Source organism: Schistocerca americana, chromosome 1, assembly GCF_021461395.2.
Source record: "Schistocerca americana isolate TAMUIC-IGC-003095 chromosome 1, iqSchAmer2.1, whole genome shotgun sequence".
NCBI classification, from domain to species: domain Eukaryota; kingdom Metazoa; phylum Arthropoda; class Insecta; order Orthoptera; family Acrididae; genus Schistocerca; species Schistocerca americana.
In genome coordinates, this window is record NC_060119.1 from 108043456 (window position 1) to 108331813 (window position 288358).

The 288358-nt window shown below is 41.8% G+C and overlaps 3 protein-coding genes across 5 annotated transcripts; 1 reads left to right on the forward strand and 2 right to left on the reverse strand.

Annotated features, from left to right (window-relative positions):
• Positions 1-4228: 4228 nt before the first annotated feature.
• On the reverse strand, positions 4229-83357 carry LOC124549778 (derlin-2). Its single transcript, XM_047125267.1, has 6 exons — positions 83110-83357; positions 82961-83026; positions 69257-69424; positions 59453-59575; positions 28909-29072; positions 4229-5155 (listed from the first exon to the last, which is right to left on the reverse strand). Exons 1-6 carry the CDS (start codon positions 83200-83202, stop codon positions 5047-5049), a joined length of 723 nt encoding a protein of 240 aa, XP_046981223.1. The 5' UTR covers positions 83203-83357; the 3' UTR covers positions 4229-5046.
• Positions 83358-84028: 671 nt separating this feature from the next.
• LOC124549742 (NCK-interacting protein with SH3 domain) lies at positions 84029-179453 on the forward strand. 3 transcript variants are annotated; one of them, XM_047125264.1, is made up of 10 exons: positions 84029-84343; positions 84618-84799; positions 106451-106621; positions 129593-129739; positions 134971-135273; positions 148003-148205; positions 164133-164236; positions 175676-175897; positions 177383-177555; positions 178289-179453. In XM_047125264.1, exons 1-10 carry the CDS (start codon positions 84304-84306, stop codon positions 178478-178480), a joined length of 1737 nt encoding a protein of 578 aa, XP_046981220.1. In that variant the 5' UTR covers positions 84029-84303; the 3' UTR covers positions 178481-179453. The 3 variants fall into 3 exon arrangements, with proteins under 3 accessions (XP_046981220.1, XP_046981222.1, XP_046981221.1); XM_047125266.1 differs by lacking the exon at positions 134971-135273; XM_047125265.1 differs by lacking the exon at positions 129593-129739.
• A 17090-nt stretch (positions 179454-196543) lies between these two features.
• Positions 196544-232607, reverse strand: LOC124620545 (prostaglandin reductase 1-like). Its single transcript, XM_047147077.1, has 3 exons — positions 232323-232607; positions 197855-198199; positions 196544-197305 (listed from the first exon to the last, which is right to left on the reverse strand). Exons 1-3 carry the CDS (start codon positions 232521-232523, stop codon positions 196853-196855), a joined length of 999 nt encoding a protein of 332 aa, XP_047003033.1. The 5' UTR covers positions 232524-232607; the 3' UTR covers positions 196544-196852.
• Between the last annotated feature and the right edge of the window lie 55751 nt (positions 232608-288358).

Sequence of the window (288358 nt, forward strand, 5' to 3'; positions counted from 1 at the left end):
TTTGCTAGCAAAAACACACACACACACACACACACACACACACACACACAGTTTGTACTTATCTTTTCTTTTTGATGTTCTTCGTCATAGTTGTAAAATCGTCTTCAATTCATCCGGTCCGTCATTGTTGATAGTATCTTGTCACCATTGAATATGACTTTGTTGGGCAGTCCTCGGGTCTTCTTTCTTCGCATGATTGGGACTTCAATTATATATATAACTGCAAATGACACAAATCACTGTCCTTTTTTCTTCTGCAAGAGACAAAACTTCGTTATCAGTCAACTGATCCCAGATGATGTCCACAATTGTAATCTTACCCTCTCACACATCACAACTAAATTTTCAGTCTCTTCTTAAAAATTAATTCATTTCAAAAGCTTTGAGAGGTGCAAGATGTACAAATAACTTTTACTTATCTTCATTTTCTCGTTGTTGGCTGCAGTTTGTCATGTATAGGGGCAGATTCTTCAGGCTGAAATTTTTTAACTTCCAGATGACTAGATAAATTTTAAGTAAGCCTGTTGCATGACTTCTGTTTGCATTTGTTTTTTATGATGTCACATTCTTCTATATCACACTGACTTTACAACCTTCACTTCCATAACACGAAAACAGAGGCACGCCCACCACCCCTAACTCATTCTAACAATATTCCATAGAGTTTATAAAACAAGAGTTTACAAACTTCCTTGAAGAATCTTCACCAAGTAATACCATTATTTTATAAATGAGTCCAGAAATAAATTTAATAATTAGCATCAGATTGTGTAAATAATAATAGGAATTTTAAGTATGCCAGATATTTTGTAATTTCAAATATTTCTAAAAGAAGAGCAATTTTAACCGTACATGCATAGTTGGTACATATCGATAATAAGAAATTAATTTCTTTGTATAATTTTAGCCTGAAATATAATACATCATATACAAAATTGTATTAATTCTTTTAGTGAAACAGCCGAGATAATTTTAACCTATACAAGATTCGAAAATATTCCGGCTATTTCAATTAAGGAAAGGTAATGTTAGAGGAGGGTATCCCATTACAACCTGGACCACCGAAACAATCATGTACAACAATGCTGGACATACCCTTGTACGGTGAGAGGTGGGAACATGTAATGCGCCCAGAAACATTGCCAAACATGATCATCTTATAGTGTGGGGAGGTATAATGTTGTGTCGACATACTTACCTCCAAGTCTTTGAACAGGATACACTCACCAGTCAATCGTGTTGTGACTCTGTACTCCTTCCCTATGTGCAACTTTTCAGGAGCCTCTTCAGGCCTGACTTCATTTTTATGGATAACAATGCTCTACAGCATCGAACAGGGCAGGTGGGCAAACTCTTAGAACGAGATGATATTCAATGAATGAAATGGTGTGTGCATTCCCCTAACTTAAATACCACTGAACATATATGGGATGTGTTGTGGAGACGTCTTGCAACACATCCTCATGCACCAATGACCACCCTGCAGTTGTCAACCACACTGGAGAGAAATGGAACACCCTACCACAAGAACTCCTTACCAACCTTATGCCCAATGTGGAAACATGTTGCAGAAAATGTACTGCCACCTACGGTGATCTCACACCCTATTAAGAACTTTTAGTAATGTGTAGGGAGCCATAAAACATCACAGTGACTTCAGTGTAAGTATATAAGAGTGTCATTACTGCTCGTCTGATTACTTATTTCTCTCAGTTACTTTCTGCTCTACTACACCACAGCAGTTCTTTCATTAAGCTATTTTACTTGGCAGTGACAGACCTTTCTAAACCTACTTTTGTCCTTAAGTTTTGCACACCAGTGTATATCATATTTTGTCTAAATATGGGAAATCTTTTAAAGAACTTTCTCCAGGTCAGTAATACATATTTCTGAACTTTCTCAGGTCATTAATAAACATTTCTGCTAGAGTTCCAGCAAGGCTAGTCTCCTTTGCAAGGCCTTCTTTCTATTGGTAATTTTGGTTGTTAAAGGGAAAATAATTATAAGACAGCACTAACCCTTGAAATTCAATTAATTCAGATATGTCTGCAGTGCAATTTTTTACACTTTACACACCAGCAAGTGTTTTTTTTTTTTTTAACAAATTCAATGGTACCTTTGATCAGAAAATCATTTAACAAAGTTTCAGTGTCTAAAAATGCTAAAAGGAGACGGGGGGAAAAAATTGTCACTAAAAAGTGTCCTCTAAAGTATATACTGCTTTTAACGTATTATTTAGTAATTTGTTAACTTTGTAGCTAGAGACCACAATATTATTGACAATGGGTTTGCTAGATTTCTCTCCTTTCTGATCTTTAATATGGGACCAACACAATATCCTCATCCATACCAACATCACTCCTGCTCTCTAACCCTCGCCTCGCGACTCGTGTCCCTGTAACAGACCTAGATGCAAGATCTGTCCTGTACATCCTCCCACCACCACCTATTCCAGCCCGATCCAAGCATCACTTATCCCTTCAAAGGCAGAGCTACCTGTGAAACCAATCATGTGATCAACAAGTTAAGCTGCAACCACTGTGCTGTGTTCTATGTGGGCATGAAAACCAACAAGCTGTCTGTCTGCATGAGTGGCCACCAACAAACTATGGCCAAGAAACATCTGGACCATCCCGTTGCTGAGCATACTACCCATACAATGTTCTTCACTTCAATAACTGCTTCACAGCCAGTGTCATCTGGATCCTTCCTACCAACAACAGATTTTCTGAATTGCCCAAGTGGTAACTCTCCCTGCAATATATCCGATGTTCCTGTAACCACCTTGTTCTCATCCTGTGTTGTCACTGTCCTTCACCCACCTATCTCCTTCTCTTCCCACTCCAGCACTACACAGCCTTCTATTCTGACCTCAACCTATGGTAACATACTGCCCCACACCCTCCAACCAACAGTTCCCACCCCCTCTATTTATTATCTCCTCCCCATTCTCATCTACTCTGTTCATTTTCAGTCCTCTGTCAATGCATCTGCCCATCTTTCCCCACACCTCTCCTTTTCCCCCCACAACCTCCCCATGCTGCACCTGTTGGCCATCTAGTCCCTGCACACGCCGCCACACAGCATTCATCTCTCTCCCATATACTGCTCTCCCTCCCCTTCCCCTTCCCCGCTTTCTCCAGACTGCCACTTGCATCCCACGTGATGTTGCATTCCAGCCTGAGATGCTGAAGTTGGTGGTCGTGTGTGTGTGTGTGTGTGTGTGTGTGTGTGTGTGTGTGTGTGTTTTACTGATGAAGGCTATGGACAAAAGCTATATGTGAGTGACTTTTAATTGACTGTCTGCTGCAACTCGATGTGTCTTCTTTACAGTAAGTAATCTGTCTTTTCCTACATTGTTGATATTCCTACCTGGAGCTTCCATTGTTTAAAAAATAACCAGCAATACTGTCTCATCATTTATTAGTTTTCTTGATTCCCTTTGATACAATTAACTTTAACAGATGTGTGAAGTAGTCATTTTCAGAGATTGCAAATTTAGATATGTGTTTAAGTTAATTAGGAGGACATGGGTGACATCATCCCCTTGAGAAATGCTCCTCTGGAAGTGGTTATCTAGTGAGAAGTGCTGCCTACAGTTTATTAAAAAGGTGTTTCTATTCAAAAATGAATTAAACAAGCAATTCTCTAGTATTATGTGACTGTCAAACATGCCACACCCACAAAATAAATGTCTGCATGGCCAGAAATTGTGTGTGCAAACATAACAGAAAAATACAAAAGGCATCAATATGTTCAGGCAGTTGCTCCAATCTGAGGATTTCACTTACTGATGTTTTCCAGTCAAATTTTCTCCACAGCCCTAAATGAGAGTATCAGAAAATAATTCTGCCAGAAGTGGAAACCATTCTGTGATAATGTTCCATGCAGTTTTCGGGCATATAATGATACAAGCTGCAACACCTCAGTGCACACTAAATAAACTATGCTCCACAATAAATTTTATAAATGAAATGAATTTGTAAAGATGTTTTCCAGTGAATCTACTCAATTACAGAGAAATTCTATTAGTGGTTAGTATCATCTTGGAATTACAAGACAGGTAAAGTCCTCCTCTTCACTCTTTCTATTAATCTCTTCAGACTTTTCTATTAACATCACCTGTTTCTTCCATTAAACATTCTCTGCATTGTAAGATTCCAATCTTCCAATTGCTAATACACATATTACATTACTGCTGGCAGAGCCAAAATAGGTTCATTGAATATAATGTTTTATGTAAATTTATTTACATCTGTGCCTCATGTTTCGAGTGAATTACACTATAAGACACCAATGGTAAATATTCTTCAGTCTCTTGGAAAACTCTTATTTTTCGCACATTTTGATGCATGTACCACACTATACATTGAGTGTGGTTCCAGGAAAGATAATATAAATAAAAATAATGTGGTATTCAGGTACAAATTGTTTTGATTATGAAATAACAACAATGACCTAATTAAGTCATGGCATCTTGTAGTAAACAAACTGACTTACACATAAAATATTTAATTACATTTGGTAAACATCTCATTTCATTCCAAACACATCCATTGGATACATTTTTGTGCATAAATGAGACAGTCATGTGTATGACAGTCACTGAATTTTAGAGTAGATCAAAATCTAACACCTTACCATCCAACAGTGTGAATATATATAGCTCTTGGAATAAAACTCACTTTTACTTACGTATGTAGAGCACATCCACATCACAGAAGGAAGAATCACTCAGTTTTCCACTGCATTTATTATGTGCTTTTTTCTTTGGTGAGATTGTGATTGATTGAACATCACAAAGAGATTTAATAAAGTTGACCCAGCAGTTATAAACTGCCCCATAGCCTCACTGCACCAGAGGCGGTTCAGTATTTACAAACTATGGTGAACAGTAGAGGTTACACTGATTGTGATCTGAACCACAATGCCAGGTCTAACAATAGGCTCTTTTTCCCCCTTCTCAATAATTATGAAAGTAGTCTGCAGAGTCTGTGCAGAGAATAGAGAAGGAAACTGTTTTATTTGACTGGCACATGCACAAATTCACTGCGGCTGGTCAGGCTGTTCAGCTTCTGCCCAATTAAATCCACCTGGGCGTTCCTCAGGTAGCGGCGTGTAGTCAGGATCATTCTGCGCATCAAACAGCGTCTTCCTGCAACACACAAAACTCTCTTACATTCATCTGTACAGCTTATGTATTTTTTTAGATGATTACTGTAGGTACGACAAAACTATCAAACTCTTAGAGGATATCAGACGAAGAAATAAAATCAAAACAATAATAGATAAATGAAGAATGTTGTTGAATATAATGCTCATTTTTATATGAGAAAACAATAAAAGGAGTTGCACAGGTTCACTGTGGGAAAGGAATGTTACGAGTTAATGACCCATGGACAACTAGGTCATCCAAGATGGAACATAAGCCTGGACAGGGGAAGGGTGGAGAAGAACACTGCCTGTATGCTTTTCAAAGGTGTTTGCCTCAATCAATTCAGGGAATCTACATCTACAAGAGTACTCTGCAATTCACAATTAAGTGCTTGTCAGAGGGTTTGCTGAACTATACCTTCAAGCTATTTCTCTACTATTCTCTGCTTAATACATGAAAACATAAACTTGGATGGTCTACTCTGGATTTAAACTGCTGTCCCCCCAAACATGAGTATAGTGTCTTGCCACTGTGCCACATTACTAGATGGTTCAGTGGAAATCACTACAGGTAATCTGATGGACACCAAAACTGTTGCCCCTCATGGATATAGAGCATGCAACAAAATGATATTTTGAAAATTTTAGAGATTGTAGAGGATGAAATTCTGAACTTTTGATATAAGGAACGTATAGTTGGGACTGTGAAATAAAATTTCTACAGTACTATACATTTGGTAAGGTAAATGAAACACTAGAATACTCTAATTTGGAAAACTTTTTTTGAGGAAACAATAGAATATAATCAGATACTGTAAATTGAATCAGTGGTTTCACTTCTTCAGAGTTATGTTCAAATGTGATGACTACAAACTTTGTCACATAATGTGCAACAACAAACCAGGTTTAGTGTACTTCTCTGAAAGACTCCACGCTTCCTTCTCGTGATATCAGAGGCTGTAAAGATGCACTCAATAAGCTCAGGTACTGTTCCTACTGGTGTTAAGCACACATACCCACAGAGGGGCGAGTCAGGGGCGTGTGCAGGGCAAGGGACTGTGTAATCTCTGCCAATTACTCTCTACTTGAACTTGTCCGTGAGGAATGCCCTGGCTTGACAATCAAAGTGCACTGGCGTACTGTCATTCTGATACCATAAACCAGTGCATAACTGCAAGGGAATATCCTCCAGAAGTTCAGGCAAAGCATTCTCCAGGCAGTTGAAATACCATGCACCATTCAAATGATCTGATAATGATGATATGATAATGTTTGGTTTGTGGGGCGCTCACCTGCGTGGTCATCAGCGCCCATACAAAGTCCCAATTTTCAAACAGTCCAATTTTTTTCACAGTCCAATCTCGCCACTGTCAGGAATGATGATGAAATTATGAGGACAACACAAACACCCAGGCCCCAAACGATCTGATAAGATGTGTGGTCCAATAAAGTGATCTCCCTGAATTCCAGTCCAAATGTTCACTGAGAATCTCACCTGGTAATATCTCAAATAGGTAAGGAGTGGGTTTTCAACAACCCAGTGGTGGCTGTAGAAACTTTATTTCACATTTCTAGCCAGAGGTTCCTCATTTCAAAACATTCCAAACGTCATTCTCTACAATCTCCCAAATTTTTAAAATGGCAGTCTGTTACACCCTGTATAACACACACACACACACACACACACACACACACACATCCATGTGTGTGTGACCAAATTAAACAAAACAGCTGTTATGTGTTTTGTGAGACATCCAAAGACAATGAAAAAGTAATTTTGTTTCACATTACAGACAACTTGTTGCTTAAAGTGCAGTTTTATCTTTCCTATTGACAAGGTGGCTTAAAATTACTACTGTGAGATAAAAAGCTTTTTCAGTATGGGTGCCTCAGCCATAGACAATGTGAAACAGCTAATGTGGGTTGAAAACCAACTCCAGCTGTAATTTTCACTTTTATTATATTTTATTCGTACATCAACACTCAATTAATACGAAATATGATGTGACACACAAGACAACTAGATGACGGCACAACATTAAAAACTAAAATTATAACTTTCATGCAGCAATTAACAGAAGCCTTCAGAGGATTTGGTTTACAGTTTAATATTCATGAGACAAAATTTTTGTGCTAATCCGTACTCATGAAGATAATGACAACTTGTAAGTCTAAACTGAAATATTTGCACAAGTGAACAAATTTAATATCTGGATGTCTTCACCAGTTGAGCAAATAATGTTAGTTACATGTTATGTAGGTCATTTCAGTGATTCCTTTACCAAAATGATGTGGAACAAGTCAGTTTACTAGCTATGTATAGATGACCAGCATTAACATTAATGAAAACATTTTTGTCTTGGGTACTCATCCAACTACACTTAAAAACTTGGTTTAAAGACTATCAGTTTTTAAATAGAAATTTGTACATCGAATAGGAATTGTTCAGGAGAAATTATTTTAGGTCAGATTTAAAACTTGCTTTGCTACCTGTCAGACATCTTGTTATTGCACAAGTGTTAATAAAAGTTTGTTGCTGCATACTGAACTTTTTTCTGAGCCCTTGACAGCTTCAATAATGACTAAATAACATCATTTTCCCCCCTTTAGTGTTGTAGGTATTGACTGCACTGTTCTTCTTAAATTGTGATGGATTATTTATGATGAATTTCATAGGCAAATATATGTACGATGACAGTACAGCTAAAATTCCTAACTCCTTAAAGAGGAACCTACATGATGACTGTGGGCGAACACTATGTTGTTATTCTTACTGCTCACTTTTGTGTTCTTTCTAAGTGGCGACTCACCCCAGAAAATTATACCTTAAGACATTACTGAGTGGAATTACAAAAAATATGTCTGGAAGTTGATTAATTTGTTTCCAACACTAGCAGTCACACAAAGAGCTAGACGTAGCTGAACTTAATTGTTTAAGAACCTTTCTAATATAATTCTTCCAGTTAAAATTTTCATTAATATGAACACCCAAAAAATTGGAGCATTCCACCCTGTTTACTGGCTTATGTCCATGTGCCACATCAATTATTAGTATGACTATTTGTTGTACAGAACTGAGTACCTGAGGGTTGTTTAGGGAAAGTCTGGCAAATTTCCATGAAAGAATGGAACACTCCTGTTGCACCTTCATGACTGGTATGCTTGATTATTCCGAGAACCATACAAAGAACTTAAATAATGTATAGCACACAGTTCACCGTTGACAGCCATCTGTATTGGCCAGAGTGTCGGCTGCGATTGAAAATGGAGAATACAGAGTTTTGTGCTATTATTAAGCATTTTCATATGAAGAGTTGAACTGTTGCACAAAACAAAACCAACTGGATGAAGTTCATGTGGACACTGTACCATCACTGAAGACCGCTTACATTTAGATTAATGAATTTAAATATACTTGGATAAGCACCAGAGACAAAGCATGCTCCAGCCATTAAACCGTGGTCACCATAAAGGAAACCACCGACAATATAATGGAAGACCACTGAATAAAAAATCATAAAATTGCTGAGACTGTTGGCATCTCAGCTGATCAAGTTGGCTGGTTTAAAAGAGTGGGGAAAAGGACAAAACTATGAGGTCATCAGTCCCTTGTTCCAATTAAAACAATGCCACAAGTGTGAGAATAAAACAAACGAGACTGACAACTTAAAACGGAATGAAAGGAAAAATCACAAGAACGATGAAGGGCAACAAACATGTAAATGGACAAAAGAGGCCAAGAAAACGACAGAAAAGGAAGAAACGGGATGAAGAGATTAAAACAACAAAGCAGATTACCATTGCTGGCTGACCATGAGAATCAAAAAGGAGAAGCCAGCCACTATGCAACACATTAAAACCTCCACCCTAGTGCATCTAGGGTGCAGGACACAGAGGGACGAAGGTCATTTGCTAAAACTTCGATCAAATGGTAAAACCCACCCTCACGAATAAAACGTAAAACTAAATCAGCTGATGAGGCGTTGTCAGATAAAATTAGCAGCAACGAGTCCGGTAACCGAAGATTTCGTCGCTGGGCAGTCAAAGTGGGACAGTGCACCAGAACATGGGCCACTGTCAACCGGATGCCGCACCGACACTGAGGAGGGTCTTCAGGGTGCAGGAGGTAACTTTGGGTCGCTCAAGCGCGGCCAATGCAGAGCCAGCAGAGGACAAGTGATTCCCTGCGAGAGGCCTGCAAGACTTCCACACATTCGTAATCTCCTTAATGACACGCAGTTTGTTGTGCGTACTGTTTCCGTCGTTTTATAGGCTGGCATACACAGGCACAGAGCCGCTTAAAGGCTATCAAGTGCTCTAGGGAATGGTGTCGCTTATGCCACTGTAGAGCTAACTGATGCTCTGTAATTGCCTCCGTGACTTCCGACGGCCACCGAGGGACTGTCTTTCATCGGGGGCACAATAAGGAGCGAGGGATCATGTTTTCTGCTGCAGAAACGATCATTGTAGTTACCTGCTCAACCATCACATCGATATTACTATGTGGGGCAGAGACGATGGTTACATCAGACATGAAAGTTTCCCAGACTGCCTTCTTTAAAGGTCATCTGAGCAGGCATCCATGGGCCTGACGCCGGAGCAGTTACAGGAAGATGGGTAAGTGGTCACTACCACGCAGGTCGTCATGTGCTTGCCAGTGGATAGATGGGAGAAGTCCTAGGCTGCTAATCGATAAATCAATGGCTGAGTAACTACAGCCACACTGAAATGTGTGGCGGCCCCAGTATTTAAGAGGCAGAGGTCGAACTCAGACAGTAAAGTTTTGACGTCTTTGTCTCGGCCAGTAAGCACAGTGTCACCCCACAGGGGGTTATGGGCATTAAAATCTCCCAAAAGAAGGAAAGGTTTAGGGAGTTGATCAATCAGTGCAGCTAATACTTTCAGGGATACTGCACCATCTGGAGGAAGATATACATTGCAGACAGTTATTTCCTGTGTCGTCCGTATTCTGATAGCCACAGCTTCAAGAGGGGTTTGAAGGGGCACAGATTCACTACAGACTGAGTTTAGGACATAAATGCGAACTCCATCGGACACTCTATTATAGTTGCCATGGTTCCTGTAATATCCCTTATAGCCGCGGAGGGCAGGGGTCTGCATTGCGGGAACCAGGTTTCCTGGAGGGCAATGCAGAAAGCAGGTGTAAACCTTAACAGTAGCCATAGCTCATCCAGGCGGCGGAAAAAACTGCCACAATTCCATTGGAGGATATCATCATCTTGAGACTGGGAAGGCATGGAACATTCAATGAGGCAGTTTACACCTCAGGGTCACGTGCTGCCACAAACTTTTTGCCTGAGCAATCTATATCCATTGTGTCTGAGGGTCTGGTGAGATCCAGGTCCTCAGCAGATGCCAAAATCTCCACCCCATCCTCAGAAGCAGAGCTTGTAGATAGTGGTCGTGTGGGTGCCACCGCAATTTCCTTGGTCTTAGGGGTTTTCTTTTCGGATTTCTCTCGCTGCTCCTTGGGTTTACCTGGCTGGGAGGACTTCACTGAATCAGTCTCTGGGACTGAGGATGAGCGTGAAGCCCTATGACAAGCTGCTTTTGGGCTCTTCATCCGCTGGCGGGTGTCATCTTTCCCACTAGCAGAAACCTGGGACGGAAGTGACCCAAGGGACACCTTCCTAGCAAGAGGAATTACGCTTCTCTGTCTCAGAAGTGGGGACTGAAATCCCCAATGGTTGGGGGGGGGGGGGGGGGTTGCTCCCTAAGTAGGTGTGTAGGTGGTGCGGGAGCAACAGGGAGGGAAGTGACCCCCCAATATCAAGGGGGCAGGTGTAGTCTACCAGTTCTGAGGGGCGACAGGAGTTCGAGGAACTTGGGCGAGAACTGTTCTCATAGCGGTGGCATATGAGTAGGTCATAGCCACAGGATGTAGGCGCTCAAACTTCCTCTTAGCCTCAGTATAGGTCAGTCGGTCCAGGGCCTTATATTCCACGATTTTCCTCTCTTTCTGTAAAATCCTGCAGTATGGCAAGCAAGGTGAATGATGCTCTCGCCAGTTGACACGGATGGGACTTGGGGAGTGTGGAGTATTGGGATGTGATGGACATACACAATCTCGACAGGTGGGGCTGTAAGTACAGCGAGAAGACATATGGCTGAACTTCCAGCACTTAAAGCACCACATGAGGGGACGGATATATGGCTTGACGTCACAGAGGTAGACCATCACCTTGAACATCTCAGGCAATGTGTCACCCTCTAATGCCAAGATGAAGGCACCGGTGGCAACCTGGTTATCCCTCAGACCCCGATGGATGCGCTGGATGAAATGAACACCTTGCCACTCTAAATTGGCCCGTAGCTAGTCGTCAGACTGCAAAAGAAGTTCCCTGTGGAATGTAATACCCTGGACCATATTTAAGCTCTTATGAGGCATGGTAGTAACCGAAACATCCCCAACTTGCCACAAGCAAGTAATGCCCGTGACTGGGCAGAGGATGCTGTTTTTATCAAAACTGACCCACAGCGCATTTTGGACAAGCCCTCCACTTCACCAAACTTGTCCTCCAAATGCTGCACAAAAAACTGAGGCTTCATGGACATGAAAGATTCCCCATCGACTCTCATACATATGAGGTACCAGGGCGAATAAGCTTCACTGCCATCCTTAAGTTGGCATTCCCATTGTGTGGCCAGGGAGGGGAACGACTCGGGGTAATTTCTTAGCATTAAGGTTAGACTTTGCCCACAGAGACTGCTAGTGGTGGGCCACCAGCAAGAGTGACATACTACGCCTCATGGCATGTCATCCGCCCTGATGCCACCCACTCCGACCAAGGGCCATCCCCATGGGCACCACCCAGCCACAACAAAGGCCACCTTGCAGGATGGCCATTGCTGGGAGCCCAATGTCCCAGGGTGACGGGCATCTACTCCTTGGCATACTTGGGGAGTTAACAGTGCAGGCATCAGCAGAGCGATCCCTGTGTTGTCAGTGGGGCTACAACCAACAGGGTGCATGGCGGCCCCACCACAATGGACTGGCTACCATGCTGGATATGAGGTACAAAGAAGTCCATGGTCATCGTCGCACAGAAAGTGACACTGCATAGTGCATGGTGGAAAACACACCCAAGAAGATGGCCTTGCCCAAGAGATGGGGAATGGGCGGGACTCCAATGCGACGACAAGAAAGTGGGCTAAAGATCTCAATGCACGATGGACACAATGCACCATGTAAGGTGCCCTTCTCCAACTGGCTTGCTCTTTGGGAAAAGTTTGAAAAATGGAGGTCAAACCCTACAGGGGACCATCACATAAAGGCCGAAACGTGTGCGACTCCTTTTAGTCACCTCTTACAACAGGCAGGAGTACCTTGGGCCTATTCTTACCCCCAGACCCGCATGGCGAACTAAGCAAGTGCATAATATCCTGAACAAAAAATAATCTATGCAGGTGGGGGACACAATTTCTCATAGTCAATCACAAGTGCATCCGCCAAATTTCAACACAATATCTGGCAATGTGTAATTACTATCTGCAAGACTTTTTGTGCTGATTTGTCACTGTTGATGAAACCTGGGTCCATCGTTACACACCAGAGTCAAAACAGTCAAACAATGGACTAATGCTGGCAGAAGGGTACCAAAGAAGGCAAAGATCATTTTGTCAGTTGGTCAGGTGATGGTCTCTGTTTTTTTAGGACTCTCAAGGAATAATCCTCATAGATTACATGGAAAAATTCAGAACCGTAACTGGACCTTGTTATGCTTCATTGCTGGATTGTTTAAAACTTGCGCTGGATCAAAGCTGGCATGCAAAAAAAGTGCCTTTCACCAGGATAATGCACCATCCAACATCAGCAACAAAAATGATGAAAGTGCATGAATTGAACTTTGAATTGGTTCCTGATCCACCCTTATCAGTAGCTGTAGCCCTATGTAACTTTTTTCTGTTCCCTAATTTGAAACTTTGGCTTGCTGGGATGAAATTTTCTTCAAATTAGAAAGTGATAGTTGCAGTCAAATAGTATTTTGTGGAGTTTGACAAAATCTATTTTTCCAATGGGATGAAAAAGCTGGAGGATAGCTTGACCAAGAGTATACCCCTCAAATGAAACTACGCCACGAAGTAAGTTGAATTGTTTATTTTTTCTTGCTTTTTCACCAAACTTATCAAACCAGCCTCATATTGCGTTTTCTCAAAATTTAGGGAGACTGTTTTCAAGAACCACTTAATAATTCTTTGACAAACATCATTAACAATCTCTTCTGTTGCTTTCATGTGCTGGGATTTATTATAACACTAATGCTGTCTGCAAAAAGCACCAATCCTGCTTGTTGAAAGTTAAAGTCGAAGGTCATTCACATACATAAGGAATAGAAATTGACCCAAAATTGAACCCTGTATTACTCTCTTCATTATTTCTTCTCAGTTACTTCCAACTTTGTTTGAATTATTCATCACAACCTTTTGCATTTCATTTGTTAATTATGATTTACACTAGTTGTGTGAAAAGCTATCAACACCATAAAACTTAGCTTTTTACTCACCATATAGCGAAGATGCTGAGTCACATCTCCATTATATGGTGAGTAGCAACTTTCCTTTCGTAATATTGTTACATTTCATCTTGGATTTTCCACTGTTTCAAACTTAGGTTTCTGTTTTTCTTATAGATTAAAGTGGTCTTCACGATCAAATGCTTTGGAAAGATCACAAAAAATACCAACTGGTAGTATTGTTTAAGGCTTTTAATATTTGCTGGGTGAATGTGTGAATAGCATTCTCAGTTGAGCAATCCTTATGGAATATGAACTTCGATATGCTAAGTAAATTAGTTCCCCTCAAATGTGAAACTACTCTTGACTATATTACCTTTTCAAATATTTTTGAGAAAGATGTCAGAAAAGGGAACTGGATGATAATTATTTAATTCTTTCTTGTATGTTTCTTATTCAGGTTTAACAATTGTATATTTTACTATGAATGGTGAAATTAAAATTAAACTTCAAATAAAATGTTTTATGTTGTGTCAAGTATCTTAAAAAGCAGAAATATCTCTAAAAAATCCAAACTATGCATATAAAGGGTGTTTTAAAGTATTCATTACACGTCTAGGCGTGATAAATCACTCCATAGGGAATTTTGTCAGAGATAAATGTTTGCCAGCAACGCTAGGCATCCTTTGATATTCACTGGCACTGGGACAATACTTCACTGAACTAGCAGGGCCTACTAATCATGTGTGAAATATACTCCCTACCCCACGAAATTGATAGTGTGTTTTTCAACAAGAAAATTACAAGAATGGGAGCCTCTAAGCAGAGAAAGATATTTTAGAAGCGAATCAGGAACTTAAATGTGTCCAGCCTTTCATGCAGAGCAGATGATTGGATGAAAGGTAAACACCTATATCAGGCCACATGTCAGGAACATAGCCAGTCTTGATATGTCGAATGCTATATGGCCGGTGGGAGCCATAGCAGGTGGTTCTTTTGCATCCAAACACTTTGTCTCAAACAAAAGTTGTTCCACATGGCATGATCTATCACCCCTAGACATTTGCTGCAGAAACTTTGAAACATCCTGTATCAGTCACTTAAGCAATCTAACACAGGCATGCAAAAGATCTTGTTCATAGACGATGACAAATCTGGAAAAACCTATATGGTCTATTTAAACAATCAACTATTGTAGGAAAGATAGAAACTAGATAGACTGCATGGATTGGTCATGTGATGTAATTGTACGAAGACAGGTTCTTCTAAACTGTAGTAACATCTCTAGAAAGAAGAAGACCACCATGATGGATAAGAAGGAGATTTTTACACAATTTATGTAAGAGCCAAAAATTATTGAAAATTTCGAACTGGAGAGACTTTACCACACAAAGATTTGACAAAATATTGTTAAACTGGCAGCGAAGAGCTGACACAGCTGGTAACTGCTTTATGATAACAGCAACAACTTCAGCAGCAGCAACAGAGTAATTGTTAGTATGTTTGTTTAATAAGAGAAACAACTATATTCCTGTGAAATAGTGTAAGAATGTGAATGACAGCCAACATACATATATCGCAAAAATTATGAAAGAGTATTAACTATTTTTAGTCCTTTCATAGGTAAGTTCTGGAATAGTGAGAACATACTGGGAGATAAAAAAAAATGTTTAAAAATGATGGGTCAAACTAGAGTCAGTATATTTCTTGAGTGTTATTTTGAATAAATTGTAAAATTTAATCTTCATCTTCACGAATAAATTGTGATTATTTCAGTATGAAGTACCAAGCTCAATTACAGTAAGCCCATTTTTTCCAAAGTACTGTGATATAAAACATGAAACAGAAAGAGAAGACAATTGTAAAACTCAAAGCAGATAAGAGAAAAACGTAACACTGATTTCTTTCTTCTGAGGCTACATCAGAAAAACAAGAAAAATATTTGCATTTTTCTTGTATTCTTTCATTCTTTTGTACATGGGTTGGCTAAACTGTGTAACATACAGAGCAGACAAATTTAATTTAAGTTCTTGAAACAAGACGAGTCCTCCTCATCCTTGGGTGTGAGTGACCTACCATTCATTTTAACATTTTCCTACCTAACCCTCTCTCCTCCCTGATGAAGGGGAATTCTGAAAGCTAGGACAGTGCTGTGCTTTTCTAAATGTGTCTATTGGCAAGACTAACATATTGCCTGCTGAAGGTAAAAGTGAAAGCCAGTAACAGTCTCAAAATGTTAGTTTCCTTGAGTGAAATTTCCTTTTGATACATTTAAGGTACTGTAAAACATAATTATGCACAATTTGTAACAATAGCTGCTTGCAGTTTTATGGTTTTCACTACCAAAAAATGTTTACTTCCACAAGGAACTAAGAGTACTTGAAGGAGTAATATAGGGGTTGTTAGGTCTGATTCTCATACCTTCAACTTTGAGGGTAGAGTTGACGGCAATACAGGTAGGTAGCATCATAATATAGGGTGTATCAAAATGAATCAACCAATTTAAAAAAATCATAACTATTATGTGATCTGAGATATGTGTGAACAACATACTGTTGGAAAGAGCAAACTCTCGAGTTTTACATGGTTCCCATTAGGTAGCAGCAGTACGCGTCCACTTCAGTTCTAGTAAAAATGGTGTGGGGACAACAGAAAGCATTTAGCGTTCTATGTTTTGTACAATGCGGGTCAGTAATAACTATTCAGCATGACTTTCTTACTAAGTATGGTGTGTATCCTCCAACAGCACAGAGTAATAGATGATGGCTTGAACAATTCCAAGAAATCGATTGTTCATCAAAAAACAAAATTCATTGTGTATGTTTATTAGTTTCAGAAATAAAGATCTGCCAAATCGGATGATTCTTTTCGATACACACTCTATTTCGACTCTGCCTCCTGAACCTCAGTTAGTCATTAATATATCTGTGGAGAAAATAGACTGGTTCAAAAGACTGCTTGCAGTCTATGTTATAGTTGCATGCCGTATAGCTTTCTCAATCTTTTTTGCATTCAAAGAAGAAGTAATTTTCTTTGGTTTGGATACAGTAATGTACACAAACTCTATTATCTGTCTTCATAAATATATCAACTGCTTTGGACTGCATTCAGGAGCCTTATTAGTTACCAGTTTTCAGAAGAAAAATATCTCTAGAACTACAAATATAATGTTGTCCTATATAGCCTATTTGTCTCACCACAAAGTATTTATTTTACGGCTGATGGACTTTGTCACAGAGAGAACTTGTTTTAATATGTTTGGATAGCAACAGGGGATAAAAGAATAAGTCTTTGATAGTTCATAAGATGTTTCCTCGAAAATAGTTTGCAAGACATAGGATAGGATACCCTTGTAAAGGTTGGCCATTGTTCTTAGCACTTAGGCAAAGACTTTGTGTAGACTGCAATGTGTGTGCAGTTATCACTGTAATGTACAATAAAGTTCAGTTGTTGATGTGACACATTATATCCATCCTTCAAGTTTTATTTTGATCTGATGGTGGCTATGAGCAAAACTGTTCATAATGAATAACAAAAACACACAGCAATGTCAACAAATTCTGTGTGTAAATATTTTGCACTCCCTAAAGCTCTTTCATCTTATTCCATCTATTGCATGCAGTAAAATAAAAACTCTGCATACTAAAACACCCTAACTGAACTGGAGAGTACTGTCTAATTCTACAGCAACTAAATATTACAAAACACTTTTTTACTATCAGAGAATGTTGTCTTTATTAAACTACCACAATAAAGAGTTTCATAGTGGAGGGCCTTTTGCTCTCTAAGTCCTTGTAAACTTATTTGTAATTAAAATGGGGACTCCCTTCCACAATTTTCATTAACTGTTTCAGTAATTGTAAAGCCCTTCAAATACACAGCATGTCCCCTGTTAGTAGTTTTAACTTGTCTTGTCAGAGCAGCCAGTACATAAGATTAACTTGATGTTTTCACAGCTCAAGATCAGAAGTTCCTAAGTTCAATGTCATGGTTGCTGTGTGTTTTGGAATATCAGTCAATTTAACCTGCAGAGATTAATGGTAGTATACTTCAGCAAAGTCCTAATTAAACTAGGATAACCAATGTGTATTTTAACAGACACTAACATACCTAATATCACTCAACTGAAGTAAAAGCACAACTGCTAGATAATGATTTTTTTTTCTTTTTTGTGCCTTAAAATCACATTTACGGCTACAGTCTGTATCTCTCCATTAAGTTGGCACTATTATTTATTTATTTATTTAATTGTGTTACCTGCCTCACAATCCAGGTGATTTATTCAGGATTTGCCTTCTCTGTAATGCACAATCAGTCCACCTCTTTGTCAATGACGAGTGCTGAAACATGCTCAGAGCTTGGGATGATAGTAGAATTGTGAAGCCAAACAGTCCAAATTTAAGGAATGACACTATTTTGTGTCCCCTTCTGGTGCAGATTTACATGGCTGTGTTATTTCTGTGATCGCCACACAGTAAGAGGTGCTGAAAAGAAAACTTCGGCCTCTGCACTACTGGCCGTTGCCAGTTTACGAGACTGGAGCTGCTACTTCTCAATCAAGCCGCTCCTCAATTTGCCTTACAAGAGCCTATATATTTCTTTCCACTTCCAGTTGCACAATTTTTACAGTATGACTTGTTTTGATCTTTAGATCTAAAGACAAAGTAAAACTAAATATGTACTGTCTATTATTTTACGAAACCTAGAAACATGTTGTCCATAATTCCTGAATTTATCTACATTGTTGTGTCAGCCGCCCATTATGTGTGTATCAGAATACCGTAGTATTGAACTGTGGTCTGTGTTTTAAATATGTAACTGGTGGTGGTAGGGGGGGGGGGGAGGGGGTGAGGATGGAGGAGAGGGGAAAGAAGAGTAAAAGTGGAGGGAGGGGAAAGAAGGTAGGAAGGGGAATTGGCAGGGATGTCATCAGCATATAAACATTGTAGTAACTTATGTGAAAAGAGAGGTTCTTACACTAAAGTTATAAAAAATAAAATTACGTAAAAATTATCATTAAAATATTAAGAGTGCAGAGCAATGGCAGTGTAAACTGTAAAAGGGTAAAAGTAAAATTATAAAATGGGGATTATATGAAGCAACTAAAATTGAATAAGTGTCTTAAAATATTAAAAGTGTACAAGAATTTAACTGTGAAACTATTACAAGGCATAAAATAATAAGATTATAAAAGTTAAACTATGTAATGCAATTAAAATTATGGTGGTCAGGATGTGACAGTTTAGTTAATTTTATATGCAGTTAATTGCATTTGCTTCTGCTTGGTGGCAGTGAATGACGTGCAGATTTTACAGTGAGTCTGCACACTGGCTTGTAGCTAGGACAAAGTGAAAGCCAATGTGTTGCTGCTGTTTCTTCCCGTTGAATGAGAATGTTGCTCATATAGAAGTTGCGTTGCGGTGGATGAATTGAAGAGGACTTTGAAGTTTCTAAACATTGTATTGTAAATACAACTGAACTGCTGAATTATTGTATTGCCATGCTCTTGTAAATGGTGTGTAAAAATCTCATTTCCTTCCAACATTATCAGGAAAGTCCCTTATGTTCATTATGTAGTACAGAATGCTGTAGTACACATTTCTTTTAAGATGTCTCCACAGGAAGAAATTGCACACACTAAGACTGGGGATTCTTGCAGGCCCTGGAATGTGAAATTACACACCTTTCAGACAATCGGTGAATGGCTTCCATTGAATGTCAAGCAGTATATGATGTGGCTGCTCAAACAACGTTTTTGATGTCAAGATTGTGCAGTCTAAGTGTAACGAATGTTTCAAGCATACCAACATGCCAAACAATGTTACTGTTGTCACAATACCATCCTGACATTAAAAAAAGTAAGCGCCAATGACAACATTACATCATGCAGCACACCATATTCTAATCTAGACACTATGTAATGGATGCTTATGAAACTTTCAAGGATTTTCCTGTGCCCAGTCACGGAAATTTTATTTTTTAATGTAGCCGTTAAGGTGCAAGTCTGACAGCAAAATGTTGTTACAAAAATTGACACCGTAGCTGATTTTAGCCAAAACCTATTCACTAAACTCCCTATGCAATGCAGGGTCTCATAGATTTAACTGCTGCATAATCTGTAAATTATAGAAGTGAAACTTTAATCTCAGCAGCATTCTTTGTACACTTCATCACCCAATCTCTAGCACAAATGTATGTCATTCAATGGAATGGTGAGTGCTCTACTTCAATAATCTAGGGCAGCAGTGGGATATGTACCATTCAAGCATCATCTGGAGGTTGCTTTTCCAAGGGAAATTTTTTTTTTTTTTTTTTTTTTTTCAAAATTACATGCCCACTGATGTGTTGGCAGAAGAGCCAACACCGTGTTGCTAGAGGAGGTCAAAATGCACGCGTTTAAGCTCACGCAGACTGGCGCGAGGTCTGGAACAGTTAAAGGAGTTGAGTCTACTAAATAAAGTACGGAGTTGCTTGAATATTTAACTTTAATCCATAATTGGAGAACATCGCTCTTGTTGATACATTAATTACAATCTCAATATAAACTGGTAATGGCGCCTTGCTAGGTCGTAGCAAATGACGTAGCTGAAGGCTATGCTAACTATCGTCTCGGCAAATGAGAGCGTATGGTCAGTATAGAATCGCTAGCAAAGTCGTCTGTACAACTGGGGCGAGTGCTAGGACGTCTCTTTAGACCTGCCGTGTGGCGGCACTCGGTCTGCAATCACTGACAGTGGCGACACGCGGGTCCGACGTATACTAACGGACCGCGGCCGATTTAAAGGCTACCACCTAGCAAGTGTGGTGTCTGGCGGTGATACACATTTTAATTGTATAAGCAGATGACACACATTCATGATGTCCTATCTGGTAATGAATGTTGATATACCCTTTTTGACCCTTTTTGCAGCAGTCACATTATGACCCCAATTGTAAAATGCTTTTGCAGTGATATCATGTTCTGCACTACTCCAATGCTGTGCAATTACTAAATGACAATGTGTTCACAACTACTGCACATCAGTTCCAAACAATTGTGGACAGTACAGTATCGACAATACTAACTTTAAAATTTACCGTTTTCTTGGGCCACCCCATGCTTCCAAATAAGTTTCACTAGTTGTAAGACGTTATTGTGTATTGAAGTATGCTCTTTGAAACATTTTTCATACATGTTGCCTGTGCGACCTACGTAAGCTTTTGGACAGTTTATACACACTTGCTGCAGTGAATTTTGAAGTTTTTTTATTCATGTCTGAAACGAAGAGGGTCATTAGTCTTAAACCCTATTTCTTAACAAGAAATGCTTATCGCAGAATATAATTTCAAACTACGTAGAAGTTAAAATCAGGAGTAAGAAAGAAAAAGCTTGTGCAATACAGAAGAAAAGTGAAATTATGTGGGTAAAAGCAGAACTCAGGGATGCTTATAAGAACATGGAAATACTAAATGATGATTTTTACATAGTGCACTTAGAGGCAGCTAAAATATTACCTTCTGTACAGTTTGACAACTTTTGTGTATTTATTGACAATAGAGTGGACAGCGAAAGAACAAAAATAATTACAAGACATAATAAGAAAATATTATGTATGGCAGCTGGAAGAAAACACGAAAATATTACCCCTCCCTTAAAGATATGAGTTCTTTGACAAACTCATTAATCTCACGAATATTCCTCTTGCAGAGAAATCTCTCCTATCAAAATGATTAAGCTGTAATCCCAAAACAATGTTAGGACTGTAAGACAGATAATTATAGTAAATATCAAATATGCAAGTGATGTAGCAAAACTTCTCACTGATATACACAGAATGACATCAGGATCAAAGTCACCAAAACAATGCAGTACAAAAGTAATCATCATAATGAAAGTAGGATTACGTATAATTTAAACAAAAAGTTAAAAGAGTCATAAATTGTTAATGACCAGTGCAGAAAAAGGTAACACTGTAGTTTTATTGATGATGGAGATTCTGTAAATAAAACTGAAACATTTTTCTCTGAAAACTGAACTAACAAAGTGGCTCAAGGGGGGGGGGGGGGGGGGGACCCTTAAATATTCTGATGAAGAAAAGCATCATATAATCATAAATCCACAAATCCCTGATGAGCCCACACAGGTAAAGCTTTGCAAAAAAGATAAATTCATTAGGCTTATGTCTGACATGAGACAGAGTCCTAATGCTCCAACGGGGCATTTATAGATTTTCATTGGATCAAATGCATGACCATTTAATACTTTTTCATGATCTCTTTAGTTAGATTCATGACCTCTCAAAAATGTGAGTAGTATAATGACAAAAACACTTTTTTATGAACATTAAAGCTGGTTGAAATGAAATGAAAGCTGAGTGTAGTAATTCTTATATCATTTAAACTGTATGTCAGCATGAATGAGGTAACTACCTATGACTTGTAGTATATACTATAAAAAACATTAAACTCTCACATAGGATGGGGTATGACATTTCAGATACATTTATCATCACATCAATTAAAATACGAATTGTTTTGACATAGTAACATTGTGGAAACTTACAATTTTCTTAAGACATTATAACAATTATGAAGGTACAACATTTATGTCAAATGTTAAACTTCACAATAAGAGCTCCAGTGTTTTAAATTTCTTAAGTGAACTTGAAATTTCAACATGTAAAACTTCGGCTTCTTCCTTTGCCTTTTCTATAGTAACTTTTTTTTATATATATGAGCTCTTATTTCTTGAACTGTACTTCTTTTAAAATTGGCCACTTCATTTTCATCAGTTTCTTTTTTCTTTTTTAAGGCTTTTAGTCTTTTTGATGAAGCACCATTGATTCTGTAATGTCCACATTCGGTTGTTTCTCACTACTAAGTAAATTACCCATTCTTTCTGCAACAATCACATCTTCTTCTAACAAGAAACCCCTTGAGAGTGCGGTCGCAAAAGACCAAAGTTGTTTACAGCAACTGACATTTCACATACCGTCTACCATGCAACAAGAATATTGGCTACTAATGACAGCAGCGCAATGACAATGATAAACAATACAAACACTGTATTATATCTACAACAACAGTTGCCAAAGTTGACATTTCTTCAGAAAGAAAACCAAGGACTTTCGCAGAGTCAGAAAGAAAAGGCAGATGAAAAATTAGCGTTTCTCCAAAGTGAGTCAATGGAATATGTGGTGTCGTACATGCTCAAATGTGTGGATAATGTAAATCAGGAGTATAATTATGATGATACATGCTTAACAAGTGAAAAAATATACTGAAACAGGTATTGAGCCTTGTAGTTCATCATCTTTGTCAGACATGGAACCATAAATCCCATCTCCAGTGAAACTTAATAAGGACAATCATTGTCCAAGAAACGTACATGGAAGATCATCCACAGAATAGTGGAAAAAAAAAAAATTATGAACATATTTCAAATAAGTCCGTACAATATTACTGTGTAGTACATAAGAAAAATTACTAATATTCAAGAGAGAACAAGGCGCACTTGTTACAAAAACTGGTGTTTGCGCACATCAAGGATGCTCGATACAGTTTACAGGATGTGCACGACACTAACCTACTATGCACATCAAACTGTGTGTGACAGAGTACAGTGATTTCAAGGGAAGCAGTGGATTGTAGCATAACTTCAAATACTGCTACACAATTCGAGGACATAAGATAACAAAATCTTGAACAAAGCACAGTGAACTGCAGAATGTCCCCAAAAATTTGTGGATGAGATAAACAAACTTATCCTATTGTTCAGTGACCGACCAACTGGGATTTGAAGAGGAAATGCATATGAAAGAAACTCTGGAAACTACAGGTACCAAGAGACTTTTATTGAGGTCAGCTAACATCAATGCCTTAACAGATTTGTATACAATTACGCTGCCTGTTAATCTGGATGGTAAATCGGCTGGAAATTTTTTTTATTGTGCAGTGACAAGTTGTAGCTACTCTGCCCCCTAGAAATCTTCCTTTTGTGTGTGTGTGTGTGTGTGTGTGTGTGTGTGTGTGTGTGTGTGCGCGCGCACACACACATTCTTGCAAGGGCAGTAGGGAATATTTACATCACTGCAAACACTAGTAAGAAAACGAGCGTAAGAGAATTACAACTATGGTATGAGCACTGCTTTTGCTTTTGACAGTTGGTCAAAATAACTTGCTTTTGCTTGATTCCTGGTTTTGCAGATAAAAATCATCCTTTATAACCAGCTATCCTTCCCAAAAAGAGTGTGACATTTCAATTCATACCACCTGGAATCACTCAACAAATTCAGCCTCTGGATGCTTGTTTTTTCAATGTGTACAAAACATATTATTGCATCATCTGCAGCTATACCTCAAAGGACAGCTTTCCATCTCATCCCACGCAGTAAGTCTCCCCTGACCCACAGTTCTGGTAGACTTTCCCGAAATCTACCCCTTTTTCTAGACCTCTCCAGTCCTTTTCCTTCACCCCTCTGCCTTCCCCTTCAACCCTTTTGCTCCAACTGGCTCCAAATGCTTGCCTAATTACAACCTTCATTTATGTGTGTGTTCTGCCACCGCTTGGTTAGTAAAGAATAGCCAGTTTCATGATAAGCTCCATTACAGACTGTCTGCATTCGGTTGCATACCATCACATTCCATCAGTTCTCATCACTCTGTTACACCACTATGATTCTACATGCATTTTTCAAGAGTGGATACCTAGCTGAACGCCCTGCATGCTTTGCAACTCCCGAGGAGTCCACCTTCACTCTTGATGGCGTGAACCTCTGTGATCACTCTGGCATGCCATTTTTCATTCGGCGTTCAAGGTGCAAGGGACTTTTTTTAAAATGTTTTTTGAATGTTGACGATGTTCATTTTGTGAAGTGTAATACATACATCTCATAGGAAGTTGATTTTTGCACCTCCCAGACACTCATTTTCTGTCATCCTCCTGATGCACACAGTGAGTCATTAGCAGCTAATATTTTTCCCGTCATAGTTGCTAACACGACACTTTCAAATGAGCTTTACTAAAGAACGAACTTGCGACTTTTACTCAAGAGGTACCTTGTAAGTTTTCAACTAAAAATTCTTTGTTAACAGAAAAGCCTCTTTCAACAACAGCATTTCCATGAAACATACATAACATTTCAGCACAAACTTGGAGAAATTATGGTTCACATTTTACACTAAATTCATCAGAAAGTGATCGGCTTGTCCTTCTTATGGTTGATTTGTTTAAGTGATTTATCAGAATATTCACAAATTTTGCAGTATTCTCTCTTCACTACCTCAACTGTTGATGGTGTTAAATGATATTTTGACACAAATTCTTTCAATGGAATTGTCACACAAGAATTTCTCAAAATGGAGCTCTGCATTACTTTAGGTGATAAACATGAGCCACCTCCAACTATCTTTACTTTCAAATGACTTCTAAGCAATTTTTCGATACAGACTTTGCAAAATAGCCATGCAAATCATTTCTGAATAAAGCTCAACAAAGCCATGCCCTCAAATTTCTCCATATGCACCTTTCTTCCATGGTTGCAAACCACAGTTAGCAGAGACTCTCCTTACATGGCTTGCACAGATGGATAGAACCACACCTGACACACACACACACACACACACACACACACAAAATTCATGACCAACCACTCAATTTCATTACCTTTTAATTACTTTCATATCACCTATTCTCTTTCATTACTTTCATGACCTGTAGACAACCTGCTCAATACATGCTTCACTAACAAAAAGGTTTCAAATGCTAGAACAGTATAGCATAAAAATACATATGAGTTTGTGAATGAAGTTCAGGATACCCTCCAACTAGTTGATAACATTTTTGCTTCCCTAGACATGGCGAATTTATACACTAACATACCTGTTTGCAAGACATTGAAAATAAGAACAACCTAACAAATCACAAAAAATGGCTACAGAAGAAATAGTAGAATTAATGGAACTTCTACAACTATTTCACTTGTAATGCAGGATATATCATGGACCAAATGAGCTAGCCATGGGAAATCCCCTAGCCACGATTATGGCAGAGTTTTCTCTAATTAATTGGAACACCAATTTTTCATGAACAACTATGCAAAATCCAGCAAAATCCTCTATTATAAGTTTCTGTTAGAAGGCTATACAGTCCAGAATGCAAAATTGTCCTGATGCACCAGGTTGAAGATACCCTTTTGGTAAAACACCATGCCCAGCTGTGTAAAAAAAATTTGTAACTGCCTGCTGCACATCCTAGTCCAACAGGAATCATCGACCATTCGAGGCCTTTTTTAAGGGACCAAGAGTGTGATAATCACATGGGGAGAGAGCAGGACTGTAAGAAGGGCGCTCGTGGGTCACTCAATTAACTTGGCATAACTTGTTCATAACAACATTTGAGATATGGGGACATGTGTTATCATTAAGGAGCAGGACCCCTTGTTGCAGTTTCCCCACACTTTTTGCCTTAACTGCACATCACATTTTCTCCAGTGTTCAACAATATTGTTCCCAAGAGATGGAGACACGAGGTTCCTTGAAATCAATAAGCCCTATTGATCAAAAAAGATGGTCAGCATCACCTTTCCAGCAGATAGCTGACTCGTTAATTGCTTGGAATGAGAGGACCATGGATGACACTAAGGCATCATCAATGCTTTGGACTCCAGTTCCCAGTGGTGGCACCAGCTTTTGTCGCCTGAAACAATGTGCTCAAGGAATACTGGACCTGTTTGGATGCATTTGGTATTATGTTGCCATAGTTCATGTTTCTAAATTTACCACACACATGTCAGAAAGACACAAATGCCACACTAATCCCTTGCCAGCATGGCAGTGCTTATATACCACAGTGAGTCAACGGAAACTTTTTGATCGCTCCTCTCGTAATCTCTATGTAGTTGATGCAATTTTGTTAATTAAAGTAGGCCAAAGTGATGTTAATGAGATATTGGTGAGAATGAGTGCTATTCATCCAAAGTTTAAATTTACAGTTGAGCATAAAGATAAAGCAGCTAGCAATTATCTCAAGGTGGGCAAACACCATTTTAGCATGTACAGAAAGTCTACTTACATAGCCATTACTACTGAATCAAAGTCTTCGTACCCTGATAGAGTGCCAGTGGCACATTTTTGATCTATGATTAATAGGATAGTAAAACTGCCATTAAGTGAGCAAGAGAGAGAGGAACAGAGAAATCACTATTATGAAACAAGTTGCAATGTGCAGTGAGTATGTGATTTCAACAGCAACAAAGTTGCTACGGAAAATTATAAGGCAAGAACAACATATGAGTTATTGCAGTACACTAATAGGATAATAAGAAGACAAGAAAATGGCACACATTTCCATGAGTCAGGGTGTCAAAAGAAACTGCTAGAGACATTTGTAGTTCCAAATTGCACACAAGGTTTACGACTAATGACATTCATCACTTCAGGCTGAAGCAATGTATGAATAAAAAAAGCCTCAAAATTCATGGCAGCACATCAGTATGGACTGAAGTATGAAAACTGTCCAAAAGCTTACATAGGTCAAATCAGCAGAATGCTTAAAATACATTTCAAAGACCATGCATCAATACACAATACGTATATTGGCCACGACATCTTGGTAAATGATTGTTGCAGTGTCTGTGTGTTTATGGGTTGCTTTTTTTCATATGACTTGTCAAGCCAATGGCAGCACGGCATCTCTTGCCGCAATTGTCGCAAGTGTATCTGGCTGCTGAGGCAGGAGCAGTGGTAGCATTGTGAAGCTTTTTCTGCCTTAATCTGTCTAACAAGCCTTCATCATGCTTCGACATTCCAGATGATATATCATCACGCCACTCTGGTCTCATGCTAGCCCGTGACCCCCATCTGTTTGTGTCGATTCCAAAGCTCTCCATATCTCATTTACAGGAGTTCTTGAACCTCAATACAGGACGTCCTACAGGTCTTTTGGCTACAGAGATCTCTACAAGCATCACCTCACGTGGTAATCTGTCACGATCCATACGGTGAACGTGTCCCAGCCAGCGGAGTCGTCTCTGCTTCAAGATAGATGAAATACTGTTGCAGTTTGTTTTAGATATCACTGCTTCGTTGGTCATTTGGTCCTTCCATGTTACTCTGAGGATGGATCTCAGGCACCGCATGTGGAAATGATTAAGGCGACGTTCTTGTTAGGCATAGGTAGTCCATGTTTCCGATGCATACAAAAGGATGCTGAGGATGCAATAATAAATCAGTATTTAGTGAATATCTTCTAGTATCAAAGTACTCTGTGGGAGTCATTGAAATGCATTTCAAAGTACTGCACAATGCCAAGGGACACCTCTTGACAATGTTGGAAGAAACTGAGATTTTTGCACTATTTACAAGAGTCTGGTAATACATTAAACCAGTAGATTGATTTTATTGAAGGCCTCTTCCACTCATCCACCTTGACAAATACCTGTTTAAGCAGCAGCATTCTCACTCACCAATAGGAGACAACAGTGACACATTGGCTCATGCTCCATCGTAGAAAAAGGTGGTGTGCAGACTAGCTTCCATTCATACTGTAAAGTCTCCATGCTATAAAATGCCAACCAGCGAAAGCATATGCAATTAACTATAACTGTCACATCCTGTTCCCCATAATTTTAATTGTTTCACGTAGTGTAATGTTCATAATTTTATTGTTTTATATCTTTTATAGTTTCACACTTCCAATGTTTTAACTTTTTAAATTTCTTAAAGATAATTTTTATATAATTTTACCTTTTTATAGTTTTAATGTAAGAACCTCTCTATTTACACAAGTTACTATAATGTTTTAGAAAATGTAAATCCATTATATGCTCATGATGTCCCTTCCAGTTCTCCTCCCTGTCTTCTTTTCTCTCTCCCAATTCCTTACACCCCACTTTTAGTCTCATTTTCCCTCTTCCCCCTCTCCCCTTCCACCACTACTCACCTCGTTAAAACATAGACCACTGTTACATACCACAATACTCTGGTGTTTGATTCTAATACAGATATGACAGGTAGCTGATACAATTACATAAATAAATTCAATAGTTATGTACTATACATTCCTAGTTTTTGTAAAATAATAGATAGTACATATATAGTTTTACTTTGTTTTTAGGTCTGAAGCTTCAGGGAAATAAAAATAGTCATACTGTAAAAACTGTGCAATTGGCACTGACATAGAAATGATATACAAAATTTTGTATATTTTTTATTGTTAAATTTAACTGTATTCAATGAATAATGATCATGTGCATATCTGTCTATTCTATTCTCTGAGGTTAACAGAAAAAGCAATACTTACAGCAACTGTGGTGTGGAGAGCAGGCGGAATCCACCTTGCTGATTTGGGAAGACATCCTCAATGAAGTAGTACATATGCCCAACAGCCATCCCTACTATGTCCAACCAAACGGAGTTTCCCAGCAGTACTGAGAAGCCAAGGAGTACCCATGGTAAGTAGGGAGCCTATTAAAACATACAAAAGGTAGTACACAGAAGTTATAATTCAAATGAATAGATACAGATAGGTTTTTTTTTTTATCTCATATACATTTACACTGGGTAAATGTGCTGGACACTGAATTTCCTCTCCTCTAGAAATTGCATGCTCTGGAATCACCTCCAGGGACACATTGGCAATATCCGGTGTATCATCATCATATTCCTCAAACCATATTCTCTGATGAGAATTTTCATGACAATATACTTAGGGTATTAGAAGTTCTGTAAAACATCCCTGTACTAACAAGAAGCAAATGTAACAGTTCTCCCATTCTTTTCACAGAAGTACGGGACCTTTATCCGAAAGTCTGCCACAAAACACCAGTCCACACATGTGGACTCTGAAGAGAATCCATGCGCAGGAGCTATGGATTTGAACCACACCAACAACAAACGTACGTGTGTGTGTGTGTGTGTGTGTGTGTGTGTGTGCGCGCGCGCGCTCTTGGTGCTTATGGGCACTCAATGGTGAGGCTTTCAGTGTCCTTACACACATTAAAAGAAACAAATGTGGATAAAATTACTGAAATGTTATCATATATGCTATGACAACGGGAAAGAATAAAATACGACAGTAGTTTGAAAAGTTCTCGGAATCACTACAAGAGAGGTCAGTGCTAGAGCAATGAGTTGTTCACTTGATATTCATTGGACGGTTGCCTGTAAACACATGCCACGACAATGCTTTTGGAAGAGAGCTGTGGTGGTGACTTGCTCTGTTGTTGTTCCCGCATAATCATTTGTGAAGATGGAAAAAATTGAGATTTGAGCAGTGATTGTGTACTTCATAAAGAAAGATACAAAAGCAAAGGACATTCATACCGATTTCTAGAATACACTTGGGGACTCTGCTCCATCATATTCAACTGTTGCCAAGTGGACAAATGAATTTAAATTTGGTCGGGAGAGCTTAGATGATCTGCGCAGTGGTCGGCCAAGATATGTCACTACTTCAGAAATCATTGCAAAAGTGCACAAATTGGTCATGGAGGATCACCGATTGAAAGTGTGTGAAATTGCTTACACCAGCCAGATGTCATCTGAAAGGGTATATCACATTTTAACTGAATAATTAGAAATGATAAAATTATCTGCAAGATGGGTGCTGCGACTCTTGACACTGGATCAAAAACACATGAGAATGGACGTATCGGAACAATATTTGGCCCGTTTTAGGAGAAACGAACAAGATCTTTTGCACTCATTTGTGACTACAGATGAAACTAGGGTGCACTACTATACCCCATGGACAAAACAATAGTCAAAGCAGTGGAAACATGTTGAGTCCCCACCACCAAAGAAAGCAAAGACAATTCCTTTGGTGGGAAAGGTCATGGCACCAGTGTTTTGGGATGCAAAAGGGATTCTGTTTGCAGATTATCTCCCCACTGGGCAAACAATTACTGAAGAACACTATGCCAACCTCCTGGAAAAATTGCAACAAAAGATACACACAAAAAGGCAAGGTTTAGCAAGGAAGAAAGTCATCTTCCATCAAGACAATGCGCGCCCGTACACTTGTGCCGTCGCAACGGAAAAATTACACGAACTAAGGGATGGATTGCTGTCACACCCACCTTATTCACCTGATATGGCTCTGTCAGACTTCCATCTCTTCCCAAAACAGAAATTTTTTCTTGCTGGATGAAGATTCACTTCAAACGCAGAATTGATAGCCAGAGTTGACAACTATTTTGCAGGCCAGGAGGAAACTCATTTTCGAGGTGGGATCAAGGCACTGGAACATTGGTAGACCAAGTGCATTAATCTACAAGGAGACTTCATTGAAAAATAAAAAAGTTTCAGTGACGTAAGTACTTTTTTCTATTCCATTCTGAGAACTTTTCAAACCATCTTCATATGTTATACAGGAGTCTAAGACACAAGTAAAATTACAAAGGAGCTAAAAGGAGAGCACAGAAAAATGTCACTGGCTGATCACTTACACAAAATACGGGTGAGCCAGTCAGCCTGTTAACACATTATAACCATCTACCAAAAATTTTGGAAAAAATATTGGACAATTCTCAGAAAACTTTACGGTTCTACCAACTTATTTGAACATTACCTAAAATAGAGGGCATCTGTTGCCAAATCACCGGCGGACCACTAGTCGGAAAATAAAACACAGTCCAATAGAATGTGGCATAAAGTGATCTGTACATCACAAGCACCACACATTGGAGGGTCCTCTCACCAGAACAAGAAGCCATGCGTCATAGGGCTGTGGCCTATGTGAAGACGAGCAAAGATGACCTCGTCCTTTTACCTGGTTGGAAGGAAATATGCCTCAACCACATTGTGGGCTTTACTAGATGGAGCTTATCATCAGTCACTTCCATCCACTCATTCTCCCACTGATGCAAGACTCTGGGCCTCAACAGTGAGGCTACAGCATGCAGGGGGATAACACACTGAAATAACTGAGAAACATGACAATCCCCCTTGGCTGCTAGATCCACCCTTTTGTTCCCCACAATACCCATGAGCCCTGGTACCCAGCAGAAACATACCTCCTTCCCCAGTTGTAGTTGGAGGAGAGCATCCTGAATGTTCTGGACAACTTTATCTGCTGGGTACAAGCATCATGGGGAGTGAAGAGCACTCCAAGAATCAGGACAGACAAGAAATTTATTACTGGAAGAATGTCTCATCTGCACCAGTGCCTTCAAGATCACATATAATTCTGCATCAAAGACAGTACAGTCTTGAGGCAGTCGGACCTTGACGACATGATCCCGGAAAACAGAGCAACCAACATACACTATGTGATCAAAAGTGTCTGGACACTTGGCTGAAAATGACTTACAAGTTCGTGGCACCCTCCATCGGTAATGCTGGAATTCAATATGGTGTTGGCCTACACTTAGCCTTGATGACAGCTTCCACCCCCACAGGTATACGTTCAATGAGGTGCTGGAAGGTTCCTTGGGGAATGGCAGCCCATTCTTCATGAAGTGCTGCACTGAGAAGAAGTATCGAAGTCGTTCAGTGAGGCTTGGCACAAAGTCGGCATTCCAAAACATCCTGAAGATCTTCTACAGGATTCAGGTCAGGACTCTGTGCAGGTCAGTCCATTACAGGGATGTTATTGTTGTGTAACCACTCGGTCACCGGCTGTGCATTATGAACAGGTGCTCGATCATGCTGAAAGATGCAAAATCGCCATCCCTGAACTGCTCTTCAACAGTGGAAAGCAAGAAGGTGCTTAAAACATCAATGTAGGCCTGTGCCGTGATAGTGCCATGCAAAACAACAAGGGGTGCAAGCCCCCTCAATGAAAAACATGGCCACACCATGACACCACCGCCTCCGAATTTTACTGTTGGTACTACATATGCTGGTAGATGGTGATCACCAGGCATTCACCATACCCACACCCTGTCATCAGATCGCCACATTGTGTATCATGAATCGTCACTCCACACAATGTTTTTGCACTGTTTACACTCCTTACACCAAGCGAGGCATCGTTGGGCATTTACTGGCTTGATGTGTAGCTTGTGAGCAGCTGCTTGACCATGAAATCCAAGTTTTTTCACCCCCCCCCCCCTATGCCTAACTGTCACAGTACTTGCAGTGGATCCTGATGTAGTTTGGAATTCCTGTGTGATGATCTGGATAGATGTCTGCCTATTACACACTGCGACCCTCTTTAACTGTCAGCAGTCTCTGCCAATCAACAGACAAGGTCAATCTGTACGCTTTGCTGTACATGCCCCTTCACATTTCCACTTCATTATCACATTGGAAACAGTGGACCTAGGGATGTTTACAAGTGTGGAAATTTCACATGCAGACGTATGACACAAGTGACACCCAACCACCTGACCACATTCGAAGTCCGCGAGTTCTGCAGAGTGCTGCATTCTGCCCTCTCACGATGTCTAATGACTACTGAGGTCGCTGATATGGAGTACCTGGCATTAGGGGGCAGCACAATGCACCTAATATGAAATCATATGTTTTTGGGGAGGTGTCCGGATACTTTAGATCACATAGTGTAGTTCCCCTATTTAGAACCACCTGTAAAGACAGCTACACAGCTATGATGCTCATACAAAATGTCAACAAAATACACATTAAACACAGAAGCAGGAGCATCTCACCTGTACTGCACTAAATCTAAAATGACCATGGGCCTCTGCAGCAACCAGGGTGGCTGACCGTCAAAACCCTGTATTTCAGGTTGGATCTGCTCCACTCCAAGTGACTCCAGTAAATGTCACACATGGATCCCAAATGACACTGTTGCTCATGGACAGTGGGAGAAAAGGCATTCCACAGAGTGACGAGCAACAGAATGGAATGCGGGTGAATTCAATGCTGTGAGGAGTTTCTGTCAAACTGTAAGTCATGGCTCACAGCCTCAGGACAGACGCTGGGTTTGGGGCACTGTACTTTAAGCACCCATGGCCAGCCTAATTCTCCCATAGTGGACAGTGTCAACAATCATCAAATAAGAAGACCTCGCCGATCCACAATCATTGCATCCATAATCTAGTTGCGAATGCACGAAAGCCCTATAAAACTGAAGCAGATGTGACCTGTCCACTCCCCAAGACATGTGGCTGAGGTGATTTATTATGTTCAGTGCCTTGAGGGTTCTGGTGTTCAGGTCTATCAGGTGTGGCAACAACGACAATTTGGAGTAAAAACTGAGCACCAGAAGCCTCACTTAGTCTCTAAAATGTAGCGTAGTGTCCCTCATATGCAAGGCAGGTACATTAAAAATACAACGAGAAGGATTAAAATGAACGCACACATACTTCTCTGCAGAGAACTAAAAATGCGTCATTGTTCCTTACTCCACTAACCTCCGCAATTTAAGTTGTAACTGACAGCACACTGTAGCAACACTGGAGGAGGAACAGAAAACAGCAAAATGTCCACAAATAAGGAGCACTGTATGGGACTCCTTACCATAGACATGATACTGTTAATGGCTATGGCGAAGATAGTTACACTTATAACACTGCCCTGAGGGATGCCATTCTCCTGCTCAAAACAGTCTGACAGTATGTCACCAATTCGGGTCCTCAAAAACTGCTGAGACAGGAAAAACCGTAAGAACATGCAGCGCTGGCCTCGGAAGCCCTGTTGATGCAGTTATGCAAGAATACTCTGCCTCCAAATAGTATTGTATGCCTTACTGATATTGAAGAATATGCTGATACACTGACATTTACATATGCAAGCCTGTTGAACAGCCACCTCTAGCAGGTCAGGTTTCTGACAGTGGACCAAAGTCCCCAGAGGCCACACTGAGAGTGGCAACGGAGTTGCCTGGTCTCAAACAACCAGACCAGGAGATGGTTAAACATTCACACCAGCATTTTTCCTACACAGCTTGTTAAGGCAAAACACCTGCACCTAATGGGACACATGCAGTTCTTTCCTAGTTTGAGGACAGGTATCAGAATTGACTTCCTCCACGAATTGGGAAAGATGCCTGTGTGCCATATAAGACTGAGGCGGTTTCAAACCACGTAAGTCTGTGTCGCCTGACCACCAAGAGCTGTTGCAGTTATATGGCTCCTTCCGTGTACAGCGATTTTATGTCTACGATGAATGAGGCCTGAAGATGGCATCAATGTAATGGCGAAACTGGTAGCACATAGAATTCATAAAATAAAATAAATTTCTACAATAGATACGGCTGTTGGTAAATTGTTGCAACAAGAAGTTCATGCCAGCCGTCGTCCCATGATCCATTATGGATCAATGAGATTTCCTTTGATGCTGCTGGAAAATGTCGAAACATGTAGTACTGGATTTGGTTGTGACTGGGTGTAGTGTCATGAGTCTCAGACAGCGCCAATTCCAGCTCCCACATGGAGAAAGGGGAGTTGTAGGCCTCAGAACCATCAGATCTGAAGTCCAACTTGCCCCTCTCTACAGTCGCATGGTAGCGACAAAACACCGGATCTTGGCTTGCATTGGCTGTAATTTTTGCAAAATGATCAGGCAGCACCAGCCACGGTGGCCGTGCGGTTCTAGGTGCTCCAGTCCGGAGTCGCGCTGCTGCTGCGGTCGCAGGTTCGAATCCTGCCTCGGGCATGGGTGTGTGTGATGTCCTTAGGTTAGTTAGGTTTAAGTAGTTCTAAGTTCTAGGGGACTGATGACCACAGCAGTTGAGTCCCATTGTGCTCAGAGCCATTTGATCAGCCAGCATCTAAGCTACGTTTCTAGCTGTTTGGGGAAATCCATGTTTCAGGGCTGCAGCTTTTGGTACATGCCCGTGTTTACCAGAAATCCTCCGGATGGCTTCCACTACTTTTGTAGAACAAGTGGAATGATTGATTGGGTCCAGGAAAGCTTGCAATGACCTTTTCTTGCTATCCTTAATTACCCATTGAGTCTTGGTTCTTACGTCTCAGAAGGCGATGAGGTTGTCTGCTGTCAGGTGGCATTTAAACCATCAAAGATCCGCATGCCTGACCTGGATTGCTGAATGACACTCATCTGTCCATCTTGGTACAGGTCACCTCCAAAGATGACCTGAGGACTTTGGCATTGATAGCTTAGAGCAGTACCCGTGGTCTAGGGGTAGCATCTTTGATTCATAATCAAAATGTCTTCGGTGCTGGGTTCGATCCCCGCCACTGCCTAAATTTTGATAAATAATCAGCATTGGCGGCCGAAGACTTCCGGCATAAGAAGTCAGCCTCATTCTGCCAACGGCCTTGTCAAAGAGGGCGGAGGAGCGGATAGAGGTTCAGGGCACTCTCTTGTCCTAGGGGTGGGAAATTGCCCCTAAAGGCGGAAGAATCAGCAATGATCAACGACATGAGGATGCAGAAGGCAATGGAAACCACTGCATTAAAGACACGTAACGTGTATCCACAGGACATGTGGCCTGTAATTGAAGAAGTGTCATGATGATCTCTCCACTGGCAAAAGATTCCGGAATAGTCCCCCATTCGGATCTCCGGGAGGGGACTGCCAAGGGGGAGGTTTCCATGAGAAAAAGATTGAATAACCAACGAAAGGATAACGTTCTACGAGTCGGGGCGTGGAATGTCAGAAGCTTGAACGTGGTAGGGAAACTAGAAAATCTGAAAAGGGAAATGCAAAAGCTCAATCTAGATATAGTAGGGGTCAGTGAAGTGAAGTGAAGTGGAAGGAAGACAAGGATTTCTGGTCAGATGAGTATCAGGTAATATCAACAGCAGCAGAAAATGGTATAACAGGTGTAGGATTCGTTATGAATAGGAAGGTAGGGCAGAGGGTGTGTTACTGTGAACAGTTCAGTGACCGGGTTGTTCTAATCAGAATCGACAGCAGACCAACACCGACAACGATAGTTCAGGTATACATGCCGACATCGCAAGCTGAAGATGAACTGATAGAGAAAGTGTATGAGGATATTGAAAGGGTAATGCAGTATGTAAAGGGGGACGAAAATCTAATAGTCATGGGCGACTGGAATGCAGTCGTAGGGGAAGGAGTAGAAGAAAAGGTTACAGGAGAATATGGGCTTGGGACAAGGAATGAAAGAGGAGAAAGACTAATTGAGTTCTGTAACAAGTTTCAGCTAGTAATAGCGAATACCGTGTTCAAGAATCACAAGAGGAGGATGTATACTTGGAAAAGGCTGGGAGATTTCAATTAGATTACATCATGGTCAGACAGAGATTCCGAAATCAGATACTGGATTGTAAGGCGTACCCAGGAGCAGATATAGACTCAGATCACAATATAGTAGTGATGAAGAGTAGGCTGAAGTTCAAGACATTAGTCAGGAAGAATCAATACGCAAAGAAGTGGGATACGGAAGTACTAAGGAATGACGAGATACGTTTGAAGTTCTCTAACGCTATAGATACAGCAATAAGGAATAGCGCAGTAGGCAGTACAGTTGAAGAGGAATGGACATCTCTAAAAAGGGCCATCACAGAAGTTGGGAAGGGAAACATAGGTACAAAGAAGGTAGCTGCGAAGAAACCATGGGTAACAGAAGAAATACTTCAGTTGATTGATGAAAGGAGGAAGTACAAACATGTTCCGGGAAAATCAGGAATACAGAAATACAAGTCGCTGAGGAATGAAATAAATAGGAAGTGCAGGGAAGCTAAGACGAAATGGCTGAAGGAAAAATGTGAAGACATCGAAAAAGATATGACTGTCGGAAGGACAGGAAAGTCAAAACAACCTTTGGTGACATTAAAAGCAACGGTGGTAACATTAAGAGTGCAACGGGAATTCCACTGTTAAATGCAGAGGAGAGAGCAGATAGGTGGAAAGAATACATTGAAAGCCTCTATGAGGGTGAAGATTTGTCTGATGTGATAGAAGAAGAAACAGGAGTCGATTTAGAAGAGATAGGGGCTCCAGTATTAGAATTGGAATTTAAAAGAGCTTTGGAGGGCTTACGGTCAAGTAAGGCAGAAGGGATAGATAACATTCCATCAGAATTTCTAAAATCATTGGGGGAAGTGGCAACAAAACAGCTATACAGCTATACACGTTGGTGTGTAGAATATATGAGTCTGGCGATATACCATCTGACTTTCGGAAAAGCATCATCCACACAATTCCGAAGACGGCAAGAGCTGACAAGTGCGAGAATTATCGCACAATCTGCTTAACAGCTCATGCATTGAAGCTGCTTACAAGAATAATATACAGAAGAATGGAAAAGAAAATTGAGAATGCGCTAGGTGACGATCAGTTTGGCTTTAGGAAAAGTAAAGGGACGAGAGAGGCAATTCTGACGTTACGGCTGATAATGGAAGCAAGGCTAAAGAAAAATCAAGACACTTTCATAGGATTTGTCGACCTGGAAAAAGCGTTCGACAATATAAAATGGTGCAAGCTGTTCGAGATTCTGAAAAAAGTAGGAGTAAGCTATAGGGAGAGACGGGTCATATACAATATGTACAACAACCAAGAGGGAATAATAAGAGTGGACGATCAAGAACGAAGTGCTCGTATTAAGAAGGGTGTAAGACAAGGCTGTAGCCTTGTACATAGAGGAAGCAATGATGGAAATAAAAGAAAGGTTCATGAGTGGAATTAAAATACAAGGTGAAAGGATATCAATGATACAATTCGCTGATGACATTGCTATCCTGAGTGAAAGTGAAGAAGAATTAAATGATCTGCTGAACAGAATGAACAGTCTAATGAGTACACAGTATGTTTTGAGAGTAAATCGGAGAAAGACGGAGGTAATGAGAAGTAGCAGAAATGAGAACAGCGAGAAACGTAACATCAGGATTGATGGTCACGAAGTCAATGAAGTTAAGGAATTATGCTACCTAGGCAGTAAAATAACCAATGACGGACGGAGCAAGGAGGACATCAAAAGCAGACTCGCTATGGCAAAAAAGGCATTTCTGGCCAAGAGAAGTTACTAATATCAAATACCGGCCTTAATTTGAGGAAGAAATTTCTGAGGATGTACGTCTGGAGTACAGCATTGTATGGTAGTGGAACATGGACTGTGGGAAAACCGGAACAGAAGAGAATCGAAGCATTTGGGATGTGGTGCTATAGACGAATGTTGAAAATTAGGTGGACTGATAAGGTAAGGAATGAGGAGGTTCTACGCAGAATCGGAGAGGAAAGGAATATGTGGAAAACACTGATAAGGAGAAGGGACAGGATGATAGGACATCTGCTAAGACATGAGGGAATGACTTCCATGGTACTAGAGGGAGCTGTAGAGGGCAAAAACTGTAGAGGAAGACAGAGGTTGGAATACGTCAAGCAAATAATTGAGAACGTAGGTTGCAAGTGCTACTCTGAGATGAAGAGGTTAGCACAGGAAAGGAATTTGTGGCGGGCTGCATCAAACCAGTCAGTAGACTGATGAAAAAAAAGCAAGCTTAGTGGCATGATGGATCACTCATGTGGTGTGTGGTCCTCCCATTCCTGGACACTGTCACGGTGTTCAAACACAGTGAGCTGGCTGAACAGTGTCTATTAAGCCTTGCCGACAATCCATTTTGGTGGCTTTCCTACAGGGAATGCTCCATCCAGTAAGTGAATGTGGAGTGGGAAGTGATTACTAGAATAAACGTCGTCAGTGACCTCCCACTGAACTGAGTCTTAAAGGGCTGCAGAGCAGAAAGAGAGGTCAATGGCTGAGAATGACACAGGAGCAGCACAGAAATGAGTTGCAGTAGCTGTGTTGAGGACACAGAGCTTGTGAGAAGTCATGAGATTCTTCAAAACCCAAGCCCAAGGGAAAGTACAGGTCACGCCCCACAAGACATGGTGGGCACTGAAGTCTCCCAATACGAGAAATGGTCATGGGAGTTGATCTATAAGATCTGTGAGAGTCTCAAAGTCTATTGCATCTTGCGGAGGTAAATACTGCACTTGTTTAAAGGTTAGTAGCCAGGGGGAGAGCAGAGGAGTGGTGCACATTAGTGACAAAGAGAGTGACCCCTCCCTTGGCTCTTTCCCCATCAGGTCATCCTTGCAGTGTAGCGTACAGCCCTTTAGCACAGGGGTGTCCATATCTTTAAAATGTGTTTTTGTGCTATGAGTTTTCCTGAACCCATTCATGTTCCACTGTAGTATGGGAGCCATTTCATCAGTATGGTTTTAATTTACCCCTATATTTGCACTCGGGAGGTGAAGTACTTGTAGAATGAAGGGGAGTGGAGCGGCTGCCTGGACCCAAGACATCCAAGTTCATAAGTCCATGATGTCCTCCTCGTCAATCAGACGTGCCAGAATGATGTCTGACGGCTCCCCAGGACAGCTTTTGACCTAAAAGGCATGATGCTTTCCCTGTGCCCTGTCCCTTCAAGGGGGTGTTGGGAGCATTCTGCTTTCTCTGTACCTTCTGGATGCTCACTGTGATCTTTCCTGTTTCTGCTGCCTATATAGCTTTGTCCTTCCTTGCTTGCTTTTCCCTGGCATGTACATGTGCAAGTACAGGTGCTTGAGATGGATACAGCCACACGGGACAATGTCTGCTTCAAAGTGTCCATCTTGGGAACAGATTTCCGCACCACAAAAGAATATGAAGTGCAAAGACACAGTGATGCGTCACCTTATACTCTTTTTTGGTTTCGGCATAGGGGATCCAGTTGATCACTTTAATTTCCTGTATTTTGCATTCCTGAGCAAAACCAGGTCAGTCACGGCTCCACACTGGATGGCTCCCAGAGCAGTTGATGCAGATCTCTGGAGACAAGCAGTCAGTCCCAGCGTCATGGGCTCCTTTTCTGCACTTCCCACAGGTCACTTCACCTCCACGACTCATGGCTGTATGGTCAAAACACTGGCATTTATAACAGGGCATAGAGTTTGATATGTAAGGCCTAACTGTAAGTTGAAGCGACCCTGCCACAATATTTTCAGGCAGCACTGGGGAATTGAATGAGACAGTGAAAGTGGCAGTCTTTTCAGTTTCTCCATTATTCCTTCATGATCATTGGTCTACATTGACTATCCCGTGGGATGCCCATTCTTGTTTCAGCTCTGCTATGCCCATATCAATGATATCATGGCACATTACCACACCCTTGGTTGAGTTGAGCATCTCAACAACAATGTAATATTCACCAAATTTGTGTGATTTCCTGAGAAGTGCCACCTGCTTTGACATGTTAGTTTCAACCAACAAGGAACCATTAAACAGTCATTTAATCGATTTTAAAGTGCCAGCAAGTCCTTCCAAACGCTTATGGACAGTCAGGCAGCAGTAGTCGACCGAGACAGACGCAGCGACATGGAAGTAACCACTTTTGTGTCATTTATGAGTTCCTAACCAAGAGCAAATTTTATTCTATCATGTGTGTGCTTTAATAGTTTAGTTTCTTGAGTTTCTGCACGTAAATTTAATATCTAATAGCCACAGTTGTCGTGTTTTCGTTTGTGTTGGAAAGTAAACTGATATTGTGACATATTACAAGTTCCTAATCACGGGCAAATTATTTAGTTTCACCTGAGCGCTTCGGTAGTTAGGTTTTCGAATATCTGCGTATTACTAGACACAGTTCATGTGTTTCCGTCAGGGTCTAGAATAGAGCTGCGCAGCACATGCCAATAGTCTGTTTATCTGCATAGGTATGGACAGCGACCGTGATTGTTGTGTGCCGATGCGAACCGAGTTGGTAACAGTTCGCTCTAAGCTTCAGGCTGTGATGGCTTCGGTTACACAGCTTGAGGCTGCAGTGGATGGGCACCACTGTTGTGGGTCGGCTGTGGGGATCCAACGGAAGTCCAGCACGTCAGAGTCTTCTGGTTGGTCCTCACCGGTGGCCAACCCAGTTACTGCTCGCACTGAGGCTGACGCTTCACCTGTGGTCGAGTGGGAGGTCACCCCGGGGCGAAGCAGGCGGCGAAAGACTTCCCAGGCGGCCGAACGTAGGGCCTCCCTGGTTTGTCTGACAAACAGGTTCCAGGTGCTGTTTGTGGCTGACACTGTCGCTGAGCCAGACGCTGTTGCCTGTCCTGTTTCAGAGGAAACCACTCAGCCTGCAAGATGCGGGCAATCGCAGAGGGTGGGATTATTAGTAGTTGGGAGCTCCAACGTTAGGCGCGTTATGGGGCCCCTTAGGGACTTGGCTGACAAGAACGGTAAGAAAACCAATGTGCACTCCATGTGCATACTGGGTGGAGTCATTCCAGATGTCCAGATATGGAAAGGGTCCTCCCGGATGCCATGAAGAGCACAGGGTGCAGTCAACTGCAGGTGGTTGCTCACGTCGGTACCAATGATGTGTGTCACTTTGGATCACAAGAGATTCTCTCTGGTTTTGAGCGGCTAACAGAAGTGATGAAGGCTGCCAGTCTTGCTTCCAAAATGAAAGCAGAGCTGACCATTTGTAGCATAGTCAACAGGACCGATTGTGGACCTCTGGTACAGAGCCAAGTGGAGGGTCTGAATCAGAGGCTCAGACGGTTCTGCGACTGTGTAGGATACAGATTCCTTGACTTGCGCCAAAGGGTGGTTAGGTTTCGAGTTCTGCTGAATAGGGCAGGTGTCCACTATACGCAGGAGGTGGCTACATGGGTAGCAGGGGTTGTGTGGCATGGACTGGGCGGTTTTTTAGGCTAGAGGGTCTAGGGAAAACAAACGAAGGGCTTCAGTCACAAAGGGCGCAGGATGAACACAGGAAGAATGTAGATACAGGAACGATTGGTATAACAGTTGCAAATTGTCGTAGCTGTGTTGGGAAAGTATCAGAGCTCCAAGTGATAATAGAAAGCCCTGATGCTCAAATAGTTATAGGCACTGAAAGTTGGCTAAAGCCAGATATAAGTTCAGCCAAAATTTTTGCGAAGAACCTAACGGTGTTCGAAAAGGATAGGCTAAACACGGCTGGAGGTGGTGTGTTTGTTGCTGGTACAAGTAGTTTATCTTGTCGCGAAACTGAAGTAGATACTTCCTGTAAGTTAGTATGGGCAGAGATCATTGTTGGCAACCGGAACAAAATAATAATCGGATCCTTTTACTGACCTCCCGATTCAGATGATACAGTTGCTGAAAGGTTAAAAGAAAACTTGAGTTTGATTTCAAACACGTACCCGACTCGTACGATAATTGTTGGTGGCGACTTTAATTTACCCTCAATATGTTGGCGAAAATAAATGTTTAATTCCAGAGGTACGCATAAAATATCATCCGAAATTCTGCTAAACGCATTCTCTGAAAATTATTTCGAGCAGTTAGTTCATGAACCTACACAAATAGTAAACTACTGTGAACACACACTTGACCTCTTAGCAACAAATAATCCTGAGTTAATAACGAGCATCAAAACCGATTTAGGGATTAGTGTTGTTGTAGAGAGATTGAATATTGTAATCCCCAAATCCTTGAAAAATAAGTGAAAAATATACCTATTCAAAAAAGCAGATAAAAATTCACTTGACGCCTTCCTAAGAGACAATCTACACTCATTCCAAATTAATAATATAAGTGTAGACCAAATGTGGCTTAAATTCAGTGAAATAGTATGGGCAGCAATTGAGAGATTTATACCAAATAAATTAACAAACGATGGAGCTGATCCTCCTTGGTACACAAAACAGGTTAGAACACTGTTGCAGAAACAACGAAACAAACATGCCCAATTTAAACAGACGCAAAATCCCCAAGATTGGCGATCTTTTACAGAAGCTCGAAATTTAGTGCTGAATTCAATGCGAGATGCCTATAACAGTTTCCACAATGAAACTTCGTCTCAAAACCTGGCAGAAAATCCAAAGAGATTCTGGTCGTATGTGAAGTATGTTAGCGGCAAGAAACAATCAATGCCTTCTCTGGCGATAGCAATGGAGATACTATCGCAGACAGTGCTGTCAAAGAGGGTTACAGAACACAGCCTTCCAAAATGCCTTCACAAAGGAAGACAAAATAAATATTCCAGAATTCGAATTGAGTACAGCTGCCAACACGAGTAATGTAGAAGTAAATATCGTCGGAGAAGTGAAGCAACTTAAATCACTTAATAAAAGCAAGTCATCTGGTCCAGGCGGTATACCAATTAGGTTCCTTTCGGAGTATGTTGATGCATTAGCTCCATACTTAACAATCACATACAAACGTTCGCTAGATGAAAGATCCGTACTCATACCCAAAGACTGGAAAGTTGCACAGATCACACCAACATTCAAGACTGGTAGTCTAGTACCTTCCGCCGCAGAAGTCGAACACGCGGCAGAACAAATGGACGTGGTCAGCCCATAGGGGGCTCCGCCTCCGCGGCGGCTATTCCGCGCAGCGGCTCTCGTGCAGCGAGGGCACCACCGCTAAGCCACGTGCAGACAGCGGCCAATAGCCGCCCCCTCCGGTTTCGTATATAGGGACCCGCTCTGCCCTAGTCCAGCCAGTCTGGTACTCGCTCTGGATTTCGTTTCTATCTCGGCGGTACTGCGTTCTGGTCATTGCTCGTTGTTGACCATTGCCTGGCTCTGGTTCCGAGTGGATTTACGTTTGGTGTTGTGGTTTCCACAAGCCTCCGTGGTTTATCTCTTCCTTGTTGTGTCGCTCATAGTCGGTCGTGGTCGGTTGTTGTCAGTTGTCGTTGGGCTGTCGTCCGACTCGTCCTGTGTTTACCCGGTGGTGCGTGCTCCACCGCCGGCGGCTTCCCCGCCTGACGGCTCCCATCCACAGCCCAAGGCGTTCCCACTGTTGGTTGTGGTTACTACAGGTAGTAGGAGTAATCCATTAAATTACAGGCCCATATCGTTAACGTCGATATGCAGCAGCATTTAAAACATATATTGTGTTCGAACATTATGAATTACTTTGAAGAAAACAGTTTATTGACACACAGTCAACATGGTTTTAGAAAACATCATTCCTGTGAGACACAACTAGCTCTTTATTCACATGAAGTGTTGAGTGCTATTGACAAGGGATTTCAGATCGATTCCATATTTCTGGATTTCCGGAAGGCTTTTGACACTGTACCACACAAGCGGCTTGTAGTGGAATTGCGTGCTTACGGTACATCGTCTCAGTTATGTGACTGGATTTGTGATCTCCTGTCAGAGAGGTCACAGTTCGTAGTAACTAACGGAAAGTCATTGAGTAAAACAGAAGTGATTTCTGGTGTTCCCCAAGGTAGTGTTATAGGCCCTTTGCTGTTCCTTATCTATATAAACGATTTTGGAGACAATCTGAGCAGCTGTCTTTGGTTGTTTGCAGATGACGCTGTTGTTTATCGACTAATAAAGTCATCAGAAGATCAAAACAAACTGCAAAATGATTTAGAAAAGATATCTGAATGGTGGGAAAAGTGGCAGTTGACCCTAAATAATGAAGAGTGTGAGTTCATCCACATGAGTGCTAAAAGGAACTCGTCAAACTTCGGTTACATGATAAATCAATCTAATCTAAAAGCTGTAAATTCAACTAATTACCTAGGTATTACAACTTAAATTGGAAGGATCACATAGAAAATGTTGTGGGGAAGGCTAACCTAAGACTGCGTTTTATTGGCTGGGCACTTAGAAAATGTAACAGACCTACTAAGGAGACTGCCTACACTACACTTGTCCATCCTCTTTCAGAATACTGCTGTGCAGTGTGTGATCCTTACCAGATAGGACTGACAGAGTACATCGAAAAAGTTCAAAGAAAGGCAGCATGTTTTGTATTATCGCAAAATATGGGAGAGTGTGTCCCAGAAATGATACTGGATTTGGCTGGAAATCATTAAAAGAAAGATGTTTTTCTGAGACGGAATCTTCTCACAAAATTCCAATCACCAACTTTCTCCTCCGAATGCAAAAATATTTTGTCGATACCAACCTACATAGGGAAGAACGATCACCACGATAAAATAAGGGAAATCAGAGCTTGTATGGAAAGATAGAGGTGTCCATTCTTTCCGCGCTCTATACGAGATTGGAATAATAGAGAATTGTGAAGGTGGTTCAATGAACTCTCTGCCAGACACATCAATGTGATTTGCAGAGTATCCGTGTAGATGTAGATTGAAGGGGGACACTTTTTCAAAACTCCTCTCTCTCCCCATTATCACCATAAAAAATTATGATTTATGACTCTGTGAGCCCTTTTAGGCAAACCAACAACAAACAGTTTGTTTGCTCAACACTGCATACCTGGAAACAGGCTTTGTTACCGATTATGAGGTTTTTGTCATCATTCAATTTCTGATGTCCCACACATTTTATTGGCATTTCTTCACTTATGTGAATGGCACAATGCAAAATGAAGATTGCAAAAATTATGGTAATTCCAAAAGTGCAAAAATTCCTATAGCAATGTCAAGAGTATTCACATCAATTTACCCTTCTTCTATACCTCTGTTTTTGTGCAGAAATTTGCTTTAATTTCTTGTAACTTTGGGCAACACGAACTTGAAAGCAAAACAAAAGAAAAATTATTGGTACTGAAAAGTGTACCTCTTTCAAGCTCATGATCAACTGACTGTAAATGTAGTATTCTGCCAGGATCTGTATATATTTTCTTGAACGTGTACGTGCAGTGTTACTATGAGGGATAGTCATATAGTTTTAATTATTGCCTCAAAAAAATCAAGCTGCAACCATAAAACTTCGTGATGGTGTTAGTTACCCTCTCCATATTCACCCTTCAATGTGACACATTTTTCCCAATAATGGATCATTTGGCAGAGACCTTGGTTTTGTAAGTCTATATTCTAGCAGTTCTGGAAATGTCCCACCCCAAAAATCACATTGTCATTTTGGAAATACCTGCCGCACAATGATTTCTTTACCTGAAGAAATAGGAAGAGATTTTTGGCTGCCATGTTAGCAGGATACAGACACAAGACAAAATTTCTTGCCCAAAGATGCAGCATGTATGCCACTGTCAGACACAGAATGAGCTGGGGCATTGTCTTGGAGCAAACACTCTCCCTCCGACACCTTTCTGAAATGCTCCATCTTGACAGCAGTCTGTGATGGTTTGCCCCTTAAAATCACACCATAACTGTCAAAAAACAGTCAACATCACCTTGCCCAATGATGGCAAAGTTGTTGCTTTTTTCAGCAGTGATGAATCCACACGCTTCCACTGCTTGCTCCTTTGTGTCGAGGTCATAGGGTTCCAACAGCAACTGTCCATAGTGATTAGGCTGCTAAAAAAAGTCAACTGAATTGGCCTGACAGAGCTGCAACATTTCTTCTGCTGCTTCTGTTTACCAGGCTTTTTTTAATAGGTGTGACCAGTCGCAGAATCCAGCAGGCTGTCAACTTTGTCATTATCAAAATGTCATGCAAAATTTTGAAAACTGACTGATTTCCACATTTGATGCTATCATTTCAGTTGTGAGACATTGGTCTTTGAGCACTATGGCCTTCAAGTCTCTAGTGATTTCCTGTTTTTTACAAAGAGAGAGTCTGCCATTTTGGTCCTCATCATTTAAACTTGTTTGACCAAACTGGAAGCACCTGTGCTACATAACCAGAGTGTCATATGATACTGCATTGTTGCTGTATTTCAACAAACTCGGCATTGATTATTGCAGCCACAAACTCGGCATTGATTGTTGCAGCATTGTTCCCCTTCAATGCAGAAAAAAATCTACTGCTCGATATTCCACTGTATCATTATGACTCCCTCTCATAAGATGCTCCTGAAGAGCTAACAACTCAGATTCCCTAATGAGTTATAACCGTAATTCATTTTTAGTATCATAACTCCAAAATATAAAATTTCTAAACAGACCGCTTGCTCCTAAAATTAAGTTCAAACCACTCTGCAGTTTGAAATTCTGGTGTAAAAAAATATCAACTCTAATTGACGTGAAGGACAGTAAACTGCACATACATATTTCTTAAAAATCTTACAAAGGAAAATCTAGGATGGAATGTAGCAATATCATGAAAAAGAAAGCTGCTACTCACCATATACCTGAGATGCGGAGTCGCAGACAGGCACAACAAAAAGACTGTCACAAATATGCTTATGGCCATAATGGCCTCTGTCACACGTGCACGCACACGCACATTTGCGCACGCACGCACGCACGCACGCACGCGCACACACACACACACACACACACACACACACACACACACACACACACAGAAAAATGCAATTCACATGACTGCAGTCTCTGGCAACTGAAACCACACTGCGAGCAGCAGCACCAGTGCAAGATGGGAATGGTGTCTGGGTGGGGGTAAGGCGGAGGCTGGGGCAGGGAGGGGGAGGGATAGTAGGGTGGGTGTGGGGACAGTGAAGTGCTGCTGGGGAGTGCGCAGTGACAAGATGGGGAGAGGGTAGGGCAGCTATGTGAAGTTGGGAGAGTAGACGGTGGGCAGGGAAGAGGTTGGGGGGGGGGGGGGGGGCAGAAGGAGGGGGGGGGGGGGAAGGAGAGAAGCAAAAAGACTAGGTGCCATGGTGGAATGAGGGCCATGTAGTGCTGGAATAGGGACAGGGAAGGGGCTGGATGGGTGAGGACAATGACTAAGGGAGGTTGAGGCCAGGAGGGTTACAGGAACGTGGGTTATATTCAGCACAGCTGGTGTTGGTGTGGAGGATCCATATGGTACAGGCTATGAAGCTTGTCACTGAAATGAACAATGTCATGTTGGACAGTGTGCTTAGCAACATGGTGGTCCACCAGTTTCTTGGCCAGAGTTCGTCAGTGGCCATTCATGCAGATAGACAGCTTGTTGGTTGTCATGCCTACATACAATGCAGCACAGAGGCTGCAGCTTAGCTTGTTGACCACATGACTGGTCTCACAGGTAGCCCTGCCTTTGATGGGATAGGTGATGTTTGTGACCAGACTGGAGTAGGTGGTGGTGGTGGGAGGATGTATCGGACAGGTCTTGTATCTAGGTCTATTACAGGGATAGGAGCCATGAGCTAAGGGTTTGGGAGCAGGGGTTGTGTAGGGATGGACGAGTATATTGTGTAGGTTCAGTGGACGGTGGAATACTACTGTGGGAGTGTTATAACCTTTAATCACTAATAAATTGCGTGGATATACAAAAGTAGAAACACTAGTGGGTTACATGTTACTAACTCCGTATCTGTCATTCGACTGCCGTGCCGTGACATGCGGCCGGCGCCGTTCATAGCCAGGTGGCGCTCCCGCGCTCGGCCGAGCTGCGGAGCGCCTCTATCGCCGTGTTCGCGTACTAACGTAGCGGCACTTTTGAATGTCGTGGCACTATCACAACACTTTTCCCCCCTCGAAAAAAAAACACTCACTTCCTTGGAGACACGGACAGTGCGGAGACATCCATGGCCTCTTGGGAGGCCCCGAGAAGATCCCGCGGAGAAACACGAGAGTATGGTCGAAAATGTCCAGGACGGAAGCTTGCGCGTGGAACGTGCCTCCTGGACGAGATGATGGGTGAAAACTCTGGAGCAGCATCCATAGGTGTCGTGGACCTGGGGGTGTGCTCCAGCGAGATGGGTCCCGGAGAAGGCGGCGTCGCGACTGGGGCCGGTTCCGGCGTACTCGGAAGCGGTAGCGACGGCGGCGGCAGCAACACACCCGGAAGATCGGCAGCAGCGACAGGACTGGCTTCTCGGGCTGGTGGAGACGAAAGAAGAGGCGGTGGTACCGGCGTGGCCACCACTCGTGGGCGCATCTGGTCGTAATGGCGAACAACCATGCCGTCGTCCGTACGTATTTCACAAAGCCGGCGGCCGCGAAGAGCCTGGACCAGCCCTGGAATCCATTTAGGGCGAGACCCATACCCCCGTGCCCACACGTCGGCGCCCACCGGGTATTTTCCCGCACTAGGGGACACAGTACAAGGCCTGACAGGGTGAAGCAGGTGCAGTAGAGTGCGCGGTTGGCGGCCATGCAAGAGTTCAGCAGGGCTGCGATCACCCAGAGGCGTGAAGCGATAAGAACTCAGAAATTGCAACAGAGCGTCACCTGTGGAAAAATCACTAAGGAATTTTTTCATTTGGCTTTTGAAAGTGCGGACAAGGCGCTCGACCTCCCCATTCGATTGCGGATGGAAGGGCGGTGCTGCAACATGATGAATCCCTTGTCCAGTACAAAAATCACGGAAGGCCTGCGAAGAGAACTGAGGGCCATTGTCCGTGACAATCGTGGATGGAAGACCTTCTAGCGCAAAGATTTTGGACAAAGCCAGCGTCGTCGCCGCAGTGGTGGGCGACGGACATCGAACAACAAACGGAAACTTCGAGAAGGCGTCAATCAACAGTAGCCAATGAGTGCCGAGGAAGGGGCCGGCAAAGTCAGCGTGCACCCGTTCCCACGGCTGCGCCGGATCAGGCCACGGAGAGGGCAGAGTACGAGGCGCAGCCAGTTGTTGAACACACTGATCACACGCAGCGACCATGTGGGCGATGTCCGAATCAATACCGGGCCAATAAACGTGTCTGTGGGCCAGGGACTTAGTCCGAGAAATCCCCCAATGGCCCTCATGCAATAGTTTGAGAACATCTTTGCGAAGAGAGGCGGGCACCACAACCCGTGGAGATGCGCCATCCGTGGCCAGAAGAACAACACCCTCACGAACAGACAGACGAAGGCACAAGGCATGGTAGTTGCGAAGGGGATCCGATGCCCGGCCCTTGGTCCTGTCCGGCCAACCCCGCTGAACAAAACCGATCACCTGACGCAGGACCGGGTCCCGCGCCGTAGCCGACGCGACCTGCGAACCTGTAAGTGGAAAACCCTCGACCGCACGACGTTCTTCCTCATCAATGTGGAAACAGAGTAGTTCATATCGATCGAAAACCGGGTCGGGGCCCATCGGCAAACGCGACAACACGTCAGCGTTGGCGTGCTGGGCCGTGGGGCGATAGTGAATCTCATAGTGAAAACGAGAAGTATAAGGCCCAACGTTGCAGGCGGTGAGCTGCCTTATCCGGAAGCGACACCTAGGGGCTGAACAGAGAGACCAGCGGCGTGTGGTCGGTGATGAGGTGAAACTTAGAACCATACAAAAAAACGCTGAACTTTTTGAGAGCATAAATGATAGCGAGCGCCTCCTTTTCTATTTGAGAGTAACGCCGTTGGGCATCGTTGAGGGTCTTGGAAGCGTAGGCGATGGGTCGTTCTGACCCATCCTCATACCGATGGGCGAGAACAGCCCCTAGGCCATACTGTGACGCGTCAGTCGCCAGAACCAAGTGCTGACCCAGACGGAATGTGGCAAGATAAGGCGCTGACTGCAATTGAGCCTTCAGGCGGACAAAAGCCTGCTCACACTCGGCGGACCAACAGAAAGGAACGTTTTTGCGTAACAGCTGATGCAGAGGATGAGCCACCGCCGCCGCGGAGGGAATGAATTTGTGATAATAAGCAACCTTGCCTAGAAACGCCTGAAGTTCTTTGACCATAGACGGCCGGGGTAGAGCGGTAATGGCCGCAACGTGCTGTCGTAGAGGACGTATACCCTCACGGGACAAGTGGAAACCAAGATACACAACGGAGGGTTGGAAGAACTGTGACTTTTCCAGATTGCACTTCAACCCAGCTGAATGCAGAACACGAAACAGGGAACGCAAATTGCGAAGGTGCTCCTCAGTGGAGGCCCCCCCTGACAACAATGTCATCCAGGTAGTTGATGCAGCCGGGAACGGAAGCCATGAGCTGTTCCAAAAACCGCTGAAAAATGGCCGGCGCGCTAGCGACGCCAAATGGTAACCGCTGGTATTGATACAACCCACAAGGAGTGTTGATGACGAGAAATTCATTGGAAGATGCATCCAACGGCAACTGATGGTACGCCTCCGATAAGTCAAGTTTGGAAAAGAACTGGCATCCAACGAGCTTGGTAAATAACTCCTCAGGACGGGGAAGAGGATAAGTGTCAATGAGGCTTTGAGTGTTGACAGTGGCTTTAAAATCACCACACAATCGCAGACTCCCGTTTGGTTTAGAAACCACCACGATGGGCGATGCCCATTCGCTGGAGATAACAGGAAGGAGAATCCCCAAAGCTGTTAACCTGTCTATCTCAGCTTTGACAGGTGCACACAACGCCATCGGAATAGGGCGTGCCCGGAAAAATTTAGGGCGAGCCGTAGGTTTAAGAGTAATGTGGGCTTCAAAATCCTCGGCACGACCCAGACCAGCAGAGAACATGGACGAGAATTCAGAACACAAGCCATCCAGCTGTTGATATGGAATGTCCTCAGATATGCGGTGCACATCATCATCAATGGAGAACCCGAACAACTGGAAAGCATCATAACCAAACAGGTTTTCAGTGCCCGCATGATCCACCACATAAAACGTGAGGGGCCTAACAACAGACTTGTAGGCAGTGGAAGCATCAAACTGGCCAACGATAGGAATTTTCTGCTTATCATACGTTCGTAGATTTCACGTAACTGGAGACAAGGGAGGGGAGCCCAACTCCAAATACGTGCGAGAATTAATGAGAGTTACTGCAGAGCCAGTGTCCACTTGCATGCGAATGTCTTTATCCAGAACACGAACAGTAACAAACAACTTATTCGTTTGAGAAAGCACACAGTTAACATCCATGTCCGATGCCTCGTCCTCGTCGACAGGAACTTTAGGGGACTGACACACAGAAGCAATGTGGCCTTTTTTCCTACATGAATTACACGTGGCCCAACGTTTTGGACACGCGGCTCTGTCATGCTGTACGAAACAACGTGGACAAGAAGGAAGGGCGGAACGAACCTGCTTCTGTGGTTGCTGTTTTCGCTGCGAGCGTGGCGGCCCAACGCGACGTTGTTGACGCGAGTGCACCGCCGCCACATCGTCGTATCCCTGTGAAACAGGCAAATTGTCCGCGTCGAAAGTGGTTTGTACAGCGCCTACATCACACCACGCGTCTATTTGCGCACCAGCAGTGTGAGACACTTCAAACGATTGAGCGATGCTGAGAACTTCCGACAACGACGGGTTTGGCAATTGTAAGGCACGTTGCCGAACTACTTTATCAGGAGCAAGCCGTAAAATAGCGTTCCTAACCATTGAATCAGCGTAAGACTCATGATGAGTGTCCGTGACAAACTGATATTTCCGACTCAGACCGTGTAGTTCCGCCGCCCAAGCCCGGTAAGATTGATGGGGCTGTTTACGACACCGGTAGAACGCCACGCGGGCGGCAACGACATGGGTGTTTTTTCGGTAATAGTTAGACAATAAGTCACCCATTTCTTGGAAGGACAGAGAGGCAGGTTCCCGCAGAGGGGCTAACTGAGATAGTAGCTGATAGATCCGTGGGGAAATCCAAGAGAGAAATAACGACTTACACATAGGAGCGTCGACAACGCCGAAAGCCAAGAAGTGTTGCCGCAAACGCTTCTCATAATCCTCCCAGTCTTCAGCGGCCTCGTCATAAGGAGGGAACGGAGGCAGAGAAGAGGAGAACAGACGATGAGTAAGCGACGTCGACAACGCCTGAATAGCAGCCGTCAGCTGTGTTTGTTGTGCCTGAATAGCAGCCGTCAGCTGTGTTTGTTGTTCAATGAGCGCTTGCATAAGCTGTTCCATGTCTGCCCCGACACGAACACACAATTCCACAACGCAGGAAAAAAATATCCGACCTCGTCGCCAAAAAGTGTTGTAACCTTTAATCACTAATAAATTGCGTGGATATACAAAAGTAGAAACACTAGCGGGTTACATGTCACTAACTCCGTATCTGTCATTCGACTGCCGTGCTGTGACATGCGGCCGGCGCCGTTCATAGCCAGGTGGCGCTCCCGCGCTCGGCCGAGCTGCGGAGCGCCTCTATCGCCGTGTTCGCGTACTAACGTAGCGGCACTTTTGAATGTCGTGGCACTGTCACAACAGGGAGGGGTGTGGGAAATAGTAGGCAGGACATTTCTCATTTCAGGGCACAACAAGAGGTAGTCGAAACCATGATGGAGACTGTAATTCAGTTGCTCCAGTCCTGGGTGGTACTGAGTTACGAGGGGAATGCTTCTCTGTGGCCGGACAGTGAGACCTTGGGAGGTGGTGTGAGACAAGAAAGATAAGGCACAGGAGATTTGTTTTTGTACAAGGATAATTATGGTCTGTGAAGGCTTCAGTGAGACCCTTGGCATATTTCAAGAGCGGCCGCTCATCACTACAGATGCGATGACCATGGGCGGCTTGGCTGTATGAAAGGGACTTCTTGGTATGGAAGGGACTTCTTGGTACGGAATGGGTGGCAGCTTCCCAAGTGGAGGTATTGTTGGTGGCTAGTAGGTTTGATATGGGCAGGGGTACTGATGTAGCCATCTCTGAGGTGGAGGTCAATATCTAGGAAGGTGGTTTGTTGGGTTTAGTTGGACCATGTGAAGCAAATGGGGTTAACTGCTGTTGAGGTTCTGAAGGAATATGGATAGGGTGCCCTCAACCTCGATCCAGATCGCAAAGATGTAATCAATTAATCTGAACCAGGTGAGCAGTTAAGGATTCTGGGTGTTTAGGAAGGATTCCTCTATATGGGCCATGAATAGGTTGGCATAGGATGATGCCACATGGATGCCCATAGCTGTACCCTGGATTTGTTTGTAGATAATGCCTTCAAAGGAGAAGCAATTGTGGGTGAGGATATAGTTGGTCATGGCAACTACGAAAGAGGTTGTTGGTTTGGAATCCGTCCGGTATTGGGAGAGGTAGTGTTCAATAGTGGTAAGGTCATGGAAATTAGGGACGTTAGTGTAAAGGGATGTGGAAGCAACAGTGATGAGCAGAGCACCATGCGGTAAGGGGACAAGAACTGTGGTTAATCGGTGGAGAAAATGGCTGGTATCTTTTCTATAGGAGGATGAGTTTTGGGTAATAGGTTGAAGGTATTGGTCTACGAGTGCAGAGATTCTCTCAGTGGGGGCACAGTAACCAGCCACAATGGAGCATCCTGGGTGGTTGGGTTTACAGACTTTAGGAAGCACGTAGAAGGTAGGGAGTTTTGGAGGGTGGGGTAAATGTAGTAGGTCTGCAAGACAGGGTTTGTCAGCTATGAGGGGACGTGTAGGAGGTTTGGAAGTTGTTGTAGAGGTGGTGGACAGCGGTACTCCAAGGCAGGAGTAGGAGGTCAGCAGCTTGGAGAGCTTTTTGAGGTGGCATTGGACATGTTGCTCTAATTCCTAGAGTTAGAGCTGCCCAACACGATATCCTTCATTTCAATGACTGCTTCACAGCCTGTGCCATACAGATCCTTCCCACCAACACCAGTTTTTCTGAACTGCGCAGGTGGAAACTTTCCCTGCAATATATCCTATGTTCCCGTAAGCCTCCTGGTCTCAGCCTTCATTAGTCATTGTCCTCACCCATCCAGCCCCTTCCCTGTTCCCTGTGATGCACACCAGGCTATCATTGCACCCAGTTTTACTTCTCTCCTTTTCCGCTCCTCCCCCCCCCCCCAACCTCTTCCCTGCACTCCGTATAACCTCCCAACTCCACATAGCTGCCTTAACCTCTCTCCACCTTGTCCCTGCACACTCCAACTGCACACAGCTGCCTTAACCTCTCTCCACCTTGTCCCTGTGCACTCCACAGCACATCTCACTGTTCCCCACCCCACCCTACTATTCCTCCCCCCTCCACACCCCAGCCTCCTCCTTACCCCCACCCAGCTGCCATTCCCATGATGCACTGGTGCTGCTGCTCACAGTGTGGCTTCAGTTGCCAGAGACTGGATTTTTGTGTGTGTGTGTGTGTGTGTGTGTGTGGGTGTGTGGGGAGGGGGGGGGGGCGTGTGTGTGTGTGTGTGTGTGTGTGTGTGTGTGTGTGGCCTAATTTTGACGAAGGCCATACTGGCAGAAAGGTTATCTGTGACAGTATTTTTGTGGTGCCTATCTGTGACTCAGCATCTCCGATCTATGTTGAGTAGCAATTTTCCTTTTCATAATACTGTTTTTTTTTTTTTAAAAAACTTCTGACACATTTGGTTCTTAAGTTTTTTAGATGAGATTTTAAAATTAATGATCCTCTCTCTTCTCAAATGAAAGAGAAAAGAAAATGAATGAAATCTTTATATATATACAAATTATTCACAGAATCCTCACGTCACAATAATTTTGTCAGACAATAGCAGAAATCATTTCACAGAATTCTGCAAACACTGCTGGGAATTTGTTTATTTGAGGCATGCTGCCATGGGATGGTTGACCGCAACTGTCAGTACCGAGAAAATTGGACAATTACTTTTATTTCATCTGTCTCAGTTGCACTGATATAAAGCTCTGCTGACATGCCCATTCTCAAACCATATACCATGCTATTAACTATAATTATTCATACAACACAGTGCCGAAAGGCATGAACAACCTCTGTACAGCAAAGGATAGAGTGGGCAACTAGTACCCTCACTGATCTTAACCTATGTGTCTGTTGGAGTTTGGTTGTGTCAGTCAGTTACAACAGACACAAAGGCTAAGATCAGTGAGATTAATTGTTGCCCACTGTATACTTTCACAAAATTATGTAATTGGATGGGTAAAAAATCTACTCACCAAGCAGTGGCAGAACACACACATAAACAAAGGTTGTAATTAGGCAAGCTTTCAGAGCCAGTGGCTCCTTCTTCAGGCAGAACGGTTGAAGGGGAACGAAGAGGGGTGAAGGAAAACGACTGGAGAGGTCTATGAAAAGGGGTAGATTTCGGGAAAGTCACCCAGAACCATGGGTTAAGAGAGACTTACCACACGGGATGAGAAGGAAAGACTGATTGTTGTGGACTGCACTGGATGAGATTTGAAAACCTGCAAGCTTAAAGGTCGAAGACAGGCTAATATGCAAGACAGAGATTACTACATAAACATCATGCATGAGTTAATAATAGTGTAAAGCTAAGTGCATTGCACGCAACAGAGGTGGGAGGGGGGTGAAAAATAGATGGGTAAGACAATTAAAGATGTAGAAATCTGAAATGGAATGAAGAAAAGAGTAGTTACAGCGAAGATATGCTGAAACGGAAGAAATTAACTTAAATTGAGGCCAGGTGGGTGGCGAGAACCAAGGGCATGTTGTAGCCCATGTTGTGTTTACATAACTGCTGGTGTATGATATGTGTCGTTTCACAGGTGGCTCTCCCTTTGATAGTATATATTTTGCCAGTTACAGGGTCGCTATAGGGGTGGTAGGAGTGTGGAGAGAGGAAGTCTTGCAGTGAGGACAGTCACAGGGGTAGGAGCCGTAGGGTAGGGAGATGGGTGCAGGTGGAGCATAGGGTCTGACAAGAATATTGTGGAGATTGGGAGGGCAACGAAAAGCTATTCTGGGTCTGGTGGGCAAGATTTCAGACAGAACTGATGTCATTTCAGGGCATGATTTTAGGAAGTCATGGCTATGTCGCAGTAGCTGATTAATCCATTCCAGACCTAGGCTGGTTGGGTAATTATGTGCAGTGAAGGCTGAGGTGAGAATGGTGTTGCCTTAGTTGAGCAGCACCTGCAACCCTAGTACAAAGACTCCCCTCCTATATCAGATATATCAAACATTTCCTTGATTGTCTGAAATCCATGCCCCTCCCATCCCCAACCACACACTTTGCTTGTCACCACTGATGCTACCTCCCTCTCTCTATACCAACATCACCTGCATAATGGTCTGTATGCTGCTGAACATTTCCTCAGTCAGCGACCACCTGATTCCAGACTGATAACATCCTTCCTACTAATCTTTATCAACATTATACTTACCAATAACTACGTTATCTTTGAGGGAAAGACTTACCAACAGATCAGGGCTACGGCCATGGGGATGAACCTGGCTCCATCCCATGCCAACCTTTTCATGGGTTGCTTGGAGGGGTCTTTCCTGGGATTCATAAGTCTTCAGCCCCTGGTTTGATTTAGATACATCGATGACATCTTTACCATAGGGATTCATATGAGACTGACCTGTTAAAATGCCTAGAATCTCTGAATACCTTCTCTCAATGAAATTTCACATGGTCCTATTCTGAATCCCTTGCCACTTCCCTTGATGTTGATCTCATCCTCAACGAAGGCAAGCTACACATTTCTGCCCACATTAAACCTACCAACAAACAATAGTACTTACATTTTGACAGTTGCCATCCTTACCATGTCAAATATTCCCTCTCATAGAGCCTTGGCGTTCGAGGCAAACATATTTTTTCGGTTGCAGACTCTTTACAGCAATACACCACTAGTCTCACCTAGCCTTCACTGCATGTAATTACCCAACTAGCCTAGCTCAAAAGCAGATTTCTCAGGCCATCACATCCAATCCTGATACTGCTGATCCCTCCAAAAACAACTCTGGAGTGCCGGTTTGGAATGGATTAATCAGATACTTCGACAGGGGCATGACTTCCTAAATCATGCCCTGAAATGAGATCCATTTTTTGTGAAATCTTGCCCACCACACCTAGAATAGCTTTTTATCGCCTTCCCAATCTCCACAATATTCTTGTCAGACCCTATGCTCCTTCTGTACCTATCTCCCTACCCTATGGCTGTTACCCCTGTGAACATCTTGCTGCAAGACTTGTCCTATGCACTCTCCTGTCACCACCAATAACAGCCCTGTGACTGGCAAGACATATGCTATCAAAAGGAGAACCATCTGAAACGACACGTCGTACACCAGCTGTTATGTAAACACTGTTCAGTCTTTTACATAGTCATGACTACCACCAATTACCAATTAGGATGAATGGGCATACGCAGAGGGTGTATACTGTCAACAAGCAATATCCTGATCCAGAGCATGCTCTATAACATGACAATCGGGCAGAGGGTGTATACTGTCAACAAGCAATATCCTGGTCCAGAGCATGCTCTATAACATGACGATCGTGATCTCGCTGCCTGTTTCACCCCACACACCGTCTGGATTCTTCCCCCAGACACAAGTTTCTCGGAACTCCGCAGGTGGGAACTAGGGCTAAAACACGTCCTTGGTTCTCACCACTCACCTGGCCTTAATTTACATTAATTTCTTCCATCTCAGCATTTCTTCACAGTACTACTCTTTCCTTCACTCCATTTTAGTTTTCTACATCTACCCATATAGTTTTCACTGACAGTTTTCATAGGCAGTTATCTCTGTCTTGCGTATTACCCTGTCTGCTACCTTTAAGCTCTCAGGTTTTTAAATCTTGTCCAATGCAGTCCCCAACAATCAGTCTTTCCTTCTCATCCTGTGTGGTAAGTCTTCCCTGTCCTGCGGTTCTGGGTGACTTTTCCGAAATCTACCCCTTTTCTTAGACCTCTCCAGTCCTTTTCCTTCACCCCTCTTCCTTCCCCTTCAACCCTTCTGCGTGAAGAAGGGGCCACTGGCTCTGAAAGGTTGCCTAATTATAACCTTTGTTTATGTGTGTGTTCTGCCACTGCTTGGAGAGTAGATTGTTTATCCATCCAATTAAATTATTTTGTCAAAAACTGATTGTATACTTTGCTATACAGAATTGTCTGTGTCATTTGGCGCCACACTGTATGAATAATTATGGTTAATAGCAAGGTATGTGGTTTGAGAATGGGAGTGTCAGACAAACAGGTAACTACTGCAGCATAATTTTATCAATGCAACTGAGATGGACGAAGTACAAAATTATCCAATTTTCTCTTTGAGGGAAATTATCGGAAGCATGACAAAATGCCCTTCAGCAGAACCCCAAGAGCTCTTTATCAGTATGTGCCTCAGTGGTATGATGATAGCTCCACTTAGTGTACTTTCCATGGGACCAGGTGGTGAACTAGAACTGCACATTAAGCATAATCACCTTACATGCTACTTGCTTCATTTTGTGCAAACGCTATTTTTTTCCCCCGCCTTCACTAAGCTGGCAATGAACTACCAGCCACTCACAGAAGTCCTCTCACATCAGATAAAATGGAATTACTACAGATTGTACAAGTCTTTGCCTTTCTGGTGTGGTTAAGTTCTTACTTCTCTTAATAGCAAACTGAAACAGTGTATATTTTGGGCAAACAAGTTTCATGGCAAACATTTCATAAATTCTTTCAATTCAGAAATTATTGATTTACTCACCTGGAAATTCATTAGGCCAAAAAAATTCATTCGCACAAATGGATTTCTTCGAGACCACACATATACTAGCATTATTGTAAATGCTTGTCCAAGAAAGAGCAGATTAATAAAATACGCAAAAAGCTGGCTTAGATAAGGAAAATTAAAAACAAATCAAGCAAAGGATGTAATTACACTCTGATCAAGCTACATAGTGTGCACCTGGTAAGATATCAACGATGACTGTACCATTTATTTTGTAATGCACCTATAGAACGTATAATGGGCAGTCAAATGGAAACGAGGCAGATGGGGGAGGGAAAACAAAAGACAAGTCCCAGTAGGACTCTGAGGGTCCCATACAAAAGTAATTATGTACACAGATAGATTGTCTATATGTTTTGAAGAGTGAGCTTGCAGGTATCAAAATATGTAACATATAAGGCCACACCTGTTCAGTGTCTTGGCTCAGAAGCTCTTGAATTACTTACACTATCAAGGAACTGTAGACCTTAGTATTTGACATAAATTTCAATTTGATACCTATACCCAGTCCTAAGAAAACAGGGTATTAACAGGGAGAGAGACAGACAAAATAAAGTAATTCTACGAAAGTTCTGGTTTTACCAACTGAGGCATGGAACCCTAAAAAGTAAATAAACTGTTTATTATTTCAAAAGTGAACAACATACTTGTTAATGCATTTATCCCACAGAGACAAGACTGTCAATGCCTTCATGGATAATGTCTGCTGTAGCCTACAGGACCATGATTGTACCCAGGCACACACTTATTTGTGCAAAGCAAATCGACAGTCACGAATATCTTCCTTCATGGCACCAAAAATATAAATATCACATGGGGAGAAAACGGGACTGTATAGAAAATGTGTAAGGGCTTCCCAGCAAAACTTCTGCAACATAGTTTAAACATCATTGGTAATATGGGGGCCCACATGTTGCCAGGGTTGTTTTGGCTATGATGCAGACATTTCACTGGGAGTCCCTTATACATCCTTCAAATGGCCCTGTATCCCCCCCCCCCCAACCCAATTCCCATACTTTTGGTTCCATGACGAAAGAGATTCTTGGCAGTTGATCTGCTCTGGATGAAGAGGTGCACACCTGGGTACAGTTGTGAGTCTTTAGGCAACCACAAACAGTTTTCCATGAATGCATAGACTGTCTTGTCTCAGTGGGATAAATGTACTAACAGTTATGGTGATTACTTTCAAAATAATAAACAGCTTACTTACTTTTCAGGTTTACATATCTCAATTGGGAAAAACAGAACCCCACTTTCTTCTGTTAAGATCCCATCTGCCTAGTTTTTATTTGACAGCCTCTCATGTGTTACTGATTCTTTTGTATTCTTTGTCCTATCTCTATCTATTTCCTTTCAAAGCACACTGATGTACACAGCACTACACACATTTTATTTGGATAAGATATAAATAGTTGGTTTTAAGTGATTACGGGTACTGGACTACTACTATGTGAGTACAAAAAAACAATAATTCACTTATTTACTAGATTTCTTTGTAATGAAACCTAGAATATTGCTTCAATGTACATTTCATAAAAATCACTCTGTTCATTTACATATAGTCATTACTATTTGCAAAGTTATATCTGTTCAGTAAGCACACCATTATTGAAAAATGCTGAAGTATTAGACATGCATGTTTAAGTTTCAGGAATTCTGCACACTACAGAATATCTCATAATTGGTGTGAGGCAATGTCAGAATCAAACAGTGAACAGATGACACAAGTTACACAGACAGAATGTAATGCAAATATTCCCAGGACAAGGAAATCTAGAACTAGGTCAGTTTAGTTTACTATGAACTGGATGGAACGGAGGAAGGGGAAGAGTGTGGTTTCAAGTTTTATTTGCAGACTTGTGGACAAAATAGTGTCACATCATCATCATCATCTTCATCATCATCATCTACAGTTTCTAGCTCCTGGCTGAAACTGCTTAGAACATAGACTTCTCCACTTTTTCCTGTCCTCCCACCATGTTCCTCTCTCCACTCTGTCCCTGTCTTCTCATTTTGGGGAAGCCTCAACCTAGAGAGTGCATCCCTTGATGGCGGATTGGGGAATGCTTGTCAGCATCCTCTGGCTGTTGAGGGGCAGGAGGGAAATAAAATACCTCCCAACAGACAACAATGGCCAGAGAGAAAACTCCATCAACAAATCCAGCTACAATATACACAGAAAGCCAGTAGCTGATAAACAACATGCTTTCAAGCATGAAAGCCACAATATGACTGTAAATATCAACAAGAGAAACTTCAATAAATATCTATATTTGAAGACAGGCAACATTACAAACCAAGTTTGTGTTACTACCATGTGCCACCATCCGTTGGATGATGTTAAAACAAAAATGCACTGATTCATAGGCTTGTTAGAATTTGGAAGCCATTGCAGTAAATTGTGCTACGAGGTTTTCGCTATGATGGACATAGTGCATTGTCATTTTGCGATTCACCTTTTGCTTTGGAAGCCGGCCGCTGTGGCCGAACAGTTCTCTGTGCTTCAGTCCGGAACTGCGCTGCTGCTAATGGTTGCAGGTTCTAATCCTGACTCGGGCATGGACGTGTGTTATGTCCTTGGGTTAGTTAGGTTTAAGTAGTTGTAAGTCTGGGGGACTGATGACCTCAGATGTTAAGTCCCATAGTGCTTAGAGCCATTTGAACCATTTTTTTTTTGCTTTTGGAAGGGAAAACACAAGATAAAATAAAAGCAAAATTAGGTATTGTTTAAAGTGATCCTTCTTCATCAGTGACAAGAGTTCAATTTTGTTCAACGCTGTTTTGTCACATTCAATGAAATGCCAAGAAACAATCAAAACAATTGGCTGCTTCTCGTAAATCTGCTCGAAATAAAGCAGAGTTGGCTCAATCAACCAGAAAAGTCATGGCGATGAATTTTAGGGATGCGAAGGGTCTCATCTTCATATAAGATGACCTTTGCATCCTAAAAAATATCCTCTTTAACATTTTCAGCTAATGGGAGCATCAACACCTTTTCTGTAACAGTCACCAAAAGTAACCCATTGTTTTGATTGCTGCCTGGTTTCCTGTATGATGATTAATCCATATCTGATCCACAATGACAACTTCACATAAACAGTCTATTGGATCTTGCTTAAGTTGCTCTCAACACAGTTTTGTAAATCAAAGACGCACTTACTAATTGCCCAGTGTGAGCAATTGTGGAATTCAACTGAAGTCCTTGTGGAACTCAACTGAAGTCCTACAGATCTCTCTTAAATTTCTCAAAACATGGCACAATAGTTCAAAACCACACTCACTTGCTGTCCAACATTTGTAATCGCAACAGCCATCATCAGCCTGCCAATTTTTCAACACCAATCCATCATGTGGTTTTTTATTTCTTTTTTCTATTTTTATATTTTTATTTCCTTATTGACCAACTAGAACCATGAAACATTTTCATTTCCTCTTCTTTTCTTGGTATTTTCTATTTTTCCAGTGTGCCATCATCTTCCCCTGTAGTCTTTCTCTTTCTTCTGTCCATGTTGTATTTCTTCTGCACTGAAGGTCTTCTAAATTTAATATTTTATTCTTAAACAGATTTCTGTCTGTTATTTCTTATTCTTTGATGTTTCTTTCTAGATATTTCCTCATTTCTGCAATCCACGCAACTGTTGATTTCTTCTTCCAGAAATACAGGAACATCTGTTTTGCAAGTCATTCAGTAGAGGTGTCCAAAACAGATTAATCATCTTTTAACTACTACTTCTGATTTCCTCTAAATTTTTTTTTAGATCTCCCCATTACTTCTCATTTTCCAGCCATCTGTAGTTTGTATTGCACCCCCTATGGTAGGGCTTCACAACATACGTGCTCGCGGAGCAAGCTATGAACAGCAAGGCGCGAGCACAGAGCAGAGCGAGCACGCTACCCCCACTACCGGACCAGAGCTGAGAGTCACGTGGGGCACACAACAGCTGCCGCCAGTCAATGTAAATCTGCGGCCACCTGCAGGGATATCACTCACGAATTATTACTGTGACAATTGAAACAAATAAAGGAGAATGTACACGTGCCACATAATTTTATTAGCTTAGTGTATGCCTCTACATTCGTATTAATTTGTGAACTATTACACAATAAAAGGTGTCACTGAAGTGTGAGATTCTCAGTTATCTTGTACTTTTTGCCCTTTACAATTGCGTCTATGTTCGGAGTAATTGTTCTTGTGCATCGTAGGCGCAGCGTGCAGTTCAAATTTTGATCAGACAATGCGTTTCTCAGGCACGTCTTGTTACATTTCATAGCAGAGAACAGTTGTTCACAAACATACGTGGAACCGAACATTTATATTATTGTAGCCGCCAGTTTGTGCAAACGAGGAAATCTATCCTGAGGAAAGTGTCTGTAGAATTCCAAAATGTTTTTCTTGTTCTGAAATTTGTCTCTGTATTCTCTGTCACACTGCAGGTAAATAATTTCTAGTTGCAGCTCAGGACGAATCTCTTCAATATTCGCTGAATATGGAGAGTAGAACAGATCAAAATCACTGTCTAGTGTTGTCAGATCTTGAAAGCGTTGATCAAATTCTTCCTTAAGGGCAACTAAACTATGGGAATAACGTTCACTGTCTTTGTGAACATCTTGCATGGATGATAATTTAGGAAAATGAGCTAGATTTCCTGTTTCCTGCTGACTCACCCAAAGTGTCAATTTCATTTTAAAAGCTCGTATTCGATCTATGAAATGAGTAATTAGCAGATCTTTACCTTGTAGTGGAATGTTCAAAGCATTCAGATGGCTAGTTAAATCTGCTAAGAATGCGAGACCAAATTTCCATGAAGGCTCTTTCAATTCAAGTCAGGAACACACATGTTATTTATTTCCATGAACATATTTATCTCATCTAATAGGCAAATAAATCGATTCAATAATTCGCCACGACTAAGCCAGCGGACCTCGCTGTAATAAGGCAGGCTGCCACACTGGCTTTCTACATCCTCAAGAAAGCTTTTAAATTGCCTTGTGTTGTAGCCCATGCTTCCTTATATAAATGGTTGTACGAACAACAACACACACTACATTTTTTAGAGTGATACTCTTTGCACATAAGTTTTCCTGGTGGATCACACAGTAAACACCCCATATTTCATTCGGCACGGTCAGTTTTTGCATTTTCTCCTTCAACAGCACAACGAAACCTGATTATTTCCCTGTCATCGCTGGTGCACCGTCTGTAGACACTGAAACTAAAGAATTCCACGACAATCCTATATTTTCAACACTTTCTTCAATACTACTTAAAATATCACCTCCGGTTGTAGTGTTCTTCATGGCTACTACAACGAGGAGCTCCTCCCTCACCTGAAGATCTCTTTTAACACCTCTAATAAATATGGCAAGCTGCGCTGTTCCAGTGATATCAACACTTTCGTCCAGAGCTATAGAATAAGCCATAAAATCTTTACAGATATTTGCAAGCTTGCTCTGGACGTCATCTGCCATGTTCTGTATGTGACGCATAATGTTCGTGTTAGATAATGGCACAATCTGAAACTGTTCAACTTGAGATGGACACAAATGTTCCGCTGCAACTACCAAACATTCTTTTATTAAATCGCCATCAGTGAAGGGGTGCAGGGATTTTGCTAAAAGCAAAGCAATTTTGTAACTCACTCTGAGAGCTGCCTCAGTTTATTTTTCTTTGTCGTCCAGATCTTCTTCGGATAGCTTTCTTTTAGGTTTAATAACTTCCTGTGCACGATCTGGTCCATCACATTTTCCACTTCCGTAGTCTTTCGCGTGGTACGACACATAATGTCGCTGTAAATTAACTATCCTGAAAGAATTCAGTGTTTTGTGACATACTAAACATTTTGCAACACCATCTTTTTCTGTAAACAGATACAATTCTTCCCAACTGTGAAAGCATGGTTGGGGTTACACAACTGTGACTTGACACGATTCTTAACCAGTGAAGTGACTGTTAGAGCTGATCGTACTACTTTAAATGTTACACAGTCGTCGCGATTTCAATAGGCAAGCTGCGGCCCTATTCAAACATGCACGCGCATTTCCCCTCCTCCCCCCCCCCCCCTCCCTCCCTACTCCGCGACCTCGCACCTGCTCGCGAGCACGTGCCTGAGCAGACGCGAGTACTCGTGCTCAAAACTGGCCAGCCCTGCCCTATGGCCTGCTTATAGTTTATTGTCAGGCATTCACAGCCATATAAACATTCTGGCCATACCATTGGGGTATAGTGTTTTAGTTTGTTTCTCTAGATATGCATTTCTTGTTATAACTATTCTTTGTCAAACCATATGCTCTCCATTTCGTTAACTCCCACATCTACTGCTAATTTTTCTAGCCCATTCTGTTGTATAATTTCTCCAAGATACTTGAATTTACTTACGCGCTCTATTTTACCTATTTGAGTTTCTATGAATTTTGGTGGAGTTTTTTTTGTCTGTCATGGATTTTGTTTTTCAGCTGAAATTTTGAGACCAAATCTATTTGTTGTTTCTTCTTTATCTGAATAACTGCATCTGGCAGAATTTCTGAAAGTACAGGGTAAGCACAAAGTCTTGCCATGGTTTTAACATTTATTACAGAATAATTGTTTGACATAATAATTTACATTTGATGCCATAACATAGGTTAGTGTTACTAGTTTTTATAAGACCACTTACATTAGTAAACCTCAATGTGTGCTCCCTTGGTAGCTTGGAGAATGTCAAGGCGGTGTTCCAGTTCCCGCCAGGTGTTTCGTAACGTGTTCTGTCACAGTACCCACAGCAGCTTGTATCTAGACTTCAGTTCGTCGATGTCAGCAAATGGTGTGACAAAGACTATGGCCTTGATATAGCCCCAGAAAAAAATTTCAAGGGGCGTAATGTCTGGAGAGTGGGGTGGCCATGGTGTTGGGCCGTTCCTTCCAATCCACCGATCTAAAAATGTTTCCTCCAGGAAATCATGCACTAACAAATCCCAGTGGGGGAGGGGGGGGGGGGGGATGCTCCATCTCGCTGGAAAATTATCCATTCTATTCTTCTAACTGTGGGGCAAAGAACTGTTGCAAAACGTCTATATAAATGTTAGTGGTAATGGATTTTTCTCCGAAGAAAAATGGTGCAAAAACCTTGTTAGGCATGAGGTCACACCAAACCTTCATTTTTTTCGCTGTAACTGCACCCCATATACAGACATTATGCCTATTTACCACTCCACTGACATGAACGGTGGATTCATCGGTAAAGCATATGTGATTTAAGTAATCATTAGCGCCATCAATCCTGTTGAGAATATCAGTTGCAAATTCAGCATGTGTCAGCAAATCATTTGGTTGCAAGGCCTGGACAATTTGCACTATGTAAGCATGCAACCTACACCTTTCAGAAGACTCTTCACTACACTTGCTTGAGGTATTTGAAGTTCACGTGATGCTTGATGAGTTTATTTAGACGGACTCCATTGATGCGACTGCCGAACACGAACAACAGTTGCATCACTCACACAAGGCCTGCCACTTCGAGGATCTTCAACGGTGCCTATTTTGTTAAACTTTGCATACCATCGCTTTATTGATTTAACGTCAGGAGTGCTACGTCCATAAGAAGCCCGAAATTTACGCTGAACACTAATGGGCGATTTCGTTTTGTGAAACCAAAGCACGCATTGCACTTTCTCCAGCTTCGACACCATTTTGCCAGCAACTAACGTGACCTAACAGACTGCGTCGGCGTTGTGGAGCACTAGTGCCACCTATTGATCACAACAACTAGTAATACTAACCATGTAATGGCATTGAATGTAACTTATTATGTCAAACAGTTAGTCTGTAATAAATTTTTATTATCAGGGCAAGATTTTGTGCTCATCCTGTATTGCAAAATCAGCTGCAAAAGTCCAGCAGTTTCCTTCCTAGAATTATTGACATTCCCATCTAAGAAAATTGAAAAACTTCACTGGAAGGTACTACAGGTAATCTCTTTGACAAGAAATTGTAGGAAACAGGCTTCTTTTTGGTGAAGAAAAAGAAAAACATGTTCACCACAAGCTGTTACTGCAAAACGCATGAATTGTGTTAAGAATTGCTGCCGCATCCCTGTATTTGCCCAATTTGGCTCCCAGCAGTTTCTTCTTGATCCCAAACATGGCGAAATAGCTCAAAGGCAAAAAATTTCTGCTCAAGAGATAATGTCATAATTGAGACAGGAGTATATTTTACAGCACTTGACAATTCCTAGTTTTTGCATGGGTTAAAAAAGTGAGTGGACATTGGGAAAAGTTATATTCCTAAAAAGAAGAACAATATTGATTTTCTTTTAAATATTGTCCTCATTCCAATTTCTTGAACTGCACTCATATACTTCCATTAAAAGCATGAACCATACAAATGCTCATGTCTAGAACTGCTTTCACTGTAAATGTAGCCGAGCATGCTTAAATTCTAATGCTCAAAAGATTTATTTTGAATTAACCAAGTACCCTGCATTGCCTGAGAATGTCTTTATTCCAATCTTTTGTTAGTCCATCTCTCCTCCCCCTATATGTGCCAATCTCATCCTTCCCCCTTGCATCTCTCCTTCTTCTCCTCCCCACTTCTCTCTCCGTACTATCACACTCATTCCTATAGGAGGCTGGTGGTTCTTACCACCACTGTATTTCTTTCTAAATTGTAACTAATTTGTATACCAAATTTGACTGAAATAGTTCCAAGAGTTTAGGATGAGTTTTTACCCATGGCTTTGCTCACGTACACACTTGTCAAATACATTCCACATCTATTTTACACGATTCAAATGTATTTTGCCTATCTATTTGGTGAATTTCACCCTGCAGTTTCGTTTTCAAGCAGCTACACATTTATGATGTCATATCTTCTGAACTATGTGTCGTGCAATGATATATTCTAAGTATGTTCAGCAGCATATGTGGAAACCGTGAAATGTGTTGTGAATAGAATTAGTCATAAGCAAGTAATAAAGTAAAACATCATACTTGATGCCACAGTTTTTGATGCATTTCAGTACTTGAAGTCATATCTCCTAAACTATGTGTTATATTATGATATATTTTTGTAGGTACATTCCGTGATATATGTGGATACTGTCTGCGAAATGTGTTGCAAATAGAATTTGCGGCAAAGACATATTAAATTAAAATGTTATGCTTGCTTCTCACAGATCTCTGTATTTGACGCTGTATCTCCTAAACTATAAGTTGTACAATAATATAATTTTTCTGGTGTATTCAGTGGCACATGTGAATACTGTTTACAAAAAGTGTTGAGTATACTGTTAGTAGTAAAGAAATAATAAATTAAAATGTCATGTTTCATGTGGCAGTTTTACTGCATCATAGCAAAAATCCAGTAAGCAGTGAGCTTTTGAGCTTTTTTCGTTTCATCATTTTGTGGGTGCTGTCAGTGGCAAACAGTTTCATAAAGGTTTGAAATTATATGTAAGGTTTGTTGCATGTCTCTATGTGCTCTCATTCTCAAATACCGGATGACTAAAGTATGGGTGTATGTGTGTGTTGAGGGTTACGCAAGCTTCATTTCTATCAATCTTACAGTGTAATTTAAGAATGCAACTATGAAGCACTTGTCAGCTACATAAAGAGATTGAAGAAGCCAGTGACACAAAAAGAGCTAATAGTGTTATCAGTGTGCACACACATTACTTTAGAGAGGTTATCACTTTCACTTTCACTGTAATGTGACACCAACTGCAGTAACAATGTGAGTGTAACAATTTTCATTACAGAAGGTATTGGCCACAAGTTATTATGCATATAAATTTTAACAAAGGATACAATCATCATAAATCCTCCAAATAGGAACATCATAACAAAGTCTGCTGTTCTGCCACGAAATGAGCCTTCCTCCAGCATGCGACAATATCTATACGTAAATATCATGCTGAAGAAAAAATTAAAGCCCACTGTCCCGAAGAACAGGAATGTTGTCACCAGTCGCCAGAGCTGAAATGAAACCAAAATTCAGTAAAAATTAATGGATAACTGCAATGACAATCACTCTACAGGAGACATTAAGTTGTAGTAAAACAGCCAAACAAAGTAAAGCTATGCAAAACCAGGGCTGCAATATAGATCTTTGTTCTGAAAGCCGAAAGTCCTGATATGAGTTTAGGCCAACACACTTTTAATACAACAAGAAGTTTACACGACACTAATGACATTAACATCACATTCCATATCAGACTTCAGTACATAATTTTTTTGATAGGAATTGAAGGGAATATTAGTGTTTTAACATGCCATCAAAAAACAGAGATCGAGCAAAAGCTTGGGCTGGACAGGGAAGGAAACAGAAATGGCTTAGGGATACAATGGAAAAACTAAATCTGGATGGGAATTTATATCCTGATCCTGCTGAATGTGAATCTGACCTTGATTTTTACTGATAATATTTTTGTAAAAAATTTTTATGGCAGAATGAAAATTATCCGATAATAATGGTAAATTGGCAACAACAGACAAACCAACAGCCAATGGAATACAAAAACATTTCACACTTTATAATCAATGACGACATTCGCAAGCAGTGTGGAGTGGGAATGCCATCGCATTGGGATGAACACATATTTAAAGCAGACCCAAGTACAATAGCAAAAAGAGGTTTCCGCTGAAAGATAATGGTAAATGACCTATTAGGAGACTAAGATAATGTCGGCTAGTTACACACCATATAGACATCCAGACTGCAGGTCTCCATTTTGATCCAGCATAAGACTGTGCCATGTGGAGACAGAGCATTAAAAGAGAGAGGGCCCTGCTACATCGCAGGACAAATGATGAGGACCTACCTCAGTCATTTGTTTGTGTTCAGTGAAGACAGTTTTCTTATGGTAATACACTCCTGGAAATGGAAAAAAGAACACATTGACACCGGTGTGTCAGACCCACCATACCTGCTCCGGACACTGCGAGAGGGCTGTACAAGCAATGATCACACGCACGGCACAGCGGACACACCAGGAACCGCGGTGTTGGCCGTCGAATGGCGCTAGCTGCGCAGAATTTGTGCACCGCCGCCGTCAGTGTCAGCCAGTTTGCCGTGGCATACGGAGCTCCATCGCAGTCTTTAACACTGGTAGCATGCCGCGACAGCGTGGACGTGAACCGTATGTGCAGTTGACGGACTTTGAGCGAGGGCGATAGTGGGAATGCAGGAGGCCGGGTGGACGTACCACCGAATTGCTCAACACGTGGGGCGTGAGGTCTCCACAGTACATCGATGTTGTCGCCAGTGGTCGGCGGAAGGTGCACGTGCCCGTCGACCTGGGACCGGACCGCAGCGACGCACGGATGCACGCCAAGACCGTAGGATCCTACGCAGTGCCGTAGGGGACCGCACCGCCACTTCCCAGCAAATTAGGGACACTGTTGCTCCTGGGGTATCGGCGAGGACCATTCGCAACCGTTTCCATGAAGCTGGGCTACGGTCCCGCACACCGTTAGGCCGTCTTCCGCTCACGCCCCAACATCGTGCAGCCCGCCTCCAGTGGTGTCGCGACAGGCGTGAATGGAGGGACGAATGGAGACGTGTCGTCTTCATCAATGAGAGTCGCTTCTGCCTTGGTGCCAATGATGGTCGTATGCGTGTTTGGCGCCGTGCAGGTGAGCGCCACAATCAGGACTGCATACGACCGAGGCACACAGGGCCAACACCCGGCATCATGGTGTGGGGAGCGATCTCCTACACTGGCCGTACACCACTGGTGATCGTCGAGGGGACACTGAATAGTGCACGGTACATCCAAACCGTCATCGAACCCATCGTTCTACCATTCCTAGACCGCCAAGGGAACTTGCTGTTCCAACAGGACAATGCGCGTCAGCATGTATCCCGTGCCACCCAATGTGCTCTAGAAGGTGTAAGTCAACTACCCTGGCCAGCAAGATCTCCGGATCTGTCCCCCATTGAGCATGTTTGGGACTGGATGAAGCGTCGTCTCACGCGGTCTGCACGTCCAGCACAAACGCTGGTCCAACTGAGGCACCAGGTGGAAATGGCATGGCAAGCCGTTCCACAGGACTACATCCAGCATCTCTACGATCATCTCCATGGGAGAATAGCAGCCTGCATTGCTGCGAAAGGTGGATATACACTGTACTAGTGCCGACATTGTGCATGCTCTGTTGCCTGTGTCTATGTGCCTGTGGTTCTGTCAGTGTGATCATGTGATGTATCTGGCCCCAGGAATGTGTCAATAAAGTTTCCCCTTCCTGGGACAATGAATTCACGGTGTTCTTATTTCAATTTCCAGGAGTGTATAATTAATAATTATGTGGCATTATGAAAATTATTACACTCACATGATAAAATTTTGAATACAGACAATATTTGACACCTGTGCAGATTAAAACTGTATGGTGGGGTCCACACATTACGCTGCTAAGTGGAAGATTCATTCCAGGAATAGTTAATATTCATCAATCCACTGTGTTGTGCAGATAGGGAATATCATCCATTGTGGACAATGGAGCAATCATTTGCATCTGCTTCAAAACTGTAACAAGTAATGACAGTTAGCACAGACTCAACTGTATGAGTCTATACTGGAAAGGGACATCCACTTCCAAAGTCCACACTTGTACTTCATATACAGGGTGGAAAATAGAACTAGGAAAATGTGAGGCTGATGTTAGCTGCCCTGCTACAGAAGCAGAAGTAGGAGAAATGTGTCAGACTACGTGTCAGTAATGGATTTAGCAATCGTGGAGCAGTGCAGAGGATGCGTCAGTCATATGTGCATTTTGCAGTTATGGTGACATTGCAACAGGTGTACAACAGCAGTTATAGAGTCACTATCAGGTTTCACTCAGCACTCTAATTTCTTTTTTGCATGAAATCAAAGAGTTCATAATTTTGAAGAGAGGAAAAAAGCATGAGGAATGAACAGTCTGTTTATATCCCTGAAAAAATAAAAAAATGACAGCACATTGGTGCTAAGATTTTGTAGTATTCGAGAAAACAGCATCAAATTCAATTTTACTTGTACAGATCTCAAACTCAGTAACAGTGGAATCCTAGTGATAATGTACTATGGCTGGCTGCATATTTATGAACTGTCTTGTTATGTCAAGGAACATGTAAACTTCATTCAAGATACCTGGATGTGACATGGAGCCCATATTCACCTTGACACTTCATAGCATGCTTTTTTTTTAACACCAAATGATTTTTTAAAAAAACTGTTCAAGGATGCCAGGAAAAAATACTGGAAAAAACTAAGACATTGTCAATTCTGGTAAAAATATTTGTTTACACTTTGAATTATGCAAAATTGTGTGAAACTTACTGCATTCACTCATAAATTACATTTTGCACTTATGCAAAACCAAGTGAAATTTACGCCATTAATAAATACTAGTGTATATAGTATAAAAACACCAAATGAACAGTTATGATAGAATTAATGATACTACTGAAAATGGTTGGATGGCATATGTCTTCAGATACTATGGAATGAAAGAAAGCAGTTTTTGTCTTTATTTAAACATAAGCTAACATTGCATTTCTCACACATGACAAAGGTATAGCCTTTATAATTAGAGAACATTGTTGTCTTCTCATTTCACACTGGCCAATATTTGAAGGGTGGCCAGTGATTAAAGGGATCTAATCTTACATGCTTTGGAAGTAACGATGATCCCTCATATTTAAACCTATTGACCTCTGCTGGATCTGTGCTAGATAGTCTGCCTCACCATTTTGCTTCATGACCAATCTGACAAAGAGCTTGAGCCAGTCCATTTCTAAACTATTAAGTTGGTGCATAAGTTTGTAGCACTTTTCCATAAGATTAATAGACACAACAGATACAAATAACAGAAACTTTATTCATTAATAATATATTCACCTTCACTATCCACAACAATGTGCCAACACTGGTGTAGATTTTCACTTCTGTAACTACAGAAATCACATGGTTTTTGTTTTGAAGTGAAGACCTCATCGAGCCATGTTCAGAGTGCATTTTCATCCAGAAAGGAAGTTCGCTGAAGGTTATTCAACAGGGAACACAAAATGTGAAAATCTGAGGGCGAAAAATCAGGTGGATAAGGTCCCTGTAATCATGTTTTTTTGTCAGTCTAGCAGAATGTGGGCAGGCATTATAATGTAGTAGCATTACTTCATGCATTCTTCCTGGTCATTGTTCTTGGACTGTGTCTGCAAGATGTCTCAGCTGTTTACAATAAATTTCAGCAGTGGTGGTTACAACTCAGAGAAGCAATTCATAGTACATAAAAAATGGTTCAAATGGCTCTGAGCACTATCGGACTTAACATCCGAGGTCATCAGTCCCCTAGAACTTAGAACTACTTAAACCTAACTAACCTAAGGACATCACACACATCCACGCCCGAGGCAGGATTCGAACCTGAGACCCTAGCGGTCGCGCAGTTCCAGACTGAAGCACTTAGAACTGCTCAGCCACACTGACCGGCACAGTACATCACACCACTGCTGTCCCACCAGGTGCATAACATTATCTATTGTGGATGTGCACTTCTCTTTGTACAGGGAGTTGTTGCTTTGTTTGGGCTCAACCACTCTTTTCTTTTCCTTATGTTGTTTGGGCTCAACCACTATTTTCTTTTCCTTATGTTTGCATGAAGACACCATTCCTCGTCATCAGTAATGATACAGGACAGGAATGGTCGGTGTTGCAAGCAAGGATGCACACATGGCCACCCACTGATTTTTGTGATTTTGGCTTAGAACATGCACTATCCATACACTCGATTTTTAACCTTTCCCATTGCATGCAAATGTTGCACAATGGTGGAATGATGGCAGTTCATCACATTTTCCTGTTCTCAATTACAGTGGCATGGATCATTGTGGGTTAATGCATTTAAACAATATTCATCAAACCCTGAAGGTCTTCCTGAAGATGATGGGTCACTACTGTCAAAATGATCCTCCTTAGAACAAAAAACAATTTTCTTTCTGTGCTCTGTCCAATGGCATTATCCCCATAGATGGAGCAAATATTTCTGCCAGCCTCCACGGTTGTCACCCCTTTATTGACCGGAAACAGAAGAATACATTGGTAATGTTCCAATTTCTCCACTTGGCACTCCATTTTCTAGCATCCACAGCTCCACTCCCTATTTCCAAATGACAATATGCTAATATAAGCAATGGGAGTGCCAAACTGCAAAACAAAAATGCTACAAACTAAAGCACCACCATAATACTTCTGTTTATTGGCATGTATGCTGCTCTTTTTTTTTTTCAGTAAGTGGCGTGCTGTAGAGAATCCACAAATTTATTATAATTATTTCAATCAGATGGAAAAATGAACTTAAATATCATCATTTGGGTATAATTATTATATGGTGTTGTTACCTAATAAATCTACATTTCCCATACGTGAGTCGTAAACAGAAACAACGACAGGGCATGGTACTATTCTGTGTTCTCTCTTCTTTCTGTCAAACCTTTTCACTTCAGATTCTGGAAGCTTCCCAACAAAAGTACACAGAAAACAGACAATACTACTGCCTTTATACAAAATGGAGGAAATGTCCACTTTGTCAATGGCAGTAATGTACTCCTCAGAATATCCATGTACTTCTATCTTCCACTTCTTTTCACTTTGAAATTTACAGTCTGGTGTTCTATTCCTCTGGATTATTTCCACACTCTAAATCCTTAGCTTGAATAGGTGTACAGCTAGACTTATAGGGGTATAATATCTGTCAAAATAGATCTTGTTCTTGTCCCTTGGTATTTCCATTACGTGACAAATTACACGTTTCCAGATGATCCAATATCATTCAGTTTTTCTGTATCTTCGGGAGTTTTTCAGAAGCTTGTAGTACCACTATATCAGCGACAAGTTCATTATCATCATCCTCCAAAACATTATTTAAATTACGTATAGAACCTCTTGTAGTCTCAGGCTCACTACCGTATCAGCAGATTCCCGTCATTTACAGTTATAGTACGATCTTCATTGGAAATGTCAAAATCTAAGCCATATTCACTTTCAGACAAACATGAATTCTTCACAAGTCAACACTTTATGTGGTTCATTTTCAAACTACAAGACTGACTCCATTACAACAATCAAGCTACCATAAGAAACTAGAAGAAAGCAGAATGAAGGAAACACAAATTTGTTATTGTTTCAGTGTGGGTAGGAGTGTTCCTATGTGCTATTGCACATGTGCAAACAAAATTGAGTTCGGTAGCACTTAAAATTTATTAACAGAAAAACATGCTGAACTGAACAGAACACTCTCTAAAGGTTATAGAAGCTCTATATATATTTTTTCTGTTCACATCTTCTTGCTTGCAACTACCAACACTCACCATTAAAAGAGAGAACTGTGTGCCAGACCCACAATGCTACATGGAGCAACACACACTGTCACTTCATGAGTTCCGTAGCACATTATGGTGGGAAGATACTTTTCAATTACCTTCATAAAACAACATTGCCAATCTGCAAGACAGTTTCCAGCGTTAAACTTCAAGGACAACGACGAAAAGCAAATTGAAACTTTTCTTTGCATACCTGCAAAGTAGTGTAATGAAGGGTTAAATGAATAAGCAGAACATCTGAGACTGGAAACAAAACTCTGCAGCGACATAAAACCATGTGACCTACAGCTATGACGAACAGTTCAAAATACATGTGGCATGCTGTCATAGTTAACACAACAGCAAAAGTCACTGATAAAATTTATTAGTCCAAGATGAAATATTTCAATTGTAGGCTATAAGCAAACACATAGCTGGTACTGAAGCTGCAAATTCCCATTGATTATGAGTCAGGTGGTTCAAAGATGAAATTAGTGTAAGGTGTCAGAATGTCAAAGAAGAAGCCACTCTGAACAGAAATTTCTGTGAGAGAACATAAGTGAAATGAGAGGATTTCTCCTCTTATTTTACGACTGGTTTTGATCAGTGCAATAATCATCATATATTCTTTCTTTTTTAGTATATACCACATGCTGATCATGACCCTACACTATGATCATTTGTGTTTATCAGTTTTATTAATTACTTTACATCTTCTGATAGTGCTTACCTTAGCTACAACTTTTCATTGTTTGTATTACAGTTTAGAGGAAGATCGACATCTCTGATGATAATTGCATAGATAAAAACCTGTTATTAAATAAAAGAAAAAAATTTTGCAACTGAAGACAGTTTTGAATTCTACATATTTTAAACAGTGGGTCACTGGGTATTTCACTGTGATTACTGCCTGAATTGTCTAGATGGAGGCCCTCAGTAATGTGATGCATGAAGAAATTGGGCAAGTGAACATCTGAAACAGAACCTCATTCAACTGCATCTGATTTTTTTCACTGATAAGTGTAGTGGTTCGCTGACACCTGTGATTGTCATAAAAAAAAGTGGAGGCACACAGATGGCAATGCTTGTCTCAGGCATGTACTCCAAGGACTACAGCAGGGAAGTGGGTCAGTCATGTTTTGGGCCAGTATTATAGACATGTATCAGATGCGTCTACCTTTGCATGGCTAAGCATAATTTACATATTATATTTTTGATGTATGAGGATTGTTCAAAAAATTCCGGGACATTCGTAATTTCGCACCAATGGTGTGTTGGAGCGAAATCTCTGCACGCGCCTGTGTTTAATGTGTAACTGCCAGAAGTTTCATTGTTGTATGTCTGTTAAGTTATTGTTCAGTACTATACTGAATAGAATGTTGCATCACACAGATTGTGAATTTCAAGACGGCAGAGTTAGAGGAGCAATGTGCCTGCATTAAATTTTGTGTGTAACTCAAGAAAACCTTTACAGGGGCATACCAAATGACATAGGAAGCCTACAGCAATGAGTGCTTAAGCCATACTCGGCATTACAAATGGTTCACATGGTTTAAAAATGGCCAGGCAGAAGTTAAAGATGACCCTCGTTCAGGATGATCTCCAATGTCTATCAGTTATGCTCATATCAGGAATGTCAACGGAATTGATCATGCCAATCGAAGACTGACTTTCTGAAAGATTGCAGAAGAATGTAACATTTCAGTGGATCATGTCATGAAATCCACCTTGGAATCCATCATCTTGCTGCCAAGTTCATCTCATAGTTCAAGTCAACACCAGACAGACCTTCGCCTCACAATCTGTGAAGAGCTTTCGGATCGCGCAAATGAGAATGAGATGTTCCTTAAGAAAATTGTAACTGGTGATGAGATGTGAGTCTACAGTTATGACGTTGAGACCAAGGTTCAACCTTCAAAATTGGTTGCAGAAGGTTCTCCAAGACCTATAAAATCTTGTAAGGTCAGGTCAAATGTCAAAGTCACGCTGACAGTTTTCTTTGACTTTTAAGGATTAGTTCTCATTAATTCATGCCACAGGTACAATCTGTTACTTGATGGTACTATCGGGACGTGTTGCGATGCTTGCAAGAAAATGTGAGAAGTAAAAGCCAGAAATGTGGCGAGACAATTCATGGCTCTTCCATCATGATAACACACCCACACATTCAGCCCTGTTGGTGCATCACTATTGCACAAAAAATGAAATCACTGTGCTGCATCACTCTCCATACTCTCCAGACTTGACAGCTGCAGACACTTTTTTATTTTCAAAGTTGAAAACCCAATTGAAAGGACAAAGATTTGCAATGACAGATGAGATAAAAGCAAATTCGCATATGGCGCTTCGTGCGATCCAGCAAGAGGCATACCAAGCCTGCTTCTGGAAGTGGAAATGGCGTTGGGAGCAGTGTAGCAATTGTGGAGGAGAATATTTCAAAGCAGACCATGTACAACAAGTAAAAAGTAAGCACAGATAAATTCTGTGGATGAAATTCAAGAATTTTTTGAACAGATGTCGTTCATGTGTACCTCTTGCTGTTAAACAAGATTTGCTGGATAAAGTTCTTCTACTGAAACCAGCCAAATATTAAAGAAAAATGTAAACGGCAGCTTATAGTGTTATAAAAATTCATTTCTAAGATTATCATGCTTGCTTGAATTCTTTAAGCCATTACTAATAGAATGCCAAGGGGTCAACTAAGCTTACTTTTCCACAATGTTGAATTTGTCCCATATTGCAATAATGATGTGGTGTGTGAAATCATCTGTGTGTAACAGTAAGAGAGTAGAACACTGACAAAATTTATTTTGCATCTACATTAGTTTTTTGAATGTAAGTTGCAACGACAGAATGACGTCTAGTTTGGTTGAAAGGTGACAGTTTAGTTAACATCTTGCAATGCCTCCAAACACATTACTTATGATAAATCTCAAAGCAGAGGGTACATTAGCTGCAGTGAATACTATGCCATAAGCAATACCACAGGCACTGAGATTGGAAAGAGAAGAACTATATATAGTTAAAGGGAAGTGAAGTTTTCCTTTCATAAGTACTTTATATAGAGTGCAACACAACTGTGAAGTTTCTCAATATGTTCAATGTTTTGGTAAAATTTTACGTATGTCAGCGGCAGTGCAGTACAGCAATATTGGCGTCATTCAGAAATTCTTTCATTTATAAATACTGGCTGGCTATCTGTTAGACTTTTAATGCTATATGGCACCATAATTCACTCCTTTCTGTGCCAAAATCAGATTTAACACAAAATAGTAAAGATCATCCTTTCCTCTAGTGTTGTAACTATGCACTTCGCTATTATTTTTGAATCATGATAGGTTATTAACAACAAATTTCATAAGTGAATATATGTATTGGAAGGTACTGTGAATATCCACAATTCCTTAAAAATGACTGCAAGGTGATCTTTGGTGGGCTGCAGCTATTATTTTGATTACACACTTTTGTGCAAAGAATACCTTTTCTCTTGGTAATGAATTACTCCAAAATATTATGCCATGTGAAAGCAATGAATGAAAACAGGCATAGTAGGCTAATTTAACGATATGTTTATCACCAATATTTTCAATAACACTAACAGCATAAGTAGCTGAACCCAACCATTTCAGCTGATCATCAATGTGTTTCTTCCAATTCAGTTTCTCATCAATGCAAACAACCAGAAATTTTGAATATTCTGCCTCAGAAATTTTGAATATTCTGCCTTAGCAACAGACTTCTGTTCAAAGTCTTCATTTATCAATGGTGTTACATCATTTACTGTACAGAACTGTATATACTGCATTTTCTCAAATATCAGTGAGAGTCCATTAGCAGAGGACCACTTAATAATTTTCTGAAAGACATTATTTACAATTTCCTCAGCTACTCTTGCTTGTTGGGTGTGATTACTACACTCCTACCATCAGCAAAAAGAACTAGCTTTGTATCTTCATGAATACCACAGGTTGTCAAAGTCACTCAACAGCTACGAAATCATGGGGTACAAATTATTTAATAAACTTCCTCAATCTGTTCAAGAATTACCTGAACAATTATTCAAACAAACAATTCAGGACTGGCTAGACCTCCACCCATTCTATGACATAAGAGAATTTATCAAGTGTAATATAATACTATAATGTTAACAAGAAACCTGTTGTTTCTTTCAAACTATTAATTATATTTTAGTATGTATATGACGTTGTCTATTGCTGTAATGGCCGAATGACAATAAAATTATTATTATTATTATATTATTATTATTATTATTATTACAGAGTTACAAGTCAGTAATATACATTAAGAACAATAAGGGACCCGAGACTGAACCCTGTGGGACACCATTCTTGATACCTCCCCAGATACAGGACTCTGCTGATTTTTGCAGACTAACCTGTAATGTAATTTCACCCTTTAGTATTCTTCTAGTTAAATATGAATTAAACCATTTGAGCACTGTCCCACTCATACCACAATACTGCAGCTTATCTGGAAGAATTTCACGATTGAGAGATAACAAAATACCCCAACTGGTAATATTCAGTTATTCAGAGCATTAATATTTGATCAGTGAAAGCATATATAGCATTTCCTGTTCAAAAGACCTTCTGAAAACCAAACTGACACTTTGTTAGTACCGTATTTCATTTTTACAAATATGTGAAGCTACTCTTGAATACATTAATTTTTCAAGAATTTTGAATAAAGCTGTTAGAAGTGAGATTGGGCAGTAGTTGTTAGCATCAGACCTATCCCCTTTTTATGCAATGGTTCTGCCCAGAAAAATAACCTGTTTCAGTGAGCTACTACATATGTGGCTGAGAATCCTACTTATCTGTTGGGAATAAGCTTTTGGTACTTTGCTGGAAATGTCATCAATTCCCGCGAGCTTTTACTTTTGAGTGAATTGACTATTTTACTAATTTCAGTAGGAGAGGTGGGTTGAATTTCAATTTTATCAAATTGGATCAGTATTGCCTCTTCTGTATACAGCCTTGCATTTCCTAATGAATAGAGGGATCCTATTATGTCTACAACACTTAAAAAATATATAACCTTTTCACTGACTTTGAAAAACACAGTCTTCCTGTGCTCTCAGTTGTCCTGTTTCCCTTTTAACAATATTCCAAATTGTTTTAATTTTTAAATATCAGAGGTGCAAATCTCAGACATAATGCACACACTTCTGGACTTCTTAATAACTTTTCTTAATAAAATGCAGTAGTTGTTATAATGTTTGACTGTATCTGGATCATTACTTCTTCTAGTTATAAGATACATGTATCTTTTCTGTTTGCAAGATGTTTTTATTCCTTTAGTAAACTATGGCTTTTCAGATGGTTTCTTACAATTATGTTTCATTTTTTTGTTAGGGAAACAGTTATACTCACAGAGGTATCAAGAAATATGTTAAATTGTTAACTGAACACACTTTTTTTTGGAGGATTGTTTTGCATTACTGTATGGAGTTATGTCATTTACTGTAACTAGCTGTGAATCATAATCACACAAACCATTCTTAATAGAAAATGTTTTTATTTGATTAAATTTATCTTGGTCTATAAAAACACTATCTATCAGTGTGCTCCTTTCCTGTACTACCCGAGTAGGAAAAATCAATAACTAATGTCAATTTGAAAGCACCAAGTAATAATTCAAGGTCAAGCTTTCTAATACACTCTTTCCGAAAATCTACATTGAAGTCCCCATAAACAATAATTTGTTTCCCACTGTCTCACAGATTGCATGACAAAGCATCTAAGCTTTTCAAAATTAGCTGAAAATTTCCCAATGGAATTGATACACAGCTACAATTACCAAAATGTCATTATTTAGTTTAAGCTCACACCTGCATGCTTCTACGCGTTGATCTACACAAAATATTTTAGTTTCTAAATTTTTCAAACTATGATAAGTTTTAACATATACTCTCCATAGTGTCTCAACTTACATGTGCTGAGAGCTTATATCCACCTTCATTTAGATCTTTTCCATATCAGTGACTATTTGATGTTCAGACAGGCATAGTATATCTATGGTACCCTCAATTTCTAAATCTTCAAAACACACAAGAAGTGCATATAATTTGTTTTTTTAATCCCTTTATATTCTGGTGCAATATACTGACCTTATTTTTCCACTGTACTTTTATGAGAATCATGTGATATTTTACATCCCTAGTACCTACCCATCTGAGCTTCTCATTAAGCTTAATTTCATTCAATCTTGAGTAACAGCCTAAAAAAATGAGGTACTCCGAAGAGTTTCAGTGCCCCCCCCCCCCCCTCAACCCCCAAGAGATTTTGCTATCATCTGGCCAATTTACCTTGTCCACTCATTAAATTAATTATCCTAAAAGTGAACATCTCATAAAAAAACATTTGCATTAATATAAATGTCACATAATTCCCAGCATTCAATGCTATTACTAACATGAGTACACTACACCCCCACTGCCATAAGTAAAATTTAACCCACATTTTTTGATAGTTGGCAATCACAATATTAAGTCATTTCATTGTCTTGCACTTACAGTAAATTTACCCCAGAGAACCCCCTTTTTGCAGATTCATGGAGTATAATTATTAATGTAATGTATAAAAAGTCTTGACAGTTCACATACACCTTAAACACTCTCCCCTTTAATTTATGCCTAGGCTATAACCACTGTAGAACAAAATTATTTCTGAATTCTGTAATTTGAGATGCAAGTTGTATTTCAAATGCCAATGACCAGGTCAACCATTTCTTTAAATTTCTCCTTACATCCCAGTGTTACAGTGACAGCAACCAGCTATAATAATAATAATAATAATAAGTCACATATGAAGTTTTCCTTCCAGAAGCATTTGTTTGTGAAATAGTATTTTATGTTGGATATTGTGTGGACAAAACGACTTCAGGGTTAACCCAATAAATCATAAACAGTAGTTCTCATATAAATAACAGTTCTCATCTAGAAATGTCTATTATCAGATACTTAAGGAAGAACACACAAAATACAATGAATAAAAAAAAACAGCAGTGACACGCATTCTGAACTGCATCAACAATGCAATTAGGTGCAAATATTTGCTTACTCAATGGAGCCTGAAAACTACTCCCAAATATACAAATAGTGAAACTTCCCACCAGGAAAAGGTATTATGGGGTACTTAATATTTTGTACATACCTGATATTGCTCCATTATCAGTATTGGGTTGAAATAAAGTTGGAACGGTGACACCAGATCCAGATGCTGAAAGGAAAGCCCATTGTCCGTCAGTCATTGAACATAAATTACATCCTCGAGGAATCAACAATGAAAACTATTGTACTTACAACAGCCAAAGTTGTAATCACACAGGCCGTTGTGTACGCCCTGGTCACAACTGGCATCTGCATGTATTCTTGTAGGAATGTTTGGTATGCCATGGTTATATTGATCAATGGACGTTATAGAAGCATTGTTTACGCTACGAAGCCTACTACCTCACAACCACGTACATTGTCTGTATCACTTCATCGTAACACCATCAGCTGACATCATATACAACTAATTTTGTATGGACTCAAGGCAGCCAACCATGCTGGGCAACCTAATCACGTCGCGAGTGCCTGCCGACATTGCATTTAGGTTGGCTTACCTGAAATGCGGACACGTCAGTCGTATTTTATTTCAACGATATAAAATCGCTCCAAGAAGCTCTGCTGAATCATAGATTACATTTTACGATATTAAATGAGTGAAGCGACGATGGTACTGAATTACTTATTGTTTACTGAAAGAAGAACCCGTTTCTATTTTATTTCGTTAATGCTACTTCGTACGCGTCTATATTTTGTTATACGGCAGCTGAAAGTACGTAATTTACCACCCAAAGCAAGTTAGATGTCCTCAGGTTGCAACGAAGTATTTTTAACATAAGAAAATAGAACCGCTCTTCATAGAACTGCTAAAACAAATGATGATCTTGAATATTTACAGACAAAACGTCATTACCACTATAATTATCGACTGAAGTACTTGACCAATGATCTCTACAAGGTAACGTAGAAACTGGACGCGGTGTTGGTCCAGACGAATATTCTGTGAAACTGTTGTGCTCAATAAAGGAAAATATTAACAATAGTTGCTCACAGATACTTCCAATAGCAAATATTTATTCCAGTCAATCAGAAGTAAAATTCCCTATACGTGCTTTGTAAAGTAAAATTGTGACTTCAGCAAGTGGCAGCACTGTGTGTTTGAATTGTTTGTTTTGAAATGTGTAAAACAAAGTAAGAGGGAGTGAAAGTGAAGTAGTTCGTGTGAAAGTGAAAGTATTTATGTAACCGTACCGTGTAATGAACTTATGGTCATGGGGACACGGAGTTCCGAAAAAATACGGAACTGATACGATTTTTGAAGCAAATTCGTGTATTATCGATCTAATCGGCAAAGAGTCTTTCGAAATTGTCAGCTGTCATGAGTAGTCCATAAAGTTAATTCTGTGTATGAAGTGTTTTGCAAGATTTGACATACACTGAAAATAAATGGATAATAATCAGGTAACACCTGATGACAGTAAACAGGGTAAGTTATTTGCTGTGCTATATGCCGCCGTGTAATTTATTTGAATGAAAGTGACGCCAAAGAATCTAAAAATAGCAACTAGTAGAGGATTTAAGTCTTAAAATTTCACTGTCATCGTACTTACACGTAAGAGAAACACTTTTTATGCATTGACATCGGACGAAAGTAAATTTGCAAGAAATTACATGACTAAATAATAAAATTTTCATTTGAGATAATTTTTTAATCGTTCCTTGCCTGTACCAAAAAAATGAGTAACTAATGTTATTTACAGGTCATGAGATACTGCAAGCGCTATATGACTTCCGCGCAACATTTGCTAAGACATTAAGTTTTCGCGAAGGAGACTTATTTGTTTTACACCACGGCCACACAAAGCAACGAAACTGGTGGCAGGTTGTCAATGAGAAAGGACAAGTTGGTTATGTCCCATCTAATTACGTTGCCACCATTCAGGTGAGAAAGTAAGCGACATACAGTGTTGCCTCTTTCGTATATTAAGCGTAACTGTTATTTCAGTAGACATCTGCTATGTGCTGGAAGTAAAATATCACTTCTCATTTAACTAGTTGTGCATATCTGTTGTCTTCAAAGAAACTGACTTCATTCTAAAGCGTTAACGACTTGTTAACTTCCCTACTTAAAATAATTAAATAATTTACTACAAGCCAAATAGAGGTTATAGAATTGCTTTAGGAATTGTTTGTAAATGTATGCGTTCAATACTAAGACATGTTGTACATTTATATTACAGAGGCAGAAATATGGTTTATGTTGAAGGATGATTGATACCATATTAATTTATATACATCATTGTTTCATTTTCACATACTGCATAGGAAATACAACAGCTTGTACATTTGTGTATGTGCTCTGAATCTTCTAGTTATATTATGATATTTAGGGCTACACGATCCTGTGTCATCTGTTCTTTGATATACAGCAGAATTCTTTCATGTAGCTCCTGCTCCTTGTGCTGCGGTGTGCAAAGTGATAACATATGAAGGAGATCTCGATTTATGGAAAGTTTTGATTGACATTAGTGTGCTTAGTGTAAGTGAAATTTTCTATTGATGGTGGGGTCAGAGTGTTTCAGTCAGTAGTTATTTAAACAGAATTTCCCATAACAAATGAAATATTGGCTAGTTTCCAAATAGACCACTCTTTGCTATATCTCATATGACACAAGTCATGAAATCTCATATAATAGCGGCATAAGAGCACTGACTCATTGGGAAGTGCTTACGCGTACATAATCATGCACAGATGCTTTACAAAACTGAGGTGTAATGGTAAATCAGCATTGATAACGCCTCAAAAATATTGTGGAAGGCTAATTAAATCATTAGAGATTTAACTCATTCGTTCATGAATGCTTTGCACTTTATAAATCACATCGGGAAGGAGACTCTTCAGGGTTATGGAAAGAGACAAGTTATACATTAACAGTACAGAAGCAAAGATCTATTCCACTTACCATATCCCCCAAAAAATTCCCACCAAACATTCCACTAACCTCCGAACCTAAAGAAAACAGAAAAAAATGTTGTCAACATATCCTCCCAAACCTCAATTCTACAGAAGTTTCATTTCTATCCAGAGGCCACACGTGCAATCCTACATCGAAGTTGTCATGATAGACTCATCAAAAACCTTCTCTCCTTCTCCTGATCCCTACAGTATGAACCTTTCTTCGCTGCCAGTTCCTCTAACCACAACCAACTTAATCCCAACACAGAACATTTCCTGTCCAAGTTCATATCCCAATCAATAAGTAACCCTCCCACCTAACCAGCCTCTGGCCACCTCCATGAATTTCTCTCTCTTCAACTTGGCCTCACCATCCTTCCCCAGGTCCCTCCCCAAGAACAGAAACCTCTCAATAGGAGAAAGAATAGCCTGTTCATAACTTCAAGACAGACCCTGATTTAACCATCCTCCCTGCAGACAGAGGCTCCACCACTGTCATCGTGAATCACAGTGATTACCTGGCTGAAGGCTTCCACCAGTTGTCTGACTCTGTCGTAGTGATCCCATCCCAGAAGTCCAGAAAAACTGCCAATCCCTACTCAAAACATTGGGCCCACCCCAGAATCTCTCCCTGAATCCATTTCCCCCACACCCTTCCCCACACTTATCTCCTATACACTTCTCAACATCTGTAAACCCAACAATCCTGGACACTCCATTGTAGCTGATTACTTTGTTCCTGCTCTTGTCAATGAACACCCCCAATCGTTTCCTGTAGACAAGCTTCTCTCATCAAAGATGCAAGCCACGTCATTCATCAACTCTCTACCATTACCACCTCAGTCCCTTCTCCACTGTTGATACCATCTCCATAAATGCCAACATCCTTCATGCCCATGGCTGTGCTGGTATTGAACACTACCTCTCCCAATGTTCTCCTGCAAAACCACTTTCTTTCTCCATATACACCTCACCAATTATATCCTCACTCCCAAATACTGCCTTGAGAGGAATGTATACAAACCAGTCTTCGGCATAGCCATGGTCACACACATGGCACCCTCCTATGATGCCAACCCGCCAGTGAGCCACCTATAGAAAACCTTCCTAGCCTCCCAAACTTCTTGTCTGGTTCACATTCATTCATACTCTGGATACTTCATACTCATACTCTTCACCTTCATACTCTGGATCCCTGGCAAGACACCTTAATCCTCATTTCTCCACAGCCTCAGCATCTTTTGCGCCAGCGACTTCGCCTGATCCTTCTCAGCCCAGTATGCCACCTTCCTGGATGCTGATCTCCGACTCTATGATGGCTCCATCCATACCACTGGCCATATCACCACCCTCAAGAACCAGCTGCTGAGTAGCAAACCCCCCCCCCCCCCCCCCCCCCCATCATCCAGTATATCATCCCGTATTGCTGGAGCAACTGAACTATTGTGCCACTCCCAAGCCCTTATCACAGGGATCATATCTCACGGGAAGACCCAGGTGCAAGACCTGCCTGATTCACATACCCAGCACATCCTGTCCCATTAGAGACAGGGCCAATCTTTGAAAGCAGCCACATTGTATACCAGCCCTACTTCAATTTCTGTGCAGCATTTTATGTAAGCACGATCACCAACCATCTTTCCAGCAGAATGAATGGCCACTGTCAAATTGGGGCACAGAAAAGACTTGATTACCCATGACATAGCATGCACCTTGGCACGACATGCTAGAGTTCAATGGCAGCTTCACAGTCTCCCCTCCCTCTTTCCTGTCACCAGCCTCCCATTCCATGCCTTCATGTGGCCATCATTGTGCCCCGCATGAACTCCAACCTGGTGCCTCTGTCTCTCATTCCTTTCCTGTACACCTGGTGCCCACCATCTTTCTCCCACTGTCCCATATAACAGCTCCTTTGCCCTGAAACGCCGTGCTAAACCCGCAGGACAGGACAGGTAGTTGGAATTGTTGAAAGGGGCCCAAATGAGCCGCTGTCAGGTACACTCACGCACATATAACTTTATTTATTTGACCAAACATTACAGTACAAATTCATGAACTTAGTCATTGGCTGAATACACCACACTATCCTATGCCTTAAGGGCACAACCACAAAAAAAGCTAAAAGCCATTAACTCAAAATTCAGACACCAGAAAGAATATTTAGAAGGCAGAAAGCCTCACGTTAAGTAAGTTCTATAAATTGGCTGAAGGCCCAAAAATCTAACATTTCGAAAGTGACTTTTGTAATTTAAAGACGGCTGAAGGCATGATTTAAGACTCAATGGGGGGGGGGGGGGAAAAAAAAGAGAGAGAGAGAGAGAGAGAGAGAGAGAGAGAGGAGGAGGAGGCAGAAGGCCTTATCTTTAATTAGGCTGAAGGCCCCAAACAATCTTACACTTGACAAGCAAGGAATTTTAATTTTAAAACGGCTTAAGGCCCAGGACTTAAAACACGACTAAAACAGTTCAGCTTTAATTCAAAACCATCGGCTATGAACCATACAAATACACACAACAGAAAATAAGAAAAGGCAGGGCAGCTAATGGTGCTCAGAAGTTTCGGGGATCGGCCACTACTTGAAATACTAACGTTCACTTAGGTGAGACAGGCAGTCACCCCAACCATTCTCGATCTGACTCCTCGCACACAGCACAGTCGAAAACTATAAGCACCAGATTAAAGATAGTACAAGGTGCTAATATCGATACACACCGCTGCTGCCTCTTATGGAGAGAGCGAACAACAGCATAATCACATAAACCGCAGGAAAACAAACACAGAATAGGAGCCAAGGTTTAAACCAACGCATACATGATTTCATTAATCAAAATGGTTTATAGCGAAGATGTTATGAACAGAAAGAGTATGTTTAAGTGGTGTAGGGAGTTTAGTGGAGACAGAGTAAATGTATATGATGAACAGAGGAGTGGAGGACTTTCCGTTTTGTCTAATGAGTTGGTGCAAAAAATCAAGGAAACTGTTTGTAAAGACCACTGGTTGACATTGGATGAAATTTCTGCGATGTTTCCACAGCTCTCCAGAATTCGCTTAGACAAGACACTCACAGAAATGCTGGACTACCAGAAACTGTGTGTGCAAGCTGGGTCTCAAAACAACTGACAGAGCAGCGCAAGAAAAATTGGGTCAGTAGTGCCTGTGATTTTCTTGATTGACTTGAATTGGAGGGTGAGGATTTTCTGAGCTCTATTGTGACTGGAAATCAAATGTGGATGGCTCTTTACATGCATGAGACTAAAATCCAGTCATCACAATGGCGTCACATCAATTATTCATCTGTCAAAGAATTCAAAACCACAATTTCGTGCAACTAAATCATGGCCTCAGTGTTTTGGGACCAAAGGTATCCTTTTGATCAAATTTCTGCCTCAGGCTGATACCATCAACGCACAAAAATATTGCGAGACACTAGAAAACTCATATGAAACAATCAAAACAGGAGGAGGAGAATGGTGATGAGAGGATTATACTTGTTGCATGATAATGCCCATGCTCACACAGCCTTAGTCAACAAGATGCTCTAGGACACATTTGATGGAGATATTTTGAAACATCCCCCTGGATTCCTCTGACTTAGCAACTTCAGATTATTATCTGTTCATCTCCCTGAGGGCACACAAGTGGACTTAAAATTTTGACCGACTAGTAGGTGCTGAAAGAGGTTTTGAAGTGGGAGGAGGATCTGGTGCAATTTCTTTGAGAAAGAAATAAAGAAGCTTGTGCCATGGCTCACCACATGCACTGAACGGGATGACGATTATATGGGAAAGTTGGCAACAAGCATATCAACAATACCCTATAATTATTTTCAAATAAACTAAAAAATATATATAAAAATCCAGTACTCCTACTTTCTGAACATGCTTCTGCCTTTCCATTTAATGGTCTTCTTGGTGCTGGTTACATTTGGATGTGATTTGTGAGTTTTACGTACTTGTTTTCTTCCCTTCCAGCCGTATAAAACATTTCAGTCTTGACTATATAATCTCCATTGTTGGTTCTGACATGCTATTTTTTTTCCAAATTTTACAGAAGTGTGCATCATGCAGGAAAGGTTGCCCATTGTGGCATATATATTTGTGCCTTTCTCTTTTTGCATCCTGGGGAGGGGTGGTGTGGGGAGCATCAAGTACCTGCACAGTGGTAGCCTCCTGGCTCTGCATTGATCGGATCGCACTGTTGATACCTGAGCTGGAAACCCCCCACATATGTCAAGGAGTAATTGTCTATCATGGCTGGGGCATAGGAACTTGGGCAATGATTTACTGGCCAGTAACTGTGGCTGTTTCTCACCAGTGGTGAGAACCCATTTTTGTGGTGGGTGGTACTGTGGCGGAAGACTCACTCATGAAGCGAATTAAACTTTCTTCCGCTCTTGGACACATGGCCCCAGCAGTCCACTCAGAAAGTAAGACTTAACGCCACAGAGAGATGTGGCCCCAAAATGTTTCTTTCCCTGTTTATGCCATGAGAGGAATATAGGGCCCCGAGATACGAGGGGAAATATGCCCCCCCCCCCCTCCCCTGCCGCGTACTTAGTTGTTTAAGGAAAAATGTGGATTCCTTTTTGTTTGCAAACAGTCTCTGTATGGTGCAGGGCATCATCTTCCACCACAGTCTGCTTCCAAAGACTATGATGAGTTACATGCCGGGATGTGTATTTCATCCATTGTGTCCAGGGGGACCAAAGGACAACAAGGTTGGAGCCTTCATTTTGGCCTTAGAAGGTAACTCGTTGCGTAAAAAGGTCAAGCTGATGGTGTAACGATGTGATGTGACGCTGCATGTTCCCCCTCCCATGCGGTGTTACAAATGCCCAAGATTTGGGCATATGTCTTCGTGTTGCAACAGTAGCCCCATCTGTAGTGATTGCAGATGTCTGTTGTACATGATCGCTCCTTGTGCCCCTGCCCCCATCAGTGTCAACTGTGGGGACCATTGTTCATCGTGTTGACTGGACTCTCCAAAGAGAAAAGAAAATCTGAGGATGCAAGACTCTTGACAGTAGCCCCATCTGTAGTGATTGCAGATGTCTGTTGTACATGATCGCTCCTTGTGCCCCTGCCCCCATCAGTGTCAACTGGGGGGACCATTGTTCATCGTGTTGACTGGACTCTCCAAAGAGAAAAGAAAATCTGAGGATGCAAGACTCTTGACTGACTCTCGTATCAAGAAGCCAAGAAGAAACAGCATCGTCTGCATCCTAGACGATATTACCATTGTCCTCTGTGTCTTCTATGTTGGGCCCTCAGGACCACTAGACTACACCGCCTCCCCGGCGGTTGGCGATCCTCCTCCTCCCTCTCCCCCCCCCCCCCCCCCCCCCATGCTCTTGAAGTTTAGTGTTCCCACACACATCAGTTGTGCAGATGGGTCTTATTCAGCCATTGATCTTTCTATTTGCAGCCCATGTCATCTCCGCTTTATCCATTGAAGAGTCCGTGATGATGTTTGTGACAGTAATCAGAGACCATTTGTCTTGATCCTCCCATCCTCCTGGGGCATCCACCCAGATGGGCTCGCAACAAAGCTGATTAAGGTGCCATCGCCTTTTCCATCATCCTTAGTGTCACGCCACAAGGAGGTATGGATGTGGCTGTCCAAACCTCGGTGGACTCCCAAAATCACTGTGGCCATTATAGAGCTTAGATGTGCCTTCCGACGCCATAAGTGACATCCATTGAATAAGCACTTAATTACCTTTAAATGGCTTCATGCTTGGGTCTGCCACCTCATGAAATGACAGAAATGAAAATGCTGAGACAGTATGTTGCTGCCATTGGACACTGTACCCCTCCCTCACAGCTTTGGACAAAGATTGAGTGCCTCGGTGTACACCAGTCCCCCACAGGTGTACGCAGTATCTCTCTGAATGCTGTTGGCTACACGGACGCACTGTCATCAAATATTTTGCTTCGTATTATTGCTCGAGCCTCTGTAGCTGAGAATTATCAGCCTGCATTTCGTCCTTAAAAAAAGCAGATGGAGCAAAGTCACCTGGAGCTTTGTTCAGTGAGTGGGAATTCCTCAGTGCACTAACTCCTTGCCCCAACATAGATCCAGGGCCAGATCACATCCTCAGCCAACGCTCAGATATCTATTAGTGAATTTCCAGTGTTATGTCCTTGCAATTTTCCACCATATCTGGAGCAAGGGTGAGTTCCCGTCTCAGTGATGAGACTCAGAGATGGTACTGAAATGAACAGCTATCACCCAGTTAGTCTCACTAATGCAAACTACTGGAACATATTGTGAGCCAGCAGGTACCTTTGAGTCTTGAGGTTTTTTGGCTCTGTCCCAAAGTGATTTTTGCCCAGGTTGTTCTACTGCTGAAAATTTTGTCTGCCTGGAATCTGCCATCTGGTCAACTTTTGCCTGGTGTTGTCATATTATTGCTGTCTGTTTTGACTTGCAAAAGGCTTATGACACCGCATGAAGTCAAAACATTCTCATTAACCTACATGAGTGGGTTCTCTAGGGCCAATTCTTGATTTTTTTTTAAATTTATTTTTTCCCCCATGGTTTGTACGCCATCCTTTGATCTGTCTTGCTCTATCTTTGGACGAAAAGACACTATTAATCCCATGGTTTTTTGCTGCCTGTTCCAGGCTGTCCTTGATGTATTTCTGGGTTTGGAAGTGGTATATGCTGATGGCTCTGTGGTTGATGGATGAACTGGTTTTGCCTGCACACATGCAGAGTGCAGTGAACTATGCTTCCTGATGCAGTGAATTTGCTGCATAATTGGTGGCCATTGCTCCAGCCCTCGGCCACATTTGTTCAAGTGAAACATTATTAATCGGCAGTGATTTCCTTAGTAGTCTTCAGGCTATCGACCAGTGCTAATCTCTACATCCATTGCTAATGACTATCCAGGATCTCCTGTATGACCTCCATCAGTCTGAAAGGTTTGTTGTCTTTGTTTGGACCCCAGATCACATTGAGATCCCAGGGAATGAACATGTTGGCTATGTGGGCTGTCAAGATGCCAACTTTGGAGATGATGGTGCCAGAACCAGATCTTTGATTGTTGGAGGCTTGGAAAACAGGATAGTTTCCATGAAAGTGTGCAATGGCTTCCATGAATAAACTGCAAACCTGTAAGGGGACCAAGACCACGTGGCAGTCTTCCCTTCATACTTCTCGGAGGGACTCTGCTGTTCTTTAGTGGCTGTGCATTGGCCACCCTTAGGTGACTCATGGCCACATACTACAACGTGAGAATTCACCCCACTGGTGGTGAGGTGGTTCAGTCCACACTGAATCTGCCCTAATTTGGCCACCTTACAGTGAAACCCCAAACTTGCTGACCTGCTACCTTTATTCACAGACGACACCAAAGTGGCTGATCTGGTTTTACATTTTACTTACAAAAATGGTTTGTATTTGTCTCAGTGATGTTGTTGTTATTGTGGTCTTCAGTCCTGAGACTGGTTTGATGCAGCTCTCCATGCTACTCTATCCTGTGCAAGCTTCTTCATCTCCCAGTACCTACTGCAACCTACATCCTTCTGAATCTGCTTAGTGTATTGATCTCTTGGTCTCCCTCTACGATTTTTACCCTCCACGCTGCCCTCCAATGCTAAATTTGTGATCCCTTGATGCCTCAAAACATGTCCTACCAACCGATCCCTTCTTCTAGTCAAGTTGTGCCACAAACTTCTCTTCTCCCCAATCCTATTCAATACCTCCTCATTAGTTACGTGATCTACCCACCTTATCTTCAGCATTCTTCTGTAGCATCACATTTCGAAAGCTTCTATTCTCTTCTTGTCCAAACTGGTTATCGTCCATGTTTCACTTCCATACATGGCTACACTCCATACAAATACTTTCAGAAACAACTTCCTGACACTTAAATCTATACTCGATGTTGACAAATTTCTCTTCTTCAGAAACGATTTCCTTGCCATTGCCAGTCTACATTTTATATCCTCTCTACTTCGACCATCATCAGTTATTTTACTCCCTAAATAGCAAAACTCCTTTACTACTTTAAGTGTCTCATTTCCTAATCTAATCCCCTCAGCATCACCCGATTTAATTTGACTACATTCCATTATCCTCGTTTTGCTTTTGTTGATGTTCATCTTATATCCTCCTTTCAAGACACTGTCCATTCCGTTCAACTGCTCTTCCAAGTCCTTTGCTGTCTCTGACAGAATTACAATGTCATTGGCGAACCTCAAAGTTTTTATTTCTTCTCCATGAATTTTAATACCTACTCCGAATTTTTCTTTTGTTTCCTTCACTGCTTGCTCAATATACAGATTGAATAACATCGGGGAGAGGCTACAACCCTGTCTCACTCCTTTCCCAACCACTGCTTCCCTTTCATGCCCCTCGACTCTTATAACTGCCATCTGGTTTCTGTACAAATTGTAAATAGCCTTTCACTCCCTGTATTTTACCCCTGCCACCTTCAAAATTTGAAAGAGAGTATTCCAGTTAACGTTGTCAAAAGCTTTCTCTAAGTCTACAAATGCTAGAAACGTAGGTTTGCCTTTCCTTAATCTTTCTTCTAAGATAAGTCGTAAGGTTAGTATTGCCTCACGTGTTCCAACATTTCTACGGAATCCAAACTGATCTTCCTCGAGGTCCACTTCTACCAGTTTTTCCATTCGTCTGTAAAGAATTCGCGTTAGTATTTTGCAGCTGTGACTTATTAAACTGATAGTTGGGTAATTTTCACATCTGTCAACACCTGCTTTCTTTGGGATTGGAATTATTATATTCTTCTTGAAGTCTGTGGGTATTTCGCCTGTCTCATACATCTTGCTCACCAGATGGTAGAGTTTTGTCATGACTGGCTCTCCCAAGGCCATCAGTAGTTCTAATGGAATGTTGTCTACTCCCGGGGCCTTGTTTCGATTCAGGTCTTTCAGTGCTCTGTCAAACTCTTCACGCAGTATCTTATCTCCCATTTCATCTTCATCTACATCCTCTTCCATTTCCATAATATTGTCCTCAAGTACATCGCCCTTGTATAAACCCTCTATATACTCCTTCCACCTTTCTGCCTTCCCTTCTTTGCTTAGAACTGGGTTGCCATCTGAGCTCTTGATATTCATACAAGTGGTTCTCTTCTCTCCAAAGGTCTCTTTAATTTTCCTGTAGGCAGTATCTATCTTACCCCTAGTGAGACAAGCCTCTACATCCTTACATTTGTCCTCTAGCCATCCCTGCTTAGCCATTTTGCACTTCCTGTCGATCTCATTTTTGAGACGTTTGTATTCCTTTTTGCCTGTTCATTTACTGCATTTTTATATTTTCTCCTTTCATCAATTAAATTCAATATTTCTTCTGTTACCCAAGGATTTCTACTAGCCCTCGTCTTTTTACCTACTTGATCCTCTGCTGCCTTCACTACTTCATCCCTCAGAGCTACCCATTCTTCTTCTACTGTATTTCTTTCCCCCATTCCTGTCAATTGTTCCCTTATGCTCTCCTTTAAACTCTGTAGAACCTCTGGTTTAGTCATTTTATCCAGGTCCCATCTCCTTAAATTCCCACCTTTTTGCAGTTTCTTCAGTTTCAATCTGCAGTTCATCTCAGTGATGTAGGGCACATTAACTTTGTCAGTCGCTTGAGGGATTGGAGGGGCACTCAGTCACTTGCTCCAACCCAAGGAGCCAATGGCTGCCCATGTTTGGTCCAGCCTGGCTCCTGCCCTTCCCAAAATTCTTCTTATTCTTTTACATATGTTCGTTTACTGTTTCATTGTTGCTCTCTTTCCTGAGATGTTACCAGCTTATTCATGTTGCTAGTTACCTTGAGATAATGGAGGATGTGGAAGCACTGGTCATTTGCAGAGGATGTATCTTCCAGTTCATGATGTGTCCCAGGGATCTCAAGCTGGAGCAACTCTACCACATTCATCCTCTTACCCCTCTCTGCTCTACTTGATTCTCTCTATCCATATTCTTGATTCTTGGATACAGTTTGGTTCATTGTGTTTTGTCTTTTGCTTCCGTTCTCTTTGGGGACTATTCATGACTTGATTCACAAAGGATTGAAGGACCAATGATCTCATAGTTTGGTCCCTTTAACCCTATCTCCTACTCATCTTGAGCATTACTCTCTTGTAACAAACTTGGTACGTGTTACTATCACACCCCATTACTACCTCAACATAGTAGAGGGATAAATTTATCACTGGGACCCAAAGCAGCTGACAAAGAACTTTGCAAATACGTGGTGAGGCATGGGATTCACTACATATGTCCTGAATGTCAAGGTTAGCCAGACAGTAAGGTGTTCACTGCATAGCCTTCGTTCTCACTTTTGAATGGCTAGTCTCCACTTAAAGTAATATTCATGGTTTAATATGTGTTCTGAAGCCCCATATATCTCTGCTGATGCAGTGCTTTAAATGTTAACTCTTTGGGCATATGCCTTTCTGGTGTACATGCAATACAATTTGTGGAGTCTGTGGTCAACCACTTCATAAAAACGCAATACGAGATCTGCCACTTACATTATTAAGGAGATTACTGCTGCATGGCACTAATAAGGAATCCACTGTCCTATAGTGCCACCTCTTTTGTCATCCTAGATTAACCCACAGTTTCATTTTGTATAATTAGCCATCTGCACGTTATAGTTGCCGAGCCTCACAAACTGTAGCTCATATCCTGGTGATTGTCGCTTCCTGGCTTCTGCTGTAATATTGATGGATCACATTTGGATGGTTGAATTTGTATTTTGTTTTCTCAAATACAATAGTTTTTATTCACAGATATGATGTGTTACACTACTTTCGGAGCAGAGACATGGGTGCCACCTGGCTGTTGCTGGGTCTGGCAGAATCTTGACCCTGCTCTCCTCTGCCAGCTGTCTTTCTCATCCCTCTTTTACTTTGTTTTAATTATTTTTGAATACAGTTAGCTCTTGTTTTTCATAATCCTATTGTATGATTTAGTAGTAGCACTCTAATGAAGGCAAGATATTAAGCATTCCTTATCCTTGTTACTAGCCGATGAGAAAAGATTGGTTGATAGTTGGTGCTGTTCCCACCTTTAAAACTTTGGGTGTAATGGATCTGGGTTGGGACTGCTGTGGAAGTTAGGCACTCCATTGTACACTGAGGCCCAGAGGACACTTTGACTGCCTCTACTCACTCAAAGAGCTGATTATTTCTGTCACCATTTGTTGGTCCAACTGATGTTCATTAAGTTTTTAGCATTCTCTCTTCTACTATCATATAGGGCAGTCAAATGTGACACAGATGGAAAAAAAAGAAGGTATTTCAAGAGTAATTGCCACAAAAATTCATACAATTTTTCCACTGTATGACAAAATGGCCATTGCTTTCATGGAAAAACATTTGCGTTTGTCTGCAGAACCATGATTATATCCAGGTGTGCACATCTTCATGCAAAGCAAATAAATGGCCATAAATGCCTTTCTTCAGGGCTCCAAAAATTCGAAATCACTTGGAGAGAGATTGGGGCCATATGGAGGATGTGTAAGGGCTTCCCAGTGAAATTTCTGCAGCATCATCGACACAACCTTGCCAACTTTTGGAGGGTTGTTGTTTTTACTACTCTGGAAAAGTTTTGCTGGGAAGCCCTTACACATTCTCCATACAGTCCCAGTCTCTTTCCATCCAATTTACATATTTCTGGAGCTCTGAAGAAACACATTCATGGCTGTCAATTTGCTTTGAATAAAGAGATGTGCGCCTGGGTATGATCGTGGTTCCATGGGCAGCCACAAACATTTTTCCATGAAGACATTGACCATCTTATCTCACAGTGGGATAATCTGTGAGGGAGACCTGGTTTGCTCTCTGACATACATACTGGCCCAAAATGTATCCTTTTACCTCCCTAAAATTATTTCTCAGCTCTGGCATCAATTTTATTGCCATGCCTCAGTAGTACAACTTCTACATACCTCCATACTTTGATCAAATTCTGTCTGGCATTACTAAATCCAGATGACCTGTCTCTTGACCAACGGATTATGTACTCACTGTTTAGTCCATTAACCATCAGCCAATCAACAGCAATACCCAGTTGTTAGCATGTTTCTGAAGATTTAAAATAGACACTACTGTGAAAAATGTTCCTACTTTTGCTATTATATGTCATAGTTACTATTTCATCTACTATTGCTGGTCCAGTATTTACTTGATTTGATGCTCATCAAAGGATGGTAGTTAACTACATATTGTGAGAATTAAGGAATATTTAAATTAGGATTATTACTTGTGTGATACTTATAAGAGAATTCAATCCTTGAAGAGCAACAATAAGGTTATTTATGAAAGGCAAGCGACTAATTGCAAACTATAATGGAATCTGGTAAGCAGGAGGTGCATAGACAGAGGAGAATCCACAGGGTTCTCTGCAGGGAAAGGTGTGGAGCAGAGTAAACAAAATCCACCTCTATGTACTGTAAGTACACAGTGCAGGCAACACAAACCTGGGTTTTGAGCTTCCGTGCAAGCAGCAATGTATATGGCAGAGGTAGTGGTCAGTTAAATACTTCACATTATTGAAACTGAGATCACTGTTTTTAAAGATTTTTTTTGAAAAAGTCACATTCATAATACTGCAACAAGACACAGACAGTGACAGCGCAGCTCAGTAACAAAGCAGACAATAGTTAATACTGGCATAAAAGTATGCTGCACAGTTGGCAAAGAGCATCTGCAGATCAGTGCCAGCTCGAAGTGTCCCAATTGCTACTGACTGCCATCAGTCAGAAGTAGGGAGTCCATTTGTAAAATTATAATTCCCACATAGTGTTGTTGTTGCTGCTGCAGTTGCTGCTGCTGCTGCTGCTGCTTTCTCAATTAAAATGCTGGTTTGATGTAGTCTGTCCTGTGTAAGCATTTTCATCTCTGCATACCTTCTGCAAACTACATCCATTTGAAGCTGCTTATTTTATTTAGGTCTTGATCTCTCTCTCTCTCTCTCTCTCTCTCTCTCTCTCTCTCTCTCTCTGCAGTTTTTACTCCCCACATCACATTTCCTTCCATTACTGAACTGATGATTGCTTGATGCTTTAGGACATGTCCTGTCAACCAGTCCCTCCTTGTAGTCAAGTTGTGCCATAAATTTCTTTGTTCCATGATTCTATTCAGTGTCCTCTCATTAGTTTTTTGATCTACCCATCTAATTTTCGGCATTCTTCTCTTGCACTGCATTTCAAAAGCTTCTGTTGTCATTTTGTGTGAACTGCTTGTGCTCCACATTTCACTTCCATACAAGGCTACATTTCATAGAAGTGCATTCAGAAAAGACTTCCAAATACTTGACTTTATATACGATGTTAACAAATTTCCCTTTCTCAGAAACACATTTATTGCTATTGTCAGTCTGCTTTTTGTTTCCTCCCTACTTCAGCCCTTGTCAGCTATTTTGCTGCCGAAATAGCAACACTCGTATACTGTTTTCATGTCTCATTCCCTAATATAATTCTACGAGCATTTATTCCATTACCCACGTTTCATTTTTGTTGATGTTACCTTGTAACATCTTTTCAAGTCACTGTCTATTCCGTTCAACTGATCTTCCAAGTTAAGTCCCATAGTGCTCAGAGCCGTTTGATCTTCCAAGTATCTAGTAGTCTCTGACAGAAATAGAATGTCATCACCAAATCTCATAGTTTTTATTTCTGGTCCTTTAATTTTAATTTCTTTTCTGAATTTCACTTTTTTTCCTTAACTGCTTTCTCAATGTACAGACTGAATAACATTGAGGAGAAGCTACAATACTGTTCCACTCCTTTCTCAACCACTGCTTTCCTTTCATGTCCTTCAATGCTTGTAAAAGCAGTCTGGCTTCTGTATAAGCCCTAAATTACATTTCACTTCCTTTGAACTCTGAGGGGGGGGGGGGGGGGGGGGCAATTGGAAGGAGTGCACCATTGGAGACACTGGCAGTCATGGGGAATTTTCTCGCAGTGAGCCAATCATCTTCAGTCAACATCTACTAAACTACTAAACATAAATGGAATGAGGCTAACAATTCAAAGACCTTCCCAGCTGCACCACTGTTCCTCATGGTTTCAAATGCAGAAGACAGTCCTTTTCTACGGTAAATCCATTTATTGTTCAGGAGGGTGTTGATGCAATAGTTGGCCCTGTGAAACCCTGCTCTCGTTTATGCAATGGCACTTTGCTTTTGGAGACTATTTCTGATTCTCAAGCACAACAACTGTTTGCAGCTTCGCACCTCCATGGCTATCCTGTTAGTGTCAGGAGACACATTCTTAGTGCCCACATTCACTCTTTTTCTCAAGTTTGATGGAATCGTGCTTTCATCAAAGGTCAAAATAGGGTATGGAGTTATCACAATCTGACCGTGCATTCTGAACCCAATGTGCTGCTACTAGTGTCTGTGTTACAACTACACTCGAATGTCCTGTCGACACCCAGCCACTTGTGTTACCTGTGATAGGGTGCTCATGAGGGCGATTGTCTGCCTCTTTCTCCCCATTGTATCAATCGCAATGGTGACTATGCAACTTCCTCCCGAGATTGTCCTGTGTGGGCCATCCAGGAGATAAGGGTGAAGGAAAAAGTGCCTTTCCCTGTCACTCATACATTGTCGGCTAGTTGGAAACCCTGCGTTTTACCATCTGGTACTTGCAGTACTGTTCGTGCTACATCTCGCTCCACGAAGAATGTGGCCACACAGACATGCGACGTCAGATTCAGCACTGTGGCTGTAAAATCTCCCAGTGTCACAATAGCATCCCCATCTCCTCCTCCTCCAGCTGTGCAACAGGCTGCCAAACTTTCACTCACAGGACAAAGTCACATGTTACACAACTGACAGAAATAATACTCCGGTGAAGACTTTTTATGTCCCTCCTAACAAACATCTGAATTGTCATCTGCCACCCTCAAAGGCTCCAGGAAATCAAACGAAGGCAAATGATTTTCTCCTCTGCCGACTTGTAAATACTTTTCAACAGTGTTGTCATGTGATACCCTTACCTGGCTGACCTCCATGTCACCAGCATGGACTGTCAACTGTTTTTTCTGCCTTGGACTCCACAGACTGACAGAGGGAGTGCCGACACCTATAGATCTCGTGGAGCAGGATCCTGCACCCTGTAGCAGTGAGTCTTTGAATGCTGGCACTCTGTAGCTGCTGAGGTGATGCCCCTTCATTTTTTCCTTTTTCCCTTCTCTCATCATGACTTGCCTCCAAAGGACTGTTTGCAGCCTTAGATCCAATGAAGAGGGATCATGGCTGCTCTTCAAATCGCAGTGTCCACTTGTTCTCTGCCTCCAGGAAACAAAACTGCATCCTCATGACTGCTTTGATCTCTTGCATTTCTTTCCTGACTACTTTGACCTTCCCCAAGGATGGCATTCCATCTCGTGAGGAGTCACTCTGCTCATCCAAAATGATGATTGTAGTCAAACCATCTCCCTGACCACTCTGCTGCAAGCTGTTGCATTCCACATTTTTGTTCCTCACTTCACCTTTTCACTTTGTTCCATTTACATCCCTCTGTCCTTCAGTGTTAACAGGGCTGACTTTCTTCCAGCTTGTTGGGCAACTACTTCATCCCTTTTTGCTGCCTGGTGACGTTAATGTGCACCACCTCCTTTGTGATTCTCCCAGGACCTGTCCAACAGGCACCCTGTTGGCTGACCTTCTCAGTCAACTTAGCCTCATTTGTCTTAACACGGGAGCACCCATGTTTCTTTCAGACTCCATGCACACTTATTCTCATTTGCATCTTTCCTTCTACAGTGGTGAACTGCATTCATTATAAAAAGTTGTGTGCTCAGTGTCGTTGCATTCTTCAGGATAGCAAAAAAAAAAAAAAAAAAACCTAGCTGGATTTCATTTACTAGTTCTTTTAACCACTTTCCAATTCTTCTGACATCATGTGGGGCCAACCTCTGACAGCTCTCTGGGACCAAGGTCCATTCCCCAATTTCCAGCCTGACCATAGCAGATGATGCCATAGTGGACCCTATTTCTATCTGCAGCACCTTGGGTCACTATTTTGTGAAGATTTCAAGCTCCACCAACTACGGTAACTTGCATCCTTCTGAATCTGCTTAGCGTATTCATCTCTTGGTCTACCTCTACGATTTTTACCCTCCACACTTCCCTCCAGTACTAAATTACTAATTAATATCTACTAATTACTAAATTAATAACTATATCTGTATCAATTGCAAAATTTTTGTATTGGCTCATTGATTATGAGAATAAAGGGATTAATAACCATGCCATTGAGTCCCTCTGAAACATCACGCCTTATCACTGAAGAGAAGGAGAATTGAGAGAGAAAAATTGACTAGATGGATAGTGTTATAGAAGAAGCCAAGAAGGGATGCTGTAAAGCAAATGAAACATTTTAACATTCTTAATATCAGCTCAGTCAGAACAAGGAAAATTACTGTTATTCAGCAATCAAATGATTTTTGTAGTCTTTTGAGTGCGAAATTGATGCCAGATGGTGGTATATACGCTACCTGCAACAATAAATCTAATACCTCTGCATTTGATATATTATTATTAGTCATCTTTAAATTTGAACTTTTGGGTTAAGCTTTATCAAGACTTTTAAAAATAACAACTGAAACTACCTCCCTACTCTGATCAGTCACAATTTATTTATTTCCACTTTTTCAGAAGTATCTGTTGTTGGGTGGATTTATGACAATTAATAAGATGTATAACTTTTGTGTAATGTGTGACACTATCTCCATTGGTCACAGGCAACCGTTGTTTGCATCGCATACATAATCACCTTAGCGACACAAATTGTATGTGATCACTGGAAACAGTGTCACAGACTACCCAGTAGCTGTACATCCAACACATACATGCTTTATTAATTGACATAAATCCACCTGATGACTGAGGTTTCAAATTCTAAAATGTGTATTGCACAGAAAATAAATTGTGACTGGTTACAGTAAATTTATAGTTTCAATTGTTATTAGTTCCTATGCTTGCTGCTACTGGATGATCACATTTGCTTTGTTTCTGGAGTGTTTATTTATTGGGAAAAAATCGTATTTTCTGCATTTTTTTAATAATTTACTGTGTGTGTGTGTGTGTGTGTGTGTGTGTGTTTGTGTTTGTGTTTGTGTGTGTGTGTGTGTGTGTGTGGAGAGAGAGAGAGAAAATGCTTATATTTTCAATCCTTGCATAGGCTTTGAACTGTTTTTAACTTTTAATATTATGTACCATGGAATAATATTTTCTGCACAAAATTTGTTTTATTTTGAACGCCAAACAGATCTGCTAAATTTTAGATGCAGGCTCTTTGATTTGATTGCTGCTCTACTGAGAATGTCTCAAGAGATCATTATGTGAAGTACAGGTGTAACCATAGTTATCATGACTAGGTGATGTTATTTTAGTATAACACGCTAGCTGATAATTAAATGGGAAGTTGTTGGGCAACTTCAGTACTTAATGATTTGTGTGAGAATGAAATATTGTGATGACTACGTAGTGAATCTTAATTGTTGTTAGCAGCTGTGTGGCTCACATTCTTCGTGATACTTAAATGCAAATGATTAGAAATGATTCAGTTTATAAAGTAGGCACTTGAAGGAGGTGTAGCTAATGCCACACACAAGAGACTCTTAACTGATTCACAGACTGTTGCTAGATGTCATACTCTGAAAGGCTGAAATTTTTAAGAACTACAGAAAATGTGGAACATGTGAGCGGGTGGCTCACAGGGGTGGAGTGATGGAAACAACTCGGCGAATAGCAGAGGAATTGAGTTGTTGGAAGTACACACAAAGGAGAAAGAAAGCTTTACTACCTTTCAGAATAAATCTTTTGACAAACTAGAGTAAAACACACACACACACACACACACACACACACACACACACAATGACTCAATACCTCTGCTATTCAGTGAATGGTCTCCTTTACTTCTAAATATTTACGTTCTGCCAGAACTTTCCACTGAATAGTTGGTACACCGTACAAGAAAACAATTGATTGTTAGTGAACCTGAGGCAGACTTGTTGTGTTCCAGGCCAAATTATTTCCAATTTTTTTTAGGAAAAATGTAGGGGTTAATTGCCTGTCCATAGAGTTTGTTCTTTGATTTTTGATTACTGCCTATAAGTCTGCCAACCTTAGATCAAAACAGTCTGAAATGGCACAAAGTTTTTTGAAGAGATCATTACGGAAGGTGAAATGGTAATATAGAGAGAAACATACCACGTGGGGAAAAATATATATAAAAAACAAAGATGCTGTAACTTATGAAAGAAGAAAACGCTGGTATGTTGATAGACACAATAAAAAACACACAAACACATACACAAATATCAAGCTTTCGCAATCCAAGGTTGCTTCATCAGGAAAGAGGGAAGGAGAGGATAAGAAGATAGGATGTGGGTTCAAAGGGAGAGGGTACGGAGTCATTCCAATCCCAGGAGCGGAAAGGCTTACCTTAGGGGGAAAAAAGGACAGGTGTGTGTAGACACACACACACACACACACACACACACACACACACACACACACACATACATCCATCCGCACATATATGGTATTAGTGCGGATGGATATATGTGTGTGTGTGTGTGTGTGTGCGCGCGCGAGTCTATATCTGTCCTTCCCCCCCCCCCCCCCCCCCCTTCCCCTAAGGTAAGTCTTTCCACTCCCAGGTTTGGAATGACTCCTTACCCTCTCCCTTTGAACCCACACCCTTTCTTCTTTCCCTCTCCTTCCCTCTTTCCTAATGAAGCAACCTTGAGTTGCGAAAGCTTGAAATTTGTGTGTGTGTTTGTGTGTTTTTTATTGTGTCTATCAACATACCATCACTTTCTCGTTTGGTAAGTTACAGCATCTTTGTTTTATATATATATTTTTTTTTTTTCTCACATGGAATGTTTCCCTTTTTTTGCAAAAAGACATGCAGCTATATTCTTGTAAGCAGATATTTACTAATTAAAAACCAAACCTACAGCAGCTGTTGTAGGACAAGCCTAAATAGTATAGGAAAATAGGAAAAGGCACCATTGCAGAATTAAAACATAAAATTTTATGAGCTTTTTGTCTTTTATAATTTTTATTGCCTTTGAAGATAATTTAAAAATGATTATTTATAAACATTCGTTAAATATTTATGGGACTAATACACACTGATCAGCCAGAACATTATGACCACCTACCTCATAGCTGGTATGTCTGCCTTTGGCAAGGATAACAATAGCAACACATTGTGGCATGGAAGCAATGAGGCCTTGGTAGGTCACTGGAGGGAATTGGCACGACTTCTGCATCCACAAATCAATAATTCCCATAAATTCTGGGGAGGGGACAAGGAGCTCTGACACCACGTTCAGCTGTGTTCCTCAAACCTCTCCATCCCTGTCCTGGTCTTGTGACATGATGCATAATCTTGTTGAAAAATGTCACTGTCATCAGGAAACATTATCATCATGAAGGGGTGTATGTGGTCTGCAAGCAGTGTATGATACTCCTTGGCCATCATGGTGCCTTGCACGATCTCTATTGCACCCGTGGATACCTATGTGAATGTTCCCCAGAGCATAATGGAGCAGTCACCTGCTTGTCTCAGTCCTGCAGTACAGCTGTAAAGAAATGGTTCCCCTGGACAAAGACAGATTTGTGCCTTCCCATCGGCATGATGAAGAAGGTATTGGGATTTGTCAGACCATTCAGTGCCCTGCCACTGCGCCAATGTCCAATATTGATGGCCACATTCCCAGTTCAGTCGTAGTTGCCAACGTCGTGGTGTTAACTTTGGCACAAGCATGGGTCATTGGCTATGGAGGCCCATCATTAGGAGTGCTTGATGCACTGTCTGTTCAGACAAACTTGTACTCAGCCCAGCATTAAAATCTTATGTTTGTTCCGCCACAGTTTGCCGTCTGTCCTGTTTCACCAATCTGCCCAGCCTGCAACATCAGACATATTTAATGAGAGGTGGCCACCCAACCCCACAATGTCTGGACATGGTTTCACCTTGTTTTCATCACATTTTAAAGGCACTCACAACAGCATTCCTCAAACACACCAGTCATGCAGTTTCCGAAATGCTCGTGCCAAGCCTCTGGGCTATCACAATCTACCCTCGGTCAAACTTGGATTGATCGCCCTCTTTCACTATTCTACACACATACAGCATGCTCACTGATATTATACGCACTGTATGTGTGTCTGATTAGTAGCCCTCGCCAATTGATGGTGCTATTGCCTGGATGGGTTTATATCGTCAGTAGGTTGGTGGTCATAATGTTCTCATTGACCAATGTGTTTATTAATTTCAAATAACATTTTAATAATGGATAAATCATTTACATAGAAATGTTATTTTGATATGAACAACTCTCTTCACCAACCGTGTATTCCCTACCAAGTAAGGTGGCTCAGCAGTTAAAGCATTGGAGTAGTATTTGGGAGCAAGAGGATCGAAACCATCATCCACATTTAGATTTTCCCTAAATAAATTCTGGCAAATGCTAAGGTTTTTCTTTCAGAAAGACCTCACCTGTATGGCAGCCCTGTTCTAACAGAAAGTTAAACACTTAACACACTAGCTGTTATTTATTCCCTGAAGCATTAATTTACACCATGTTCAAGAAATTTTTAAAAATTAAAAAAGATCTTTTATTTTGTATGCGTCACACAGGTGGGGCTAGAGCGATGGCATCAGTTTGTGGAGAACTGCTTGGCTGTGCTGAAACAGGAGCAGGCTCAGAGTGGTGGGTCACTGCCTCATGATCGGCAAGAGCTGTTGAAGCTGCTGACTGGCTCAGACAGTGCCTTACAACATAATGGGTCAACCGATGGTCGCATTGCTGTAAGTGACAGTTTACAGATTCAGGAGGTACTTAATTCCTCTTAAATGGTGCTTCACTTCCACTCTTCATAGCCGTTAATCCGCATAATACAGGGTGATTCAAAAAGAATACCACAACTTTAGGAATTTAAAACTCTGCAACGACAAAAGGCAGAGCTAAGCACTATCTGTTGGCGAATTAAGGGAGCTATAAAGTTTCATTTAGTTGTACATTTGTTCGCCATTTCAGCCAATAAAGTTTTTGGTCCCTTTTTCTTCGAAGGTGCTACTGTAACTGGACTACAGTATCTGGAGATGTTGGAGAATTGGCTGTTCCCTCAGCTCGAACAAGAAGCACAACAATTCATATTTCAGCAGGATGAAGCGCCACCACATTGGCACTTATCTGTCCGTAACTACCTGAACGTCAACCACCCGAGGCGAAGGATCGGCCGCCAGGCAACCCGTGACAGAGCACTTCATCACTGGCCTCCAAGAAGCCCTGATCTTACCCCCTGCGATTTTTTCTTATGGGGGTATGTTAAGGATATGTTGTTTCGGCCACCTCTCCCAGCCACCATTGATGATTTGAAACGAGAAATAACAGCAGCTATCCAAACTGTTACGCCTGATACGCTACAGAGAGTGTGGAACGAGTTGGAGTATCGGGTTGATATTGCTCGTGTGTCTGGAGGGGGCCATATTGAACATCTCTGAACTTGTTTTTGAGTGAAAAAAAAACCTTTTTAAATACTCTTTGTAATGATGTATAACAGAAGGTTATATTATGTTTCTTTCATTAAATACACATTTTTAAAGTTGCGGTATTCTTTTTGAATCACCCTGTATATAGTTTCAAACATTGTTTCATGTTGAGCACAAATTACTAACTTAACATCATGGATACTATGTTCTGTTCATATTGTGCTAGTATGTCATAAATTACAACAGTTATTCATATTCTTCTTCAAGAAACTGTTTTGAGCCATTTCCTCTACTGTTTTTGCATTTTAGTTCACACCATATTGTAAAAATACAAGACAGAATGGCTGGCCAATACTTCCTGACTGCAGGGTTTGGAGCCTTGGGGTGGGTATAATTTTATGGTAATGCCATATGGTCTGATAAGAATGTTATGGAGATTAAGAGGGCAATAGAAGGTGATGGTTGGTGGAGTGATGAGGAGATCTGAGGAAAAGGATCTAATTTCAGGGCTTGACTGGAGGAAATAATGTTTCACCGAGCAAAGTATGAGACATTCATGGCCTTCTTGATACTGGGTGACAAGGAGAATGCTTTAGAGTTTTTTTGGAAGTGATTACTTTTTCAGAGGGTGATAGGATGAAATTATGTGGAAGATTTGTTTGTGTTAAAGAGCTATGGGGCAATTATGGGAGGGGAAAGCCTGGGACAAGTTGTTGATGTAGATGTTAGAAATGTGGTGGTTGAGCAGATATGTTTCCCATCAACACCTAAGCCATAGGGAAGGGAGTTTTTGAAGTGGATGGGTCACAGCTTTCAAACTGAATGTTTGTTTTTATAGATTGAGATTTGGATGTGTGGATAAGGTGGAGATCAGTATCTAGGAAAGTGGCTTTGGATCTGGAAAGAGGTAGGTCAACTTGAATTGAGCAAAGGAGTTAAGCTGTTGCATGAAATGAGTCCAGACAACAAAAATGTCATCAATAAATTTGTAACAGGCCAGTGGGTTGATGAATGCCTCTTCCATGTGACCCATGAAAAGTAGGCATTAAATGGGTGCATTCTGGTTCTCAAAGCAGTTTCTCCGATTTATTTGAGTGTGCCCCTAAGGTGAAGAATGTAAGCATAAGGAAGATGTAGGCTATTTGTGACAATAAATAAGATTATGGAGGTGTGGAGGTAGTGTTCTAGATCTGAGAGGCTGTGCATGTATCAGGAATTCCTGTAACACTTAAAAAAGAGTGAGATTACATCAATTGTGATAAGAAGAGTTACAGCTGGGAGAGTAGTTGGGATGGATTGCAGACATTCCAGGAAGTGGTTCGTGTCTTTTTATGTAGCGTGGAAGGCTCTGCGTAGTGGGTTGAAGGAGCTAGTTTTCCTGGGCTGAGATGGATTCAGTGGAGGTTTTGGAGTCAGCTACTATGGGGTGCCCTGTATGGCTGTTATGGTCTATTTTGAGAAGTGATTACTTGGTGAGGATGTGTGAATCTGGAGGGGTAAAGAGCTCTGTGGAAGCAGATGTGAGGGTCTATTGTGTTGAGCATTTTCTGCCCATCAGTCTGGATGGAAAGGACGTGATCAGTTGGAATTGTTGTGTGTATTGAGGAGTCCAAGAACTGACATATCTCCTCTGCCGCTTAGTCCTTACAGTAAAATGCCACGGCTTTGTTTGCAGGGATGTTGATGATAGAGCAGTCTACCTTCAGATCACTGATGGCTCGGGACTCTGCTTGAGTAACTTTTGGGGTTTCAGTGACTGTTTTTGGGCAGGACTGACAGGCAGTGCTGAAAGTGTGGAATTCTGTAATGCCTGAAAAGAATTGATCTGGTATTGTTCTATACAGGGTTTGGCGTTAACTTTCTTCATTATGAATTGGGATTTAGTGATGAAGTAGTATTTCTCATTGCAGTTACAACTGAATGAAAGAAAATCTTTGGTGAGGATAGTGTGACTCAATTTAGGTGGGGGACCTGGAAGCTAGACCTTTGGAAAGAATAGATTATGGTTATGATTGATATCAAGTGAGAGATTTGCTGAGACTGGGAGATTAAGTAAAGAGGTCAGACGTGGCTTATTGCTTAGACTCGTGGCATATGAGTGCCTGCTACATCACATGGACCATTTGCACCATCTTGCCCAATACTGAACTCACGAGATGGGAACTTGCCCTACAATATTTCTTAACTTTTCAACAGGATCTTGGACTTGACCTTTGTTAATGTACAATCCCCCTTCCTTTGATTATTTTATTATATTCTTTTATGGATATTTTTCTTGTTTTGGTCCATTCTGCCTTCTCCGAAAATATGAAAAGCGTAGAGCTTGCAATAGAAGAGATTTTTTTCACAGTATTGAATTGAAGAAATGCTTGTAGCTCTTAAACTATGCGTTTTAGAGCCCAAGTTCACTATAATTTTTTTGCTTTGAATGGTCATTCTTGTCATAGTCCTAAATACTGACCTTTCATTCTGGGACATCCTATAGACCAGCCATTCTGACTCATAATTTTATACTTTTCAGAAGTGAATTTTTGTGTGTATTAAATTAAAGACTATTACATGTTGCTGATTGGAAACACAAGAAAAGTTTTGAAGTGCTCCATGCATTTTTTTTTTTAAAGAAAACTCTGGTGTGTGGTTATGCAGGAGACCTCCGCATCCGTACTCAGTTAGCACCCAAATCTGGAACGAAGTGTTGAGCTTTAATTAGACAATTTTTTTTTTACCAGTGGTTGGTCTCACCATTCCTGTTCTCTAGCATCCTTTTTTTGTATTATTTGAATAGCGTACGGAAACTTTCTGTTTTCTGTTTCTAAAATAAGAACTAAACCAGGCATGTGCTGAACCACACATTCCATAAACACTTGTTGTTATCATTGTTGTTGTGGTCTTCAGTCCAGAGACTGGTTTGATGCAGCCCTCCTTGCTACTCTATCCTGCATGAGCTTCTTAATCTCCAAATAACTACTGCAACCTACATCTTTCTGAATCTGCTTCGTGTATTCATCTCTTGGTCTCCCTCTACGATTTTTACCCTCCATGCTGCCCTCCAGTACTAAATTGGTGACCCCTTGATGCCTCAGAACATGTCCTACCAACCAATCCCTCCTTCAATTAGTTGTGACACAAATTCCTCTTCTCCCCAATTCTGTTCAGTACTTCCTCATTAGTTATGTGATCTACCCATCTAATCTTCAGCATTCTTCTGTAACACTGCACTTAGAAAGCTTCTATTCTCTTCTTGTCTAAACTAGTTATTGTCCATGTTTCACTTCCATACACGGCTACACTCCATACAAGTACTTTCAGAAAAGGCTTTCTGACACTTAAATGTGTGCTCAATGTTAACAAACTTCTCTTCTTCAGAAACGATTTTCTTGCCATTACCAGTTTACATTTTATATCCTCTCTACTTCAACCATCATCAGTTATTTTGCTCCACAAATAGCAATACTCGTCTACTACTTTGTGTTTCAAAAATGGTTCAAATGGCTCTGAACACTATGGGACTTAACATCCGAAGTCATCAGTCCCCTAGAACTTAGAACTACTTAAACCTAACTAACCTAAGGACATCACACACATCCATGCCCGAGGCCAGATTCGAACTTGTGATCATAGCAGTCGCACAGTTCCAGACTGAAGCGCCTAGAACCGCTTGCGGCTTTGTGTCTCATTTCCTAATCTAATTCCCTCAGCATCACCTGATTTAATGCAACTACATTTAATTATCCTCATTTTACTTTTGTTGATTTTTATCTTGTATCCTCCTCTCAAGACACTGTCCATTCCTTTCAACTGCTCTTCCAGGTCCTTTGCTGTCTCTGACAGAATTACAATGTCATCGGCAAACCTCAAAGTTTTTATTTCTTCTACATGGATTTTAATTCCTATTCCGAATTTTTCTTTTGTTTCCTTTACTGCTTGCTTGAATAACATCGGGAATAAGCTACAACCCTGTCTCACTCCCTTCCCAACCACTGCTTCCCTTTCATGCCCCTCGACTCTTATAACTGCCATCTGGTTTCTGTACAAATTGTAATCTTCTATGACTTGTTTCCCTGTCTCTCTCTTTTAAAAATATTAAATACTGATTTTATCTTATTATAAGATCTGTCAAATTCAGACAGGATGTGCACAGTCCAGGATTTTTTACAGTTGTTATTAAAATGTTACAGTAACATTTATAATATGAAAGTATGAGGGTCATCCACAGAGTAAGGTCCATTTCTGTTTCTATCTGCGGCAGCTCCGAGCATGCGCGGCAGTTACTCTGATTCAAGGAGAAGACATGTACACCATTTTCAGATCACTGCTGCCGATGTGTGCTTTGTAGTGATCCTTTATAATGTCAGCCGTAATTGAAAATGCCGCCACGTGTGAAATCTGATCTGCGATATGTTTTCTAAATACAAAGAAAGTTAAACAAAAGGAAATTCATCGGCAAATCTGCGAGGTTTACAGACAAAATGCTATGAGTGATTCAATGGTTAGAAGATGGGCCAGACTGTTCAATGAAGGATGTGATAAAGTGCACAATGAGGAACAAAGTGAACGCCCGTCTGTGGTTACTGATGAACTGGTTTACACAATTGAAGAGAAAATTGAGCACAACCATAAGTTTACACTTAGTGCCCTTGCTATGGAAGTTCCACAAGTCTCACGATCACTAATTCATGAAATTGTTACTGAAAACCTAAAATTTTGAAAACTTTGCTCAAGTTGAGTACCCAAAAATCTTCCTGAACAACACAAAAAAACAACGGGTGGGCAGTGCACTTCACTTTTTGACACGCTACAGTGAAGAAGGTGAGGGTTTTATTTCTGAGATAGTCATGGGGGGTGAAAGTTGGGTATTGTACGACACCCTGAAACAAAACGGCAATCAATGGAATGGAATGGAGGCACACTTCATCCCTAACAAAGGTTAAGCCTAAGCAAATCTTGACACCGCAAAAACGTCATGTGCACTATTTCTTGGGACAGAAAAGGCATTTCACTGATTGATTTCTTACCACAAGGCCAAACAATCAATGCGCATGGTTACTGCGAGACCATTAAGAAATTGCGTCGCATAATACAGAACAAGCACCGAGGATTACTGTCAAAAGGTGTTGTCTTTTTTTTTCCCTCATGATAATGCCCTAAAGGTGGCAGGGGTAAAATACAGGGAGCGAAAGGCTATTTACAATTTGTACAGAAACCAGATGGCAGTTATAAGAGTCGAGGGACATGAAAGGGAAGCAATGGTTGGGAAGGGAGTAAGACAGGGTTGTAGCCTCTCCCCGATGTTGTTCAATCTGTATATTGAGCAAGCAGTAAAGGAAACAAAAGAAAAATTCGGAGTAGGTATTAAAATCCATGGAGAAGAAATAAAAACTTTGAGGTTCGCCGATGACATTGTAATTCTGTCAGAGACAGCAAAGGACTTGGAAGAGCAGTTGAATGGAATGGACAGTGTCTTGAAAGGAGGATATAAGATGAACATCAACAAAAGCAAAACGAGGATAATGGAATGTAGTCAAATTAAATCGGGTGATGCTGAGGGGATTAGATTAGGAAATGAGACACTTAAAGTAGTAAAGGAGTTTTGCTATTTGGGGAGCAAAATAACTGATGATGGTCAAAGTAGAGAGGATATAAAATGTAGATTGGCAATGGCAAGGAAAGCGTTTCTGAAGAAGAAAAATTTGTTAACATCAAGTATAGATTTAAGTGTCAGGAAGTCATTTCTGAAAGTATTTGTATGGAGTGTAGCCATGTATGGAAGTGAAACATGGACGATAAATAGTTTGGACAAGAAGAGAATAGAAGCATTCGAAATGTGGTGCTACAGAAGAATGCTGAAGATTAGATGGGTAGATCACATAACTAATGAGGAAGTATTGAACAGGATTGGGGAGAATAGAAGTTTGTGGCACAACTTGACCAGAAGACAGGATCGGTTGGTAGGACATGTTCTGAGGCATCAAGGGATCACCAATTTAGTATTGGAGGGCAGCGTGGAGGGTAAAAATCGTAGAGGGAGACCAAGAGATGAATACACTAAGCAGATTCAGAAGGATGTAGATTGCAGTAGGTACTGGGAGATGAAGAAGCTTGCACAGGATAGAGTAGCATGGAGAGCTGCATCAAACCAGTCTCAGGACTGAAGACCACAACAACAACAATGCCCGACCTCACATGGCAATTGTGACCAATCAACTCTCACGGGAATTTCACTGGGACGCATTTGATCATCCTCCGTACAGCCCGGATCCTGCTCCTGTTGGCTTTCATCGCTTCTTACACCTAAAATCTGTCCTTGGTGGTCAACACTTCAATGATGACGACGAGCTGAAAGAATATTTTACCACGTGGTTGAATACACAGGCAGCAACCTTCTATGAAGAAGGCATACAAAAACTTGTGCCATGCTGTGACAGGTGCCTACAAAATTTCGGGAGCTATGTAGAAAAGGAGCTTAACAGTTGTATATTTTTGTACAATACTTAGGAACCACAGTGTACCTAGTCTCTTGACTGCGCACAACACATGGCTACAAGACCACGCTGATTGTTGGTGCAGCATCTTATGTCCCACATTACTCCCGTCAGTATAATTAATCCTATACTTTCCAATTGATCTCTTTCCCTAAGTCAATCTCCTGTATTTTTACGTGCTATTTCCTGCAACTTCCCAGTGCCACACAATCTTATATCTCATCCCACGAACCCCTCCCCACCCCCCACTCTTTCTCCATTCTATCCCAGTTTGCACCCAATAATTCCACTTCATCCAGTCACATCTGTGGTCCCCCTTCTTCACACTTAACCATTCTCAGACCTGCTAGCCACAGTAATATATATATTCTTCGCTTTGATCTTATGACATCCCACCAATTTTAGTGAGTTTTTTCGCCTTTTATTATCCTCGACTCCCTCAGATTTCATCTTGTTTCCCCATTTTGCTTCCTTTTCGTGAATTTTCACATGTATTTGGATGTAGTCATTGCATCTGCAGTGACGAGCAATCCCTCTTGAAGTATACCGAGGGTCTCACTGAAGCCTTCACAAACCATAATTGTCCTCCCAACCTTGCACAAAAACAAGTCTCATGTGCCGTTTCTTTCCAGTTTCCACTACCTCCCAAAGTCACACAGTCTGGCTGCACAGGAGCATTCCCCTCGTAACTCAGTGCCACCCAAGACTGGAGCAACTGAATTACATTCTCTGCCAGGGTTTAGACAACCTCTCGTCATGCCCTGAAATGAGAAATGTCATGCCCACTATTCTTCCCACCCCTCCCACAATGGTATTTCGCCGTCCACCAAACCAACACAATATACTCATCCATTCTTGCAAAAGCCCTGCTCCAAACCCCTTCCCTCATGGCCCATACCCTGTAATAGATAAAGATGCAAGACCTGTCCTATACATCCTCCCACCACCACCTATTCCAGTCAGGTCACGAACAATACCTATCTCATCAAAGGCAGGGCTACCTGTGAAACCAGTCATATGATCTACAAGCTAAGGTGCAGCCACTGTGCTGCAGTCTATGTGGGCATGACAAGCAACAAGCTGTCTGTTTGCATGACTGGCCACCGACAAGCTGTGGCCAAGAAACAAGTTGACACCCTGTTGCTGAACACTCTCTCAAACATGACATTGTTCACTAATTTTACTGCCAAGTTAACCCGAAGCCTGCCATGACTTCACAGAACCTCCACAAAATCCACATTTCTGTGCTCAGTAACTGTTCTTATTTTGTAGAGATCACCCCTAATGCTGTGTTTTGTGTTTCTAGGCGGGATATATCCAGCTGTCCCAACCATCAACACCTGATCTTCTGTGTTAAAATCATTTGTCCTAAGTATTCTATACTTGGCAAAGTTTAGCATTTGGTTTCACAAAACTTGTGACCTAATCATTCCTGTAGGTGCTGATACACACCTATCGCATGATGCTACTTTGCAGCTAACCTTTTCTTTTCTTGTTCTGTAAGTTTACTGACATTATTCCGTTGAACTCTGCATTCGTTTACAGCAATATGAGGCTGTTTCTTCTTTACAATTATGGTAGCAAGTGAAATGTATTGCTTAACTGAATTTGCTAACAAAATTTTCTCATGTCTGCCCCTTGCTTGCAACCTCTTTCAAGCAACTCTTATCTTCTACTCTTCAAAGTGTTCACAAATTGTATGTTTTCTGACTCTGCCTGAAGGGCACAAATCTTTGCCTGCTCTTCCTTGATTTTCCGATATTTCTGCCATAATCTGCAGTTCCATGGAAGAGCCTCATTGAGCACCCATTCTCTTTGTCACTACACTCACCCCAGTGCAACCATAACTTCCAATTTTCACATAAAATTCCCTGTTAAACTAAACTGCAGCAACATACACACTTGTCACACATGGCTAACCGATTTTATTAAGCTCCAACAAATGATACAATGGAAGAAAAATAGCAGACATAATGAAATATAAATTTGTTAGTCTTTTTGTATGATTGTCAAACGTAAAATCAGGGCCTCCAATCACGACTAGAAGCACAAAAATAAAAATGCACTTTAGAGACTGTTTTACCTTACATAACCAATCCTAACATGTTTGTTAATGTAAGTATGTTTAATTACATTTGTAATGACAAGAAATATTTGAAATTAGCTTCTAATCCCTTATTTATTTAATTATTTACAACAGTAGAATTTACTATGATGTTGCGGGCGCAGCACTTTCCAGATTGTGTGGTGGTGATGTTGCTACTCTCCAAATTGACAATCATTTCCATTGTAGCTGCTTGTCAGTGTAAGTTTATGGATCACACATGTAAGAAATTTTGTTGCCAGAAATTACCGAATGCCCTGCATCTAACTTGTACCATATGTAAGAATTTACTTTTTTCTGCCTGAATGATGCAGAACAGAGGCAGTACACGGGTAGCTTTGCCTGTGCACAGAAATGACTGTCTCACATCAGACCACCCCTTAGTCAGCAGCCATTTAAAAGGGGCTATTCTAGCAAGCAAAGTAAGTTTGCCAAACAGATGAGGTGAGCAATGGTCAGCATTGGAAGATTTTCATGATCAATGGCTATGCATGTGTGAGAGATAAGTCATGTGGCAAATGACCACTATTGTTGGTTCTGATTACATGTTCACCTTTCAATAACACCATACCCCACTATCCACCCATCCGATAACAGATGTGGTCAGTGTATTATAAACAATATGAGATTTCTGTGACATCATTTTACCTCTCATCTGGCTACATTAGTAAATCAAAGCAAAAGTATGCTGTACTTGGAGTTACTTTTCTTCTTAAAAAAATCATGCAGTTGTTGGAAAATACAATAAGATGTATGCAGAATTTAAAATGAGAGCTCAAACTATTGGTTGATATTGTAGCCCAATGACATTATAGTCTAATGAAGGATGTGTAAAAATGAGATGAGAGTTGGAGCCACCTAAGGAAGATAGAAGAGGACTGGCATAGCCCAACTGAAAAGACACAGTTACATATGCATTGGGCTAATGTTTGGGGTACAAGATTCAGATTTTAGTCCAGGCACCTAGAGTTAAGATTACTGGAGTGTTCTCAAATCACTTCAGTTGGATGCATGATGGGTTCTTTAAAAATCGTATAATCATTTATTTTATTCTGCTTTCCAAACTGAGCCAGTATTTAATATCCAATACTTGTGGTGGTGGTGGTATGCATTATGCTATTCCTATTATTATTATTATTATTATTATTATTATTATTATTGTTGTTGTTGTTGTTGACTAGAAGGCTGTACTATAGATAACTGTGAAATTTTAATGATAGCCTCAGATACTGTTCTAACACAAGAACATTATAATTTATTGCTCAAACAGCACACACGTTAAAATACAGAAGTAGCTGGTGAAGCCTTCCACTCTGGCCTCTATACTCGTTAGTTCCAACAGAGGTCCAGTCAGCAGGCTGTGCATGCAACTGCCATCATATTAGCAGTCCAAGTGATCTCTATGGCCAAATCCAGCACAAACTCCACACATAGACTACGAAGCAGTGCACATACTAAGTTCATAGTTACAGCCCTCCTCTTCCTTTGTGAAGAAGTGAGCATGGCGCTCGTATCCATTTCTTGTGGTCGATGTAGGTTGTTAAGTCATGTGACGCACATAGGGTCAGAAGTGGTGTGATCGTGGACAGGTGTGGTGCCAGCCCCCATCTCCCGTGAAAGACTTTATGGTAGGACAGATGATGCTGGCGCAGCTTCCTTTTTCACTTCAGAGTCCAATCCCAGGGAAGGAGGTTGCAGCGAAGGTGGCAGAACAGGCGGCGACGGCTACAATGGAGGGAGCAGTGGCAGAGGTGTTGGCTGCGACAGTGCGTGAGATGAACTCCTTCCAGCTGCAGGAGACATCCACAGCAGAGGAGACAGTTGTGAAAACGTTGGCAGTGGCAATGGAGAAGGTGAGGGCTGCGATATGGGAGATGACCAGACAGACAGAAGATGCAGGAGCAGCAGAGGAGCACCCAGTGCACAGCTGCCCATGTGTGGTCTTAGCTGGTTGACGTTTCCCAACACTCTGCCCTCAACTGTGTGGAAGACACAGACATATTGGCCACGGGTATTCTCGAGCTGATGTAGCAGAGTCCAGGGCTAACAACTGTACATCAACACTGCTGGACCCTTATCACCAACAGGGATGAATCTATAAGAACTGAGAAACAGGTTAAGAGCTGCTTCCAGTGACACATCCAAAACATATTTTTTCATCTGAGTCTTAAATGTTTGTACTAGTCATTCTGTTTACTGGTTCAGTTGAGGGTGGAAAAGAGGAGCCGTGACATGGTGGAGACCACTTTTTTTACAAAAACCTTCAAATTTCTGAGATGTGAACTGGGAGCCAATGTCAGTAACTTTTGTGTATGGAAGACCTTCCATTGCAAAAATTATTGACAAAACAGAATTCGTTGCTGCCGCCGAAGTAGGCAGACAATGCATCACATACAGAAACTTAGAAAAAGCATCAATTACAACAAGCCAGTAGAAATTCAAAAAAGGTCCCACAAAATGTACATGAATTCTGCTGTATCCTTCTACGAGTGTGAGTGCTCTGTGTGTGCTGCTGTTGCTGCTACTGTTGCACATTTGTGCTCCTATCAGCCACCAACTGTATCAGTGCAGGCAGGACGCTGAAGGCCGCCTGTGGGAGACGCGCAAGGCACCATCTCCACACCACCATGTGCTGACAGCTCACACATATATAGGCATGGAGCAGCTCTCAGTAACCGTCTTTGTGTTCATTTAGTTTTCCTTCTAACATCAGTCATTCCATGCCTTGTTATATGCAGATTTACAAAAGGTTTTTCCGTTATTGTTCAGAGGTTTATGAATAAATCTATATTTGTGTTACCTGGATCAATTTCATATATTACTTGGTCACTATACAGTTGGCAATGAGTTTGGAATGGTTTCTGTGTGTGCAGTCTTTATGTGCAGTTTAATCAAGTTAGTCATTATGGTCACCATGTCACTGGCCCTTGTCAGCTTCCATTCACCCACTTTTCTTCTGTATGATGATTCAGCTGAGGATTTGGGAGCTTACGAAAAAGGACTCAGACAGCAGTTTCTGGCTTTGTGTGACAGACTTGAATTTGGCCAAAGCCTTCATCCTCTTGTGATTTCCACCCAAAAAGTGTCAATTACTGTGTTTGCTTGCCCCCTTACAAGAACCAGCAGCTCTTACTCTTGATAACATATGCAATGTATCATCCAGCTATCATCATAAACGAACAGATCATAGCGATGCGAGTTGAATTCTACCGATGCCACAAGGCCTGTGCATCTGAGCTTCAAGGCCTTAGCCATAAGTGTCAGTTTGTTACAGATGTCCATAATGACTCTTATGCAGACTCTATGGTGCACGACACAATTACGTGTTTAACTCTGAATAAGGAAGTGCAGCAGGAGGCTTCGAGTCTGGGGAAATCCCCCCATTGACAGAAGTTTTTGTAAATAGCACTATCTCTAGAAGTTTCTCAGGCAGCAGGTGACCAAATTGAAGTGTGGGGTGATGTGGCAGCAGTGTCAAAAGATGTGCCCACTAGGATGACAGATAGCTTGCACGAGTAAACATGTGGGCCCAGCGCCAAGCAGATAAAGGCCGGCCCCAGCAGCTACGACGCCACAGTGCCATTGTTGGCATTCGCTGTTTTCAACTTATCCTTTCTGTTTTGTCGAGCACAGATGTTCAATGTGCCCTAAGTGCTGGGCTACTTGGAGTGCTTGACAGAAGAAAGGCCAAATCGTTTCCGTGTGTCATTCACCCAAGGTTGCTCACGTTATGGACTTGGATGTAAACTGTGGGACTCCACTACTTGACTTCTCCCAAGTTGTTATTTGAGTTAAGTGTGTTTTGCCAAGTGCTCCAGCTACAAAAATAGACAGAAGTGCTGCAGTGACGTTATTGAATTCTCAAAGCTCTGAGAGTTTAGGCCTACCGCCATTGAGCCCGGTCACACAGAAACTGGGGATATTACAAACAGAAGATTGTGCTGCTGGAACTATTTACGGCATCTGCCTCTTATGTCAGTGGTTCATTACATTACATTTTTGGTGGTTGCTGATGCTAGTGTTGAGAACTTATTGGGGATGCATGCATTTCAGGCATTTGGATTTTCTGTCACCAATGCTGTTCACCTTTTGTCAGATCTGGTACGACATTCTTTGAATGTTCTGCTTATATTTCTTTGAAATCCATAGCTTGGCCATGTTTTTGTCATGTGCGTCCTATTCCTGTTGCCATGAAAGACAAAGTGACAGCAGAATTGGACAGACTTCAATCTCTAGGCATGGTGCAACATGTTATTGGGAGTGAATGGTCATCTCTGCTGTTTGTTATTCAGAAACCATTGGAAGCTTTGCTCATGGGGTGACTTCAGTACTATTGTCATAGTGCAGTCAATCCTGGATACATATCCTCTCCCACACCAGGAGGAACTGTTGGCAAAAATATTGGGTGGCCAGTACTTTCCTAAAATTGATGTGTCTGAAGCAGATCTCCGGGCTCTTGTGGACAAGTCTTGGCGAGTTCTGGTTTTGAATACTCCTTTTAGTATCTGTCAGTATTTGCACCTTCCTTTTCATGTGGCTAGCACCCCTTCTATTTTACAATGACTTTAGAACAATTGACTATGCCTTTTTGGTTTACATTAATTATCTGGATGATAGCGTTGTTTTGGGCTCCTCCACAGCTGATCACCTGAAAAATTTGCACTCTTTGTTTTCTGTCCAACAGCCCTCAGGCTTAAGGTGTAACCTCATGAAATATTTCTTTTTTTTGCCAACCTTCTATTGTTTATTTGGGATTAGAGGTCTCGTGGGATGGTGTTTGCCCTCTACTAGACCACATCTCTGCTGTTAAATTTGTGTCTTGCTCCTCATCCACAAAGGAGCTTATCTTCCCAGGGAAGATAGCCTCCTACCATAAATTCCTGCTGGGGGGGGGGGGGGGGGCAGCCACATTGGGCCACTCATTACACACCTTGTTACACAACAATGTACTTTTTTGCTGGAGCCCAGATTGTGAATTTATTTTTCAAATGTTGAAATCCAAACTACTCTTGGCCCCTTGTTTAGCTACACTCTCTGCACCAACACACTCTGCCGAGTAAAACTGTGAGGGACGGGACAAACCCACCGTGGTACAACAACAAAGTTAGGAAACTACTGCGAAAGCAAAGAGAGCTTCACTCTAAGTTTAAACGCAACCAAAACCTCTCAGACAAACAGAAGCTAAACGATGCCAAAGTTAGCGTAAGGAGGGCTATGTGTGAAGCGTTCAGTGAATTCGAAAGTAAAATTCTATGTACTGACTTGACAGAAAATCCTAGGAAGTTCTGGTCTTACGTTAAATCAGTAAGTGGCTCGAAACAGCATATCCAGACACTCCGGGATGATGATGGCATTGAAACAGAGGATGACACGCGTAAAGCTGAAATACTAAACACCTTTTTCCAAAGCTGTTTCACAGAGGAAGACCGCACTGCAGTTCCGTCTCTAAATCCTTGCACAAACGAAAAAATGGCTGACATTGAAATAAGTGTCCAAGGAATAGGAAAGCAACTGGAATCACTCAACAGAGGAAAGTCCACTGGACCTGATGGGATACCAATTCGATTCTACACAGAGTACGTGAAAAAACTGGCCCCCCTTCTAACAGCCATGTACCGCAAGTCTCTAGAGGAACGGAAGGTTCCAAATGATTGGAAAAGAGCACAGATAGTCCCAGTCTTCAAGAAGGGTCGTCGAGCAGATGCGCAAAACTATAGACCTATATCTCTGACGTCAATCTGTTGTAGAATTTTAGAATATGTTTTTTGCTCGAGTATCATGTCGTTTTTGGAAACCCAGAATCTACTATGTAGGAATCAACATGGATTCTGGAAACAGCGATCGTGAGAGACCCAACTCGCTTTATTTGTTCATGAGACCCAGAAAATATTAGATACAGGCTCCCAGGTAGATGTTATTTTTCTTGACTTCTGGAAGGCGTTCGATACAGTTCCGCGCTGTTGCCTGATAAACAAAGTAAGAGCCTACGGAATATCAGACCAGCTGTGTGGCTGGATTGAAGAGTTTTTAGCAAACAGAACACAACATGTTGTTATCAATGGAGAGACGTCTACAGATGTTAAAGTAACCTCTGGCGTGCCACAGGGGAGTGTTATGGGACCATTGCTTTTCACAATATATATAAATGACCTAGTAGATAGTGTCGGAAGTCCCATGCGGCTTTTCGCGGATGATGCTGCAGTATACAGAGAAGTTGCAGCATTAGAAAATTGTAGCGAAATGCAAGAAGATCTGCAGCGGATAGGCACTTGGTGTAGGGAGTGGCAACTGACCCTTAACATAGACAAATGTAATGTATTGCGAATACATAGAAAGAAGGATCCTTTATTGTATGATTATATGATAGCGGAACAAACACTGGTAGCAGTTACTTCTGTAAAATATCTGGGAGTATGCGTGCGGAACGATTTGAAGTGGAATGATCATATAAAATTAATTGTTGGTAAGGCGGGTACCAGGTTGAGATTCATTGGGAGAGTCCTTAGAAAATGTAGTCCATCAACAAAGGAGGTGGCTTTCAAAACACTCGTTCGACCTATACTTGAGTATTGCTCACCAGTGTGGGATCCGTACCAGATCGGGTTGACGGAGGAGATAGAGAAGATCCAAAGAAGAGCGGCGCGTTTCGTCACAGGGTTATTTGGTAACCGTGATAGCGTTACGGAGATGTTTAACAAACTCAAGTGGCAGACTCTGCAAGAGAGGCGCTCTGCATCGCGGTGTAGCTTGCTCGCCAGGTTTCGAGAGGGTGCGTTTCTGGATGAGGTATCGAATATATTGCTTCCCCCTACTTATACCTCCCGAGGAGATCACGAATGTAAAATTAGAGAGATTATAGCGCGCACGGAGGCTTTCAGACAGTCCCGCGAACCATACGCGACTGGAACAGGAAAGGGAGGTAATGACAGTGGCACGTAAAGTGCCCTCCGCCACACACCGTTGGGTGGCTTGCGGAGTATAAATGTAGATGTGGATGTAGACATTGTCTTTGTGACTGACGCCTATGTTTCTCTTGCATGGTTGCAGGTATTACCTTATTTCTGACAAAAACCATTTGTTTCATTGTTTAACCCTCATACTTTCTTGCCTTACAAGGCAGCACACCATCTACAGCACTGGGTGGTGTTCTTGTCTCACTAAAATTACAAAATCCATTTTTGACTTATGTCTAAACATGCCAATGCAGACACATTGTCCCACCTTCCTATGGGTCCTGATCACAACTTTTATCAGGAAGATTTCTTTGCTTCCATCTCGATATTGAAATGCAGGCTGTGGTCGAGTGTTTCCCAATTACGAGCTTGTGCACAGCAGCTGCTGTTGACACCAAACTGGTTCTCCACCAGGTGGTTCGGTTTGTTCAACAGGGCTGGCCAGAGAAACTGCAGGGTTGGGCTTGAGACTCCTTACAGTATCGTCTCTCTGTTTTTGTTGGTGTTTCACTGTCGTCTACGGAAGGCCTCTCTCCCAGGGTCAGCATTCCCACAACATAATGGTACGAGGTTCTACGTCTTCTCCATCAGGACCACTGGTGAGTTTCATGCACTAAACTTTCGGCTAGGAGGCATGTTTTTTTGGCAAGGAGTTGATGGCAAAATTGTCTGTTTTGTTGTTGTTTATGAGCAATGTGCCAGACAATGGGCAGCTACTAGGGCATCTGTTCCACTGGTCGACTCACTGCCAGTTGTGGAAATTCCTATTAGCTCTTGGTTGTGGATACATTTTCGTGGTTCTTATGCTTTAAGGGTGTTTGTTCTTATTGAGGGGCTGCTGTCTACTTTAGTTTCCAACTATGGGCCCCAGTTTGTTTCTCTCGCTTTTCAATTGCTTCGTTCCCATCATAGCATTCATCTTGTTATGGCTGCACCATTCCATTCTCAATGAAATGGCAAAGCAGAATGATCAGAGTGTACATTTAAGTCCCAAATGAAGTAGTTTATTGTGTATTCTTTGCCGAATGATGCCCTTCTCTGTTTGCTGAGCACCTGTTGCTTCACACCTATGGGGGAGCAGAGTGCAGCTGAGTTGCTTCATGGCCGGCAGCCGCTCATGCTCCTCCACCTGCTTTGGTCTGTACCGCACCTGCTGCGGTCAGGTTCATTTGGCTGCTTCGTGTCAGGATCACCGGTGTGGGTGCAAGAGTTGGGTCACCGGCCCAAGTGAATATCGGCCACTGTTGCCTGCCACTGGGGACACCATCTCTATGACGTCCATATGGCTGATGGTTGGTGGCACATGGCTTTGATCAGTTGCACCCCTGCTTGCACTGGAAGCTACAGATTCACGGGTTGCGGCCCTGTCACCACTGCCTGCCCCACTGCCCTCTGCCTTGAGCCCATTGTCGCCTACTGTGGAGGTGCCCCCATCCCATTGGCTCCATCTCTTTGTGTGGTACCTTGAGGTTCCAGCTTCCTGGCTCAGGGTGCCAGTCCATCTCCGCCCTCAGGTCCGTTGTCGCCGCCTGCTGCTCCAGTCGGACCGCCTCTGCCGACCCTCCCACCATCACCACCTCAGCCCTCATCACTAGTGGTCCAGCTCCATCTTCTCCGCACTGGGACCTGCCTGCTGATGACCTCACGGTGGCGATGGCACCCTCCCCTCCAGTGCTGTCATCGACCACCGAGCAGGTCCACTGCCCTTGTGCGTGCTTGTGCCCCTCTGTATTCCGACCCTATGCTCTGGTGCCTACCTGGCACATTGTCCTGGCTCCTCTGTCGGCACCAGTTACTGCCACTACAGATCCGATGGGTGTGTCTCTTGTCAGGGTACTGGCACCTCCTCCTGTCACCTGGGCTGTCACTATGCACGAGAGAGAGTGTGCTGTTTCCTCTTATTAGTGCATATGAATGTGAGTGTGCCGAGTGTGCTATCACTGCATGCGTGCATGTATGTGAATCATCTGCCAGCTGTATCAGCGCGGCCCAGCTGCTGGAGGCCACCTGTCAGAGGCATGCTCACAGCACGGTTTCCACTGCACTGCCTGTATATGTGCAGAGCAGTGTGACTAACCCACTCCATGTTCATTCAGTTGCACTGCTAACGTCAGAAGTTCCATGTCTTGTGACGTGTGGATTCACAAGAGGCTTTACTGTTATTGTTCAGAGGCTTATGAAATATGCCATATTTATGTTACTGGGATCCGTTTCCTTTATTACTTGGTTACTACAAATTCATTCACAAGGCTGCTGTGGATCTAGCCTTGGTGGTAAAGCAGCAGAGGGAGCCACCTGATGGGTGGCACACTGTGGAAGGGCTGCAAGAACCTGCCCTGTTTCCCCATCAATGTCTGGCCAAACAGTATGTCTGCATGCTGACACTTTTGTAAGTGACACACCCCTTTGATCCACATGTAATAAATACACAACCTTACACTGAAGGACAGACACGACTACAACCCGTGGACTGGTGTCATTTGTAGCTACCAGCAGTGCCCCATCCCAAAGAGAAAGATGATATTGTAATGCAAAATAGTTTCTCAAAAGATCAGAAGCCGTGCCCCGAGGTTTGGTCAGTCAGCCGTGTTACACAAAAGAAACAGCTTTGCTCAAGACACAATGCATGGCTACTGCAGCTGCAGTTTTAGTGCTAGTAATAGGAAACCATTGACAACATTTTGAGCTTCTGTGTCTAAATGAAAACAAAGTAATTCCTCTTTATCAAACTTGGGATCTGGACCAATAAGAAAATGCAATAAGGCATCAGCATTTGCATGTTGCGCTGTAGTTCGAAAATGTATCTCATAATTGTATCGTGGCAGGAAAAGAGCCAATCGCTGTAAGTGACTTGTGGCTTTGTCTGACAAGGATGCTGAAGGGTTTAAAAGAGGCACCAGTGGTTTGTGATCGGTGATCAGGTGAAACTTAGACCTATGTAGAAAAACATTAAACTTTTTGGAGCATACTTGATCACCAAAGCCTCTTTCTCTTGCTGAGAATAATGCTGTTGTGTTGAATTTAAGGACTTAGAGGCATATGCAATGGGGCATTCGGAATCGTCCACATGCTTATGAGCAAGGACAGTGCCAAGGCCAAACAGAGATGTCTGTCATCAACACAAGGTGCTGGCCAGGCTGAAAAGTGACCAAACTAGGGACTGACTGCAGCTTAGGTTTCAACTATTGAATGCCCAGTCACAAGCCAGGGATCAGTTGGAAAGAAACATCTTTTCATAACAGTGCATGGAGTGGTTGTCCCCCCCCCCCCCCCCCCCCCCCCCCCCCCTGCCCAACAATTTTACTAACAGCTTGTCAGGGCGCAACAAAGGATAGGTATCAGTGATTGACTGTGCATTAATAGACTTTTAAAAAACACCACAGAGGTGTAATTTACCTGCAGGTTTTGTGCCTACCTCGTCGAGTGTTGCTGACTGTTCACTGCAAGGAGGAGGTTGAACAACATCAAGGTATTGAAGACAATCTACAGGGCTATTACAAATGATTGAAGCGATTTCATAAATTCACTGTAGCTCCATTCATTGACATATGGTCACGACACACTACAAATACGTAGAAAAACTCATAAAGTTTTGTTCGGCTGAAGCCGCACTTCAGGTTTCTGCCGCCAGAGCGCTCGAGAGCGCAGTGAGACAAAATGGCGACAGGAGCCGAGACAGTGTATGTCGTGCTTGAAATGCACTCGCATCAGTCAGTCATAACAGTGCAACGACACTTCAGGATGAAGTTCAACAAAGATCCACCAACTGCTAACTCCATTCGGCGATGGTATGCGCAGTTTAAAGCTTGTGGATGCCTCTGTAAGGGGAAATCAACGGGTCGGCCTGCAGTGAGCGAAGAAACGGTTGAACGCTTGTGGGCAAGTTTCACGCGTAGCCCGTGGAGCATGCTGGAAAATTGTCTCATGCCACAACTGGAGACCGACAGCGCCGACTTCGTCTTTCAACAGGATGGTGCTCCACCACACTTCCATCATGATGTTCGGCATTTCTTAAACAGAAGATTGGAAAATCGATGGATTGGTCGTGGTGGAGATCATGATCAGCAATTCATGACAAGGCCTCCACGCTCTCCCGACTTAACCCCATGCGATTTCTTTCTGTGGGGTTATGTGAAAGATTCAGTGTTTAAACCTCCTCTACCAAGAAACGTGCCAGAACTGCGAGCTCGCATCAACGATGCTTTCGAACTCATTGATGGGGACATGCTGCGCCGAGTGTAGGACGAACTTGATTATCGGCTTGATGTCTGCCGAATCACTAAAGGGGCACATATCGAACATTTGTGAATGCCTAAAACAACTTTTTGAGTTTTTGTATGTGTGTGCAAAGCATTGTGAAAATATCTCAAATAATAAAGTTATTGTAGAGCTGTGAAATCGCTTCAATCATTTGTAATAACCCTGTAATTGTGCCTTTACTTGACTCTGTAAAGTATCCTGGAACAAAAGGGGCAGGTGGACTGTTTCATTGTAATATGAGCCTTAAATTTTGTCCTGGAGAAAATATAGAGGAAAGTTCAGCACAGAGAGCATCTAACTGTTGATATGGAACTTGATCAGAAACCAAATGCACTTCATCAGCAATGGAGAATTCAAACAGTTCAAAAAGTGTCCAAAGTAAACAGATTTTCAATGTAAGCATTGGCCACAACTAGGAATGATAACGAACAAACCACAGTCTTGTAAAATACAGGTGCAGAAAACTGTCCAAAATGGAAATCAGTAGCTTGTTATAACTCACGAGCCTCCATGATGCTGGAGTCGGGAGGGAGAACCCAAGTCGACATAAGTCTGAGAATTCACCAATGTTGCTACTGTACCCATGTCCTTCTGCATTCTCAATGACTTGTTAAACTTCAGTGTACAACTTGCTTTGAGATGCCGTCACAGCTGACACACAGTTCACATCCATGTTTGTTTTGTCCTCCCTCAGGTATTAAAAGGAGTTACATACAGAAGCAATGTGTCTTTTCTTGTGACACCTATTTCACGTTACCCAGCACTTGGGACACATAGTCTATTCGTGTTGAATGGAGCAGTATGGGCATGAAGGCAGTGCTGTTACTGTTGTGACACAAACTGTTGTTGCAAACATTGATTACCTATATGACACTGGGACATGTGCTGGACTCTGCATTAGCATTTACATTCCCTTGCAAAATGGCTGAAGGCTAGAAGGGGTGAGAGGAACTGATTTCTGAAACTTCGGACCAGGCTTCTATCTGACTACCTACAGACCGTGAAACTTGAATGACTGAGCTATGTCCAGTACTTCCGTAATTGTAGAATTTTCACACTGAGATCACTCTCGGACTTCCTTATCGGGAACAAAATATATGATAGCATCGCAAACCATTTGATTGGCATAGGATTCCTTATGAACGTTTGTCAGAAAATTATGATAATGGTTAAGTCCATGTAGTCTTGCTGCCCATGGCTTCTATGACGGTTTGGTCACTTTTGGCAATGGTAAAACTCCACACAAGCAGCAATAATGTGAGTACATTTACAGTGATAGGTAGAAATTAGCTCACAAATCTGATCGAATGAAAGATGTGAAGATTCTTGTAAGGGGACATGCTGACACAATAAGTGACGCCCGTGTGGTGAAATGCACAACAAAAAAAAAAGGGTCTTGTACAAGTTTACATCTAGCATCTTGAATGCGAGGAAATGTTGCCACAGGCATCACAATCTTCTCCTGCATCACCCTATATGGGGAACAGTGGCAGATATGCTGTTAGTGGGGCCACAAGTTGTGCCAGTGTAGTCGTGAAACTGGAAACAGCAACCGTCAGCACCTCCTGTTGCTCAAGAAGAGATTTAAGCAATGCATCCATGGACATTAAACACAAAGGACTAATGGCAAGTGGAACACATGGAGTTGAATACTGTACTCACCACCAAAAAAAGGGTTCTAACCTAAAAACACTGTAATTTGTTGTGTGAACAGTACACATATATGGAGGATAAGGTACAATACAATTAGCAGTACACAGGTTTCCAGTGTAACCTTGCGCTCTGGCCTGTATGTTCATTAGTTCCAACAGGGGCCATAGCCGGTAGGTCGTACATGCAGCTGCTGTTGTATTAGCATGCCAGGTGGGTCTCTAGTGGCCGAATTAAGCACAAACTTCATTTGTGAACTATGAAGTGGTGCACACACTAAATTGTTAGTTAAAACAGATGCTTGTTCTATTAGACCTCTGTTAAGCGTAAGAAACTTTCATGTGCCGAGTCTCGTTCAAATCGTGGTTCTTTAATAGAGATGAAGTAATAGGTTGCTTGACTTTTCTTAAGTGTACACTCTGACAGTGGTGTCTCCATTATGCATTCACACCGGCTAACTGAACAAGTGATGAATTATGCAAGTAAGCTGCTGTCACTTCTAACTGATTATGTTTGAAGTAGTTGTGGTTACCGTAAGTTGAGGGTGGCCATCACAAACCTGCTAGCTTTCAAGGTTTAAAAATGATGACAGAGGACAGAGGCAATCTTCAGTCCAACAATGCTGTTGGCATTGCTTGGTCCCAGTGCATTCTTATTACCAGACTACTACTTCCTATTTTTAATAAAGAGAATTTCTGTATTTATTTGAAGCTTTTATAAATAAACATTTTACTTTCATCAAGTGTTATCAATATTTGCTACACTGAGAAAACATGAAATGACATAATTATTTTACGGTTTGATGAACAATTTTTTTATACCCGTTGTTGTTCTGTAGGGTGATGGTCAATCTGTATCTCCTGTACATGAACATGAACGTGTCAAACAATCTGCCAGACGTACTACATCAAGCCCAGTTTTGAATGAAAAACACGGTTCCTTGGTAGAAGTTGATCCAAAGATTGCTTATCAACTTGTTGAGCAGGTATGACAGTAGATATTGCAAATATGTATTTGATGAGTATTCGTTATTGATTAAATATTTTCAATGTGAATATTGTTAATGTGACATACTTAATAAAGTTTGGGATTTCAGTACAACTAGCCTAGCCTTGACATCTGGTAACCTTTACTGATTAGCCATTTTGGTGATATATTTCAATAGCTTCGATATTTTGGGTATGTAATAATACTTGCTCTTTCTTTGACGTGATGATCCTACACTGTGTGATCAAAAGTATCTGGACACCCCCAAAAATATATGTTTTTCTTATTAGGTGCATTATTCTGCCACCTACTGCCAGGTACTCTGTCAGCAACCTCGGTAGTCATTAGACATCGTGAGAGAGCAGAATGGGGCACTCCACGGAGCTCACGGACTTCGAATGAGGTCAGGTGATTGGGTGTCACTTGTGTCATATGTCTGTACACGAGATTTCCACACTCCTAAACATCCCTATGTCCACTGTTTCCAATTTGGTAGTGAAGTGGAAACGTGAAGGGACACATACAGCACAAAAGCGTTCAGGCCAACCTCATCTGTTGACTCACAGAGACCACTGACAGTTGAAGAGGGTCACAATGTGTAATAGGCAGATGTCTATCCAGACCATCACACAGGAATTCCAAACTGCATCAATATCCACTGCCAGTACTATGACAGTTAGGCGGGAGGTGAGAACTTCGATTTCACAGTCAAGCGGCTGCTCATAAGTCACACCTCATGTTGATAAATGCCAAACGACGCCTAGCTTGGTGTAAGGAGTGTAAACATTGGATGATCGAACAGTGGAAAAATGTTGTATGGAGTCAAAAATCTTGGTACACAATGTGGCGTTCTGATGGCAGGGTGTGGGTATGATGAATGCCCGGTGAACGTCATCTGCCAGTGTGTGTAGTGGCAACAGTAAAATTTGGAGGCAGTGTTGTTATGGTGTGGTCATGTTTTTCATGGTGGGGGCTTGCACCCCTTGTTGTTTTATGTGGCACTATCACAGCACAGGCCTACATTGATGTTTTAAACACCTTCTTGCTTCCCACTGTTGAAGAGCAATTCAGGGATGGCGATTGCATCTTTCAACACGATCGAGCACATGTTCATAATGAACAGCCTGTGGTGGAATGGTTACATGACAGTAACATCCCTGTAATGGACTAGCTTGCGCAGAGTCCTGACCTGAACCCTATAGAAAAGTTTTGGGATGTTTTGAAACGCCGACTTTGTGCCAGGCCTCACCAATCGACATCGATACCTCTTTTCAGTGCAGCACTCCAAGAAGAATGGGTTTCCATTCCCCAAGAAACCTTCCAGCACCTGATTGAACATGTGCCTGCGGGAGTGGAAGCTGTCATCAAGGCTAAGGTTAGGCCGACGCCATATTGAATTCCAGCGTTGCCAGTGGAGGGTGCCACGAACTTGTAAGTAATTTTCAGCCAGGTGTCCGGATACTTTGGATCACATAGTGTACATATCACTGCCATAACCATTATGCTAATTTTAATAGCTCACATCCCTTATCAGTTCTGAATAAATTATATTTTCTGACACATTCGTACAAACTAAGAAACACACTTACAATTTCTGCCTTTCGAGCAGTTACTTCATTACTAATATGGAAGTATAGTGAATATTAAAAAGAGAAAAGAAAGAGCCAAACGTACAGGTACGAGCCAGGGATTTGTTTATATATTTTGCTTATAACAGTTGTTGTAGATTCTGATATAGCAGTTAATAAAATTCAGTGTCAGTTGTTATATATTTATAAGCACAGGTTAATAAAGGTAACTGTTTATACTGTGCTTGTAGTATACTGGTGATAGTAAAATGAAACTGAATATAAATATAAAAATAAAGGGGAAAAGAAGTTTTGAATCTTAATAATAATGACAATAAGGACACAACATGAATTGAAATAAAATAAAGGTGAGACTGAGCTGAATAACTATTAACAAGAACCTTTCACAAAGTAATTGCACTCTGTGTTTTTAAAAACTTTGGAATTCAGATGAATGTTGCGCTGTAATTGGGTTTCCTAAATCTTACTTTGATATTCTAGTACGATAAGTAACAGATTCCACCAATAGAACTCAAGACATGCCCTCCCATAAAGGTCCGTGCTACTCTACTCTGATACTGATATTATGAGAAGGAAAGTTGCTACTTGCCATATAGCAGAGATGTTGGGTCACAGATAGGCACAATACAGACTCTGACAATTATAGCTTTCGGCCATTAAGGCCTCTGTCAATAGTAGACACACTCGTGCAAACACACACAACTCACACACACGACTGCAGTGGGGTTTCATGAGTAGCGACTTTCCTTCTTATAATATTATTACATTCCATCTTGGATTTTCTACTCTGATAATCTTCTTCTTCTAAAACTACTACTGCTAATACTAATCCTGATACTTCAATTGTATTTATTCAACTGCTGTAGTTGTAGTACTACATAATGCTAAAATTTGCTTAGTTGGACTCCAAAGTCTGACATATCATACTCTGAATTGGTGAAAACCTTATCCGCTTCATTGTCTGGTGATACATAGCAATGGCAATGGTTCAGCCAACCAGGTGACCTATTTGCTTGCTGACCAGTGCACTGTTATGGAAGTGGCAGTATTGCTTAGTTTAGTTATTTTCATTTTTCATGAATCATCATTACAATCTCTATATGTACACCTTTACAGTGCTTCAATGATGGATTAGGCATCATATACCTGTAGTGATTATTTTCAATTATGAAGATGCTGTTTCAGGGTTTATTAATGTGACACTTTGCATTCTTTTACTCAGATTGGATGAAAACCAGTTATCTATAAGACCTCTGATACTCTAATAATGGAGTTTCTCTAGAAGGTACTGTGCAGTGCACTATTAAATGCTTTTGACAACTGACAGGAATTACCTGTTGCAATACTTTGTCTCAAATTTTGTGTAATCTTATTCGTAAATAGAAAGTTGGTGTATTCTGTGAAGATACAGCCTTTCTATCTTACTTTGAGAGGGGTGTGTTTTTGTTCTTATGTACATAATCTTTTCCATTGCCTTCGAGGAGTAGTTAATCAGTTCCTGATGTTGCAGTTTCTCTCACAGTGTGACACAACACTTCATTTTCACTAATAGTGGGATCGCCACCACTGTGCAGATCTTTCATAGAGACATAAGCATTCCTTTACACACAAAACATGTTTTACCCATTTCTGCCATTCATTAATACTACACTTCAATCATTGACATCCTATCAGATAGGTTACTTATGCTTCTTCTGTCATTCAGAATACCAATGATGGTGTAGCTTACTCCATTCTAATCAATTTACTCATTTGTTATACTCTGTGGCTTCTTAGCATATGAGGCATGATCACGTAAGTGGAATTTTTTTGCTTCTCGACGAATTTGTGTAAACCAGATCTGTACCAGATCTACAGCAGAAGTCCTCTGTGATAATTACCAAGAATGTATAAACGTGCTTTTTACAGTTTGACAGTTTATGCTACCAGTTTTACAATATCACAGATTAATGACTGGGTTTAGTGCTTTTGTGGCATTTCCGCCCCACAAATGTCACTGACAGTGGACCTGATCATATGAAATTCTTGTGAAATGTTTTTGGTGGACTACCTGAAGCTGTGAACTCCTGTAATCATGTGCAGTTTAAATGCCCACAATTGTCTGACTTTTACTCACTCTGACAGAAAGCCCATTTATTATATAGATGCAAGCATTTTTAACTGTAGAATGCTTACTCCGGAATAGCACAATGTATGTTTAGTGGACTGTCTGGAGACTTATGGTCAAATTATGTATTTCCTGACATCTTGGGTTGTCGGGTGTTCTGCCGGATATCAGCGTCGTACTTGCACGATATTTCGGTCATGTAGCTCGTGACCTTCATCAGGTGCAACCTGAGACTGCTCCTCGAGTGGACCTGGTCCAGTATTTATGCCTATGGCCTTCCCCCTCCACCAACGGCTGCAGGCACTTCCTCTGTGGTCCGCGCCCATTCCCTGCGACCTGCTAGAGCGTTGCTGCTCCGTTTTCGTCCGCTGCGGTTCTAGGTGTTCCCTCTGCGGTCCGCGCCCACCAAACCCGCTCCTGGGGGTTTCATCTACATCTGGGGTACCAAGCGTTCCCCCTGCGGTCCGCACCCGCTCACCATGACCTGTTGGAGCGTTGCCGCTCCGTTTTTCGTCCGCTGCGGCTCTGGATGTTCCCTCTGCGGTCCGCGCAGAGGGAACATCCAGAGCCGCAGCGGACGAAAAATAATAATTACTCTCCAGTTGCCTGCCAAATCAAAATGTTGAAGTACATATTTCATCCACACCATCCCCTTCCAGCAACCTGTAAACACGAGTTTCTGATCTCGCACTTTTTGCAATATTTTTGCAATTAGGCTATGCAATAAGCCACAATATTCTTATCAGTTAACTGAACAAGGTAGCTCAGAAATTGATGCATGAAAGAAAGGGGGGGGGGGGTGGTTCAAATCCCTTTCCAGGCATCCAAATTTTGGTTTTCCAGGGTTTTACTGAATCATTTAAAGTGAATATCAAGAACGGTTCCTTTCAAAAGGCCATGGGTAATAATTTCCCACATCGATCCTTGTCCAGTCTGAGCTCATGCTCTGTTTTTAATGATATCATCACCAATAGTTGGTAAATCCATAATATTGCTTCCTTCCATAAAACTGTGATCAGTAGGCTACAGCTATGTGCTGGACCAACTGGAACATTGAAGTGGAAAAGCAAACAGCCTTTATTGGTGCTTTGTTCAGTAAGTCGTGCATGACTGTACTGCTCCCTGATCTTTTGTGGGACAGTTTATTTTCCTCATATTAATGAGACTCCAGGGAATGTCATCTTAATAAGAGCTGTTACAATAAGTATATAACTTAGAGCATTGCAATATAGGAAGCAGAGTACCATTAGAAATGATAAACTTGCACTGACCTTATTCCCTGTTTTTCATTTCGAATTCTTAAATGATGAAAACTCATTGTCTTTGGTAAAATCTTTCTGGAAAGCAAATAGATATTTCCTCACCAGTTTCACATTTGAGGTCATTAAGCACTCAAACATGATTTGATGTAGATTTAAAAATCAAGAGTTGATTTAATCTTATGTCCTTCAAACCTAAACTTGCTGTAACTCAGATTATCATTAACAACTGGAAGCCGTAATTTAAAACTGAAGTCGTTTCTATTTTTATAAGGTGCGAGTGCAGACACAGCTATCATATGATCTGTCACGAGTGGCAGTAACGACGGTGGTTAGTGGTCTGTGCCCTCTAGTGGAAGCCACTTGCCGCCCAAAGCTGCGTTCTCTGCTAGCAGCAGTGCAGGGGCCACTGTCGGCACCGCGGGCTGTACTTGCAGAAACCCATGATGCTTATCGCCTTCGTGTCATCTTCTCTGAGCTTACTTCATGCAAGAATGACTCTCAGCAGCGCAGCTGGTCACTGCATGAAGATGAAGCTGTCATCTGTGATTATCTTGATGAGCTCATCAACATATTGGTAAGGAACCAGCAATGTATCATTCCATTTACTTACATATAGTGTGTTCTGTTATTCCTGTGAACATTGTTTAGTGTGTACATTACAAACAGAGTTGTTGTAAACGAACTGTCGTAGTAACTGTGCCCATGTGTGCTGCAGTATTTTTGGTTTGCTATGTCATGTGGTGGTCTGTTTCAACATGGCCTTAATCAGTGCAGGCACTGCCAAGTGCCATTAGCTCACTCGCAAACAGGTGTAGTTCAGGTAGGCTACGCACAAGGTGGCCTTGTTGCATGTATTCTGTGCATGTACTAGCCACTTGGCCACCCCTGCCTACAGGTTCTTGGCCAGTGTTGTGCAATTGCGTATGTTATAGCCCGGCTGCCAGACTGCCCATCCGATAGCTGCTTGCTCACCTGTACCTTTGGGTGCTCGGCTGCTTGCCAGCAGGCATGCAAGCCAGAACAGCCTGTCATTGGTACCTAAATGCTTACTGGTTTCAGATTTTTTCCAACAACTGTATAATATACCCACTACAACTCCAAATATCATCTGTATGTCCTGTACAGCATTCTCATGCCAATCTGTGCCTGACTAATAACAGTGAACATATTTGAATAGTGCTACCACCTGTCTACAGGCGTGAAGTCAAACAACTGTCAGAGCATTGTCGGACTGTTTCAGATCATGGGGGAGACTATATAGCTGCTGATTAATTTAAATCTTCATGTTTATCTTTTGTATTCAATAAACAAATGTAAAAATGCTATTTAGCATGCACTGTACTAATACAGATGAATTGCAGCTTCCCATGATAATATCACAAAAAAAAGCCTTTTTCAGTTAAACAAAGTGCCTTAAATCCTCATGAATTAGTAAGATATTATGCACTTTTGACTGCAAAACAAAATGTGTCTATGTTCAGTCCACAGTCATACTGAAGTAGCATTACAGCACTACCACAAAAGTAGCAGTGGAGGCAGAGGCATAACGAAATCCTGTTAACAAATCATTCAGTGCCACAAATAAGTCCATACAATTAACTGAACAGGAAAAGCAACCATTAATGTTGTGCGTTCGCACGCGTAGCCGGTGACGGGGTAACGCGTAATTCCCCGCCCTGGGTAGACATGTAAGGCACGCACGTACCCCCTGGTAAAGGCCAGGCCCATGGAGGGGTGATTGCCTGAGCTGATACCTTCTGACCATGCCGATTGGTCCCTCCGTCTGTTTCTCGGGAGGTGTGACCTGAGGTGTAAACATTCACCTAAGGCGGGAGTGCCCTCTGAGAGGGTCCTCACAAGGAAGGAGTGCGCCATCGGAGACGCTGGCAATCATGGGGGATTCCTCCGCAATGGATTTCACTCCATCTCTCTCGACTTCTGCCCAAAAACGGAAACATGACCAGCCACCAGTGACAAAAGTACTACCGCCTGCCCCACAGTTCCTCGTCATTTCTCGATCTGAGGACGGAAAGGATTTTTGCTCTGTCAACCCTTTCGTTATCCAGAAGGGCGTAGATGTCATAGCCGGATCTGTCAAATCTTGTACCAGGTTGCGTAACGGTACCTTATTACTAGAAACTGAGAGCGCCTTTCAGGCACAAAAACTGCTTCGGGCCACACTCCTGTACACGTTCCCTGTCCGGGTGGAGGCTCACCGAACTTTGAATTCGTCTCGTGGTGTAGTCTATACTAGCTCCCTCGACGGATTGACTGACGAGGAGATTCAATCTTTCCTCGCTGAGCAGGGCGTGACGGCTGTCCATAGGGTCATGAAAAAGGTCAACAATGACCTTGTACCGACCCGGACACTTTTCTTGACCTTTGATAGTGTTAAGCTGCCATCGCGCATCAAGGCAGGCTACGAGGTTATTTCTGTTCACCCCTATGTCCCGACACCTACGCGCTGCTACCAGTGTCAGCCTTTCAATCACACTCGACAGTCTTGTTCCAATGCGGCTAAATGTGTCACTTGTGGCAGGGATGCCCATGAGGGTGACTGTCCACCTCCGCCTCCTCGTTGTGTGAACTGTCAGGGAGACCATGCCGCATCCTCCCCTCGACTGTCCTGTCTATAAGGAAGAACGCTGTATCCAAGAAATTCGGGTCAACGAGAAAGTGTCCACCTCGGCTGCTCGCAAGCTATTGGCTAGTAGGAAGCCCACGCTGCTCCCAGCGGGGAAATACAGTACTGTACTCGCCTCTCCTCGGACTACCAGGGAGGTGGCAACCCAGACATGCGATCTGACCTTCAGCACCATGGTCGTCCGTTCGGCCAGTGCTAAGATCGCCCGGTTGATGTCTCCTCTTCCTCCCGTCACCCCACAGACACAAGCCCCTTCATCAGCTTCTGCCAAGATGAAGACCCAGAAGTCAGATGCATGGGCCTTCAAGAAGGAACCATCTCGTGCAGACTTCCTACGTACCTCGAACTCCCAGCCATCGACCAGTACTTCCACCAAATGACCTTCCAAGAAGGCTCACAGGAAGCACATTTCTCCTTCTCCGCCACTGCGCATTTCTTCTCCTGCGCCACCCAGCGGTTGCCGCCCCAGGCCGTCATCCGTTTTGCCTGGCCGCACCGCTGGTAGCCGAACATCCGGCCGTTCACCGGCGGAGGAAGCTCCCCTTCCCGGCCATCTTCCCAAGATGGCCGATGAACCTATAGACCCAATGGACAATGACTGTCCGCCTACTGATAGCGGCGGCAGTGCTCGCTCAAAGCCAGGCCCTCAGCAGCCTTCGAGGTGACCCCTTCTTTCATCTTCCTTTTCTTCTTACGATGGCACTTATTCACTGGAATATTCGCAGCATTCGCTCCAACCGAGAGGACTTGAAGTTGCTGCTCCACTTGCACCGTCCGCTCGTCGTAGCCCTCCAGGAAACGAAGCTACGCCCATGCGATCAAATTGCCTTGGCACACTACACCTCTGTGCGTTTTGACCTACCCCCTGTGGTAGGTATCCCGGCTTATGGAGGGGTTATGTTGCTGGTCCGGGATGATATTTACTACGATCCCATCACGTTGCACACCGGCCTGCAGGCAGTTGCCATCCGCATTACTCTCCCCACTTTTACATTTTCCATTTGTACCGTTTACACTCCATCGTCATCTGCCATTACCAGGGCAGACATGATGCAACTTATTGCTCAGCTACCTGCACCATTTTTGTTAACTGGCGACTTCAGTGCCCACCATCCCCTTTGGGGCTCTCCAGCATCCTGCCCGAGGGGCTCCCTGTTAGCAGACCTTTTCAACCAGCTCAATCTTGTCTGCCTCAATACTGGCGCCCCTACTTTTCTTTCGGACACATCTCACACCTATTCCCATTTAGACCTCTCTATATGTACTCCCCAACTTGCACGCCGGTTTGAGTGGTATGCACTTTCTGATACATATTCGAGCGACCACTTCCCGTGTGTTACCCATCTCCTGCAGCATACCCCCTCTCCGTGCTCATCTAGTTGGGCCATCTCCAAAGCAGACTGGGGGCTCTTCTCTTCCAGGGCGACCTTTCAGGATCAAACCTTCACAAGCTGCGATCGTCAGGTTGCACACCTCACGGGAGTCGTTCTCGCTGCTGCTGAATATTCCATCCCTCACCCTACTTCTTCTCCACGTCGCGTACCGGTCCCCTGGTGGACCGCAGCATGTAGAGACGCTTTACGTGCTCGTCGACGTGCTTTACGCACCTTTAAACGCCACCCTACAGTGGCGAATTGTATCAATTATAAACGATTACGTGCACAGTGTCGTCGTATTATTAAAGAAAGCAAGAAAGCCAGCTGGGCTGCTTTCACAAACACCTTCAACAGTTTTACTCCTTCTTCTGTTGTCTGGGGTAGCCTGCGCCGGCTATCTGGCACTAAGGTCCACTCACCAGTTTCTGGCTTGACGGTCGCGAATGACGTCCTTGTGGCCCCTGAGGATGTCTCCAATGCCTTCGGCCGCTTTTTCGCCGAGGTTTCGAGCTCCGCTCATTACCACCCTGCCTTCCTCCCCCGCAAACAGGCAGAGGAGGCTAGGCCACCTAACTTCCGCTCCTCGAATTGTGAAAGTTATAATGCCCCATTCACCATGCGGGAACTCGAAAACGCACTTGGCCGATCACGGTCCTCCGCTCCAGGGCCTGATTCTATTCATATTCAGATGCTGAAGAACCTTTCTCCTGCGGGTAAAGGTTTTCTTCTTCGTACTTACAATCGCATCTGGATTGAGGGACATGTTCCCGCATGCTGGCGCGAGTCTATTGTTGTCCCGATTCCTAAGCCGGGGAAGGACAAACAATTGCCTTCCAGTTATCGACCCATCTCGCTTACCAGCTGTGTCTGTAAAGTGATGAAGCGAATGGTTAACTCTCGATTGGTTTGGCTGCTCGAGTCTCAACGCCTACTTACCAGTATACAATGTGGATTTCGTAGGCGCTGCTCTGCTGTTGATCATCTGGTTACCTTGTTGACCTTCATTATGAATAACTTCTTGCGGAAGCGCCCGACCGCGGCTGTGTTCTTTGATTTGGAAAAGGCTTACGACACCTGTTGGAGGGCGGGCATTCTCCGCACCATGCATACATGGGGTCTTCGCGGTCGCCTCCCTCTTTTTATTTGTTCCTTTTTAATGGATCGACAGTTCAGGGTACGTGTGGGTTCTGTCCTTTCAGACACCTTTCACCAGGAGAATGGGGTGCCACAGGGCTCAGTTTTGAGCGTCGCTCTCTTCGCCATCGCGATCAATCCAATAATGGATTGCCTCCCAGCTGATGTATCAGGCTCCCTTTTCGTGGACGATTTTACCATCTATTGCAGCGCGCAGTGTGCACGTGTCCTGGAGCGCTGTCTTCAGCGTTCTCTTGACCGTCTTTACTCCTGGAGTGTTGCCAATGGCTTCCGTTTTTCTGCCGAGAAGACGGTCTGTATTAACTTCTGGCACTACAAAGAGTTTCTCCCACCATCCTTACGACTCGGTCCCGTTGCTCTCCCAATCGTGGAGACAACAAAATTTTTAGGTCTTACATTCGACAGGAAACTTCGCTGGTCTCCACATGTGTCCTATTTGGCTGCCCGTTGTACCCGTTCTTTAAATGTCCTCCGTGTTCTCAGTGGTATGTCGTGGGGAGCGGATCGAACCATCCTACTTCGTCTATATCGGTCGATCGTCCGCTCCAAGCTGGATTATGGAAGCTTCGTATACTCCTCTGCACGGCCATCCATCTTACGCCGCCTCAACTCCATACAACATCGGGGCTTACGACTTGCGATCGGAGCGTTTTATACTAGTCCCGTCGAGAGTCTTCATGCTGATGCTGGCGAATTGCCACTCACCTACCGGCGCGATATACTGATTTGTCGGTATGCCTGTCGGCTACTGTCAATGCCCGACCACCCGTCTTATCGTTCCTTTTTTGACGACTCTCTCGACCGTCAATACGGGTTGTATGTCTCTGCCCTGCTACCCCCTGGAGTTCGCTTTCGTCGCCTCCTTCAACACCTTAATTTTTCACTCCCTGCAACCTTTCGAGTGGGCGAGAGCCACACGCCACCTTGGCTCCAGGCTCAGGTCCGCGTTCACCTTGACCTCAGCTCGCTCCAAAAAGAGGTTACCCCCGGTTCGGTCTACCACTCCCGTTTTGTTGAACTTTGTTCGAAGTTCATCAATATGACCTTCATTTATACAGATGGCTCAAAGACCAATGACGGGGTCGGGTGTTCTTTTATTGTCGGGGCACAAAGTTTCAAATACCGGCTCCATGGCCATTGTTCGGTCTTCACAGCTGAGCTCTTTGCCCTCTACCAGGCTGTTCATTACATCTGCCGCCACCGACATTCTGCTTATGTCATCTGCTCCGATTCCCTGAGCGCCATCCAGAGCCTCAGTCATCCGTATCCGGTTCACCCTTTCGTGCACCAGATCCAATGCTCTCTTCAGCAGCTGGTGGACGTCGGTTCTCCGGTTAGCTTTATGTGGGTCCCTGGCCATGTCGGTATCCCTGGGAACGAAGCTGCAGATGCCGCGGCCAAGGATGCGGTCCTCCAGCCTCGGACAGCTTCTTGTTGTGTCCCTTCGTCGGATTGTAGCAGGGTAATTTGTCGGCGCATTTTATCGCTGTGGCATGCCGATTGGGCTGCACTTACAGACAACAAGCTTTGGGCCTTGAAACCTCTTCCCGCGGCTTGGACGTCCTTCTCCCCCCCTTCTCGGCGGGAGGAGGTCGTTTTGGCCCGGTTACGCATTAGACACCGCCGGTTCAGCCATCGCCATCTGCTGACGGCTGCGCCGGCGCCGTTCTGCCCATGTGGGCAATTGCTGACGGTCCGCCACATTTTAATGTCCTGTCCGGATTTTAACACACTGCGTCTAGATCTTAACCTGCCATGTACTCTAGATGCCATTTTAGCGGATGACCCATGAGCAGCTGCTCGCGTTCTTCGTTTTATCAATTTGACAAACCTCTCTAAGGAGATTTGATGATGCTGTTTTTTAATCCTATGCCTGTCAGTCTGTCTTTTATCGTGTTTTCCCTTTTAGTTGTTGTTTTAAACTTGTGCCTCGCGGTGCATTCTTAACGTAGTCAGGGCGCTAATGACCATTGAAGTTGTGCGCCCTAAAACCACAAAAAAAAAAAAAAAATTCTAAGAATTCATTAGAGATGGGGCAGATTGGGAAGAATGGGCATGGAAGATGACTATGACCTTTCAAAGGATCATTCCCAGCATTTGCCTTAATCGATTTGAGGGAATAACAGAAAACTTAAATCAAGATGGCCAGCTGGGAATTTGACCTGTGTGTTGGCTTCATAAAAAGAAAATAGTGGTTAGCCCTAGCAAAGGCTATCAGGAACAAATGCCAATGTCAGTTCACAAAATGGAATGTTTGCTAAAAAGATGTTTTGTGTTACAAACTTCATTCCAGTGATGTGTGCACTGGAATTGACGTCTGTTGCCAATAACCACGACACTTTTCAGTCACCATGTAAGAAAGATGACACAAGAATGTGTTATGACGACGACGACGAATGAATCGTCGCCAATGTGAATGACTTGTGGCCAATGCTAAATAGAAACATACAAATCTCTTGTTTGAATATACAGCAGGTTTGTCTGTGAAGTTGATAAGGAGCTGGCTGCATGGTCTGGTCTGCAACAACTAAAATAATTAGAAGTCATTGGTAAAAATAATATATTGTACTTAACTGGTGGTACAGGAGTCTTCATAGTCAGGAGGAATACAATTACAAACAGAGAGCTGTAGAGGCACCACATAGGCCATACTTTAACTAAGCGCCTTGTTAGAGGTTGTTTCCTATCAGCTGAAGGCTATACTACTTTCTTGCTTGACGTCCTGAGCAAGCGTGGCTGAATGCACGCTAGAGACTTGTTGCAAGTCGCGGAGTGGTGCTAGTTTCGACTCGCGGATCCAATGATACTAGTACGGACCACGGTCGATAACTGCAACCCCTAACAAGTGTGGTATCGAATGTTAATACCACAGAATCTGCACCAAATGTGCTATTGCACAAGAACATCCATTGCACTCTGCTGATTTCACTAGTGAATCTGTCTGGGAGCTTAGCTGTAAAGCAAACCCCACCACACTTACTCTTCTAATCTTGTCATAAATGTTTACCTTCCTTATTAATTATTGGACAGTGATCAAGAAAATTTCTTTGTGGATGAAAATGCACTTTAAACTTGACTTGACAAAATCATTATCTCTGAATAAGCAGCTTTCTGTTCACATGGCACCCAAAAACTGTCTGAGCATCATTATCAGACTGTGAAACATTTCTTGTTTCTAGTTAAAATTAAAATTGAGGTTCATACTCATCCATATTATCTGTCACAGCCATAGTCCTGGATTTGTAGACAACTACTGTAAATAGACTGTTAAGTCAAATGAATATTTAATCAAGTATTAAGTTTCAGAATATTATTTATTGTAATTTTGAAAAATCCAACCTTCTTTACAAAAACTGAAATAATTTCTAACATAAAATACTTAAAATGAATCTTGCTTAACAAGCTATATGCTTTCCATCCAAAATCGCACAAATTACTGTGCCCCTCTGCCAACACATGGCTGTGACTATATGTATGTTCTTTAACAATCCACTCTCGCAGACATGCAACCTCCAATTCTGCTCTGAGGTTGTGAAATTGCCCAGTGTCAAGGTAGCATCACCATCCCCCCATCCAGCTGTGTAACAAGCCATCAAACTCTCACCTCAAGGGGCGGTAACTCACGTGAAGACTTCCTCCGTCAACACCCAAGTCTTCATCTAACTGGAAAGGCTCGAAGAAGTCCACCAAAGGAAAAACGGTCTTCTCCTTTGCCACCTCGAAGATCCTCTTCGATGGTGTCGGTACGTGATACCTTAGCCGGGCCAGCCTCTGTGTCACCAGTGTGCACCAACAACCGTTTTTCAGTGTTGGACTCCACAGACCAACCGTACAAACAAGCTGATGCTTCTGTGGACCCCACAAAGCAGGATCCTCGTGCTTCTGTGCCCTGCAGTAGTGCCTCTTCCCCAGCTGCCACTCGGCAGCCGCTGAGGTGTCACCCCCACGTCTCTTCCTCATCATGACTCCCCTCCAATGGAATTTTCACAGCCTTTGGTCCCACAAAGAGGATTTATCGCTGCTTTTAGCATCCCCTTGTACTCTGCCTTCAGGAAACAGAATTGCGCCCTCACAACTGCTTTGAGATTTCACTTTACTTACCAATTCATTTTTACCTTCGCTCTGAGGTTGGCATTCCCTCTCAAGGGGCATCATGCTGCTCATACAGGATGACATTCATGGTCAACCCACCTTCCCTATTATCAATCTTCAAGCTGTTGCAGTTCGCCTTTTCCTTCCCCACCTGACTTTTCCTCTCTGTACTATATATGTCCCTCTATCATTTGCTGTCACAAGGGCAGACTTCCTTCAACTTATTGGGCAGCTACCTCCCCCATTTTTGCTACTCGGTGACTTTAATGCACATCATCCCCTTTGGGGTTTTCCCAGAACCTGTCAGAGAGGTGCCCTCTTGGCTGACCGTCTTAAGCCAACGTAACCTCTTCTCTCTTAACACTGGAGCACCCACTTTCCTTTCCGACTGCTTGCATGCCTATTCCCATTTGGACCTATCCTTCTGCACTGCCCAGCTTGCCCATCGTCTTCAGTGGTCCATTCTTTCTGACACCTACTTGAGCGACCCATGTGCTGTCCGTTTGCTGACTCTCACCACATCCGCATGCAAGCCCAAAAGGCAGCTTACTAAGGCTGACTGGCACTTTTACCCCTCTCTGGCAACCTTCAAAGAATAAGATTTCCCCAGTGGTGATAACAAGGTTCAGTATCTCTCAAACATTATCCTTACTGCTACAGAACATTCCATCCCCCGCACTTCCTCTCTACCCCATCGTGTCCCAGTCCCTTGGCAGACTGAGGCATGCCGCGACACAATTTGCACACGTAGACATGCTCTCCACATTTTTTATCGCCACCCTACTCTGGCACACTGCATTCATTATAAACAGATGCGTGCAAAGTGTCATCGCGTTATTCGGGATAGCAAAAGAGCTAGCTTAATTTCATTCACTAGTTCTTTTAACAGTTCCACACCTTCCTCTGTCATGTGTGCCAGCCTCTAACGGCTCTCTGGAACCAAGATCCATTCCCCAATTTCCGGCGTGACCATTTTGCGGAAGTTTCTAGCTCTTCCCCACCCTGCCTTCCTCCATCGGAAACGGGTGGAGGAGGCTCAAGTGATTCCCTTCTCTTTTCCACGTCGTGAGTGCTACAATGCCGTCTTTACAATGAGGGAGATAGATCATACTCTCAGTTCATGCTGATCCTCCGCTCCAGGGCCTGACGCCACCCACTTTCAGTTGTTGCAGCCCCTTTCTCTTGCAGGCCAGCACTTTATGCATAACATGTACAACCGCATCTGGGCAGAGGACACATTTCCTGGATGCTGGCGTGAAGCCACTGTCATACCCATACCTAAGCCCGGTAAGGACAAAACCCTTCCTTCTCTCCTACCAGTTGTGTTTGCAAGGTGATGGAACATATGATTTGTGCCTGGCTGGTGTGGTGGCTTGAGTCTTCGTTAGTAGAACTATGGATTTCGAGCGCGGCATTCTGCAGTTGACCATCTCATTACTTTGTCCACGCATGTCATGAATGGTTTTCTGCAGAAATCCAAGACTGTGGCCATGTTTTAGATTTGGAGAAGGCCTACGACACCTGCTGGAGAACTGGTATCCTCCGTACTCTTTACACGTGGGGCTTCCGTGGGCACCTGCCCTGTTTTCTTCAGGCATTTGTACAAGACCAAGTTTTAAAGGTGCATGTGGGTTCTGCCTTGTCAAACACCTTTATCCAGGAAAGTGGTGTGCGGTCCTGAGCATCATTGTCTTTGCTGTCACCATTACCCCTATAATGGCCTCTCTCCCGCCGGGCATCTCCAGCTCTCTCTTTGTTGACGATTTTGCCATCTATTGCAGTTCTCCATGGACCTGTCTCTCTGGGTGGCATCTTCAGTGCAGTTTTGATCGTCTTTACTCCTGGAACATCGACAGTGGCTTTTGCTTTTCCACTGTCAAAACAGTCTGTATGAATTTCTGGCAGCGCAAATGGTTTCTCCCACCATCCTTACATTTTGGGCCCGCTGCCGTTCCATTTGTTGAAACTACGAAATTTCTGGGGCTCATGCTCGGTAAGAAACTCTCTTGGTCCTCCCATTTGTTGTACCTGGCAGCCCACTGTACGCAGTCCCTCAATCTCCCATGTACCCTCCATGGTACTTCCTGGGGTGCCGATCGAACCACCCTCCTCTGTTTGTACCGGTCCCTTGTCTTTTCGAAACTCGACTATGGGTGCTTTGTTTATGCATCTTCATGTCCACCTCTCGTACGCCATCTCAACACTATCGACCATCATGGCATCCATTCGGCCAAGGGCGACTTTTACACCAGCCCGGTTGAGAATCTGTATGCTGAAGCTGCTGAACTTCCACTGTCCTATCACCGTGACTTTCTCCTCAGTAGGTATGCATGCCATTTGTCTGCCATGTGTGGCCATCCCTCCTATGCCTCCTTCTTTGATAACTCCTTTGATCATCAGTATGGGGCTTGTTCCTCTTCTCTGTTACCTCCTGGAGTCCGCTTTCGCAACTTGCTCCGGTGGCTTAACTTCACACTACTTGCAGCTTTCCCAATGGGTGCGAACCCTTCACCACCTTGGCTTCCTGAAGCGGCCCGTGTTAACTTTGGCCTTCATTTGCTTCCTAAGGACACTACTCCAATCTTGGTCTATCACCTCCAGTTTCATGACCTACGCGATAGTACCTTTGTATACACTGATGGCTTTTGGACTGACCGTGAGGTCGGGTGTGCCTTCGTCATTGGCACCCGTGTCTTTTGATATCAGCTTCCAGCACACTCCTCAGTATTTACAGCCGAGCTCTTTGCCTTGTATCAGGTCACGGAGTACATCCGGTAACACAGCCTTTCCAATTGTGTGCTCTGCTCAGACTCACTCAGTGCCCTCCAAAGTCTAGGTGCGCTGTACACTGCTCATCCCTTTGTGCAGCGGATCCAGGAAAACTGTCGCTTGCTCATTCTTGGTGAAGCCAGTGTCATGTTCATGTTTCTGTGGGCCCTGTTCATGTCAGTCTGCCAGGAAACGAGGCTGCTGACAAGGTTGCAGTCCTCATACCTCAACATGCGTGTACCTATATTCCCTCTGATGATCTCTGCGTTACCGTCTGTCAGGAAGTGGTGTCCCTTCATGGGAATAAGCTTCAGCCTATTGAGCCTCTCCCAACACCGTGGATGACCTCCTCTCGGCCCCCCACCGGGAAGAGATTATTTTAACTTGGTTGCGTATTGGGCACTGCCTTTTTAGCCATTGTCATTTGCTGAGAGACGCTACCCCACCACTTTGTACACATTGTGCCCAAATTTTAACTGTCTGCCAGTTCCTGCTGAAATGCCTTTTTTTTATTTTTTTATTTATTTTTTTTTTTTAAGGAAATACCCTAATTTCTTCTACCTTGTCCTATTTGGGCTTGTGTTCCTCTACTAATAATCATTGTCAAAGGAACATTGAACTCTAATTTAAATTTCTTCCTTCTGTTACTTTAAAGTCCCTCATTACGAGCCTTATGAAGTTCTATGGATAACAGTCAAAGAAATAATTTGGATCTCTGTTGTTGAGCTTACCATGCCAACAGCTGCTACTTAAATGCATGAATACATGTTGACAAAAAATGCACTCCTGAAATCTTGCTCTCTCGTAATATTGACATTCCCTGAACAAGACTAAATGTAGTGTTACAAGAAATCCATTTGTGGGTCTGAACATTCTGCCTGGTTTGGATTCATTCACATCTTGATATGGTACCATTTGATGTTGACAAGGCATATTAGTACAAGCTTTCACTTTGGCTACTTTTTAGCATGAACACTTGGAATAATGCAGACTTTTGCTGCTGTAAAATACAGGACCTTGTGCGAATTTGTGTATATCATTTCTCTGCAATATTAATTGCTGCTGTTACCTAGTTTTACACAGCCTCAGAATGTGGTTTAATGTGGACCTTTTTTTTTCTGTGTGCTGAAATTTTAATGGATGTTAGTGTAGCAGAAGAAGATTGAAAATGAACATTTCCTTTGTGGCGTCTCAGAATTGTAGTGTCATTCAGATGAAGGGTTCAAACATAAAAGTGCATACAGATTGACATTTTTGTGTTGTACAGAAAAATGCAGATGTTGCAGTGTCACAGCTCATGCTCTCTGCTGACCGCTATCAGAGTGTGTTGACTTTGGTAGAGTTCTGCCAAATGGAAGTGCGTTGGTCGATCAGACAACGGCTGCTGCGTGCCTTTGGTCTTGTCTGTGGACTGGATGCAGGGGCTCTCTCACTCATGCTTAACTCTGTTCTGCCTTCTGAATTGGCCAGGTATGACCTAACAATGTTTGTGGAATTTTTAAACACTTTTCCCTTATTTTAAGAGAGAATATTGTATTTGTGTGTTGGGTGTTTCTAATTCCACATTTTCCAGAGATCTTATGAGGTGTGTGTGTGTGTGTGTGTGTGTGTGTGTGTGTGTGTGTGTGTGTGTGTGTGTAAGTTGTCTGTTTCGGAAGAAGGCCTTCTGGCGTAAATGTTTAGTAGTCTTTTTGTTGTGCCTGTCTGCGACTCAGCGTCTCTGCTGTCTGGTGGGTACCAATCTCTAGTTTTCATAATGTTGTCATATGTTTCATTCAAATGGATAGTTGGGAACACCAATAAATTATGGGACAGAGTTGCTGATGAATACTTACATCCAGAAGGTACTGCTGTTAGACAATTATAAAAGTAAGAGACAGACATTATGTAGCTTTTAAACTAATAGTTCCTTTTTAAGGGAGGAATAGGGATAGGTTGGGGAAAGTTAGAATTGAGGTGTAGATCACTCAGAATCTGAGATGGGAAATACCAAGAATGGGAACGAGGGTAGACAAATCTCTTCCTCATGGCAGTTGGATCTGCCTCATCATGGGGTCTGAGTGACTTGCCCTTCCATTTATTATTTCTGAAACCTTCATAGTGTGGTTTTTTGTGTGTATCTGTTGGCAGTACCATTCATTTCATCTACTAAGGGTGAATATTGGCCAGCAATTATGACTCATAATTTGTTATTTTTCTTGATAGAATTTTCCTTTGATGCAGCACACAGTCATAAAATTCTGTTTTGGATGTTTTATTACCAATGGAAATTCATGTGAAGTTGATGAGAGTATTTAAGGAGTATGCATGTTACTTTTCAACTAATAAACAGCTAAATTCAGATGTGGCTAAAATTCTATTGAATATGACACATATAAAGGACATTACTACTCGTACATTGTATCCACAAATGAAAACATCAAGAAATTGCATAATACAGTAAATGATGATTGGTAATTGAAAAAGAAAGTAAACTAAACTCCGCCCAAACAGGCCATGAAGGCCCAGTGGTATTGACTGGCTGCCGTGTCGCCCTCGGCCCACAGGTGTCACTGGATGTGGCTGTGGAGGGGCATGTGGTCAGCATACCCCTGTCCGGGCCGTATGTCAGTTTACAAGACTGGAGCCACTACTTCTCAGTCAAGTGGTTCCTCAGTTTGCCTCACAAGGGCTGAGAGCACCCCACTTACCAACGGTGCTCGGCAGACTGGATGGTCAACCATCCAAGTGCTATCCCAGTCCGATAACACTTAACTTCGGTGATCTGACAGGAACCTGTGTAACCACGGTGGCAAGGCCATTGATGATTGGAGGTGCTTAAAATATCTGATACTACAGACGTACTAGGAAAAAGTATGTAACCTGCAAATACTGTGTAAACCTTCTGGCCCAAGTGAATGAAAATATTTGTGAGAAGTGACCTGAGTGGAAAAGAAGCACCTAACTTAAAGATAATGTGCTTAGCCACAAAGGTACTGGTACAGTGGAAAAACTATAGTATTTAAAGTATGAATTGTTGAAATATCCACCCTGTTTACCATATTAGGAACATTTTGACTTCTGATTATGTCATATTCTGGCTACCAAACACTTTGAATCTATTCAAAAGGTTACAGCAACAATAGTTGAGTATATTCCATACGTCCAGAATCATGATTCATTGATGGAATCTTCTCACTTGTAAAACACTGAATGGAGTGCACTCCTCAGAAGGACAGTAAGTCATAAAATTAAAAATACAGTGTCCATTGCTGGACTAATAAAATTGTTTTTTGCTGTAGTAAAATAACTGTCTGTTATGGAAGAAAATTGCAGTATTAGGAATGCTGGAGAATATGTGCGTGATGGCTCTTAGGAGAGAGACCCAGCGTCCAATATGTATATAACAGCAAAAGTTCATTTTTCTTTTTTTATGATTTGAAAATGATAAATTTTTCAAGTAATTATTGTTTTATACTAAATTAAGCAAAACTGAATTCCATAAAATTTTAATACTGATAGATTCCTTTATATTGCATACTCATACAGCGGAAAACCTTGGATGGCTTAACAACAATATGAAGTGGCTCCATCAATACTTCCATCTACATCAGAGCTACCAACCATCAATAATACCTCCATTTAAACAAGTGCTGACCATTTCACACCAGGAAAGACTTTCTGTGCAGACAAACTGCTTGTGGTCATCACATCAGCAGTGACAAGCAGTCCCTCTCCAAATATGTTGGAGGTCTTGCTGAGGCATTCACATACCAAAATTACACTCCCCACCTTGTCCAGAAACAAATCTCTTGCACCTTGTCTCCCCAATCACTTACCATTTCCCAGGTACCCACTAACCAGCCACAAAGGGGCACGCCCCTCATGACTCAATACCACCCAGATTGGAGCAACTGAATCATGTATTCCCTTGCGATTTTGATTACCTCTTGTCATGCCATGAAATGAGAAATATCTTTCCCACTATCCTCCCCATCCTCCCTACAGTGGTATTCCACCACCCACCCAACATTCACGATATCCTTGTCCATCTGTATTCCACTTCTGCTCCCAACCTCTTGCCCCATGGCTCATATCTCTGAAATAGATCTATATGCAAGATCTGTCCCATGCATCTTCCTCCTACTGTCTACTCCAGTCCTGTCACAGACCTCTGCTACCCTATCCAAGGCAGGACCAACTGTGAAAGCAACCATCCTGTCCATAACCTTCTGCACTGCTGTGTGGCATTGTACATGAGCATGATCAGTAACAAGCTGTGTGTTGGTGTGAAGGACCACCCAGTAGCCAGACTTGCCACCTAACATGGTGTGATTGACTTTCAGTGACTGCTTCACAACCTGTGTCATCAGGACTCTTCCAATAATACTAGCTTTTCTGTATTACACAAGAGGGAACTCTTTCCACAACATACTCATCATTTTTATAATCCCCCTCACCTCAAACCTTCACTAGTGCATTCCCGTAACCCTTCTGGTCTCACTCTAATCCCTGTCCCCGTCTCCCATTCCGAATGTGCACACACTTTTTACCCCCCCCCCCCCCCTCCCCCTTCCCCATCGCACCTGCATAGTCCTTTCCCATTCTTTCCCCTTCCGTCTCTCTAAACCCCAACACAGTTGCTCCTAGCAGTCCACCATCATGTCCGTGCACACTTCCACATTCCAAAGACAGCAATACCAATACGGCATCCCCCACACTCTACACACACAGTAGCAATAACTTGTAACTAGTCTCAACGAATATTTCTAAATTTGTTAGATGTAATATTATTTTTCAAATATATTTATTGTTTTTGTTTGATGTTTCACATGTTTTAAATCTGTTGACATGAGTTGATTAGAAATCATTCATGATTTACATATCATACATTCAATAAGTAACCTTAAGTCACTGCCATGTGTCTGTGTTGTTAATTATTGAAATGGGAGCAGTTGTCATTTGGCAACTTCACAGTGTTTGACATTGCTTTCATATGTTCAGGTAAATGTGGTATGGATAAGTTAAACTATTTAAAATCATTGGCTTGTATTCAACTAAAATGTCTACACACACATATTGAGAGATAATTTGTGTTTTTTTTACTCTTTATGTCAGACCAGGACAGTTTCGTCATCCTGTAGGAAAATTTGGGGTCTATGAAAGTGATGATGACTTCACATATGATTTTTATGCAGGTTCACAAGTTTTTGAGAACATTTCTTACAGAGAAACAGCAGTCTGGCTAAAAGTACTTTAAAAATGGACGAAAAACAACCTGCACCACAATAAAACATTTATTTACAATGGTTGCCAGTTTGTCAGAAAGTGACCATCTTCAAACCACTTACACCATGATGGTTGGAAATGGTAGTGAACAGAACAGGTGTTATGACTCCATGTGAAACAGCAGTTAACGTTTGTACATTCATAACACCTGCTTCATTCACCACCATCCCTGCCTGCGGGTCCAAGGGTTAGAATAGGCCCGAGGTATTCTTGCCTGTCATAAGAAGTGACAAAAAGGAATCTCTCACCTTTTGGCCTTTATGTGATGGTCCAATGTAGGGTTTGACCTCCATTTTTCAAAATTTTCCCGAAGAGCGAGCCAATTGGGGAAGGGCACCTTACATGGTGCATTTTGTCCATCAAGCATTGGCATCTTTAGCCAACTTTCTCATCGTGGATTGCAGTCCTGCTCATCCTCCATCTCTTGAGTGAGGACACCTTCTTGGTTGTGGTTTCCCCCACCCACTATGCAGTAGTTTTGTGTGCCAATGAAGACCATGGAATTCTTTGTACATTTTATCCAGCACAGTAGCCAGACCATTGTGGTGGGGCCACCACGTACCCTGTTGGTTATAGCTCCCTGACCACACAGGGATCGCTCTGCTGATACCTGCGCCATTAACTCCCCAAGTATGCCAAGGGGTAGATGCCCACCCCCTGGGGCATCGGGAATCCCGGCAATGGCCATCCTGCCAGGTGGCCTTCGCTGCGGCTGGGTGGCACCCGGTGGGAGGGCCCCTGGTCGGAGTGGGTGGCATCAGGGTGGATGACACGCAATGAAGCGTAGTGCATCATCTCTTGCTGATGGTCAAACTCCAGCAGTCACTAAGCATTCACAGGCTCAATTCAGTGCACAGAAGTAAGACCCCAAATTGTTCCCCTCCCTGGCCACACGATGGGAGGCACGTCAGGCTAAGGATGGGAGCGTTTCTTATTCACCCCGGTACCTTGTATGTTAGAGAGCTGATGGGGAATCTTTCATGACGATGATGCCTCAGTTTTTTGTGTTCAGCATTTAGAGGACAAGGGTGGGGAGGTGAAGGGATTGTCCAAAACGAGATCTGGGTCAGTCTTCATCAAAACGGCATCCTCTGCCTAGTCAGAGGCGTTACTCGCTCGTGACAACTGGGGGATGTTTCTGTAACCATCACACCACATAAGAGCTTAAATATGGTCCAGGGTATCATATTTCGCGGGGACCTTATTTTGTGATTTACATAAACAATCTGGTTGATGGTATTGACAGCGGCATTATACTGTTTGCCGATGATGCTGTACTCTACAGGAAATTAGTATCACATGAAAGTTGTCCTTCCCCCCATGAACAATGGACCTTGCCATCGGTGGGGAGGCTTGCGTGGCTCAGCGATGCAGATAGCCGTACCGTAGGAGCAACCACAACGGAGGGGTATCTGTTGAGAGGCCAGACAAACGTGTGGTTCCTGAAGAGGGGCTGCAGACTCTTCAGTAGTTGCAGGGGCAACAGTCTGGATGATTGACTGATCTGGCCTTGTAACACTAACCAAAATTGTTGTGGGTTGGCAGGAGAGCCAACACCGTATTATTAGAGGAAGCAGAAAGGCACGTGTTTTAGCTCACGCAGGCTGGCGTGAGGTCTGGAACAGGACAAGGAAATTAGACTCTAGAAAAATGGACTTAGCTGGTGGAATACTTAAATTTAATCCATTAATGATGAGCGTCGCTCTTGACGGTACATGATTAAGGTATCAATAGTAACTGGTACTGGTGCCTTGCTAGGTCATAGCAAATGACGTAGCTGAAGGCTATGCTAACTATCGTCTCGGCAAATGAGAGTGTATTTTGTCAGTGAACCATCGCTAGCAAAGTCGGTTGTACAACTGGGGCGAGTGCTAGGAAGTCTCTCCAAACCTGCCGTGTGGCGGCGCTTGGTCTACAATCACTGATAGTAGCGACACGTGGGTCCGACGTATACTAACGGACCGCGGCCGATTTAAAGGCTACCACCTAGCAAGTGTGGTGTCTGGCAGTGACACCACAAAAACAGCCTTGCTGTGCTGGTACTGCAAACGGCTGAAAGCAAGGGGAAACCACGGCCATAAATTTTCCCGGGGGCATGCAGCTTTACTGTATGGTTGAATGATGATGACGTCCTCTTGGGTAAAATATTCCGGAGGTAAAATAGTCCCCCATTCGGATCTCCGGGCGGGGACTACTCAGGAGGACGTCGTTATCAGGAGAAAGGAAACTGGCGTTCTATGGATCGGAGCGTGGAATGTCAGATCCCTTAATCGGGCAGGTAGGTTAGAAAATTTAAAAAGGGAAATGGATAGGTTAAAGTTAGATATAGTGGGAATTAGTGAAGTTCGGTGGCAGGAGAAACAAGACTTTTGGTCAGGCGAATACATGGTTATAAATACAAAATCAAATAGGGGTAATGCAGGAGTAGGTTTAATAATGAATAAAAAAAAATAGGAGTGCCGGTAAGCTACTACAAACAGCATAGTGAACGCATTATTGTGGCCCAGATAGACACGAAGCCCACACCTACCACAGTAGTACACGTTTATATGCCAACTAGATCTGCAGATGACGAAGAAATTGAAGAAATGTATGATGAAATAAAAGAAATTATTCAGGTAGTGAAGGGAGACGAAAATTTAATAGTCATGCGTGACTGGAATTCGTCAGTAGGAAAAGGGAGAGAAGGAAACGTACTAGGTTAATATGGATTGGGGGGAAGAAATGAAAGAGGAACCCGCCTTGTAGAATTTTGCACAGAGCATAACTTAATCATAGCTAACACTTGGTTCAAGAATCATAAAAGAAGGTTGTATACATGGAAGAAGCCTGGGGATACTGACAGGTTTCAGATAGATTATATAATGGTAAGAGAGAGATTTAGGAACCAGGTTTTAAATTGTAAGACATTTCCAGGAGCAGATGTGGACTCTGACCACAATCTATTGATTATGAACTGTAGATTAAAAAAGAAGAAACTGCAAAAAGGTGGGAATTTAAGGAGATGGGACCTGGATAAACTGACTAAACCAGAGGTTGTACAGAGGTTAAAGGAGAGCATAAGGGAACAATTGACAGGAATGGGGGAAAGAAATACAGTAGAAGAAGAATGGGTAGCTTTGAGGGATGAAGTAGTGAATGCAGCAGAGGATAAAGTAGGTAAAAAGACGAGGGCTGCTAGAAATCCCTGGGTAACAGAAGAGATAATGAATTTAATTGGTGAAAGGAGAAAATATAAAAATGCAGTAAATGAAGCAGGCAAAAAAGAATACAAACGTCTCAAAAATGAGATCGACAGGAAGTGCAAAATGGCTAAGCAGGAATGGCTAGAGGACAAATGTAAGGATGTAGAGGCTTATCTCACGAGGGGTAAGATAGATATTGCCTACAGGAAAATTAAAGAGACCTTTGGAGAAAAGAGAACTACTTGTATGAATATCAAGAGCTCAGATGGAAAGCCAGTTTTAAGCAAAGAAGGGGAAGCAGAAAGGTGGAAGGACTATATAGAGGGTCTATACAAGGGCGATGTACTTGAGGACAATATTATGGAAATGAAAGAGGATGTAGATGAAGATGAAATGGGAGATATGATACTGCGCGAAGAGTTTGACAGAGCACTGAAAGACCTGAGTAGAAACAAAGCCCCGGGAGTAGACAATATTCCATTAGAACTACTGACAGCCTTGGGAGAGCCAGTCCTGACAAAACTCTACCATCTGGTGAGCAAGATATATGAGACAGGCGAAATACACTCAGACTTCAAGAAGAATATAATTATTCTAATCCCAAAGAAAGCAGGTGTTGACAGATGTGAAAATTACCGAAGTATCAGTTTAATAAGTCACGGCTGCAAAATACTAACGAGAATTCTTTACGGACGAATGGAAAAACTAGTACAAGCCGACCTCGGGAAAGATTAGTTTGGATTCCGTAGAAATGTTGGAACATGTGAGGCAATACTGACCCTACGACATATCTTAGAAGAAAGATTAAGGAAAGGCAAACCTACATTTCTAGCATTTGTAGACTTAGAGAAAGCTTTTGACAATGTTGACTGGAATACTCTCTTTCAAATTCTGAAGGTAGCAGGGGTAAAATACGGGGAGCGAAAGGCTATTTACAATTTGTTCAGAAAGCAGATGGCAGTTATAAGAGTCGAGGGACATGAAAGGGAAGCAGTGGTTGGGAAGGGAGTGAGACAGGGTTGTAGCCTCTCCCCGATGTTATTCAATCTGTATATTGAGCAAGCAGTGAAGGAAGCAAAAGAAAAATTCGGAGTAGGTATTAAAATCCATGGAGAAGAAATAAAAACTTTGAGGTTCGCCGATGACATTGAAATTCTGTCAGAGACAGCAAAGGACTTGGAAGAGCAGTTGAACGGAATGGATAGTGTCTTGAAAGGAGGATATGAGATGAACATCAACAAAAGCAAAGCGAGGATAATGGAATGTAGTCGAATTATGTCGGGGGATGCTGAGGGAATTCGATTAGGAAATGAGACACTTAAAGTAGTAAAGGAGTTTTGCTATTTGGGGAGCAAAATAACTGATGATGGTCGAAGTAGAGAGGATATAATATGTTGACTGGCAATGGAAAGGAAAGCATTTCTGAAGAAGAGACATTTGTTTACATCAAATATAGATTTAAGCGTCAGAAGGCGTTTCTGAAAGTATTTGTATGGAGTGTAGCCATGTATGGAAGTGAAACATGGACGATAAATAGTTTGGACAAGAAGAGAATAGAAACTTTCGAAATTTGGTGCTACAGAAGAATGCTGAAGATTAGATGGGTAGATCACATAACTAATGAGGAGGTATTGAATAGGAGAAATTTGTGGCACAACTTGACTAGAAGAAGGGATTGGTTGGTAGGACATGTTCTGAGGCATCAAGGGATCACCAGTTTAGTATTGGAGGGCAGTGTGGAGGGTAAAAATCGTAGAGGGAGACCAAGAGATGAATACACTAAGGAGATTCAGAAGGATGTAGGTTGCAGTAGTTACTGGGAGATGAAGAAGCTTGCACAGGATAGAGCAGCATGGAGAGTTGCATCAAACCAATCTCAGGACTGAAGACTACAACAACAACATGAAAGTTGTGAACAAATTAATGAGGATTTGCAGAAAATAAATTCATGTTGTAATGACTGACAGCTATCTCTCAATATTAGTAAGTGCAACCTACTGTGTATAACAAGGTGAAAATCCCCATTAATGTAAGAGTACAAAATAAATTCCCAGTCTTTGGAAGCAGTAACAGCCGTTAAGTATCTGGGTGTGACTGTTCAAAATGATCTCAAATGGAATGATCAGATTACACAACTAATGGGCGAGGCGAACCCTAGATTGCTGTTATATTGGTAGAATCCTGAAGCGATGCAATCCTTCAACAAAGAAAATTGCATACAATATGTTAGTTCGTCCAGTCTTAGAGTATTGTTGGTCTGTATGGGACCCTTAGCAGTTGGGTCTGATTCAAGAGATTGAGAAGGTCCAAAGAAGAGCGACAAGATGTGCGACTGGTACATTTAGCTATTGCAAGAGCGTTACAAATCTCATTGATAGTTTGAAGATAGATGACGCGCTGAATGGAAAGGGTTGCTCACTAAATTCCAAAATCCAATCTTCGCCGAGCATGTAGAGCATATATGATTACAACCAACTTTCAGATTGTACAATGATCACCATTCAAAGATAAGGGAAATTAGAGCTCGTACTGAGGCGTTCAGACAGTCGTTTTTCCCTTACGCGATCGGTGAGTGGAACAGAGGGGGTGAAATATGACTTTGGCGCGAATTGTGTCCTCCACCACACACCGCTTGGTGGCTAGCGGAGTATATATGTAGATGAAGATATAGATATAGATGCAGTCTGATGATGAGCTGCGCGCCAAATTAGAGTGGCGAGGTGTACATTTCGTTTGACGTGTCCACCAGGGTGCTAGGTATAATCAGGTTGCCATCGGTGCCTTCATCTTGGCCTTCGAGGGTGGTATATTACTTGAGAAGGTCAAGGTGTGGTCTACCACAGTGATGTAAAGCCCTATATCCCTCCCCCAATGCAGTGCTTTAAATGCTGGAAGTTCTGCCATACATCATCCCGCTGTACTTCCAGCGCCACATGTTGAGATTGCGAATGCCTATCACATCCAAATACTCCATGTGCCCCGCCTCCCATCTGTGTCAGTTGCGGAGAGCACCATTCGCCTTACTCACCAGACTGCAGGGTTCTCCAGAAAGAAAGGAAAATCATGGATTACAAGACCCTGGACTAACTGACCTACACTGAGGCTAAGAGGAAATTTGAGCTTCTACATCCTGTATGCACGACATCATCTTATGTTGCCGCTACAACAGTTCTAGCCCCATCAGCTCCACCAACCTCAGTCACCTCTCAGAGCTGGGAGACTACACCCACCCCCTTGATGGTGGGAGGGGGGGGGGGGGGGCACTTTCCTCCCTGTTGCCCCTGCACCGTCTAATTCAGGAGCAACACTCCACTAGCCATCGGGGATGTCCATCCCCACTTCAAGCTGGAGAAGCGTACAACTTCTTTGGGTCTCTTGGGTCACTCCCTTCCCCGGTTTTTGCTAGTGGGAAAGATGACACCTGCCAGTGGCTGAGGAGCCCAAAAGCAGCTGATCATAGGGCTTCACACTCATCCTCAGTCCCGGAGACTGAATCAGTGAAGTCTTCCTAGCCAGGGAAACCCAAGGAACAGTGAGAGGAATCCAAAAAATCCCCAAGACCAAGGGACTTCTGATGTCACCCACACCACCACCACTACCTCCAAGCTCTGTGTCTGTGGATGAGGTGGAGATTCTGGCATCCACTGAGGACCTAGATCTCGCTGGACCCTCAGACACAATGGATATAGACTGCTCAGGCAATAAGTTGGTGGCAGCAGGTGACCCTGAGGCGTAAACTGCCTAATTGGATTCTCCATGCCTTTCCAGTCTCACGATGACGTCATCCTCCAGTGGAATTGTGGCGGTTTTTTCCACCGCATGGCTGAGCTATGGCAACTGTTAAGCTTTACATCTGCTTTCTGCATTACCCTCCAGGAAACCTGGTTCCCGGTAATGCGGACCCCTGCCCTCCACAGCTATAAGGGATATTACAGGAACCGTTGCGACTATAATCGAGTGTCAGGCGGAGTTTGCATTTGTGTACTAAATTCAGTCAGTAGTGAAACTGTGCCCCTTCAAACCCCTCTTGAAGCTGTGGCTGTCAGAATAAGGACGACACAGGAAATAACTGTCTGCAAAGTATATCTTCCTCCAGAAGGTGCAGTACCCCTGAATGTATTAGCTGAACTGATTGATCAACTCCCGAAACAGTTCCTACTTTTTGGAGACATTAATGCCCATAACCCCTTGTTGGGTGGCACTGTGATTTCTGGCCGAGGCAGAGATGTCGAAACTTTAGTGTCTGAGTTTGACTTCTGCCTCTTAAATACTGGGGCCGTCACACATTTCAGTGTGGCTCATGGTAATTACTTGGTCATTGATTTATGAATTTGCAGCCCAGGACTTCTCCCATCTGTCCACTGGAGAGCACATGACGACCTGTGTGGTAGTGACCACTTCCCCCTCAGGCGCATGGACGCCTGCCCAGATGGGCTTTAAGCAAGGCAGACTGGGAAACTTTCACCTCTGCTGTCACCATTGAATCTCCCCCACACGGTAACATCAATGTTATGGTTGCGCAGGTGACTACAACAATAGTTTCTGCGGCAGAAAACACGATCTCTCGCTCTTTAGGGTGCCCCTCGCAAAAGGCAGTCCCTTGGTGGTCGCTGGACGTTGCTGAAGCAATTAAGGAGTGTCGGCGAGCTCTACAGTGGCATAAGTGGCACCCTTCCCTGGAGCACTTCATAGCCTTTAAACAGCTCCGTGCCCACATTCGCCAACTTCTCAGACAGCAGAAGCAGGTGTGTTGGGAGAGATACGTCTCGGTCATTGGGTGCCATATGTCACCTTCCCAAGTCTGGGCAAAGATCAAACGTGTTTTTGGGTACCAGACCCTAACAGGTGTTCCCATTGTTAATATAAATGGCGTGTTATCTACTGACACAAACACAATTGCCGAGCACTTTGCCGAGCACTATGCTCAAGCCTCTGCATCAGAGAACTTCCGGTGTTTTGCACTCTCAAACGGCGGCTGGAAGGAAAAGTCCTCTCATTCAGTACATGCCACAGAGAATCCTATAATTCCCCATTTATAGAATGGGAGCTCCTCAGTGCTGTAGCACATTGCCATGACACAGCTCCTGGGACAGATCGTGTCCACAGTCAGATGATTAAACATCTCTCATCTGATTACAAGCGACATCTCCTCATCATCTTCAACCAGATCTGGCGTGATGGCGTCTTCCCATCACAATGTTGGGAGAGCACCATCATTCTTGTGCTCAAATCCTGTAAAAACCCACTTGATGTGGATAGATATTGGCCCATCAGCCTCACCAACGTTCTTCGTAAGCTGCTGGAATGTATGGTGTGTTGGCGGTTGGGTTGGGTCCTGGAGTCAGTTGGCCTACTGGCTCCATGTCAGGGCGGCTTCCGCCACAATCACTCTCCCACTAGTAATATTGTGTCCCTCAAGTCTGCCAACACCTGGTTGTCATCTTTTTTGAATTACAAAAAGCGTATGACACGACTTGGTGGCATCATACTCTTGCCCACTCCTGATTTTTATCCAAACTTTCTGTCGCTTCATACTTTCCGTGTCCAAGTTGGTGCCTCCCATAGTTCCCCCCACCCCCACCCCCACCCCCCTCCATATTCAGGAGAATGAGGTCCCACAGGGCTCTGTATTGAGTGTATCTCTATTTTTAGTGGCCATTAATGGTCTAGCAGCAGCTGTTGGGCCATACGTCTCACCTTCTCTGTATACGGACGACTTCTGCATTTCGTACTGCTCCACCAGGACTGGTGTTGCTGAGCCGTGCCTACAGGAAGCCATCCACAAGATACAGTCGTATCCTCTAGTCCACGGTTTCAAGTTTTTGGATGCAAAGTCTGTCGTCCGTTCATCCAGAACCAGAACTTTACCTTAATGACTATCCACTCACTGTAGTGAATACATATCGATTCTTAGGACTGGTTTTTCATGCTTGATTGACTTGGCTTCCCCACCTTCGTAAGCTTTATTGGAACTGCTGGCAGCACCTCAAAGCCCTTCGCTTCCTGAGCAACACCAACTGGGGTGCAGATTGCTCTAAGCTGCTGCAGCTCTACAGAGCCCCTGTTCAATCCCGCCTTGACTGTGGGAGTCTGTTTTATGGTTCATCGGCGCCCTCAGCATCTCATTTACTCTACTCAGTGCACCACTGTGACGTTCGACTAGCAACAGGAGCTTTTAGGACAAGTCTGGTGACTAGCGTCCTGGTGGAGACTAGAATCCCTCCATTGCAGGTTAGGCGTGCACAACTGCTGGGCAGTTACGTTGCACACGTTTGTAGTTCTCCTGTGCAGCTGAATTCCCGTCTCCTTTTTCCACCCATGGCGGTTCATCTCCCACATCAGCAGCCCAAGTCAGGGCTTCCAGTTACAGTTCTTTCCAAACTGGAGTCCTTGCCTTTACTACCTATATTTGAAGTCCATTCATGCACATCTCCATGGTGTACACCTAGGCTGCAGCTTTGTCTGCTTCTTTCACATGACCCTAAGGACTCAGTTAACCCCGCGGCTCTCCGCTGCCACTTCCTTGAGATTCTTCACATGTACCAAGGCCATGAAGTTGCTTACCGACAGCTCGATGGCTGATGATCACATCGGCTTCACGTATGTCCATGGAAGACATATTAAACAGCATTCCTTGCTTGATGGCTGCAGAGACTTCACTGCGGAGCTGGTGGCTATATCCCGTGTTCTTGAGCACATCTGCTTGTACCCTGGGGAGTAGTTTCTTCTGTGTACTTACTCCTTGAGCAGCCTACAAGCTATTGACCAGTATTACCCTCGTCGTCCTTTGGTAGCGACCATCCAGGAGTCCATCTATGCCCTGGAACGGTCCAGTCATACAGTGGTGTTTGTCTGGACCCCGGTCACGTTGGCATTCGAGGCAACGAACTTGCCGACAGGCCGGTCAAACAGGCTACATGGAAACCTCGTATGGAGATTGGCTCCTCTGCAACTGACCTGAGTTCAGTACTATGCCGCAAGGTTTTGCGGCTTTGGGAGACAGAATGGCATAACCTCAGTACGCACTGCAAACTGCATGCCATTAAGGAGACTATGAATGTGTGGAAGACCTCCATCTGGGCCTCTTGCAGGGCCTCTGTGGTTCTCTGTCGGTTCTGCATTGGCCATGCTTGGGTGACACAGAGCTACCTCCTGCGCCGTGATGACCCGCCTCAGTGTCGGCGTGGCGCCCAGCTGACAGTGGCCCGTATTTCGGTGAGCTGTCCTTCTTTGGTTGCCCTGAGATGGACTCTTTAGTTCCGGACTCATTGCCATTAATTTTAGGTGACAACACTTCATCAGCTAATTTACTTTTATGTTTTATACGTGACAGTGGGTTTATACATTCTGTGTAAGTTTTAACCCATGTTCTTTGTCCCTTCGTGTTCTCCACTCTAATGCTTTTAGGCTGGATGTTTTAATGTGTCGCAGAGTGGCTGGCTTTTCCTTTTATTCTCATGGTCGGCCAGCCACTGTCATCTGCTCTCTTGTTTTATCCCTTCTACCTGTTTCTTGCTTCTCTCTGTGGTCTTCTTTTTCTGTTTTGTCCATCGTAGTGTTGGTTGTCCTGTAGTTCTTCTGGTTCTTTCTTTCTCCTGTTATTGTGCTGTACGTCTCTTTTCTTTTTTTCTTTCCCTTGTGCAATTATTTTACTGAGAGCAAGGGACCAATGACCTCACAGTTTGGTGCCCCCCCCCCCCTCCTCCGTCTTTTAAACCAACCAACCAACTATTCACCACCATCGCCAAATGTCATGCTATAAATAATCTGGAGACGTTCACGTTCTGACCGAAACTGGTAACTGTTATAAATAAATGTTTTATTGTGGTGAAGACTGTTATTAATCCATTTTTAGACTGTCATAAATTTCTCCTTGGAGTCCTAATTTAAGATGGTAACAAATGATAACATGACAGACACTTGCAAGGTTGACAGAATTCACAAGGCATGTTTCAATACATTTCCTTTCAGTTTTGTAGGTATATGTAAGGTATAAATATATTTAAGTAAGCATAAGGGAGATCCTGGTACTTTACAGGAGGAAAGTGTCGTGGGGAAAAGAGAACAAATATTTATGGATATAAGAAGCGCGTAGTCACTGATGGACACATCAGAAAATGATGGAAGAGTTCAAAGTTAGGAGAGGTGAGAGACTTATGATCTGATAAACTAAATCTTTTTTGTTAATGGAGTGAATCCATAAACACAACTTCTGCTTCAAGTCTAAAATGCAGACCTAAGGAACTGGTACACTAATCTCATGCCATCACTATCAAGTTTTGAAAATATTTGTGCCTGTAACATTGCTTGTGCTGGTAAAAGTGAATTTTTAGTAAAATTTTCCAGGCCCTTTCTTGGTAATCTTTTCACTGCTGTTAAACATTCGCTGCAGCTTTGCTTTTAATATAACAAGTAAAAACCTCTCTCATCCTCAGCTAGGTTTGTGTATAAACTGTAAATAGCATTTTTTTAAAACCCGCTGCTTCTAAAAAGGTGCCACCAGTCATTCAGTTGCACTGTTCTTTGTCTACATAAACTATGTTAGGTGATAAACATGTAATTACTATATGAATTTATAAGCTGTCTCCTCTGCCACACAGAATATGTAAACACTTAATACATTGACTGCAGACTGTAATTTTATGTATCATTTTTTTGTATGTGAAAATAAGGTAAACATGTGCCATTTTAAATTGTTTAGAACAAATACCCTTGTTCTGTTGGTAACAATTGTGTAATTTTGCACCAATAACTGCATACCTCCCTATGATAAACACTGTTCTTTGTTACTGAAATATTTCCAGTGACAAATCCTATACATCAATTCACTTTTAAGCCTATATATCCAAATAATCATTTACTGTTAACAGCTTTTTATGTGAAATTTTATATACCTTGTTTCACAGTACATGTAATTTGCTGAATTATCATTATTCTATGTTAGGTACATGAAGAGCAGTTCTTACAATGTTCCCTGCCTGACACTCTGTGCTGTACTCCTGTCTATGCTTTTCTCGATGGGTGAAGCCATGCCTGTTACACATCTTGGTAAGTTCTGTCCAGAATGAAGCATCATTCAGTGATAGTAACAGATTGTCTATTGGTATAGAAGGTATTTATCATCACACAGATGTGCAAAGAGATTGCTTGATAAGGTATCTCTTTGCTTAAGCAAGGGTATGTATGAGATTATAAAAGATCTAATAAATAAGGTATTTATTGCAAATCCTGTATAGTGTTTTTAGTTCCAGAAGTTTTGGTCTACAATGTCAACTTAATTTCTCAGAAGTACATGAAAGCTGAGTATGAACTGTTAATGCTTCCATTCATAAAGAAATATATTATTTGCTCATACAACTAATGTTACATTCAGATTTGTTCAAAATTTGTTAATTATACATAATTTTAAAACTTAAGGTTTTAGGACCAAAAAATTGTTAATGACAGTGCAACCAATATGTTTAGCAATATCATTTATCTTTGTACTCGTGAAATAAGCACAGAAGAGGGACAAATTATTTCAAATACATATAGCTTCATAAACCACTGTGATACACTGTGCTGCTATGTGACCATGTTTATGCATAACATGGACATCATATTTAGCATGTATTTTTCTTTTAATGCAGGTTCTTGTAGGAGAAAACTTTTTAACAAGTATCCCGTGAATGTGAAAATTTACATGGCAACATGCTCCAACAAACCTCTTTGATTTTGTAACTTTGTAAAAATATCTTTATTTTACCTTATGCATTTTACCCTACTCAAAGCAGAGTGGTTAACCTGAAAATAAATTCTTCATCCAATGTAATTTTGTCACATTTCAGAAATAATTATTGTTTTTTAATTTTTGAAGAATTGAGCACTATTACATGTTCTGTCATGATACACATAAAGTCATATGCCAAATAAGATTTTGTGATGAAATACAAATTACAGCTAACTAGGAAAACATCTTTAGTAAAAGAAATTTTCAATATTCTTCTTCTTTGTTTTACAGTTACAGTGGTTTTAAATAATTCATCTTGCAGTCACTGGCTGTCAGCTAAATGTGATGCTCTAGCTGTCTGGCAATTAGCCACTCTCAGTGATGTAAACAGAGCTGTATTGCTCCAATCCCCAATCATTCTACATAAAACAGAACAACCATTCTATAATTACTTTCAAATTACAATGGGAAAAAAGTTCCTTAAATATGTTCTATAAGCAAACATTTAATATGACTCAAGTGACAAATTTAGCAGTGTAATTTAAAATTGTTAGACACCAAAGCATAACACTGATGACCTGCCAGGGCACATGTAATGTTGTCTTTTATAATATATTTCAGTGAACTGTGATCTGCCACTTTTACTTGAAACATAACTATTACAACAACAAAAAAAGTGTAAATGGGGAGTGCCATATGACATTTTCCTTTTTTATGTCAGAAAAGGAAAACAAAAGTAATGACAAATGAAAAGGTGAAGAAGTAGAATCAGTCATCTAATTGGAAATTACGTTTTACTAAAAATATAGATTATACCATTATGAAACCCAGCATTTTTTAATAAAACCATTCTGTCTCTATATTCTTTCTTTATTTGCCATTGGCATAACATAAGATGAAGAAAACAGCATTGGGGAATTATCATAAAAAATCATACTTTTACTGAAATTTAACTTCAAAATGAAATGGATAATGCTATATCTGCCCCCCCACAGCAGCACTGGTGTGTAGATGCAGATTGTTTTTCCATGAAGGCAGGAGCTGCGAATCCTAATGTGAACATAGCCCAGTGCGTGCCGACCTGTTTGCTTTCAAATTATCACAGAGACATTGATTTAGTACAATTTTTGACAATATGTGTATGATCTAGCATAAAATTCTCCATCAGATCACACCAGGGAATGTGACAAAACTGTATTTCCAAATATTGTGTTATTATCTGTGCACTACATTTATAAACATGTCAAAAGTGAAAGGTGCTTCAATGTGTGTAATGGGAAATTCAGCTCTGAAAACTATGTAATTACAAGGAGACAAAGTGGCTTGTCAGCACTTACCTGTTGTTGTTGTTGTTGTTGTTGTTGTGGTCTTCAGTCCTGAGACTGGTTTGATGCAGCTCTCCATGCTACTCTATCCCGTGCAAGCTTCTTCGTCTCCCAGTACCTACTGCAAACTACATCCTTCTGAATCTGCTTAGTGTATTCATCTCTTGGTCTCCCTCTACGATTTTTACCCTCCACGCTGCCCTCCAATTTAAATTGGTGATCCCTTGATGCCTCAGAACATGTCCTACCAAAAATCCCTTCTTCTAGTGAAGTTGTGCCACAAACTTCTCTTCTCCCCAATCCTATTCAATACTTCCTCATTAATTATGTGATCTACCCATCTAATCTTCAGCATTCTTCTGTAGCACCACATTTCAAAAGCTTCTATTCTCTTCTTGTCCAAACTACTTATCGTCCATGTTTCACTTCCATACATGGCTACACTCCGTACAATTACTTTCAGAAACGACTTCCTGACACTTCAATCTATACTCGATGTTAACAAATTTCTCTTCTTCAGAAACGCTTTCCTTGCCATTGCCAGTCTACATTTTATATCCTCTCTACTTCGACCATCATCAGTTATTTTGCTCCCCAAATAGCAAAACTCCTTTACTACTTTAAGTGTCTCATTTTCTAATCTAATTCCCTCAGCATCACCCGACTTAATTCAACTACATTCCATTATCCTCGTTTTGCTTTTGTTGATGTTCATCTTATATATCCTCCTTTCAAGACACTATCCATTACATTCAACTGCTTTTCCAAGTCCTTTGCTGTCTCTGACAGAATTACAATGTCATCGGCGAACCTCAAAGTTTTTATTTCTTCTCCATGGATTTTAAAACCTACTCCGAATTTTTCTTTTGTTCCCTTCACTGCTTGCTCAACATACAGATTGAATAGCATCGGGGACAGGCTACAACCCTGTCTCACTTCCTTCCCAACCGCTGCTTCCCTTTCATGTCCCTCGACTCTTATAACTGCCATCTGGTTTCCAGAATGAGATTTTCACTCTGCAGCGGAGTGTGCGCTGATATGAAACTTCCTGGCAGATTAAAACTGTGTGCCTGACCGAGACTCGAACTTGGGACCTTTGCCTTTCGCGGGCAAGTGCTCTACCATCTGAGCTACCAAAGCACGACTCACGCCCGGTACTCACAGCTTTACTTCTGCCAGTACCTCATCTCCTACCTTCCAAACTTTACAGAAGCTCTGGTTTCTGTACAAATTGTAAATAGCCTTTTGCTCCCTGTATTTTACCCCTGCCACCTTCAGAATTTGAAAGAGAGTATTCCAGTCAACATTGTCAAAAGCTTTCTCCAAGTCCACAAATGCTAGAAATGTGGGTTTGCCTTTCCTTAATCTAGCTTCTAAGATTAGTCGTAGGGTCAGTATTGCCTCACGTGTTCCCATATTTCTACGGAATCCAAACTGATCTTCCCCAAGGTCAGCTTCTACCAGTTTTACCATTCGTCTGTAGAGAATACGCATTAGTATTTTGCAGCTGTGACTTATTAAACTGATAGTTCAGTAATTTTCACATCTGTCAACACCTGCTTTCTTTGGAATTGAAATTATTATATTCTTCTTGAAGTCTGAGGGTATTTCGCCTGTCCCATATATCTTGCTCACCAGATGGTAGAGTTTTGTCAGGACTGGCTCTCCCAAGGCTGTCAGTAGTTCTAATGGAATGTTGTCTACTCCGGGGGCTATGTTTCGACTCGGGTCTTTCAGTGCTTTGTCAAACTCTTCACGCAGTATCGTATCTCCTATTTCATCTTCATCTACATCCTCTTACATTTCCATTATTTTGTCCTCAAGCACATTGCCCTTGTATAGACCCTCTATATAGTCCTTCCACCTTTCTGCTTTCCCTTCTTTGCTTAGAACTGGGTTTCCATCTGAGCTCTTGATATTCATACAAGTGGTTCTCCTTTCTCCAAAGGTCTCTCTCATTTTCCTGTAGGCAGTATCTATCTTACCCCTAGTGACATAAGCCTCTACATCCTTACATTTGTCCTCTAGCCATTCCTGCTTAGCCATTTTGCACTTCCTGTCGATCTCATTTTTGAGACGTTTGTATTCCTTTTTGCCTGCTTCATTTACTGCGTTTTTATATTTTCTCCTTTCATCAATTAAATTCAATATTTCTTCTGTTACCCAAGGATTTCTACTAGCCCTCGTCTTTTTACCTACTTGATCCTCTGCTGCCTTCACTACTTCATCCCTCAGAGCTACCCATTCTTCTTCTACTGTATTTCTTTCCCCCATTCCTGTCAATTGTTCCCTTATGCTCTCCTTTAAACTCTGTAGAACCTCTGGTTTAGTCATTTTATCCAGGTCCCATCTCCTTAGATTCCCACCTTTTTGCAGTTTCTTCAGTTTCAATCTGCAGTTCATAAGCAATAGATTGTGGTCAGAATCCACATCTGCCCCTGGAAATGTCTTACAATTTAAAACCTGGTTCCTAAATCTTTGTCTTACCATTATATAATCTATCTGATACCTTTTAGTATCTCCAGGATTCTTCCAGGTATACAACCTTCTTTTATGATTCTTGAACCGAGTGTTAGCTATGATTAAGTTATGCTCTGTGCAAAATTCTACAAGGCGGGTTCCTCTTTCATTTCTTCCCCCCAATCCATATTCACCTACTATGTTTCCTTCTCTCCCTTTTCCTACTGACGAATTCCAGTCACCCATGACTATTAAATTTTCGTCTCCCTTCACTACCTGAATAATTTATTTTATCACGTCATGCATTTCATCAATTTCTTCATCATCTGCCGAGCTAGTTGGCATATAAACTTGTACTACTGTAGTAGGCATGGGCTTTGTGTCTATCTTGGCCACAATAATTCGTTCACTATGCTGTTTGTAGTAGCTTACCCGCACTCCTATTTTTTTTATTCATTATTAAACCTACTCCTGCATTACCCCTATTTAATTTTGTATTTATAACCCTGTAATCACCTGACCAAAAGTCTTGTTCCTCCTGCCACCGAACTTCACTAATTCCCACTATATCTAACTTTAACCTATCCATTTCCCTTTTTAAATTTTCTAACCTACCTGCCCGGTTAAGGGATCTGACATTCCACGCTCCGATCCATAGAACGCCAGTTTCCTTTCTCCTGATAACGACATCCTCTTGAGTAGTCCTCGCCCAGAGATCCGAATGGGGGACTATTTTACCTCCGGAATATTTTCCCCAAGATGACGCCATCATCATTTAACCATACAGTAAAGCTGCATGCCTTAGTGTTACAAGGCCAGATCAGTCAATCATCCAGACTGTTGCCCTTGCAACTACTGAAAAGGCTGCTGCCCCTCTTCAGGAACCACACGTTTGTCTGACCTCTCAACAGATACCCCTCCATTGTGGTTGCACCTACGGTATGGCTATCTCTTTCGCTGAGGCACGCAAGCCCCCCCACCAACGGCAAGGTCCGTGGTTCACCTACAGAAAGCAAAATTCTAAGTAATACTGAGAGAGAGAGAGAGAGAGAGAGAGAGAGAGAGAGAGAGGTCCTTCCTCAGGGAGGGAAGAGGCATAGGTTAAAAAGGAGGGATAGATTTCTCGGGCTTCAGAATGAGAGGACCCTATTTATCTGGCTCACATAATCTACAGTATTTGTATCTGGAACCACATGTCCCTCACAAGCAGGTCTCCGTCATCCTGGAGTCTGAGCAACCTACCCTTCTTTTCTGACTTTCTACAATGTATCCAGCTTTCCTCCCTGAGGAATCACCTAATAGTTCCAAAAGCGAAACCTATGGAGAGAAATAGGCTGAAATGCTTTGGTCACATTAAAAGAATGGGAAAAGAAGTACTACCCCGAAAAAGCTCTAAAATGGATGGAATCTGAAAAGCCACAAACAAGGGGGGGGGGGGGGGGGCATGATGGATGATGTGGATTGACGTGGGCAACAGTGAGAGGAAATGTTGAACCATAGTCTGGGGGATAAAAGAGAAGATTGGAAGAAGCGTTGTGAATTTCTGCATAAGCAGAAATTTTTCAGAAAAAAAAGATGCAGAAAGTAATGGGGGTCTATTGACTGTATTTACAATTTTACTCCCTGAAAGTAAGTGATTGACCACCCATTCTGTGTAGTAAAAGTTACACCAGTCATTGTACGCACGATGATATTAACCACAGATTATTATTAAACATGTTTGAAGTGTAGTCCATCTTATTTGGTGGAAGCATTACACTAGCTTCACAAAGTTTAGAGCAGTGGTTTAAATACGAGTAGTTTCTAACTCCAGTTTCTGATCCAAACTAGATAAATACATAGTAAATTATTTTCATTGCAGTATGGTGCACAAGTAAAATTTCCAGATTATTGCAGATCAAGAATAGGGAAACAGCAACTTTCCAAGTCTTGGGGTCAGTGGAGGCAGCAGCTGAGGTATGTTGGCAGTGTCCACTGGTCTGCAAAGCCAGGTTCAAACCTCAAACCAGGCAGACCCACCTGATGATACATGACAGTCTTTAATAGCTGCAGGTAATATCGCTCCCACTGAAGGGGGTATTACATGATGATATGCCACAGATGAAATGGATATAGTGCAGCTGTCATCTGTTGGTAGAACTGGTGGAGCTAAGAGAATTCGCAGATGCATCATCTGCACACATAAATAGTAGTTTGACTGCCATGAAAACACGCATGTGCAGTAGACAGGAATAGCGTGTCTGTGCCCAGAAAGGGATACACAGTGTGTGCTTTCTGCTTGATGTTGTTCATGGCTTACTGTTGTTTATAGTTGTGGTAAGCTGCTAACTTCAGATTGTCATCGTGGAGATTTTGTGCAGTGAATAAATTTTCATAAATTCAGTAGTTAAACAAAAGCATTTGTTTTGCTAGTAGACTTTCTTTGATACAAGCTCATTGCACAAGCTCATTGCACAAGCTGGTACAAGTATACAGGGTGTCCCATTTAGCTTGACCACCCTAAGTAACTGTTTGTGAGATGCAAGCTACAAAATGTTTCAAGCAAATGTTCTTTAGTCATCAGAGGGACATCAATCAGCATGATTGCCTCCATTGTAGTTCTGTTTTTTACAAAGATATAAACAGTGGTATGACTTTTTTAAAATGGAACCCTGTATTTTTTACTCGGTAATTCACTTCCTGTCTTAAATACCTAGTCAAAAATGTATCACAGTGTACCATTCACTGAAACACAACATTATTAATTACATAACACAACATTGATGTTGAGCCCGGGATCATAAACTAGTCCATGTGCTGGAGTTGTCAGAAAACAAATGAAAACCAAGTAAAAACATAACACAAAAGTGACTGACTCTCCTTTACCATTGCCTAGGAGTAGAACATTCAAAGGTGCTCGAAGTGGTGACCCTGGACACTAATACACTGGTGCACTCATTGAATGAAAGAATTATTTACTGCTTCCATTGTTGCCTGCTGAAGAGAATTACAAGCAAGCACGATACGTTCCTTCATGTCCTTTGGAGTTGTTGGAATATCGCGATAGACAACATCTTTAATGCATCCCCAAAGAAAAATGTCCAGAGGATTTAAATCAGGAGACCTGGCAGGCCAAGTAACTGTTCCTCCTTGACCAATCCGTCTGGCAGGATATCTTCAGTTCAGAACATGACGTGCATGCAAGGCATTATGTGCTGGACATGCATCGTGTTTATACCACATAAGCATTCTGGTTTTTAGCAGCACTTCATCCAGAAGAGGAGGAAGAATTGGTCTGAGGAAGTTGGTATACACTGTACTGTTTAGATTACCATTGATGAAATAAGGGCCAATAATTGTAGTACCAAGCATCTCACATCTGACGTTAACTCTCCATTGACGCTGATGTTCCATCTGTCTAAGCCATCGTGGGTTGTCTTTGAACCAATAATGCATATTCCTTGTGTTTACCTGTCCTTTGTTTGAGAAGGAACATTCATCGGTAAATAGAACATTCTTGATGTAGGTGTACATGATAAGGATGGAACTGGTGAAGTGTAAGAATGCAATGTACACTGGTTTTAGGAATGCCAATCTCGTGTTCAAGCTGTCATGTGCCCACATGTGGATTCATAGCAACGAAAGTGAGAACAGTAACTTCGGCAGTTTTGTCTGTGTGAGTGCTACGATGACTGCATTGTCATGGCTTGAAACTTCCCATTACCTGAATCGTCACAACAAGACAAGAAAACATCCATCAGGAAGGTGGATTCTTGTCAGGATATCGCTCTCTGTACAGTTCCGCTGCCTGCGTAGCATTTCGCCTACCTTCAACAACAACAACGACAATAAAAGAAGCATTATGTCGATGCAGTTTGTAGGAAGGACAGCCTTTATTGTATGCCTACTCTACACAACAGTATTTGAAAAGACTAAACCACTGTTCTAAATGTACCTGTACATAAGAAAACAGTATTGCAGTTACTGTTCTGCTAACTTACATTCCCCATAGATGAGTAGCATTTCTACCTTCTCTTCATTGGTGTACATCCAACTCACTCAACTCTTCATCTGATGATGGTTGATGGAATGACGGGTGTGCATTCTACTTATGTTTACATTTGTCCTCTGTCAACGTCAGCACGTGGATGTGTTCCATTACTCCAAGTACCTGCACCAAGTGCTGCAAGTGCCAATGTCAATGTTGTGTTATGTAATTAATGACGTTGTGTTTCAGTGAATGGTACACTGTGATACAGTTTTGAATTGGTCATTAGGAGAGGAAATGAATTACCAAATAAAAAATACAGGGTGCCATTTAAAAAAATCATACCACTGTTCATATCTTTGTAAAAAACAAACCTACAACAAAGGCAATCATGCTGACTGATGTCCCCCTGACAGCTAAAGAACATTTGCTTGGAACATTTTGTAACTTGCATCTGAACAGTTAGTCAGGGTGGTCAAGATAAATGGGACACCCTGTATAGTCCACATTTGAAAATATAACACTAGTTCATCGTTAAGTATTGGTCTGCTAAAGTGTTGAAATTTTAGTCTGACATCCATAATAACTTTGGAAAATGTTTGGCTGTAATAGTCTGTGGCTAAACGTTAGACACGGGAAACATACACCATTTGCCAGGAAATGTAATGTGGTTACCAGCCTGCAATACAACGGGACACTATTTTATCTGTGATATGGGGGTAGTTCAAACACAAAATGCGTAAACATATGGTTTAATTCTTATTTTTGAGAAGGGGAAATTGTTTCCCTCATTACTGTGTCACTTAGACAAATTCCATCCATTATCATAGACAACAGCTTGTCAAAACAAACCACATCCACTGTCGTGAAGTTCTGAAATTCCTTCAGATCTTCAGGCCTTAGTTCCTTCATTAATAGGAAATATATGCTCCTGCCTTCTCCCCTTCTTCCCAGCCAGATCAAACCCAACAATTGCTAGCTTTTTGGCATCATTGAGCCCTAATCCTAAGGGTTACAGACACTGCCCAAGCAATAGCTCCAAAAACAACTGTGTCCTCCATGTGGAGAATGCTGTGTAAATGGAAATTAATTCAGAACAGTAATAACATAACTCTGTGATAGTTACATACGAGAACAACAATCACTTAGCAAATAGGAATCTTAAGCTCTCAAAAAATTTTAATTTGGAGTGAACAACTTTATAAGAAATGAAACAATGGAAACTCCAGGTTGGATATCAACCATATTAGGAAAAGCATAGTGCTACTCGCCATGAAGATGACCTGTTGAGTTATAGACAGGAACAATGAAAAGACAGTTACACATACAGCATTTGTGGCAAAAGCCTTCTTCAGTAAACACCACACACACACACACACACACACACACACACACACACACACACACACACAAACACAAAGTACACCTTAGGCTGGAGTGTGGCAGGGAAGGGGGAGGGATAGCAGGGTACAGGTGACGGGAGGTGGAGCACTGTTTGGTGGGGTGTGAAGGGACTAGACGGTGGCCTGAGGAGATTGACACATGCAACATTGGGAGTTGGGGAATGGGGGGAAAAAACAGGGATGGAAAAGAAGAGGAGCGGAAAGGATGGACAGGTAAAGTGGCAGAGGGTGGCACACAATGAGGGCGAAAGGATGTGAAAAGGGTTGGAGTAATAGCACAGAAAGGGCATAAATGGTTGGGGGTGGGGGGAGGAGGTATGGGGACAGTAGGTTACTACAGGTTGAGTAGTAATCTATCGTTTTCCTAGTATTGTTTATAAGAAATCAGACAACCCCCACACAGTTCTGTGCATTATTGCCATATAGTGCATGTGTGCAGATTCATATTATGAATATCCTGTGTGTGTTGTGTAGTAAGTTGACATAAACCAGTCTGCAGTTCCAAACAAGTATGGTTGGGGCACTACTCCACAGGTGCACATCTTAGGTGGACCATGTAATGCTGGCTTGAGGGTGTCATTCGGGCTGGACAAGTGGCTGGAGTAGGCTGCAAGTGTCATTTAATGCAAATGACATTGAAATTTGCTTGCTGGTTGCAGTCATAGTTGATTTTGTTGTTGACCCATGCACATATCAAGTATTTCCACTACTGATGGGTCCAGCCTTGGAAGACAATCACTCTGGAAGATGCTTAACATGACCATGTCTAATAAACTGAGCGTAAACTGTGACACCAGGACAATAGTGGCTGAGGTGGGGAAAAGAAGTTTAAGGCATTGGATGTAGTAAATAGTACAGTATCCTTGGCTGGCAACCAAAGTGAATATCTGGTAGACTGGTGTTAGGTGTAGTCTGCTAAGTGTTACTGCTACATTGGAATCTACCTCACTCACAGCATTATGTGCTGGCTTCTTGAAGATCCACTCCATCTGTTCAGCCTTACTACTAAATTGTGGCAAGCTGAAAAAATGAGGTTCTTAGTTTGCTGAAGTAATCTGTGTGGCGAGTTGTTGGGAAGGGGGGGACCATTGTCTACATTATTGGTTTTTGGAGAGCCCTTCAAGGGCCATCATTTTTCTACAATCGTTAAGTGTTACATGTGCTGTAGTGGATACAGTGTTCATGACATAAAAGTAATTCAATAAAGCATTAATGATGAATTACATTGTCACATAGATAAAATTACACACAAATAAATTCACATAAGCTCACAACAATTTGTTGAAAGACACTGTAAAGTGTAAGCAACAACCAAGATGGGAACTCTACACTGTCTTTCAAAAAATACACAGCTGTTTGCCCCCACTTGAAGGGAATGATTTGCAAGAATTTACTTGCAATGTAGGATTCTTTTTGCAATACTGTGAATAGTGTACAAAAATTTTGCGGGGAGGATACCAGCAGGGTACGTGGAATAGTTGTGGATGTGTGGTTGCGTGTCCTAATTGTTTGTGAATTGTCTGTCTCTGTTGTTATAATGCAGAATTAAAGTGTGTGTCATTTTCAGTTTGTGAACACAACCTTGTGAACTACCAGTACTAAAATATTTTTATTTGTTCACAGAACACTTGGGTCAGGAATTTGTGCTGTTTCTGTCGAATATTGTGGAGAACCCTCCAGAAACAGATGTTGAGGAAAAACTACCTGACTTGATGGTGAATGTTCTGTTGTCTTACAATCTCCAGTTCTCCAACTCAGCTGAAAACATTCTGCTAAAGGCACTTTCAGAGCTTCCTGTTGCAAAGACTTTTACAGAGAAGATTCTCTTTCTACTTAATAGGGAAGGTATTTATCTGACTTATGTCATTTTGTTGAAATTAATTTATTTTATGTTACCTGGCACTGAGTGCATGAAAGAAATATTAAGAACATTAACTCTGTAAATCTTAAACAATTCTGAGGTTACAATTTATAATTATCACGGTGGTATCAGCAATATGAAAAGTGAATAGTAACTCTTGTCTTGAATCAAACATCTCTCTGTGAGAACCTCAACAATATTGTAATAATAGAAAATGAAAATATGACAAAAGTAAAGAACTTATTATTCAGAGCTATGTACCAATAATGACATACAAGATGGAAAAACTAATAATGCTCATGTAAGATTCTGTGGCAAAAGTTCTCACTAACAACAATACATCAATAATAATATAATAATAATAATAATAATAATAATAATAATAATAATAATAATAAAGACCTAGTTAGGTGTGAATTAGTTGTTGACCCATTTCAGACTTAAAAATTAGAACTTCAAAAAAGGAAATAAAATAGACCAAACTATCTATGTGATCAGGTTGTGTGTGTTATACTGCAGTAAAACAAATCTGTGTACTCACCTATACTGTACTCAAGTAAGTTAAGATCCATCCCAGCTCCTCTGTTTCCATGCAGCAACACTTACTAACTTCCTAGGAAACCTGTCACTTATACATTCTGCTGTATGCAACTTCATTTATTCTCTTCTGTTTCTAAACCCTTTCTTCAGATGTCATCCTGTTCCACTGTAACACTCACTAATTTCAAAAGAGCCATTTGTCACCCAGTATAGGGTTTACATGTTTTATTTATCAGGATATTTCTTTACCGTCACTGATGATATATCTCATATTTCTTTACCACTTTTTGTTCTAGATAGTTCTTTTAGCTCACTGTGTGTGTTCCAGCAAAGTGATGCAGTGGTACAAGTGTCTCTACTGTACTTGGATTTGGGAGTACCACACTGTCTGATCATACTGATTTAGGTGTACTGCAATCTCCCTAAATCACTTAAGCCCAATGCCTGGATAATTCCTTTGATAAAAATGTAGCTGATTTCCTTCCAAATCTGGACTTGAGCTCCATCACAAATGATACACGTTGTGTGGGCCTTTAATCCCTAAGCTTTCATATCTCAATCTAATAGATTGCTTACATCTGCAGTTTTGAACATCTCCCTGACTGTGCTTTATTAATTTCAGTTCCATTTCATTCTAAAATTGACATTTTAGTTATGTCATGTACCTTATTTAATTCCTGCAAATATGCTATTTGTTTGTTTTTTAAGTGGAGTTCTTTTAGACATGTCCTTTCTTCTGTTACTGTCATTTATTTTCTTCTCAGTTTTTTCTCAAGCTTCGAAAGAAGAAATACTTGGGCTGAAAAAGTGTGTGATTGTCAATAAATTTCTGTATGTTTTCCTATATGTATTTTAATTTTTGTCTTTTCATTTCTTATGTTTATGTAATTATTAGACCAGTATAATTTTGTTTGGTGTACTTTTTGCAGAGGACCCTGTACGCGTATTTGAACATCAGCCAGCTCCTCCACACTCAGTACTTAAGTTGTTTAAAGATCTTTTCAGTCTTGAAGTGACAGCAGCACTTTTTTACACAAATGATGTTAAAGTTCTGATTGATATAATTGTACGGCAGTTGGCAGATCTTTCACCTGGTGAAAAGGTGAGTTATCATATCTACTACTTTCTTTTAGTGATAGATGAACTATGCCCAACCACTGTACATTATAGATGTAAGATTTCTCATCATTGTGACCATTTACATTTACATAGAGAGTAATCTGAAAACAGAGCATACAGCACAGGGATTGTTCACTACTGGATCAGTACAATCTCCTTGAGCATTGTGTCATACTGTAATGATCCATTCTTTGATGTAAATAATTTTTTTCTGGGATAATGGTCATTACATGAGATATTGCAAACCTTGTGCTGATTAATCCATGGCTGATGCAGAAAGCCCACATTATGTAATAAAACATTTCCTTGTGTTGTAATAGGGACAGTAAAGATTTTGTTGAAATATTATATGATCATACTATAATGTATAGCTTCAAGATTCAGATTTTAAAATGTGTAAGATTTAAAAGATATAAAAAAAATTATTACAAGCAACCACTTAGCTGCAGATAAATGATAGTTAGTGCCTATACAGAAGGATGTCATCATCAGTTAAAAATGGCTCTAACCTCATTTAAAAAACCATTGATTACAGGGTCTCAACATTTGGAAAGGGTTACTTGTATGTAAAAGTGGAAACAGTTACTGGAACAATTCATAAAAGATGAAATGGCAATAGAGTTCAACAGAGTAGGCGCATTTTGTTTATATAATTCAAGATGTTTAATTTTGTATAGAGGAGTGACAGTAATGTTGTTTGTATATCTCTTCTTCAGCGTCGCCAGCAATATTTGCAACTATGTAGACTTGTGATGCGGAATACAGCGTATGAACAACACCACCACCGACTGGATGACATTCGTAAATGCTTTACCCGCATCTTTTGTGAAGAGTCAGATCTGAGCTGTGATGACCAACAACTTGTGAGAGACATCTCCAATGAATTTCCCCAGTATTTTAAGGCATAATGTATACTCTTTTTAAACAAACATCATTTCTGTAAGCTGTGCCAAATATGCATAATTAATTGCTGGTATTTACATTTTCACAATGAAAGTAGCTAGTTATACATCAGCTGTGACAGGGGCAGCTCATTAGGATGGGCTTTGGCACGTTTTTAAATATTTGATTCTGTCCATGTCTTCCATTACGATCTAAAAATATTATGCATTATTCTATTTCAATTCAGAAGAAGACTATTGCAGTATCCTTAATTGCACAGTTTAGTGTGTAATTATAGAAAGACTATTTGAAACTATAGATCTAAATATTTTTTGTGTGCCTTCAGTCTGATATTTGTGATTCCAAATCACATATGTTGGTAAAAAGTATTTTATAGATACTTAAATCTATGTCGCTGCCAGGTAGTCATATTATTGTCTGTGATCCAATATCTTTGAGGTACAAATGAAGGTCTTAGTAACATTTTCAGCACTAGGTAGCAATCAATCTGTTTTTAATAATTAATTCTTTTGTCTCTGATATGCAAGCTATTTATAAAAACCTAAATTTTGTCCTTTATTGTATTTGAAACTGTGAATGAATATGCAAACATTGTGAACTTAAAGAATGAATATCTAAATGTTATGTTTTAATTGCTGATTTCGAGGAATTGTTTCATTGGGTAAATACCTTCGTGATGCTCATTATTTTCCTGCTTGATACCAAAATGGTGCTGAAGAATGTCTGTCCCACATGGCTGTGGAAAATTTCCATAAAATAACTGCATTTGAATAGGACCTAGATGTTTAAGTGTACTTCATGGCAACACATTTTTTGAACAATTATTTGACTTTTACATAATAGATAAGTAGAAGATGGTTTTTTCATATATATATATATATATGCATGCATTGAATATATAAAGTAAATTTGAGCCCAAAGAATTTAAATCAGCCACACACCTGCAGAATGCTATGTATGAAATTTTTTAGAACTTTTATGAGGAATTTATTTATTTAATTTCTAGTCTTTGTAACAAAGTTAATGAATAAATAATTGTTTTGAAAAATGAAGGAAAACAAAACTGATTGATTACTTGGTGTGGTTTTCAGATATGTTTTCTCCTGTTTAACTCCCACCAGTTCCATATACATATTTTTTTGGAAGGCTATGTACCTTGGCGACTCAGTGGTCAAGTGCCGAACTATGGGGTCATGGGTGTGATTCCTGATCAGTCCTAGGATTTTTTAAATCTCTTTTTCACTGCTGGCATTGTTTCTTAATATTGAAAATGGTGAGTATAACTGTGATTCAGAGTTCACATTGAACTGTAGGCCCTCTACAACTGACTAAGCAAATCAGTTCAAATGTCGAAAGAAGACAACGGTGCTCAAATTCCAATATGACCATGCCCACTATAGGACTGTGCTATTCAAACCAATCTTTGGGTTGATCGCAGCTTTATCTTTTAACAGTATCTCATTGCAAGTGTGCAAAGTATTCAGTCTTCAGTTTTTAATACTTACATGGAAAAGCACCATTTATATTAAGGCAACATTTTTGAAGCAGTTACTAGGAAACAATATGTCAATGCTGCAGTGTGCTGTCACAAACGAGAACTTTACTGTGGAGTGACAAAGCTGAAGTACTGTGTAAATACCACATAAAATTGTAATCAAGTAGAGTTATTGGAAATGAGAAAAAAGAATTAAAATGGCAAAACTTATACTTATCAGGACAGAGCAAACAGCAGGAGCAAAAGCTGAAATTTTTGGAAAGAGCACTTCTATAATGTGTGGGATAATGCCTGTTGCATCCATGATATCCCCCGCCCCTTTTTCCAATCATTATGTACCTGGTCTGTTATTGGAATGTATTGATCCGATGCACTCAGTGTTCATGTGCTGGATGCTGTAAGTGCCTTCAGTCTTCTTCTATAAAATACAGCAACCAATGTTGTATGCGATGGTGTAATGTTGTGTGTGTTGATAGCACCATTGTAGCAGATGTGAGCAGCAAGAATATTGTTTGAAGTAGATATCCCTCTCATCTCTCAGAAATCCCTGTAGGCATTTTGGAATTCTCTCTCTCTCTCTCTCTCTCTCTCTCTCTCTCTCTCTCCTCGCTCGCTCTGTATCTCTCTTTTTCTCTCACACTCACTTCCCTGTACGTATGCTTTGTAATAGCATTTCTTGCTGATAATCAGTTTCAGTGGAACTGTAATTTTCATAATTTCAAAATAAGGTAAATTATTTTCAAGTAGGCATTTTTCTTCATGTCTAGTGGTAAGTGCTCTTTACACTGATGCAAAGCTACTCAACAACCCTATCTAACATAAGGCAAATAACTGTAAATCCCTACCAATTTGGAATCAACCTAGGTGACAATCCATGCTGAAATAACAGCTTCTGTGAACCAGATGTCGTTATTTCATTGTCACTTTGTGTTAGTGCAGAAGAGTGTTTGAGATTTTTATGCCAAAATTACAAAAGGTACATTGGCCAAATCTCCATGTGGAAGATGGACCTGATGTGTGGCATATGTCATGTCACCCATTCATAATAAAATACATTTATGTATGTTACAGAACATTACAGGGGAAACAGAGTATGAATGACTGGGCAATTCCCTGACTAACTGATCTTAATCCAGCTCTTCAAACTAAGGAAGGACAGTACATGCCAGAGTAGTTATCATGATTGAAGACACCAGATATGTAGAAAACACCTTGTAGTGGATGTTAACTACCTTTTGGTCTGGAGTCTCAAATCCAAATAGCTCCTTCCTCATTTCTGTTGTGGGTTCAGAAGATATCACTCTATAATTGATAATTTAATGCTGCTAGAGATGGCTGTACAGCAAGCTGTCCTAAGCAAGCAATAGCTGGCATCTGTGATTTTCAGTCTCGAGAAAGCCTATGATAGCTTTTTGGAAGCATAATATCCTCAAAGAATTCCATTAGTGAAGTTTTCAAGGACAATAATCCATTGCTCCTTCCTGCAGAGGCACTATTTCAGACACAGGTGGGGATGTCCTGTCAGATGGTTATAAACAGGAGAACAACACACTATGAGGTGATCCATGTAAGAAGGCTGTCACGGATATTTCACTGATTCAATAGACCCAGGGCAATACAGAGTGATTTATGAAGATATGCAAATTTTTAATTTGTTATTCTACAAGTAAAACTAAAGAAAAAAGTTCATATAAACACAGGTTCAAAAATGTTTAGTTATGGAGTTATGGCTGGTAAAAGATTTTGCCTGAAATTTAGCAACTTCGCTAATATGAAGCAATCACAAACTATAAGAGGTTAAAGTAAAGCACGATTTTCATTTATTTTGTTGTTATTGATCTGCTGAATCTAATAAAACATCTCCCAGACATATATCTACAGTAGTTTTCCAGGAGCTCCAGAGAAGCAGAGACGGAATTTTATAAAATTTTTAATTTTTTAACTACTTGGCCCAATGTGGTTTTTTAAATTCCTCCGAGTTGGATGATGTACGTGATATTCGTTAACTGCAGCTGTTGCATTACCATCACATTTGCCATAAATAAACACCATATCAACGTATTCCTCTGACATAAATTTGAAAGGCATCCCTGTTTCGTAAACAATCTACAAACTACAACAGTTACTATGTGGTTTCACTTAAATAAACTGTTGTTATTATGTTCTTTCACTGGACAATACAGAAAACTTAACTCATTTCAAGGTTAGGAAACGACTGAAACAACTCCCTAATGGTTGGCAACAATGACATAAACATTTCTACATTCTTAATGGAAAGTAAACAAAATTACTCATGTAATAATCTTTGCTTCCCTGGATGTTCTGGAAAACTACTGCAGATAAATGTCTTGGACCTGTTTTATTAGATTCATCAGACAAATAACAAAAAAAATAAATGGAAATCTTGCTTTACTTTAACCTCATACAGTTTTGTGATGGCTTTGTATTAGCGAAGTTGCTAAATTTCAGGCAAAATCCTTTATTATCCATAACTCTGTAACTAAACATTTGCAGACCTATGTTTACGTGAACTTTTTTCTTTTGTTTTACTTGTAGAACAACACATTAAAATATTTGCATATCTTCGTGAATCACCCTGTATATTTAGTTGGAGTCCAAAAGTGAATGGTTAAGAAGGACATTATATAGCACTGTAATTTGCTTTTTAAATTATTATTTAATCTGGCCAAAATCAGTAACAAAGACCATTATTCGGCTTAGCTAGGGTTGACCGTGTACATAAAAAAGAACATAATGTCAAAAATATAATATTTATAAATGATGATTAGCCATGCATGGATAAAAACAAGATTGGGTGCATTTAAAACTCAGTTGGGTCACACTGTGCTTAAAATTCATCCTAAACCAGATAATTACAGTAACTTCAGTGATGGCACTCAGAGAATATTGAAAAAGAACAATACAAGAAAGATACAGGTCCAAATGCATATCTGTACTTAACATGCCATTGTTGGCTAAGTATTAGCAGCCTTGTGAATCTGATTTCTTTCCTTTTAAAACAATTACTGTTGTGGAAGTTCTTATGCACACAACTTATGAGTCCAGGAAGCAGAAATGCAGAATAGTGACACTGAACAAAGTAGCTGGTATGCCTGGTATGCTTTGGAGAACCATCAGCCCCATACTGAATTTCATTATTGTTACATCTAATCAAATGACATCTCAACTCTTTAACAAATAAAACAATGCTGAGGAGTGGAAAAGTGAGAATCTTAAGAGATATGGCAACAGAGGCATGTAGCTTAAAGAAATCAGTCACACAAGCACAGCTAACAGAATTAAATGCTAAAGCAAGAAAAGCAGACTAATGATCTAAAGAACTCCTGTCCCATTTCTTGGTCTACATTACGTTTAACCTTGTGGAACAGACCTTTCTGAACATTCTCTGTGACCATTAGTGGAAAACTCACCCCAGAACAAAGTGGTTTTAAATGTGGGAATTTTTGCTGTGCACAAATAGTGAATTTAGTGCAGCTCCTCAGATCTCATGAAATGTCTGCTGCCTTTCGTCTGTAATATTTGTCCCCCTAGTAAGCACGTTGACATAGCCCCCATTCAAACCGTATTAGTACTGAATGTCTCAAGCCAACACCAGTACATCATCTACATCGGTGATCATCAAACTGTGACCCATGGGTCACATGTGACCCGAACAAGTATTCCTGTAGGCTATGGTTCTCAGCCCTATTTTATAATATTATGCATCTAGCAACTAATGAAACTAACAGCACAATACAAAAAGTCACCTAACTTTAAGACCTTGTTAAAAGAGTAATTTTCCTGCTCAGTAACAAAAGAAGTATACCTACAGAGACTGTAGTATTTTAAGATGTGCTTAATTTTAATAGACATTGGTGAACTGGGGGCTAGAGTGACATTTGTCAAACTTTTTTGGCAATACAACACTTGGAATATTAAATATTTACAGAACCTTAAAATAAGTAAAACCTAGTTTTATTCTCAATCTTTAATCATAATCATAATCATGGAATGGAAGTCATAAAAAATAGATATACTATCCTCTACAGACTTCTGTTACATGTAAACAACACACAAAATAACACTGTATTGATTCTGCTGTAAACTGTTTTTTTTTTTTTTTTTTTTTTTTGGAAGGTATGAAGCTGATTTTTATTATTGACAAACTGTTTAATGTCAGGCTTGATAGAAGAGATTTGAAGACACATGTCTGGTTCAGCATCCAGACTATTCTGGTAATTTGGCTTTTTAGCTGTATGTGCTGACTATCCCATTTTATACAAGTATGTTATTGGGAATGGGAGGATAGTCGGACCCTGTGTAGTAAGTTTTGGATATTAGTCATAAACCCTGCACCAAATATCATCATGTGACATTGTTTCAAACAGTGCTTCCATGCTTGAATTTGATGTCATTTCGAAAAAGATTTCATGGGTTTAGTTTGAAATATTTTCTGGCTTCCGCAAATTTGGTACAAGAGGATTATGGACCCATTAATTTATTTTCAGTTTTGTATTCTGCTCTTTAGGAAAAAAACATCTCAAAACCTGTGCTGCATATTATGTAGATCTTGGATCAATTCTTCAGATATTTCATTTGGTAATTGTTCTGTCTCACCAACAAACGCATTCAGTGTTAAAAATCCTTCTAGTTCTCCGTTGTAAACACAAAAAAATCTTAACTTTTGTAAAGGAGTTATTTTGTTGCTATTCACCTATTATTGAAAACTGTTGTCTGTTTTCCATGTAAAGACAGACTAAATATCTTGATTTTTCCGAGTACAACCGCCAAAAGAGTTAGTCTGGACAACAGTCACATCGCTCAAATGGTATTTTAAGTTAAAAGAAATGCCAGTCGTAAAAACTTGTAATTCAGTCCTTAGTTCAAATAATCTTGTTAATGTCTCACCCCGTGATAACCATCTAACCTTAGTATGGAGCGGTAGTGTTTTATGTCTGCTCCCATAATCTTCGCACAATGCTGAAAACAATTAGCACTGAAGAGAGCGTGATTTAATGTAATTGATGATTTTTACTGCTCCTTCAAGAATGAATTTCAGAATTGGCAGTATCTTCTTTATGGGCGCATCAGCTTGTCTGTGCAAGATACAATGGCTGGAACTGCAGTTTGCCACTTTACTTTTTATTCATGATACCACTTCTGTAATTTTACCAGTCATTGCCCTGACACCGTCTGTACAAATGTCAATTGAATTATTCCAGTTGAGATGCCTTATTCCAAAAAGATTGTTAACGGTGTTAAAAATTTATTTTCCAGTAGTGTTAGTTGGCAGTGTTGCACACATCAACAAGTCTTCTTCGAGAGTATGTTTGCATGGCAATAGTACGATTGTCAGTGAGATGGTCAGTCCAGCAACATCAGTTGGAGTCCATTTGCAAGATGAATTTGTTGTGCTGGAGACGACCAACTAGTTCATGTTTGATATAGCCAGAGAGATCATTAATTTAATGGGAAGCAGTGTCATTCGAAAGTGGCACTGTAGAAAGGTGCATTGTAGATTTTTAATCGAGCGTACATTGTTATGGCTGATGTACATCATTTTACTAAATTCTTGACAATAGAGCACACTTCGCCTGCTTGATACAGTGGGATAGCTGACCAAATACGATGCCTCTGTGGCTTTCTCATTCGCAGTTTAGGTTGCATGCTTCCCAGTTTTTTGACTTCTTAATAATTGTTCTTTCTTATATATACACAAAAATTCTTCGTTCTTGTCCTTGCAATTGGAATGAATAGTTTCTAATGCAACTTGCTATATAATGTGAGGAGAAGCGAGCCATTAGACTCAACTAATCCAAGGCTGATGTAAAATCCGCCATACTTTCTTTGTGTCACCTTTAGTGGGTAGTTAGGTATCTTACTAAATGAAACCATGGAGCTTGAATTCGTTACATCACTGTTTTGAATCACATAGTCATGACTGGAAATCTTTGAGGTTGATGGCTTATCTTCTTGGTGAACTGCCTTTGAACTTTCAATGCAAGATTTTTTTGCAACATCTATAAGCCAGTAATCCAGCTTCTCTTCTAAAAGCAACAGTTTAATTTTACAAAATGATAGATATAAAAGATACTGAATTTTACAACTACAGGTAATAACAAATTGAAGCAGTCCAAGAGGGGTGTGCAGATTCACCATGCCAAATTGAACTGTGCATTGTAATTGCAAACTTGTGTACAGCTGTGCATGCTGTGTTTTGCAGCGGGGGATTATCATAGCCCTGGGAGGTGAAGTGATAAAATCCTTCTAGGTGTTTGCCGATGAGAAAAAGAAATTGAGAGAGCATAGTGGAATGTTCTTAGAGAGAGTGTGTGTGTGTGTGTGTGTGTGTGTGTGTGTGTGTGTGTGTGTGAGAGAGAGAGAGAGAGAGAGAGAGAGAGAGAGAGAGAGAGTCAGTCAGTCAGCACTGCCACTGTGTGCTTTTACACACTGAGAGAGGAAGTAAATTTCATCAAACCAACACTGATACATTATATTTATAAGATTTATTTTTCCTCAGTGTATTACAAGGCTTGATGTGCTTTGTTCTTTATGTTGATATTATTTTTGTGGGACCTTCCCAGAAGGCATGCAGAGCACCAATGCTAATATATCACACCCTTACCATACTTAGTCTAATGAGGGCTCATAATGTACTAATTTATGGAGGTTACCAATTAATAAAAAGATGGTACATGTTCTGCCCCACAATGTCAATATTGGCTCTTGAGCAGAAAAATTTGACTACCACTGACCTATACCACCTCACTTGCATTGCACTATCTCATGTAAGGTGAGTAGTTGCTGTGTAGACAGAAAGTTACACCAAGACTCCATTCAAACTGTACTGTTGTTTCGTTTTTGAGAGAATATGTCTGAAAGAAACAATATGCTAAAGGACTTCAGAAATAGACAGCCATTCACTTCATAAAATGGAACTACTGTCTGGCAGTCAACGACCTTTCTACATATGAAAAATTGTGGCCTGTCTTTGCATTAGAGTGTAAGTGTAAGATGAAGCTGGGATGATGGCAACTACTACCAGATGGGGCTAGCAATGTGTGTTCCTGTGGAGCAAAACAAAGTGCTTGCTGGTGTGCACAAAAATGGTACAACCCTGTATGAAAGATGATCTGCTGATTAATTGCAAAACACTTCATCCCCAAATACTGACATTGTGTAGTCCATCCATAGAAAAGATGAATGGAGTAGGAGAATGGAGTATGTCAAGGAACTGTCTTGAGTGTTACAAGTTACAGTATTTGCCATTCCACAGCCAGTCTTTGTGGTATGGCTGGTAAACTAATGGTATCCATGTGGGGTCAGCACCTCATGACGTATCAGATATACAGGTTCTTGTTTGATCCAGAGACATTTGCTAATCACTCATGAGATACACACAAATGCAGCCTTTGTGACATTAGGTGCAAGCCATATTTCAGTTCTTGCACAAAAACAGGTTAATTTCAATCACTCGAAACACAAAGAGAAATAGTAATTTATATTTATAAAACTACTGTTCATTATATCTTTTGTCAGCTTTAAATGCAAACACCTTTAGTTAGACTTTACCAAGACTGTTATTGATATAGAAGGAAACAACAAGTTAATTGTTACCAGTCACAGTTAAAATAAACCATGGTGGCAAACTTGTTTCTTTCAACATCTTTTGTCAATAGTATAATTTGAAAATTTTCACTGATGGGTGTTGGAGGGGGACAATGTGGTTGCTCAGTGGTTCACCCTGATCGTATCCTCAAAATGTTGATGTTGTTAGTGTTATAATCTTCCATATGAAGACTTGTTTGATGCAGCTGTCCTATGCAAGCCTAATCATCTCTGCATAACTACTGCAACCTGTATCTGCATGCACCTTTTCACTGTAGTCAAGCCTTGCTCTCCATCTATAATGTTTATTAACCACATGATCCTCCATAACAAAATTGGATATTTCATGATGCCCAGTTTGCGTTCCTAACAACAGATTTCTTCTTTTAGTCAACTTGTGCCACAAATGCCTTTTCTCATCCATTTGATTTAATACCTCTTTATAGTTATCTGACTTATCCATCTAATCAGCATTCATCTGTAGCATGACTCTTCGAAAGCTTCTATTCCCTTCTTGCCTTAACTGTTTATCATCTACATTTCACATCAGTACGAGGCTACACTCCAGACAAATACTTTCCGAAAAGAGTTCTTAACACTTAAGTATACTTATTTGTGTTAGATATTGAAATCCCTCTCTTTGTTAGGATAAGATTTTCTTGCTGTTGCAAGTCTACATTTTGTATCCCCTTTACCTTTGTTACTATCAGTTTCTTTTTGTTCCTCAGATAGTGAAATTCAAGGCATGCTCTCAAAATAATTGCACAACCAATGATGCACATGCAGGTTTGGGCACTGGAGTTAATGAGACTTGTTTGGTTCATGGAACTCCTATTCAGATTCCCTTAGTGTAGTGCATGCCTCATAGAAGCACTCTGTGCTGTTGTTTGTTAATTTATTTTTTTTGTCATATGTATATTATAAAGCCACAGAGAACAGAGGGGTAACTGGGTAAGCAGGTGTGTTACTGAAGCTGATAAGTGTCAGCTCTTGTGATGAATGAATGAATGAGCAATAACAGCCATAAAGTTAAACTGATTAATGTTATGACTGGAACTGAATAACCTCTAATTATTCTGGTCGACAACATTTTTGTTCCAAAATATGTCATGGGTGCTGAATTAGAAAATGAGATCAATTTTTGGCTATCAGGCTCAGTTTTTTTGTAACGTTCTACCCTCTATCTACTGAAATCATCGAAAAATCTGCAATGTGACTATTCTTCTATGCTGAACTTCAGTAATATTCAGATTTAACTGTTGAAAATTAATCAAAATATGTATAAGGAATTAGCACATGTGACCGTTTATAAATCTAACCCTACAAAATCAGTTGATTTGATAGCATTGCCGATGAATTGTGTTTGAACACTTGAACACTGAGAGTTGTGTTGTGTTGTGTTGTGTTGTGTTTATTACCAGTTGCATCTCTGCACTGATAGTTCTCACAATTTTTGCGAATGACTGCTTGTTATGCAAAGTTCATGAAGGTTTGTGCATTGTGTTGATTCATAAGGAGATATGTCTCATACCTTTTTAAATAGCACAAATTCCTTTTGTTATATATGGCTAGAGTTAACTCTCAAACTGCAAAAAACATAAATTTAATCTTGTTGTAAAGAAGTGCAACAAACTTTATTTTGAATGTAAGGTTGGTGATCTGGATGGGACTAGAATGCTCTACTGCATCAATGCACAGAGACAGTGGTCATGTGTGTATAGTTTACTTTAGGCTAAAAGTTCATATGTTCAGCACTCTTTTTGTTGTGCCTGTCTGTGACTCAACATCTCTATACAGTGAGTAGCAGTATAACCTCTTCATCATATTGTTATTATTCCATCCTGGAATCCTGTTTGATTGTTCCATGTTCAGGTATATCATGGAAAGTGATCCACAGGACCTCTAATTAGCTAATAAACATATCAACTTTTGAAGGAAATGCACTCAGAACTTTGCTGCTTAGAAAAGCAACGGCTGCTGTTGGCATCTATTTTATATAGCTTATGGACAGTTTTGAACCATATCTTCAAGCTGAAATTCTCAAGTGACCTGGGAGAAAGAAAACTGATCTTGCTCATCTTTGAAATTATGTTCATTGTTACTACGTATACTTTGTAGTTTAGGTTTCATCATCAACTGGTAATACCACAGTATTTGTTTTGTGAAACTGATTTGTCCAAACCTCTTTTTTTTAAAAAAAAATAATAATAATTAGGATTTGCATTATGACAAGATTCAGTCGAAGAAAGCTAGAATTAAAATTATCTACAATCACCATATTTGTAAGAAAAGTGCAATGTTCATTTGATCAATTATTGAGTTGTATTTCACATCCAAGTTATCCACCAACATTGACAGAACACTGGTATTTACTGCTTTACATTTAGAACTTTTCATTAGTCCTGTGACAAACGGGCACTGATTTCCCCCCCTTCTTCTTAATTTTAATATGAGTTTTGAGAAAGAGAAGTTCTCTGGTAAATATTATCATCATCATAACAGAGCTTATTATTAACAGTACTGTCTGCCCTCTCATTTACACCCACCTCCCTACTCTACAAACCACTAAACTGAATGGAGGGTACTTCCCAATGCACCACTTACTAGGGATTCTTGCTGTTCTACTCACCCATGGGGTGTAGGTAGAATGATGGTTTAAATACCTCTTTATGTGCTGTAATAAGACTGGCCTTCTCCCCATGATTCCAGTGGGAGCAACTCATAGGAGAGTGTAGTATATTCTGAGATTCATCACTTAAAGCAGGTTCTTGAAACTTGGTAAGTAGGCTTTCATACTTTTTACACAAGTGGATTTCGAGATAATACTATGCACCAAGATTCACAAAGTTTCCTGTTTTATAGGAGCTGTGTGGACTGTTATATTTAATCATATCTTGTTTACCACTTGAGTAGCAAGTGCAAAGTAATAAAACTTATTTATACCTCCATGACTTGTAAGAAATTTGGGAGACATACCTACCTCCCTCCCTAACATGTGTTGTACTGAACTCTCAATTAATTTTCCTGATTTTGATTTGTAATTGATACATATTTTTCCTTCAGTGATTAAGCTACTTCAGTCAATTGACATATGTTGTCAGTGCTGTTCCTGTTATATTTCTTTGTTGGTCCAGTAAATTGTATTTCTCAGATACGTTTCGCAAATTCATACATACAAATAATTGTGCTGTGGCCTTGGGGTGTGCGGTTGGGTGTCCGTATGGTTGTGTGTGTACTATTGCAAGAAAAAGAGCTAGTTCTCAAAAGATTGTGTGAATGCTGTTTCATGTTGCGTTTCTGTGTTCCACACATTGATGCTATAGATGAGTGATTGCCTTCCCCTTATTTTATGTTTTGCTCCAATCAGGAATTCCCATTATTGTTAACAAAGAGGCTACGTGCAAAACAACTAAATATATATTTTCACTATGTTATAATACATGAAAACATCTGGATACATATACATTTTTATCGTAAAAATAAATAGGGGCTATGTGTGGTAAGACAGATTGTAAGTCTCATGTTATATGAAGTAACCTCCGTGTAGTCATTTGCAGAGTAGAAACAGCATTGGAGAAGTAAGTTTGTGACAGTCTTCCTAAAGGAGACATTTTTTATTTATTTTTATAGAAATTGACAATTTATTATAAAGCAAGCTCCCCGTATGTTATGCATGCACTATATTGTGGCAGTTTTAGATAGCGAGTGTTTTGAACTGTAGTCGCGTAAGATACCAGTAGAAGTTGAGCTTGAACTACCACTGCCAACTGCAACAAACAATTGCACTGTAGCCACTACCAGATGATTTGTGTACTCCAATTTGCTTTCTGTTGTGGATTGCTTTTTTTCCCCTCCTTATTTTGAAGTGAATGAAAAGGCATTAATGGATTTGAATGTGACTCTCACCACACCAAAGAAGTCGACGATCCCTATGACCGTTATGTCAGTTCTGCTTTTGTGGGGGCACAGAATGCGGATGTAGGATGGCAGCCCTTCAAGAGGGAAGCAGGGCTTTGGGCAGTCTAAGTTCTCATTTGTTTATGGTTGCGGCCGACTACCATGATATACTGTCTGCATAATATTTCAAACTGCTGTGAACTATGGTTTATCAGGCTGCTGATGTCAACGTGATGTCAATCAGTATTGTTTTTCAGTTGGAAGAGGTGCAGATTCTTATTTTCTGAAAGTGTGTTTCAAGATTATAGATACACAGAACAGATATAATTTTCAATGCCTTGAATATTTGTCTTGTAGCAGTGTGTAAAGTTACTTTTCCCATTGTCTTTAAGATTCTTTCCCACGTCATACAAGTTCTTGTATGGAAGGAGTCCCAGAATGGTATATCATTAAGATACAGTTGAGTGGACTACTTACCACGACCGGGTTCCCGGGTTCGATTCCTGGCGGGGTCAGGGATTTTGTCTGCCTCATGATGACTGGGTGTTGTGTGCTGTCCTTAGGTTAGTTAGGTTTAAGTAGTTCTAAGTTCTAGGGGACTGATGACCATAGATTTTAAGTCCCATAGTGCTCAGAGCCATTTGAACCATTTTTGAGCGGACTAGAGGAAAGTGTATCAAGAGCTTCACATGCGTTTAAATAGCTTATCTTTGTGCACATTCCACTGTTTAGAGCTATCTACTTGTAGTCACAGAAACTTTACTTAATTTACCTGCTCTGTTTCTTCATTATGAAAAGATATGAGTTCTTCAGTGGATCGCATTGCCCCATGCAAAATCGGATCCTCTTAAGAGTCAATTGCTCTTATTTAGCAGTAGTTTATTGACACAAGAGGGTACCCGAAAGAAACTGAACAAATTTTTTGGTTGGCACAGATTTTGTAGTACTGCATTTTGTCACTATGGGCACATAGACTGAACATTCCAGAATCAGTAAGCCAAATGCTACCGCTGAAGCAAGCCAGGACAAGTTTTGGCAGAATTTATAGTGACAACTGTTTTGCGTGATTGTCTTTTCTGCAGTGGCTGATTTTCATGAACAGCATGCAGCAGTGAAATTCTGCTTTTTTCTCAGAAAAAGTGGAACAGAAGCTCTTAAAATGTTAAAAACAGCATACAAGGATGATGCTGTGGGGGAAACTCAAGTGAGTCATTTTCCCGTTTCAAAAAAATGGTGAAATTTCGGTTGTCCTTCCATGGCACAAACACACAAAAATGTTGAAAACATTCATGTAATCAGCTGTTGGTTGGTTCAAGGGATGTAACCAAACATTGAGGTCATTGGTACCATGTCCACAGCTCATGGTCTTGCAGTAGCGTTCTCGCTTCCCGCACACGGGGTCCAGGGTTTGATTCCCGGCGGGGTCAGGGATTTTCTCTGCCTCGTGATGACTGGTTGTTGTGTGTTCTTCATCATCATTGACTCGCAAGTCGCCGAAGTGGCATCAACTAAAAAGGACTTGCAATACGGCGGCCGAACTTCCCTCATGGGGCCTCCCGGTCAACAATGCCATACAATCATTTCATTTCATTGGTACCGTCAGATTAGGGAAAGATTGGGGAGGAAGTTGGCTGTGCCCTTTCACAGGAACCATCCCGGCATTTACCAGAAGCGATTTAGGGAAATCACAATAAACCTAAATCAGGATGGCTGGACGCGGGTTTGAACCATTGTCCTCCCAAATGTGAGTCCAGTGTGCTAACCACTGCACCACCTTGCTCAGTGCAATCAACAAAGACTGACAGTGGACCACTGAAGACATTTTGGGGCTGTTGAGAGTGACTTGCAGTTCAGTGCAGCATATTGTGACAGAAGATTGGGGAATGAAAAGTATGGTTGCCAAATTCGTGGCACAAGTGATGACTGCTGTACAAAAATCTGGTTGCATGGGAGCACGCTGTGCTTTGAAAGAAGAGTCCTGCAAAAATTGTTTCAAAAATTATCACAGGTGACAATATGTGGTGTGATGCTTATGATCCTAAATCAAAGTGACAATCAAGCCAGTAGAAGGCTTCAAGTTTGCCTTGCCCCAAGAAAACTCATTAGGTGAAATAATATGCTAAAAATTGCTGATTTGTGTTTTCAATGTAAGAGGAGTCATTCATTCAAAGTTTCTTCCACAGGATCAGACAGTTAGCCAGGCTTTCTACTTTGAAGCTTTGAAAAGATTGCAAACAGTGTGTGGTGGAAGTAGCCTGATTTGTGGCAGTCGAGTGACTGGTATTTCCATCATGACGATACCCCTACACAAAAAGCCTTGTCTGTATGGCAATTCTTGACCAAAAATTGCTGTGGTCACTGTTCCTCACAACCCTCCACTCTCCCCATACTCACCCGATCTTGCCCCGTGTAACTTTTTGTTTGTTTCCTGGAATGAAAACAGACATGACAGGAAAGAATTTTGCTGATATTGCTGAGGTGCAGAAAAAAACGACGACAAATGTGCTTTCAAGCATCACTTAAGATGAACATAAACACTGTTTTGAAAAATAGAATAAAAAACTAAACAAGTATATTAGTGCAAGTGGAGAGTAGTTTGAAGGGATTGAAGGTTTTTGCTTAAAATGTGAATAAGTAAAAGTTATAAAATAAGTTTGGTTTCTTTTGCTTACTGCCTCATACATACGCAGTAGAGGAATCTTTCACTGCTGCCAGTTATGTCAGCTCTAACAAGTTACAATGAGGTGATCTGGAAAGACAGTTTCATATCATCAGCAAATAGGACAGAAGCTGTGAAAGGTAAATTTTTTAGAAGATCCTTGATGTACAAAATGAAGAGGAGAGGCATAGGGTGGAGTCCTGTGGGATAATTAAGGTTATTAATGCTGCCTCTGAATGAACTTTCTGTCCGTGTTAAGTTGCAAGTTTGACCAGCTGTTTACTGTTGGAGATACATGAGTGAAACCATTCACTGAAGGCACGCCTAATTGCATAAGCTTCCACCTTATGAAACATCAAGGATTGGTTCAAAAAGATCAAATGCCTTTGTGAGACCTATAAAGAGACCAAAAGAAGAGTTTCTCATTAAACACATTTATAATGTGGCCTGTGAAAGTGAAAATTTCTTCACTTATTGATCTGTTTTTATGAAAGCTAAATTAGTGTTCAGATGATAAGCTGTTGCTTCCAAGAAAAGTGGTTAGATTTATTTATATGACCTTTCAAAATAATCTAGAGAAGCTGATAGAATGGAGATTTGCTGATAGTTGTTGACATCATACCTAGCCTCATTTTTTGAACAAAGGAACTGTCTTAGTCTTCTTGAAAGCTTCAAGGAAAATGCTAGTATAAAGTGCCAAAAGCATATGCCTGTTCCATTGGCCAATAATTTTCAGACCTTCACATTTGGATACAGGTGCTAAAAATAGTGATTTACTAATGTTACACTTTATGTTACGACTGTTTTAGAAGGAAATGTACACCAAGGTAATACACAATTAGCAATGTTGGTGAAGTGTAGATTAAATGTATCATGCTTTCTATTGTGTCTGCAACTAGATTATTGTTCTAGCATATATATTCCAAATTTTGCTGATTTTCAGTACCCCCTTGACAATGTCCCGAAAGGCCCTACTTTTATTGGTGGATTCACTTACAGGTTTGTTATTGTGCAGTTGATAACAATAATGAAAATTCTGGGAGAGAGCAATGTGTAAAATAAGGGAAAGGCAACTTCTCATGTGTAGGGTTGCCTTTCCCTTATTTTATGAATTGTGCAGTTGATCAGCCTTATAAATTATTTCAATGGATCTTCTTGACAGGTTTAAGTAGTTGTGAAAATTTGAATCACTAGTTATAATGCTTTGCTCATAAAATCTCTTCTTAGTCTTACATGATATTCTGATGCCTTTTTTACCCAACCATGATTTAGTCCTCCATGTGTGTTTTTAATGTCACATCCTTCAGTGTAAAGGCAACATTGAAATCCTTGAGTGCTGCACCAAGGAAGGCTGCTTTTGTTTGGACCGCATTAACCTCTTTGCCACATCTGACACTCTGACACATCTGAATGTTTTTGAAGATTTCAATACTATTTGGCTCATTTACATATCTTTAAAAGACAAATTTAGTTATAGTGGAAGAGACTGTACTCTTGTCAGGCAAGTTGATTTTAAATAGTATCTCAGTTTGGTCTCAAAGTCCGTTAGACAAGTTCTGTAATTTTGATATGGGAACAGAGTCAGAATCATCAATATAGTATCAGTGCTACTACTAGAATTCATTGTACCCTTGTGGGGCCTTTACTGCTTTTGCATACTGGAAGTCAAAGGCTTGATACTTTAATCATATTAGAAGATATTCTGAAAGAAATTAGCGTTAAAGCCATCACTCTGAATTACGTTTTCCCCCTGTTCATATAAAAACATAACTCATGTTCTTATCTGGTTAAAGACACTGAAAGGTCAATAAATTCAGAGAATATTTATATTAGTTTGTGTGATGTCTATTGTACAATGTTCAAAATGTTTCTCAGCATATCAGGGATCAGTTTTTCATACTGTATTTGAATCTACCACTTCCCTGACAAGCAGTAGCCAGCCTCCACTACTTCTGTTTGATCTACAGAAACTCCTTCCAATTTTGTAATTCATAAATTTAATTAGTTGCAGGTTATCAGTTTTGATCCAGTGCTCTGTAGAACACATTATGTATGTAGTGTCTTCGCCTTTGGAAAGGACTTCTAATTATAGTACAGGTAGTTTGCTCTTAATAGTCTGTGTATTTTAGTAAAAGATGTTCAAGGTTGTTCTAGTTTGTGTTATAATGGAAATGGGATTATAGGTCAGAAGTCATGATTCTTGGTTGATAAAATCAATGAGTTTCAAATCAATTGAAGGTTGCGAAGTTTGGTTTCAAAATATTTCTTGTTTTATTTATCATTTATACCTACTATCTTAGGACAACAATCTCAGCAGTTTCTCAGTTATCATTTGCTTTCTGTCTTGCATACAGTGAAAGTTATCCAAACATTTGGTTTCAGATTTGTAGCAAAAAGTGTTTTATCCAATTACAGCTTATTTTTAGTATTTTTATTATAAGAAACATGTTTACAAAGTAATGAAAGATTGTCTCATGTTTTGCATTGATGGTAAAGACAGTAATGTTAGCAAATATGTTACAGTGTTATGACAATATTTTATTATATTACTAACACAACACAACCAAACACTTCTTCATAGCTCTGATGTGATGTGATGTGATGTGGATGCAGGCAGTCAACTAAAGCGATTCCTATTTACCTTTCATTGCTCATCAACTCCATTAAAATCCTCGTATCAAAGAATTCTATTTGACTGCAAATCCACAACTGAGTAGATTAAACTTTGATGACTGCTTTTCCAACATTTTCTCCCTTAAGCATACCAATAAATGCTTTTGGCATATTTTCAAATCCTTCTGTGACAGTCTCTCTGTATTTCAATTTTCCTTCTTTAATCCACTGTATATTTTGTTTAATTCCCTCATCCCATCGGTCCAACCAACGTTTAACTAAAAATCCCTCCATTTTCAGCTCTTTGAAAATCATGGCTGGCTGTAAGATGGGTGCAGTTGGTATTTCTGTGGAATTGTAACTAGATATAGAGCCACAGACTGAAATTCTTCCTCCTGTTCTCATATTATATATTACATCACTGCTCAGCTTCCCTCCTACATTATCAAAGTACACATCCACACCTTCAGGTGCAGCCTCTTTTAATGCTGTTGCAACATCCATGGACTTGTAGTTGTATGCATGATGAAAACCCAGTTCATCCTTCAGCCATTTTACCTGTGAACAGAAAACAAATTGATTGTGATGTCTTTCTGACAGGTAAAAAGATTTATTGCAAAGTATCCTGTACAGTCATTAAACATTAGAAGAGTTTTAATGGTAGATCTGTAAAAATCATTGATATTGTTATATCTGTGCTTTGAACGAAATGTTTAAATAACATGGGATCTATATTAATATTAAGTTTCTAAAGTACTACAAATATGAATGAATGTATGGAGGGCAGCTTTGACCTGTGTTCTCCTCATATGGAGCTAATGAGCGTACAAATAATTTGTGGTAAAAAAGAAGTAATATGCAGCATGTACAATGTAAAATGTAATACAGATTGTTTGTATCCAGGAGGTTTAACACATTTTGTTCACAAGGGGACTATTGTTATGTCAACTGTGTGATCTCTCTCTCTCTCTCTCTCTCTCTCTCTCTCTCTCTCTCGCTGTGTGTGTGTGTGTGTGTGTGTGTGTGTGTGTGTGTGTGTGTGTGAGAGAGAGAGAGAGAGAGAGAGAGAGAGACTGACTCCAGATGGCCAGATGATATGTAACCTACCTTTTCATCAGACCCAGCAAAGCCAATGACCCTGCAGCCTTTTATAAGAGCAATTTGGCCTACAATGGAGCCAACAGCACCAGCTGCCCCACTGACCACAGCCACCTCTCCTGTCTTGGGATGGCAGAGTTCAAGAAATCCAAAATACGCAGAATTGCCTGGCATGCCTAAGACCCCCAGGCACAGTGACAAGGGCAAGTCGCCAACATCAGGTGCTAAAATGGGTGCCCACAAGTCATTATGGTTCTTTGTGTCAGCCACTGTGCGATCACGCCAGCCCCAGTAACCGACGACGTACTTCCCGACTGGGAAGTCAGGTGAGCGGCTCTCCACAATGCGTGCCACCTGCAAGTCCAGAAAAAATACATCAATTTGTACATACAAAATATGTGTAAACAATTGTGCACAGAGAAATTTGGCAGACCCAACAGCTGCTGCAGGATAGGGCATAACTAGTTGGGGCTAATGGAGTAATTTTTCAGGCCTCCAGAGGTCAAGGAGCTCCACTGCCCCCTTCCCAAAAAAGAAGGGATAGGAAGTATTAACACTTAATTCTCTGGGAGAAGGTTGTAGAATTGAGTCAGTATTTCTATTTTGAGATAGTCTTATGAATTACACTTCATTCATATAAAAATGACTCTGTAAACTTTGTGTGTGGATAACCAAGATAGTTATTTAGATTATAAATGTACAAGAAATTGTGTGGAATGTAATGGCTACTACTGCACGAAGAAGAAGCCAAATTCTGAAAGCAGCTGAAGAAAATTTTCATGTTCTACAGAGGGAATAAAGACAGACTTATTAGTTACCTAAAATCATGAAGGGGACAGACCCTCATCCAGCTGTAGGTCATAGTATTGGAGGGATACAGGCACATGTGCATCTTCTTTAGCTTATTAAATATTTTCTCTCACCGCATATTCTCTGGACATGACACCCAGTGACATGAAGAAACCACTGCTTGGCTGGCACGTTGTGATCAAGCAAGCTGGGATGTTTTCACTTCCCCTCTTGTTTTGCCATTTGCCTCCATAAAATTCATTTTTCATGTCTGACTAATTACCATTAACATACATGAGCATAATCTGCAATTTCATAAATGAGAAAGGTTGGCTGTCAGTTTTAAAGAATATACCACCCGATCTAATTTTGTGCTTAGTTTTATGTATGTAATTGATTTTCTAAGTTTTTGACTATTCCTAGTTAATATCTTTTGTTATAGGGTGAAATCAATAATTGTTTCATAACTTAAATTCTGTTGTTGACTAATAAACGAATATAAATTCTGTACTAATTATAAACATTTGGAGAAAGAACTGATAGTATTCTTAAACGATCTATTTGGCTCTATTCGAAAACATGGTAGCAAAGCCAGCCCCTAATTAATTCCAAAGTAATTAACAATTTTATCAAAAGTATTGTTTGCATAACGATATCTGTTAATTTCATGATTTAAACAAATAATTCGGCCTAACTCTTGTACTAGAGGAAACCACTGTAAAGACACAATTTTTCAATGTATTCAGTTAATTTAATGAGTTAAGTTTTAATTGTAATTTGTGTAAATTAAATATCAAACAATGTGTAGTTTGAGCACCTATATTGTGATGATATATAAGGGCCCGATTTTTGGTCCTGAGACAGTCAGTCCATGGTCGAGTTTCAGATGAGGAACCCGTGTTGGTTAGATCAACAATAATGCATCCACTTAATTGTGAAATAAGTGTAATAAGCCATGTGCTAAGACAGTGACAGTGCCTGTTCAATACTTACCATATTATCTGGCAAGAACTGTGTGGTTAGGTTTTTACTGATCGTAGATGTTCAACAGTGAACTATTGTTGCCGTATGTTGATGTTTGCTTGCAACCTATTGATGAGACGCATCGAAAGTTAAAGAATAGTGCACTGGCCATATAATTTGTGTATTATGGGGGGGGGGGGGGGGGGTGAACAGTTAAAGTAAAGAACTGTGAAATGCAAATGTGCACCTGTCGGCTACATCATTTAAAGTAGTCAGTGTTGAACTTCCAACCCCCATTTTTCAGCCAGTGTAGCAACACTGTACATCGACACCGAGGACAACAAATGAAGAAACAAAGCAGGCGAACGTTACAACGTGCAGAATTAACAACTAAGTGATTTTTTAGGTCAAATGTTTCTTGAATAGCCAAAATACAGATTTCTACAATGAAAATATCTGCCAAGTCGTCCATTGTTGTGAAAAATTAGTTACATTGAAAGGAGAAAATGTAGAGAACTAATACCACACCACCAAATCTCATAGTCACAGGGCCATTTCTTTTCTTTCTTTTTTTTTAAATTGTGATAATTAAAAATTCAAGACTTCCTCTCATACTGAGGTGGGAAAACTGCTCCTGAAAGGCAGAAGAATCAGCAGTGATGAACAGATTGAAAATGGAAACTACATCATTAAAGACACATAAGATTTATCCAGTGAACCTGTGGTCTGTAATAAAAGTGTCATGATCAATCTCTCCATTGGCAAAAGATTCCTGGCTTGTTCCCCATTCATATGTCCAGGACGGGACTGCCAAGGGTGAGATGACCACGAGAAAAAACATTGAATAACCATCAAAAGGGTATCATTCTAGGAGTCTGAATGTGAGATGACAGAAGATTCTGGTAGGAAAGATAGAAAACCTAAATAGGAAATGTAAAGACTCAAGTTAGATATAGGGGGAGGAGGGAACAGGGATCAGTGAAGTTAAATAGAATGATGATACAAATCAGTCAGCAGCAGAAAATAGTGTAAGCAGAGTGGGATTTGTCATGAATAGGAAGCTAGATCAGAAAGAAAGTTACTGTGGACAATTCAGTGATAGAATTATTTCCATCACAATCAACAGCAATCAAACGTCAACAACAATGGTTCAGGTATACATGCTGACATCGCAAGCAGAGGATGAAGAGACATATTAAGTTGATGATACTATTAAATGAGCAATTCACTATTTAAAAGGAAATGATAATGTCACAACTCGAGACCGGATTATATGCATTTGCATATTTGGCTCCTCTTCACCAGTTATTGCGTATTTTAACTGAAAACTAGTGACAATGCATATTTTCGCTCTATGTTTACAATATTTTAAAAATTTAGACAGGCGTTCTCTAGCTCGATCTAGTTTTTATGTCTCTCAGATGGACCATGACCTAGAACTGTGTGCAATCGCTAACAGAGAGGCCACTGCCTAGCAAAATCGTAACACAAGAGAAACAGGAAAGGGCAGACAGAGTCAATGCTCCTGCGCCCGAGACCCCGGTTAATCCCCTCCACTGTCGTACCTTACGTGTCAGCAACAATTAAATTAAACTACGCAAGCTTTTAGTCGCACGTCCATTGTTTCAGTTTAGTTTTCTATTTACTTATACACAGTTGAATGTGTTTACTACATGTAGTGTGCAACGTGTCATCCTCTAAGCCGCCCAGAAAAAGAAACATAGTTTCGTGGATAGCTGACCATCCTGGAACATTTACATATGACGGAATTGTTTTGTATTGTCAAGTTTGCGAGAAAAACGTTTGTGCAAAAGTTTCAAATATACCAGCATGTCAAGACAAGTCTTCATGTCGAAGGAATGCAGAAGAAAGAAAACAACAACTTCTGACAGCAGCAGGTTGCAGGAGCAATGATTTGTCCAAAGGTAAACAAAAAAGTCGGTTTAGCATGAATCTACATGAAGCATTCATTGCAAGCAGTATTCCTCTTCACAGACTTACAAACCTTATCCTCAAAGACTTCATGCACAAACATTGCACATATCAAAATATACTAGCTGAATCTACATTGCGTAAACATTACATACTGACAATTTATGTAAATGTTCTGGAAGAAATGTGTAATGAACTCAAGGACAGCATTATCTGGATTTTAGTTGAAACTACAGACACTCATGGCTGTTACATTGCAAATTTGATTGTTGGTGCTTTAAAAGAAGAGCCGCTGCCTTTCTATTTAGCGATCTGCAAAGAACTTGAAAAAGTAAATCATTCTACGATCGCCATATTTGTGAATGAGGGTGTTAGAAAAATATTTCCAGAATCTTCTGCAGATGAATGGGTGTTTGTGTTTATTTCAGATGCTGCTCCCTATATGACCAAAGCAGGAAAAGCTGTCCGAATATTTTATCCCAATTTGATTCATGTGATGTGCTTTGCTCACGGAGTACATCGCCTTGCTGAAGAAATACGTTCCACATTTGTGAATCTAAATAAACTGATTTCATCCACTAAGAAAGTGATTCTAAAGGCTCCTGCTTACACCCAAGACCTACAAAGGAAAACTACCAGATGTCCCTTTACCTCCCAAACCAGTGATAACTCGTTGGGGTATGTGTGTCAAAGTTGTTTTAAAATGAACATTTAAAATGAACATTTCGAGCCCATTAGTGGGGTAGTAAATTACTTCGATAGTGCAGAGGCTTTGGCAGTTCGCCAGTGCAAGGAAGCTTTTAATGATTCTGGTATTAAAAAAGACGTTGCTGTGATTAGCACTCATTTTTCCTATATACCTGCAAATATTGAAAAGATTGAAACTCAAGAATTGGCATTGAATGAATCTATTCAGTTAATGAATAAAATTATTCTAGTTTAACTCTCCTCATTGCCAGAGGTATTCCCAAGAAAACTTAAAGAAAAGTTTGAGAACATTTTAAACAATAAACCGGGTTTTGAACCCTTGTGATAAATTGATAGTTTAATTAATGGGACAGGTGAACTCTTACCAGAAACAATAAGTGCCAACATAGCACCCAAATTCATATACTGCCCAGTTGATTCAGAATGGTCCTTTTCTGATTATAAAAATGTTCTGAGTGATCGAAGACACAATCTTAGTACCGAACATTTGGAACAGTACTTGGTCATTTATGTTTATGATAGTGGAAAAATGTAAAATAAATTGCTAATGATGTTTTGGTCCAGTAGAATTAATTAAAAGTTAATGCTGTTCAAATAAATTCTGATTTTATGTTGTTTTTTGAATAAAATATTTCGGAGTTTTTGAGCCTGCCCCTCTGCATGTAATATATCTCGAAGTTGGTCCTGTGCATATTGATTGTTTTGTTGTGACTCACTCACATCACATCTACTTGTTACTTACAACCTACCAGAGAGCATTCAGAAAATGATATCAGCATTCTAAATGTACCGATTTTTCATGTGGCTGGCCCTCTTCCTCGTAATTGATATGCACGGGTTCGTCTTTGAGATGTAATGCATGCAGTAACTACCATGTTATTTTATTTTTTGATCTTGCATATTTTGACACTTTTCATGCATATTTTAAGATTTTTATGATGCATATAATCTGGTCTCTAGTCGTAACCTTGGAGGATTGGAATGTGATAGTAGGGGAAGGAATGGAAGAAAGAGTTGAGAGAGAATATGCGCTTGATAGTAGGAAAAAAAAACTGTTGAAAAATCACAAGAAGAGGAGGTATACTTGGATAAAGCGTGGAGCTGTGAGAAGATTTCAGTTGAATTACATCAGTGTCAGACAGAGATTTCAAAATCAGATTGTGGAAGATATAGATTCAGATCACAATTTAGTAATCGTGAAGAGTAAATCAAAGTTTGAGTCACTGGTAAGAATCAATGTGGAAAGAAGGGAGATACAGATGTACTGAAGAATGATGTGTGTGTGTGTGTGTGTGTGTGTGTGTGTGTGTGTGTGTGTGTGTGTGTGACATTCTCTAGATACTGTGATAATGAATATCATTAAAAGGAGAAGGAAGAGTGGTGAAGGAAAGAAGGAAAAGGACTGGAGAGGTCTAGGAAAAGGGGTAGATTTCAGATAAACCACCCAGAACTGTGGTTCAGGGAAGAATTACGGGATGGGATGAGAATGAAAGACTGTTGTTGGGGACTGCACCAGACATGATTTGAAAACATTGACAGCTTAAAGGTGGAAACACAGTAATATGCAAGACAGAGATTACTGCTAAAACATCATGTACAGGTGGTAGCACATTGTTAATATTTAATACTGTGATTTTATTGTTTTTATTACAAGAAATTATGTTTTAAAAACCTGAATTTCAGAACATTGTTCTGTAAGAAATGGGTTTTCAAAAATCGAAACTTGTGATTTTTATACCTGGGTGGGGGAGGGGTGTACGATTGGAGAGGTGCGTTCTAGCAACTAAAATTTTACAACTTGAGCACAGAGTACATTACAAACACACAAGAATTACAAAACTGTAAAGAATTTAACTCGTGGATTTAGGAACAATGCACGATTTACTTTGCACTGTCAAAATTGAACTATAAACAAGATTTGTTGCTAAACTAATCTTAATGTTCCTATGTGCCTGATTACTTTTGGTGAGGCCCATCCTACTATTGACTTGTCTGATGTACTCTTTGGCATGAGCACCCCAGTTGAGGTGCTAGTGCATCTGTTGCTCTGATGTTCACACTCCAAAACTGAAGTTCGTTGTTCACATCTTGTATTAGTAACACATTAATGCCCTATTTACTTCTATGGTATAATAGATGGTCTGATATGTAACCGTCATTAAGCAAGAAATACAAGATCATGTCATATTAATACAGTTTGTCTATAAGGAACGACAGCAAATAACGAAATTTTACTTACTGTTTACTTGCATGTCTGGATGTTAATGATAGACATCTGTCCAAAATTACTTCAAAATAAATGCACTAAATGTGAAGAACTTGGTTGCAGCTGTGTTGGGGATAGGTGTTCTATGTACTGGTGACATGTGAAAATTTGTGTCGGGCCAGGACTTGAACCTGGATTTCCTGCTTATCGCTTTTTTCCTCAATATTGTTCATTGCATTTGGTCAGAGCGGATGTCACATGACACTCCTTCAAGTTCATCGTTGATCCTTTCTCTCAATTTTTTTTTTATTACAGAGGACAGCCAACCCTCTCTGACTGAACACGCTATCTGACTGAACACGCTGAGCTATCAGGCCGGGAACCATTAGACTATCCGTGCATACCCCCCGGACCGACCCAAACTTACATTTGTCACACTGTCTGCATCTCTATAATATTGTCTCTTACTTCATCAAATTAGCAAATATTTACATTCTGAGGTGGGCAAAAGATGGTAAAATCATAGGTGTCGATTCCTCATTGCCATTCTCATTGGTGTGGAAATACAGGATATAGCTATGAGCATTTAGTGATAAATGTAGGAGGATATGGTATAGGGATGTAGACATACGACATGTGGAAGATTTGGTCGGCCTGGAAGGCATGCACGGATAGCCTCATGGTTAAGGCGACCAGTCAGTACAAGCAGGAAATCCGGTTTTGAATCCCAGTCCGGTAGAAATTTTCACGTTACCAAAAGATGGTACATCTTCAGGGTGATTCTTGTTAATGTTTAAAAACCTAGAAAACAATGTAGATGACATTGAGACAAGTAATTTAATGTAAGACTAATGGTGCTGCAAATGTTGGGAAATACCCCAGAAATAGAAGAGAAACGTTGAACATGTGAATGCACCAAGTGACGTATCTCATGGCACTGGGAGCAACTGAGCTTGTGCCTGACGGGATGGTCGAGTGATACAATGCACTTGCATCGGAGAAAACTGTGCAGATTATTGAACACATTTTGTGAAAGTGATCTGTTGCTAATGCAGAAGTTACAAAATTATTGTCCTCACTATAACCAAGGAAAAGTTGTTCTTATTTTGCGTTTCTTCACTTATGTCCCTTCTTTTTGCTTTAGAGACATTATAAATCTTACCTAAATGTGAACACACAATTGTCTCACACAATGAAAAAAATTCTACCTGCCAGACACAAGACTCGAACCCTGAGCCCCATGCGCTGTAGTAGTACAGGTAGGCCCAGAGCTACACTGACAAGAATACATGGGTTGACAAGGTCAGGTGCGAAGACTTACAGGCCTAACCACTTTATGTGCGGTGAAGTAAGTCATGTGGTGATGTCGCATGTCCAACATTTGTCATCCAATTTTTAGGTACTTCCCAACATTTGCGACCCCATGTGTGTTCTATTAAATTACAAGCCTCAGCATCATCTATTGATAAAAATCACTGCATATACCTAACACAGTTAAAGCCAAGTTATTCGCTCTCAGTGTCTTTATTTTGGCGTAATTTACTTATTGCTTTTGAACAGAATATGAGTAAACTTGTAGGTGATTTAGTACAGAGAGCTACCATCTCCAGCAACAACAAAGGCACTGCCCAGTTGGGCACTGTACTGAAGAGAGTTTGGATGACAGTTACAGTTACATAATTCCGTGCTGCTTCAACTCTATGTGAGTCTTCAGTCTCATTGGATGACAAAGTGGTGGCATACCAGTCTGTTGACAACACATGACCAGGTGTGTTCAGTGTTTGTGAGATCTGGAGGAAATCTTGGTCTGTGCAACAGTTGAAAAGCCTCTGTGTTGAGGTAGGTCAGAACAGCCTCAGAAACATGCCACCCTGTGTTATCTTGTTGGAAGTTGTCAAAAACTTACCTGCTGCTGCTCAGACTACTGGCTATGCAAACCAGAGTTGATCATGTTGTGTCCACAGTGCCACTCTACACAGTCACATGGCATGTGGGCTCATATGTACAGAATCTAACAATGCCCTCTCTCGTCAGAATCTTCTCACACTGATACATCTGCCATGATGCAGTATACAGATCTGAGACTTTTCTCAAAAGATGACTTGGTGCCATTCCTGTATCCAGTATTATCTTCAGGAGCAGCACTGTTGCCGCACCACTCTGTGATACCTCGTCAATGGAAACATCAACAATGGTCACCGTGTTGGTAGTCCATGGTGCTGCAGTCATTACCTTCATATTATTTACACCTTAACTCTGCTTTGGGGCAAGCATCTTGGGAAGTCCTTAAGTGCCAAGTGCTATGCTGATGATGGAAAATACTCTCTGTGGTGGTCAACATTAGTCCTCTTATAATGATCAGCCAGCTCTGAGGCCACCGGGGTATGGTACTCCCTGTGAGTAACACAGCTCTATGGCTGGACTTTCCATTAGGCAGGAAATGTTTCCGCTGTGCGGGGAAGTGGGTTTCTGGAAGATCCAATAACATGTTTCAAAACATTCTTGGGAACCACAGCCCAAATTTCCCATTTACTTCTTACTCGCCTGTTCTGACACACTTGGGACATGAGAACAAAGTTTCAGAACTCTTTCCACTTACGCTAGCCTGTGAGCTGGCTGGCCCAGATTTTACAAATCTGGTGGAAACAAAAGTTACAATTATAATATTGCCAGTGGAGGGTCGTTTGCACCATGCCCTGCAATTGGTTGTAGGGGCAGGGAGAGAGCATCTCAACCAAGTGTAGGAAGGAAGTTAAGGGAAATTCAAGAGGAAACTCTTGGGTCAACACATTCAAATAACACAGTATTATTGTAGAGCCAGCACTGCACTTCCACTGGGTTCAGAGTTCTGTGACTTGAACAAATTTCACTGATGAGTAGTTGAGGCATGGTCACATCAATCCTGCTGCCACAAGTATGGTGTGAGTGCCTGCTAAGATGCATACCGGGAAATGTTCTGAGGCTATTTTCGTAAACAGGTCCTGTTAGGATAAGAATTTCCATGTGGACGAGCTGAGACATCACGAAAGCTCCTACAAAAGAGACCGTTTACTATTTCTGCGACAATTTACAAATTCCAAAATTGGACCGATAAGTAATGAACGGATTGTCCCATTCGGATCGCTAGGGAGAATGCACCCTGTACTAATCTGGGAAGCATTGCAACAGATTTTTGTAGCACGTTAAGAGGGGGACTTGGCTGTTATTTACATGGCCATGTGACATCAGTATAACATTGAGAACATTTCGCAGTGGTGCATCAGCCACACTGGGTAGGTAAACGCTAGACACAACTTGCATGTCCCATTATGATGGCTAGGAACAAAGCACTGTGTGCTATTCTGGGAAGCATTGGAGGGGTTTGGGTTGTTTGGGGAAGGAGACCAGACAGCGAGGTCATCGGTCTCATCGGATTAGGGAAGGATGGGGAAGGAAGTCGGCCGTGCCCTTTGAGAGGAACCATCCCGGCATTTGCCTGGAGTGATTTAGGGAAATCACGGAAAACCTAAATCAGGATGGCCGGACGTGGGATTGAACCGTCGTCCTCTCGAATGCGAGTCCAGTGTCTAACCACTGCGCCACCTCGCTCGGTCTGGGAAGCATTGGAACAGATTCCTATAGCACGACCTGTGACATCAGTATCCACAGGTAGAGAGGTATTGAGCCAGCGAAGGTGCCTAGGTGAACATGTATTTCGACAGGTATTTCTCGGGTGTCATGTATGAAAGGGATTCTCCTGCCTCATCCTTGCAAGACCCGAACTGCCACCTGTGTGTGGCTTCTGCAGCTGACGGCCGTGTCGTCACTTTGGGAGGGGGGAGGGGGGGGGGGGGCACCGGTGCATCCTGACTCCTTGGACCGTGTACAGTAGCATCCTGTGCAGGTGCAGTCTAGTGGACAGGGGACAGTGGGTGGTGCATGCTTCACAATTGAAAGATTTTTAACTGTGTGTAATTATGTGCGATGTGTGTTTCATGATGGTATTCCTTGCACAATTGAAATAAAAAAAGAAATGCAGTCGATGTAATTACTTCTCATAAGACCTGCATCTTTTCCGATGCCAGAGAATGATGAGCAAGAGAAATCCAAGCCCCGAAAAACTGATTTTTTATAAAAAAAAAAACAATATACCCTTAAATTTCCTCTTCATGAGATACTTCCTCTCCACCTCAGAGCCGCCAATTTCCAGGTAAAGGAGGGGAGGCAGAGAGGGGCGGGGGGCAGCGATGGGGCGGCGGGGGTAGTGATCGAAAATTCTTTTAATAAATAAATAAACTATATTTCACATACTGGCTTGAATCCTATAAATTGTTTAAAAACACAATTTTCCACCCATTGTCTAAATTGTTGAAACAATATTTCATACACAGCAATCGATTTCTGGACAAATTCTTTAACTAAATAAAGTATATGCCATACACTGCCATAAATAACTAAACAATATTCTGTACATTGTCTAAATTGTTTAAACAATATTGCATACACTGCAATTGAATTCCCTCTAAATGACCAATCAGCTGAGTCTTTTTCCTGCCAATTTCCAGGAGGGGTGTGGGTGGTTTACCAGATGGGGAGAGGTTAATTAATTGATCAATTTAATTAAATAGTCAATCAAATCGATAAGAGTGTGAGAAGCTATTCTAATAGCTCAGACCTGAAAGTGAACCTGTAGCAGCGAGGGGGACGGGGTGGGGTGGATATTTCCTGAAAGGGGGGGGGGGGGCAGGGAACAATAGGTTAAGTATTTGTCAATCAAAAGGAAGGATCCTTTCAGCAGAACAATAGGTTAAGTACCTGTCAGTCAAAGGAGAACAATAGGTTTGCCCCTGAGTGCATACCTGCCCCAGGTGTAGGCAACCAGCACTAACACTGTGCTGATGCCGCCCTTGATCCACTACCGACCATACTTACTCTTGCACTTCCTTCACTGACTGAAATTGACGTCTACTCATGACCTCAGTAAGGTCGCCAAAGATGTGAAAATCGCACAGTGAAAGGTTCAGGCTGAACACAGGATGTTCCAATGTTTCACAACCAAATTGCTGAAACAACCCTTCATCTGACGCAGTGTCAGGGCAGGTGTTTTCGTGCAACACGATGATACTGTCAACAGCATTCCTGGAAGTTTTGACTTTAAGGTACATCACAGTTTCTGGAAAGTGTCTTCATAGCACTAGGCACTGATTGTGGTTCCATATTTGAGGAACTCTACGAGCAGAGGGCCCTTGCAGTCAAAGAAGCATGTCATTATGAACTTACAGCAACTTGTATGAACAGTTTCGATATCTTTGGCGGCGGGGGAGGAGGGGATGTCGGATGTTTTCATTGCCGGCTTTGCTGCTTGCTCTCAGGCTGTCGAACGGAATCATCTGGTTGCTCAATAATGCCCGTCACCACACTGCCAATCGGATGAAGACTATGCTTTAGCAATTTGGCTGGGAAACACTGCAATATCCTCCGTCCAGACATGTGTGGACGTCAGTTTCAGTCAGACGAAGTAGTGTAAGAGGGAGTGCAGTTGTTCATCTGTCAGTGGCTGACCATGTTCCGCTAAACAGGAACTGATCGTTTTGTTTCCCTGTCGGATAAGTGTCTTAAGGCATATGGTGATTTCTTTTGAATGGAACTATTCCATGATCTCGTTGTGCAGATGTTAGATTTACATTTGACTGCCACTCATAATAACGAATCGCAATGGGCAACGAACCTTGGGGAGACTTAGGAAAGGCTGGGCTACCTGTCCTGAGAACACTTGCGTTCAACAGTGGGCAGGTCTAGCCAACCGCAATTAGTTGCCTCTCGCCCCTCTGGGACGCGTTACTTGCTGCAGATCGTTGTTCACTGTGCAGATGCTGACTTAAACATCAATGTAAGACGTAATGTGACAATGCAGAAGTGGCGCCACCATTACGCTACTTCCTCATGTTCACTGGCAGAAGGCAAGAGCCCATCTGTCAATGGTGATGTGCACTCCTATGAGGCTACGTCCCCTACCAAGGGGTCACTTTTCTGTACCTAAGTACAGGTACGAGAAGACGGTGGCCAACGATTGTGGTAGTGAGTCGTCAGGGGTACAATAGAGGATATAAATGTAATAAAGCAGGCCTGTTCAGGAGGTGGCTAGGCGAGCACCAACAATCGAACTCGCTCTCCGCGTTCGTGGTAGAATGGGATGGTCCGACACCACTATGTAGCGCAAGAGAAGTGCAACGTGGGCGCTGTCCTCAGAGTAGGATTGTTGAAAAAATATCGATATCTTCCCCAGAAAACATCGATACACATCGGCAAGATTTCATCCAACGATGCATCGGTATCGAAATGACAATATCGAGTGCCGACTTTTTTATTTTATAATAAATTTTTTTTCGCAAATTTCCGTAAATATATGAAATTGTTTTTCTGGTATTGTAGTAGAACACAGTATTACTTTCACTGTGTAAAAGCGTCCATTGATGAGAGATTAAATTGGAAGAAACACATTGATGATCTGCTGAAACGTTTGAGTTCAGCTACTTATGCAATAAGGGTCATTGCAAATTTTGGTGATAAACATCTTAGTAAATTAGCGTACTACGCCTATTTTCACTCATTGCTTGCATATGGCATCATATTTTGGGGTAATTCATCACTGAGGAATAAAGTATTTATTGCACAAAAGCGTGTAATCAGAATAATAGCTGGAGTCCACCCAAGATCATCCTGCAGACATTTATTTAAGGATCTAGGGATATTCACAGTAGCTTCTCAGTATATATACTCTCTTATGAAATTTGTTATTAACAACCAAACCCAATTCAAAAGTAATAGCAGTGTGCATAACTACAATACGAGGAGAAAGGATGATCTTCACTATTCAAGATTAAATCTAACTTTGGCACAGAAAGGGTTGATTTATACTGCCACTAAAGTCTTTGGTCACTTACCAAATAGTATCAAAAGTCTGACAGATAACCAACAAGTATTTAAGAAGAAATTAAATGAATTTCTGGATGACAACTCCCTCTACTCCATAGAGGAATTTTTAGATATAAATTTTAAAAAAAGAAAAAAAATTAAAAAAAAATAAATAAAAAAGTTGTTATATTAACTTAATGATGTTGTTAAATTAACTTAATTATGTCATGTATTGGAAAATTTGACTCGTTCCACACCATTACGAAATATTGTATTCATGATCCATGGAACTAGTATTAATCTAATCTAATGAAGGAGTCTTACTACTTTTTGAGCTTAATCACACCCAGTCTTTCTGTTTGACTGTGTGAAGCAAGTATAGGTGGCACAAAGTAAACACATCAAAAAACGTTTTGCATCAACCCAGTTCCCAGAACTCCTGAAGATAGACGTTAGATTGTGGATATTGCGTCACAGACACAATCCCTTTGACTGTTCAGAGACGTCACAAAACCCGACCAAAGATGTAAACAACCATGCATGAGCAGCGCCTATAAGACGGTGGGTGTCCGACAGCCTATCAGTCCCAGTCATTCCACCAGGAAAGAGGTACACGGCTCGTGTTGCCTGTAGTAGAACCATGCCTAGACGGTCAATACCACGGTTCGATAGTATTTGCATTGTTACTTTGTGCCAGGGAAGGGCTCTCGATAAGGGAAGTGTCCAGGCGTCTCGGAGTGAACTAAGCGATGTTGTTTGGACATGGAGGAGATACAAAGAGAGACAGGAACTGTCGATGACATGCCTAGCTCAGACCGCCAAAGGGCTACTACTGTAGTGGATGACCGCTACCTACGGATTATAGCTCGGAGGAACCCAGACAACAACGCCACCATACTGAATAATGCTTTTCGCACGGCCACAGGACGTCATGTTAAGACTCAAACTCTGCGCAATTGGTTGCCCGATGCACAACTTCACTCCCGATGCCCATGGCGAGGTCCATCTTTGCAACCACGACACTATGCAATGCGGTAAAGATGGGCCCAACAACGAACCGCATGGACCGCTCAGGATTGGCATCACGTTCTCTTCACCGATGAGTGTCGCTTATGTCTTCAACCAGGCAATCGCCAGAGACGTGTTTGGAGGCAACACTGTCAGGCTGAACGCCTTAGACACACTGTCCAGCGAGTGCAGTAAGGTGGGGGTTCCCTGATGTTTTGGGGTGGCGTTATGTGGGGCCGACGTACGTCGCTGGTGGTCATGGAAGGTTCATTAACGGTTGTGCGATACGTGAAAGCTATCCTCCGACCGATAGTGTCCCACCATATCGGCAGCATATTGGCGAGGCATTCGTCTTCATGGGCGACAATTCGCGTCCCCGTCATGCTCATCTTGTGAATGACTTCCTTCAGGATAACGTTATTGCTTGACTAGAGTTACCAGCTTGTTCTCCAGACATGAACCCTATCGAACATGCCTGGGAGAGACAGAAAAGGGATGTTTATGGACGACGTGACCCACCAACCACTCTCAGGGATTTACGCCGAATCGCCATTGAGGAGTGGGACAATCTGGACCAACAGTGCCTTAATGAACTTGTGGATAGTATGCCACAACGAATATAGGCATGCACCAATGCAAGAGGACGTGTTACTGGGTAACAGAGGTACCGGTGTGTACAGCAATCTGGACCACCACCTCTGTAGGTCTCGTTGCATGGTGGTACAACAGGCAATGTGTGGTTTTCATGAGCAATAAAAAAGGCGGAAATGATGTTTATGTCGATCTCTGTTCCAATTTTCTGTACAGGTTCCGGAATTCTCGGAACCGAAGTGATGCAAAACCTTTGTTGATGTGTGTAGTAGTCCGAATGCTGGAACTGTAAAATTTAACTTCACCACGCAATTTTAACACTATAGCTGGTAGATAGCTGCGTTCGCAGAAATGAAAACAAATCCAATATCTGACGAAACCGAACGACGCAATCATCGGATATCTTTTATTGTGCCACTTACATGCAATTACCATTGTTAGCAAAGTGGTTATCGCCAAGTGTGAACATGCATCGTTTTCCTTTGAAAGCCTGTTTTAAGGGGGATAAACAGGCTGATGTACGGAATATCTAACAATAAATCAATACTTAAATACACACCTCTAAAACCAGCACTATATTTGCAGTGTGCAGCCGATATTTTTATAGGCCGGTACGTCGATAATTATTCGGATTCCCAATATTTTAAAAATATCAAAAGTCCTACTTCAGAGGAATGACTAAGCGTTAGGGTCTTGGCAGTTTTTAGACGGGAGTGTGTACGTTGTGTTCCATTTTATACACGGGTTCGAAAGTGCACACCTTAAGAACTACGAGCGCTTGTTCATCTACGCTACTGTGAAACTTATCCTTTCTACTGAAGACGTGCAGATAGTTCTTAAGGCATGCACTTTATAGGCCCTGTTTACCACACATTTTTTCCTGTTTGAGTTCGCATTACCACCTTTCAAAATATGGAAAGCGAAGAGCTTGTTGTAGAAGAGATTTGTTTCACTGTATCGAATATGATCAAGGAATCATAACTCTTCAGATGAATTTTAGAGCTTTTCCTTCGAATGATGGTTCCTGTCATATCCCTGAATATTGACCATTCCTCCTTGGAAACGGGTTATACTTATGGCGCAACGATCACAACGAAAAAAATTCAATTTACAAGGACGTCTCAGTACCTTCCGTGCACACGATTTCGCACACTTGGAAGACAAAGAGTGAAAAGCGGAAGTGCAACAACTAATGAAAGCAGTGTTGTGCGATGTGGTTTTCATCATGTTGGCGCAGAGAAATTGACGTCTGAATAATTTTTGGCAACATTTTCACTATGGAAGTACGTTTTTCTTTTCAGGACAAGCACTCAACAAAGGCATTTGCAATTGGAGCAAGTTAGCATATTGCTTTTCAGATGGCAGAACATTGCCCAGTTTCACTGAACCAGAATTTATAAAGACACGTTTAGTCCCTGCAGTTTAGAGCCTTTAAGAATCTCAGGCCGTTAGTTTCTGTCGCCCAACCTTTTAACATCTACATATACAGGGTGGTCCATTGATAGTGACCGAGCCAAATATCTCATGAAATAAACATCAAACGAAAAAACTACAAAGAAGGAAACTCGTCTAGCTTGAAGGGGGAAACCAGATGGCGCTATGGTTGGCCCACTAGATGGCGCTGCCATAGGGCAAATGGATATCAACTGTTTTTTGAATAGGAGCCCCCATTTTTTACTACATATTCGTGTAGTCCGTAAAGAAATAAGAATGTTTTAGTTGGACCACTTTTTTCGCTTTGTGATAGACGGCGCTGTAATAGTCACAAACGTATAAGTACGTGGTATCACGTAACATTCCACCGGTGCGGACGGTATTTGCTTCGTGATACATTACCCGTGTTAAAATGGACCGTTTACCAATTGCATATCGTGTTGATGTATGGCTATTGTGATCAAAATGCCCAACGGGCGTGTGCTATGTATGCTGCTCGGTAGCCTGGACGACATCATCAAAGTGTCCGGACCGTTCGCTGGATAGTTCCGTTATTTCACGAAACAGAAAGTGTTCAGCCACATGTAAAACGTCAATCACTACCTGCAACAAATGATGATGCCCAAGTAGGTGTTTTAGATGCTGTCGCGGCTAATCCGCACATCAGTAGCAGACAAATCGCGTGAGAATCGGGAATCTCTAAAACGTCGGTGCTGACAATGCTACATCAACATCGATTGCACCCTTACCATATTTTAATGCACCAGGAGTTGCATGGCGACGACTTTGAACATCGTGTACAGTTCTGCCACTGGGCACAAGAGAAATTACGGGACGAGGACAGATTTTTTGCACGCGTTCTATTTAGCGACGAAGCATCACTCACCAACAGCGATAACGTATACCGGCATAATATGCACTATTGAACAACGGAAAATCCACGATGGCTGCGACAAGTGGAACATCAGCGACCTTGGAAGGTTAATGTATGATGCGGCATTATGGGAGGAAGGGTAATTGGCCCCCATTTTATCGATGGCAATCTAAATGGTGCACTGTATGCTCATTTCCTACGTAATGTTCTACCGATGTTACTACAAGATGTTTCACTGCATGACAGAATGGCGATGTACTCCCAACATAGTGGATGTCCGGCACATAGCTCGCGTGCGGTTGAAGCGGTATTGAATAGCATATTTCATGACAGGTGGATTGGTCGTCGGTGGATTGGTCGTCGAAGCACCATGCAATGGCCCGCACTTGCACCGGATCTGACGTCCCCGGATTTCTTTCTGTGGGGAATGTTGAAGGACATTTGCAATCGTGATCCGCCAACAACGCCTGATAACATTCGTCAGCGCGTTGTCAATGCATGTGCGAACATTACGGAAGGCGAACTACTCGCTTTTGAGAGGAATGCCCTTACACGTATTGCCAAATGCATGGAGGTTGACGAACATCATTTTGAGCATTTATTGCATTTAAATGGTATTTACAGGTAATCACGCTGTAACAGCTTGCGTTCTCAGAAATGTTAAGTTCACAAAGATACATGTATCACATGGGAACGACCGAAATAAAATGTTCAAACGTACCTACGTTCTGTATTTTAATTTAAAAAAACTACCTGTTACCAACTGTTCGTCTAAAATTGTGAGCCATATGTTTGTGACTATTACAGCACCATCTATCACAAAGCGAAAAAAGTGGTCCAGCTAAAACATTCATATTTCTTTACGTACTACACGAATATGTAATAAAAAATGGGGGTTCCTATTTAAAAAAACGCAGTTGGTATCCGTTTGACCTACGGCAGCGCCATCTAGCGGGCCAACCATAGCGCCATCTGGTTTCCCCCTTCAAGCTAGACAAGTGTCGTTCTTTGTAGTTTTTCGTTTGACGCTTATTTCGTGAGATATTTGGCCCGATCACGATCAATGGACCACCCCGTATAGATGAGTGATACTGCACACAACCAACTAAATGTACCATTGTAGTAAGTAAATAACAACTTTCTAAAACAACTCAAAGTAAAACAAAATTATTCTTATTGTTTATGGCAGCTATTGTACATTGACTTTAGTATGATGTAAAATAAATAACAGATTTTATTTCCTGTTCACACATTATTAATAGTGCACAAATTATTAATTGGAAACAAAAGAAAAAGGGTTAGAATTAAGTCCTGAGAACACATTTTCGAAACACTATGTTTATTATGATTTTACTTTCCATTCCCTTCTCCTAAGAGAAGCAAACTCATTGATTATGTCACCGAAAAATTTATTAACTGTGCCGTATTCTATCGACAAGATACCAGAATCTGACAGTTTGCTTCATCTATGTTTTACTTTGAGTTGTTTTTAAATCACCTTAAATTTTGTAAAACTGCGTTGATAAGATACGAAAGCCATTGGAATTATCGTAAATATTATCTAAGCTATTTCGGTGGTTGGTGAGGCATCTCGTAACCTATACTTTGAATTTTTAAATTTCCAAATGGAAACCTTTATTAGTTCATCAACAGTTGTCTCTGCTGCAATTTGAAAGCCGCCATTGCGTTAACTAGCTCAGATATATCGATATTTCTGCTACATCTGGCACTAAAATCTGCTGCATATTTTTCTAAATAAGACACAGTTGTCATTTAAGACGTTCCCGACAAAAAATTAAAGTGAGATGAAATGTTGTCTTATATGTGAGGTTTGTTTCCCATTTTAGTTATTATTCTATCAGATACATATCTCCATGATCAAGCTCTTTCAAGCATTCCAGCTTAAACAATTTCACTGCAATCTTTAGTTGGCAGAATGCAGAAAAAATCGAAAGCTTTCAGCAAGTAGCATATTTGCGTCAGCTCCCACTCGACAACATTTGAGATCTACAGCCGGCCGTGGTGGCCAAGCGGTTCTAGGCGCTTCAGTCCGGAGCCGCGTGACTGCTACGGTCGCAGGTTCGGATCTTGCCTCGGGCATGGCTGTGTGTTATGTCCTTAGGTTTAAGTAGCTCTAAGTCTAGGGGACTCCTCAGATGTTAAGTCCCATAGTTCTCAGAGCCATTTGAGATCTACAAATACTGCCACGAATATAGAAAAAAAACTCCATTATCGAACATGAGCTAACTATGTAGGCGCAGTTCACTACTGACAAGTCCCATGTGTCGTTTGTTCGGTAGTAGTCATTTCTCTCCGATGCTGATTCGAAGGAAAGACACTATGACAATAGCGTGCGTTTTCATTTTCGTGCCGAAACAAGGGCTGCTTCTCGCCGGTGGAAGTCAGGTATACGTGGAGCAGGAGAATTCACTTACCCCTCTCGGCTACCAGTAGTTCTTAAATCGTCTCTCTCTCTCTCTCTCTCTCTCTCTCTCTCTCTCTCTCTGTTCCTCTGTCGGTTTTTGCTCCCATTCTGTGCCTGTATCCTTGGCTGGGCTAATCTCACCATGGCCACGGTACGGGCCTTGGGGATAGGGGATAGGGGAGGGAGGAGGAGGCAGCTTGCCCTGCCCCTCGCTGGCCCCCTTGGTGTTAAACACACACATTCATGAGGGGACCGTTATCCGTCCATGACCTACCGATTTTCTCATGGGAACAGGCTGCAAGGATATAGAATCTGAGTTGCAGCAGATGAACGAGCTGTCCCAGTTGCCGGCACTCATACCTGCCTGGCGCGTGTGCCATCCGTTAACAGGCCACAAGTGTGAGAATGACGCAGCGGAGCAGTCGTTTAACGTATTCGTGGGACGTGGCCGGCGACGTCTGGTTTCACGTAAGCCAGTTATAGGTTACTTATCGAAGCTTTAATAATAGCAACGGACAGAATGTCTATTTTATAGTGTTTCTTCTAGAAGAAAGTAACGTTTCTACCACAGCTGCAAGTGGTACCCCTAAGTTATTTTCATTTCATTTCAATAATATTTGCAACCCCACCCCCAAGAACCATGGACCTTGCCGTTGGTGGAGAGGCTTGCGTGCCTCAGCGATACAGATAGCCGTACCGCAAGTGCAACCACAACGGAGGGGTATCTGTTGAGAGGCCAGACAAACGTGTGGTTCCCGAAGAGGGGCAGCAGCCTTTTCAGTAGTTGCAGGGGCAACAGTCTGGATGATTCACTGATCGGCCTTGTAACACTAACCAAAACGGCCTTGCTGTGCTGGTACTGCGAACGGCTGAAAGCAAGGGGAAACTACGGCCGTAATTTTTCCCGAGGGCATGCAGCTTTACTGTATGGCTAAATGATGATGGCGTCATCTTGGGTAAAATATTCCGGAGATAAAATAGTCCCCCATTCGGATCTCCGGGCGGGGACTACTCAGGAGGACGTCGTTATCAGGAGAAAGAAAACGCGTTCTACGGATCGGAGCGTGGAATGTCAGATCCCTTAATCGAGCGGGTAGGTTAGAAAATTTAAAAAGGGAAATGGATAGGTTAAAGTTAGATATAGTAGGAATTAGTAAAGTTCGGTGGCAGGAGGAACAAGACTTTTGGTCAGGCGAATACAGGGTTATAATTACAAAAGCAAATAGGGGTAATGCAGGAGTCGGTTTAATAATGAATAAAAAAAACAGGAGTGCCGGTAAGCTACTACAAACAGCATAGTAAACGCATTATTGTGGCCAAGATAGACACGAAGCCCACGTCTACTACAGTAGTACAAGTTTATATGCCAACTAGCTCTGCAGATGACGAAGAAATTGAAGAAATGTATGATGAAATAAAAGAAATTGTTCAGGTAGTGAAGGGAGACGAAAATTTAATAGTCATGGGTGACTGGAATTCCGTAGTAGGAAAAGGGAGAGAAGGAAACGTAGTAGGTGAATATGGATTGGGGCTAAGAAATGAAAGAGGAAGCCGCCTGATAGAATTTTGCACAGAGCACAACTCAATCATAGCTAACACTTCGTTCAAGAATCATAAAAGAAGGTTGTATACATGGAAGAAGCCTGGAGATACTGACAGGTTTCAGATAGATTACATAATGGTAAGACAGAGATTTAGGAACCAGCTTTTAAATTGTAAGACATTTCCAGGGGCAGATGTGGACTCTGACCACAATCTATTGGTTATGATCTGTAGATTAAAACTGAGGAAACTGCAAAAAGGTGGCAATTTAAGGAGATGGGACCTGGATAAACTGAAAGGTTGTACAGAGTTTCAAGGAGAGCATAAGGGAACAATTGACAGGAATGGAGGAAAGAAATACAGTAGAAGAAGAATGGGTAGCTTTGAGGGATGAAGTAGTGAAGGTAGCAGAGGATAAAGTAGATAAAAAGACGAGGGCTGCTAGAAATCCTTGGGTAACAGAAGAGATAATGAATTTAATTGATGAAAGGAAAAAATACAAAAATGCAGTAAATGAAGCAGGCAAAAAAGAATACAAACGTCTCAAAAATGAGATCGACAGGAAGTGCAAAATGGCTAAGCAGGGATGGCTAGAGGACAAATGTAAGGATGTAGATGCTTATCTCACGAGGTTCAAATGGCTCTGAGCACTATGGGACTCAACTGCTGTGGTCATAAGTCCCCTAGAACTTAGAACTACTTAAACCTAACTAACCTAAGGACAGCACACAACACCCAGCCATCACGAGGCAGAGAAAATCCCTGACCCCGCCGGGAATCGAACCCGGGAACCTATCTCACGAGGGGTACGATACATACTGCCTACAGGAAAATTAAAGAGACCTTTGGAGAAAAGAGAACCACTTGTATGAATATCTAGAGCTCAGATGGAAACCCAGTTCTAAGCAAAGAAGGGAAAGCAGAAAGGTGAAGGCAGTATGTAGAGGGTCTATACAAGGGCAATGTATTTGAGGACAATATTATGGAAATGGAAGAGGATGAAGATGAAATGGGAGATATGATACTGCGTGAAGAGTTTGACAGAGCACTGAAAGACCTGACAAGGGAACCTCCCTGTCGAACCCCCCTCAGATTTAGTTATAAATTGGCACAGTGGATAGGCCTTGAAAAACTGAATACAGATCAATCGAGAAAACAGGAAGAAGTTGTGTGGAACTATGAAAAAAATAAGCAAAATATACAAACTGAGGAGTCCATGCGCAAGATAAGCAACATCAATGAGAGTATTAGCTCAGGAGCGTCGTGGTCCCGTGGTTAGCGTGAGCAGTTGCGGATCGAGAGGTACTTGGTTCAAGTCTTCCCTCGAGAGAAAAGATAATTTTTTATTTTTATTTTCAGACAACTATTATCTGTCCGTCCGTCCGTCCGATGCGAGGTAACTGCACCGTAGTATGGGTACGCTACACCTAAACAAACATCGAAACACACGACATCAGTCGACTACAGTGCACGGAAGAGAGAGTATTCCTCCTAACGAGGCTCCCTGGCTGGCAGTTTTTTGTTCGCTACTTTGGACGAGAGTGCATTAAATACTTGAGATATATTCCGTGAGCAATATGAATCCAGCAAAACACAGACACTAAACTTATTACAGTGAACAGAGACGTCAATGAACGAACGGACAGATCATAACTTTGCGAAAATAAAGAAAGTAAAATTTTCACTCGAGGAAAGACTTGAAACAAGGACCTCTTACTCCGCAGCTGCTGACGCTAAGCACGGGACCACGGCGCTCCTGAGCTTACATTGTTCTTGATGTTGCCTATCTTGCGCATGGACCACTCAGTTTGTATATTTTGCTTATTTTTTTCATAGTTCCACACAACTTCTTCATGTTTTCTCGATTAATCTGCGTTCAGTTTTTCAAGAACTATCCACTGTGCCAACTTATAACTAAATCTGAGGGGGGTGCGATGGGGAGCTTCCCTTGTGAGTAGAAACAAGGCCCCGGGAGTAGACAACATTCCATTAGAACTACTGACGGCCTTGGGAGAGCCAGTCCTGACAAAACTCTACCATCTGGTGAGCAAGATGTATGAGACAGGCGAAATACCCTCAGACTTCAAGAAGACTATAATAATTCCAATCCCAAAGAAAGCAGGTGCTGACAGATGTGAAAATTACCGAACTATCAGTTTAATAAGTCACGGATGCAAAATACTAACGCATATTCTCTACATACGAATAGAAAAACTGGTAGAAGCTGACCTCGGAGAAGATCAGTTCGGATTCCGTAGAAATATTGGAACACGTGAGGCAATACTGACCCTACAACTTATCTTAGAAGCTAGATTAAGGAAAGGAAAACCTACGTTTCTAGCATTTGTAGACTTAGATAAAGCTTTTGACAATGTTGACTGGAATACTGTCTTTCAAATTCTGAAGGTAGCAGGGGTACAATACAGGGAGCGACAGGCTAGTTACAATTTGTACAGAAACCAGATGGCATTTATAAGAGTCGAGGGGCATGAAAGAGAAGCAGTGGTTGGGAAGGGAGTGAGACAGGGTTGTAGTCTATCCCCGATGTTATTCAATCTGTATATTGAGCAAGCAGTGAAGGAAACAGAAAAATTCGGAGTAGGTATTAAAATCCATGGAGAAGAAATAAAAACTTTGAGGTTCGCCAATGACATTGCAATTCTGTCAGAGACAGCAAAGGACTTGGAAGAGCAGTTGAATGGAATGGACAGTGTCATGAAAGGAGGGTATAAGATGAACATCAACAAAAGCAAAACGAGGATAATGGAATGTAGTCGAATTAAGTCGGGTGATGCTGAGGCAATTAGATTAGGAAATGAGACACTTAAAGTAGTAAAGGTGTTTTGCTATTTGGGGAGCAAAATAACTGATGATGGTCGAAGTAGAGAGGATATAAAATGTAGACTGGCAATGGCAAGGAAAGCGTTTCTGAAGAAGAGAAATTTTTTAACATCGAGTATAGATTTAAGTGTCAGGAAGTCGTTTCTGAAAGTATTTGTATGGAGTGTAGCCATGTATGGAAGTGAAACATGGATGATAACTAGTTTGGACAAGAAGAGAATAGAAGTTTTCGAAATGTGGTGCTAGAGAAGAATGTTGAAGATTAGATGGGTAGATTATATAACTAATGAGAAGGTATTGAATAGGATTGGGGAGGAGTTTGTGGCACAACTTGACTAGAAGAAGGGATCGGTTGGTAGGACATGTTCTGCGGCATCAAGGGATCACCAATTTAGTATTGGAGGGCAGCGTGGAGGGTAGAAATCGTAGAGGGAGACCAAGAGATGAATACACTAAGCAGATTCAGAAGGATGTAGGTTGCAGTAGGTACTGGGAGATGAAGAAGCTTGCACAGGATAGAGTAGCATGGAGAGCTGCATCAAACCAGTCTCAGGACTGAAGACCACAACAACAACAACAATATTTGCAATTAGTTTCAAAGCTCTATAATGCTACACGTTGGACGCATGGGAGTGAATATTCTGCACGTGAATTCAGGAGCAATGTTTACAGTTCTTTCTTTTTTTGGATAGTAGTGTCATTTAACCTTACTGAGGAACATGGTAAACCAACGAATGAAATTGATATCGACGAGCTACGAGTATTTTAAACAGAAATGTTACGATGTAGTAACTGCTAAATATCAAAATACGTACTAAACTTTCATTTATTAACTTCCAACAATTTAAATAATTGAAAAAATCAAATAGATGATCTCCAGTCTCCTCATTGTATAGGATGACTTTTACATGGAAGACAACAGCAAAAATTCATTTTTTACGATGCTATTTATTTATTTATTTAAATATCGCCGTTACCGGTTTCGAACCGACAGGGTCATCTTCAGGCGGCTAGTTTACATTAAGATACATTTTAAAGTAGCTTTCGCTATTTGTTTTCCCAACTGATGAAATTTCCTTGGGGTCGTGGTGCCCTACTACCGAAAAAAGACGTGAGACAACGTCTTTTTAACTGTATTTGTGCTTCATGATATTAAGTGACGTAAACAAATTAAAGATAAGATGTTTCGGTTACTTACGATGAAAAAAACGCGCCATCACGTTCCAATACAGGCTGGAACAAAGAAAAAGAAGAAGAAAAAGGACCTGCTCACTGTGTCTGCAGACTTTTAGTCGTTTAAGTCGACTGTAGTACAGGGTACTGTGCAATAGTTTTTCCCTATGAATATTCAGTTGCGTGCTGTATCTGTGTAACTGCTTTTTGTGATGGAGTGTCAGTATGGACAGTCACTTACACAGTGTGCCGTTTACAATCATCAATCGAATGTAAATGCGCGGTTGCGTGCAGCGAATAATGTCTTTTCTACGAACTTAAGTTTCGTACATTCTCACAGTTCTGAGAAATCAGGTAGAATGGCAGTTTTAATAACCGATTAGAAAAAAACAAAGCAAAGCGGCACGAAAATGTAAATAGCTGCTACCACTTACTAAGCTGAAATTTAGTTCACACCACTTTTGAATGGCATGCATTCTCCTTCAATAAATTTCCGTTTACAATGTCACTGCTTTTCTAGACGTTCCAAAGCTCAAAAAAACCTTTGTACAAATATACAGGGTGAATCACCTAACATTACCGCCGGATATATTTCGTAAACCACATCAAATACTGACGAATCGATTCCACAGACCGAACGTGAGGAGAGGGGCTAGTGTAATTGGTTAATACAAACCATAAAAAAATGCACGGAAGTATGTTTTTTAACACAAACCTACGTTTTTTTAAATGGAACCCCGTTAGTTTTGTTAGCACATCTGAACATATAAACAAATACGTAATCAGTGCCGTTTGTTGCATTGTAAAATGTTAATTACATCCGGAGATATTGTAACCTAAAGTTGACGCTTGAGTACCACTCCTCCGCTGTTCGATCGTGTGTATCGGAGAACACCGAATTACGTAGGGATCCAAAGGGAACGGTGATGGACCTTAGGTACAGAAGAGACTGGAACAGCACATTACGTCCACATGCTAACACCTTTTTATTGGTCTTTTTCACTGACGCACATGTACATTACCGTGAGGGGTGAGGTACAGGTTCGATGGGCGTTTCATAGGACGTGGAGGACGCATAAATTGGCCAGCCCGTTCTCCTGATCTTACACCTCTGGACTTCTTTCTGTGGGGTACGTTAAAGGAGAACGTGTACCGTGATGTGCCTACAACCCCAGAGGATATGAAACAACGTATTGTGGCAGCATGTGGCGACATTACACCAGATGTACTGCGGCGTGTACGACATTCATTACGCCAGAGATTGCAATTGTGTGCAGCAAATGATGGCCACCACATTGAACATCTATTGGCCTGACATGTCGGGACACACTCTATTCCACTCCGTAATTGAAAACGGAAACCACGTGTGTACGTATACCTCACCCCTCATGGTAATGTACATGTGCGTCAGTGAAAAAGACCAATAAAAAGGTGTTAGCATGTGGACGTAATGTGCTGTTCCAGTCTCTTCTGTACCTAAGGACCATCACCGTTCCCTTTGGATCCCTACGTAATTCGGTGCTCTCCGATACACACAATCGAACAGCGGAGGAGTGATACTCAAGCGTCAACTTTAGGTTACAATATCTCCGGATGTAATTAACATTTTACAATGCAACAAACGGCACTGATTACGTATTTGTTTATATGTTCAGATGAGCTAACAAAACTAACGGGGTTCCATTTAAAAAAACGTAAGTTTGTGTTAAAAAACATACTTCCGTGCATTTTTTTATGGTTTGTATTAACCAATTACACTAGCCCCTCTCCTCACGTTCGGTCTGTGGAATCGATTCGTCAGTATTTGATGTGGTTTACGAAATATATCCAGCGGTAACGTTAGATGACTCACTCTGTATATAGAAAAGACAGTATATATACAAGGTGTACAACTTTGCTTTCGCCGTTTGCCGATAGGTGGCGACAACGGTAAGTAGCGGTCGAAAGAAACAGATCGCAGACGTCAGGCAGTTAGCTTGGACCTCGGTCAACATAACCTCATTCAAACATTGGTCGATTGGTGTCTGCATCATAAAGTTGTTCTTGATTGAAAATGTCAGTTTACGAGTCTAATTCTCGTCATTTGCGATAGGTGTTACTGTTTTGTTTCAATATGAAGAAAACAGGGGCTGAGTCTCATCTAATGCTCTCAAGTACGTATGGTAAGGACGCTATTAGTCAAAGAACGTGTCGTGAATGGTTTCAACGCTTCAAGAACGGTGATTTTAACGTCGTAGACCGGCATAGTGGTGGAAGAGAAAATGTTTTCGGAGATGCAGAATTGGAGACATTGCCGAGTGAAGACTCGCGTCAAACTCGAGAAGAATTGGCACGATTACTGGGAATGACACAGCAAGCCCTTTCAAAACGTCTCATGGCTATGGGAATGATTCAGAAAGAAGGAACTTGGGTCCCATGTGAGCTGAAACCAAGGGACGTTGAACGGCGTTTGTGAACAGTTGCTTCAGAGGCAAACGCGAAAAAGGATTTCTGCATCGCATTGTGACCGGGGACGAAAAATGGGTTCATTACGATAACGCTAAACGCAAAAAATCATGGAGATATCCCGGCCATGCTTCCAAGTCGATGGCCAAACCGACTATTCACGGCTCCAAGATCATGCTCTGCATCTGGTGGGACCAGCTCGGCGTCGTGTATTATGAGGTGTTAAAATCAAGTGAAAAAAATCACAGGTGCTCGTTCTCGAACGCAATTAATGCGTTTGAGCAGAGCAGTAAAAGACAAACGGCTGCTATATAGCGAGAGGCCCGATAAAGTGATTTTGCAGCACGACAAAGCTCGACCCCACGTTGCAACAGGGGTCAAAACGTACTTGGGAATGTTAAAATGGGAAGTCCTACCCCACCCGCCATATTCTCCAGACATTGCTCCCTCTGATTATCACCTGTTTAGATCAATGGCGCATGGCCTGGTTGACCAACACTTCCGATCTCATGACGAAGTCACAAATTCGATGAATTCGTGGATCGCTTCTGAAGATGAACAATTTTTTCGACGAGGGATCCGTACACTACCCGAAAGATGGGAGAAAGTAATAGCCGGCGATGGACAATACTTTGAATGATACATGTCTAACCAATTTGTTTCATTAAAGCCTCAAATGTAGGGGAAAAAACGGCGTAAGCAAAGTTGTACACCTTGTAAACATCCCTATGAACGCAGGGCCTTTTCGAGATCATCTTTCCACAGAAACGACTTGTCATTCGAGCCCGCTCCCCGCCGCCTAGACTTACCTTACGTCCGGGGTAGCTTTTTTCGATTTTTTTAATCTTAAGACCTGTATCGAATTTCTAAACATTCTCTTGGGTAGACTTTTTCCCGGCCGACCACGGAAAGAGCGCTGACGTCCATAGGGAGGCGTGACCACCGATTCCTACGCAACTTTTCTCTTGATCATTTAGAAGCAACAAAACAGGAGCAGTGTTCTTATTGTGTTTTCGTGTCTGAAGTAATCGTTTACACGTTTTTAATCATTTCATCTCTTTTCAGTTTTTGTCTATCTTTTATCAATGCGCAAAAGAAAGTGTGAGTTTAACTTTAACATGCAAGAGGAATACAAATTAATGACATTGTGTAATTAGGTAACCATGAATGTGTCTACTGCACACTATGTACCGCACAATTTCCTGTTACAAATAAATGAAAGGATGATATTAAAAAACACGTGAAAACAGCTAAACATATGGGCGTTATAATGCTACTGCTTCTCCAAAACTTTGAAGCCAACGATGGGAAGAACAGTGATCTGGAGTGTGTTGTTGGAGATACTACATTTTCATACCACACGCCATTTTGGAAAATAATCATTTCTAGTGAAAAATACAACTGTATCGGCATAAATAAAGTTAATGCTTCAGTAGAATGTTTCAATGCATTTCAAAACTTTTTCCTGAGTTGGACCTACAAGAATATGGTAATATGTCTCGAGTTAGACCTAAAAATGTGTACTCGTACGAACAACCATCAGCTGCATAATGGAATGACAACAATGAAAATTTGTGCCGGAGAGGACTCAAATCCAAACTTCCGTCTTATCGCTGTCTATCCGAGCACGATGCACGGCTAGAACCCAAACTTCCACATGTCATCAACCATTATGTCTACAATCTGTATTCTTACATCCATTGCCGGCCGCGGTGGCCGTGCGGTTCTAGGCGCTCCAGTCCGGAGCCGCGCTGCTGCTAGGGTCGCGGGTTCAAATCCTGCCTCGGGCATGGATGTCCTTAGGTTAGTTAGGTTTAAGTAGTTCTAAGTTCTAGGGGACTGATGACCACAGCAGTTGAGTCCCATAGTGCTCAGAGCCATTTGAACCATTTTGAACCATTTGAACCATCTTACATCCATTACGTATATATATATACATATATGTACAGACAAAATGGTGGACGACATAAGAAAGTTTGGTTCTTGCCGTGAGTCGTGCTCGGATTGCACAACGGTAAGGCAATCGTTCGCGATGAGGGGGAAATCCAAACTTCCGTCATTCCATTATGCAGCTGATGGTTGTTCATACACTCCTGGAAATGGAAAAAAGAACACATTGACACCGGTGTGTCAGACCCACCATACTTGCTCCGGACACTGCGAGAGGGCTGTACAAGCAATGATCACACGCACGGCACAGCGGACACACCAGGAACCGTGATGTTGGCCGTCGAATGGCGCTAGCTGCGCAGCATTTGTGCACCGCCGCCGTCAGTGTCAGCCAGTTTGCCGTGGCATACGGAGCTCCATCGCAGTCTTTAACACTGGTAGCATGCCGCGACAGCGTGGACGTGAACCGTATGTGCAGTTGACGGACTTTGAGCGAGGGCGTATAGTGGGCATGCGGGAGGCCGGGTGGACGTACCGCCGAATTGCTCAACACGTGGGGCGTGAGGTCTCCACAGTACATCGATGTTGTCGCCAGTGGTCGGCGGAAGGTGCACGTGCCCGACGACCTGGGACCGGACCGCAGCGACGCACGGATGCACACAAAGACCGTAGGATCCTACGCAGTGCCGTAGGGGACCGCACCGCCACTTCCCAGCAAATTAGGGACACTGTTGCTCCTGGGGTATCGGCGAGGACCATTCGCAACCGTCTCCATGAAGCTGGGCTACGGTCCCGCACAGCGTTAGGCCGTCTTCCGCTCACGCCCCAACATCGTGCAGCCCGCCTCCAGTGGTGTCGCGACAGGCGTGAATGGAGGGACGAATGGAGACGTGTCGTCTTCAGCGATGAGAGTCGCTTCTGCCTTGGTGCCAATGATGGTCGTATGCGTGTTTGGCGCCGTGCAGGTGAGCGCCACAATCAGGACTGCATACGACCGAGGCACACAGGACCAACACCCGGCATCATGGTGTGGGGAGCGATCTCCTACACTGGCCGTACACCACTGGTGATCGTCGAGGGGACACTGAATAGTGCACGGTACATCCAAACCGTCATCGAACCCATCGTTCTACCATTCCTAGACCGGCAAGGGAACTTGCTGTTCCAACAGGACAATGCACGTCCGCATGTATCCCGTGCCACCCAACGTGCTCTAGAAGGTGTAAGTCAACTACCCTGGCCAGCAAGATCTCCGGATCTGTCCCCCATTGAGCATGTTTGGGACTGGATGAAGCGTCGTCTCACGCGGTCTGCACGTCCAGCACGAATGCTGGTCCAACTGAGGCGCCAGGTGGAAATGGCATGGCAAGCCGTTCCACAGGACTACATCCAGCATCTCTACGATCGTCTCCATGGGAGAATAGCAGCCTGCATTGCTGCGAAAGGTGGATATACACTGTACTAGTGCCGACATTGTGCATGCTCTGTTGCCTGTGTCTATGTGCCTGTGGTTCTGTCAGTGTGATCATGTGATGTATCTGACCCCAGGAATGTGTCAATAAAGTTTCCCCTTCCTGGGACAATGAATTCACGGTGTTCTTATTTCAATTTCCAGGAGTGTATTTGCAACTGCGAATACATTTGATGTGTTTCTTAACGGTTGTAGTCGCCGCTGTTTCTGTTCCTTCGGACATGCATGAATGTCAGAAGGCACAGTGCACAGTAATTCGAAATAACACAGGTTCTACAACACCGGATCGTATCTACGTGGTAAGCCTACCCCCCGCCGTGAGCCCTTGTCACTCGTGCATTTTCATTCTTGTCAGTTTGCGCTACTAATTGTAACCTTAACTGCAAAACGGAAACATGTCCAAAATTTTTCAAAATTAGTTTCATTGCATCAATGAAGTCCAATTGGGTAGTTGCATCGTTTACTGCAGATACGGAACTTGTTCGCAATCGACAAAGCGGTCTATCAACAGGTATGATTCACCGCTTGCTGCAGAAAGAAAACACGTCCTGCACGCGTTCCCTTCCTGCTGTACACAATTTGCGGATTTTGTTATCAGCAGAAAAAAGGAACGATATTACGCTGTTAATGAGATGATAGATCACGTATTGCATTCATCGCACAACAAAGACAAATTTAGTGTTGTTCTCACGAAAACAGATGGCTTTACAGATTACAATATTCCGTAGCCAAAATTATAGAAAAAATCCTTGCCTTATTAATAATTCTTATGGCAAATGTGTTCCAAAACAAAAAAGATTTATTTTGCCCTGAGCATCAAGAATTTAGTGTCAGCAAAAATACACCTCAGGTAGGTCACGGTAAAAAAAAAAACAGCCTGCGAGCAGACAGCTATTATTTAAAGAACACTCACAACACTCCCAAGGAACCCGCGTGCAAAGCCAAACTACCCATAAAAATCTTAAAAATGGGCGAAATGGAAAAACAGTTTATTTAAATTCCGTAAGAATAAGTGCAATTTTGGAATAAATTTTGACATACCGACAACAAATGTGGATGAAACACACAGAACATGTTTAAGTCCATGAATTCGTTTTGATGTAATAATGATTAACATGTGTTTAGTTTGAAGAAAATATGTAAAATAAATTTGTGTCCTCAAAATATAAGGCTTTTAATTCATATTCCACGTTGTTTATTGCAAAAAGAGAACATTTCCAGCTGCAAAAAAGGATAAAGCGTAAGTCGTTGATAAAACAGAACTGGATAAAAATTACATAAACTAATTTCCACAGAACCACATACTTTTAGAGAAATATACAATAATTTTGGTTTACTGTTTTTAATAAAGCAGTTTTTTATCTCTCCTGAAAAATTTGTGAAATTGGACTTGTTCTCTTTCTGCAGTTAGCAGTTTAATAGTGATGCGCTCTGTATATAAATCTTGCACTTTGGCGCCACTGACGACCATCTCAGCTTGGCGCCCCAAGCCGGACATGTGTCGCTTAGGCCTTAAAACCGGTACTGTCCGAACGACTAAAGGGGCCTGCACAAAATTATTTTATTGACAATACTAGGTTCTCATACCTACAATATACTGAAGTAATGTTACACCATCAATAGTACTGACAAAAATTATCAGCTGACAACGTGGTTTCGTGCGGTTAAAGGCGCTGCAGTCTGGAACCGCAAGACCGCTACGGTCGCAGGTTCGAATCCTGCCTCGGGCATGGATGTTTGTGATGTCCTTAGGTTAGTTAGGTTTAACTAGTTCTAAGTTCTAGGGGACTAATGACCTCAAGCAGTTGAGTCCCATAGTGCTCAGAGCCATTTGAACCATTTTGAACAACGTGGTTTTACAAGGTTGAGATCCCGAAAACCCAAAAGAAAGCGTGCGCTGTAATTATTTTACCTATTGCTTGCAAGCAACAGAAAACAACGAAAAGAAGGAAATGGGTTGGAGTGGTTGAAAAATAGGAAAAATTGGTCGCATGTTAGTTTACTGACAAATAGGAACCACGTACTCGAAAGATTTCACAAATTACTGTCCGAAGAGCCCTGCATCATACGATGAGTTATTAATGTTGATACGAGATTAAAAAAAAAAAAGAAGTAAAATACATTGATGAGAGAAGCGGTCGTATTCGACGATAGATAAAGAGCAACTTTGAGATTTCTGGCGATAGGCGGGTCAATCGAATCCTCGACGTTTAGTTCTGTAATATAAGCAAACACAGTTAGTAAAATTCCGTGGAAACCTGTGAAGTAATTACATATGCCTGGCTGGGATATGTTCAGGCAATTAGCGTTAAGGAATTTTTTTAAGTTCTGTGTTGATATGGCGAAACTGACGCATTTCACAGACCTCTTACTAGTCATTGCAGATATATGACGTATTTTTCGGACTGGATGCGTTTTTTCAAATTGCTATATGATTCAAGAACCTTTACTATATTTTCAAATTAATAAAGTAGGCAGTGTCACAGGGAATCCTCCGTTGACCATACTTAAGTGGAATATACAATGATTACCTTTGCATTCGCCTATCAGAATGGTTTTGTTTTAAAATACTACTCGAAAAACAATCTGATGTATGATATGCACAAAGGCAAATCGGAAATATAAACAGCGTAAACTAACGCCTTGTGGCTGGTTCATGAAGATCTGTCAACATCTGAATGGAGAACATTGTCAAACTGCAAACACTTGACCTCGCACATTCAGAATATATTGACAATACTGAGAATATTTTGAGGGTCATCAATGGCGCTCGTCAATATTTCGGATATTACAATACGTCAATACGCTTCCTCAGATGGTCGGTATATTGAGAGACAATATTATTGAACGTGTGAGGGCCTCTGAATGGCTGTCTAATATTTGCTGTACTCAAACAACAACCACGACAGAGTTCTATAAACAAGACGCGCTAAAATCCGCAGCCACGCTGTACATAGTGTCCCCGGGGATACGACAGAAACGATCATTCGAAGCAAAAAAATCTATTAAACATGGGCTCTAAAAGGCATATCTTAACAGCCACAATCACTTTTTCATTTTGATACTGTGAAACAAATCTCTTCTACAGTACTGCAATCTGTTTGTTTTCCATATTTTGGGAGTAGGTAGTATGGAACAAAACAAGGAAGTTCTCAGACATTAGATTTCCTTGCTTCGAATGATCTTTCTCGACATAGCCCTGAATATTGATCATTCCTTCCGGGACACCCTATATTATTGGCCCAGTGAACTGTACGGAAATTCAGTCTGAGTTGCAGTTATCGTACGTACCTGAGACCCAATCATGGGTTCACCCAGCTTGTGCATTTCCTTGAACACTCTCTGATACGGGTCCACGCTGAGGTAGACGGCCTCACAGAGTATCTGGCCATCTTCCAGAGGCGGCAGTTCCTCCTCCTCCAGTCGGAAGTTGTCGAGCTGCGGCTCGCCCTCAAAGTGGCGCGCCAGAACGAACTTGCGAGCCTTGACCATATCCGTTGTCGGGTCCACACTCTAGCGCGCACAAACACTTGCTGCCGGCCCGGCGCTCGCTCGAGACTGGGGGGGGATCCGGAGGTAAGCGCCGCTGTTGCCATACTGCGCCGGCACTGCGACAGGCGCGCAGCATCTCAGCAAGGGGCTTGTTGGGGCGGGTCTTGCCTGGGCCCGGGTATGACACCCCTCCCCCTTCCCCCCCCCTCACGCTCCCTCCTCTCGGGGTCACTGTCACCCTCACCAGCAAAAAGAGTGCCCTCGTATAGAATGACAATGTAATGAGCCAAACGAGAAACTGCGACAGAACGTCGATGAAACTACTGAAAACGAGCAGCGGATATAGTGAAACGGACACTCGAATGGCCGCAACAGTACATCTCGGGCTGTACAGGGTAACTAAAAACAATTCCACTGCGGAACAGGTATTAAAAAAGGACCTCACAAAACCGGAAGCGGAACTGAAACGTGGTAAACTAACAGCGGAAGGCTAAATACTGGAATATACTAACGCGTTTCAAAGTATTTTATCGTGTGTCTAGTCTATGCACACAGCAAAAAACAAAATATGCGTCACGGACCACTGAGGATGCTTCACAAATGAAAGAAACGTAACGCGCTTGGGAGACATATCTAGTCGCACAGATGGACCTTCTTCACTTACAGGTTAGCGACTTGGAACAGCAGAAAATACGAAAAACGCATCTGAATTGATCATTTTAGAAATAACTTAACTCACATTTTATGCAAAATGAGTTATTTTCGTCCAGGTGTTCTTTAAGGGTAGCCGCAGCGTTATGTATAGAAACGACATAATTTCCAGCTACCTGTGTCCGTTTTTTATGTGTGGTAAGTTGTTTCTGCCGGCCGTTGTGGCCGAGCGGTTCTAGGCGCTTCAGTCTGGAACCGCGTGACCGCTACGGTCGCAGGTTCGAATCCTGCCTCGGGCATGGATGTGTGTGGTGTCCTTAGGTTAGTTGGGTTTAAGTAGTTCTAAGTTCTAGGGGACTGATGACCTAAGAAGTTAAGTCCCATAGTGCTCAGAGCCATTTAAGTTGTTTGTAATCTTAACGTGACTGCAATGTTGAATCTGTTGGCAGTGCTGTGTAATCTGTTTATTCTCGTAATAAGGTTTGTCATTATTGAACAGTTGGTTGTCTTCTAGACAGAATAGAACATTCTTGGTCTTGGTTATGTTACGTGATCGCAAGGGTGCAGGTTGACAGCAGTTTTGTTTTAAAGTTCTGTGATAAAGGAAAACTCCACAAAACGAAAGACGGATGGGAGGAATGAAGCTGAACATAAGAGTGAGGTAATTAAAAGAGCACGTGTTCAACAAAGTGCATACATAACTATGCAGGAAAGAAACAATTCCGGAAAGAAAACAGGTGAGAAATGCCACTGTATGAAAGCATGTTTTGTTAATGTTGATATATTTCATCATATATCTTTATTAGAATTAATAATTTAAAGAACAAAGACAATAGCGTACATGCTTACACGGTCTCATCGCCTGTAGCGCTGCAGGGTCTATTGTACGCGCAAACAAAGTTGACACCCGGCGCGGTAGCTGATGGGAACGACCGTAAAAGCACTTGCCATTTACAGTCGCTCCCATCAACCACCGCGCTGAGTGCCAACTTTATTGCAAAGACCTCATCGATCTAAAAATGTCTGATCCATCATGCGTAGTCACACTTTTAAGCACTTCATCATACTCAGGAAGGAGGTCTACCAGAAGGCGTTTATAACTTTCCATGGTCTTATGGGTGACAGCAGACTCCGCCGTCTAAGAGAACTGTTCGTAGCCGGTAATCATCCAGTTGATTTAAGAGGAAGAAACCCCACAGCAAATTCAAAGTCTGCCGAAATTAAGATGCTCATTCATCAACATATTGTGTCGTTTCCAAGGAAACGGATCCCTTACTCCTCCAAGGTGAAAAATTACCTTGATGCAAAGTTAAACGCGAAAATCAGGTGTCAGATGTTTCAGGAAAAATATCCTGACGTAGACATTACATATTAGTACTATGCTAAATATTTCAAAGCATTTTCACCTCAGTTTTAGGAGGCCTCAGATAGATACCTGCTGTACGCATATGCGAAGTTCTGGAACGGGAACCGAAGTCTCCATTCCTTATCGAGAAGGCAAAGAAGGTTGCTGAAGCAGGATTAATGATCCACTAAAGAAGAGGTAAAATTTTTTACAGTACTCTTCAGGCTTCAAAGGCTCTGTGCAGAGAATGGGAGGATGTGACTGTTATAAAATCTGACTACTTTCAGGATATTTCACTGCCTAATATTACGGGGCAAGGATTTGTTTTATCTTCGATAGTTAACCCTCAATGTATTTGGAAATCATAATACAAAATCTGGTTCTGTAATTTTTACCGCTATGATGAAACCCAGGGTAACGAAGGACCAAATCAGGTAGCTTCTTTCTTCTGCATAACATAGACAATGTAGTGGCCCAAACAGAAATCACGCTATAGTAAGATTCTTAATGGCTCTTGTAAAAACACAGCGTTTTGATAAAATCCACCACATCTTTTCCAGAAAGGACGTTCTTTTCTCTCCAGTGACCAGGATTTTGGAGTTGTGAAGAGGCTTTTGTCAAAGCACGATCTAATTCATCTTCCAAAAGAAGTATGTGGAATAATATTAAAATTCAAGACTCCCCGGGAAGCACACGGTTACCGTGGTAGGCGTTGAAGATGTAATTACCTGCCGGCCGATGTGGCCATGCGGCTCTAGGCGCTACAGTCTGGAACCACGCAGGTTCGAATCCTGTCGCGGGCATGGATGTGTGTGATGTCCTTAGGTTAGTTAGGTTTAAGTAGTTCTAAATTCTAGGGGACTGATGACCTCAGAAGTAAAGTCCCATAATGCTCAGAGCCATTTGTAATTAACTTCAAGGAGTGGTGGCCTCTTCTATATAAGTGATAGTAAATTCGCTAGAAAGCGAACATCTTTCAAGAGACAAGCATGCAACATTCCATAAAGCAACATTAAGGTATTTCAAGTACTCATCTCGGCATCCAGGGGCAGTAGTTTCATCACCATTCATCAACACACTAGTGGAACATACAACCATCTTGCACGGTACTGGGAAGCGAAATGTGTTAACTGCAAACAAGGGCATACAACAGGCAACTGTCAATCACTGAAGCTAAACTTGCTGACTTGAAAAAGTTCTCGAGTATATTCCTGAATAATATCAGAAATTTTCGACAGCCAGTTTTGCATTTGCATTTGGCAACTCATAACATTAAGAGATTATTTTTGTTACCTAATTTTAAAAAAAAATGTTAGATGTCTCAAATTAACGTTAATGTTAAAGGCAATATATTATTAATGTCACACATTAGTCTAAGTTTTACTGTATAAATCAGTTTTTATATGTTTCATAGCTTTTGAAAGTAAAATTATTATTAAGTTGATTAAAATACCACGTCTCAGTGATAAACTGCATGTTAAATAGCTCACCTAAGTATACTCTTTAAAAAGGACAAAGCAACTTTTGATATGGGTTGAACTTTCTTTTAAAAGCGGTTTTTTATGTTTCCTGAAAAATATGCATTTATGGAGTTGCACTGTTTCTAACATGACCGATTCATTTGCGCAAAATATTTAAGGAATTACTAACTGTTTATTTTAATGCATTTTTGTAGAAGTAAAGGAACAAAATCGCGTACTGTAAAGTTGTCTGGAAACACACGCATTGCAGCGTCCACACGTTGCCTCAGTGTTGTAATCCACAAAAAATGTCTTTACTACAAGATCTTGCTACTCTGATTGGAAAACCGACGATACGTATCTATAACCAAGATACGGTTATAACGGAAGACCCAACCCTGTACTATCAAATTTATGACGATAGTAGCGAACACTAACCGAGTATACCTAGGTTGCGACCGGGAACTAATTTTCAGAAGTGTGTATTTCATTTTTTATTGACACAAACAACTTGTTCTTTATACAACATAATCCACTGACAGAACTGAACACTGGTTCGAAATTAATATCTCCCCTTTGTTTGAGCACATTATTTATGTGTAATGACCGAGGAGTAATCGCTGTTTCAAAAGTACTTCGAACACTATATTCTTCTAATAATGAATTTTACGAGCAACCACACGGGGCTTGATGCTGAATCAACACCTACTCGAATTCAACAAAATGAACACTTCTTTTTAGAGAACGTTTGACGGCTCTCGGTGGCTTGAGCTGTCAAATTTCCCTATTTTTCTACCCAAAGCGATAATTGCAAAAAAAATTGTTCAAATGGCTCTGAGCACTATGGGACTTAACATCTATGGTCATCAGTCCCCTAGAACTTAGAACTACTTAAACCTAACTAACCTAAGGACATCACACAACACCCAGCCATCACGAGGCAGAGAAAATCCCTGACCCCGCCGGGAATCGAACCCGGGAACCCGGGCGTGGGAAGCGAGAACGCTACCGCACGACCACGAGATGCGGGCGCGATAATTGCTTCCAATTAGAAGTGGTCACCGTGGTCTAGGTGTCTTTGACTAGAGATAAAAACGGCCTAAGTTCCGGGTTTGATCCAAACCACTGCTAAAATGTGAACGACAATCAACACCAACGGCGGCCGGAGAATTCCGGTATAAGTGGATTTCGTTCTGCCAACGGCCTTGTCACAGAGGGCAGGGGCATAGACACCCACTAGTCTTTGTGGTGGGAAACTGCACTTAAAAGGGGGGGGGGGGAGGGGTGAACTAGCAGTGATTAACAACGTCAAGCTGAAGAAGGCAATGGGAATCATTGCATACATAACGTTTATCCACAGGACATGTGGCCCTTCGTTAAATGTGTCGTATTATCTCTCCATTTGTTAAAATAATCAATATTGGTTCCTCCGTCAGATATCTGACAGAGGACTGCCAAGGGGGAGGTGATCACTAGTAAAAGATTGAATAATCAGCGTGTGTGGAATGTCGGAAGTGTGAATGTGGTAGGAAAGCCACAAAATCTGAAATGGAAAATCCAGAGGCTAAGTCAAGTAACAATAGGGGATCAATGAAATGAAGTAGGAAGAAAATAAGGATTTCTGGTCAGACAAGTATAGGATAATTATGGCAGTAGCAGAAAATGGTAAAACGGGAGTACGATTCGACACGAATAGGAAGTTACAGCAAAAAATGAGTTAGTGTGAACAGCAGTATGATAGTTATCATTAGAATCGATGGTAAACTTACACCTATAAGGATGCCACCTATGGCGTTAATAGTTTTAAGTTTAATATTTACATGGAAGAGACCTGGAGACACCGGAAGATTTCAGATGGGTTTTACATATGCAGGTACGACAAAGATTTCGAAACCAGATTTTAAGTTGCAGGACATTTCCAGGGGCAGATGTGGGCTATCACCACAATTTATTGGTTATTAACTGTAGAGCAGACCTGAAGAAATTGCAATAAGGTAGGAACCAGAGGTTGCTGAGAGTTTCAGAGGGAGGATAAGGCAACAGTTGGCAAGAACAGCGAAAAGAAATACAGCAGAAGACGAATGGGTAAGAGATGAAACACTGAAGGCAACATTGGATCAAACAGGTTTTTTACCTATTTGATCCAATGTTGCCTTCAGTGTTTCGTCTCTTACCCATTCGTCTTCTGCTGTATTTCTTTTCGCTGTTCTTGCCAACTGTTGCCTAGAGCTAGTAGAATCCTTGGATGACACAGTGTAATATATTGATTATTCCTCGCTACTGTAGTGTTATCTTGAAGCTGTGAGAAAGGAGGCGTATAAGAATAATGTTGCAAGCCTTATTTGGCGGAGCAGTTACGTTTAGCTTTCAGCTGAAGAATGTTGATACCAAATACGGACTTAGTTATTGCAACTGCATTAACATCCCCGCCTTAGGAGCAGTAGAGGGGACCTAACTGAACCGTGATTGGCAGGCGCCTGCAAGAGACCAACCGGATTGGCTGGGTGGCTTTAAGTGGGAAAAACAGTGCCCCCACGCGACTCTTTAAAACCCCTAGTTTCCGCATTTTGACAGAGTTCTCAGTCAGACGATCTGGGCGCCGAATCCGCGTCCGTCGACTCCAGCCTCGGTCCAGCTCCGCGTAAGTCTGCTCTCTCTCACTTGGAGTGCCTCAGTGAACAGTGTCACATTCAGTATGTTTTGTTTTGCAACTAAGTTGTTGCCTTAAGATGCTGCTAGTGTTTGCTACTGTGGCTAGCATCTACTCCTGGGACTTCTGCACTGGCTTCTGTTGTAACAGTGTTATTCATGCTTTTTCTAACCCTAGAACTAGCCTCCAGTGTATTAGTTAGTCCCGTATGGAATAAACAACTATTTCAAAACCGTGTTTGTGAGACAGTCTCCACAACGATTTCCCTATCGAGTCTCACCACCTGAATTTCTACTAAATGCCTGTACTAGTGTTGGCTCAGATAGAAGAAAACAATTAAATGCCTTCACTGTGAATTGTCCTTCTGCCTTTTGCTCTGTTCCGCTCTGGAGCGTAGACTGACCAGCAACCCATTTTTCTCTCTCCCACATATGTCAGGACACGACAACAAGAGCTATTGAATTTAATCGATGAAAGAAGAAAATATAAAACATATTCGGGAGGACGACTTATCAAACCCGTGTCCAGTCATCCTGATTCCGATTTTCCCTGATTTTCCTTAATTCTTTAAGGCAAATTCCCAGATGGTTGCTTCGAAAGAGCACGCCGCTTTCCTTCTCCGTTCTTCAGTAATCCGAGCTCCATCTCTAATGACCTCATTGTCCGCGGGACGTCAAACACCAATCTCCTCCTCCTCCTCCTCCTCATCCAGAAAATATAAAAATGGAGTAATGGAAGCAGGCGAAAGGGAATACAAATGTCTAATAAATGAGATTAACGGTTAGTGCAAAATGGCTAAATGGGGCTGGCTAGAGGAAAAATTATGTAAGGATTTAGAAGCATATTTCACTAGGGAAAAGACAGATACCTGCCTACAGGAAGATGAAAAAGGCCTTTGGAGAAAAGAGAAGCAGTTGTATGAATATCAAGAGCTCACATGGCAACCAGTCCTAAGCAAAGAAGGCAAAGCAGGTGCTGCGGTTTTCGAGTTGGTGTCGGTACGAGGCAGCAGCAGGTACGGGCTGAGGGACCAGTCTGCTGACACGGTGGCCGTTGGGGCCTCTTGCTGTATTCTGGGGTTGTTTTGGGGGTTGTTTGGGGGAGGAGACCAGACAGCGAGGTCATCGGTCTCATCGGATTAGGGAAGGACGGGGAAGGATGTCGGCCGTGCCCTTTCAAAGGAACCATCCTGGCATTTGCATGGAGCGATTTAGGGAAATCACGGAAAACCCAAATCAGGATGGCCGGACGCGGGATTGAACCGTCGTCCTCCCGAATGCGAGTCCAGTGTGCTAGCCACTGCGCCACCTCGCTCGGTTCTGTATTCAGAGCCGTATGTACGATATCATCCACTGAGGCTGATTTCCGGGTTTTGGAGAGAGAGTGCGCCAGCAATTTGCCTTTTGGAATGTTTTCGCCATGTGCAATTTGGATGTTGACGGACGGAATAGTGCTCTGAATGATGGCGTATGGAATACTAAAGAAATTATGGCGAGAATTGTGTTTATTCCCTCAGTGAACCTCGCCTGTGGTTTGAAATATGAGGTTTTCTTGCAATTACTGTAACCCATTTGCAGCCGCGAGTGTAACTTCGCCTGATTCGCTTAGTTATTTCTATTTATGCGTGTATAAGAAGTGTCGTAGGGGCACCTGGTCTGTCAGATTTTTAATGGCTCTTGTAAAAACACAGCGTTTTGATAAAATCCAGCGCTTCTTTCTCCAGAAAGGACATTCTTTTCTCTCCAGTGACCAGGATTTTGGAGCTGTGAAGAGGCTTTTGTCAGAGCACGATCTAATTTATCTTCCAAAAGAAGTATGTGAAATAGTAGTAAAGTCAAGACTCCTCAGGAAGTACATGGTTACTATGGTAGGCCTTGAATATGTAATTAACATCAAGGATTGGTAGCCTCCTCTATATAGGTGATAGTAAATTCGCTAGAAAGCGAAAATCTTTCAAGAGACAAGCATTCAGCATTCCATGTACCAACATTAAGGAATTTCAAGTACTCATCAAAAATGGTTCAAATGGCTCTGAGCACTATGGGACTTAACTTCTTTGGTCATCAGTTCCCTAGAACTTAGAACTACTTAAACCTAACTAACCTAAGGCCATCACACACATCCATGCCCGAGGCAGGATTCGAACCTGCGCCGTAGCGGTTGCGCGGTTCCAAACTGAAGCACCTAGAACCGCTCGGCCACTCTGGCCGGCTAAAAGGTTTAATCGACATTCATTTAACTTAGAGTTAATAATTGCTTAGCGAACCTTATGTTACTTTAAGGGCTTTATTACGTCTTGAAAGACCTGAACATCATATTGCCGGAGCTTCTGACTTTTAGCGTCGTAATCTGTATGCTGTTTCTTGACAGCCTTGGCTTCTAAGACGTGACACTATAATTTGCACGCCTGTGCAAGTACCCGGACGGCGAATCCATTGGCCATTGGCTGGAGTTTTGATTCCAGCTGAAGCTGCTAAACAAGTTAAGTTTTCCGGATATTCTGTTTGATGGGTGGTTTTAAGTAACTGCCTTTTCGAGTTGGCCCTGTGTTGTGATCTAACGTAACGAACCTAAGAATCTACTTTCTGTACTTCAATTAACGAACATTTACTGTATTTAAGTTTTTGAATGTTTAAATTCCATCTGCAGTTCACTGCCCTTGATAGTCAGCTTGGCCTAACTTGGTTACACACTTCTTGTAACTCTTTGCAAAATTACCAGACTTAAAATTGTAAATTTGCCCTCTTTCTCGTAGGATTGGTCCTTGTTCTTGGTTGTTTTGGAATTTAATTTAGGAACCTTTATTTAATTCTGTTCTTATACTTATGTGGGATTTATTTAAGCCCTTAGGACTGATTAAAATTTTGGGTGACTTTAACCTGTCTGCAGAGTTTTAAGAGTGGCCCTGGGGGTAAGGGTGACATCGGCGTACTTATTGTGGTGAACAGTAGTTATTTCAATTATTCTTTCTCTCTTTTAAATTTTCTTGTGTAAGTAAAGCTTGTGGTTTAAATTGATATTTCTCTTGTCTTGAAGGCTGTTTATTTAAGAGATCTGTCCATTATTATACACTGAAGAGCAACAGAATCTGGTACCCTTGCCTAATATCGTGTAGGACCCCCGCGAACACGCAGAAACGGCACAACACGACGTGCCGTGGACTCGACTTATGTCTGAAGTAGTGCTGGAGGGAATTGACACCATGAATCCTGCAGAGCTGTCCATAAATCTGTAAGAGTTTAAGAAGGTGGAGATCTCTTCTGAACAGCACGTTGCAAGGCATCCCCGATATGCTCAATAATGTTAATGTCTGGGGAATTTGGTGGCCAGCGGAAGTGTTTAAACTCAGAAGAGAGTTCCTGGAGCCACTCTGTAGCAATCCTGGGCACGTGGGGTGTCGCATTTTCTTGCTGGAATTGCCCAAGGCCGTCGATATACACAATGGACATGAGTAGATGCAGATGATCAGACAGGATGCTTACGTACGAGTCACCTGTCAGAGTCGTATCTAGACGCAACAGGGTCGCATATCACTCCAACTACATACGCCCGACGCCATTATAGAGCCTCCACTAGCTTGAACCGTCCGCTACTGACATGCAGGGTCCACGGATTCATGAGGTAGTCTCCATACGCGTAAATGTCCGCCCGCTCGATACAATTTGAAACAAGAATCGTCCGACCAGGAAACCTGTTCCCAGTCATCAACAGTCCAATGTCGTTGTTGACGGGCCCAGGCGAGGCGTAAAGCTTTGTGTCGTGGAGTCATCAAGGTTACGCGAGTGGGCCTTCTACACCGAAAGGCCATATCGATGATGTTTCGTTGAATGGTTCGCACGCTGACACTTGTTGATGGCCCAGCATTGAAATCTGCAGCAATTTGCAGAAGGGTTGTACTCCTGAATGAGATTTTCACTCTGCAGTGGAGTGTGCGCTGATATGAAACTTCCTGGCAGATTAAAACTGTGTGCCCGACCGAGACACGAACTCGGGACCTTTGCCTTTCGCGGGCAAGTGCTCTACTGTCTGAGCTACCGAAGCACGACTCACGCCCCGTCCTCACAGCTTTACTTCTGCCAGTATCTCGTCTCCTACCTTCCAAACTTTACAGAAGCTCTCCTACGAACCTTGCAGAACTAGCACTCCTGAAAGAAAGGATACTGCGGAAACATGGCTTAGCCACAGCCTGGGGGATGTTTCCAGAATGAGATATTCACTCTGCAGCGGAGTGTGTGCTGATATGAAACTTCCTGGCAGATTAAATCTGTGTGCCCGACCGAGACTCGAACTCGGGACCTTTGCCTTTTGCGGGCAAGTGCTCTACCATCTGAGCTACCGAAGCACGACTCACGCCCGGTACTCACAGCTTTACTTCTGCCAGTATCTCGTCTCCTACCTTCCAAACTTTACAGAAGCTCTCCTGCGAACCTTGCAGAACTAGCACTCCTGAAAGAAAGGATACTGCGGAAACATGGCTTAGCCACAGCCTGGGGGATGTTTCCAGAATGAGATTTTCACTCTGCAGCGGAGTGTGCGCTGATATGAAACTTCCTGGCAGATTAAAACTGTGTGCCCGACTGAGACTCGAACTCGGGACCTTTGCCTTTCGGGGGCAAGTGCTCTACCATCTGAGCTACCTAAGCACGACTCACGCCCGGTACTCACAGCTTTACTTCTGCCAGTATCTCGTCTCCTACCTTCCAAACTTTACAGAAGCTCTCCTGTGAACCTTGCAGAACTAGCACTCCTGAAAGAAAGGATACTGCGGAGACATGGCTTAGCCACAGCCTGGGGGATGTTTCCAGAATGAGATATTCACTCTGCAGCGGAGTGTGCGCTGATATGAAACTTCCTGGCAGATTAAAACTGTGTGCCCGACCGAGACTCGAACTCGGGACCTTTGCCTTTCGCGGACAAGTGCTCTACCATCTGAGCTACCGAAGCACAACTCACGCCCGGTACTCACAGCTTTACTTCTACCAGTATCTCGTCTCCTACCTTCCAAACTTTACAGAAGCTCTCCTGTGAACCTTGCAGAACTAGCACTCCTGAAAGAAAGGATACTGCTGAGACATGGTTTAGCCACAGCCTGGGGGATGTTTCCTGTCACGTTGAACGATTCTCTTCAGTCGTCGTTGGCCCCGCTCTTGCAGGATGTTTTCGCGGCAGCAGCGATGTCGGAGATATCATGTTTTACCGGATTCCGGATATTCACGGTACTCTCTTGAAATGGTCGTACGGAATATCCCCACTTCATCGCTACCTTGGAGATGCTGTGTCCCATTGGTCGGGCGCCGACTATAACACGATGTTCAAACTCATTTAAATCTTGATAACCTGCAATTTTAGCAGCAGTAACCGATCCAACAACTGTGCCAGACACTTGTTGCCTTATGTAGGCGTTGCCGACCGCAGCACCGTATTCTGCCTGTTTACATTTCTCTGTATTTCAATACGCGTGCCTATACCAGTTTCTTTGGCGTTTCAGTGTATATCAGGTGCAAGAAAAGATTTTGATTTTAACTATCTTTCTGATTGTTGGCATATTTTAAAATAAATTTGTAATTTCTTAAGGGAAAATGAAATTCTTAGCCTGGGTTCGCCCTTCCACGTCTCCTATCCTTTTTCCATCCCATGTACAGACATTTCAGGAATATATAGAGGGTCTATACAAGGGAGAAGAACCTGAAGGCAATATTATAAAAATGGAAGAGAATTTAGATGAGATGAGAGAGACGATAGTGCGAGAATAATTTGACAACTTTCCATCTGGTGTGCAAGATGTATGAGACGAGCGAAATACCCTCAGACTTCAAGAAGAATGTAATAACTGCAATTTCAAAGAAAGAAGTTGCTGCCAGGTGTGAAAATCACCGAACTATCAGTTTAATAAGTCGTGGTTGCAAAACACTACCACCAATTCTTTACAGAAGAATGGAAAAACTGGTAGAAGGCGATCTTGTGGAAGATCAGTTTAAATTTTAGAGAAATGTAGGAACACGCAAGGCACTACTGACCCTACAACTTATCTTAGAAGATAGGTTAAAGAGAGGCAAACCTGCATTTATAGCGTCTGTAGTCCTAGAGAAAACTTTTGGTGGTGTTGACTACATCTACATCCACATGTCTACTCTGCAATTCACATTTAAGTGCTCTTTGAAATCCTGAAGGCAGCAGGGATAAAATATACAGGGAGCGAAAGGCTATTTGCAACTTATACAGCACCCAGACGACAGTCATAAGAGTTGAGGGGAATGAAAGGGAAGCGCTGGTCGAGAAGGGAGTGAGACTGGTTTATAGCCTATCCTCAATGACATTCAAGCTGTACACTGAGCAAGTAATAAAGAAAACCAAAGAAAAATCTGGCGTAGGAATTAAAGCACGAGGAGAAGAAATAATAACTTTGAGGTTTGCCGAAGACATTATAATTCTGTCAGCAAAGGACTTGGAAGAGCAGTTGAACGGAATGGACAGCGTCTTGAAAGACATATGTAAAATGAACACCAGCAAAAGCAAAACAATGGTAATGGAGTGTAGTTGAATTAAATCAGTTGATTGTGAGGGCATTGGAATAGGAAACGAGACACTTAAAGTAATATATGAGTTTTGCTATTTGGTCTGTAAAATAACTGACGACGGCCGTTGTAGAGATAATATCAAATGTAGACTGGGAATGGCGAGAAAAGTGTTTATTAGTAGATAGATTTGATACCATCGAATGTAGACTTACGTGTTAGGAAGTCTTTTCTGAAGGTGTTTGCCTAGAGTGTAGCCATGTACAGAAGTGAAACACGGACGATAAACAGTTTAGACAAGAGGAGAAAAAAAAAATGGTTCAAATGGCTCTGAGCACTATGGGACTTAACATCTGAGGTCATCAGTCCCATAGACTTAGAACTATTTAAACCTAACTAACCTAAGGACTTCACACACATCCATGCCCGAGGCAGGATTCGAACCTGCAACCGTAGCAGCCGCGTGGTTCCGGACTGAAGCGCCTAGAACCGCTCGGCCACAGCGGCCAGCAGACAAGAGGAGAATAAAAGCCTTTGAAATATGGTCCTACAGAAGAATGCTGAAGATTAGATGGGTAGATCACGTAACTAATGAGGAGGAACTGAATAGAATTGGGGAGAAAAGAAGTATGTGGAACAAGCTGACTAAAAGAAGGGATCGGTTGACAGGACATTCTGAGATATCAAAGTTCAAAATGGTTCAAATGGCTCCAAGCACTATGGGACTTAACATCTGAGGTCATCAGTCCCCTAGACTTAGAACTACTTAAACGTAACTAACCTAAGGACATTACACAAATCCATGCCCGAGACAGGATTCGAACCTGCGACCGTAGCAGCAGCGCGGTTCCGTACTGAAGCGCCTAGAACCGCTCGGTCACAGCGGCCGGCAGATATCGAGGAACCACCAATTTAGTGCTGGAGGGAAGTGTGGGTGGTAAAAATAGAAGAGGGAGACCAAGAGATGGATATTTATTTATTTATTTTATTTATTTATTTATTTATCCTGATCAGATTAGGGCCATCAGGCCCTCTCTTACATCGGACCAGTGTTTCACACATGCAGCATTTCACACATCAGAGTTACATCATGAACATAGTTTAAATGAGAAAATTAGCTTACTCTAGTGACAATATGAATAAAGAGTAGTGACTAAGACCTAATAAAGTAAATGCGGAAGTATTTTTACAACAGTTGCTATACATACAGATTATGATAAAAGCAATAATAATAACAGTAAAACAAAAAATCAAATAATAATGATGAATATGACTAAGACCTAATAAAGTAAATGCTGGCAGTATTTTTACATCAGGTGCTATACATACAGATTATGGTGAAAGCAATAATAATAACAGTAAAAAAAATCAAATAATAATGACAAACATGAGAAAGAGTGGCAATAATAATGAAGGTTTGTGCAGATGTACATTAATATATTGGTGTGTAAAGTAGATGTTTACTAGTATAGCGAGTTTTGGGTAAGGGAGGTTTAAGGAGGGGGAGAGAGGGAAGTAATGAGGTGAAGTGCACTCATGTACAGAGGAAGGCATTACTGTTGCTTAAGTAGATACGTCATTAACTGTTTTTTGAAGCCGGTCATGTTTTTAAGTTCTCTAACATAACGAGGGAGGTTATTCCAGAGTCGGGTTCCCGCTACTGTAAAGGACTTGGAGAAGGTGACTGAGCGATGCAGTGGAACGGAGAGGATTTTATTATGATGGGAACGTGTGTTTCTGTCATGTTGTTCCGACATGAGTGTTAGGGAAGAGGAGAGATATGAGGGACAGTGTACATTTATAAGGCAGTAGATGAGACAGAGTGTATGGAAATCTCTGCGTTTGTCTGCACGCAGCCAGGACAATTTTGCATATGCTGGTGAAATGTGATCAAAAAGTCGAACGTCACAGATATATCGGACGCAGGCATTCGTGACCAGTTCTAGACGTCGGGAATTTTCCTGAGAGAGGCCTTGTAGGATAATATCGCTGTAGTCAATGATTGGGAGTATAAGCGTTTGTACTAATTTCTTTTTCAGATCGAAAGGGAAGAGTTTTTTATATTTTTGTAGGACATGAAGGGATGCTGATGCTTTTTTGCACACTGCAGTTACGTGCTCTGTCCAATTTAGATTTTCATCAATTATTACTCCCAAACTCTTTGCTGATGGCGAGAAGTTAATATTTGTTCCATTTAGGATAAGAGGTGGTACGGATTCCCGATGTTTTGGGCTAATGAGCTTAGAGTGACCAACAAGTACCGCTTGGGTTTTAGATGGGTTTAGTTTTAGACCTATGTCCTGTGCCCAGTTTGACAGCGCATCGAGGTCAGTATTGAAATTTTCAATAGCTTTCTTGAGATTGCTTGGTTTCGCACTTAGATACAACTGAAGGTCATCAGCATACATATGGTATTTGCAATAGGTCAGGACCGATGACACATCATTGACATAAAGAGAGAAGAGTATAGGACCTAATACTGAGCCTTGGGGAACGCCTGACACTACCTGCCGCCATTGTGATTTTATATCCCCAGACAGGACGCGTTGCTGACGAGACATCATGTATGAGCGAAACCATTGCATTGCGCTTTGTGAGAAATTTAGACCGCTAAGTTTGGCTAGTAAGATGTCGAAGTCGACAGTATCAAATGCTTTGCTGAAATCTAAGAAGCAAATAATAGTCGCTTCTTGTCTGTCCATGTACGGTAAGCGTATTCAATAGGATGTATGTTGCTGTAGTTATTTGGATACGAAGAGGCTCTTACAGGATAGAGTAGCGCCTTCGGAGTGAAGACACCAACAGTGTTTATCCTCCTGTTTTAGTTTAATTAAACAGACTGCATGCTAGAGCTTACTCGTTTACGCTGCAGTGCAAGAATGACTGTACCCTATCTCTCTCGCAGCAGCGTGAGACATCAGCGATTACTGACGCCACGTGTTACATTTCTCATAGTAAAACACTTAAGGGGGGTAGGACGTCAAACGGGCCGACTTGGAGCAGGAGAGGCATCACAGGACATTTTAATTTCCAGTGTCTATACTTTTACAAAGGAATTCATAAAACTTTGTCAGCATCACCAGGAGGGATTCAGGGTTCACACTCATTGCAGTAGAAGTTCGAAAACAGAACAAAATAATTTTTTTACATGTGAAATTTCATCATTTTTTCACTTACTAATGGCTCCATTTGTTGCTATAGGTACACTTTTCTTTATAAGTTACAGAGATTCTTCGATGTATTTTGCACAGCATACATACTATACTTACAGGTTTATGAAACTCTAGAAACTCTAGAATTTATTTAATTTATGAAAAACGAATGATCTGTTGTATTTTAAACTTCATGTTTAGAAAAAACACAAATTTTGTAGTTAATTACCTCAATTTTTACCACAGTTTTTAATAGATTTAGAATATTCTATTGTTTCATACACCTTTAAGTATGGTTTGTATGCTGTCCAAAATTCTCTTTCTGATAAAGAAAAGTGTACCTATAGCAACAAATGCTGCCATCAGTAAGTGAAAAAATGATGAAATTTTACATGTAAAAAAAATTACCACGTTATGTTTTCGAACTTCCACTGCTATGAGTGTGAATTCTGAATCCTTCATGGCCATGCTGACAAAGTTTTATGAATTTATTTGCAAAAGTATAGACAGTGGAAATTAAAATGTCCTGTGGTGCCTCTCCTGCTCCAAGTCGGCCCGTTTGACGTCCTACCCCCCCCCCCCCCCCCTTAAACAGAAAATAGATTAGTGAAAATGGGTTATATATTATGCATTATAAATGAGTCACAAGTCTTTAAGTCTTACGTTATTTCGTAGCAATTATTCTTCGTCGTGCTGTGGTTACAGAACACAGGCCATGAGTCGGCAGTCCATTCAACGGTACAGGGAGTAGCGTTTAAATCCAGACAAATTTCGCCGGCCGCGGTGGCCGAGCGATTCTAGGCGCTGCAGTCAGGAACCGCGCGACTGCGACGGTCGCAGGTTCGAATCCTGCCTCGAGCATGGCTGTGTGTGATGTCGTTAGGTTAGTTAGGTTTAAGTAGTTCTAAGTTCTAGGGGACTGATGACCTCAGCTGTTAAGTCCTATAGTGCTCAGAGCCCAGCCAGACAAATTTCAATTTGAATTTCCCGCCACGTCGTAGTTCCGCTGGAGGTCGCGATTGGCGTCCTTGAAAGTCATAGGCATCTACTAAACAGTTGAACTCCAAAATGGCCGACTGTACGGACAACTGTGGAGGACAACTGAAGAGCCGCGATTACTGAAAGTCTTGGTGCTGGGCGTTCGCTCACTGAAATAGTTCGATTCTTCGGGTAGTCGAGAACAACTGTTTACGATATTGTGGCCAAGTGTAATGCATCGGAGAAGTCTGGGGAAGGTTCCTCTAACCCGACGAGGAAACCTCATTCGAGAAAACGCGTGTCATGAACTGCGGCAGTCATCGAAAAGACTCAGGCGCTGATTTCGAAGGACCCGGGGCATTCGCTGAGGAAACGCGTCATTATTGAGTGTCAGCGAGCGAACAATGCGTGGGATGGCAGAGAAGGACCTCCTCATACGAGCCATTTAGTCCAAAACTGGTCTCGGATAATGTTGACATGCTCTAGTCAAAGGAGTTCTTGCCCCTGGATAGCCCGGATTTGAATCCCCTCGGCCGGCCGGAGTGGCCGAGCGGTTAAAGGCGCTACAGTCTGGAACCGCACGACCGCTGGTTCGAATCCTGCCTCGGGCATGGATGTTTGTGATGTCCTTAGGTTAGTTAGGTTTAAGTAGTTCTAACAAGGGAACCTCCCCATCGCACCCCCCTCAGATTTAGTTATAAGTTGGCACAGTGGACAGGCCTTGAAAAACTGAACACAGATCAATCGAGAAAACAGGAAGAAGTTGTGTGGAACTATGGAAAAAATAAGTAAAATATACAAACTGAGTAGCCCATGTGCAAGATAAGCAGCATCAAGCATATCGTCAATTCAAGAGCGCCGTGGTCCCGTGGTTAGCGTGACCAACTGCGGAACGAGAGGTCCTTAGTTCAAGTCTTCCCTCGAGTGAAAATTTTACTTTATTTATTTTCGCAAATTTACGATCTGTCAGTTCGTTCATTGACGTCTGTGTTCACTGTAATAAGTTTAGTGTCTGTGTTTTGCGACCGCACCGCAAAACCGTGCGATTAGTAGACGAAAGTACGTTCCTCTCCAATGGGAACCGAAAACATTTGATCGCAAGGTCATAGGTCAACCGATTCCTCCACAGGAAAACACGTCTGATATATTCTATACGAAACTGGTGACGGCATGTGCGTCACATGACAGGTATATGTTGTACACCCACCTAACTTGCACACTTGGCGAATGGGTAAAAAGATTCTTCTACCTTGCCCGATTTAGGTTTTCTTGTGAATGTGATAATAACTCCCAAAAAAGTGATGAAAACATAAGAGTTTGTCACATAAACTGCAACAAATGAATGTGACAGGAATATGTTGTACACCCACGTAACTTGCACACTTGGCGAATGGGTAAAAAGATTCTTCTACCTTGCCCGATTTAGGTTTTCTTGTGAATGTGATAATAACTCCCAAAAAAGTGATGAAAACATAAGAGTTTGTCACATAAACTGCAACAAATGAATGCAACAGTTTCACAGTCACACAGATTTCCCTGTGCTCTGTCAAAACATATGTTTTTAACGTTTTCCAATTTTTTCCGTGTGTAGACCGTCAAATCCTGCGTATGTCCAAGCACATCTGAACATGTCCTGGAATTTTCGAGAGCGAAGTTGATTGTGTGAGTGTCTGGACTTTGATAATTGACACGTGTCAATTGCTAGAAAATAAAAAAGTTAAAATTTTTACTCGAGGGAAGACTCGATCCAAGGTCCTCTGTTCCCGCAGTTGCTTACGCTAACCACGAGCCCACGGCGCTCCTCAGCTCACACTTTCCTTGATGTGGCTTATGTTACACATCGACTACTCAATTTGTATATTTTTGTTATTTTTTTCTTAGTTCGACAAAACTTCTTCCTGTTTTCTCGATTGATCTGTATTCAGTTTTTCAAGGCCTATCCACTGCGCCAACTTATAACTAAACCTGAGGAGGGCGCGATGGGGAGGTTCCCTTGTAAGTTCTAGGGGACTTATGACCACAGCAGTTGAGTCCCATAGTGCTCAGAGCCATTTGAACCATTTTTTTGAATCCCCTCGACTACTATGGTCAGAGCGTAGTTGAGTTAGCAGTAAGACGAGTCATCCTAAAGTCGCATCTCTGCGCACCGCTATCGAAGCAGCATTAGCTAATCTGGACAGCGCTGATGTAAAGAGTGCATGAGATCGCTTTAGGACGAGACTGGAAGCGGTCATTGCGTCTGAAGAGGGTTACGTCGAGTAGTGTTACTCTTGAAAGATACCACTATTTATATCTAAAAGGATTTTCATTTGCATTTGCATTTTGTTTGAAAAAAATTGCATCTAAACAAAAGCTTCATTTGTCCGGATTTAAGCGCCGCATCCTGTATAGAATAATATGCTGAATTACGACAGCAGCCAAATTTACATACTGATTGCCAGAAAGTCTAGTCAAGAGAGTGTATCAACAAGATCTAGCAGTAAAACAAGCGCTCGGATACGGGTCTGTATCAGCGATTTAATATTTCTGATGACTGTGGTAATCGAGCAAAAATTACATAAAATTTACGTCGAACTAGTGATGAATACTACACAGTGTTACAAGCAGAAGATGAAGAGCCGGACGATACTGAACATCTAATTCAGCATGTAAAGGGAGATGAAACGCTAACAGTCATGGGTGATTGGAATGAGGAAAGATAAAGAATAGAATTACGGGGGAATATGGGCTTAGTAGTAGGAATGAGAAAGGATAATCACTAATCAATTTCTGCAGTAAGTTGCGACTAGTAACAGGCAGAGGTTTCGAAATCAGATACTGGATTGTAAGAAGCAGATATAGACTCAGATCCCAATTTAGTAACAATGAAGAGTAGACTGAAGTTTAAGAAAATCATCCCGAAGAAGCAATATAAGCAATATGGAAAGAAGTGGAGTTCTGAAGTACCGAGGAATGATGAGACGCATCTGAAGTTTTCGAAATCTGAAAATACTGCAGTACTGAATACCACAATAGGTAGCTCAGTTGAAGAGGATTTGACATACCAGGGAAGGTGGGCAAACAAATATAAGTGCAAGATAGGTGAATGTGAAGACACCTTGGCTAATAAAATAAATACTATAATCTTGTATGGTTCATCCATATGTACTTAAATTTCTTGAGCAAGTACATTCTTACAACGAGTACACAGTTTCCGGTCATCTATCTCACGAGGTGATGAGGAAATAATTAAAATTGAAGCTGATAGCCATATAATAATCGGTTTCCTCTTAGATCACAACCCACGTGTGGAGAGAAGATGTGATTAGATATAGTTGTAAGGCTGTTTCGGAGTTTACGACAGACATGCTGAACCATACACAGTCTTCATTCTCCAATAGATGTCTACCAATGTTCGACCTCTTACGTCCTTTTGAACGCATTGGGTGGTAATGTCGCCATAGTTCACGTTTCCGTATTTACAGCACACACGTCGGAAGGACACGAATGCTATACTAATCCCTCGCCTACACGTCGATGCTTGTATACAAGCGTCGGGGTCGCGCTACGTTGTACATACGCTGCACCAACACCCTGAAACGGGAACTTTCTGATAATTCCTGATAATCCCTTATAAATAGAGGTTCTCTGTTCGTCTCGCTGCAAAACTTTTATAACTTGGAGTCCATCAGAATTTCTAGTGTAGCCACCTCCGCTACACGATTCAATTGATTCTGTAAAGATTCTAGCAAAATTGAAAACGGATGATGTTCCACTGCGTCAGTTTTCTGCTGCATGTGTGTTTACCATACGCAGATGAGGTCAAGTTCAAGAGCGTGGCTTGGCGCCAAAACATTTCGCGACCTCCACACATTGGCCGCTATGTTTATCATTTATCTGCTGTAGCAACGATTTCAGACTGAACCGGATTATCTTCTGACTATGCCATGCTAATTATACAACGTGTAAAAAGGGCAATTATGCTTTAACCGAAGCCCGCTGCTACTGACCTCCGACCGCTACACTCATTCAGGCGGAAGTGAGTTTTAATGGGGTTTTCAAAAGACATTTCAAATTACACGGGACCTCTAAAATTCATTTTATCGACAGCCAGAGGGCGGATGGGCGGATTTTTCCCAAAAACGCGTGTAATGTGGCACTCGGGAATGCTTTGACTGCACATGAGATTCAACGTGCTTTTCGTGACTTGCCGGGAACTTACCGGAAACTAAATTCGCAAAACATCACCACAGATAGGGTGTTCCTATTAGCTGCTGATGGGGCTGAACCAATGTGAAATATGTGGGTGAAGGTCAAAATGGCTCTGAGCACTATGGGACTTAACATCTGAGGTCATCAGTCCCCTAGAACTTGTAACTACTTAAGCCTAACTAACCTAAGGACATCACACACATCCATGCCCGAGGCAGGATTCGAACCTGCGACCGTAGCGGTCACGCGGCTCCAGACTGTAGCGCCTAGAACCGTTCGGCCACTGCGGCCGGCGGTGAAGGTCAAGCCAAGGATTCTGCAGATGTAGCGTTGCTTGGCTAAGATGCCGTAACAAAATTTCTGGAGTCGCTTTGAACTCGCGAAATTTAGGATTTCGATTGCTATCCCTCCTGAACAGAACAGGGCAGGTTCAAGCGGACTTTGATGCGGAGTGTTATTATCGGCAGTTCAGACTATCGTAGACAGACTTTCTTGTTTTATCTCAAGTGCGCGTAATTTAGCGACAGCAACCAGTTAATCGGAAGTTTTGACTTTCACAGTCAAGTGTACAATGGTTTAACCGAAGCTTGTGTTATATTTCAGCAGCAATTTCGTACAGACCAGGTAACTAATGGCTGGAGGAAGTACTGGTCGTAAAAATGGACTTTACGACATTTTTTTAAATAAAACCGAGCCGTTTCCGAAGAACTTTTGCGTACCTTTCTGCCCTTTGCAACATGCAAAAGTTATATCAAGACCTCCTTCTTTGCTTAAGTTGCTTAGGGAATTGCAAAACGCCAATTGAGGGACAAACAGAGATTGTTAGCGATGTATATTTCCAGTCCAGTGGTCGGATCTTATAATCTTTCGGAGTATAATAGGATTATGGATCATTGTTGGGTAGGGATCACTTGTATCAAAGTGGTGGCGTTTTAACCGTGTCTCACCGGTTAGCGGAAGGTTGGCGATCTACACTGCCCGACAAAAAAATGAGTCACAAAGGAGACATGGTCGAATGCCAATGTAACTTCCTACACGTACACACCATCGGCGGGTATGTAATTAGAGTTGCAGTTCTCTGTGACACTAGATTTTATTAGTGTTGTTTCTGTGTATTGTTGTTACCAGGCTTGGTAGGATACATAAGGGACGCGAACAGCGTCAGAAGCTGAGTATTAATAAAGAAGGCTGTTATGGCCGCCTTTCATATTCCTTTCCGTCATAACGTCTTGCTAAGTTATTAAAATCCCACAAAAATGCTGTTCTGTTACCTGATTAAGTACTTGAGAAAAGAATATATTGGTGCGACGTTTCAATTCGTCTTGATATCAGCAAGCTCTTTCTTCTCCCGCATTTCTTTGACTAATTACTGTAAAATGTGACTGCATGGATGTGTGAATCTGAATGCGCCGATGGCGGTCAGAGAATTTACGCTTCCTCAGAGTAAGATGATACCAACTTCACTAGGACTTTCCGTAGATATCCAGTAATGTGCCTTGCTATGGATTCAGAGCCTCCCCGGCTTTTTCGTTCGTGCAGTTGGCTAGCCTTAGCAATGGAAACTACCCCATGAAGCTAAAAAGCAGTCCCCCCCCCCCTCCCAAACAGGTGACTGTTGACAGTTTTCTAAGACACTCCTGTGTCAACCGCCATTCCGTGAGTATCACTGTTCTTTGGCACGTAGTTATGAAGTAAGTTTAAGCTGCTTGTGATGATCAAATGTTGATTAGGAATCACTCGCTTACGTCAATTACGTGCTCAGAAATGTTTTTGCGTATATTTGGAATCGGGCTTATTTCTGGTTCAAGTCTTTGTGCCTTCAGCACTTTGTTTGTTAACTTCAGTGATTTCTACCCAGCTCAATAATTAGTGTGCACCAGTTCAAGAAGTATTCAGCTTATCAGAACAAGTGATTTTAATGAAATTTTCGTAGTATTATCAGGTTCATGTGACTTGGGTGATGGTCCTACCTGCTCTTTGAAAAGTCATTAACTATTTAGTTGAGTAATTGCTCTCAGATATTTGTTAGCAGTATTTCTGTTTGCTATTTATTGATTTTGTCGTGGTTTCAGACCCCTTTTCCCATAAACTGGTTTTTGGTGTCGGCCGAGTGTTAACGAAAGCAAAGTCTTTTTGTAGGAGAGTAATCCAATTCGACAGCGAGATAGGTCCAATGATCAGAATCTGTCATATTCAATGCTTTTTTGCCAGAAGACTCTGAACTTGAATTCCATCCACTGCAGGTTCCTCCTTTCATATCATGAGGATTTCCTAGCTTGGGCTAGCGAATTGTAGCTTCCTGTAATTTCTTTTGTATTATTGGTTCAAACAGTTCAAATGGCTCTGAGCACTATGGGACTTAACATCTGAGGTCATCAGCTCCCAGAACTTAGAACTACTTAAACCTAACTAACCTAAGGACATCACACACATCCATGCCCGAGGCAGGATTCGAACCTGCGACCGTAGAAGTCGCGCGGTTCCGGACTGAAGCGCCTAGAACCGCTCGGCCACCGCGGCCGGCTTTTGTATTATTGATTACATAAATTGTAATGTATATATTTATGCCCAAGACAATGGTTAACGACCTTGATATGTGTTAAGGAAACGTTCGTAATTAATATTGTACCCATATCGTGTTAGAAGTGCTTGTGAAGTTATCAAAATTCAAATGTAATAAACCTACATTTATTCATACATGGTATGCATAAGGAAAGATACGAGTAATTTCTGCTCTCCTTTTTGAGTGATTAGTAAGACCTAAGTCGAAACAAGGCCCCGGGAGTAGACAACATTACATTAGAGCTACTGACAGCCTTGGGAGAGCCAGCCCCGGCAAAACTATACCATCTGGTGAGCAAGATGAATGAGACAGGCGAAATACTTTCAGACTTCAAGGAGAATATAATAATTCCAATCCCAACGAAAGCAGGTGTTGACAGATGTGAAAATTACCGAACTATCAGTTTAATAAGCCGCGGCTGTAAAATACTAACAGGAATTCTTTACAGACGAATGAAAAAACTGGTAGAAGCCGACCTTGGGGAAGATCAGTTTGGATTCCATAAAAATGTTGGAACACGTGAGGCAATACTGACCCTACGAGTTATGTTAGAAAATAGATTAAGGAAAGGCAAATCTACGTTTCTAGCATTTGTAGATTTAGAGAAAGTTTTTTACAATGTTGACTGGAATACTCTCTTTCAAATTCTGAAGGTGGCAGGGGTAAAATACAGGGATCGAAAGGCTATTTACAATCTGTACAGAAACCAGATGGCAGTTATAAGAGTCGAGGGGTATGAAAGGGAAGCAGTGGTTGGGAAGGAGTAAGACAGGGTTGTAGCCTATCCCCGATGTCATTCAATCTGTATATTGAGCAAGCAGTAAAGGAAACAAAAGAGAAATTCGAAGTAGGAATTAAAATCCATGGAGAAGAAATAAAAACTTTGAGGTTCGCCAATGACATTGTAATTCTGTCAGAGACAGCAAAGGACTTGGAAGACCAGCTGAACGGAATGGACAGTGTCTTGAAAGGAGGACATAAGATGAACATCAAAAAAGCAAAACAGCAAAACGAGGATAATGGAATATAGTCGAATTAAGTCGGGTGATGCTGAGGGAATTAGGTTAGGAAATGAGACACTTAAAGTAGTAAAGGAGTTTTGCTATTTGGGGAGCTAAATAACTGATGATGGTCGAAGTAGAGAGGATATAAAATGTAGACTGGCAATCGCAAGGAAAGCGTTTCTGAAGAAGAGAAATTTGTTAACATTGAGTATAGATTTAAATGTCAGGAAGTCGTTTCTGAAAGTCTTTGTGTGGAGTGTAGCCATGTATGGAAGTGAAACATGGACGATAAATAGTTTGGACAAGAAGACAATAGAAGCTTTCGAAATGTGGTGCTACAGAAGAATGCTGAAGATTAGATGGATAGATCACGTAACTAATGAGGAGGTACTGCATAGAATTGGAGAGAAGATAAATTTGTGCCAAACCTTGAGTAGAAGATGGGATCGGTTGGTAGGACATATTCTGAGGCATCAAGGGATCACCAATTTGGTACTGGAGGGCAGCGTGGAGGGTAAAAATCGTAGAGGGAGACCAAGAGATGAATACACTAAACAGATTCAGAAGGATGTAGGTTGCAGTAGGTACTGGGAGATGAAGAAGCTTGCACACGATAGTGTAGCATGGAGAGTTGTATCAAACCAGTCTCTGGACTGAAGACCACAACAACAGCAACAACAACAGTGTCCTTAAGTAAGTTCTTGCTATATGGTAAAACGAGGTGATCACAACGAGATAGATGATGTCACTCTTAAATAAAGAAGTACATAAGAAAAAAGATCTCTTTTAATCACTGTGTAGGACACGGAGAAGCCGCATGCTCGTGTGAGACAGCATCATCAGAAACTGACAGAGTTTGAAAGACGCATCATTATGAGTATTGGACTGCGTGGGAACGTGAGGGCATGGATGTTTGACCACCACAAAGGGGGACCGCAGTATCGTTCACCAAGTGCACTATAAACCCTTCTCGTTTGTACCTACCATCCAAGAACAGGTAACAGAATCTGTGCAATATTCTGCATCACCCTGCACCATCGGTCAGAGACTAGCTGCAGTCGGACTAACACAAACGGCAGCATTTGCAGTGATGCCGTCACAGGAAAGCGTGGACTTTGTTTACTATTTGCACAAATGTCATTCACGTCAATGCTAATGAGCAGCATTGGACTGGTAAGTTGCCAAAGACCACGCCCACCGTCTCTCTGACGGCTTGGAGTCATTGGTCATGCAAGCATAACTGCTTCCACCTGAAACGGCCTCATTAATTAAACAGAGCAGTGCGGTTCGCGCAGCCGAGAGGCACGGTCGTCCGCTGCGCCGCGCCTGTTGTGGAGCACGAGCGAGCGTTTGTTTACTTCCCACCGCGGTTTCGTGTATTGAGTCCCTATTACGAGAGAGCCGTGGCACGCACTTACCGCCAGACGACGATCAAGATCGCATTCCAAGCAGAATATGCACGACCATGACACGAGATTTAGAACATTATACGCGATGATCTTCACCTGGATCCGCAGGATGTCATTGGCATTCACTTTTCCTTCACTGGAAACGTTGCATGTGTCAAGATGCGCACCGAAGAACTGAGTACCGAAATTGTGAGCCAACCACGCGCGAAACCTCAAGTTTAAACACCCCCGACGGACACACGAGTGATGTAGTGATTGACCACGCGGGTTTCGGCCTGCATACGACCAGCCTTTTCGAAATCCCGTTAGAGGACCCGCCGGAAGTCGTCGTGTCGGCTTTTAAGCCGTATGACAATGTACTCAGTCACCTGGCCGAAAAATGGAAAATCTTTGAGACCTATCCTGCACTCAAAGGCGTCCGTCAAGTGAAAGTTGAATTGGTGATGCATGTGCCGTCTTACTTGGTTATAGGAGGATGCAGGATGTATGACGGACGGCCCTGTACCTGCACTGGCTGCGGCCTTGAAGGGCATGTCCACCAAAACTGTCTACAGCGTCGGATTTTGCAGACACCACTCAAGGACGCCGCCTCCACTGCGCCATCCTCAGACAGTTCTTCCTGCCACCTATGCCGTGGTCACAACACCAACTGCCGATCTTCCGCATGTCCCACGCGACACGACGCAGGTGATGATGTGAAGACTAATCAGATACTTTTCACGCCGCTGCAACCTGTGGCACAGTCGGGAGGAGGCACTAGCCTGCCTAGTACCGCTGACCGCGATACGGAGATGGATCTGACTCCTGGCGTTGTACCGACTTCTGTCTTTCTCCTATCCGACGAGGAGGCGATGGACAGTCGCTCCCATTCCGACACAGAACAGTATGCACATAAACAAAAGGCCCCACGGAGGCGCCGGGAGCGGCACCGTGCTCCCTCGGATGATTATCTTCAAAGAATGGGTGACGACAACATGTCCGATGACGCAAAGTCCTCTGACACCCAGATGTCGGACGATAATGTTCCGCCACATCACCCCACGACACCTTCACGCCTAGCGACGCGGTGGCACAGAACCCTCCTGCCAGCGTCCTGAGTGACATCCCTCGTGCTATGCCAACTTCCTAGCATGCACAGTGGACGACCCTTCACTGGACATCACATCTGTACTGACGAGCTCTTGGGCTGATGACGGCGAGGGTGACGCTGTGCTGCTGCCTAGTGTCGCGGAAGAGCATGTAACGGCGGAGGTGTCGGGAGAACTGCGACACAGCAACAGAAAGCGCGATGGATGCTGTGGCTGGTCCGCTCCTGACGGCCACCGGAGCGGACACCACCCAACGGACGTGGCTGCCCAACAATATCGACTGGCGATTCTCAGTATCAATAACATTCGTGCGCGCCATGAACTGAAGATGTTACAAGATACGCCGAATGTGACGGATATAGATATTGTCCTCTTCCAGAAGGTCTATGTCGAGTATTTCGTCGGCCCTTTCGGATACGCTGCTGCCGTCTCACACGCGTCTGCCACTGGCAGTGGTGTGGCAATCCTCATACGTAATGGCCTACTTGCCGAAGACATCGCTTTCCTCTCTGGCGCTCACTCTGCAGGACGTCAGAATCGTTAATATTTATGCTCCCTCCGGACCGGGACGACGCCATGAACGTCCGGCTTTCTTCTCAGATGAGGTCGCGCCCCTCTATAAGGGACGCCAGGATGCCCCAATCTTCGGTGGGGATTCTAACTCCACCCAGGCGCCAAATGACCCACTATCACATTACGTTCCATGTCCGGTGCTCTCCACAATCATAACCAACATTCTCGTGGTCGCATGGTAACATGTACATTGCGATAGGGCGGGGTTCACAGACTGTATCAGCCACTCCTCTAGCCGTATAGACCGTGTCTATCTCTCGCTCACCATTGTTTCGGACACAAGGGCCGGTGAAATATGGCCCGTTGCTTTTAACGACTATGCGGCCTAAATATGCACAGTCGCCTTGCGCCGCCAGTTGGTATGACATGGGCGAGGCACCTGGAATCTGAACATGACACACCTACGTTCGCTTGAATGCCGACAGTTCGTGGAGGCAACGTGGACGTCATGCACCCGTTGGCGAGGGGCTTACCCGACCGCACTCTCATGGTGGCTGCTGTGTGCCAAGCCGGCTCTTAGGAAGGCGTTGACTGGTCACGGCAGGGAGATCGAGCATTCCGCGTGATTGTTCTGCAATGCCCCTCTCACCTGCCTATCAGCAAGCAAAAACCGCGCAAAATCGCGGATCACACCACTCACGAGGCAGCACGTCCAACGGACGACTGTTCGTGGGCGTACCATGGGTAGAATGCACCACGGAGGGCCGTCGATGTATCACATCATCGCGGAACGCAGGCATCGGTGACGGGCGCTGATTCATGCTGTAACTTTTGCCGACAGTCGCTGTGCCACAACACAACGTACGATCGATCGAAAGTGCTCTCCATGCTCACTATAGTCATCTGCTGATGGAACACTGTCATCCCCCACACGCCATCGAAGAAATATGTCGCCTTACTCATGGCACACTACACGGGACTCGCAGATGGCATTACTTGAGGACGTGACTGACGAGTACGTCACTGCAGCTGTACTGCCCAGCATACCTCACAATTGCCAGGACCCGACGGCCTCCGTTTAGAGTTTCACACGACCTACGGCCAATTGCTGTGACGCCTGTCTGGATGGACGTATGCCGCAACTTGATGTCCCCTGAAGTTCAGCTTCCTGGTTGGCTGGTTCAAATGGCTCTGAGCACTATGCGACTTAACTTCAGAGGTTATCAGTCACCTAGAACTTAGAACTAATTAAACCTAACTAACCTAAGGACATCACACACATCCATGCCCGAGGCAGGGTTCGAACCTGCGACCGTAGCGGTCGCTCGGTTCCAGATTGTAGCGCCTAGAACCGCACGGCCACTCCGGCCGGCTCAGCTTCCTGGTGTCTGCCTTGAATGATTGCTTGTTCTTGTCCATAAACCAAATGGTGGAACCTCTGTCAATGACTGTCGCCCCCTATCACTCCTGAATTGTGATATGAAGATCTTTACCCATCTTTTGGCAGCACGTCTCAGGAGGATCGCCCAATATGTGGGGTCCCACGATCAGGCCTCATTAGGAGGCGATCACAACATATAGACTGCAATATGTCGATACTGTGACATGACTATGCTTGCGCAGACGCGGCGCACCACTTGGGCCCTGACCTAAAAAATGGCTCTGAGCACTATGGGACTCAACTGCTGTGGTCATAAGTCCCCTAGAACTTAGAACTACTTAAACCTAACTAACCTAAGGACAGGACACAACACCCAGCCATCACGAGGCAGAGAAAATTCCTGACCCCGCTGGGAATCGAACCCGGGAACCCGGTCGTGGGAAGCGAGAACGCTACCGCACGACCACGAGATGCGGGCGGGCCCTGACCTCCTTTGATTTCAGTCAGGCCTTCGATCACTCCTACCTGTCAATGGTGACGCGGATTATGGGATTCCCAGACCGCGTTGTGGAGATCATAATGCGTCTACTCCGGGGCGCGACGTCTAGGATCCTGTACAATGGCCGTCTTACGCCAGCCATCCTGGTACAACGATCGGTGTGGCAACGATGCCCTTTTTCTGCGATCCTGTACGCTGTCGTCATGGAACCTTTACTTTGCGGCCTCACTGGGATGACACTTGGTGGACACATTTTTTGTTGCATGATCTACACGGACGACCTGATGTTCCTCCTGCGCAACGGCAACGATCTTCAGGCAGCGCTGGAGTGGATGGAGTCCTACGGCGCTGCTTCCATTTTACAGATAGCACCCCATCAGCGGTTATTCATGCACACTTCCGAGAAGACGTGCATCAATGATCTACTGATGTGTCGCCACACTGAGGGATTTTGTTTCCAGCTATTGTAGAAGGCGATCGCCAGTCTTTGCGAAGACGTGCTTGTGTAACGGAGATGGATTCATTTATGATAAAAATAAATAAACAAAAATAAAACAATAAAACACATAAAAATTTATAAAATAAAAAATTACAAGAGGTACCTTCCACGTATCCTCCTTTCCTGTTTTTTTTTTCCTTTTTATGGTAGAAGTTATTGGGGGTCTTTCGCGATAGCGGCCAACGCCTGGCCTGAAATGGTGGAGCTTAAATATTTAGGGCAAAAGAAGCGGTGACATTAGCTTTCCTTCTTTTTTTTTTTTTTTTTTTGTAGTTTTAGGTAAGTTCAACATTGCAAGGACAAAAAATATACATAACAAATAAACAAAAGCTATGTAAGACGATCGTGTATGAGGCGACGGTTTGACTACCGCTCAGTCATAATTTTTAATCTATATTTTTTTCATCACTGGTCATTTTATTTAATTTATATGACATTTGAGAGGTAATATAATTAAAAGAACCAAGTGTATTTAAATAACATTTTTCTGCAGTTCAATTATTTGACTACTTACTATTTTTAATTATATTTAATTATTAAACAAACATATTTATAACTATCGACAAGTAAATGAAAAAACGCATAGAGTTTCCCTCAAGATGTATGCCTGGGGCGATTTGCGAAATCCCTTATACATGCAGTTTGGTAAGGTACCCGGAACTACTTTGCACCTTAACAGATCGAAATACAGACAGAGACAGGTCTTATTTGGCAGTTAACCTAGATAACGGTGAGACGTAGCTAATGTAACAACAACGAATAGCGTAGGGTCAAATTTTTTGAATATCACAGAACTTACACTTGTACTACAAAAACGAAGGTTTGAGCGGGAGTCGAAGCGTTACCTCATACACTTTCGTCTTACGAAGCTCGACCGCTAAGCTCTTGACCGCCGTGAACTATAACGTCCGGCACCTGCGCTCAGAAAGAACAGTTGCGTAACAGATGCGTGGAACCTCTCTTGCGATTTCCTCAGAATTGCCAGAGTAGTGCACCTTGCTACTTACACTTTACGTTGTTTTGATGGCCAACCAAAGGTGTACAAAATTTGAAGTAAATCTGTGATCCCAACGTCGTGACCTCCCCTTGCAAAATAAAAAACTCTGCCTGCCAGAGATGAGAGTGAGATGGAAATTACTGAGCGCTCTTCCCTCTGTATAGGAGTAATTGAGGGAAGGTTAATTTTAAGGCAACGCTTTTCAAACTCTAATAATGTCAGTGATCGCTCCTTGGTTTGAAGAAGGGCGCACGGACACGTTCATGTGTCTTAGCTGGCGTGTTAGGACCAGCCAGGTAACGTCAACCTAACAGATCTGGGGAGTTCCATCACAACTCGCGGTAAAACAGACACAGCTTCTTGTAAAAGCGGTCGTTTACGGTGGAAGTAGAAAATAGTGCCTACCCTGACAGTCTGCTGTTTTCTTGCTGGGACCGATGGTTTTAAACAGGACCCAGCAGGGTCACTCAGCCTTATTCTGGTGGGTATCCTGGAGCAGTCAACAAGTAGCGTCCGAATACATCACAGAGAACCTCGTGGACAACTACGGGCAGCCTTCAGGACAACACGGCTAGATAACTAGATAACGTGCCATCATGGTCCGCAGTTGCTTCTCACTGCATTCCCCCCCCCCCCTCTCTCGCCACAGCTTCACAGGGGCTTCTTTGAATCAATTTGTAACCTTAAGTGATGCTTGATAACAAAAGACAGGAGAAATCGTTTTATTTTATGGCCAAATTCGGCATTATTTTTTGCCAAGTTTGGGGTTAGTTTTTGGCAATCTCGCTATTAATTTTTTGTCAGATTCGTTGTTTTTTTGCCAATTGAGTTGCTATTTTTGCAAAATTTGTTGGTGTTTATTGCCAAATGCTGTGGTCTTTGCCAAATTCGTTAAATCTGACACATTCGGTTTCACTTTTTGCACATTCGGTATCTTTTTTTGCCACATTTGTATCGTTTTTCTGTCACATTTGGTGACATTTTTTCGTCAAATCCAGTGTAATTTTTGGCCACATTCAGTGCTATTTTGTTTTCGAAATGTGGTGCCAGATTCTTTTTTCCCAAATTCTGTGTATTATTTTTTTGTCAAATTCGGTGTCATTTTGTGCAACTTTCGGTATTTTTTGCCTAATTCGATGTTTTTTTGCCAAAGTCTGATTTTTGCCAAATTCGGTGTTGTTTTTCTCAGATTATACATTTTTCTGCCAAATTTGGTGCTAATTTCGTGATCACTTCAAAGTTTGTTACGCGGGAATCGAACTCTCATTTGCTCAGATTTATAACACTTTCACACGACAAAATTACACATTTCACGAGATCTCGTAAAAATCGCTGATTTTGGGCTACTTCGGTAATGATCTATAATTTCGTGTTATTTTTCGCTTTATCGTTTTCCCGATATTTTCCTATCGCTATTGATGACATTTGCACTTAATACTAAACTAGTGCACTCTTTCCTCGCGATTTCAGTGCTTAATATTTGTTTTTTATTGCTCTGTAAATCTTTAATGCAGAAGATATCGCAATTAAGGTGCCGAATTTGAGCTCTTCCCACAGTTACGACTGTGGCACTGCCTTCGCTGTTCACCTGTACCACCATGTTAGCTTCGACTTATCAGTGTCAAATTGACTGCGTGACTCATATCTGGAGGTAGAATCGAATGAGATGCTTCCAGACCACACGGTATGGCGTCACATTCCATGGTTTCCATTTGTTAGCAGAAGCGCTGGGAAGGCGACTTGTAATACCACAAAATCTCTCTTATAAACGGTAATATTGTCCACATAGTACTAAGAACACAAACGTAACTGACACCGGAAGTTAACGGTACTGAAATCTTTAATTACTATTGGGACGTATGTCGCAAAGACAGGCTCGAGCCGTGTTTCTACATGTAAATAATACGCAATAATTTGGGTGAAGCAAGGTATTAAAAGTGGATCAAATACTACAACCGGATGCTTTTGCAGACTCCTGTGCTTCAGGAACTTTAGTGGAGGATCATTACAGGAAAAACTTGGAGAAGGTCGTGCGTAAATATTCTGATCATGTTACAGTACATGGTGGAGATACAAGTTACCAACTTTGCAATAGGAAGCTCATGTGATTAATCGGGTGACAGGGGCAGGGATTCGTGTAATTTGTTCTACGTGCCTCATCCGAAAATTAAATTGAATAATTAATCGTCTAAACTATTCGCAAGAGTAATGTCTTAGATCTCCTGATTAAGGAGACTGACTGCGAGTCTCAATAGGAATGTAAAAAGAAAACAGTGACGTAAAGGTACTTCTGCTTTGCAAGTGCGACTAAAACAAATTTCAGGTTACCTGAGCAGGCATTGTAAAAAATTCTTGGCTGAAACCGAAAATGTTTAGTTCAATTTCATTAAACTCGATAGTATTCCAGAATTCAGGTATGTGTCAAACAAAGTTGTAGGAGATGGAAAGAGCCCGTGGTGCAACAGCTGCTTGAGGAAGCGACTCCGAAATCGAAGAGAGCTTCAAGATTTGAACGTAAGGAAAGACTTGTTGACAAACGAAAACTGAACGAAACCGAAATGAGTCGAAAGAGAACATTGCGTGGAACGTTCAACAAATTACTGAGTAAGCCTCTGTCTGCTGATATGAGAAAAAATTCTAGGAAGTTTTGGTTTTAAATCAGTAAACGTCAGCAACTGGATCAAAGCTATCATATCCGGTATCTCAGTGACCACACCAGTAAAGAAACGGAGGATAGCAGACAGAATGCCGAAATACTAACCGCTGATTTCCGAAAATTGTTTCACATGTAGAGATCGCAACATGATTCCTTCGTTCAACCTTCATACAAACACAAGAATTACACATCGAATAAATGACAGTGGGATGGAAAATAAAGTAAAATCGTTCAACAGAAGAAGTGTGACTTGACATGATAGGATACCAATACGTTTCTACATGAACTTTCTCCTCTTCATGCAACAGTCTACCATGCATCGTAGGAGGAAGGAACCGTTCCAAGTAATTCGAAAAGTACGCAAATCACTCCTGTTTCCAGGAAGCATCGTTGATGTACATAACTTATATACTTATATCATTGGCGTAAATCTGCTACAGAATTCTGGTAAACGTTTTAGGCTTACGCCTACTTTGAGACAGAAAATCTCATTTGTAGAAATTAACACGGATTCCGCAAAAAACCCTCTTGTGACACCTACCTCGCTCTGTTCGTCCACGAGATCCAGAAGGTACTAGATACTGGGGCTAAAATTGATGTCTCTTTCTTTGACTTCCGCAAACCGTTAGATACAATTCTGGACTGGCGGCTGCTAAACACAATGCGAGCAAACGAAATATCAAACTGCCTTTCTCGCCAGACTGACGAGTTCCTGGAAAACAGGACATAACATGTGGTTCTTAACAGAGAGAAATCTTCTGGTGTACGCCAAGGGAATGCTGTAGTACCTTTGCTGTTCTCAATATATTCTGTGTGTTTTACAGCAGTTCCCGTTACCGGTACAGACTTCTAAGGGTTGTAGAGGAGACTTATTAGATAAAGTTTTGCCAGTCAAAGTACAGGGTGATTCAAAAAGAATACCACAACTTTAGGAATTTAAAACTCTGCAACGATAAAAGGCAGAGCTAAGCACTATCTGTCGGCGAATTAAGGGAGCTATAAAGTTTCATTTAGTTGTACATTTGTTCGCTTGAGGCGCTGTTGACTAGGCGTCAGCGTCAGTTGATGCTAAGATGGCGACCGCTCAACAGAAAGCTTTTTGTGTTATTGAGTACGGCAGAAGTGAATCGACGACAGTTGTTCAGCGTGCATTTCGAACGAAGTATGGTGTTAAACCTCCTGATAGGTGGTGTATTAAACGTTGGTATAAACAGTTTACAGAGGATGGGTGTTTGTGCAAAGGGAAAAGTTCTGGACGGCCGAGAACGAGTGATGAAAATGTAGCACGCATCCAGCAAGCATTTGTTCGCAGCCCAGGAAAATCGACTCGCAGAGCTAGCAGAGAGCTGTAAATTCCACAATCAACTGTATGGAGAGTCCTACGAAAAAGGTTAGTTATGAAACCATATCGTCTGAAATTGGTTTAAGCACTGTCTGCAGCTGATAAGATTAAAAGAATCGATTTCTGTGATTTTATCCTTGCTCAAATGGAAACAGATGAATCTTTCGTTTCAAAGATTGTGTTTAGTGATGAAGCAACTTTCCACACTAACGGAAAGTCAACCGTCACAATGTCTGTATATGGGGAACCGAGAATCCGCGGGAAACAACTCAGTACGAACGTGACTCGCCTAAGGTGAACGTTTTCTGTGCCATTTCAGCCAATAAAGTTTTTGGTCCCTTTTTCTTCGAAGGTGCTACTGTAACTGGACTACAGTATCTGGAGATATTAGAGAATTGGCTGTTCCCTCAGCTCGAACAAGAAGCACAACAATTCATATTTCAGCAGGATGGAGCGCCACCACATTGGCACTTATCTGTCAACTACCCGAGGCGATGGATCGGCCACCAGGCAGCCCGTGACAGAGCACTTCATCACTGTCCTCCAAGAAGCCCTGATCTTACCCCCTGCGATTTTCTCTTATGGGGGTATGTTAAGGATATGGTGTTTCGGCCACCTCTCCCAGCCACCATTGATGATTTGAAACGAGAAATAATAGCAGCTATCCAAACTGTTACGCCTGATATGCTACAGACAGTGTGGAACGAGTTGGAGTATCGGGTTGATATTGCTCGAGTGTCTGGAGGGGGCCATATTGAACATCTCTGAACTTGTTTTTGAGTGAAAAAAAAACCTTTTTAAATACTCTTTGTAATGATGTATAACATAAGGTTATATTATGTTTCTTTCATTAAATACACATTTTTAAAGTTGTGGTATTCTTTTTGAATCACCCTGTATATGCTTAAATGGGAGAATACGATTAGAAATCTATCCTATTTACACTTTTCTTATTATTGATAAAGAAAACCGGTAGTTTTAAATATTTCCACTTTTTCGGTGATGTAATCAGTAACTTGCAGCAAAAATTGTAAATAAGTGCACTGCTATTTGCAGTATGTAAGCACATCACTGAATCTTGATGCATTCTTGGAATATACACTGAAATGATTAAAGTCACGGGGTATCGCGTAATACCGTGTCAGAGCTTCTTTTGCACAGCTTAGTGCAGCAACTCGACGTGGCATAGACTCAAAAAGTAGTTGGAAGCTCCTGCAGAGATATTAAGCCATGCTGTCACGATAGCTGTCCATATTTGCGAACGTATTGTCCCATAAATGATAGCCGGCTGCGGTGGTCTCGCGGTTCTAGGCGCGCAGTCCGGAACCGTGCGACTGCTACGCTCGCAGGTTCGAATCCTGCCTTGGGCATGGACGTGTGTGATGTCCTTAGGTTAGTTAGGTTTAAGTAGTTCTAAGTTCTAGGGAACTGATGACCACAGCAGTTGAGTCCCATAGTGCTCAGAGCCATTTTAGAGCCCATAAATGATAGAAGGAATTCATGTCGGGCGATCTGGGTGGCCAACTCATTCGCTCGAAGTGTCCAGAATGTTCTTCAAACCAATCAGGAACAATTGTGGCCCAGTGAGATGGCGCATTGTCATCCGCAAAAAATTCCGTCGTCGTTTGGGACCATAAGTCCATGAATGGCTGCAGATGGTCTGCAATTAACCGAACATAATCGTTTCCAGTCAATGATGGGTTCAATTGGATCAGAAGATCCAGTTCATTTCATGTAAGCACAGCCCACACCATTAGGGAGCCATCACCAGCTTGCACAGTGCCTTGTCGACAGCTTAGGTCCATGGCTTTGTGCGGTCTACGCCACACTCGAACCCTACCATCGACCCCTACCAACTGAAATTGGGACTCATCTGACCAAGCCACGGTTTTACAGTCGTCTAGAGTCCTACCAATATCGTCATTAGCCCTGGAGAGGCGCTGCAGGCGAAGTAATGCTGTTAGCAAAGGCACTTGCGTCAGTTGTCTGATGCCATAGCCCATTAACGTCAAATTTCGCCTCACTCTCCAAATGGGTACGTTCGTCATACGTCCTACAGTGACTTCTGTGGTTGTTTCACACAGTGCTGCTTGTCTGTGAGCTCTGACAATTGTAGGGAAACGTCACTGGACTCGGTCTTTAAGTGAACGCCGTCGGCCACTGCATTGTCCATAGTGCGAGGTAATCACTGAAATGTGGATCCTCAGCACACTCTTGACACTGTGAATCTGGGAATATTGAAATCCCTAACGATTTCCAAAATGGAATGTACGGTGCATCTATAATCCGTTCATCATAAGAATAAACCTGATGTAAACAAACACAAACGTCGTGATTGGTCAGGAGCCATAGCATACGTACACTGGTGTTGTTACGCTCTTGGAAGTAGGTCCTACTTACTTATTAGATATCTTATTACTAAGTTACGTTAAATGAAACTTTTAGGTATTCAAATGTATTAACAGCCATCGACGTTTTTCTTAATCACGCTTTAGCTACGTAGCTTTATTTCAAAAATCATGTACAGTCACAGCCACTGCAGCGTTGTGTTCCGATTGTCGTGCTGTTAATCCGCAGAATGAAAACGGCTGAGGCTGCTTTCTGTGCCGTAGTGAAACACGCATGTGGAACACGGTTAAAAAGTGCCGAGAAATAGGCTGTTCTTAACGTTTTTCATAAATTTGCGGACATAATCGGCTTTGAAGTTTTCCCACAGTTATATAAAATGCAGTTAACAATTACCCCTCGCTGAGTATGTAACGCAGCCGGTAGCGTAATGGAATGTGAACCAAATATTCGTGTGTGGGTTGAAATCTCCTGAAACTCATTTTTTTTTCTCGTTCAATTCGAAATACCTACGTCTCGTAATTATAAAACTCAACATCATTTTTTTATGAATAATGCACGTATTCTTGTTCCTAATCACATATTGCACGCGAAATTCCTGTTTTCATTTCAAATACAAATTCTTAATTATCGATGTTTTATGAAAGACTGTTCATGAAAGCTGTTTAAATTAAGAAAACATAACAATTTAAATTTTTAAGGCAAAAATGAAAAACCAAATCCTCTTTATTTGGACTATGCCCATCGTTTTATACCACAGAGATATCGTAGAAACATGAAAAACAATCATTTTCACAGCATCGAGCACGTCGTACAAGTGCTGCGTTTTTACATTTGCTACTGTACCATTACAATATGAACCCAACAGAATTGATCTGGAGCCAAGGTGAGGTATTTGGCCCGAGAAGTATCAAGATTGTTAAGTTGCCAGGCGTAGGCCTACTGGAACTAACACACGCAGCTTTAGCTAAAAACGATAACGTGTTGCGGTTTACGTCTAGTCTTGTGGGAGATTTGCATTGCATTATTTCATTCTGCTTAAGAATTATATGACATTCGAAGCTGTATTGCTCCACTGCTCGTCTCTTTTCACTGCAGGCTAGCTGTACCAGCTGACAGGCCAGTGCTGTCCAAGTTAAATTCGCGAGTAAAGCTGTAGTCCTGTATTATCGCTAAGTCGATGGGCGCGTAACGCACTACACAAAACGTACCCTTATTATCGTACTTGACAGTACTCGAGACACCTTGGCTGCAGTCCCACGTCGAACGAAAATCCAATGAGGTTCCAGCGAACGCGGAAGAATATATAGTGCAATGTTTACATAAGGTTTATTCTTATGATGAATGGATTATAGTTCCAACTACCATTCCGTGTTTAAAGTGTTTTAATTCCTGTCGTGCAGACTTTTTTGTTTGCGCGATGTTACTGCCATATGTACATGTGCATTTCGCTATCGCATCACTTTTGTCATCTCTTTGTAATGCATGGATGGATCAAACACTCTGTCTGACGAAAAAAAAGAAGCACCCAGAAAGGGAAATGGAAATGAAATGAAACTACGTGGAATGAGAGGATTAAAAAAATTGAGCCATGTTTAGAAAGAAACTGGCAGTAAAAGCCCACTTATCAGTATGACATTAAAACTTGAAACTTCCTGCCAGATTAAAAATGTGTGCTGGACTGAGAGTCGAGCTCAGGATCTTTGCCTTTCGCAGGCAAGTGCTCTACCTACTGCGCTAGCCAAGCACGACTTGCAACCCGCCCTCACACTTTCAATTTCTGTCAGTACCTCGACTCCTACCTTCTAAACTTCACAGAAGTTCTTCTCCAAATCTTGCAGAACTAGCACTCCTGGAAGGAAGGATATTGCAGAGTCATGGCTTAGCTGCAGCCTGGTGGATGTTTCCAGAATGAGATTTTCACTCTGCAGCGGTGTGTGTGCTGATATGAAACTTTCTGGCAGGTTAAAACTGTGTGCCGGACTGAGACTTGAACTCGGAACCTTTGCCTTTCTAGTATGACATTGCATCCCCTCTGGTCTGGATGCATTCACTGCTTTAATTGGGAAGGCTGCCATAAAGCCATTGTATCCTCTCCTGAGAGCAGCTAGCCCACAACTGTTAAAACTGGTCCTTGATATCCCAGAATCGATATCTGAAATGGTCCCACACATGTTCTCTGGGGGACAGATCTAGAGATCTTTCTGACCAGGGGCAGTACTTCAGCAACATGCAGACAGCTGATAGGGACACATGCCATGTTTGGTCAAAGATTGTGATGTTAAAAATGACACCACAATACTGTCACATAAGAGGTAACACACGAGGACACAGGATACCTGCAACATACCATTGTGCTATCAGAGCTGCCTCAGTCACTACCAACTGTGATCGGAAGTCATACTCCATAGCTCCCCACATCATGATGCTAGGAGTTACACCACTGTGCCTCTATGACATTGGAAGAATAGCACCTTTCCTCAGGTCACAGCCATACACGTCACTGATGGTCATCTGGGGTAGTGTAAATCGTGATTCATCACTGAATACAAGCCAACACTGTTGACAGACAGTCCATTCATCCCTGTTACAGTACCACTCCAAATGCAGCTGGTTGTGTTTTGGTGTTAATTACAGCCTACCCTTTCCTCAATTCAATTCAGTAGCAATTCATTAGGTACTTGATCCTATGAGCTATTCCTCACCATTCTTCTCTAACATCACGTTTCAAAAGCTTCTATTTTCTTCTTGCATGGGATGGCAATTCCCTAAACTGCTGCTGCTGGTCTCCAACCAATGGCATGGGACGACACAGAATGTTGCATGGATTCCATTACTTGTTGTCGTATGGCAGGCACAGATGTGAATGGATTACAATGTGTTTGGTGCACAGTATAGTGATCATCCCTTGTGGTGGTGAGACATGGTGGACCGAAACATTGACGAGTATGCCTGCTTTCACATTCCCATGCAGTCCAACATTGGCCCACTGTCACATCTGAGTGCCCCACAAATGTTTGGCATTGCAAACCAGCTAGTCCAAACAGCAGACCCACAATAATGCTCCTTTCAAATTCTGTCAGGGGCTGCTAACCCTGTCTCACATGAGAATGCAGCATCTCTGCCCCTTCACAGTTATAACATACCATGCACATAACCAGGGAAGCTGTCTATCCACACGGCTCTCTATGAATCGTAATTTCTTGTGTCTTATCTTCGTGTTCATGTCCCTTTTGTACACCACCAAGCTTGGCAAAAATGCTAATCATGAGTAGTACTAAAGCTGGTGGCCTTCTACCTGTCACAAAGTATTGTAGCTCTAATCATTTACATACCCACCAATGGTGTGTACATGTAGGAAGTCACATTGATACCCAACTATGCCCTCTGGGTGCTTCTCTTTTTTTACTAGGCGGTGTAATAACTGTTACACCTGACAAATGATGTTGACTGTACATATAAGACTTGTATATGTTGACATATGCTGGACTGGAAATCATGAACAAAATTATGGAAAGGAACACTGCATATAAATTGCAACTTATTCTGGGACTAAGTGAATATAAGGAAGCCTTTGATGCAATTTCAGCTAAATCTGTATTACAGGTCTAGAGGTACAAAATTTTGTTTCAACTTACGTTAGCGTAATAAAGAGTACTATACAACATCAGTGTTACAGCTTCCATTACACTTCATCAAAATAAAGATTCAAAAGTGGAAAGGAGGAAGGCAACAAAATTCCATACCAACAAAACTATTCTCAACAGACACATGGCACATTTTCAGACAATGAACCACAAAAAGAGGAAGGAATACATGTTACTGGAATATTGATTTTGAAGATATGCTGTAAGCCTTACTGTCTGCCTAGACTGCAGTCTACTAATGGATGAAAATAGCTGAGGTAGTTGAAAATAAGTGTGAAATATAATAAAGCTGAAATATTATATAACTGACACTTATTCATAGACATATATAAAAAAAAAACCTTTTGCATCACCCCAGTTCCCAGAATTTTTGAAGACAGATGTTGACTGTGGATATTGTATCACAGACACAGTCCCTTTGACTGTTCAGAGATGTCACTAAACCTGCTCAAAGATGTAAACAACCATCGCCTCTTAGACGGAGGGGGTCCGACAGCCGATCAGTTCCAGTCATTCCACCAGGAAGGAGGTACATAGCTCATGTTGTCTGTAGTTCAACCATGCCTAGACAGTCAATACCACAGTCTGATAGCATTTGCATTGTTACTTTGTGCCAGGAATGGCTCTCAACATGGGAAGTGTCCAGGTGCCTCGGAGTGAACCAAAGCGATGTTGTTTGGATATGGAGGAGATACAGATAGACAGGAACTGTCGATGAGATGCCTCGCTCAGGCTGCCCAAGGGCTACTATTGCAGTGGATGACCACTACCAACAGATTAATGCTTGGAGGAACCCTGACAGCAACGTCACCATCTTGATAAAGCTTTTCCTGCAGCCACAGGATGTCGTGTTATGACTCAAACTGTGCACAATAGGCTACATGATGCGCAACTTCACTCCCGACTTCTATAGCAAGGTCCATCTTTGCAACCACAACACCAAGCAGCGTGGTACAGATGGGCCCAACTACATGCTGAATGGACTGTTCAGGATTGGCATCATGTTCTCTTTACCGATGAGTGCCGCATGTGCCTTCAGCCAGATGATTAACACAGATGTGTTTGGAGGCAACCCAGTCATGCTGAACGCCTTACACACACAGTCCAGTGAGTGCAGCAAGGTGGAGGTTCCCTGCTGTTTTGGATTGGCATTATGTGGGACCGACGTATGCCGCTGGTGGTCATGGAATGCGCCATTAATTGCTGTACGATACGTGAATGCTATCCTTCGAGCTATAGCACAACCATTTCAGCAGCATATTGGTGAGGCATTCGCCTTCATGGACAACAGTTTGCACCCCCCTTGAGCACATCTTGTGAACGACTTCCTTCAGGATAATGACATCACTCGACTAGAGTGGTCAGAATGTTCTCCAGACGTGAACCCTATCAAACATGCCTGGGATAGATTGAATAGGGCTCTTTATGGGTGATGTGACCCACCACCAACTCTGAGGGATCTGTGCCAAATCGCCATTGAAGAGTGGGAAAGTCTAGACCAACAGAGCCTTGATGTACCTGTGTATAGTATGCCGCAACGAATACAGGCATACATCAATGCAAGACGACGTGCTTCTGGGTAATACAGGTACCAGTGTCTACAGCAATCTGGACCACCACCTCTGAAGGTCTCACAGTATGGCGGTACAACATGCAATGTGTGGTTTGCATGAGCAATAAAAAGGCAGAAATGATGTTTATGTTGATCTCTATTTCAATTTTCTGTACAAGTTCCGGAACTCTCAGAATCGAGGTGATGCAAAACTTTGTTGATGTGTGTATAATTGACACATTATATAATTGACACTGGTTAACAATGAAGTCACAAAACCTGTTTATTAGTACAATACTGCAGTGCCTTTGTTGTTAAGAACAGGCACTGCAGTGACTACAGCCATTATGAAATACATGAATGTATTTGCAGTTGCGAATATGAACAACCATCAGCTGTATAAGGGAATGACAACAATGAACATTCATGCTAGACTGTGACTAGAACCCAGATTTTCCTTTTTACATGAATGACTGCCTTAACTGTTTTCATTATCCATGCACGACCCATGGCCAAAACCAAACTTCCCCATCTTCTACACTTAACTCCTCTACAGTGAAGGACATTTTAACTGCAAGTCACATGTACAAAGGAACAGTGCATCATCCTTCTTAAGAACACAGACACACAATATCGTATTTATCTACTGATACCACTTGTGACTTTCAACTAAAATGTCCTCCCCTGTATGTACAGGTACAGGTTGTCACACTAGAATGATGACATATGGAATTTGGATCAGGCTGTGGATCATACATGGTAGCCAAATAGGTTAAGGTGACCATTCACATGAAGTGAGGAATCTGGATTCGAGTGTCAGTCTAGCATGAATTTTTATATAGTTGATGGTGTTTCATATTCCCAACTGCACATTTAATATATTTCACAATGGCTGTAGTCACCACAGTGCCTGTTTAGCAATGACAAACAGTGGGAAGTCCAGATTGGAATATCAACAATTATGGAAAGGACAGATTGCTACTCACCATGAAGATGAATGTTGAGTTACAAACACGTACAACAAAAAGATGGTTACACATTAAGCTTTCAGCCAAAGACTTCATCAGAAAATGTAAAACACATACTCATTCACACAAGCAAGAACATTTCAGATACACATGACCACTATCTCTGGCTGTTGAGGGCTGACTGAAACTGAAACATGTCAAATGGGAGCAGCAATTCATGGTGGAGGGGGGAAGGGATAGGAGGGTAAGGGTGGGGGAGGAAGAAATGGTGCTGCCTGGCAGAGTGTGCAGTAACTACAGGAGGCAGACAAGGCTACCTGGTGCAGCATCAGGAGACTGTGGGGGAGGGAGGGAAGGGAAAAAAGGGGAATGAAAAGGAGAGATGCAGAGAAAGGGAAAAGATTGGTGGCTGCATTGGCAGAGAGGAGTACACAATTAGGGAGAGGGGACAAGAGTAATGTATTGCGAATACATAGAAAGAAGGATCCTTTATTGTATGATTATATGATAGCGGAACAAACACTGGTAGCAGTTACTTCTGTAAAATATCTGGGAGTATGCGTACGGAACGATTTGAAGTGGAATGATCATATAAAACTAATTGTTGGTAAGGCGGGTACCAGGTTGAGATTCATTGGGAGAGTGCTTAGAAAATGTAGTCCATCAACAAAGGAGGTGGCTTACAAAACACTTGTTCGACCTATACTTGAGTATTGCTCGTCAGTGTGGGATCCGTACCAGGTCGGGTTGACGGAGGAGATAGAGAGGATCCAAAGAAGAGCGGCGCGTTTCGTCACTGGGTTATTTGGTAACCGTGATAGCGTTACGGAGATGTTTAATAAACTCAAGTGGCAGACTCTGCAAGAGAGGCGCTCTGCATCGCAGTGTAGCTTGCTCGCCAGGTTTCGAGAGGGTGCGTTTCTGGATGAGGTATCGAATATATTGCTTCCCCCTACTTATACTTCCCGAGGAGATCACGAATGTAAAATTAGAGAGATTAGAGCGCGCACGGAGGCTTTCAGACAGTCGTTCTTCCCGCGAACCATACGCGACTGGAACAGGAAAGGGAGGTAATGACAGTGGCACGTAAAGTGCCCTCCGCCACACACCGTTGGGTGGCTTGCGGAGTATCAATGTAGATGTAGATGTAGATGAGTCTGAAGGAGGTGATTGGACAGAGGCAGTGGAAACTGTTACGTGGTGGGTGTGGGACAGCAAGTTATGGTAGGTTGAGGCCAGGATGATTTTGGGTGCAGAGAATGTGCTGGACAGATAACTGTCATTTGCACAATTCAGAAAAGCTGGTGGTGGAGTGCAGAATACAGATGGCACGGGTTGTGAAGCAGCCACCGAAATCAATCGTGTAAAGTTCAATTGCATGTTGTGCAACAGGGTGGTCCACTTTGCTCTTGGCCACATTTTGGCTGTGTCCATTCATCCTAGCGGGTAGCTGGTTGGTAGCCAACCCAATATAAAAAGCTGAACAATGACTGTAGCATAGCTGGACACGTCATAGCTGTTTTCATAGGTGGCCTGGCCTCTGATGGGTTAGGATTAGCCTGTAACAGGTCAGTAATGAAACTGAAATGTGGTCACATAAATGGTTTAGGCCTATATATTTTAAGATATGAAACACTACTCTGGTGCTGTTAAGACATTCTTTAATTTCCACCTACAGTTACATTCATTGAACTTCCTCAGGGAATAGATGCCTAGGACCTTGTTGAGTGCTTAGGTATACATGAAAACAGTTTCAGTAACACATTGTATCAAAGCAGTCAGCACGTTACGTAGACCCTTGTCACCTGAGGGCATTCAATGAACATACCTGGTAGTGGAAATTAAAGCATTCCTTATCAGCAGCTCAGGTGGTGGTTTGTACATGTTGTTGTTGTGGTCTTCAGTCCTGAGACTGGTTTTATGCAGCTCTCCATGCTACTCTATCCTGTGCAAGCTTCTTCATCTCCCAGAACCTACTGCAACCTACATCCTTCTGAATCTGCTTAGTGTATTCATCTCTTGGTCTCCCTCCACGATTTTTACCCTCCACGCTGCCCTCCAATACTAAATTGGTGATCCCTTGATGCCTCAGAACATGTCCTACCAACCGATCCCTTCTTCTGGTCAAGTTGTGCCACAAACTTCTCTTCTCCCCAATCCTATTCAATACTTCCTCATTAGTTATGTGATCTACCCATCTAATCTTCAGCATTCTTCTCTAGCACCACATTTCGAAAGCTTCTATTCTCTTCTTGTCCAAACTATTTATTGTCCATGTTTCACTTTCACACATGGCTACACTCCATACGAATACTTTCAGAAATGGCTTCCTGACACTTAAATCAATACTGGATGTTAACAAATTTCTCTTCTTCAGAAACGCTTTCCTTGCCATTGCCAGCCTACATTTTATATCCTCTCTACTTCAATCATCATCAGTTTGTTTGCTCCCCAAATAGCAAAACTCCTTTACTACTTTAAGTGCCTCATTTCCTAATCTAATTCCCTCAGCATCACCCGACTTAATTAGACTACATTCCATTATCATTGTTTTGCTTTTGTTGATGTTCATCTTATATCCTCCTTTCAAGACACTGTCCATTCCATTCAACTGCTCCTCCAAGTCCTTTGCTGTCTCTGACAGAATTACGATGTCATCGGCGAACAAGTTTTTTTTTCTTCTCCATGAATTTTAATACCTACTCCGAATTTTTCTTTTGTTTCCTTTACTGCTTGCTCAATATACAGATTGAACAACATCGGGGAGAGGCTACAACCCTGTCTTACTCCCTTCCCAACCACTGCTTCCCTTTCATGTCCCTCGACTCTTATAACTGCCATCTGGTTTCTGTACAAATTGTAAATAGCCTTTCGCTCCCTGTATTTTACCCCTGCCACCTTTATAATTTGAAAGAGAGTATTCCAGTCAACATTGTCAAAAGCTTTCTCTAAGTCTACAAATGCTAGAAACGTAGGTTTGCCTTTCCTTAATCTTTCTTCTAAGATAAGTCGTAAGGTCAGTATTGCCTCACGTGTTCCAGTGTTTCTACGTTATCCAAACTGATCTTCCCCGAGGTTGGCTTCTACTAGTTTTTCCATTCATCTGTAAAGAATTCGTGTTAGTATTTTGCAGCTGTGACTTATTAAACTGATAGTTCGGTAATTTTCACATCTGTCAACACCTGCTTTCTTTGGGATTGCAATTATTATATTCTTCTTGAAGTCTGAGGGTTTTTCGCCTGTTTCACACATCTTGCTCGCCAGATGGTAGAGTTTTGTCAGGACTGGCTCTCCCAAGGCCGTCAGTAGTTCCAATGGAATGTTGTCTACTCCGGGGGCCTTGTTTCGACTGAGGTCTTTCAGTGCTCTGTCAAACTCTTCACGCAGTACCATATCTCCCATTTCATCTTCATCTACATCCTCTTCCATTTCCATAATATTGTCCTCAAGTACATCGCCCTTGTATAGACCCTCTATATACTCCTTCCACCTTTCTGCTTTCCCTTCTTTGCTTAGAACTGGGTTTCCATCTGAGCTCTTGATATTCATACAAGTCGTTCTCTTATCTCCAAAGGTCTCTTTAATTTTCCTGTAGGCAGTATCTATCTTACCCCTAGTGAGATAGGCCTCTACATCCTTACATTTGTCCTCTAGCCATCCCTGCTTAGCCATTTTGCACTTCCTGTCGATCTCATTTTTGAGACGTTTGTATGCCTTTTTGCCTGCTACATTTACTGCATTTTTATATTTTCTCCTTTCATCAATTAAATTCAATATTTCTTCTGTTACCCAAGGATTTCTACTAGCCCTCGTCTTTTTACCTACTTGATCCTCTGCTACCTTCACTACTTCATCCCTCAGAGCTACCCATTCTTCTTCTACGGTATTTCTTTCCCCCATTCCTGTCAATTGTTCCCTTGTGCTCTCCCTGAAACTCTGTACAACCTCTGGTTCTTTCAGTTTATCCACGTCCCATCTCCTTAAATTCCCACCTTTTTGCAGTTTCTTCAGTTTTAATCTACAGGTCATAACCAATAGATTGTGGTCAGAGTCCACATCTGCCCCTGGAAATGTATTACAATTTAAAACCTGGTTCCTAAATCTCTGTCTTACCATTATATAATCTATCTGATACCTTTTAGAATCTCCAGGGTTCTTCCATGTATACAACCTTCTTTCATGATTCTTAAACCAAGTGTTAGTTATGATTATGTTGTGCTCTGTGCAAAATTCTACCAGGCGGCTTCCTCTTTCATTTCTTAGCCCCAATCCATATTCACCAACTATGTTTCCTTCTCTCCCTTTTCCTACACTCGAATTCCAGTCACCCATGACTATTAAATTTTCGTCTCCCTTCACAATCTGAATAATTTCTTTTATTTCATCATACATTTCTTCAATTTCTTCGTCATCTGCAGAGCCAGTTGGCATATAAACTTGTACTGCTGTAGTAGGTGTGGGCTTCGTATCTATCTTGGCCACAATAATGCGTTCACTATGCTGTTTGTAGTAGCTTACCCGCATTCCTATTTTCCTATTCATTATTAAACCTACTCCTGCATTACCCCTATTTGATTTTGTGTTTATAACCCTGTAGTCACATGACCAGAAGTCTTGTTCCTCCTGCCACCGAACTTCACTAATTCCCACTATATCTAACTTCAACCTATCCATTTCCCTTTTTAAATTTTCTAACCTACCTGCCCAATTAAGGGATCTGACATTCCACGCTCCGATCCGTAGAATACCAGTTTTCTTTCTCCTGATAACGACATCCTCTTGAGTAGTCCCCGCCCGGAGATCCGAATGGGGGACTATTTCACCTCCGGAATATTTTACCCAAGAGGACGCCATCATCATTTAATCATACAGTAAAGCTGCATGCCCTCGGGAAAAATTACGGCTGTAGTTTCCCCTTGCTTTCAGCCGTTCGCAGTACCAGCACAGCAAGGCCATTTTGGTTATACATTGGTTTGTACATACTTTAAAGTAAAGTATTAACAGCTATGGCAGCACAATACAGAACATGGATAAACTTAATGTCTAGGCTAGTACCCGTGTACTAGCCAAGGAAATTCTTCTTGGAAATCCAAGAGATATGAAAATACAAAGGCAATGCCTAATGAAATACAGGTAGATGATATTATAACATGTGTAGAGGTACAGTTTAACTGTCCTTTAACTGTATTGTTGTAGTTATCTCTTTGAACTCCTCAGGGCAATGTAATTGAACACCAGCTGCTGTGGCCGAGCGGTTCTAGGTGCTTCAGTCTGGAACCACGCAGCTGGTACGGCCGCAGGTTTGAATCCTGCCTCAGGCATGGATGTTTGTGTTGTCCTTAGGTTGATTAGGCTTAATCAGTTCTAAGTCTAGGGGACTGATGACCTCAGATTTTACGTCCCATAGTGCTTAGAGCCATTTGAACTATTTTTTGTAATTGAACCCCTGGTAGAAAAGGCTGCTTTGAGGCATTTGTTTATTTTTCATTGGTAAATTTAAGAGAATTCTGGCACACGTTCAACTATCATGAATTGTGTAATTTGTGCAATAGTTACTAATACTTTTCTTAGTGTGCAAAATGAGTTATACTCAAATTGTTCAGTCTGAACACCCAACTTTTTATACAGCTTCTTTTCAGTGAGATCATTCATTAATTTTGGTTATTATTTCAGTTATTATTCCTATGGCCTTCTTGTAATTAGAAAGTTGTATCCATGTTTTGTGAATTTGATCTCAAAAAATTGCATTAACATGCTGATGGCATGCTCTTCAGTACTCATCTAAATTTGATTTGACTTTATTATTTCCTCTAAAACTGAAATCCATCTTTTTTCATAAGCAATGTTAGTTTATTGCAAAAATTATAAAAACATTGACGGTTTCATCTTTGTCTGGGTCAGCAGTTCTGATGTTTTAAACTGTGATTAAAAGTTATGTCACATTATTTTGCTATAAAAATATACACTTTTCAGTTTATAGAAAGAGTTGTGGTGTAAATATGACTGGAAAAAAATCCTGTGAACACTGAAAGCCGGTGTTGTAAGTTGCCCAAAACTTATACATACAGTATAGCTATATCATATTAATTGACAGAAAGCCACCTCATGATGGAGGTATACTACTCCAAAATAAGTGGAAAGTACAATATACATGACTGGTTATAGTAATTAGTAGTTTCAATTAATGCCAAAAAGTCAGCTTTGTAGAATATTCAGAAATGAAGAAACTTGTCATGCAGTGAAAGTAGAGGACCAAGTGACCAGCTAATTTCATACTTAGTGATGGAAAGAAAATATTCTCAGCCTGCATATAGACTGGCAACTTGTGGAACTAAAATATTTCTGTTTCAATATATAGTAAGAAGTGGATAAATGTCTCCCAGATTTATTGCCATTTTAGATTTCTGTGTAAACTCAAAGTTCCAATAACTTTCTCTGTCACTATCATATAATAGAGGTATTTCAGCACTGCAGTAGCATCCTCTGGCTGTTGGATTCTAATCATGGAATGTAAGGAATGTTAATCAACAAAATATCTGGCAACAGAAAATGGTTCAAATGGCTCTGAGCACTATGGGACTTAACATCTAAGGTCTTCAGTCCCCTAAAACTTAGAACTACTTAAACCTAACTAACCTAAGTTCTTCACACACATCCATACCCGAAGCAAGATTTGAACCTGCGACCGTAGCAGTCATGTGGTTCCAGACTGCAGTGCCTAGAACCACTCAGCCATTTGGCAACAGACCCTGTCATATTTGGCCCTTTCCTCTGTATGGAATATTTTACACCTAAGGCAGCTATAACAAATCTCAGAGTCTCAAAGGTTGAATCAAGTAAATTATTTAGCCAAATACTAGCTTGAGCATAATGTTATATGATAGATAGTGTAATACAAAGACAGATGATATACAGTGCTACAAATTAATACATTTAAAAAATGACTTATAAGAGATAGACACTTCTTGACAAATCCCAGTAATTTTCTTGACTCTCAAAAGGAAACTGTTGTATACCTATGCATGAAACAGGATACACAACAATCATTTGAGTGCACTAACAAACAAGATGCATTACATTATCTGTAGTATGCATAGATGCAGCTTATTGATGATCTAAGAAAAAAATATAAAGGATCAGCTCAAATTTATTCATATTTATCAAAGAAATGTGGACAAGAACTAGTGAAAGCATTAGTTCATCTAATGAACTGTGTTCTCAAAGATGTCATATTCCCTGACAAGTTGAAGCTAGCTGTAGCCAAACCATTGCACAAAAAAGGAAAAAGAAAGCATGTTCTGAACTACAGGCGCATTGCTCCAATCACAACATTTAGCAAAGTGACTAACGAAATGGTATTAAAAGGAATCTTTGAATGTTACTGCAATGCTGTCACATTAGATGACTTCCAGCATGATTTCAGAAGAGGCTGAAGTACTACATCACCTTATTCCAATTTGTCCATTATGTACTTAAGAAATAAATGAAAAGTTCCAGGCAGGAGGAGTATTCCTGAATCTCTCCAAGTCCTCTGATTCAGTACACTAGACTCTTGCTAAACAGGCCATTCCTTGCACATATGGGTGCTGGACTAACGGAAGTGCTGGATTGTTGAGAGTGTCCAATATTTAGTATAAACACATAGGGATTGTACTCTATCAAATCAAAAGATACATTCATTTTTACAGAAAACTTAGTCCTTGAGTGTGTACATGCATATTCGTGTGAGGGTTGACTGAAATGTAATGCCTCCACCTTTGTAACTCTTCAACAGCTGGCAGCATTGGTATGCGGCAGGTACTGGCTTGTTCCATAGCTCCTTCTCTACAGCTCCAGTTGACAGGAAGCCTTAGCACTGAATGGTTGTGTTGTTACAATGTAAAGTATGGAAACCTGTGCAGACAGTTGGTAAGTGTGATTTAAGCAACATGCAGTCATTGAATTCTTGACAGCAGAAAGTGTAACCCCAAAGGAGATTCATTAGAGAATGAAAGCAGTTTATAGTGATTGTGTTGATGTGAGTACTGTGTGTTGTTGGGTGAGTATGTTTAAAGATGTTGAGGTGCGAACATCTGACCTTTGTGACAAACAAAGAGTTGAACGTCCTGTGACAGCGACGACCGAGTTTTGCAAGCAAAATTTTGATGACCGTCGTATCACTCAGAGAGGAACTGCAAGCACAATTGACATTTCACAAGAATGTGTGGGTCACATTATTGCTTTGCTTCGCTATTGGAAGATATGAGCATGGTGGGTACCTCGGATGTGGCTCCTGAAATGAAAGAGCATAGACTTGAAATTTTCCAGGAACTCATCTCGTGTTATGAGAATGAAGGTACGCCTTTCTCCATTCAATTGTGACAGGAGACAAAATATGGGTATACCATTACAACCTGGAGACGAAACGTCAGTCTATAGGATATCGACACAAGGACTCACCCCAGAAAATGAAATTCAAGACGCAACCCTCAGCTGGAAAAATCATGACCACAGTGTTCTGGGACCAGATGTGATGTAACACACTGAATTTATTGTTGTTCCATGACCAAGGAAATCAACATGTATCCATGTTGATTTCCTTGGTCATGGAACAACAATAAATTCAGTGTGTTACATCACAATGTTGCGAACTCTGAAACTATGAAAGGAAAAAGGGAATGTTTTCCTGCAGCATGAGAATGCCAAATCATACACTTCATGTCCCACCAAAGCAGAACATCAGAGACTGAATCTCACCACCATATGGCAACCTCCATACAGTCCAGATTTAGCAGCGTATGACTTCCACCTGTTCCCAATAATAAAGACGATCTGTGGGGACATCATTATGCTTCTAATGAAGACATTGAGAGAATTGTGAGACTGGATGTGGTAACAGAGTGTCGACTTTTTCTGTGACGGCTTCAGAAAACTTGTTCATTGTTGGCAGAAATGTATCCAATTGGCTGTTGATTATGTGGAAAAGTGAATATTGGTAACTAAAGATCACATTTTAATGATTATTTCTTCATTTGATTTATTAAAATATTCCCATCCAAACCCAATTTCCGAAGGTGGAGGCATTACTTTTCATTCAACCCTTGTATCACTCAACATTCACTATGAAACATGTCCCGAAGTTTTGGTTGTCAGCTTGACGACACGCAGTGGTGGTATGCTTTATCACACAATGCCTTTACAAGCATTTCATAGGTCCTGCCATGTTTGTGATTGTTGCATAATGTACTCCAGGAAGACATCTCCAGCTTCAGCACCTCCTATGTCCTCTTCTTCATAAGTTTCATCGTAACTTTCCTGTGAGCTTATGATTAGCTTTTTTCTGCTTAAGTTTAGTCATAAATAGTTGCTCATCCAATACTGTTGCCAGCAACAATGGTTTTCTGTGAAGAACCTCAGTTCAGTTTATATCTAATTTTGAGTTTCTGCTTGGGGTCTAGCATAATGTGTTTCCCTTTAGAAGCCATGATAATGATCCTTGGGGAAAACCACAATTTCAAAGTGTACAGGAATGTTGATCATTGTATTAACTAACAACATTGTTGAAGATGAAATTTCGTTATTGTAGGCATGATTTCGGGTTGAATGACTACAAGTCGGAAGTGTGCCAGATTACTGAGAGGCCAAACTACTGAGGGTCATATTAGTGAAAGTTTAGTGTACATCATGATGTGCTGTTATCAAAAATTGTGATGAGCAGTATCACTGGAAAATTCAAGCAATTGCTGGAAACATATTTAGAAGGTAGATAACAGTTTGCAGAAATTAAATAAGGTAATGAAGAAATACTGGAGAGAAGACAGTCAGCAATAAGAAATACACCAGGTGATTCAATAAAAAAGAATAGATTTCAGCTGTTTATTACAGGCAAACTTTAAAAGATAGACACACAGTGCACATGTCACTGGACAGAGGAAGGTTCAAATTTTGACACAGCTGCATTGCTGTTTGTTTGTAGCAACATGGTGAAATCATTTTGGGAGTTGGAATTTGTGTGGAATCGATCTATTACTCAAGAGCAACATGCATTGTGGCATCAATTCAGTAATAAGGGTGCATAAGGAGATTTATGAGTGGCATATAATATTCTTAGAAGGTAGTTGTACATGCACAGGGAAGAACACTGGTTGGCCACTCACATTTGATGAAAATGTTGAGTGTATCCAAGATGCATTCACACAGAACCCTCAGAGTCCACAAGGCAGGCAGGCGAGGAACTCTAACATCCCCAAACACTGGTGTTTCGTGCTCTGAAATGACACACACATATGAAGCTTTATAAGTCGCAGTTACTGCAGCAATTGCCTCCTGGTGACTACAACAGAAAGTATGAATTTTACATTTCAGTACGCCAGGATATGGCAAGGGACACTTTTTCTGAGTGTCTCATCTTTTCAGGTGAATCAATGTTTCCTCTATCAGGTGAAGTAAACTTCCATAATGAAATAACTTGGGAGTCACAAAATCCTGGCATTGTTGCTCAACATGAAAGAGACTCACTGAAATGGAATATATTTTGTGCTGTTTCTGTTCACAAAATTCATGCACCTTTATTTTTTGTGATGGAAACTGTAACAGAAATGATGTACCTGCTCATGCTGCAACATTGGTTGTTTCCTCAACTTCGCAAGGATTCCAGTGTCATCTTTATGGATGACTATGCTTCATCTCACTTTCACCTTGAGGTGCAGCACTATCTTAATGCCACTATACCGCAACATTGAGGTAAAAAAATACCACAACACTGAGGTGGAAGAGCTGAACAAGCAGATCTTGTTCATTGCTTTTGGCATCCCAGGTAACCAAACCTCACACCTAGCAACATTTTTTTCTGTGGAGATACATGAGAGACAGGGTCTTAGTCCCAGTTATGGCAGCTACTCTTCAAGAGTTGAGAAAGAGAATTGTTGAAGCTGTCAATTCAATAATCAGGGACCTATTAATACATATGTGGAATGATGTGGAGTACCATTTTAATGATCCTTGAGCAATGCATGTTGCTCATGTTGAGTGTACAAATGTATGGTATAGTGTCTGTGCAAACAAAAAATTTTGAACCTTTCTCTATCCCGTGACATGCACAATCTGTTAGTATCTTTCATAGTCTGTCTGTAACAAACAATTGATTATTTGTGTACATTTTGGTGTTCCTGAAGGGTCCATTTTATGTCCATTCTTATTCATATGTTATGTAACTGATTTCCCAAGTTCTCTAGATAACACACAGTTGATCACTATCTGTGGCTGATGAGACGTGTCATGTCTGTTGAGCAGACAATGAGCCCAGCCTTGTTGAAGAGATTAAAAACTTTATTGAAAAGGCTAGAGCTCACTTTAAAAGAGACAACTTAAAAGTAAACATAGAGAAAACAAATATTCTCTTTAAACTGAATGGCCCAAATATGTACAAGATAATGTACAAGATCCCTAACAGATGTTTTAGTTCATGAATTTACTTCCAGTCTGAAAATCAGATATTCTTACACTGCACCGACACAAGAAAATGTGCTAACTATATAATTCCTTGTTAGATGTTCACTTGTAGTCACGCTTATTTGATTTTGTCACTCCCTCAATCAAAGGATCTGTTCTCGGAGACCCTAGTTTCTCTGTGGCTAACTTTTCCTGGTAATTTAATTTTCTGTTCCCAGCATGAGATTTTCACTCTGCAGCAGACTGTGCACCGATATGAAACTTCGTGGCACATTAAAACCAGACTGAGACTCGAAGTCAGGATCTTCACCTTTCATGGGCAAGTGCTCTACCAACTGAGCTACCCAAGGTTGACTCACAAACCATCCCCACAGTTTTACGTTTCTGTTAGCATTTAAAATACATTAAACATAGTTCATGTTTACATTGCACACAAAAGCTGATTCCTGCACTGTAAACAACCAACTCCAAACACAAACTACTGTTTGTGGAAATGATTAAACTCATTAAACTCACTTAGTAAAGTCTACCAGCATGGTCACTTGATTAGAATACAAATGAGGTACTGAGATCCATAAAGGCCTAAAGCACATCACCATTGATCCCACATTTAAGTGAATATCAGAGAAACCAGTGCTATAGCTTTTTGTGAGTTTTCATATATACAATGAGGGCCTACAGCACAGATAAACCTGACTCACCATAAGATCAGTAGATTTCAGAAGCATAAATAAATTTCACAATTGATGGTGATGTGCTTTATACCCTTATTATTCCCACAAGGGAAACTCTCCATTGCACGCCCCTCAGGTTTAGTGATAAGAGGGCCCAGTGGGCAGCCGATTTAAAACTGAACACAGATTAAACATGAAAACAGGAAGAAGGTGTACTGATGTGAAAAAAAAGCAAAGTAGAAACAGTGAATGGTCGAAGCTCAAGAAGTACAACATCAAGCACAGATGAAAAGACTTGGCATGGTGGTTAAGCAGTTATGGAGCT

What these genes read in the sequence shown, in the direction of transcription:
- LOC124549778 (XM_047125267.1), bottom strand. Translation starts at nt 83,202, where the DNA reads ATGGCATACCAAACATTCCTACAAGAATACATGCAGATGCCAGTTGTG. An exon ending in TGATTACAACTTTGGCTGTT is followed by an intron (nt 83,027 to 83,109) that starts GTAAGTACAATA and finishes CTTTCCTTTCAG; the next exon opens with CATCTGGATCTGGTGTCACC. An exon ending in TTGGAGGATTTATGATGATT is followed by an intron (nt 59,576 to 69,256) that starts GTATCCTTTGTT and finishes TATCTAAGCCAG; the next exon opens with CTTTTTGCGTATTTTATTAA.
- LOC124549742 (XM_047125264.1), top strand. Translation starts at nt 84,304, where the DNA reads ATGGATAATAATCAGGTAACACCTGATGACAGTAAACAGG. An exon ending in CAACCGATGGTCGCATTGCT is followed by an intron (nt 106,622 to 129,592) that starts GTAAGTGACAGT and finishes GTTGTTCTGTAG; the next exon opens with GGTGATGGTCAATCTGTATC. An exon ending in CTGCCTTCTGAATTGGCCAG is followed by an intron (nt 148,206 to 164,132) that starts GTATGACCTAAC and finishes ATTCTATGTTAG; the next exon opens with GTACATGAAGAGCAGTTCTT.
- LOC124620545 (XM_047147077.1), bottom strand. Translation starts at nt 232,523, where the DNA reads ATGGTCAAGGCTCGCAAGTTCGTTCTGGCGCGCCACTTTGAGGGCGAG. An exon ending in AACCCATGATTGGGTCTCAG is followed by an intron (nt 198,200 to 232,322) that starts GTACGTACGATA and finishes CTGGACTTGCAG; the next exon opens with GTGGCACGCATTGTGGAGAG. An exon ending in TTGCTGGGTCTGATGAAAAG is followed by an intron (nt 197,306 to 197,854) that starts GTAGGTTACATA and finishes TTCTGTTCACAG; the next exon opens with GTAAAATGGCTGAAGGATGA.